Source organism: Oncorhynchus masou, chromosome 8 (genome assembly GCF_036934945.1).
Source record: "Oncorhynchus masou masou isolate Uvic2021 chromosome 8, UVic_Omas_1.1, whole genome shotgun sequence".
NCBI classification, from domain to species: Eukaryota; Metazoa; Chordata; class Actinopteri; order Salmoniformes; family Salmonidae; genus Oncorhynchus; species Oncorhynchus masou.
The window spans coordinates 45,630,962-45,916,287 of NC_088219.1; the positions used below are offsets into that span (position 1 = coordinate 45,630,962).

General features: G+C 42.7%; 3 long non-coding RNA genes and 1 pseudogene across 3 annotated transcripts; 2 read left to right on the plus strand and 2 right to left on the minus strand.

Moving 5' to 3' along the window:
- Positions 1-18,495: 18,495 nt before the first annotated feature.
- Positions 18,496-70,948, minus strand: LOC135544743 (uncharacterized). The gene is made up of 3 exons (XR_010456372.1): positions 70,871-70,948; positions 58,957-59,007; positions 18,496-18,608 (listed from the first exon to the last, which is right to left on the minus strand). It is a non-coding gene; the product is annotated as an uncharacterized LOC135544743 (long non-coding RNA).
- LOC135544742 (uncharacterized) lies at positions 33,134-65,918 on the plus strand. Its single transcript, XR_010456371.1, has 3 exons — positions 33,134-33,370; positions 61,382-61,705; positions 62,916-65,918. It is a non-coding gene; the product is annotated as an uncharacterized LOC135544742 (long non-coding RNA).
- On the plus strand, positions 70,721-73,183 carry LOC135544744 (uncharacterized). Its single transcript, XR_010456373.1, has 2 exons — positions 70,721-70,856; positions 71,175-73,183. It is a non-coding gene; the product is annotated as an uncharacterized LOC135544744 (long non-coding RNA).
- Positions 73,184-79,929: 6,746 nt separating this feature from the next.
- On the minus strand, positions 79,930-241,668 carry LOC135543832 (DENN domain-containing protein 1A-like; annotated as a pseudogene).
- Between the last annotated feature and the right edge of the window lie 43,658 nt (positions 241,669-285,326).

Here is a 285,326-nt window from a genome sequence, read left to right on the forward strand (position 1 = left end):
GGGGCCAGCGCTGCACACACACAGTTCCACACTCTCAGTTCCTCTCTCATTTAACCCTTGACTGCCTCTCTCTGACTTGTCAATAGAATCATTAGCCTTCTCTCTTCATAACAAATTAGTATTTATAATAGCACCACAAGATAGGACATGATTCAAATCTACAGTACCAGTCAAACGATTGGACACATCTACTCATTCCAGGGTTTTTCTTTATTTTTACAATTTTCTACGTTGTAGAATAATAGTGAAGACATCACATTTGAAATGTGACATGTGACATCACCTTGATGAAATGTGTCACTATGGATTTGATGCCACCTCATATGATGGTTACGGTCCTATCTTGTCAACAGAAATCAATATACATTTATAAATTGTGCCCATTCTGAACCTTATTCTGTATACTGTGGTGTGCCACACGGCAGCTGCCTAAGATGTCTTATGTACTTGCTGTATACAGATGATCTCCCTCTGGTGCGCTCCGATGTTATGGCAACAATGTTTGCTGATGATAACACTGTCTACGTAACAGGCAATTCTGCAGGGCAGCTTAAAGAGGCTCTTGAATCTGACATGAAATATTTCAAATTGGATAACCCAAACAAATTAGTGCTAAATACAAAAAGAAAACCAGGGCAATGCTAATATGTACAAAGAGGAGAGGGAAGAAACTACCCTCCTTACAGCTGACAGTTGGCAGGACACCCATAGAACAGGTTTCAGAGACGCAGCTGTGCCGCTAGACAACAGTCTCTCTTGGTCATCACACATTTCACAGCTTTGCAACAAAATCACCGGCACCTCCTGTACGCTCAGAAGGATATGCCAGAGAAAATCCTAAAACAAATTTAACAAGCTCTCATCCATAGTCAAATTAACTACTGCTCTGTCGTCTGGAATAATGCAAGTGTTGGTGACCTAACGAGACTGCAGATAGCACAAAATAAGGCAGCCAGAATGGTTCTATAATGTGGTTACGATTATTATAATAATAATAATGTCCTCCTTAGAATTACATAATAAACTCAAATGTCCGACAGTCAAGGAAATTATATAGAAAAGAATATGCTAATCCTATTTAATCAAATTCACCACTCTGAAAGACCAACCGCTATGATAAACTGGATATGGTTAAAGATACTCTCGTAACACACGGAACAGAACCAAGGCCACCTGTAGACCACCAAAGCCCAAATTAGACCTGGGCAAAGAGTTTTTAGTTCTCAGGGCAGTGAATTCCTGGAACTCTTTGCCAGAAAGTTACAAAAACCTGCCAAATAGTTGTTTTAAGAGTTGAATACACAAAATGTCTTGAATGACTAGAGTGGGTCATGTAATATGTTATGTTGTATTTTAATTCATTTGTGCACATGAGGTAACTCATATGTATAGGTAATACTGTAGGAATGTGGATCTTTGTGCTTTTACTTAGGTTTTGTTGTTCTTGTCATTTCTGTATGTTTTTTTTAATTAAGGGGGTCATGGAAGACTAGCCCTAGGGCTAAAAGAGATCCTAATAAAATGTTAAATCTTATAAAAAAAATTTTGGGGGGGAAAGTAATGTATCTCTCATGGAATGTTACTATTTGATGCCGTATCATAGAAATCAATTGGTGTTCAAATCAAATCAATTCTCTTTTGTCACATGCGCCGAGTAAAACAGGTTTGGACCTTACAGTGAAATGCTTACTTACAAACCCTTAACCACCAGTGCAGTTTTAAGAAAAATGTGTCAAGTAAAAGATAGATAAGTTTTTAAAAATTAAAATAAATAACAAATAGTTAGAGCAGCAGTAACATAACAATAGCGAGGCTATATACAGGGGGTACCAGTACAGAGTCAATGTGCAGGGGCACAGGTTAGTCAAGGTAATTGAGGTAATATGTACATGTAGGTAGAGTTAAAGTGACTATGCATATATAATAACCAGAAAGTAGTAGCAGCGAAAAAGAGGGGGAGGGGAATGAAAATAGTCTGGGTAGCCATTTGACTAGCTGTTCAGGAGTCTTATGGCTTGAGGGTAGAATCTGTTAAGAAGCCTTTTGGACCTAGACTTGGTGCTCCAGTAGCGCTTGCCATGTGGTAGAACAGAGAACAGTCTATGACTAGGGTGGCTGGAGTCTTTGACCATTTTTAGGTTCTTCCTCTGACACTGCCTGGTATAGAGGCCCTGGATGGCAGGAAGCTTGGCCCCAGTGATGTACTGGGCAGTACGCACTACCCTCTGTAGTGCCTTCGGTCGGAGGCCGAGCAGTTGCCATCCCAAGCAATGATTTAATCAGTCATGATGCTCTCGATGGTGCAGCTGTTGAACTTTTTGAGGATCTTAGGACCCACGCCAAATCTTTTCAGTCTCCTGAGAGGGAATAGGTTTTGTTGTGCCCTCTTCACGACTGTCTAGGTGTGTTTGGAACGTGATAGTTTGTTGGTGACGTGGACACTAAGGAGCTTGAAGCTCTCAACCTGCTCCACTACAGCCCCGTCAATGAGAATGGGGGCGTGCTCGGTCCTCCTTTTCCTGTAGTAACAATCATCTCCTTTATCTTGATCATGTTGAGGGAGAGGTTGTTAACCTAGCACAACACGGCCAGGTCTCTGACCTCCTCCCTATATGCTGTCTCGTTGTTGTCGGTGATCAGGCCTACCACTGTTATGTCGTCGGCAAACTTAATGATGGTGTTGGAGTCATGCAGTCATAGGTGAACAGGGAGTACATGAGGGGACTGAGCACGAACCCCTGAGGGCCCCCATGTTGAGGATCAGCAAGGCAGATGTGCTGTTACCTACTCTTACCACCTGGGGACGGCCCTTCAGGAAGTCCAGGATCCAGTTGCAGAGGGAGGTGTTGATCTGTTGGGGCGGTATGCAAATTGGAGTGGGTCTAGGGTTTCTGGGATTATGGTGTTGATATGAGCCATGACCACACTTTCAAAGCACTTCATGGCTACAGACGTGAGTGCTACGGGTCGGGAGTCATTTAGACAGGTTACCTTAGTGTTCTTGGTTACAGGGACGATGGTGGTCTGCTTGAAACATGTTGATATTTAATTCTCAGTCAGGGACAGGTTGAAAATGTCAGTGAATACACTTGCCAGTTAGGTCAGCACATGGTCGGAGTTCACGTCCTGGTAATCCGTATGAATGTTGACCTGTTTAAAGGTCTTACTCACATCGGCTACGGAGAGCGTGATCACACAGTCATCCGGAACAGCTGATGCTCTCATGCATGCTTCAGTGTTGCTTGCCTCGAAGCGAGCATAGAAGTTATTTAGCTTCCATGTTAAAATGTCATCATCTTACAAAGTGCACCTTAAAAGAGTTTTTTCACTCTGTGGGTGTAGTCTTAGCTCTGCCTTGTACATTCAGATCAGGCTCTGGTTGACTTTGTAACAGTGACGACCTAGGAACAGTGGGTTAACTGCCTTGTTCAGAACAACAGATTTATGTACCTTGTCAGCTCAGGGATTCGATCTTGCAACCTTTCTGGTTACTAGTCCAACGATCTAACCACTAGGCTATGCTACCACCCCAACATTTGGTTTTGGAACAGTTGGGGATAGCACTGATGTTCCACAGCTGATTGGAGTGCTCAGCATTATGGACCCATTTTCATCTGGAAAGAGAGATAAATAAAATAATAAGAGTTTAATGGAAGATATAGGCCTTAGATATTATGACCTTATGGTAGGCAAGTCAACAGTTGTCCCACTGTCTGTCTCATACCTTTTGGGGTGCCAGTGAGGAGAGTGAATTGCCTTGTGTGTATGTGCGTATGCATGTCCTTATATTTGCCCTAAGAGAAGAAAGAGAGATGGGGGGGGGAGAGAGGCCCTTGAATGAATGAAGAAATAAATGAATTAATGGATGTAGTGGTAGTGTCTGGACACCTCCTCCACAGCTCCCCGATTCACTCCCCCATGCACACAAGAGAGAGACTACACCAGACTTTCCAGAGGGAAGGGAGAAGGAGAGAGGGGGAGGGAGAAAGGGATGGGGTCGAGCAAGGGTCCCTTGGGGGAAAGAGTGATTCACAACAGCATGTGGGGAAGGAAATGACTCATGTGAGCTTAGTACACTACACACAACCTCCCAGAGAGAGGCTGAGACTGTGTAAGAGTGTGTGTGTCTATATGTGCATGTCAAATCAAATTTTATTGGTTGTGTACACATATTTTGCAGATGTCATCACAGGTGCAGCGAAATGCTTATGTTGCTAGCTCCAACAGTAATACCTAACAACACAACACAATAAACACAAATCCCCAAGATTGAATGAATGAAAATAAGAAATGTCAGAGTCCGGAAAATAAACATAAATAGGGAGGGGTGGCAGGGTTGGAGGGGAACAAAGGAAAATATATGGGGGATGGGAAGTGATGCAGACAATTACATTCATGGAAGTTACAATCTATCTGCAATATTATTTTAACTTAACCTTTATTTAACTAGTCAAGTCAGTTTAAGAACAAATTCTATTTACAATGATGGCCTACCCCAGCCAAACCTGGACGACGCTGGGCTAATTGTGCGCTGCCCTATGGGACTCTCAATCACAGCCAGATGTGATACAGCCTGGATTCAAACCAGGGACTGTAGTGACACCTCTAGCACTGTGCCTTAGATTGCTGCGCCACTGAGGTGCCCTATTAAAGCTGATCTACCTACTGAAAATAAAATAAAGAATGTAAATACTAAAAAACAAGAAAATACACTAAAGATACACAAATCCAAACAATTTATTAAGGAATGAAATTAAGAAATATCAGAAGGAGCAATGTCAGAGTCCAGAATATAAACATACATGCCTTCAGAATGACATTACAAAATGTGTATACTAAGTGGAATTATTTTTACAAATTAGTAAAAAGTGAAAAGCTGAAATGTCTTGAGTCTATAAGTATTCAAACCCTTTGTTATGGCAACCCTAAATAAAATGTGCTTAGCAAGTCAAATAAGTTTTATGGACTCACTCTGTGTGCAATATTCTAACGTGATTTTTGAATGACTACCTCATCTCTGTACCCCACACACACAATGAGTTGTAAGGTCCCTCTGTCGAGCAGGGGATTTTAAATACAGATTAAACCACAAAGACCAGCGAGGTTTTCCAATGCCTTGCAAAGAAAGGCACCTATTGCTAGATGGGTCAACAACAACAAAAAAGAAGACATTGAATATCTCTTAGATCATGGTGAAGTTATTAATTACACTTAGGATGTTGTATCAATACACCCAGTCACAACAAAGACATAGCCGTCCTTCCTAACCCAGTTGCCGGAGAGGAAGGAAACCGCTCAGGGATTTCACCATGAGGTCAATGGCGATTTTAAAACGGTTACAGAGTTGAGCCTCCTGAGTGGCGCCACTACGGCCTGGGGTTTCGATCCTGTTACCGGGAGCCCCATAGGACGACGGACAGGGGAGGGTTTACGGGAGAGTTTTGCCAAGGGGCTTTCCTTGGCTCATTGCACTCTAGTACACCTGGGTGCCTGCAAGCTGACCCTGGGTGTCAGTTGAATGTGTTTCCTTTGACACATTGGGGAGGCTGGCTTCTGGGTTAAGAGATCAGTGTGTTAAGAAGCAGCGCAACTCATTAGGGAGTTGCAGCGATGAGACCAAGATTGTAAAAAGAATGTGTACAATAAAACAAAACAAAAATTCACAGAGTTTAACGGCTGTGATAGGAGAAAACTAAGGATGCATCAGCAACATAGTAGTTTCAACACAATACTAACCTAATTTACAGAGTGAAAAGGAAGCTTTTACAGAACATAAATATTCCAAAACATGCATCCTGTTTGCCAAAATGCACCATTTTGCAGTAATGCAGTAATACTGCAAAAATGTGGCTAAGAAATTCACTTTTTGTCCTGAATACAAACTGTTATGTTTGGGGAAAATCCAATATAAGCCATTATTGAGTACCACTCTTCACATTTTCAAGCATAGTGGTGGCTGCATCATGTTATGGGTATGCTTGTAATCGTTAAGGACTAGAGCTTTTCAGGATGAAAATAAACAGACTGGAGCTAAGCACAGGCAAAATCCTAAAGGAAATCCTGGATCAATCTGCTTTCCACCAGACACTGGGAGATGAATCCACCTTTCAGCAGGACAACCTATAACCTAAAACAAAAGGCAAAATCTATGCTGGAATTGCTTACCAAGAAAACAGTGAATGTTCCTGAGTGGCCGAGTTACAGTTTAGTCTATACTGAACAAAAAACGCAACATACAACAATTTTAAAGATTTGACTGAGTTACAGTTCACATAAAGAAATCAGCCAATTTAAATTAATTAATTAGGCCCTAGTCTATGTATTTCACATGTCTGTGAAATATCTGCATATCTGTTGGTCACAGATACCTTTAAAAAAAGGTATGGGTGTGGATCAGAAAACCAGTCAGTATCTGGTGTGACCATCATTAGCCTCATGCAGCGTGACATCTCTTTTGAATAGAGTTGATCAGGCTGTTGATTGTTGCCTGTGTAATGTTGCCCCACTCCTCTTCAATGGCTGTGCGAAGTTGCTGGATATTGGCGGGAACTGGATGGAACACGCAGTCGTACACATCGATCCAGAGCATTCCAAACATGCTCAATGGGTGACTTGACTGGTGAGTATGCAAGCCATGGAAGAACTGGGACATTTTCAGCATCCAGGAAATGTGTACAGCTCCTTGTGACATGGGGCCATGCATTATCATGCTGAGACATAAGGTGATGGTAGCGGATGAATGGCACAACAATGGGCCTCACACCTGAAATGCTCACTAACAGGGATGTAAACAAATGTGGGCACAACATTTCAAAGAAATGAGCTTATTGTGCATATGACATTTTCTGGGATCTTTTATTTCAGCTAATGAAACGTGGGACCAACACTTTACGTTTATATTTGTGTTCAGTATATTTGATAATGGTTGTTTATCAATCCTCAACAATCAATTTGATAGAGCTTGAAAAATGTTGAAAAGATTAATGGGCAAATGTTGCACAATCCAGGTGTGGAAAGCTCTTAGAGATTTACCCAGAAAGACACACAGCTGTAATCACTGCCAAATGTCAATCTACAAAGTATTGACTCAGGAGTGTGAAAACTTATGTAAATTAGATATTTTAAAATTTCATTCCATTCAATTTTCAATAAATGTGCAAAAATGTCTAAAAACATGATTTCACTGCCATCATGGGCTTTTTTGTGATATTTTTTTCATCCATTTTGAATTCAGGCTGTAACAACAGAATGTGGAAAAAGTCAAGGGTTAATTAAGGTTTTGAATACCTTCTGAAGAAATAGTATATAATGGTATGAATAGACAGTATGTACAGTATATAAATCCTGTGCATGCCAGTCTCTCTTGGGTAACAGTTGAGGATAGACTGACTGCGTCACTTCTTCCTATTTATAAGAAACATGAATGTGTTGAAAATCCCAAATTGTTTGCATAGTCAACTTACACACAGCTCTGACACACACATACTTACCCCACCAGACATGCCACCTGGGGTCTATTCACAGTCCCCAAATCCAGAACAAATTCAAGGAAGCGTACAGTATTATATAGAGCCCTTATTGCATGAAACTCCCATCTCATATTGTTCAAATAAACAGCTAACCTGCTTTCAAAAAACAGATAAAGCAACACATCACAGCACAGCGCCACTCCCCTATTGGACCTAGATGGTTTGTGCGTATGCATTGATATGTAGGCTACGTGTGCCTTTTAAAAGAAAAACATATGTAGTGCTGTCCTTGAGCTGTTCTTGTCTATTAATGTTCTGTGTTATGTCATGTTTCATGTTTTGTGTGGACCCCAAGAAGAGTAGCTGCTGCTTTTGCAACAGCTAATGGGGGTAGTAACAGTGGTTGAGTTAGACAGAAAGGTCAAATACACAGGCATACACATGCAAAAGAGGGAGAGAAAGAAAATAGTGGAATGTGTAATGTGTCACAAATCCATAAAAAAAGACTGTAGAGCTGTAGAACTAAGAAGACATAAGAGACGTGCATATACACAACACATACACACTGACAAACGAACATATTCAGCCTCTTCACATAAGGAAAGTAAGACGGAGACAAAGAGAGACAGATAGGGAATGATAGTAAGATTGGATTCAGTCTGAGGCAGTGCCTTCCACTTCTTCTCCCCCTCCCTTTCCTTTCTCCTCCCCTTGGCTCTGGGAAACTGAGTCAGAACAACCGACGGAGAAAAAAAAGAAGAGGGACCAACACACACAGACCGACAGCGAGACAGAGTACCGACAGAAAGATGGAGAGAAAGAAAGAGCAGGACAGAGAGAAAGAAACAGAAAGAGAGAGTACTGACAGAAAGATGGAGAGAAAGAAAGAGCAGGACAGAGAGAAAGAAACAGAAAGAGAGAGTACTGACAGAAAGATGGAGAGAAAGAAAGAGCAGGACAGAGAGAAAGAAACAGAAAGAGAGAGTACCGACAGAAAGAGGGAGCGAGAGAGGGAGGCCCCCTAAGCACAGCTGCAGCATCATTTCTTGGCTCAGCCTGTCATTCGGGGGGAGGAACAGGACATAGCTGCACCTCCTTCACCACTTCCCTCACCATTCCTTTTCTTCCACAGTCTCAAAATCAAACTCCCCTCTCTCCTCCACTCTACCCCACACACCCTTGACTCTTTTGGTCAGGTTCCTGGCTCCCGAGTGGCGCAGTGGTCTAAGGCACTGCATCTCAGTGCTAGAGGCGTCACTACAGACCCTGGTTTGATTCCAGGCTGTATCACAACCGGCCGTGATTGGGAGTCCCATAGGGCGGCACACAATTGGCCAAGCGTCATCCGGGTTAGGGTTTGGCCGGGGTAGGCCGTCATTGTAAATAAGAATTTGTTCTTAACTGACTTGCCTAGTTAAATAAAGGTTAAATAAACAAGCTGGATATAAGGATTGTGTGTGTGTGTGTGTCTTGTCGGTAGCATACAGAAATCAGTCCTTACCTTTCTTGCACTAACACTTGCCTTTTCATACGAGCACTGACTTTTGCTGGTAGCTGCTTTATTGAAGAAAGTTTGACTCACTATGACTGTGAGATGTGGTTGTTGTACCTAGCTACCTTAAAGCCCTCATGCAGTCTTTGTAATACATTGTTTTAAACATCACCGTGTGTTTATTTAATTAAAATAACTCCCAAATTTATTTTGTTATCATGTCTAATTGTGTGGGTGTTACTAAACAAATGTGAAGACATTTACATACACAGCCCTGATTGGCTGATATAATGTTCTAGAGCAGGGATGGGCAACTTTGATGTGGGTTGAAGCCAACTCATCATGAGGGACAGCAGTGGCTTGTGGGTCTGAACACACACATCCATACCCTCCACTTTGCGAGCAAAACATGTTTGCAACCCCCCTCGTGACAGCGAGGAGAAGAAAAAAAAATTTAAAATTAATTTCCTGAAGTTCTACACATTTTTCCATGGGGCAGAGAGAAGATTGTGCAATATTATAAATTATTTCATGCAATTCTACTCATTTTGCCACAGGGTGGAGGCAAATGTTTGCAGTTTTTAATATGACAACTGATGATTAATGGGCCCCACCCTGGTCCGTAATTCGATCATCCTTACTACAAGTTTAGATAGCTGACCGCTGGACTAACTTAACAATAAATACATAAAAATAGCTGACATAGGCTAATTGTGTGACTGCTGACGCACAACAATTTCAAAATGGCCCCTTGGGCACTCTATTATTTTAACTCTCAACAGCAAATTGAGTTTTCATTTTTTTAATCAGTCCGGCGGGCCTACCAAAGTTGGGCGCAGGCCTGCAGATACCCATCCCTGGTCTAGAGCCTAGATGAACAGTCATTGGCCTATTATAATCAGAACACATGAAGTGGGCTTAAAGTTCCATCCCACCTGAACAGGCTAAATGACATGCATTTTTTTTCAAACACAAAAAGGGCTTTACCCTTTTCACAATTTCAGAATGTTATTTCAACCTCAGCGTGTAAATATCATAAAGAAAGCAAGAAAATCACGTTAACTGCACTGCCCCTTTAAGATTAATAAATTGTCAGTTGTGTGTCTGCTGAAAGACTAAAAGGCAAAACAGATCTAAATGTAAATATACAGAGTGTACAAAACATTAGAAACGTGACATAAACTGACCAGGTGAATCCAATGATCCATGATTGATGTCACCTGTTAAATCCACTCCAAAATCAGTGTAGTTGAAGGGGAGGAGACAGGTTAAAGATGGATTTTGAAGCTTTGAGACAATTGAGACGGATTGTGAGTCATTCAAATCAAATCAAATTGTATTGGTCACAAACACATATTTAGCAGATGTTATTGCAGGTGTAGTGAAATGCTTGTGTTCCTAGCTCCAACAATGCAGTAATATCTAAGAATTCACGACAATACACACAAAACTAAAGTAAAAGAATGGAGTTAAAAAATATAGAAATATTAGGATGAGCAATGTGGCATTGACTAAAATACAGTAGAATAGAATACAGTATATACATATGAGATGAGCAATGTCGGAGTGGGATTGACCAAAATACAGTAGAATAGAATACAGTAAATACATATGAGATGAGTAAAGCAGTATGTAAATATGATTAAAGTGACTAGTGTTCCATGTCTATGTATATAGGGCAGCAAGCTCTAAGGTGCAAGTTTGAGAAACCGGGTGGTAACCGGCTAGTCATGGCTATTTAACAGCCTGATAGCCTTGAGATAAACTGCTTCTTTTAGTCTCTCGGCCCCAGCTTTGGTGCACCTTTACTGCCTCGCCTTCTGGATGGTAGCGGGGTGAACAGGCCGTGGCTCGGGTGGTTGATGTCCTTGATGATATTTTAGGCCTTCCTGTGACATCGGGTGCTGTAGGTGTCTTGGAGGGCAGGCAGTGTACCACTGGTGAAGCATTGGGCTGACAGAACCAGCCTCTGGAGAGCCCTGCGGGTGCGAGCAGTGCAGTTGCCGTACCAGGCAGTGAATACAGCCCAACAGCATGCTCTCAATTGTGCATCTGTAAAAGTTTGTGGGAGTGATAAGGGCCAAACCTAATTTCGACAGCCTGCTGAGACGCTGTTGCACCTTCTTCACCACACTGTCTGTGTGGGTGGACCATTTCAGATCATCTGTGATGTGTACGCCGAGGAACTTGAATCTGCGGTCCCCTCAATGTGGATAAGGTGGTGATCTCTCTGCTGTTTCCTGAAGTCCACGATTAGCTCCTTCATTTTGTTGAAGTTGAGGGAGAAGGTATTTTCCTGGCACCACTCCGCCAGGGCCCTCACCTCCTCCCTGTAGGCTGTCTCATCATTGTTGGTAATCAGGCCTACAACTGTTGTGTTTTCTGCAAACTTGATAATTGTGTTTTCTGCAAACTTGATAATTGAGTTGGAGGCATGGGTGGCCACGCAGTCATGGGTGAACAGGAAGTACAGGAGGGGGCTGAACACACATCCCTGTGGGGCCCTTGTGTTAAGGATCAGTGAAATAGAGGTGTTATTTTCTACCTTCACCATCTGAGGGCGGCCCGACAGGAAGTTCAGGACCCAGTTGCAGAGGGCGGGGTTTAGACCCAGGCCCCAAAGCTTAATTATGAACTTGGAGGGTACAGAGGGTATGGTGCTGAAAGGCTGAGCTATATTCAATGAACAGCATTCTTACATAGGTATTCCTCATGTCCAGGTGGAATAGGGCTGTGTGCAGTGCGATGGCGATTGTATTGTCTGTGGACCTTTTGGGGCAGTATGCAAATTGGAGTGGGTCTATAGGGTGTTAGGTAAGGCAGAGGTGATATGATCCTTAACTAGCCTCTCACAGCACTTCATGATGGCAGAAGGTAGTGCTACGGGCGATATTCATTTAGTTCAGGTAACTTTGCTTTCTTGGGTACAGGAACAATGGTGGACATCTTGAAGAAAGTAGGGACAGCAGACTGGGATAGGGAGAGATTGAATATGTCCGTGAACAGTCCAGCCAGCTGGTCTGTGCATGCTCTGAGGAGGCGGCTAGGGATGCCATCTTGGCTGGCAGCCTTGTGAGGGTTAACACGTTTAAATGTCTTACTCACATCGGCCACGGAGAACGAGAGACCACAGTCCTTGGCAGCGGGCCACGTCAGGGGCACTGTGTTATCCTCAAAGCGGGCGAAGGTGGTGTTTAGCTTGTCTGGGATGTTGGTGTCCGCGACGTCTCTGGTTTTTCATTTATAATCCATGATGGTCTGTAGACCCTGCCACATACGTTTCGTGCCTGAGCCGTTGAATTGCGACTCCACTGTCTCTATACTGACATTTTTCCTGTTTGATTGCCTTTCGGCAAACTGCACTTTGTATTCAACCATATTCCCAGTCACCTTGCCATGGTTAAATGCTGTGATTTGCGCTTTTCAGTTTTGCGCTGCCATCTATCCACGTTTTCTGATTAGGGTAGGTTTTAATAGTCACAGTCACATTTCAATTGGTCAGACCAGCGTTGTAATGGAGTCATGATCTGATTTGCCGAATGGAGGGCGTGGGAGGGCTTTTTAGGTATCCCGGAAGTTGGAGGTAACAGTGGTCCAGTGTTTTAGCAGTGAGAGTACTACAGTAAATGTGTTGATAGAACATCAGTAGCATTTTCCTCTTATTTGTAGTATTTCCAGTGTAGCTCCTTGAGAGCCGTCAGGGTATCGGCTTGAGGGGGAATATGACTAATAAAGATAATTATCTTGGGAGATAATATGTATGGCATTGTGAGGTATTCTAGGTCGGGTGAACAAAAGGTCTTGAGTTTCTGTACGTCACACCAATGATAAATCATGAAAAATACACCCCTGCCTTTCTTCTTCACGGAGAGTTCTTTATTCCTGTCTGCGCGATGTACTGTGAACCCAGCTGGCTGTATGGATGGGGACAGTATATCCCAAATTAGCCATGATTCCGTGAAACAGAGTATGTTACAGTCCCTGATGTCTCTCTGGAAGGAGATTCTCGCACGGAGCTCGTCCACTTTATTGTCCAGAGACTGAACATTAGCGAGTAATATACTCTGAAGCGGTGGATGGTGTGCTAGAAGTCCACTCCGAATACCTCTTCTCCGCCAGCGGCATCTTGGAGCAGCCTCTGGCACAAGACAAAAGATTGAAGTGCTTTTGAACGGGGTATGGTTTTTAGGGTTTGGCCGGGGTAGGCTAAACAAGAATTTGTTCTTAACTGACTTGCCTTGTTTAATAAAGGTTAAGTAAAAAAATATAATACTTATTATTTATATGAACAGCGAGACGTGAAATGTTAAATGATATACAAAGTCTAAAATCAGGCTTCTCTGCAGCCTTCTCTGCTTTCTGGATAATCAATAATTTACGTTGTGTGTGTGTGTGCTGTTGTTGCTTATCGTAGACCTATTTACTTACACAAAGTCGGCATGAATTCAAAGCGCTGCATTTGACGGGTTCCCGTTCCATTGTAAACAGCAAGTAGGCCTAGATCATAGCAAAAAAGATGGCTATAGCCTACCTACCCTCCCAAAGAATCCCTTGAACACATCACAACTGGTGAGAGGTTATGCCAAGAAAGATGAGGGTAAATTAGCTGAGATGCAAAAATATAAAATATGCACGATCAACATATCAACTCTCTGGCTTCATTCATACATTAGACCAGTCATCACAACGCTAGCAACCTGCCATATTTACTCAACATAAAATACCCCAATAGAAAGCAGGGCCATTTGACCCCCCAAAATTTTCTGAGCAAAATGTATATGTTTTTATATTTCGTTATTTACTGTCGAAACATCAGCCAATCAGCTCCAATTGATTTTAATTTTGAAAATCTGTTCCAAAGTACAGTGCAATCAGAAAGTATTCAGACCCCCTGACTTTTTCCACTTTGTTACCTTACAGGCTTATTCTGAAATTGATTGAATACAAGATTCCCTCATCAATCTACACACAATACCCCATAACGTCAAAGCAAAAACAGATTTTTTGAAATATTTGTACATTTATACAAAATAAGAAACAGAAATACCTTATGCTATGAGACTTGAAATTGAGTTCAGGCGCATCCTGTTTCCATTGATTGGAGTCCACCTGTGGTAAATTCAATTGATTGGACAGGATTTATAAAAGGCACACACCTGTCTATATAAGGTCTCACAGTTGACAGCGCATGTCAGCAAAAATCAAGCCACGAGGTCAAAGAAATTGTCCGTAGAGCTCAGAGAAAGGATCGTTTTGAGGCACAGATCTGGGGAGGGGTACCAAAAAATATCTGCAGATTGAAGGTCCCCAGGAACACAGTGGCCTCCATCATTCTTCAATGGAGGAAGTTTGGAACCACTAAGACTCTTCCTAGAGTTGGCCGCCCGGCCAAACTGAGCAATCGGGGAAAAGGTTCTTGGTCAGGGAGGTGACCAGGCACCTAAAGGACCCTAATCCCTACGGTGAAGCATGGTGGTGGCATCATCATGCTGTGGGGATGTTTTTCAGCGGCAGGGACTGGGAGACTAGTCAGGATCGAGGGAAAGATGAACGGAGTAAAGTATAGAGAGTTCCTTGATGAAAACCTGCACCAGAGCGGTCTGAATACTTTCCGAATGCATTGTATTTCCATGCATAACATATGATCACATACAAAATGTAAGGTTTTAAAATATTTAACTAAAACATAATCATTTATCTGTCTGGGCTTCTTGAGGTCATTTTGCAGTTTACAAATGATTTGTAATTATGTTCCATCCCTCTGACCACCCACTCAAGAAAAACATATATTTGATATTTCCTGCCTTATGCTTTTTGCATGATTTTCTTAGGCTACAGTAATTGCTGGCTACACACGAGTGCTCGATGCAGTTACGGTAGACAATGTCCAATCTCAACCTCCATCTCACATTAAAATCTCTGACAGAGGCTCAAATATAAACTGTTGCTAATCACAAAACGGCTAATACACAGTCTCCACAACATTGTTTCACGACATTACGCTAACAAAAGTGGGGGCTTGGCAGTGTTTTCCACTAGCGCCGCCATACGGCCGATTACAGACACTTTTTCAGCTGGTTACTTTTTCCACTTAAATGAACTAGGCTACTTTTCAATTCGCTAGTCAGAAAAAAGGTCTGCAGAGCCCTCTCCCGCTAGAATGAACGACATGCATCTTCTAGCAATCTATTGATAGGATTGGAGTCTGTCAGTCACAAAGTGAGCGATGACAGGGAAACGATGCTGGTTTGACAGTCTACTGTATTGTCCCGCCTCTCGGTACCTGGGTGTTTGCGGTCAAATTTCAGTTACACTGAGGGAGGGAGCATGAATTTCCACATCCCATACATATAATGTGGTAACGATGAGTCAACATCCACTTAGAAAATAAATGAATGTGCCAGAAAACAATAGGCTTTCTTGAGTTGAAGGAGAGGCGGACCAAAATGCAGTGTGGTTTCTATTCGTGGTTCTTTAATAAAGAAAACTATACATGAATAGACTAGCAAAAAGAATAAATGTGAGAAAACCTAAACAGCCCTATCTGGTGCAAACACAGAGACAGGAACAATCACCCACAAACACACAGTGAAACCCAGGCTACCTAAGTATGATTCTCAATCAGAGACAACTAATGACACCTGCCTCTGATTGAGAACCATACTAGGCCGAAACATAGAAATACCCAAATCATAGAAAAACAAACATAGACTGCCCACCGCAACTCACGCCCTGACCATACTAAATAATGACAAAACAAAGGAAATAAAGGTCAGAACGTGACACTAACGGGTTAACGATGGCTCGGGGTCAGTAAAAACATGTGTCAGTTGGGCCAGTGGTCACTTTTTCATTCCAGTTCAACATTTACCTGCTTTGTCACAGTCTACAACTGAAAACTACTAAAGACTACACTCGTATGTTATATTATTTGTTCTTGAGCAATATGATTGGCCGTTCATTTAAGTACCACACGCTCCCGCAAGTCATAACTTCTCGAGCAGTACATGAGTTGATGCCTTCGCACAGGACACGCAAGTTGTTCAGAGCAAAAAGAAGTACCCATCAATCTACTCGCTGATCCCATTTATTTTAGGGAAAGTGATTTCCAAAAGTAAACTTTCAATAATGAACAGACTAGCAATATATTGGCTACTGTTGATAATCTACAAAAAGACACCGAGAGTTCATATTGACTAGCCTACTGTAGCCATGTTGATATCTATTTTGGAATGCCTGTCTTAAAAGGGTCAGCATCCCATTTTCAAATCTTCTGACAATGACATACTTTAGAAACAATGCAATTAATACAATGCAATTCTAAAGAATAGAGTAATGTCTTGCTTTGCTAAATTATATTACACAGATTTTTTATACATATTATAATAACCAAAAGTAGCCTATTAATAGCTAAATACATAGAGAAAGCATGCCAACATATGAACCCAATGCATTTAAGAACTACACAATGTCCGGGCCAGTAGAAAATCTGTTCTGGCCAGTAGATTTTTGGCCAACTAGCCCAAGCGGGCTGATGTGTGCAAGCTTGACTAGATTTATAAAAAGGAACTGATTGAATAAAGTTGATCTCATATATCCATTCATTCATAAATCATACAACGCAATTATATGTCCGTGGCATCGCATCCGGACAAGTAAACTAAAGAGCTCATTTTTATTTTCAACATGAAGTACATAAGAAACTTGCCAGACAGTGACATATTAAAGTGAGTGACTCGTCCGTAGCCTAGCAAATTACATCGTTAAGAGCTGTTCATTTAGCTCCCTAATATGCTTACGGGTTTCTTTTTAGCAATTATCTGCAGATAATATTATGAAAACATTCTATGAAGATGGTCAATCCACCGCAGGAATAGTAGTTAAGCAAGTGGACAGACAGCCTCACTTCGGTTCAAAATATGATAAAAGAAAACAGATTGAATTGTTTTAAAAGCTAATCATATTTACATGGCTGTCAGGACCCGGTTACGAACCTGGGTCTCCGGAGTGAGAAACAGTCACTTAACCAACTGAGCCACGAATAGTCAGCAGAACCCAGAAGATGAGGCAGACACAGCAGTACTTAAGACGGTGTATTTAATAAAGTAAAAAGGAGAAGTCCTTAAATACAAAAATGGCAAATCCAAAAGGTGGTAGGAATAGCACAAAAAAGCCTCAAGAGACACTCAAAAACAAAATTCCACAAGAGCATCCACCGGAATCGACAAGAAAACACAGAACACTAGGGCTGGGTGCTAACATACAAACACAGAGCACAGAACTGAGGGAAACTAAGGGTTTAAATACAATCAGGGGAAACGAGGTACAGGTGCAAATAATAATGGGGAACAAGGGAAAAAACATAAGGTCAAAAAGCACAATGGGGGCATCTAGTGACCAAAACCCGGAACAACCCTGGCCAAATCCTGACACATGGCATCATTAAAGATATTGATATATGTCTACTGATTTAATCAAAGTGTTGACAATGTAGTAGTCAACTGCTGCTTTCTGTGTAGTAAAGCCCATGTTTAACACCTGCTTCGTTCTTCAATCCTACCTGCATTGCAGAAAGCTGAGAAAATGCCTCTTAAATAATCTTGTACAACAGCGGATGAAACTAACACTGTAAAAGTGTGAATACGTGATCAGTTTCATGTCCTGATAGTTGAAAATACATTCCAGCATTAGAATCTACCAGAGGCCACCAAAATAGAGCTTATTCGCCGGGGACCGGTCTAGCTACTTTTTCTATTTGGCTGGCTACTCCATGGGCTTGTGGAAATCACTGGCATGGTGGCCTACTGGTCAGATTTGCGGGCAATTGCTCAACTGCGCTGTCCATTGTGCTGTTTCTGCACTATCCTAGGCCTGTTTGTTTAGCACAGAATCTGATATTCCCTGTGACAGTCACCACAATAAGCGGGTTATCATGGAGTAAAAATTCTATCCTGGTGGAGTTGCCCGCCGCCTCCTTCAAATACACAGCTATCTCTGGAGTTGCAGCAGCCTTGTTTTCTGGGAAGACTGCTGCAACCAGGGCCTCTGCTTCCTCCACATACACACAATACATATAGCAGAAAACTCAGAGCGACTTACAATCCCCGTATTTAACTAAAGGCAAAACGACCACATACCACAACAAAATCTTCAACACACACAAACAATTTAAATTCATATTTTATTATTGTGGATAGGATAAACCCTGTGTGTGTGTGTGTGTGTGTGTGTGTGTGTGTGTGTGTGTGTGTGTGTGTGTGTGTGTGTGTGTGTGTGTGTGTGTGTGTGTGTGTGTGTGTGTGTGTGTGTATTCTTTCTATGCTGAAGAGCTAGAAATAAGGCAAACTCCCTGTCTCAATGTGCATTATCCAAGGAACCTGTGTGCTTCTCAGTTATGCAAAAAACACTGAAGACGAAGGTAGTCTTTATATTATATTTCTTTCTCTGTGTGTGTCTGTGTCCGTGTGTGTCTGTGTCCGTGTGTGTCTGTGTCCGTGTGTGTCTGTGTCCGTGTGTGTGTGCACTTACCTGGTCGAGTTTGGAGTACCAGGCACAATAGGCCTTGTCGCCTAAGCGAGAGAGCTGGTCTGCAGGAGGGGTCACGTCTATCGAGCGGTCCAGAGTCTCCAACAAAGCCAGAAGCTTCTCTATGGGTTGAAATGAGAACATAAACACATAAAACCCCAAAACAAACCCTCCTAACATTTAACTGTTTTTCTTTGGGTATGTTTGATTCTTATTAGCACTTCAGCAATTTTTCCAAGAAGGATGGGCAATTATTATTGGGGTGACATGCAAAGTTAGTGGAGACCTATCCAAAAAGACTTAAAGCTGTAATCGCTGCCTAAGGTGCTTTCACCATGTATTGACACCAGTCTTGGCCAAGAAATGTGAAAAGAACACAAAGCGTGTGAATACTTTTCCAAAACTCAAACGGTTGTTTGCTCACCAACAACAGCCAAAGGCATTGTGGCTTAATATGATCCCATTCTCCCCATTTCTCCCTCTGTCAACCTGATGATGGAAAGAACACAATTATGGGACCCTTTATAGAGGGGGGCATTGCCCATCTTCACACTGATTGATAGACAGCTTCGCTATGGCTGCAGATGCCCTTCCCCTCCCAAACAACTCAATAACTCACGAGAAGGCGGCACAATAGTAGTGTGTGTGTTCTTCCCCGTTAACTCATTTGTTCAGCATCAGAATGAATCCTATGTAATCAGTGTACGCCTTCACAGACACAGAGAGAAACATAGAGAGACCATGGCAGGTCAGTACTCTGGAGGACCTGAGAGATTGCAATGCTGCCACAGATTTCCCGTAGCATTTGTTTATTCGGTTGGGATAATAAAGACTTATCTACATGAACATAAACTGAGGCATGCTGATTATCTGGGTTGCGTTCTTTAGGGTATGCAAAGGAAGACATGGTAAACATTTTGCGATGGAAAACTTAAAAGGGGGTGTCTTACTGGACAAGGGAGTCCCTGTAGTGGGTCTCCAAGACCCTAGCAGTAGACCTAAGCCCTAGGGGCTATAGGGGTTAAGAATTGAGCCTATAGACACATCATAGGTGTGGAGTAGCTGGGAACATTTTCACTTCCGGTAATCAGAAACCATGCTGATCTCCTTTTTGGGCACCATGAAGGTCTGATCGACAGGGATATGTGGTGTATCATCTTCAGGGGAGGAGCCTGAAGAGTAGATGTTGAGACTAGTCAAGTCTTGTCAAGGCATGTCATCTGTGTTCCAATAGCTAGAGTTTCCTTTCCCTTAACCATAGGGTCAGATTACCATATCCCCACTCCTAACTTTAACCGTTACAGGGTTTTAAAACGAACTGATCCTGTATCAACTTCTGCTCCTACTTCTAATGCTGCACTATGTTAGACTCGTGATTCCAAGAAAGATAATTAAATGCTGTCCGTGTCAGCCTAGAGAGAAAAAAAGAAAGGAAATAATCATTGTGTCTGCATGATCCCTCTAAAATACAGTACCAGTCCAAAGTTTGGACACACATACTCATTACAGGTTTTTCTGAATTTTTTTACTGTTTTCTACATTGTATAACAATATTGAAGACATCAAAACTATGAAATAACACATATGGAATCATGTAGTAACCCAAAAAGTGTTAAACAAATCAAAATATATTTTATATTTGAGATTCTTCAAAGTAGCCACCCTTTGCCTTGATGAGAGCTTTGCACACTCTCTTCCCCCTGGACAAAAGGAACACCTATGATAGAATGCTATTCATTGAATGGAGCTCAGCGTTCAAAACCACAGTGCCCTCAAAGCTAATCACTAATCGAAAGACCCTGGGACTAAACACCTCCCTCTGCAACTGGACTTCCTGACAGGCCGCCCGTAGATGGTAAGGGTAGGTAACAACACATTCGCCACGCTGATCCTCAACACGGGGGCCCCTCAGGGGTGGTGGCTCAGTCCCCTCCTGTACTCCCTGTTCACCCATGACTGCATGGCCAGGAATGACTCCAACACCATCATTAAGTTCGCTGACAGCACAACAGTGGTAGGCCTGATCACCGACAACAATGAGACAGCCTATATGGAGGAGGTCAGAGACCTGGCCGTGTGGTGCCAGGTTAACAACCTCTCCCTCAACATGATCAAGATAAAGGAGATGATTGTTACTACAGGAAAAGGAGGACCGAGCACATCCCATTCTCATTGACGGGGCTGTAGTGGAGCAGGTTGAGAGCTTCAAGCTCCTTAGTGTCCGCATCACCAACAAGCTATAATGGTCCAAACATCAAAACAGTCGTGAAGAGGGCACAACACAGCCTATTCCCTCTCGGGAGACTGAACAAATTTGGCATGGGTCCTCAGATCCAAAGTTCTACAGCTGCAACATCGAGAGCATCCTGACTGGTTGCATCACTGCCTGGTACGGCAACTGCTCGGCCTCCGACCGCAAGGCACTACAGAGGGTAGTGCACATGGCCCAGTACATCCCTGGGGCCAAGCTTCCTGCCATCCAGGACCTCCTGCCACTGGGGCCCTAATAATAGTCAAAGACTCCAGCCACCCTAGTCATAGACTGTTCTCTCTGGTAGCGGCAAGCGCTACTGGAGCGCCAAGTTAATCAAATGGCTACCCGGACTATTTTCATTCCCCTCCCCCCTCTTTTACGCTGCTACTACTCTCTGTTTATTGTCTATGCATAGTTACTTTACCTCTATGTACATATTACCTCAATTACCTCGACTAACCTGTGCCCCAAACATTGACTCTGTACGGGTACCCAATGTATATAGCCTTGCTATTGTTATTTTTCTTATTTTTTATTTAACACTTATTTTTCTTAAAACTGCATTGTTGTTTAAGGGCTTGTAAGTAAGCATTTCACTCTAAGGTCTACACCTGTTGTATTCAGTGCATTTGACAAATAAAATTAGATTTGGTTTCTCAAACCCCCAGCCTTATCTGCTTGGACTGCTTCGCAAGCATTCAGGGACGTTTCACAATGTTGCGTCTCTGGGTTTAGAAACTCTGTGGTGAGGTTTTGATGACATCACCTTTCAACTTTCTTCTTCTTTGGCAGACTAGATGCTATCTTGCTTATTGCTGCCTTTCGCTGGTCAGAGTGAGAATTAGACTTTTATATATCTACTATAATATCCAAAAGGATGAGGCAAAGGGTTTACTCCGCCCAAAATCTGTCCACGTTAAGCAGATGATTAAATATTAAACAAAATCAAAACACCGGTCTCAACATCAATAGTGAAGAGGCGACTCCGGGATGCTGGCCTTCTAGGCAGAGTTGCAAAGAAAAAGACATATCTCAGACTGGCCAATAAAAATAAAAGATTTAGATTTGCAAAAGAACACAGACACTGGACAGAGGAACTCTGCCTAGAAGGCCAGCATCCCGGAATCGCCCCTTCACTGTTGATGTTGAGACTGGTGTTTTGCGGGTACTATTTAATGAGGCTGCCAGTTGAGGACTTATGAGGCGTGTGCACCGGGGCCTCCCACTCCTTTTTCTATTCTGGTTAGGGCCAGTTTGCGCTGTTCTGTGAAGGGAGTGGTACACAGCATTGTATGAGGTCTTCAGTTTCTTGACAATTTCTCGCATGGAATAACCTTAATTTCTCAGAACAAGAATAGACTGACGAGTTTCAGAAGAAAGTTCTTTGTTTCTGGCCATTTTGAGCTTGTATTCGAACCCACAAATTCTCCAGATACTCAACTAGTCTAAAGAAGGCCAGTTGTATTGCTTCTTTAATCAGAACAAACAGTTTTCAGCTGTGCTAACATAATTGCAAAAGGGTTTTCCAATGATCAATTAGCATTTTAAATGATAAACTTGGATTAGCTAACACAACGTGCCATTGGAATACAGGAGTGATAGTTGCTGATAATGGGCCTCTACGCCTATGTAGATATTTCATAAAAAATCAGCAGTTTCCAGCTACAATAGTCATTTACCACATTAACAATGTCAACGCTGTATTTCTGATCAATTTGCTTTTCTTTCAAAAACAAGGACATTTCTACGTGACCCCAAACTTTTGAACGGTAGTGTACATCACACACACACAACACATAGACCCTGTATGTATTTTGCCCTTCTTGAAGTAGTCTGTTTCCCATGTTTACAGTTTATAATTGCAGAGGACGGGTCATGTGGTCTTAAGTATGAGCACGGCTCCTGCCGAAGGCCCGCCCATGTCCTTGATTTACCACGTTGTCAAGTACATGTAAGGGTCATCTCATTCATTTACACAACACTGTTTCTTCAATCACTCGCTCCTCCCTGCTGGCTGTGCATAGGGCAGGAACAAAGGAACTCAACTTGTAAAATAATTTATTGACCTCAATGGAAGATTTGTGGAAAATGTTGATCTACTATGCCGGTAGAATTCACCCCTTAATGTGTAAAATGGCGGTTGAAACCCATGCCCTGATGGTTTCCTGCCATGTTCCTAACAGGAAGAAGTCTGAGATGGTGCTTACCGCATGGCGGTCCCCCCGTCCATGCCCCAGATGCTACGCTTCAACATCAAGCCCAAGATCAAGAAGGACATAGAGAAGGCTAAGTTTAAGCAGAACATCAACATGTTAGAGTGTAGATATACAGATTAACTATCTTAATTTGAAAATAATCCTGCAGCAACAGGAAATGGAAATTCTTATGCTGTTTATAATACAATTTTTCGTCAGATCAATTTTTTAAGTGGTAATTACAAACTTCAGAAGCCTTTTCATACCTTGAATACACTACAATTTGAAAATTAGGATAGTGGATCTGTACAGTACATATCTGTACAGTTGAAGTCGGAAGTTTAAATACACCTTAGCCAAATACATTTAAACTCAGTTTTTCACAATTCCTGACATTAAATCCTAGTAAAAATTCCCTGTCGTAGGTCAGTTAGGATCACCACTTTATTTTAAGAATGTGAAATGTCAGAATAATAGAAGAAAATTATTTCTTTCAGCTGTAATTTCTTCAATCACATTTCCAGTGGGTCAGAAGTTTACATACACTCAATTAGAATTTGGTAGCATTGTTTTTAAATTGTTTAACTTGGGTCAAACGTTTCAGGTAGCCTTCCACAAGTTTCCCACAATAAGTTGTTTTTTTGGCCCATTCCTCCTGACAGAGCTGGTGTAACTGAGTTAGGTTTGTAGGCCTTCTTGCTCGCACACGCTTTTTCAGTTCTGTTCACAAATGTTCTATAGAATTGAGGTCAGGGCTTTATGATGGCCACTCCAATACCTTGACTTTATCCTTAAGCCATTTTGCCACAACTTTGGAAGTATGCTTTGGGTCATTGTCCATGAGATGTTACTTCAATATATCCACATAATTTCCCTACCTCATGATGCCATCTATTTTGTGAAGTGCACCAGTCCCTCCTGCAGCAAAGCACCCCCACAACATGATACTGCGACCCCCGTGCTTCACGGTTGGGAAAATGTTCTTCGGCTTGCAAGCCACCCCCTTTTTCTTCCAAGCATAACGATGGTCATTATTGCCAAACAGTTCTATTTTTGTCTCATCAGACCAGAGGACATTTAACCAAAAAGTACAATCTTTGTCCCCATGTGCAGTTGCAAACCATAGTCTGGCTTTTTTATGGCAGTTTTGGAGCAGTGGTTTCTTCCTTGCTGAGCGGACTTTCAGGTTATGACGATATAGGACTCGTTTTACTGTGGAAAAAAAATACTTTTGTACCTGTTTCCTCCAGCATCTTCACAAGGTCCTTTGCTGTTGTTCTGGGATTGATTTGCACATTTCGCACCAAAGTACGTTAATCTATATGAGACAGAACGCGTCTTCTTCCTGAGCGGTATGACTATTGTTTGTACAGATGAACGTGGTACCTTCAGGCATTTGGACATTGCTCCCAAGGATGAACCAGACTTGTGGACGTCTAACAATTTTTTTCTGAGGTCTTGACTGATTTCTTTTGATTTTCCCATGATGTCAAGCAAAGAGGCACTGACATTTTATGTAATTTTTCAAGCTGCTTAAAGGCAGAGTCAACTTAGTGTATGTAAACTTCTGATCCACTGGAATTGTGAAACAGTGAATTATAAGTGAAATAATCTATCTGTAAACAATTGTTGGAAAAAGTACTTGTCATGCACAAAGTAGATGTCCTAACCGACTTGCCAGAACTATAGTTTGTTAACAAGACATTTGTGGAGTGGTTGAAAAAAAGAGTTTTAATGACTCCAACTGTCCAACTCACCTAGGTTATTTCTGTTTTCTTTATTATTTTTGTTAGGTCAGGGTGTGACTAGGGTGGGTATGTTAATTTTTTCTTGTCTAGGGGTTTAGTATATCTAGGAGTTTTGTAAGTCGAGGTTTATTGTATGTCTATCGTGGCCTGAACTGGTTCCCAATCAGAGGCAGCTGTTTATCGTTGTCTCTGATTGGGGACCATATTTAGGTAGCCATATGCCCTTGGGTATTTTATGGGTTTTTGTCTATGTGTAGTTGCCTGTCAGCAGTCTTTATATAGCTTCACATTCGTTTTGTTATTTTGATAGTTTGTTCAGTGTCTTTAATAAAAGGAGTATGTACGCCTACCAAGCTGCGCCTTGGTCTCCTCCTTACGACGGACGTGACACCAACCTAAGTGTATGTAAACTTCTGACTTCAACTGTATGTTCTAGTTTTATTTCTATGTTCGAGCTACATGCGACACACTGTACAGTATACGTAGGATCTTAATTTGAACTAGCTGTTTTTAAACCTCAAATATACGACAAGTTTTACATTTCCTGCAACAGGTTGATCAATTGAAAACCTACATCTGTAGCAGTGGTGGGCATCTGTATTGGTCATGGCGAGCTACAGGGTGTTCCAGGCTTTTGTTCCAGCCTGTGCTAATATACCTGAATCAACTAGTCTTATTTTCAAGACCTTGATGAAATATTAAACAGGCCTATGTACACTTGTGAAAAATAGTTGTAATCAATTATGAATTCATATAATTGTATAGTCCTACCCTCAAATTGTCTTCATTTTGCCATTTACTCTCCAGAATGATGCATGACCTGGATGTCAGTCATTGTCTACTCCCACTTTGGTAAGAAGGTCCCTAAGACTCACAAGATAAGCCCTTCTTCCAGATGGGATTACAGTTGGCCTACCACAGGTGAGTATACACACCATGCTAATTACATTTTGAGTGCTTATTTCAATGACTGCTAAAAGCTATGTCATGCCTGCATTATTTTTAAATGACCAGTTGAGGGCACCAGATAGCAAAATATTCCCCAACCTACCTTCACTCCAACTGTAGACTGTACCATGCCTGGAATTTCATGATTTTAGGGGAAAGGCCGTTTGGCCAAGAGATGCCCTGGCAGATTGGGCACCAAGGCCACAAACCAAAATAGCCGATTAAATTCATTAGAAAAACAAAAAATCACTAGCTATGCTATGCTGTTAAGAAAAACACCTACTCATTCAAGGGTTTTTCTTTATTTTTTACTATTTTCTACATTGTAAAATAATGGTGAAGACATCAACACTTTGAAATAAAACATATGGAATCATGTAGTAACCAATAAAGTGTTAAACAAATCAAAATATACTTTACATTTTAGATGATTCAAATAGCCACCCTTTGCCTTGATGTCAGCTTTGCATTCTCTCAACAAGCTTCATGAGGTAGTCACCTGGAATGCATTTCAATTAACAGGTGTACCTTTAAGATGGCTGAGTTATTGATAAATCAGGATAACCGATTGTACGTGCCCATTTATTAAATCCTTTGTAAATCCAATACAAAATGACTTATCACAATGGCCACCTGTTGGCTCTAGTGGGCATTAAGCTACAGTGTATTCAGACTTCAGTCTATTTCCACAATTTGTTACATTACAGCCTTATTCTAAAATGTATTAAGTATTTTTTTCCCTCATCAATCTACATACTATATGCATAATGACAAAGCAAGAAAAGGTGTGTGTCAAGTTCAACTGTATTTAAATGTGAAGTTTACACACACTCAGGAGGGAGTCATTAAAACTAGTTTTTCAACCACTTCACAAATTTCTTGTTAACAAACTATAGGTTTGGCAAGTCAGTTTGGACATCTACTTTGTGCATGACACAAGTCATTTTTCCAAAAATTATTTACAGACACATTATTTCACGTATTATTCACTATCACAATTTCAGTGGGTCAGAAGTTAACATGCACTAAGTTGCCTGTTCCTTTAAACAGCTTGGAAAATTCCACAATGTCATGGCTTTAGAAGCTTCTGATTGACATCATTTGAGTCAATTGGAGGTGTACCTGTGGATGTATTTCAATGTCTACCTTCAAACTCAATGCCTCTTTGCTTGACATCATGGGAAAATCAAAAGAAATCATCCAAGACCTCAGAAAATAAATATGTAGAACTCCAAGTATGGTTCATCCTTGGGAGCAATTTCAAATGCCTGAAGGTACCACGTTCATCTGTACGAATAATAGTATGTGAGTATAAACTCCATGGGAACACACAACCGTCATACCGCTCAGGAAGGAGATGTGTTCTGTCTCTTCGAGATGAATGTACTTTGGTGCGAAAAGTGCAAATCAATCCCAGAAACACCGCAAAGGACCTTGTGAAGATGCTGGAGGAAACGGGTACAGAAGTATTTATATCCACAGTAAAACGAGTCCAATATCGACATAACTTGAAAGGCCACTCAGCAAGGAAGAAGCCACTGCTCCAAAACCGCCATTAAAAAGCCAGACTAATGGTTTGCAATTACACATGGGGACAGAGATCGTACTTTTTGGGGTTATGTCCTCTGGTCTGATGAAGCAAAAATAGAACCGTTTGGTCATACTGACCATTTATGTTTGGAGGAAAAAGGGGAGGCTTGCAAGCCGAAGAACACCATCCCAACCGTGAAGCACAGGGGTGGCATCCTCATGTTGTGGAGGTGCTTTGCTGCAGGAGTGACTGGTGCACTTCACAAAATAGATGGCATCATGAGGTGAGAAATTATGTGGATATTGAAGCAACATTGCAAGACATCAGTCAGGAAGTTAAAGCTTGGTCGCAAATGGGTCTTCCAAATGAACAATGACCCCAATCATATTTCCAATGTTTCAAAATGGCTTAAGGGCAACAATCGATGCCAAAGATTATTCTAACGTATTGACTCAGAGGTGTGACTACTTATTTAAATGAGATTTAAATTTCAATAGATTTGCAAAAATGTCTAAACATGTTTCATGATTCAGGAAACTAGGTGTTTGTCGCAAGCTACGACTTCACAAAGCCGTTTGAATGTAATTTAAAAAAAATCAAATGCGTTTTTTCATTTGCCTTAATTTAACAAACGTGTGTGCCATCTGTAAATACGAATAAAATTCTTAAATTACGAGCCTTGTTAGTTAAGCCACAGAAAAAGATGGCAACCCTCCAACGAGCCATGATTGGCTGAGATAATGAGTGGGCTGGACATGCCGATAGAGGAGTTCGGTAATTGTTGCTCTCCACTTTCTGGAGGATTAAGTTTTGAAATCAGTGGAATTAGTGTATGAGAAGCGGGAGAAAATCCAGAGGCAGGTGTTATCTTCAAACTAAGGGCAACTGTGGCATGGCATTCATGGCAGGGAGACACGTCCATCATGCATGATTATAGTCTAGTGTTAGCTAGCTACATTTTCCAGATATTACGTGTTTCTAATTTTGACAAAGTTGCTTAATTTCAATTTAAAGTGGACTGTTAGCTAGCTAGCTTAACGTTAGCTGACTGGCTCCCTAGCTGACATTATTATTTGTTTCCCAGGTCCGTTTGCTTTTCTAGTTAGAGCCTAATAACTAGCTTAAAATAACCTGGTTTGGTAGCTCCAAGCATATTCATGCAGGGTAGTAATATGATTTGGCAATGTTTTCATTGTTGTTTAACTAGCTAATGTTAACTGGCTGGCTCGTTAGCTACCGTGACGTGTGTGTGCTCTTACACTTTGTTTACCTAGCTAGCTACATGTCTTAAGCTAAAGTGTACAACAACCATTGAATATGGCCGGTGTCAGTAAAAGTCTGCAAAAAAAATCACAATTAAATTGTTGTCGTCAGAGCTGGTTAGGCTGTTCATGTTATCCATATGTAAACAAATCATTAGCCAGAGTGTCAAGTGTGCGCTCTGAATGCTCCGAGAGCGAAACGGCATGGGTGGGGCTAAATCTTAAGAGGGTGTGAACGATGCTGATGTTGTAGACAAAGAAGAGCTCTTCACGAGATACCAAAACATTCAAAGGCCATTTTCTCAAAACTGAGTTTAAAAGTTTACCAACTTTCAATGCAGATTTACTTTCCCATTGTTCCTCAACTGTAGTTTATGATATACCACGATGTAGCTCTGAGTCTCTACTTTTATTGAATGTAAAAAAAACACCATTTCAAAGTTTGCTACATAAGACCGAATCCAGGTGGTAATTCACAAATCTAATATTCTATATACTTACCCAATCCACGTCATCCCCATTGGGCCTTAAGTCCACAATGAGTTTATATCTGGGCATTCTGAGAAAGTGGCCAAGACATCAGTCAACTTCTCTTGATGTGTTGTGTGACGTTTTGGAAAACATCATTCAGTCCTCACTGTGTATTTTTTCCAGCCAGAAGATGCAGCAGATTTTCCTGCTCCACTGCTGAAAGTATCCTTCCGTCTCATGTCATTCTTGACAACATGCCAACAATCCAAACCATACAATAGAACCGATTTGAAATCGCTGTTGTATAGGTGGATATTTGTTGAGAGGCTACTCTGCTCAGACCTCCAGATGGGATGAGTTGGGCAAATACACAATGAGTTTTGAGATCTTCCAGCTGGGAGAACAGGCTCCACTGATGTGGTTTTGGTCATAATCCAGTTAATGGTAATAAGGATGGCCAAATAGCTCAATTTTAGTTTAATCTAACCAGATGGTGCCCCTTGCTTAGTGGTGTTGCAGCCTCTGTCTTTCAGAATAGGTGTGTATATATATTGAGTTCATGTGACAGATCATGTGTCACTTAGATTGCACACAGGTGGAATTATGTAACTTCTGAAGTTATTCAGTTGTACCAGATCTTATTTAAGGGTTTCATAGTAAAGGGGGTGAATACATATGCATGCACCACTTTTCTGTTTTGAATTTTTTTTGAACAAGTTATTTTTTTCATGTCACTATTTTGTGTATGTCCATTACATGAAATTCAAATAATAATCCATTTCAATTGGAAAAACGCCAAGGGGATGAATACTTTTGCAAGGCACTGTTCCTATTCAGGCGTTGTAAGATCTGGTAACGTCTGAGCAGGGGAACACAACCCAAGACACAGAACTTAATTCTTATCAAGTGGTGTGGTTCTGTTCATGGTACCATGATTCTTATCAAGTGGTGTCCATGGTGCTGATGGAGAGCTCAGTGAAGGTGGTTTGGGGAACTCTCACTCACTTTCTATTCAGGCCAGCTTTCATGCTACTTTTAAAAGGTTCACCTTTTTGAGGCTTGAAAACTTGTAGTGAAAGTCATCAGTGTTACTTACAGCATTCCGTACATTCTTGTATTTAAAAAACACGACATAGTGTTTCAGACCCACAGTCCTTTCAAAATGAAAATGTCTATTGTCTGTATTAGGATGATCAGGATGTTCTTCTTAATATTGAGTTGCACCCTTCAGAACGGCCTCAATTCATCTGGCATGGATTTTAAAGGGTGTCAAAAGCTGTCACGATGTATAATGATAGGAGACAAGCGCAGGAATAAGTAATAGGGTTTTTTATTTTCTCCACCCAAACAAAAGAGCGAGGTGTAAACCTCTAATTTTACGATACCCGTAAAATGTAGCATGGAAGCCGATACAACAGCACAGGTTCTCACAAGACCAATGGACATGGTAACAATAACGAGACAAAGACAATGGGAACAGAGGGCACATATATACACATACTAATCAGGGGGAATGGGAACCAGGGGTGCGTAATGAGACAAGACAGTCTGTGTTTTTGTCATTTATATTTATATATTTTGCTGCAATTCTCATTGTATATATTTATATTTGCCATACGTGTTATAAAAAGTTGTATTTAGCTCGCTAGCTAGATTAGCAGCTCAGCCTGTGGTGTATGATGGTGTTTTCATGTACTTAGTGGTTTGCTGTGCCCTGACAGGTGCGCCAGAGCATATGTGCGCAAGGGCTGATACTGTAACCATTTTTTGTCAACTCTGCAGGTATATTGTAGCATAATTTTATTATGACAATTGCAAATTGTCATTTGTGTTTTATTTTGTACTGTGGTGTATCTGTTGTGGTGTGCTAGGTGCACGGCATGTGTGCACCACAAGACATTTGTGTGGCCTCTCATCTGCCTATCCTCGGGAGAAGTTGCGTGAGCGCATGTGTGCAAGAGCTGCAACACTGCAACCTGTTTTGTCAACTCTGCAGGTGTCAAATAAATCCCCACAAATCGATCCAGTTCTGAGTGACCTTAACGCAGAATTAAGCACGCTACAGGTCCAGCAAGCTTATTGATGGCTAGAAGATGCTTTTCGGCAGTGTCTCGGCCAAAGACAAGTACTAGATCCAGGGTGACGGAAAATAAAATTGGTTCTGCAACGTTGCAAATGCCAAAAACAAGATGTGGAGACTTCAACTTAACTTAGAAGAAATAAGTGTCAATATATTTTGCTGCAACTGTATGTCAACAGAATCAGGCCTTTAGAATTTAATGTTAATTGTCCAACATTATATTTGTCAAACATATCAACAAATACTTTCAAGTTTGGCTATATTTTCTGGTGGCTCATGTCAACATCGGTGTGGAACTACACTTTGACATGTAGGTTAAAATGAAAAGACATTTACATACACTTGCACCACCGATCAAAAGATTTAGAACACCTACTCAGGGTTTTTCTTTATTTTGACTATTTTCTACATTGTTACATTGTAGAATAACAATGAACACATCAACTACGAAATAACATATATGGAATCATGTAGAAACCAAAAAAGTGTTAAACAAATAAAAATGTTTCTTATATTTCAGATTCTTCAAAGTAGCCACCCTTTGCCTTGATTACAGCTTTGAACACTCTTGGCATTCTCTCAACCAGCTTCACCTGGAATTATTTTCCAACAGTCTTGAAGGAGTTCCAAAACATAATGAGGACTTGTTGGCTGCTTTTCCTTCCATCTGCGGTCCGACTCCTCCCAAACCATCTCAAGTTGGTTGGGGATTGTGGAGGCCAGGTCATCTGATGCAGCACTACATCACTCTTATTCTTGGTCAAATAGCCCTTACACAGCATGGAGGTGTGTTGGGTCATAGTCCTGTTGAAAAACAAATGAGTCCCACTTACCCAAAGCAGATGGGATGGCGTATCACTGCAATACACATGCGAAGATAATCCGTTCACCCACACAGCATCTCACAAAGACAAAATCTCCAATTTGGACTCCAGACCAAAGGACAAATTTCCATTGCTTGTGTTACTTGGACCAAGCAAGTCTCTTCTTATTATTTGTCTCCTTTAGTAGTGGTTTCTTTGCAGTAATTAGGACTGATTCACAGTCTCCTCTGAACAGTTGATGTTGATGTGTCTGTTAGTTGAACTCTGTGAAGCATTTATTTGGGCTGCAATTTCTGAGGCTGGTAACTCTAATGAACGTATCCTCTGCAGCAGAAGTAACTGTGTCTTCCAATCCTGTGGCTGTCCTTATGAGAGCCAGTTGCATCATAGCACTTGATCATTTTTGCAACCACTTGATGGACTGTCATTTCTCTTTGCTTATTTGAGCTGTTCTTGCCATAATATGGACTTGGTCTTTTACCAAATATTTATTTATTTTACCTTTATTTAACTAGGCAAGTAAGTTAAGAACAAATTCTTATTTTCAATGACAGCCTAGGAACCGTGGGTTAACTGCCTGTTCAGGGGCAGAACGACAGATTTGTGCCTTGTCAGCTCAGGGGTTTGAACGTGCAACCTTCCGTTTACTAGTCCAACGCTATAACCACTAGGCTACCCTGCCGCTATCTTCTGTATACCCCTCGTACCTTGTCACAACACAACATATTGTCTCAAACGCATTAAGAAGGAAAGAAATTCCACAAATTAACGTTTAATCAATCCCTTAGCTTTTCACAAAATAAGTTAAGAGATGATCATGGGCCTATATACTGGACTTATGGTTTATGAGAATGTTTTTCAAAGGTTTTCAAAAATGTCCAAGATGGAGGAATATCTATTCTGACGGACCTTTTGTGTCCTTGAAATAAATTTGTTCAGCATGAGGAAAAGATATCTACATACAAAGTTTCAAGTTTAAGTGAGACTGCGGCCAATTGCTGCCATTCTTTCTGACCCAGTTACTCATGGCCTGTAGTTTCTGTGTGCCAAGTTAGGGGAAAAAAGTTACCAATCTATGCTTGAGTTTTTTAACCATGTCAAGGAAATCAAATTATTAATTATTGGCATTAACACCTAACCAGTAAAATAAGTATTTATTCCCAAGAATAGGGTTTATCCAGTAGCTGTTCATAACAAATAAGGAGGGGTAGGATGAGGTGGGGTAAGAGGGGGGGATGTGAGAAGAATCCACCCCGAGTCAACTGATCCATGCTATTTTTTTCCTGTCCCCTCCCTTTCTCTCTCTCTCAATAGATTGTTACACTCCCACTCTGACCAGGCTGTCTCGTCAGGCTAATGTTGCTCCCATTACAGACAAAGCATGGGCATCCTGTAGCATACCAACAGCAGAGCAGGGCAACACCAAGGGACTCGCTAACTCCACTAACTCCAGGATGCCAAGACGTGTGTGTGTGTGTGTGTGTCATGGGACACTTGTTTCACCATGGAGTTCGGGAAGGTTAATTTCAATCTCAAAATGTTGCTGCTGACAATGATGATGTTCAAATGGGGTAAGCCTCTCATTGCAAGTGATCGACATGTTACGGGACGGGTGTGATGACTCATAATGCAAAAATGATATGTTGTAGCATTTTTTTAAATTTGGTAGAACATTTTGAATGTGAAGGGAAGGGTCAGCAGGGGTATAAGGTACTACCAGGGTGTAATCCCTTACAGAGGAACAAGTGCGCCACTTGACAATTGTTGTGGGCAGCCATCAATCCCCTTTGCTGTGAAAGCAACAGGTTGCATGGACAGATTTATTGAAGGAAGCGAGTAAACATCTTATTTCCCCAAAACACCTTTCTTCAGTCATTTAATCAGAACTGCCAACAGAAAAAGTTCACATATTTGTTTATATATATCGACAAATGCAGTTGCTTTACTACCAGTATTCTGCATTTAATTAATTCCCAAATATGTATGATATTCAACATCACAAGACACAAATGCTATTTCCCACAGTTATGAAACAGTGTTCTTCTCTTATCACAAATCCACAGTGCCTCTGGTTTTTGACTCTCCGTGGCATTGGTTTGCATGGAACCCTAGTGCTTACTCTTTAACTGACGCCTGTACCTCTAACTGTTTACAGCAAGTGGCCTCAAGAATCACCCCTTGTCTCCTTGTGTTTTGAGAGCTGCTGTTCATTGAGTAGTATAGGAGTGGTTCTCAGGGAGAGGCTTGGCTGTGTTTGGCCTATTTCAAACCACACAGCCACACTTCACCCCCATCTGGGAGGGGAGTCTGAAACAGACAAAGTGGGGGTGGGTAGGTGGCTACATGTTCATTATTGCTCATAACTATGACAACGGGCTCTCAGACTAATTGCCAGGGCATTGTTGGAGGGCCTCAAAATATTCAAATTTTAATCACTTTGAGCAACATTGTTTGTTTTGATGATGTGGGACCCAGTTGAATTAAAATCTTATCTGGAAAGTATTAAAATCAGGAGCTTGATGAAAATGTCATGTTAGTAACACAAAGTTCAAGATAATAGTGATTAGAGTGAAAAGACTTAAGAAATCAATCATTGAAACAAATGCTAAATTGTGCTGCATTTTGCACTGACTCATTGAGGAAAACTGATACTAGCAGAGGAGTTTACTTAATCTATCCCTGTCAATATCCCACTCTTTCCCAGTCCACTTGAGGTGGATCAGAAAATCACCAACAGCAAGAGTGACATCATTGATATACAGTATATACAGAGAAAAGTCGGCCTGAGAATTGAACCCTGTGGCACCCCCCACAGAGGCTGCCAGTGGTCCGGACAACAGGCCCTCCAATTTGACAAACTGAACTCTGTCTGAGAAGTAGTTGGTGAACCAGGTGAGGCAGTCATTTGAGAAGCCAAGGCCGATAAGAATGCAGTGATTGACAGTCGAAAACCTTGGCCAGGTTGATGAAGACTGCTGCACGGAACTGTCTTTCATTGATGGCGGTTATGATATAATTTAGGACCTTGAGCGTGGCTGAGGTGCACACATGACCAGCTTGAAACCAGATTGCATAGTGGAGAAGATACGGTGGGATTCGAAACGATCGGTGGTCTGTTTATTAACTTGGCTTTCGAAGATTTTCGAAAGGCAGGGCAGGATGGATTTAGGTCTATAGCAGTTTGGGTCTAAGGTGTCTCCCCCTTTGAAGAGGGGGATGACCGCGGCAGCTTTCCAATCTTTGGGGGATCTCAGACGATACGAGAGGTTGAATAGGCTAGTAATAGGGGTTGCAACAATTTCTTTGAATAATTTTAGAAAGAGAGGGTCCAGATTGTCTCGCCCAGCTGACTTGTATGGATCCAGATTTGGGTGAAGGAGAATCGGGGGGGGTGGTTATGGGCAAGTTGCTGCATGGGATGCTGAGGTGTTTGCTGGGGTAGGGGTAGCCAGGTGGGAAGCAGGCCAGCTTTGGAAAAATGCTTCTTGAAATGATCGATTAGATTTTTCAGTGGTGACAGTGTTTCCTATCATCAGTGCAGTGGGCAGCTGGGAGGAGGTGCTCTTATTCTCTTAGTTTCCCATAACCTTTTGAAATTAGTGTGACAGGAAGGAAATGTCTGTTTGAAATAGCTAGCCTTAGCTTTCCTGACTGAGTATATTGGTTCCTAACTTCCCTGAAGAGTTGCATATCGCGGGGGCTATTCGATGCTAATGCAGAACGCCACAGGATGTTTGTACTGGTCAAGGGCAGTCATGTCCGGGTTGAACCAAGAGCTATATCTGTTCGTAGTTCTACATTTTTTGAAAGGGGCATGCTTATTTAAGATGGAGAGGAAAGCACTTTTGAAGAGCAACCAGGCATCCTCTACTGATGGGATGAGGACAATATCCTTCCAGGATACCCGGGCGAGGTCTGTTAGAAAGGCCTGCTCTCTGAAGTGTTTTAGGGGGCGTTTGACAGTGATTAGGGGTGGTCGTTTGACCTCTGACCCATTACGCACGCAGGCAATGAGGCAGTGATCGCTGAGATCCTGGTTGAAGACAGCAGATGTGTATTTAGAGGGCAAGTTGGTCAGGGTGATTTTTCTAAGAGGGTGCCTATATTTTTGGATTTAGGGTTGTACCCAGAAGGTTCCATGATAATTTGTGTGAGATTGTAGGATGGCTGGGGTGTTAAGCATGTCGACGTTAAAGGTCACCTAACAGAACGAACTCTGAAGATAAATGGGGGGTGATCAATTCACATATGGTGTCCAGGGCACAGCTGGGGACTGAAGGGGGTCTATAACAAGCGGCAACAGTGAGAGTCTTGTTTCTGGAAAGGTGTATTTTTAAAAGTAGAAGCTCGACTTGTTTGGGCAAGAACCTGGAAAGTATGACAGAACTCTGCAGGCCATCTCTGCAGTAGATTGCAACTCTGTCCCCTTTGGCAGTGCTATCTTGAAATAACATGTTATAGTTAGGGATGGACATTTTCAGGGTTTTGGTGGGCTTCCTAAGCCAGGATTCAGACACGGCAAGGACATCTGGGTTTGGCCGGAGTGTGCTAAAGCAGTGAATGAAGCAATCTTAGGGAGGAGGCTTGTAATGTTAACATGCATGCAAACCAAGGCTTTTACGGTTACAGAAGTCAACAAATGAGTGCCTGGGGAATAGGAGTGGTGCTTAGGGTTGCAGGTTCTGGTTAACATCTACATCACCAGAGAAACAGAGGAGTAGAATAAGATTACAGCTAATGGCTAAAATAACTGGTTGTCTAGTGCATTCGGAACAGAGAGTAAAGGGGGCAGGTTTATGGGCTTGGAAGAATAGATTCAAGGAATAATGTACAGACAAGGGTATGGTAGGATGTGAGTACAGTGGAGGTAAGCCTAGGCATTGAGTGATGATGAGAGCGGTTTTGTCTCTAGATGCACCACTTAAGCCAGGTTTGGTCACCTCATGTATGGGGGGGTGGATAAACAGGGCTAACTAAGGCATATTGAGCAGGGCTGGAGGCTTTACAGTAAAATAAGGCAGAAATGACAAACCAAAACAGCAATAGACAAGGCATATTGACATTAGGGAGAGGCATGTGTAGCAGGGTAATCTAGGGAAAGTTACATAAACAAACAAGCTCACATCTCAAAATCCCTCTTCACGTAAACTGTAGCTCTCATTCTCTGGAACTACCGCCATCATCACCAGAAATGACCAGTCTAGGACCAAAGGGGGTTGGGGGTTTTATTTAGGAGGGGAAGGAGATTACATCTAATTCCCAGTTCCAGACAAAGAGGAGAGTGGTCAGAAATCCCCTCACAGGCTCTAAAAAAATGCCACCATCCAGAGTGCGAATAATAGGGGGGCCAGGGGGGTATCAGACTGTCTGAATGATATATGAGTCCACCCTAAATGATGCTGGAATGATTTTTGGAGTGGACGAACATGCGCAGGTAACCTACTTTTTGAAGTGATTTGTTAGATAATAAGCAATGAGCCAACCCCGCAGAACCCGTGGGCTGCCCCGCCTTGGGAGCTGTGTGGTACGCCATTGGCGACATCTGATACAGGAGGGCTTACTGATGACTTTCTCCACTGTCTGTCTGAACTGAAGGGAAGTGAATAGTTGGCAGAAATGGACAGGAAAAGGGAGGAAAGGGAGGTCTAGCTAGAGGATAGCAGTCGGGTGAAAGATTATCAGAGGATGAAAGGATCCTACTGCATAGGGGAATCCGTAGAGGAGATGAGACAGCAGGAAGAGAAGTAGTTGACTGTTCTTTGTCTTTCGGGGAAGGAGGACAGTAGATAGGTGAAAAGAGAGGAGAGAATAGAAGTTGAGGAAGCACTACTGCCCGGAAACCCTATCGATGAACCCTGTTTTTCCTGTTCCTAATTGGCTCCTTTATTTATGCATCTAGGTTTGAAAGCGAGGTAGTAACAGTACACCTTTCCAACACAACAGAGGTCTATAAAAACAGGATAGAAAAATTCAACCATATGTCATATGTCCTAACCTCACTTTGCAACTGATTCAAACAGAGACCTTGAAAATACTTTGAATGTCACCTTTATTCAAGCCTTTGTGACACTGCAACATTTCAACCGACATGGTCTTCATCAGGATACCTTAATGACTTTCCAGACACCTCAGTACGACAGAGCAGTCCTAGAAAGTCTGCAGAAAGTGGACATAGACTATCCAGGTGGACTAAATTGCCAATTGAAAAGGGGTAGGGATTAGACCCAGGTAGAGTAGATAAAGATTACAATCAGGATGATCTCCAGGAAGATCCACATTAGATGCAGGATTGTGGCAAACCAACCTGTACATTGCTCAGACTCAACAACTAAGGGTATTTTCTTCATGAGTAAAGTTGGAGGCAGCACAGTGACATTTTAATTTACATAATATATGTAAATTAACTTTTCAATTCATATCAGCAACATAGGGTTCGGGAGGGTTCAGCGCTTGGCAATGGACATTTACTGTAAATATTCCAATGAAATATCCCAGTATAGCCACTACTGAGCATGCTTCAATTATGCAAGCAACTTTTCATCTTAACCATATTACACATTTGTAAAATGAAACCAAACCACATTATGCTTTTGAATAATGCAACAATTTACAAGCATGTGCAGACAATGAAGGGTTTATTTTCTCGTCTGTAGTCTACACACATTACATTTTAGCTTCAAGACAAAAGTACAGACTTGCTAATATCACATCTTCATCAAGTAACGTTAGCCTATCAAAAATGTACGATTAGGCCTACTACCACTCATATGAATTTACAAGTACGGGAGAACCGGGATGAAAGTAACACGTTTAGGTTTTTTTCTAATTACTCAGAGATCGATAGAGCTAGACACACCATGTTTTATGAGAATCAACTTATTTATGTCATCTACAATTCATTAGCAACTGTAGTTCCATTCTTAAAGTAGATTAGTTATATAGGCAGACAGCAGAACTACCCCAACCTGCCGACAGGGCGGGAGTATCACAGCCTTGGGACAGAAGTAACAGCTGGCGAGAAGTGCACAATATCTATCTGTCTTATCTGTCTTATATCCTTCTTATGTTTCTGGTTTGTGATGCTCGTTGATTTCAACAAATGTACTATCAGCCATAATTTCATGTTTGGTCGATTTGAATAATTAATGCTATCGGTACGAAATTTATGAAAATTAACCATGCGTCAACATCGCAATATTTTGTTTTACAGTATTTGTCATGGTTTTCTATAGGTGAAGGAGAGTCGGACCAAAATGCGACGTGGAGATTCATGTTTAATGAAAAAACACACGAAACACAAACACTACAAAACAATAAACGTAACGTGAAAACCGAAATAGCCTAAACTGGTGCAAACTAACACAAGACAGGAACAGGAACATAAGGACAATCACCCACAAAACACTCAAAGAATATGGCTGCCTAAATATGGTTCCCAATCAGAGACAACGATAAACACCTGCCTCTGATTGAGAACCACTTCAGACATCCATAGACTAATCAAGAACATCCCACTAAGCTACAATCCCAATACCTATGAAAAAACCCCAAGACAAAAACACACCACATACAAAAACCCATGCCACACCCTGGCCTGACCAAATAGATAAAGAAACCACAAAATACTAAGACCAGGGCGTGACAGTATTAAATCGGACAAAAATGGATCAAATATTATCCAAATATATTAACCATCCTTTTCTCATCTCATGTTTTTCACAATTTTCAATGACTATTCATGCTTCGCCATACCACTCAGGTACGCTCCTCGTGTCTTGACGGAATACACATCCTTATTCTCACAAACGGCAAACTCATCATGCTTATCACATTTCTATGGCTTGACATAAGGTAATTGACCCCAGAATCATAAACATATACAGTGGGGCAAAAAAAGTATTTAGTCTGCCACCAATTGTGCAAGTTCTCCCACTTAAAAAGATGAGAGGTCTGTAGTTTTCATCATAGGTACACTTCAACTATGACAGACAAAATGAGAAGAAAAAATCCAGAAAATCACATTGTAGGATTTTTTTATGAATTTATTTGCAAATGATGGTGGAAAATAAGTATTTGGTCACCTACAAACAAGCAAGATTTCTGGCTGTCACAGACCTGTAACTTCTTCTTTAAGAGGCTCCTCTGTCCTGCACTTGTTACCTGTATTAATGGCACCTGTTTGAACTTGTTATCAGTATAAAATACACCTGTCCACAACCTCAACCAGTCACACTCCAAACTCCACTATGGCCAAGACCAAAGAGCTGTCAAAGGACACCAGAAACAAATAACCGTCCATTCGGAAAATGAATGATATATATTTACTCTGAGCTGCGCTTCGATAGATGGGTCAAAGATGGAAGACTGGTTTGCTCAGCAGAGATCGCCATTGTCCATTGAAGAATCTTTCTGGTCGTAGTGTTGTAGAGCAGACACGTTACCCTGTCGTTCTCAGGAGATCGTCTGTCCTTTCCTAGGCCACGTACGTTTACAGCTGCAGCTGATAACTCCACGTCTCGGAGGTATCACTTCTTCTTTAGTGAATAATAGTTCAAAGTTCATACAAAGTTGCCATAATCAGCTCAAGCTGTATTCTGGCTGGTCTAGTTGAAATTCACCATTCCAGCCTGGCAATCGTCACCTCCATGTTGAAATTAGCCCTTTTGAAAAGTATGGACACCAGTCCACTCGTCATTGGGAACTAAATGTTAATTTTGTTAGGTTGTGGTTGAAATTAGCCCTTTTAAATGTATGTACACCAGTCCTCACGTTGTCAAGAACTGAGTTGACTTCTGTCAACAGGCTTTTGTACTGGAGGAGAGAAGGGCGTGTTTCATAGTTCTCAACCAATGTCTGTTCACTTGGGCGTGGCCACTGAAGCTAAAATCACATTTAATCTTGTCACAAATAGTTTCATATTTAAATTGCACAACATGTGAATCTGAACTAGAATGTGTAGAATTTCCAAGATATAATTTGTCATCCTATCGTCAGATATAATGTCCCAGACAACAACTGATCTGACATCATATTCTTGAAGTACTAATGGACACTTTCAACTGGTTGAGAAATAGAAATATTGTTTCATTCCCCAACCTTTTGATATTACCATACTTTCTCTGTGGTAACACAGGGCTTTCCTAGAATCCATTCTGTAGAGTGGAGCGAAAAAGGGCAACGTATGACACCAAGTACCAGGACATTTTTGCAAAAAACCTAGTTGCCTCTGCTAGGAGGCTGACACTTTTTGAGTATACAATATAGCTCAGTATTTGTATGATTTATTTTATCACGGGCATAACGTTCACTGTGGACGGGGGAAATTGAAATAAAATTCTTTAATTGCATTTTTGCCCCCCCCCAGTTTAAATATTGGAATGTGATACCAAACAAGGCAACGGTGTGCTTTAGGACCAGAGCTGTAGGCTGTTTGGAGTGTAGGCTAGTTGGAGTGTTCATCCGACTGGATAAAAAATAAAATATAAAACACACTGGCTTGCAAAAGCATTCATCCCCTTGGAATTTTTAATATTTTGTTGCCTTACAACCTGGAATAAAAATGAATTTGAGGGGTTTGTATAATTTGATTTACACAACACGCCTACCACTTTGAAGAAAACTTGAGCATGCTTAACTATTCCCCCCCCCCCCAAATGTCAATACTTTGTAGAGCCACCTTTTGTAGAGCCACCTTACAGTTGCAAGTCTCTTGGTATGTAAGCTTGGCACATCTAGCTATTCTTCAAGGCAAAACGGCTCCAGCTCCTTCAATTTGGATGGGTTCTGCTTGTGTACAGCAATCTTTAAGTCATAACACAGATTCTCAATTGGATTGAGGTCTGGGATTTGACAAGAACATTCCAAGACATTTAAGTGTTTCCACTTAAACCACTCGGGTGTTGCTTTAGCGGTATGCTTAGGATTATTGTCCTGCTGGAAAGTGAACCTCCATCCCAGTCTCAGCATGGTGTTGGCAGCATCTGAGAAGACTGAAAAAGGTTTCCCTCAAGAATATCCCTGTATTTAGCGCCATCCATCATTCCTTCAATTGTGACCAGTTTCCCAGTCCCTGTCGAAGAAAAACATCTCCACAGCATGATGCTGCCACCACCATGCTTCACTGTGGCGATGGTATTCTCGGGGTGATGAGAGGTGTTGGGTTTATGCTAGACATAGCGTTTTCCTTGATGGCCAAAAAACTCACATTTTACTCTCCTCTGACCAGAGTACCTGCCTCCATATGTTTGGGGAGTCTCCCACAAGCCTTTTGGGGAACACCAAACGTGTTTGCTTATTTTTTTCTGGCTACTCTTCCGCGAAGCCCAGCTTTGGAGTGTACGGCTTAAAGTGGTCCTATGGACTGATAATCCGATCTCTGCTGTGGAGATTTGCAGCTCCTTCAGGGTTATCGTAGGTCTCTTTGTTGTCTCTCTGCTTAATGCCCTCATTGCCTGGTCTGTGAATTTTGGTGGCCGGCCTTCTCTTGACAGGTTTGTTGTGGTGCCATATTCTTTCCATTAAAAAAAAATGATTTAATTGTGCTCCGTGGGATGTTCAAAGTTTCAGATATTCTTTATAACCCAACCCTGATCTTTACTTCTCCTCAACTTTGTCTCTGACCTGTTTGGAGAGCTCCTTGGTCTTCATGGTGCCGCTTGCTTGCTGATACCCCTTGCTTAGCCTCTTGAGACTAGGGGGCAGTATTTTGATGTTTGGATGAAAAACGTACCCAAATGAAACTGCCTATTTCTCATGAACAGAAGCTAGAATATGCATATCATTGTCAGATTAGGAAACACTCTAATGTTTCCAAAACTGTCAAGATATTGTCTGTGAGTGTAAAGAACTGATATTGCAGGCTGAGGAAAATCCAAACCTCTCTGTTCCTTTGCAAGCCTGTCCTCCATTTAAAGGGATATCAAACAGATTCCTTTCCCTACAGCTTCCACAAGGTGTGAACAGTCTTTAGACATAGTTTCATGCTTTTATTCTGAAAAATGAGCAAGAATGATCACATCGCATCAGTGGATAGCTGTGTGTCGCCAGAGTTTTGCATGCGCAACAGCTTGGAGCAGACCTTTTCTCTCTCTCTCCTATTGAAAAGGCTACCACCTTATTGATTATTTATTGTTAAAACAACCTGAGGATTGATTATAAAAAAACGTTTGACATGTTTCTACAAACTTTACGGATACTATTTGGAATTTGTCTGCCTGTCGTGACCTGCACGAGCCTGTGGATTACTCAACAAAAATTGCTAACCAAATGGAGGTATTTTGGATATAAAAGTAAACTTTATCGAACAAAACAAACATTTATTGTGTAACTGGGAGTCTCATGAGAGCAAACATCCGAAGATCATCAAGGGTAAGCGATTAATTTTATTGCTTTTCTGACGTTCGTGACCAATCTACTTTGCCGCTAGCTGTTTGTAATGTTTTGTCTTCTGAGAGAGCTGACATAATTGCTTGGTTTGATTTCTCTGTAAAGCTTTTTTGAAATCTGACATGCCAGGTGGATTAAGAACAAGCTAAGCTGTGTTTTGGTATATTGGACTGAAAATGTAATATTTTTTGCAATATAATTTGAATTTGGCGCTCTACAATTCAGCGGATGTTGACAAAAATGATCCCGCTAAAGGGATCGGTGTGCCATGAGGTGGTGTTGCAGACTCAGTCAATTGGAGGTGTACCAGTGGATGTATTTCAATGCCTACCTTCAAACTCAGTGCCTCTTTGCTTGACACAAAATCAAAAGAAATCAGCCATGACCTCAGAAAAAAATGGAGACCTCCACAAGTCTGGTTCATCCTTGGGAGCAATTTCCAAATGGTACCACGTTCATCTGCACAAACAATAGTACGAAAGTATAAACACCATGGGACCACGCGGCCGTCATACCGCTCAGGAAGGAGACACGTTCTGTCTCCTAGAGATTAACGTACTTTGTTGCGAAAAGTGCAAATCAATGCCAGAACAACAGTAAAGGACCCTGTGAAGATGCTGGAGGAAACAGGTACAAAAGTATCTATATCCACGGTAAAACTAGTCCTATATCGACATAACCTGAATGGCCGCTCAGCAAGGAAGAAGCCACAGCTCGAAAACCACCATAACAAAGCCAGACTATGGTTTGCAACTGTACATGGGGACAAAGATGGTACTTTTTGGAGAAATGTCCTTTGGTCTGCTGAAACAAAACTAGAACTGTTTGACAATAATGACCATCGTTATGTTTGGAGAAAAAAGGGGGAGGCTTGCAAGAACACCATCCCAATAGTGAAGCACGAGGGAGGGAGCATCATGTTGTGAGTGTGCTTTGCTGCAGGAGGTAAATAGAATGCATCAAGAGGTAGGAAAATTGTGGATATATTGAAGCAACATCTCAAGATATCAGGAAGTTAACGCTTGGTCGCAAATGACTCTTCCAAATGGACAATGAACCCAATCATACTTCCAAAGTTGTGGTAAAATGGCTTAAGGACAACAGAGTCAATGTATTAGAGTGGCCATCACAAAGCCCTGACCTCAATCCTATAGAACATTTGTGGGCAGAACTGAAAAAGTGTGTGCGGGCAAGGAGGCCTATAATCTTGATTCAGTTTCACCAGCTCTGTCAGGAAGAATGGGCCAAAATTCATCCAACTTATTGTGGGAAGCTGTTGGAAGGCTACCGGAAACTTTTGACCCAAGTTAAACAATTTAAAGGCAATGCTACCAAATACTAATTGAGTGTATGTAAACTTCTGACCCACTGGGAATGTGATTGAAGAAATAAAAGCTGAAATAAATCATTCTCTCTGCTATTATTCTGACATTTCACATCCTTAAAATAAAGTGGTGAACCTAACTGACCTACGACAGGGAATTTTTATTAGGATTAAATTGTGAAGAACTGAGTTTAAATGTTTTTGGTTAAGGTGTATGTAAACTTCTGACTTAAACTGTATACTCAGATCATGTGACACTTAGATTACACACAGGTGGACTTTATTGAACTAATTATGTGACTTCTGAAGGTAATTGTTGGCACCAGATCTAATTTAGGGGCTTCATAGCAAAGGGGTGAATACATATACACACAACACTTTTCAGTTTTTATTTTAATTAAATTTTTTAAAACAAGTAATTTCTTTTGTTTCACTTCACCAATTTGGACTATTTTGTGCATGCCATTTACATGAAATACAAATAAAAATCAATTTACATTACAGGTTGTAATGCAACAAAATAGGAAAAATGCCAAGAGGGATGAATACTTTTGCAAGGCACTGTAAAAGTTGTCTCCCCCCTCTTCAAAAACCAAAGATGCACCCATCTTTTATACATTCCTTATTGCTCATCTTTATCAAGGGTGCCAGTATTTATGGATCTTACTGTACCTCCCCTAACAGTGGCTGCTATTCTGTCCCTGTGTCCAGAGTGACTGGCCAGGTCACCGGAGATAAAAGGGATAGCTGGGTTGAATACAAAACTTGCTTTATTGGTCCATTTGCACTAATAATCTTGATTTTTTTTTTGCTGTCACAGTACCCAACCTGACACACAACACACACATTACAGGCTGGGAGCAGCACAGGGGCTGCAACAGAGCACTTAAATCGAATACAACAGCTGTAGACCTTACCGGAGTACCGGAGGGGTAAAGTGCCTTGCTCAAGGGCACCAGAGAAGAGGGAAAGTTGTGACACCACGAGAGGAAGGACTTGTCGATATCTTGCCCTCCTTAAGGGGTTGGAACGGGGGAGAGGAACTGTGTGTGTTTTGTGTTTTGGGTGTGTGTTTTGGGTGTGTGTTTTGGGTGTTTGTTTTGGGTATATGATTTGTCCAGGAGCATCAATAGGTGTTAATTGATTATTGCTAGACAGACATTTTCAAGTCTTGCCATAGATTTTCAAGCGGATTTATATCAAAACTGTAACTAGGCCACTGAAGAACATTCAATGTCGTATTGGTGTGTATTTGTTCTTGTGTTTTAGTTAACTGTCTTTCTGAAAGGTGAAGTAGTCTTCCAGTGTCTGTTGGAAAGCAGAATGAACCATGTTTTCCTCTAGGATTTTGCCTGTGCTTAGCTCTATTCAGTTTCTTTTTATCCTAAAAAAACCCCTCTAGTTCTTGCCAATAACAAACATACCTATAACATGATGCAGCCACTACCATGCTTGAACATATTAACAGTGATACTCAGTGATGTGTTGTGTTGGATTTGCCACAAACATAATGCTTTGTATTCAGGACATGAATTTCATTTCTTTGCCACATTTTTTGCAGTTTTACTTTAGTGCCTTATTGCATGTTTAGGAATATATTCTGTACAGGCTTCCTTCTTTTCATTCTGTTATTTATGTTAGCATTATGGAGTAACTACAATGTTGTTGATCCATCCTTAGTTTTCTCCTATCACAAACAAACTCTGTAATTGTTTTAAAATCTCCAATGGGCTCATGGTGAAATCCCTGAGTGGTTTCTTTCCTCTCCGGCAACTGAGTTAGTAGTAGTAGTAGTAGTAACTGGGTGTATTGATACACCATCCAAGGTGTAATTAATAACTGCACCATACTCAACAGGATATTCAATGTCTTCTTTTTTACCCATCTACCAATAGGTGCCCTTCTTTGCAAACCATCGGTTTGAATCTGTGCTTGAAATGCACTGCTCGAATGAGATACTTGTGTGGTGTACAGAATTGGGGTAGTCGTTTAAAAATCCATGCAACTTATCATGTGACTTGTTTAGCACATTTTTACTCCTGAACGTATTTAGGCTTGCGATAACAAAGGGGTTGAATACTTATTGACATTTCAGGTTTTAATTTTTAATTAATTTGTAAACATTTCTAAAAACACAATTCCACTTTGATATTATGGGTTATTGTGTGCATATCAGTGACACAAAATCTAAATTTAACCTTGATTTCAAGCTGTAATGCAACAACATGTGAAAAAGTAAAGGGTGTGAATACTTTCTGAAGGCCCTGTATACTGTGTGTGTGTGTGAGAGAGAACAGGCAAAGAGCCTCGGTGGTAATCTGAGCAGGTATCCTGCTATCAGTAGTTTAGAGGGCCAATGGTATTGGCTGGGAGCGATTAAGACCAAGAAAGGCTATCAAGATCAGTTCTGACCTTGATAGGAGTGAAAGAGGGTTGCATGGTAAAAATGGTAAAATTAGAAAAAGGGTGTGAGTCAGGGTTGTCCACTCAGTCCATTCTCATTTCGGTATAATTTCTTTCAGCGTTTTATGAAAATAATTTAATTCGGAATAGGTACGGTACTGCTCTCTGCAACCATTTCTGGTTCACTACAGGCCACTTACATACAATATTAATACAGATTTACAGTCTATACTCCAAACAACAAATGTTATTATTCCTAATCATGTACATTTACATTTAAGTCATTTGGCAGACGCTCTTATCCAGAGCGACTTACAAATTGGTGAATTCACCTTATGACATCCATCTAGTGGGCCATATACCTATTGTCAGAGATAAGAGTTAGCCTTAAATAACAGGTACATGATAAGATGTTAATGTGATGAGCATAGAGAAATAGGTGCATGGGGGATGGATGCACAGGATATGGGGTAACATTTAATTTTCACTCCTGGTTCTCGAGAGCCCTGATTGAACCAATCAACTAATCATAGGGGAGTTTTTTTTCTTCTTTTTTTCCCACCTTTATTTAACCAGGTAGGCTAGTTGAGAACAAGTTCTCAATTACAACTGCGACCTGGCCAAGATAAAGCATAGCAGTGTGAACAGACAACACAGAGTTACACATGGAGTAAACAATTAACAAGTCAATAACACAGTAGAATTTTTTTTATTTTTATCTGAACCACTGTTATAGCACTGGGCTGGAAGGAAAGCCTGCACACACTGAGCCTCTCCAGGACTAGGAAAGAAGAACATTGTTATATCTTATCATAATCTTCCATTATACAGCTGTAATTACTCCATATTTAGTGTGACTATCCTCATTATCATAATTAGTGCTTTGAGCATAATGCAGGAAAAACGTATCACAGAATCTAAATAGTTTTGGTTCTAAACTTGAAATTAAAACAAATGACAAACGCTCATGGGCGTGTAATGTTGTGTGCAATGAGGTCCAACTTCTGGGACCTTTTTTTTTTCTTTACCACGGTACTTTTCACCTCAACAGGAGACTGACTAAGACTACGGACTTAGTTAATACTACGCTGCCTGGTCTCAAATAGGCTTTGCCATGCAGGAGGCTAAAACCTGCCAGAAGCTGAAGTGCAATCCTCTGGGTTCCTACAAACACACAGAAAGCCCCATGCAGGAAAGGCTCAAAGGGAGACCTGTTAAAACCAAAGTGGTCCTCCATATTTCTTAACCCACTACCACCACTGCTGCTACCACCCCATCCCAGCATCCATGACGCTGACAGGAGAGTTAGAGGAGGAGGTTGTCAGCAGAGGTCGTTGGCCCTACAAAAGGCACCTGCATAACTTTTGGTGCTTCCATGGCAACCCCAATCTGCTGGACACTTTTGGGGGGTGGTTTGGTGGAAGTCATGTGTTTACCAGTCACTTTCCCAGACTCGGGTAGAGTGCACACACATGCACGCGCAAGAAAGGAATTCCTAAATGCTTTCCAGTATCCAAGGGTTGCCAGTGGCAGGTGTGTAAATGAGTATGAAAGAGTGTGTGTGTGTTGCTGCGCTAGACAGTAGAATGAATGAAATACACAATAGCCTGTAGAGACCCCATGAAGCACCCCGTGGCTTCCCTTTGAGTTTCATTAGAACCTTTTGGACGCTGCCTGCTTATTGCTGAGCTATTTACATTTGTAGATGTCTTCGGGCTACATATCTAGCCGGAAGCTCTGCCTGTTGTGACAGAGCGTTCAGCTTGGTGATAAGCTGATCAAGGGATTTCTCTTGGCTGGAAAATAACTCTGACTTTGATTAGATGGTTTCACAATAGGAGACTTTATAATGGATTTTATCATGAGGTTCCATTGTCAAATTAGGTTTGTATTTCATATAATATACTATGGATAACCAAGTCCCAAGCCTAGCCCCCATGTTATGGTGTCTAAATTCTGGATTCCCATACTGCTAGGTTGGGGGACAGAACCATGCAGATAACTTGCAATAATTGCAGGCCTTAACAAGGATTTGTAACAAAGACATCCTCCCCAAATCACAGACAGAAAACTCTTTCCAAAGTGAATATATCACCACCCTGAATTTTTTTCAAAACAGCCTGTAGTTGTCACGTCAGTCCATCCCAAATAAGTCCAGGTGCATCCTGTTTCCATTGATCATCCATGATCATCCATGGTCATCCCATGAGACCTTTCTACAACTTGATTGGAGTCCACCTGTGGTAAATTCAAGTGATTGGACATGATTTGGAAAGGCACACACCTGTCTATATAAGGTCCCACAGTTGACAGTATGTCAGAGCAAAAACCAAGCCATGAGGTCAAAGGAATTGTCCGTAGAACTCCGAGACATGATTGTGTCGAGGCACAGATCTGGGAAAGGGTACAAAAAAACTGCAGCATTGAAGGTACCCAAGAACACAGTGGCCTCCAATATCCTTAAATGGAAGACGTTTGGAACGACCAAGACTCTTCCTCGAGCTGGCCGACCCGGCCAAAGTAACTGTACCACCTTACTATCTGTACCATCTGTTCCACCTTACTAACTGTACCACTTTACTAACTGTACCACCTGTCTAACTGTACCAACTGAACCACCTTACTAACTGTACCACCTTACTAACTGTACCACCTTACTAACTGTACCACCTTACTAACTATACCACCTTACTAACTGTACCATCTGTACCACCTTACTAACTGTACCACCTTACTAACTGTACCACCTTACTAACTGTACCACCTTACTAACTGTACCACCTTACTAACTGTACCATCTGTACCACCTTACTATCTGTACCACCTTACTAACTGGACCACCTTACTAACTGGACCACCTTACTAACTGTACCACCTTACTAACTGTACCACCTTACTAACTGTACCATCTGTACCACCTTACTATCTGTACCACCTTACTATCTGTACCATCTGTACCACCTTACTATCTGTACCAACTGTACCACCTTACTAACTATACCACCTTACTACCTGTACCACCTTACTAACTATACCACCTTACTAACTGTACCACCTTACTAACTGTACCACCTTACTAACTGTACCACCTGAACCACCTTACTAACTGTACCACCTTACTAACTGTACCACCTTACTAACTGTACCACCTTACTAACTATACCACCTTACTAACTGTACCATCTGAACCACCTTACTAACTGTACCACCTTACTAACTGTACCACCTTACTAACTGTACCACCTTACTAACTATACCACCATACTAACTGTACCACCTTACTAACTGTACCACCTTACTAACTGTACCACCTTACTAACTGTACCACCTTACTAACTGTACCACCTTACTAACTGTACCACCTTACTAACTGTACCACCTGAACCACCTTACTAACTGTACCACCTTACTAACTGTACCACCTTACTAACTGTACCACCTTACTAACTGTACCACCTTACTAACTGTACCACCTTACTAACTGTACCACCTGAACCACCTTACTAACTGTACCACCTTACTAACTGTACCACCTTACTAACTGTACCACCGTACAGTTAGTAAGGTGGTACAGTTAGTAAGGTGGTACAGTTAGTAAGGTGGTACAGTTAGTAAGGTGGTACAGTTAGTAAGGTGGTACAGATGGTACAGTTAGTGAGGTGGTAGAGTTAGTGAGGTGGTACAGTTAGAATAGTGGTACAGGTGGTACAGTTAGTAAGGTGGTACAGATGGTACAGTTAGTAAGGTGGTACAGTTAGTAACCACCTTACTAACTGTACCACCTGTACCACCTTACTAACTGTACCACCTTACTAACTGTACCATCTTACTAACTGTACCACCTTACTAACTGTAGCACCTGTACCACCTTACTAACTGTGCCACCTTACTAACTGTACCACCTTACTAACTGTACCATCCGACAAATTTTACCACCTTACTAACTGTACCATCTTACTAACTGTACCACCTGTCTAACTGTACCACCTGTCTAACTGTACCACCTGTACCACCTAACTAACTGTACCACCTTACTATCTGTACCATCTGTACCACCTTACTAACTGTACCACCTTACTAACTGTACCACCTGTCTAACTGTACCACCTGTCTAACTGGACCACCTGTCTAACTGTACCACCTGTCTAACTGTACCACCTTACTAACTGTACCACCTTACTAACTGTACCACCTTACTAACTGTACCACCTGTCTAACTGTACCACCTGTCTAACTGTACCACCTGTCTAACTGTACCACCTTACCAAATGTACCACCTTACTAACTGTACCACCTTACTAACTGTACCACCTTACTAACTGTACCACCTTACTAACTGTACCACCTTACTAACTGTACCACCTTACTAACTGTACCACCTTACTAACTGTACCACTTGTCTAACTGTACCACTTGTCTAACTGTACCACCTTACCAACTGTACCACCTAACCAACTGTACCACCTAACCAACTGTACCACCTTACCAACTGTACCACCTTACCAACTGTACCATCTTACTAACTGTACCATCTTACTAACTGTACCACCTTACTAACTGTAGCACCTTACTAACTGTACCACCTTACTAACTGTACCATCTTACTAACTGTACCACCTTACTAACTGTAGCACCTTACTAACTGTACCACCTTACTAACTGTGCCACCTTACTAACTGTACCACCTTACTAACTGTACCATCCGACAAATTTTACCACCTTACTAACTGTACCACCTTACTAACTGTACCACCTTACTAACAGTACCACCTTACTAACTGTACCACCTGTCTAACTGTACCACCTGTCTAACTGTACCACCTGTACCACCTTACCAACTGTACCAACTGTACCACCTAACTAACTGTACCACCTAACTAACTGTACCACCTGTCTAACTGTACCACCTGACGAAGTGTACCACCTGTACCACCTTACTAACTGTACCACCGTACCACCTGTACCGCCTTACTACCTGTACCACCTTACTAACTGTACCACCTTACTAACTGTACCACCTTACTAACTGTACCACCTGACGAAGTGTACCACCTGTACCTCCTTACTAACTGTACCACCGTACCACCTGTACCGCCTTACTAACTGTACCACCTTACCAACTGTAACAACCTACCAACTGTAACACCTTACCAACTGTAACACCTTACCAACTGTACCACCTTACCAACTGTACCACCTTACTAACTGTACCACCTTACTAACTGTACCACCTTACTAACTGTACCACCTTACTAACTGTACCATCTGTACCACCTTACTAACTGGACCACCTTACTAACTGTACCACCTTACTAACTGTACCACCTTACTAACTGTACCACCTGACTAACTGTACCACCTGTCTAACTGTACCACCTGTCTAACTGTACCACCTGTCTAACTGTACCACCTGTCTAACTGTACCACCTGTCTAACTGTACCACTTGTCTAACTGTACCACCTTACCAAATGTACCACCTTACCAAATGTACCACCTTACTAACTGTACCACCTTACTAACTGTACCACCTTACTAACTGTACCACCTTAAAAACTGTACCACCTTAAAAACTGTACCACCTGTCTAACTGTACCACCTGTCTAACTGTACCACCTGTCTAACTGTACCACCTTACCAAATGTACCACCTTACTAACTGTACCACCTTACTAACTGTACCACCTTACTAACTGTACCACCTTACTAACTGTACCACTTGTCTAACTGTACCACTTGTCTAACTGTACCACCTTACCAACTGTACCACCTTACCAACTGTACCACCTTACCAACTGTACCACTTTACCAACTGTACCACCTTACCAACTGTACCACCTTACCAACTGTATCACCTGTACCACCTGTCTAACTGTACCACCTTACCAACTGTACCACCTTACCAACTCTACCACCTTACTACCTGTACCACCTGACGAAGTGTACCACCTGTACCACCTTACTAACTGTACCACCTTACTAACTGTACCACCTTACTAACTGTACCACCTTACTAACTGTACCACCTGACTAAGTGTACCACCTGTACCTCCTTACTATCTGTACCACCGTACCACCTGTACCGCCTTACTAACTGTACCACCTTACTAACTGTACCACCTTACTAACTGTACCACCTTACCAACTGTACCACCTTACCAACTGTAACACCTTACCAACTGTAACACCTTACCAACTGTAACACCTTACCAACTGTACCACCTTACTAACTGTACCACCTTACTAACTGTACCACCTTACTAACTGTACCACCTTACTAACTGTACCATCTGTACCACCTTACTAACTGTACCATCTGTACCACCTTACTAACTGTACCACCTTACTAACTGTACCACCTTACTAACTGTACCACCTTACTAACTGTACCATCTGTACCACCTTACTAACTGGACCACCTTACTAACTGTACCACCTTACTAACTGTACCACCTTATTAGCTGTACCACCTTACCAACTGTACCACCTGTACCACCTTACTACCTGTACCACCGTACCACCTGTACCACCTTACTAACTGTACCACCTTACTAACTGTACCACCTGACGAAGTGTACCACCTGTACCACCTTACTAACTGTACCACCGTACCACCTGTACCACCTTACTAACTGTACCACCTTACTAACTGTACCACCTTACTATCTGTACCATCTGTACCACCTTACTAAGTGTACCACCTGTCTAACTGTACCACCTGTCTAACTGTACCACCTGTCTAACTGTACCACCTGTCTAACTGTACCACCTTACTAACTGTACCACCTTACTAACTGTACCACCTTACTAACTGTACCACTTGTCTAACTGTACCACCTGTCTAACTGTACCACCTGTCTAACTGTACCACCTTACTAACTGTACCACCTTACTAACTGTACCACCTTACTAACTGTACCACCTGTCTAACTGTACCACCTGTCTAACTGTACCACCTGTCTAACTGTACCACATTACCAAATGTACCACCTTACTAACTGTACCACCTTACTAACTGTACCACCTTACTAACTGTACCACCTTACTAACTGTACCACCTGACTAACTGTACCACCTGTCTAACTGTACCACCTGTCTAACTGTACCACCTGTCTAACTGTACCACCTGTCTAACTGTACCACCTGTCTAACTGTACCACTTGTCTAACTGTACCACCTTACCAAATGTACCACCTTACTAACTGTACCACCTTACTAACTGTACCACCTTACTAACTGTACCACCTTACTAACTGTACCACCTGTCTAACTGTACCACCTGTCTAACTGTACCACCTTACCAAATGTACCACCTTACTAACTGTACCACCTTACTAACTGTACCACCTTACTAACTGTACCACCTTACTAACTGTACCACTTGTCTAACTGTACCACTTGTCTAACTGTACCACCTTACCAACTGTACCACCTTACCAACTGTACCACCTTACCAACTGTACCACCTTACCAACTGTACCACTTTACCAACTGTACCACCTTACCAACTGTACCACCTTACCAACTGTATCACCTGTACCACCTGTCTAACTGTACCACCTTACCAACTGTACCACCTTACCAACTCTACCACCTTACTACCTGTACCACCTGACGAAGTGTACCACCTGTACCACCTTACTAACTGTACCACCTTACTAACTGTACCACCTTACTAACTGTACCACCTTACTAACTGTACCACCTGACGAAGTGTACCACCTGTACCTCCTTACTATCTGTACCACCGTACCACCTGTACCGCCTTACTAACTGTACCACCTTACTAACTGTACCACCTTACTAACTGTACCACCTTACCAACTGTACCACCTTACCAACTGTAACACCTTACCAACTGTAACACCTTACCAACTGTAACACCTTACCAACTGTACCACCTTACTAACTGTACCACCTTACTAACTGTACCACCTTACTAACTGTACCACCTTACTAACTGTACCATCTGTACCACCTTACTAACTGTACCATCTGTACCACCTTACTAACTGTACCACCTTACTAACTGTACCACCTTACTAACTGTACCACCTTACTAACTGTACCATCTGTACCACCTTACTAACTGGACCACCTTACTAACTGTACCACCTTACTAACTGTACCACCTTATTAGCTGTACCACCTTACCAACTGTACCACCTGTACCACCTTACTACCTGTACCACCGTACCACCTGTACCACCTTACTAACTGTACCACCTTACTAACTGTACCACCTGACGAAGTGTACCACCTGTACCACCTTACTAACTGTACCACCGTACCACCTGTACCACCTTACTAACTGTACCACCTTACTAACTGTACCACCTTACTATCTGTACCATCTGTACCACCTTACTAAGTGTACCACCTGTCTAACTGTACCACCTGTCTAACTGTACCACCTGTCTAACTGTACCACCTGTCTAACTGTACCACCTTACTAACTGTACCACCTTACTAACTGTACCACCTTACTAACTGTACCACTTGTCTAACTGTACCACCTGTCTAACTGTACCACCTGTCTAACTGTACCACCTTACTAACTGTACCACCTTACTAACTGTACCACCTTACTAACTGTACCACCTGTCTAACTGTACCACCTGTCTAACTGTACCACCTGTCTAACTGTACCACATTACCAAATGTACCACCTTACTAACTGTACCACCTTACTAACTGTACCACCTTACTAACTGTACCACCTTACTAACTGTACCACTTGTCTAACTGTACCACTTGTCTAACTGTACCACCTTACCAACTGTACCACCTTACCAACTGTACCACCTTACCAACTGTACCACCTTACCAACTGTACCACCTGTACCACCTGTCTAACTGTACCACCTAACCAACTGTACCACCTTACCAACTGTACCACCTTACCAACTGTACCACCTTACTACCTGTACCACCTCACTAACTGTACCACCTTACTAACTGTACCACCTTACTAACTGTACCACCTGACGAAGTGTACCACCTGTACCACCTTACTAACTGTACCACCGTACCACCTGTACCACCTTACTAACTGTACCACCTTACTAACTGTACCACCTTACTAACTGTACCATCTGTACCACCTTACTAACTGTACCACCTGTCTAACTGTACCACCTGTCTAACTGTACCACCTTACTAACTGTACCACCTTACTAACTGTACCACCTTACTAACTGTACCACCTGTCTAACTGTACCACCTGTCTAACTGTACCACCTGTCTAACTGTACCACCTTACCAAATGTACCACCTTACTAACTGTACCACCTTACTAACTGTACCACCTGTCTAACTGTACCACTTGTCTAACTGTACCACCTTACTAACTGTACCACCTTACTAACTGTACCACCTTACTAACTGTACCACTTGTCTAACTGTACCACTTGTCTAACTGTACCACCTTACCAACTGTACCACCTTACCAACTGTACCACCTTACCAACTGTACCACCTTACCAACTGTACCACCTTACCAACTGTATCACCTGTACCACCTGTCTAACTGTACCACCTTACCAACTGTACCACCTTACTACCTGTACCACCTCACTAACTGTACCACCTTACTAACTGTACCACCTTACTAACTGTACCACCTGACGAAGTGTACCACCTGTACCACCTTACTAACTGTACCACCTTACTAACTGTACCACCTTACTAACTGTACCACCTGACGAAGTGTACCACCTGTACCTCCTTACTAACTGTACCACCGTACCACCTGCACCGCCTTAATAACTGTACCACCTTATTAGCTGTACCACCTTACTAACTGTACCACCTTACTAACTGTACCACCTTACTATCTGTACCATCTGTACCACCTTATTAGCTGTACCACCTTACCAACTGTAACATCTGTACCACCTTACTACCTGTACCACCGTACCACCTGTACCACCTTACTAACTGTACCACCTTACTAACTGTACCACCTGACTAACTGTACCACCTTACTAACTGTACCACCTGTCTAACTGTACCACCTGTCTAACTGTACCACCTGTCTAACTGTACCACCTGTCTAACTGTACCACCTGTCTAACTGTACCACCTGTCTAACTGTACCACCTGTCTAACTGTACCACTTGTCTAACTGTACCACCTGTCTAACTGTACCACCTGTCTAACTGTACCACCTGTCTAACTGTACCACCTGTCTAACTGTACCACCTGTCTAACTGTACCACCTGTCTAACTGTACCACTTGTCTAACTGTACCACCTTACCAAATGTACCACCTTACTAACTGTACCACCTTACTAATTGTACCACCTTACTAACTGTACCACCTTACTAACTGTACCACCTTACTAACTGTACCACCTGTCTAACTGTACCACCTGTCTAACTGTACCACCTGTCTAACTGTACCACCTGTCTAACTGTACCACCTGTCTAACTGTACCACCTTACCAACTGTACCACCTTACCAACTGTACCACCTTACCAACTGTACCACCTTACCAACTGTATCACCTGTACCACCTGTCTAACTGTACCACCTAACCAACTGTACCACCTTACCAACTGTACCACCTTACCAACTGTACCACCTTACTACCTGTACCACCTTACTAACTGTACCACCTTACCAACTGTACCACCTTACTACCTGTACCACCTTACTAACTGTACCACCTTACTAACTGTACCACCTGACGAAGTGTACCACCTGTACCACCTTACTAACTGTACCACCTTACTAACTGTACCACCTTACTAACTGTACCACCTTACTAACTGTACCACCTTACTAACTGTACCACCTGACGAAGTGTACCACCTGTACCGCCTTACTAACTGTACCACCTTACTAACTGTAACACCTTACCAACTGTAACACCTTACCAACTGTAACACCTTACCAACTGTAACACCTTACCAACTGTAACACCTTACCAACTGTACCACCTTACCAACTGTACCACCTTACCAACTGTACCACCTTACCAACTGTACCACCTTACTAACTGTACCACCTTACTAACTGTACCACCTTACTAACTGTACCACCTTACCAACTGTACCACCTTACCAACTGTACCACCTTACTACCTGTACCACCGTACCACCTGTACCACCTTACTAACTGTACCACCTTACTAACTGTACCACCTGACGAAGTGTACCACCTGTACCACCTTACTAACTGTACCACCGTACCACCTGTACCACCTTACTAACTGTACCACCTTACTAACTGTACCACCTTACTAACTGTACCACCTTACCAACTGTACCACCTTACCAACTGTACCACCTTACCAACTGTACCACCTTACCAACTGTACCACCTTACTAACTGTACCACCTTACTAACTGTACCACCTTACTAACTGTACCATCTGTACCACCTTACTAACTGTACCACCTTACTAACTGTACCACCTTACTAACTGTACCACCTTACTAACTGTACCACCTTACTAACTGTACCATCTGTACCACCTTATTAGCTGTACCACCTTACTAACTGTACCACCTTACTAACTGTACCATCTGTACCACCTTACTAACTGTACCACCTTACTAACTGGACCACCTTAATAAGTGTTTGGTTTAAGTTTAAGCCTTAGCTTCAGTGTGGCTCCTGTGGATAGGTCTCCCGCTGTGTGAGAGAAAACACTCCACCTCTTGTGTACTTATTTTCTTACACTCTTTTATTTTCTCAGCAGGCCTGGTCTGTCTAGGGGCTTCATCCTTATCTCTAATGGGTTGGGAAAGGTCAGCAGTAATGCATTCCTTTGTCAGCATGACAGTGCTTATGGAGATTTTCAAGGAACTGGTTAAAATGATGAACTAGGCATCTTTATATTAGCAACTGTGCTATCTCGAGGCATTCACAAGCAGTCTCCATGCTACTGCCTATTTCTCGTTAGAGAACCCTGGGCCCTGACAGTAAATCTCAGTAAGACCAAAATAATGGTGTTCCAAAAAAGGTCCAGTCACCAGGACCACAAATACAAATTCCATCTAGACACTGTTGCCCTAGAGCACACAAAAAACTATACATACCTTGGCCTAAACATCAGCGCCACTGGTAACTTCCACAAAGCTGTGAACGATCTGAAAGACAAGGCAAGAAGGGCATTCTATGCCATCAAAAGGAACATAAATTTCAACATACCAATTAGGATTTGGCTAAAAATACTTGAATCAGTCATAGAGCCCATTGCACTTTATGATTGTGAGGTCTGGGGTCCGCTCACCAACCAAGTCTTCACAAAATGGGACAAACACCAAATTGAGACTCTGCACGCAGAATTCTGCAAAAATATCCTCCGTGTACAACGTAGAACACCAAATAATGCATGCAGAGCAGAATTAGGCCGATACCCACTAATTATTAAAATCCAGAAAAGAGCCGTTGAATTCTATAACCACCTAAAAGGAAGCGATTCCCAAACCTTCCAAAACAAAGCCATCACCTAACGAGAGATGAACCTGGAGAAGAGTCCCCTAAGCAAGCTGGTCCTGGGGCTCTGTTCACAAACACAAACACACCCTACAGAGCCCCAGGACAACAGCACAATTAGACCCAACCAAATCATGAGATAACAAAAAGATAATTACTTGACACATTGGAAAGAATTAACAAAAAAACAGAGCAAACTAGAATGCTATTTGGCCCTACACAGAGAGTACACAGCGGCGGAATACCTGACCACTGTGACTGACCCAAACTTAAGGAAAGCTTTGACTGTGTATAGACTCAGTGAGCATAGCCTTGCTATTGAGAAAGGCCGCCGTAGGCAGACATGGCTCTCAAGAGAAGACAGGCTATGTGCTCACTGCCCACAAAATGAGGTGGAAACTGAGCTGCACTTCCTAACCTCCTGCCCAATGTATGACCATATTAGAGAGACATATTTCCCTCAGATTACACAGATCCACAAAGAATTCGAAAACAAATCCAATTTTGATAAACTCCCATATCTACTGGGTGAAATTCCACAGTGTGCCATCACAGCAGCAAGATTTGTGACCTTTTGCCACGAGAAAAGGGCATCCAGTGAAGAACAAACACCATTGTAAATACAACCCATATTTATGCATATTTATTTTATCTTGTGTCCTTTAACCATTTGTACATTGTTAAAACACTGTATATATATATATATATATATTATATGACATTTGTAATGTCTTTGTTTTGAAACTTCTGTATGTGTAATGTTTACTGTTAATTTTTATTGTTTTTCACTTTACATATTCACTTTATATATTATCTACCTCACTTGCTTTGGCAATGTTAACACATGTTTCCCATGCCAATAAAGCCCTTGAATTGAATTGAATTGAAACAAACACCAGAGAGTACAAATTGACCACTCTTGTATTTACTGTCCACTATACTTTCTTTCAGTATTATCCTAAGAGCAGAGATTAGTTATTGACAAACAGATACAGTGGTGAAGTGCTGGGATGTAAATGCTTTCAAGTCTGTCGAAGATAGAGAGCCTAGTAAACGTGTGCACACCCCTTGCACAGTTGTCACATTTTGTTGCCTTAAAATGTAATCTAAAAAGGGATTACAATTTTAAAAATCCTACAGATCTATGAAGGCTGTCTCATCGTTGTCGGTGATCAGGCCTATCACTCGTGTTGTCAGCGAACTTAATGATTGTGTTGGAGTTGTGTTCGGCAACGCAGTCGTGGGTGAACAAGGAGTACAGGAGGGGGGCTAAGTACATACCCCTTGAAGGGCCCCAGTGTTGAGGATCAGCGTGGCTGTCACGCCTGCTCCCGCTCTTCCTCCCTCTGGTGCTCGAGGGTGCCAGACTCCCCAAAATTACGCACTCAAGCCACCTTCAATATGCACACTTGCCCTTACCCGTCACGCGCGTCAGCACTCATTGGACTCATGTGGACTCAATTGCTTGTGTAATTTCCTTCCATATACCTGTCTGTTTCCTCTCTCTATTCAATGCTTCGGGATTGTTTGTCATATGTCCTTGTTTACCCATGTGCTGGCGCTGTCGTGTTCTATGTCTGTTCCTGAAATAATGTTTGGCTCCCCGTACCTGCTTCTCATCCCTGGAGTCAGGTCCTGTGGTGGCAGACGTGTTGTTGCCTACCCTTGCTACCTGTCAGGAAGTCCAGGATCCAGTTGCAGAGGGAGGTGTTTAGTCCCAGAGTCCTTAGCTTAGTCATGAGCTTTGTGGGCATTATGATGTTAAACGCTGAGCTGTAGTCAATGAACAGCATTCTCACATAGGTGTTCCTTTTGTCCAGGTGGGAAAGTGCAGTGTGGAACCACACTTGCAATTTTGTTTGAGGGTTGTGGTTGGGTTTGTCAAAGCATTTTTCTTTGTCAAATATTTTTCTCTTCACTGCTAGATTAGTGATTTACCCTATGTGAAATAGGTACATATGACTGCTTGATTGTCATCCATAGTATTGCTTTCCTTCTATAACAACTCCATCTCCACTCTGACAGAGTTCCCCTCCTGGATGTACCGTCATGAGAAAACAGTGAGCTATACAGTGCCTACGACATCGGGAGCTTCCACGGCACCAACTTCAGTATCTCTTTTTTTTCCTGCTCTCACTGAAGCCCAAAGGCCTACTCTTCCAGCTGAGGCGACCCAGGGAGGACGGAGAAGTTGGCATGGGGAGAGTCCTTCCCTGACCGAAAGCCATGCACAGGGTGCATCTGGACATGGGCGTGTGGAACAGCAAACTGAATAACTCAGGAGAGCTGTACATCCCCACCAATGCTGAGAATGTAGAGCCTGGCTGTATTAGCGATGACACCTGCCAGGTAGGACTTAATAGACTAATATCAATATCAATACCTCTATTGTAATAAAGTGTAATAATATTATATATTAACCTCTCTATGCACAGAACCGCCACAGAACCGCTAATCGCTACATAAATAGTCATATTAAACATTCATGAAAATACAAGTGTCTCACATGTTTCGAAAGCCTAGAATCTTGCTAATCCAACTGCGTTGTCAGTTTTAAAAAATGATTTACTGCGAAAGAATACGATGCGATTATCTGAGAATAGAGCCCCATAAAAAACAACTATTTCAACCAGCACAGGCATAACAAAATCACAAACTACGAAACATACGAGGTAAATACACACACAAAACGTGACTTTTTCAGTCATGTTTGGTTTCATTGCAATCAACTGGTTTGTTTGTAACACAACCAAACGTGATCGGTCATTTCGCGAGACGTATTGACTGAAAGAAACCGATTTGAAGACAACAAGTAATGACATTATTGTGCACCGTTGATTGACTGTATTTTAACCCAATGACCACTGATCATATTGAAATCTAGCTGGGTAGATAGCCAATGAGCTGAGGTAAACGGCAATATGTAATGTTTATGTGTTGGAAGACCAACCCATGTAGTAAACTCCGGCGTAAAGAGGTTAATTCGCCATTGACGATTCATACCGGAAGGACCAACGCATGTTTACGCACAGCATTGTTTTGGTAAAGCGCATATTCAGCTGTTTATATATCAATCAGTATGGCGACTAAGTCAGGGAAAGCTAAATCTAAGTCTAGGTATACAGATGTACACACAATTTTAGAAGAAATTGATCGAGGACGATTCATTCAGCGATTCCCAAATGGAGGAATTGTTTTTGAACGGAGAGGACATCATGCTAATGCCGTTGTTTGAAATTAATAATATCAAATATTTCTTGTGAAATGAAATAAACTATTTGAGGCTGTTGAGGGGAGGGCAGGCCCACAACAATGGCCAAAGTGAAATGGAGACAGTAGATACAGCTGTTCTGTTGTAATAAAGACAGTAGATCTAGCTGGTTTGCCATAATATAATAGAGACAGTAGATCTAGCTGAAATGTCATAATATAAATGAGACAGTAGATCTAGCAGGTCTATAATAATATGTTCCCTGTACTCTCTACATATCTGTTTATTATATCTGTTGATACAGGGCTCATGTGTGAAACTATTCTAACTGAACATTTTCTTTCACAGTGACACTGACTCCGAATGGGAGCCCCCAGTGCCAAGTTTCCATCCCCCACTGAAGCTGGTTCATCCAACTCCTGCCACAAGTGGTGTTCATCTGCCCAAATTTATTTCTGCAGGCATGGATGTGCCTCAGGGCCAAAAGGCCACAGCATGGAGGCGTCGCTGTGTTCTTTGCAAAATGAAGTCCCCCATCACCTGCACCATATGCTTGGTTACCCTCTGCTATATAGCAGCAAGAGACTGCTATGGCAACTGGCATCAGCAGCACAATATTGTGTAGAGGACAGAGGGTCTTCCAAATATTGAAAGTGTTATTTTGTAAATGTATATTTATTTTTCCTGTTTTTTTCTCCATTTTTTGAGGGGGTGTGTTAGAATACCATTTTGGTATTTTGTATATAGTTATTCCATTCAAAATGTATAACTTCACCAATTTGGCCACTTGGGTACATTTGGGCTACTTGTGTGGGACACCTGGGTGACTTCATGATAAATGTCATGTAGCACACTCATTTTGGAAGTTATCATTCTGAAACTTTGTACAAGTACTGTTGCCCTTTCACTGAAATTGTCCCTGTCATCCTATCTGAATGTTGTATTGTATTATCTAAACCAGATCTATTGTGTTATATTCTCCTACATTCAATTCACATTTACACAAACTTCAGAGTGTTTTCTTTCAAATGGTACCAAGAATATGCATATCCTTGGTTCTGTGTCTAAGCTACAGGCAGTTAGATTTGGGTATGTCTTCAGGCGTAAATTGAAAAAAGTAGGGGGTAGCTCTAAGAGGTTTAATATTCCATACTGACCTATGATTATCAACATTAGAGTGAAATATTACAGACATTAGGCGTAGGCAGTAAATTTAAATAATGTCAACTGTATCAAAATTCGGATTAATAAAAACCTGCGAGACCTGCGAGACACGTGTCAATGTCCATTGTGTGGACCTGGCTGACGGATATGAGTGTGAGTAAATATTAAGCAAATTCTTAGGTTGAAAGAAAATAACTCAAGACTAGCAAAACTTCTTAGGGTGCTGACAGACAGTGCATGGTGGACGGGGTCAGTGTTGCCAACTAATTTTCAGGGTTAGTTGCTAAGAGGCAGGTTGATTTGTTGCTAAAAGTTGCTAAATTATGTTCTGAAGTCATTGCGTAATAACGTAAGTCTACGTCATTATGTAGAATACACAATAACGTTGCTCAAATTGACTGGCCATCTCGACAAAAAATATGATTTGACATTTGTTCAGGTACAAGACTCCGACTCTTTTCTGTACTTCTGGCTGTACAATTTTGACTGAGACATGTTTTTGATTGATGTTGTAAGTTCAAGCATTAGTGACAAACTATATTAATTGGGTTTGGCAAGTTGAACCCGTACAATGATTTGCAATTTGCTGAAATTGCTGCTGGCCTTCTGCTGCCTGTGCACGAGCTGAGCGCCTGCTGCTGATGTCACTCACAATGTATTTTTGCAGCCAGGTGTGTGTGACAGAGAAAATAGTTTTTGTGTCATATAGAGGGAAACTGCATGCATTTTAGTGTTTGAGTCACTTTTCCAAAGTTGCTAAAAGTTCCAAATACATTTTTAAAAGTAGCAAAATGTGTTGCTAGGTGCTGTTTGAAAAAAAGTTGCCAGGAGAGTCTGAAAAGTTGCTAAATCTATCAATAAAATTGCTAAGTTGGCATCACTGGACGGGGGTGGGGAACGAAACAACAGCAGGACCAGCTAACTTGCCCACTAGCTAGCTAGGTGGCTAATACTATCAGTTTATAGAGTTACGTTTAACAATAAAAATAATTGTGAATCCATTTTTGGATTAACAATTGCTGTTGTATGTAATGACGTTTGTATGCATGCTTAGGGTTTTATAGTGATATTATTTTGTTTATTTTGTTGCTATTATCACCACCGACTTTCGCATAGACTGTGTGCTGTCGCCTTGTGTGTGGCTCGGATGACAAGTAGTGTACTGGGGGAGTGCTCTGCGATATTCTGCTGGCTGTCAGAAAAGCACTTTAGGGTTTCTTCACATTTGCTTTCTTGCAAAAGCCTTAAAAATAAATAAAAATGTGTGTATCTGTCTTTGCATGAATGAAACAATTCCCACACGCACAAAATGTATACTAGATAGGTTTATTAGTATATTATATAATGTAAACTCACTCACTTTTGTACATCGCCTTGGTCTGTACAATTTACCTTATTTTAGCGTCCCAAAAACGTAATGTCAATACAATTGTAAAGCACAATTTCTCCCCTTTCCAACAAAATCAATGACATGAGCTCCCGCTGCCCGTTTCTGCATAATTCAAGAAGGCAATGAGCTCCGTCGAGTCTTTTTAAAAATGGCGGGTGGGGAAGAAAAACTAATGCGTGATAGTGAGAAGGACAGATATCGTGTGGGAAAACTTATTTTTTTCACTCAATCTGTCCAATTTATCACCTTATTGCCTCTAAAATGTAAATAAAACATGATAAAGAGTTTATATAATGTGTCATTACATACCTATTTGAAGATTTGTGTTGAATTTGAATCGGGCTTTTAGTGCGGTGCTAAAGTGATCTTCAGAAGTGAACAGCGGCTTTGAGAGTCATGATGCTTGCAGTGATGACGGAAAAAATGAGTCGGTATCCCCCTTACCCCCGTCACTGTCCATTTCTTGTTTTTAAATGATGAGAGAAGTGCTACACCTGGTGGAGACAGATTGTAAGACAGAAATAGTTGCTTTATGCGTGCTGTAAGTTACGGCATCACACGTCATGATGTAACAGAGGGTCCGTTTTTTTCAACTTTTCTCCAATACTATAGAGCGATTACCATGCTGATCAACGCTTGAATAGAAACGTAGTTCACACCCCCTATTTTGAAGTCATCACAGTCACTACAGTCCCATTAGTTTTCTTTGCAGCCTCGTTTGAATGTCGCGGTTGTGCACATTTGTACGGAATGGGGTGAGTTTACGTTATATAGTGAGTTTTTGTTGTCTAATGTCTAACCCATTTGTTAACCCTCAGGTGTGACCAACACTACCTTCGAGATCAACCCACTGCAGCTCAGTGCAGAGGGTTCCCTGCGGTTGCCGTTGACCCAAGTACCTGGAGCTCTGCACCCGCTCAGAGAAGACTGTGCTGTTCTGAAGCGCCTGCTGATGGGACTGCTGGACTCCTCGATCCGCATTGAGATACATGGGAGGCTCAGTGTGGAGGTGCTGACCTTCTTTGACGTGCGCCATGGGGCCGATGGCACCGCTTGCACATATCCATGCCCGACCTAATCCCACTGGGTTATCACCGTGGATGGCATCACCGACTCCAGCAGCACCCCTGAGGAGGCGGGTGTCCTGCACTTCCTCAACGAGGTAGGGGCAGAGGTTGCTATCGCCGAGAGCTTCTTGGGCTGCCTGGGCGCCATGCGAGTCGCTGGGGTCTATCTACCATTTGTGGATGCCCAACACCCGCTGCAGCCTGCCCGCTTCCACAGAACAGGCGACAAGGATATCCAAACGGAATGTACGAGTGCTGATGTATGCCATTCGGACCGCTGCCTGAACGGAGCTTCGTGCAAGGATCTCTTTAACAAGTTTGACTGAGTATGCAAGCCGGGTAGGGAGGGAGTGCAGTGCGAGGTGGACACAGACGAGTGCGTGTCCGGGCCCTGCGTCTACGGCATCTGCACTGATGAGTTGGCAGGTTTCAAGTGCACATGTGACCCGGGGTTCGGGGGTGAAACCTGCAAGGAGGACCTGAATAAGTGCGAGGAACACAGCTGTGAAAACGGGGGCCCCTGTGTGGATGTGAGTACACAGATTACTTTGCCGGCCCACTCTGCCAGTGAGGTGCCTCTTTATGCCAACCAATTAGTGTCACAGTAAGTGGTCAGGGACCATTGTCATGTGGAATAATAGATTATCAGATCATTTGTATCTAGCTAGCACATATTTAGGTTTGATACCAAGTTTTATATTGAGTTGCTTAACCTATCATATCAAATACAGCATACCTAATTGAAGTGAAAAACAGATATTATAAATATAAGTTGATTGATTCAATATTTTTTGATGAACAGGAACCCTTCACTCGAACACCTATTGTGGACATTGGGTAGTTTTCACGGCTTTGAGTCAGATGGTGTAATTCTGTACATTACCCACAGGTGGACCTACCTGCCATTGATGTGCGAAGAGGATATATATAAAATGGAATCTGCCATGGCGGGCTGTTGGGGGCCAACTGTTTCTGTGTGCCCGGTTTCGCAGGGGAGAAGTAAGTAGGGTAGCCTAGTGGTTAGAGCATTGGACTAGTAACTGGAAGGTTGCAAGTTCAAACCCCTGAGCTGACAAGGTACAAATCTGTCGTTCTGCCCCTGAACTAATCAAATCAAATTTTATTTGTCACATACACATGGTTAGCAGATGTTAATGCGAGTGTAGCGAAATGCTTGTGCTTCTAGTTCCGACAATGCAGTAATAACCAACAAGTAATCTAACTAACAATTCCTAAACTACTGTCTTATACACAGTGTAAGGGGATAAAGAATATGTACATAAGGATACATGAATGAGTAATGGTACAGAGCAGCATAGGCAAGATACAGTAGATGGTATCGAGTACAGTATATACATATGAGATGAGTATGTAAACAAAGTGGCATAGTTAAAGTGGCAAGTGATACATGTATTACATAAGGATGAAGTCGATGATATAGAGTACAGTATATACGTATGCATATGAGATGAATAATGTAGGGTAAGTAACATTATATAAGGTAGCATTGTTTAAAGTGGCTAGTGATATATTTACATCATTTCCCATCAATTCCCATTATTAAAGTGGCTGGAGTTGAGTCAGTGTCAGTGTGTTGGCAGCAGCCACTCAATGTTAGTGGTGGCTGTTTAACAGTCTGATGGCCTTGAGATAGAAGCTGTTTTTCAGTTTCTCGGTCCCAGCTTTGATGCACCTGTACTGACCTCGCCTTCTGGATGATAGCGGGGTGTACAGGCAGTGGCTCGGGTGGTTGATGTCCTTGATGATCTTTATGGCCTTCCTGTAACATCGGGTGGTGTAGGTGTCCTGGAGGGCAGGTAGTTTGCCCCCGGTGATGCGTTGTGCAGACTTCACTACCCTCTGGAGAGCCTTACGGTTGAGGGTGGAGCAGTTGCCGTACCAGGCGGTGATACAGCCCGCCAGGATGCTCTCGATTGTGCATCTGTAGAAGTTTGTGAGTGTTTTTGGTGACAAGCCGAATTTCTTCAGCCTCCTGAGGTTGAAGAGGCGCTGCTGCGCCTTCTTCACGATGCTGTCTGTGTGAGTGGACCAATTCAGTTTGTCTGTGATGTGTATGCCGAGGGAACTTAAACCTGGCTACTCTCTCCACTACTGTTCCATCGATGTGGATAGGGGGGTGTTCCCTCTGCTGTTTCCTGAAGTCCACAATCATCTCCTTAGTTTTGTTGACGTTGAGTGTGAGGTTATTTTCCTGACACCACACTCCGAGGGCCCTCACCTCCTCCCTGTAGGCCGTCTCGTCGTTGTTGGTAATCAAGCCTACCACTGTTGTGTCGTCCGCAATCTTGATGATTGAGTTGGAGGCGTGCGTGGCCACGCAGTCGTGGGTGAACAGGGAGTACAGGAGAGGGCTCAGAACGCACCCTTGTGGGGCCCCAGTGTTGAGGATCAGCGGGGAGGAGATGTTGTTACCTACCCTCACCACCTGGGGGCGGCCCGTCAGGAAGTCCAGTACCCAGTTGCACAGGGCGGGGTCGAGACCCAGGGTCTTGAGCTTGATGACGAGCTTGGAGGGTACTATGGTGTTGAATGCCGAGCTGTAGTCGATGAACAGCATTCTCACATAGGTATTCCTCTTGACCAGATGGGTTAGGGCAGTGTGCAGTGTGGTTGAGATTGCATCGTCTGTGGACCTATTTGGGCGGTAAGCAAATTGGAGTGGGTCTAGGGTGTCAGGTAGGGTGGAGGTGATATGGTCCTTGACTAGTCTCTCAAAGCACTTCATGATGACGGAAGTGAGTGCTACGGGGCGGTAGTCATTTAGCTCAGTTACCTTAGCTTTCTTGGGAACAGGAACAATGGTGGCCCTCTTGAAGCATGTGGGAACAGCAGACTGGTATAGGGATTGATTGAATATGTCCGTAAACACACCAGCCAGCTGGAACAGGCAGATAACCCACTGTTCCCAGGCCGTCATTGTAAATACGAATTTGTTCTTAACTGACTTGCCTAGTAAGGTTAAGGTAAAAAAAAAAATAGAGAGCGACACATTTTAAATTTGTATGCACAAAATAACACAAATCAGCCATTACAGTGTACCACAGTTTGGGAAACACTGCTTGGTATGGTACTGTAGGGATGGATACCAGAATATATATATATATATATATATATATATATATATATATATATATATATATATATATAAATATAATTATTGGCACCTTTGATAAAGATTAGCAAAAAATACTATAATATAAATAATACAAATACTTAGCTATATTGTATGCTCAAAATAATGGGGAAATCATATTTTATACTAATACAATTTCTTAGAAAGACATACATTTTTTATATATTTTTTTTTACCCAATTTAGTGGGATCCAATTGGTAGTTACAGTCTCGTCTCATCGCTGCAGCTCCCGTACGGACTCGGGAGAGGCAAAGGTCGAGAGCCGTGTGTCCTCCGAAACCCAACCAAGCCGCACTGCTTCTTGACACAATGCCCACTTAACCCGGAAGCCAGCCGCACCAATGTATCGGAGGAAACGCTGTACACCTGGCGACCTTGTCAGTGTGCGCTGCGCCCGGCCCGCCGCAGGAGTCTCTAGTGCTCGATGGAACAAGGACATCCCTGCCGGCCAAACCCTCCCCTAACCCGGACGACGCTGGCCAATTGTGTGCCGCTCCATGGGTCTCCCGGGCGCGGCCGGCTGCGACAGAGCCTGGACTCGAACCCAGAATATCTAGTGGCACAGCTAGCACTAACAAAGTATTTTAAAAAATAGTGGTCAAAATTATTGGCACCCTTTCCTTGTGAGGATAACAACACTGAAACTTTTTCTAAAATGTTTTATGAGGTTGGAGAACACATTGAGAGGGATCCTAGACCCTTCCTCCATACAGAATCTTTCCAGATCCTTGATATCCTTTGTCTGCTCTTATGTTCCCGTACGTGGAAATGGTTTCCATGGTTTGGTTTTCTTTAAACAGCCACTACAAACTTCAGCTAACTTTAGTCTCTGCTATCAAAAAATATACCCCACAATGCACTGCCCTCTTCAATTCAAGCCATACGTTTTCAATGGGGTTCAAGTCTGGAGACTGAGATGGCCATAGAAAAATATTGATTTCTTTGCAGATTTTGATTAGTGCTTGCGGTTATTGTCTTGCTAGATGATTTTCATGTCATCTGACCATAGCACCGTCAGGAGTTTAATAAACGGCATTGGCACTTCCAGCACAGACAAATGATATCAAGGATCTGGGAAGATTCTGTATGGAGGAATGGTCTAAGATCCCTCCCAACGTGTTCTCCAATCTCATAAAACATTTTAGAAAAAGGTTCAGTGCCATTATCATTGAAAGGTGAAGTATTGAAAGGCATTGGAAATTATGACCCCCTACAGTACCTTTTTGAGAGAAGAACAGTATTACTTGTTAAACAATATCTCGTTCTCTGAGCAATTGTATTAGAATAAAATAATTTCCCAACATTATACAAAAGGTATTTGAATAATTCATTTTATATAGTAATTTTCACAAATTTTTATCAAGGGTGTCAATCATTTCAGACCCCACTGTATATTATGCTTGTTCTGTCTGTTTAAAATGTCCTCATTGTGTTTTCCTCCTCAGGCGTGATAAATGAGTGTAAGTCTAACCCCTGTCGTAATGGTGGATCCTGTATCGATTGACTGGTTCTGGTGTGTGTGCCTACCTGGCTACAGCGGCCCATTCTGCCATACAAAACTTCTTCATTCTTCTCCTCCTCTTCCAAGTCATTTTGCATTCATTGTCTATGTATACACAATAAAAAAATATTTAATTATTAGTAAACAACAAATATTATTGTCTTTCCAATGCATTTATAGTTATTCATTCAAATCTCTGGATTTATATTGGTTTATTCATGAAGACTATTAAGACATGTAATGTATATTTTTAGCATTACAGTAATTTTAAAATTAGTCACTCATCACTGACATTTCTCTCTTGGTTCCTTGCTTGTTTCCTCCTTGCAGAAACAGCCCCAGAAAGAGCGGGTGCCGTGGCTGGTGATAGCCATTCCCCTGGTGTGGCTTGGTGCTCTGCTAGCAGTCATCGCCTCACCTTGATGGTGTTCACAGCCCGCAAGAAGCGCCAGTCGGGGGGATCCTACAGCCCCAGCGCTCAGGAGATGGCCGGGGCGCACCTGGAAATGGACAGCATGCTTAACGTCCCCACTGAGGGGCAACTCATCTGATCAGTCTAGATCTGATCCAAGAACTGTGCTCGGGACATGTGGCTAGGCTGCGTCACGCAAAAATCAGCAAAAGCTCATCTGAGAGTACAGCACTGCTGGCAGGTGCGCAAGACTCACTGAGACAATAGACTCTATAGTCGGTCAAGCTCGCTGGAGGGAGACACAGGGGAGACGACATGAGCTGCTGCCCCCTGCTGGATGGATATGTTACTGGCCCAGTGGTGCCGTATTTTTGTGTTTTGTTTGCCCTAATCTTATGTGTGAGTAGTTTGGAGGATCTTGGGGAGGAAGTAGAGGTTGGAGTAGTGGGGGTGGGCAGTGCCGGGCGATTGGTAAAGAATTGAGTTGCATGTCTTAAGGAGCATCCCGGTTGGTGGTGGGGGCGTTCCAAAGTCATTGAAAGACTGGACGGGAAGTCAAAGGTCCAAGGACAACCTTGGGTCTCCGATAGACAGAGGAGGCTCCAGTGTAACACCGGCATATGCCATTCGATCGAGCGTTTAAGATGGACTGGATGGACTTTTCTTTTTTAAGAAATACATGAACAGTGGGCACCGACTACCCCCACCCTTACACTTTTTGGTTCATGTTTTGAAAAACATTTTTACTCTAGGTAGGGCAACAATCTTAAAGGTGAGGTTCAGTATATTCCAGTCTATGGTTCAAGAGAAACTGTAATCCATGGTTTGGTTTTCTTTAAACAGCCACTACAAACTTCAGCTAACTTTAGTCTCTGCTAGTAAACAATATACCCCCCGATGCACTGCCTGGTAAGGACATGTTTCCTCCCCCCAAAACTCTGCTCCTAAGACTCATTTATCCTCAATATGTGAAATTGTGGTATCGCTATGCACTCACGGTTACACAGTTCTACAACCAGTGCAAAAATGGCAGAGTATGCATTTTGGAGAATAAACGAAGCCTTACGAGAAATCGTTCTGTCACACTCTACAATCCCAATCAACATATTTTGGTTGTTTGATTATAATTTTGTATTTGATTATAGCTTGACTTTTTAAGTACCTCACAGAGAGAGAGCTCTTCCACCCAATTTTGGTTAGACTTCTTAACGCGGCATGCTCACTTTTGTTTCCAAACAAAAGACAACCGTGTATCTGAGCAGCTAGATAACTTACATTTTTTTATGGCACTCAAACTGGTGCTATAGATATCTGTGATAAAGCCTGCGATGGTACAGTAAATTCATCTGTCCTTATTTGGAGTTTGGCTTAAAATTGTTCCTTTCACCAAAATATAGGGTACTGTATGTGACTGGAAATGACAAAAGTAAGCCAAACTCCACTATGCCTTTATCTTCTTGTCCCATCCTCAAACATTGTCATACTCGGACTCTGACTGTCTCGTATGAAACATGTTTCATTCACTGTTTCTTAATGCAAACCTCAAATCTCAGCAAGACCAATTGAAGAATAACAGGCATGAGTTCCTTCAAATCTCTTAGAGAAAAGCAATGTGATACAGATATGAACTGTAAACAGAAAATACTACTGCACATATTTCTTTGTTCTTTTATTAACTACTGAGCGAAAGCTAAACATTTGTATTTCATTGTTCACACGTGAATGTGAATTGATATGACTCGTTATTTGCTGGGTTGTTCGATATCTGCATTAGTTTACACTGTTTTGGCATTCGAGCCTCAATGACGCTGGCCGTTTCAAATATTGATACTGTTCATAGGTTTCGCATTAAAAGCATTCAAAATATCCAAGACAGTAGAGGATTCTACACAAACATAACCTTGTTTTTATTAAACTGTAAAAATGTGTCAAATGTGTAGATTCTTGTAATAAAACACTGAAGGGCAATCTGAGTCAACACATTTTAGTCGATGGGTCACTCAAGTGTCACTTCAACTTAACCAGGACTTTTGAAGTTAGTTAGCATTAGCCTAGCTTAGCTTTTAGCATCAGCCTAGCTTTGCTGAACTTAGTAAAAACCTGTCATTTTGTTGGTTCAGATTTGCGAAGGAAATGCCACCCGTACTGTATAAACTCAAGAATATACTGTAGATAGAATACCCGAATATCTGGGTCTTGTCGTTCTTCTAATATGGACCCATGCCAACAGGATCTGGGTGGGGTGAGAATGGTCCAAGAGAAACTATGCTAGACTGTTTAACAAAGGGTCTGTAGAAGAGCCATTACCCCCAGAATAGTTACACTTCTCCTGGACTTCAGGGATTAATGACCAGACCACACTGCAAATCCAAAAAGAGTGAGAGACAGAAACATGGCGAGAGAGAAAGTCCATTTCAATTACATTGAATTGAGAGAGTTGTCAACTAAATAACAGACAGATGAGTGGAAACATGGGAAAATATTTTAGCTTAAACAGAACATTAAGCATCAAATCAAAGTCAGTACAACGACCAAGGCTACCAAGAAGTGAATCAAAATAAGCCAGGCAGTGATCGTGTGACTGCTCTTTTTAATCGTGAGGGATACACAAATGAGGAAAAGAAAACACAACAAAATCAATCCAAACTCAAAAAAAGAGCTCAATTGTATATATAAATATCATCACATTTCTATAGGAAACATTCTTTGAGAAGGGAGGGGAGGTGGGGGTATGGACACAATCTACATCAGCAACAAAGACACGCAAAGGTACTTTTCCAACGTAGATATGGATGAAAACATCATGGATTATCCTTTACGGTAAGGCAACAACTGTTATTTGAAAGCTCAGTGATTCAATAAAATACTGCTAGTGTCTTGATCAAGTGTGAGTGAGATTTAATGCATTGCTCTGATTCTTAAAGCACACTTACAATATATTGTCGATCAAAAGTAACCATATCCCTGAAGAAAGGTACGTACAAACCATGGAGAGTGGAAACATTTGAAGTTATTGAATGAATTCAAGGGGTGAGCGCAATAGTAATGATTCTAGGTTCTGGTCAAACCAAGGTTTCTTTTAGTATAAATACAATTAATACTTAAGTATGTCTAGATATAGCTAGGTAAATAGACAGCTAATTATCGGCACTTTGGGTAATTTATGACTAGTTTATCAATATGCCACTAACACCATGCTTAAGAAAACATTCCTCTGTATTTTTCCTCTGTAATCTCCCTGCACACAGTTAGCTTTTAGCAATAGCATGAAGCCACTATGACTCCATCTGTGTGAATACCCACAAGGCAGTGGGGGGAGACATTTGTAGCAGCTCTCTGGACAAATGATCGGTAGTGTCACACTAGTGTAGGTCCTGATTTCAGTCAAACCGGAAGTGCACTGGCAAGCAATTGCAATCGTAACCGACAATGGTACCCATTTTTCAGTATGTACTTTACAATCTTGCACACATAGCAGCAAAACACTCAGCAAGCAGCCAGTGACTCAGTAGTAGGTGATCACTGTCCTCAGACACAGAAAACATGATAATAATCCTAAATCAACAAAGGCGAAAAGGGAATACATGGGATGAGTTTAAATAGCAAACATGGTGGGTCTATATCCCTCCCCTACTACATAGGAATTGACTTTGGCAAATTAATTATCAAACGTTTTTCACCTGAAAGATTGCAGTAACGGACATGACATAAATTAAAGATGCCCATTTGAAGGTCCATAACCAACCTCCTTTAGCCCAAACGATATACCACATTATAAATAGTCTGCAAAAAAACTACAGTGAATAATGTAGCATTTATTGCAGTATACTATAGTATATATACAGTAGTACATAAAGAGTAATATATACTAATAATATACTACTAATTAATTTCGTTTTTTGCGGATGGTAGTATTTACTGTAGTCTTTTTGCAGACTATAGTGTATTACACTTTGGTATTTACTGTAGTATACTGTAGTGCTTTTGGGAACATTGCTGTAGTATTTACTGAAGTGTTTTTCTTATACACTGCTCAAAAATATAAAGGGAACACTTAAACAACACAATGTAACTCCAAGTCAATCAAACTTCTGTGAAATCAAACTGTCCACTTAGGAAGCAACACTGATTGACAATACATTTCACATGCTGTTGTGCAAATGGAATAGACAATAGGTGGAAATTATAGGCAATTAGCAAGACACCCCCAATAAAGGAGTGGTTCTGCAGGTGGTGACCACAGACCACTTCTCAGTTCCTATGCTTCCTGGCTGATGTTACTGGCGGTGCTTTCACTCTAGTGGTAGCATGAGACGGAGTCTACAACCCACACAAGTGGCTCAGGTAGTGCAGCTCATCCAGGATGGCACATCAATGCGAGCTGTGGCAAGAAGGTTTGCTGTGTCTGTCAGCGTAGTGTCCAGAGCATGGAGGCGCTACCAGAAGACAGGCCAGTACATCAGGAGATGTGGAGGAGGCCATAGGAGGGCAACAACCCAGCAGCAGTACCGCTACCTCCGCCTTTGTGCAAGGAGGAGCAGGAGGAGCACTGCCAGTGCCCTGCAAAATGACCTCCCGTAGGCCACAAATTTGCATGTGTCTGCTCAAACGGTCAGAAGCAGACTCCATGAGGGTGCACCGTGCAGGACGGCAGGACGTTTGGCATTTGCCAGACAACACCATGGAGAACATTCTGCTGCCTGCAACATCCTCCAGCATGACCGGTTTGGAGGTGGGTCAGTCATGGTGTGGGGTGGCATTTCTTTGGGGGGCTGCACAGCCCTCCATGTGCTCGCCAGAGGTAGCCTGACTTCCATTAGGTACCGAAATGAGATCCTCAGACCCCTTGTGAGACCATATGCTGGTGCGGTTGGCCCTGGGTTTCTCCTAATGCAAGACAATGCTAGGCCTCATGTGGCTGGAGTGTGTCAGCAGTTCCTGCAAGAGGAAGGCATTGATGCTATGGACTGGCCCGCCCGTTCCCCAGACCTGAATCCAATTGAGCACATCTGGGACATCATGTCTCGCTCCATCCACCAACGCCACATTGCACCAGACTGTCCAGGAGATGGCGGATGCTTTTGTCCAGGTCTGGGAGGAGATCCCTCAGGAGACCATCCGCCACCTGATCAAGAGCATGCCCAGGCGTTGTAGGGAGGTCATACAGGCACGTGGAGGCCACACACACTACTGAGCCTCATTTTGACTTGTTTTAAGGACATTACATAAAAGTTGGATCAGCCTGTAGTGTGGTTTTCCACTTTAATTTTGAGTGTGACTCCAAATCCAAACCTCCATGGGTTGATAAATTTGATTTCCATTGATATTTTTTTTTGTGATTTTGTTGTCAGCACATTCAACTATGTAAAGACAAAAATATTTAATACGAATATTTCATTCATTCAGATCTAGGATGTGTTATTTTAGTGTTGCCTTTATTTTTTTGAGCAGAGTTTTATCTTTGACGTGGAAGTGGGGGGGCTTTCTCCTTGAGGAAACCTACTGGAGAAATACTAAAAAAAGCAAATGTTCTATAACCGGTAAGTAGTTTGAACTAGCTTCTAAAAGAAGAGTTCAGAGCTTCTGCTCTTTTCTATAACCATACTTGGCATGTATACTGAACAAAATTATAAACGCAACATATAAAAAGTGTTGGTTCCATGTTTCATAAGCTGAAATAAAAGATTCCAGAAGATTTCCATACTCACAGAAATGTGTATTGCTGTCAAATTGTGTGCACAAATTGGTTTACATCCCTGTTAGTGAGAATTTATACTTTGCCAAGATAATCCATCCACCTGACAGATGTGGCATATCAAGAAGCTGATTAAACAGCATGATAATTACACAGGTGCACCTGAAGCTGGGGACAATAAGAGGCCACTCTAAAATGTGCAGTTTGTGACACAATGCCACAGATGTGGGAGGGAGCGTGCAATTGGCATGTTGACTGCAGCAATGTCCACCAGAGCTGTTGCCAGAGAATTTAATGTTATTTTCACGATCATAAGCCGCCTCCAACGTAATTTTAGAGAATCACAACCGTAGACCACATGTTACCACGCCATCCCATCTTCACCTGCGGGATCGTCTGAGACCAGCCACCTGGACAGCTGATGAAACTGTATTTCTGTCTGTGATAAAGCCCTTTTGTGGGGATAAACTCATTCTGATATGCCCTGCCAGGCCCACCCATGGCTGTGCCCCTGCCCAGTCATGTGAAATCCATAGATCAGGGCCTAATGAATTTATTTCAATTGCCTGATTTCCTTATGCGAACTGTAACTCACTAAAAACTTTTAAATTGTTGCATGTTGCATTTAAATTTTTGTTCAGTATAGGTTTCTCACTTACAGGTGGCACAAATTTGGATATGGGGGAGGATAATGGACAGGGTATATATACATTAAATACGGTATTTACTATAGTTAAAAATAGATATTGTTTTTGCAGACTGCAGTGTTTTTGCAGACATTTCTGTGGTATTTACTATACTATTCTACAGTATACAAAATTATATACTAAGTACTACACATGATCGAGGGATACAATAGTGTGTAATATAGTATTCTACAGAAAACTACATAATTATACATAGTTGAAGTCTGGAGTTTACATACATTTAGGTTGCAGTCACTAAATCTCGTTTTTCAACCACTCCACAAATTTCTTGTTAACAAACTATAGTTTTGGCAAGTTGGTTAGGACATCTACTTTGTGCATGACACAAATAATGACAAGTAATATTTCAAAGAATTGTTTACAGACAGATTATTTCACTTATAATTCACTGTATCACAATTCCAGTGGGTCAGAGTTTTACATACACTAAGTTGACGGTGCCTTTAAACCACTTGGAAAACATCTTGTCATGGCTTTAGAAGCTTCTGATAGGCTAATTGACACCATTTGAGTCAATTGGAGGTGTACCTGTGGATGTATTTCAAGGACTACCTTCAAACTCAGTGCCTCTTCGCTTGACATCATGGGAAAATCAAAAGAAATTAGCCAAGACCTCAGAAAAAAAAATTGTACACCACAAGTCTGATTCATCCTTGGGAGCAATTTCCAAATGCCTGAAGATACCGCGTTCATCTGTACAAACAATAGCATGCAAGTATAAACGTCATGGGACCACACAGCCGTCATACTGCTCAGGAGGGAGACAAGTTCTGTCTCCTAGAGACGAACATACTTTGGTGCGAAAAGTGCAAATCAATCCCAGAACAACAGCAAAAGACCCTCTGATGCTGGAGGAAACAGGTACAAAAGTATCTATATCCACAGTAAAACGAATCCTATATGGACATAACCTGAAAGGCCGCTCAGCAAGGAAGAAGCCACTGCTCCAAAACCGCCATAAAAAAAGCCAGACTACATTTTGCAACTGGACAAAGAGGGTACTTTTTGGAGAAATGTCGCCAAGCAATGCTTGACGCCAAGCATACTTCCAAAGTTGTGGCAAAATGGCGTAAGGACAACAAAGTCAAGGTATTGGAGTGGCCATCACAAAGCCCTGACCTCAAACCTATAGAAAATTTGTGTGCAGAACTGAAAAAGCGTGTGCGAGCAAGGAGGCCTACAAACCAGGCCAAAATTCACCCAATTTATAGTGCAAAGCTTGTGGAAGGCTACCTGAAACGTTTGATCCAAGTTAAACAATTTAAAGGCAATGCTACCAAATACTAATTGAGTGTATGTGTAAACTTGTGACCCACTGGGAATGTGATGAAAATAATAAAAACTGAAATAAACCATTCTCTCTACTATTATTCTGACATTTCACATTCTTAAAATAAAGTGGTGATCCTAACTGACCTAACTTTACTAGGATTAAATGTCAGGAATTGTGAAAACCTGAGTTTAAATGTATTTGGCTAAGGTGCATGTAAACTGCCGACTTCAACTGTAGTAAACTGTAGTATTTTTTTAAATGTGGGATATTTTACCGTCAGATTTGCTTCAGTGAATGTCCATTAGTTTGTACAGAGGTGAGTCCAGACAAACAAAATCATGTATTGTTTGAGTGTTTCCTCTAAAATAAATTGTTTAGCATGACACAGCTGAAGACATCGAGGGTAGACTGCATGCTTGGAATGCCCTGTTAACCTGGGCAATCCACAAATGCGGACGACTGGCTACTCTAATGATTAGCATGTTCATTGTAGTGACAGACACAGCTCTGACATTTTCTGAAACGTGCTGGCCTTTTGGTGCTTGGTCTCAGGATAGAGTCAAGATGCGTTTTAGAGGCCACACAATTTACTGTTTGAGCTAAGCAAAGCTATAGGCTAAGCTAAAAGACAATGTGCAAGAGCGCGCTAGCATGGGCTCTGCACAGTTGATGTAACAGCATACTGAAATAAGTAAAGCCAGGTTTAGAGTCCCATTCCTGGCTAAAGGACGAAAGAGAGTGATAGAGGGTGAGAGACAGACAAAGAGAAAAAGAAAGAGAGGCTCGAACTCCAAAGCTCAGCAGAGGGGGAATCGGACTTGTCCAAGTGACTGGGGGAGGGGACCGTGTGGAAATCAGCCTCTCAATTTGTCACCTGACACACAGACTCTGTTCCTCATTGATCAGCAGCATAAGCTAGTGCAGGGAAGGGGTAAATAAGACAATGCCACCAAGTGGAAAGTCACTTAGTGGCGTTGGGGGGTTAGTCAAAAGTCTCCCTACTTCCCCCGAAGGTCCTTCTTTTTAGGTAGTGCGATGGCCAGCGTGGCCATGGCCAGTAGTTCCCCAAAGGGATTCTGAGTCCTCTGTAGTGTTGGGAGGCTTAGGGCTGGGGGCTGAGGGGGAGTTCAACAGGCTGTCTGAAGAGGTGGGTGGAGGACCACCATGATTGGGGAAGGCAGGCCACATAGAGCCAATGCCAGGGGGGAGGGTCCACCCTACAGGGGAGGACAGTCTGTAGAGCCCCGGAATTGTGGAGAGAAGGTGAGGAGGATGATCATGGGGGGTGGCATGGAAATAGGCAGAGGCAGGAGGCCTGTATGCGCCTCCACTGAAGGGATTCCCCACCACGGTGGGCAAGTAGGGTCTGTGGGTAGGGTAGCCGAGGGGAGTGGTGAAGGGGTTGAGCGGCATGTGTTGGTGGAAGGGGGGCAGGCTCTGGGGATAGGGCCGTGACGGGAAAATGGTCCTGGATGATGGATGGGCAGTACCGGACAGGGAGTCTGCTCCTTCCCCTGCCGAGGCTGGGGTGGTGGTGGTTTGGGCTGGGTTGTTCAGGGGGTCAAGGAGGCTGTGCGGATCCACGTCTTCACCTTCGCTGAAGTCTATCTCGGTGGGCCGCAGCATCAGGTTATCCCCCATCCCAATGGCCTGCCGGAACTCCTGACCCCCTGCCGTGGTGGTCCCACCCTCCCCCGCCACTCCTGGCTTGTTTTGTGGCTTGTGCACCGGTGGCGCAGCCAAGACCTTCACTGGCTCTGGGGTTTTCCTCCCCTGGGGGCGGGGGATGGTTATACTCCCCCCTTGGCTAGGGGTGGTGGAGGGATCCGGCAGCTCAGGGACCCCGGGACCGAAGCGGCTGGGGGGTGGTGGCTCCTCAAGCTCAGGTGGGGGCACCAACAGGGGTCCGTCCCAGTTCGGCGACAACCGGCTGGCCACGGCCATGTGATCTTGCACATGCAGACTCCACATCTTGTTGTAAGGGTTGGGGTCTTTGAGGCCTGGGAGGGTGCACGGGTGTTTGAGGCCTGGGAGGGTGCACGTGTGCTCGCTGCCGCTACAGAGGGAAGACACAAGAAAACAAAACAGCTGATAACCAGTACTATCAAGAGCTGTGTAACATCACAAGTATAGATATTTGTCACGACTTCTGCCGAAGTCGTTGCCTCTCCTTGTTCGGGCGGTGCTCGGCGTTCAACGTCACCGGTCTTCTAGCCATCACTGATCCATTTTTCATTTTCCATTGGTTTTGTCTTGTCTTCCCACACACCTGTTTTCAATCCCATTCATTACCTGTTGTGTATTTAACCCTCTGTTTCCCCTCATGTCTTTGTCAGAGATTGTTTATTGTCAGTGTAGTGTTTTTGTTGTATAGGTGCGCGACGGTTCTTCGTACCCATAGCAGCAGATAAAACCATTTGCTTGCAAAGTGGTGAAAAAAACATTTGAGAGATGGACCTCCAATCATTATCCCGACAGCAGAAAGAGATGTCTTCAGCCAATTGGAAATCAATCAAAGAGAAAACAAAGGAAGAGTGGCAGATCAGCCACCCAATCATGCTTCCAGCTGGGCCGAGATAAGTCAATTAACGAAGTACTATAATGAAGCAAATGCATTATCATTGGTAGGAGTGCAGCGTACAGGGGTGACCATTCAAACGGGACGGAGAAGAGAAAGCTTTCGGGGAAGCCAGTGATGGAGTCGTCTTCGTGCTGCAGCTCATCGCCTGAGGAGTCCTCGGACAGAAAGACTGTGTAGTGACGTGTTGGACGGACATAACTGGGGGAGGTAGATAAGTAGAGAGAGAATGACAGAGATAGAAAAGGAAGTAGAGGAAGATAGATCCCATATCACACACAGATCAGAGAGAGAGTAGAGGGGGAGAAGGAAAGACAGACAGATCGAAAGAAAGTTGTAGCTGGATCATTTTCAGATAATTTTGTCTGATATTTGATCTTTGAAAAAAATTATTTTGTTCATTTATGTACAAAATGTACAACTGATAGATATGGAGTAGAACAGTATACTGATCAAAAAATGACTTTGTTTTTCAATGAGGTGAGAGAAAGGGAGAGATGATTGAATAAGTGGAAAGGAGAGATGGTTTCAGAAAGGCCACGCTCAGTCTTAGTTGGTGACATATTTTTCTTCATTGATAAATACTGAACAATACAACAACTTACTTTCAGTCTGCAGCTCTACTTATTAGATCACAAGAGGGCATCAAACATCTGTAGATTTAGCAACCCGAGGGCTCCATTTAAACAGAGCTAACGCAATGGCACATCTTAGCGCTGGCATTAGTGCTATAGATCCGGGGGTGTGTCAGAAAAATTTGTGCTGTTTTCATAGCTGGCGGAGGTGGTAAAAGGGCTGGGATTTGATGACTAAATAAATTGTAAGTGTGACGAGGGCTTTGACCATTCACTGGCCAATCAACATTTACTTCTGTATTTATTAAATCAAATCAAACTTTATTAGTCACATGCGCCTAATTGTAGACCTTAACCAACAGTGCAGTTCAAGAAAATATTTACCAAATAAACTGAAGTAAAAAATTATAAAAACTAACACAATAACATAACAATAAAGAGACTATATACAGGGGGCACCGGTACTGAGAAATTGTGTGGGTTACATGCTAGTTAAGGTAATTTGTACATGTAGGTAGGGGTGAAGTGACCATGCAAAGATAACAAACAGCGAGTAGCAGCAGTGTACAGAACAAATGGGGGGTGGTCAATGTAATATTCTGATGGCCATTTGATTAATTGTTCAGCAGCCTTATGGCTTGAGGGGACAACTGTTAAGGAGCCTTTTGGCCCTAGACTTGGCTCTCCGGTACCGCTTGCCGTGCGGTAGCAGACAAAACAGTCTATGACTTGGCTGACTGGAGTCTCTGGTAATTTTATGGGCTTTCCTCTGGATTGCAGGAAGCTTGGCCCCCTTGATGTACTGGGCAGTAGCTCTACCCTCTGTAGCGCCTTACGGTCAGATGCCGAGCAATTGCCATACCAGGCGGTGATGCAACCGGTCAAGATGCGCTCAATGGTGCAGCTGTAGAATATTTTGAGGATCTGGGGACACATGCCAAATCTTTTCAGTCTCCTTAGGGGGAAAAGGTTGTCGTGCCCTCTCCACGACTGTCTTGGTATGTTTGGACCATGATAGATCATTGGTGATGTGGACACCAAGGAACTTGAAACTCTCGACCCGTTCCACTTGAGTCCTGTCAATGTTAATGGCGGCATGTACGGCAATACTTTTCTTATAGTCCACAATCAGCTTCTTTGACTTGCTCACATTGAAGGCAAGGTTGTTGTCCTGGAACCACACTGCCAGTTCTCTGACCTCCTCCCTTTAGGCTGCCTCATCGTTATCGGTGATCAGGCCTACCACTGTTGTGTCGTCAGGAAACTTAACGATGGTGTTGGAGTCGTGTTTGGCCACACAGTCGTTGTTGAACAGAGAGTACAGGAGGGGACTAAGTACACACTCCTGAGGGGCCCCAGTGTTGAGGATCAGCGTGGCAGATGCGTTGTTGCATACACTTACCACCTGGGAGCAGTCTGTCAGGAAGTCCAGGATCCAGTTACAGAGGGAGGTGATTAGCCCCAGGGTCCTTAGCTTAGTCATGAGCTTTGTGGGCACTATGGTGTTGAACACTGAGCTGTAGTAATGAACAGCATTCTCACATACACTGGGGAGAACAAGTATTTGATACACTGCCGATTTGCAGGTTTTCGACTTACAAAGCATGTAGAGGTCTATACTTTTTAGCATTGGTACACTTCAAACGTGAGAGACGGAATCTAAAACAAGAAATCACATTGTATGATTTTTAAGTATTTAATTTGCGTTTTATTGCATGACATAAGTATTTGATACATGAGAAAAGCAGAACTGAATATTTGGTACAGAAACCTTTGTTTGCAATTACAGAGATCGTATGTACATCATTTCAATTGGGGGTACGAACAAAGGATCTGATTCGGGGAAAGTAATTTTCCTGGTAGTAATGCTGATAGTGCTGGTGAGTTACCGCCACTCTGATATCCATAAGTTCTTCTCAGCTGTATGTATAAACACAAAACATTTTCTGGGCTAATAATGTAAGAAAGAACATATAAAAAAAAGTTTCCTAAGAGCCAGAAGCACGGCAGTCCTCTCTGTCAGCACCATGTTATGTACACACCGCTGACCAGCAAATATTTGTTACGTCTTCAACTAGGAATCACTACAAAATCTCTTGTATGATCTCTTATATGCAAATCAACCTCGTGTGCAAGTCAATATTAGGAAGGTGTTTCTAATGTTTGGTATACTCTGTAGGTTAACCTTTCTGGGATCGTTCGTGAAGCTAGCATCCCACCTCGCCAACAGCCAGTGAAATTGCAGGGCGCCAAATTCAAAACAACAGAAATCTCATAATTAAAATTCCCGCCAAATTGTGGAGTCAACAGAAGTCCTAAATAGCATTATAAATCTTCACTTACCTTTGCAGATCTTCGTCGGAATGCACTCCCAGAACTCCCACAAGAAATGTTTGTTTTGTTCGATTACGTCCATGTTTATGTTTTGTTCGCGCGTTTAGTTCACTATTCCAAAGGCACAATGTGCCAGCACAAAATCCAGACGAAAAGTCAAAAGAGTTCCATTACAGTGACACACCCTGGCCATAGTTTACTTTGTATGTTTCTGTGTTTTGGTTGGTCAGGGTGTGATCTGAGTGGGCATTCTATGTTGGATGTCTTGTTTGTCTATTTCTATGTCTGGCCTGATGGTTCTCAATGGTTCTCAATCAGAGGCAGGTGTTAGTCATTGTCTCTGATTGGGAACCATATTTAGGTAGCCTGGGTTTCACTGTGTGTTTGTGGGTGATTGTTCCTGTCTCTGTGTTTTGCACCAGATAGGGCTGTTTAGGTTTTCGCACGTTTGTTATTTTGTTAGTTGATTAGTGTATATTTTCTTTATTAAAATAAAATGAATAACAACCACTCTGCATTTTGGTCCACTCCTCCATCTACAAAAGAAAGCCGTGACAGAATCACCCACCACAACAGGACCAAGCGGCGTGGTAGCAGGCAAAAGCAACAGCAGGAGCAACAAAAAAAGGAATGGACATGGAGGACGAATTAGGCGGAGAAGGACCCTGGGCTCAGCCTGGAGAATATCGCCGTCACAAGGAAGAACTGGAGGCGATGAAAGCGGAGAGGCGCCGGTATGAGGAGGCAGCAAGGCGACGCAGATGGAAGCCCAAGAGTCAGCCCCAAAAATGTCTTGGGGGGGGGCTCAGAGAGAGTGTGGCAGAGTCAGGAGTCAGACCTGAGCCCACTCTCCCTGTTTATCGTGAGGAGCCAAGGAGGAGACCAGAACCAGAGCCGGTGTTGGAGGTGAGCGAAACAGAGACTGTGAAGGAGTTAATGGGGAAGTTGGAGGAGAGAGTAATGAGGGAGTTGCTGTGTTGGTGCTTTAAGTATGGAATTTGCCTGACGGAGCGTGTTGGGGATTTGATGGCACCTGGGTCAGCGCTCCATACTCGTCCTGAGGTGCGTGTTAGTCGGCTGGTGAAGTTGGTTGCTCCTTGCAGACTGGCAGCTCCTTGCAGACTGGCAGCTCCTTGCAGACTGACACCTCTCCCACCTCAATGCAAGCGAGCTGATGATAAGACGGTAAATTGGAAAATGACAGAGCCCTAGTTTTTTTACATGACGAAATTGCCAACCAACATTTCACACTTACGTGCCTTAGCACCAGTCAACAATAAATCCCAAAGTCTGCCTGAGTATGTAGAGTCTATTGGTCTTCAGAGACTGTGGTACTGGCTAACTCAGAATGGTTAGTTTCATGCTACGCTACTCCTCAGGAGACTGTGGTAATGGCTAACTCAAAGTAGTTTTCTTCATGCTACACTACCCCTCGGGAACGCTGATGAGTACCAACATAAATACTGGACTTCCAGGTATGTCATGGTGTGTATCTGTATATTTACAGTACCAGTCAAAAGTTTGGACAGACACACTTTATTTTGACTATTTTCTACATTGTAGAATAGTGAAGACATCAAAACTATGAAATAACACCTATGGAATCACGAAGTAACCAAAAAAGAGTTAAGCAAATCAAAATATATTTTATATTTGAGATTCTTCAAAGTAGCCACATTTTGCCTTCATGACAGCTTTGCACAATCTTGGCATTCTCTCAACAAGCATCACCTAGGAATGCTTTTCCAACATTCTTGACGGAGTTCCCACATATGCTCAGCAATTGTTGGGTGCTTTTCCTTTTCCCCCACTCTGCCATCAGACTCATCCCAAACCATCTTAAATTGGGTTGACGTTAGGAGATTGTGGACGCCAGGTCATCTGATGCAGCACTCTCCTTCTTGGTCAAATAACCCTTACACAAGGTGGAGGTGTGTTGGGTCATTGTCCTGTTGAAAAACAAATGATAGTCCCACTAAGCGCAAACCAGATGGGATGGCGTACGAATGCAGAATGCCATGGTAGCCGTGTGCCTTGAATTCTAAATAAATCACACAGTGTCACCAGCAAAGCACCCCCACACCATCACACCTCCTCCTGCATGCTTCACGATGGGAACTACACATGCGGATATCGTCTGTTCATCTACTCTGCGTCTCACAAAGACACGGCGGTTGGAACCAAAAATTGTAAATTTGGACTTATCAGACCAAAGGGCCGATTTCCACCAGTCTAATGTCCGTAGTTCGTGTTTCTTGGCCCAAGCAAGTCTCTTATTAATGGGGGTTTCTTTGCAGCAATTCAACCATGAAGGCCTGATTCATGCAGTGTGCTGCAATTTCTGAGGCTGGTAACTTTAATGAACTTATCCTCTGCAGCAGAAGAAACTCTGGGTCTTCCTTTCCTGTGGCGGTCCTCATGAGAGCCAGTTTCATCATAGCGTTTGATGGTTTTACGACTGCATTTGAAGAAACTTTCAAAGTTCTTGACATAATGATAGACTGTCGTTTCTCCTTGCTTGTTTGAGCTGTTCTTCCCATAATATGGACTTGGTCTTTTACCAAATAGGGCTATCTTCTGTATACCAACCCTTCCTTGTCACAACACAACTGATTGTCTCAAGCACATTAAGAAGGAAAGAAATTCCACAAATGCACTTTCAACAAGGCACACCTTTTAATTGAAATGCATTCCAGATGTCTAACTCAAGAAGCTTGTTGAGAGAATGCCAAGAGTGTGCAAAGCTGTCATCAAGGCAAAGGGTTGCTACTTTGACAACGTAAAATATATGTATTTTTGGTTACTACATGATCCCATATGTGTTATTTCATAGTGTTTATGTCTTCACTATTATTCCACAATGCAGAAAATAGTAAAAACACAAAAGCCCTTGAATGAGTAGGTGTTTCCAAACTTTTGACTGGATCTGTATATATTTTAGATTACGGCAAGGACTTGAGCCAAAAACCTGCACACCCAGTATATATCCAGGAATGGAGTCGGGGAACCCTGTACTAATGCAAACTAAAACAGTGTGTTATAGTTGGTGAGCTCTAGTATAGGAGTTGGTGAGACTGTAGCTTAAGTTGAGCTCAGTGATGATGATGATTAGTGTTTTCAGTGTGTGTATTATGTAGCTAGGTGGTCTTACTGTTCAGGGCTGCTCTCCAGGACCACTTGCTGCGATGTCTCTTGGCCACCAGTAGCCTGGATGGACGGGCCTGTGGGAATATCCAAAATAAATATATAAAAATAAATAATCAAAATGACCTATTCTCATCCAGCCTGAGGCAAGTTACACAAACAGGCACAAAAACCCTGTGCACATATGTTAGTCCATATGCACGTTCATATGCCAATTCACATGCATAAACATTGGCCCGTATGTCAATATTATTTGAGAGACAGATAAAAAGTCATTCACATACAGAATATAGTGATCTAACACCAAAGACATTCCACAAAAACATAGTGAACCGTAAACACTAAAACTTTGATGGGGAGGACGTGTCATGACAGCGCGACCCTACAGCTACCACCTGAGACCAGTTGGGGTCAGAGGAGTTCATGGGCTTGAGTGAGGCGTCAGAGGTAATAGGTCATCTGATATTTCTAGCTGCCTGTACCCAGGGGGGTCAAACTCAAATAGGTAGGGGGAGAAGTACAGGGGTAATTAAAGGGAGGTAGGTGGGTGGGTGGGTGTGTGGCCATCAGCTGGCCCTATTAAGAGTCTGGGGAACAATAGCGAGGGAGGGGAGTGAGGAGAGGAAAAAGGGAGGACAGGAAGAGAGGGGTGTGAAAAGTGAAAGGCTTGCTTAATTAATCCTGAGCATGGGGAGTCATGGAGGGGAGTTGGTGTTAAATACTTATTTCCCACAATAATTAGCAAATAAAATTAAAAAATCCTACAATGTGATTTTCTGGATTTTTTTCTCATTTTGTCTGTCATAGTTAAAGTGTACCTATGATGAAAATTACAGGCCTCTCTCATCTTTTTAAGTGGGAGAACTTGCGCAATTGGTGGCTGACTAAATTATTTTTTGCCCCACTGTTTATGTATTAGGGTGAGCTTGCTTGTTCTTCATTGCACCACAAATGATGTCCCCTTTTCTTCATAAAGGTCCTTAGAACTAGGAGTGAATACACACCACCACAACTGATTGGTTAATATGATGTGCTTCACTGTGGAAGCTCTAAGACTTACATTTAGGTATTAAACAACATACTGAATGTGTCTTTCTAACCAATACCTCACATCCCTCCTACATAGAAGCATGCAGGGGCTCCTGAGTGGCGCAGTGGTCTAAGGCACTGCATCTCAGTGCTAGCGGTGTCACTACAGACCCTGTATCAAAACCGGGAGTCCCATAGGGTGGTGCATAATTGGCCCAGCCTCGTCCAGGTTAGGGTTTGGCCGGGGTAGGCCGTCAATGTAAATAAGAGACAATAACACATTTTTCTAAACTGACTTCCCTAGTTAAATAAAGGTAAACAAATATGTATTGATAGATAACATTCTCATGCCTCAGACAGAAAGATAAATATTAGCTTTATTAGTTTTACATAACTTTGCACAAGTGACAAGTCATGCCCCCGAGTGAGGTCAGAGAGCATCAGTCTGACAGAACCGCCCCTCTCGAAAAAACTGCATAAATGATGGGTAACAAAGTTAACCTCTTACACTTATGGTGGCGCTATTTCATTTTTGGAAGAAAAATGTTCCCGTTTTAAACAAGATATTTTGTCACAAAAAGATGCTCGACTATGCATATAATTGCTACTGTTCGAAAGAAAACACTCTGACGTGTCCAGAAATACAAATATCTTCTCTGTGCGTGCCCTTTAACGTGAGCTTCAGGCAAAACCAAGATGACTTGGCATCCAGGAAATGACAAGGATTTTTGAGGCTCTGTCTTTCATGATCTCCTTATATGGCTGTGAACGCAAGAGGAATGAGTCTGCCCTTTCTGTCGTTTCCCCAAGGTGTCTGCAGCATTGTGACGTATTTGTAGGCAGATCGTTGGAAGATTGACCATAAGAGACCACATTTACCACGTGTCCGCCCGGTGTCCTGCGCCGAAATTGGTGCGCAAAAGTCACCTGCCAGTATTTTTCCATGGGGCACAGAGAGAGAAGCAAGCTTCCACGAACTGCATGTCAATGAAGAGATATGTGAAAAAACACCTTGAGGATTGATTCCAAACAACGTTTGCCATGTTTCGGTTGATATTATGTAGTTAATCCGGAAAAAGTTTCACGTTGTAGGTGACTGCATTTTCGGTTCGTTTCGGTAGCCAGGCGCAATGTAGAAAATGGAACGATTTCTCCTACACACAGACGCTTTCAGGAAACACTGCGCATCTGGTATGTGGCTGGGAGTCTCCTCATTGAAAACATCAGAAGCTCTTCAAAGGTAAATGATTTTATTTATTTGGTTATCTGGCTTTTGTGAAAATGTTGCGTGCTACATGCTACACAAAATGCTATGCTAGCTTTGCATACTCTTACACAAATTAGTCAATTTCTATGGTTCAAAAGCATATTTTGAAAATCTGAGATGACAGTGTTGTTAAGAAAAGGCTAAGCTTGAGAGCAAACGCATTATTTTAATTTTATTTGCGATTTTCAGAAATCGTTAACGTTGCGTTATGCTAATGAGCCTGAGGCTTAGTCACAATCCCGGATCCGGGATGGGGAGTTTCAAGAGGTTAACATACCAGACCAGGGAGACGTAGAGCTGCAGCTCACGTTTAAAGTGGTTCGAACTCTGAATCTCAACACAAGGTAGAGACGATAAAGTCAACTCAGGGACAATCACTGGTATGGATGATTAGCTGTCTTAAGTAAAGTATCTAGAAAAGTGAACTTAAGTGGGAATATTCTACTACTCTTTTCAAAACATCGTATAACGCTACTCTCATCACCCCACTGGGAGCCATCGACACAGCTGGTTTTTCACAATTCCTGACATTTAATCCTAGTAAAAATTCCCTGTCTTAGGTCAGTGAGGATCACCACTTTATTTTAAGAATGTGAAATGTCAGAATAATTGTATAGAGAATTATTTATTTCAGTTTTTATTTCTTTCATCACATTCCCAGTGGGTCAGAAGTTTACATACACTTAATTAGTATTTGGTAGCATTGCCTTTAAATTGCTTAACTTGGGTCAAATGTTTCGGGTAGCCTTCTACAAGCTTCCCACAATAAGTTGGGTGTATTCTGGCCCATTCCTCCTGACAGAACTGGTGTAACTGAGTCAGTTTTGTAGGTCTCCTTGCTAGCACATGCTTTTTTTTGGGGGGGGGGATTGAGGTCAGGGCTTTGTGATGGCCACTCCAATACCTTGACTTTGTCGTCCTTAACTTCTCTAGGGTAGGGGGCAGCATTTTGAATGAAAAGCATGACCAAATTAAACTGCCTTCTACTCAGGCCCAGAAGATAGGATATGCATATAATTAGTAGATCTGTATAGAAAACACTCTAAAGTTTCCTAAACTGTTAAAATAATGTCTGTGACTATAAGAGAACTGATTTGGCAGGCGAAAACCTGAAAAAATCCATTCAGGAAGTAGGAATCTTTTGTTGTTGTAGTTTTCTATTCAATGCCATTACAGTATCCATTGAATTAGGACTCAATTTGCAGTTCCTATGCCTTCCACTAGATGTCAACAGTCTTTGTAAATTGTTTCAGGCTTGTATTCTAAAAAATGAGGGAGTAAGAGCAGTCTGAATGAGTGCACCCTGCCATGTCACAGAGCTTTTTCATGTGCGCCCGAGAGAGTGCCTTTCTTGTTTACCTTTTATATTTACACAGTTATTGTCCGGTTGAAATATTATTGATTATTTAGGCTTAAAAAACAATCTGAGGATTGAATATAAACATCGTATGACATGTCTCTATGAACTTTACGGATACAATTTAGATTTTTTTTGTCTGCCTGTTTTGATAGCGTTTGAGCCTGTGGATTACTTTTTATTGAATAAATGAATGTCTTTTGAGTGCAACCATATGAAGATCATCAAAGGTAAGTGATTAATTTAATCTCTATTTCTGTAACTCATCTACTTGGTTGGTTACTGTTTGTAATGATATGTTCTCAAATAATTGTAAGGAATGCTTTCGCCGTAAAGCATTTTTGAAATCTGACACCATGGATGGATTCACAAGAAATTCATCTTTAAACCTATGTAAAATAGTTGTTTCTTTTCTGAATTTTTATAATGAGTATTTCTGTATTTGAATTTGGCGCTCTGCAATCTCACTGGATGTTGGCCAGGTGGGACGCTAGCGTTAGGGCGAAGGTCCTACGTTAAAAGGGTGTTAAAAGGCTCAGATAATAACCTGTTCCAAGGACGTGCGAACTTGGAATGACAAAGACCAAATTGACATCGGATTTCAATGTGACGGTGACGACCTACATGCAGGAAGGTGACGACCTACATACATTTCGACTATACCAGCCAGAATATAGCATGAGCATATAGCATGGCAACTTGGTATGAACTTTGAACTCTTATTCACTAAAGAAGTGATACCTCCTAGCAGTCACGTTAGCGCAGCAACTGTAGATGTGGGCTAGGAGAGGATGGACAGAGTATGTGTTCTAACACAAGATGACTGTACTACCAAGTATCCATTCTAGCATCAGACATTCTTCAAAGGACAACCCGGCCTCCCATCTACGACCAACCAATCGAAGTGCAGATCAGAGTAAATATTTTTTGCATTTTCCTTTTCCAAATGGGTGGTAATTTAGAATGCATAAGACACTGTATTTACAATAGCATAGCATCTCCCTTTGTTCCTCAGTCTTCCCGCTCTTTCACTCAAACCCACCCCCCCCCCTTTTCTCTGTAGACCAGCCGCTATATCAGCTCCGTTCACCAGGTGCATCAATGTATGATTCATTCTGTGTATATGTCATTCTGTGTGATTAGTTAGATATTTAGTAAATAAATAATTAAACCACATTTTGTATTGCTGATTCCACTTGTTAGCCTGGGTTCGTGAAGATAACCAAGGATTTACAACTTTTAGATGAGACTAAATAAAGTGACAATTAAATATTGACGGCTATTGAGGTAAAAGATTACTAGGTTTTTAAGAGTTTATTCAGAAGATAACAGCTCTATAAACATTCTTTCGTGGTGCCCTGACTTTCTAGTTAATTATTTACCTGATTAGCTTAATCAGGTAATATTAATTACAGATAAATTATTTTATAGTATAGCATGTCATATCACTTAAGCCAGCATAGCCAAAGACATGACAAATGCATGTCACAAGGATCTGTACACAGTCCTTCAAGCTGAAAATGTCTCAGTTCTTCCATGGACTGCAACCTCACCAGACATATCACCCATTGAGCAAGTTTGGGATGCTCTGGATCGATGTGTACGACAGCGTGTCCCAGTTCCCACCAAAATCCAGCAACTTTGCACAGCCATTGAAGAGGAGTGGGACCACACTCCACGGGCCATAATCAACTCTATGAAACTGATCAACTCTATGCAAAGGAGATGTGTCACACCGCGTGAGGCTTTTGGGGGTCACACCAGATTCTGACTGGTCTTGTTTAAGGTATCTGTGACCAATAGATGCATATCTGTATTCCCAGTCATGTGAAAGAGATCATTACACAGGTGAATGTATTTCAATTGTCTAATTTCCTTATATGAACTGTAATTCAGTAAAATCCTTAATTGTTACATGTTGCGTTTCTATTTTTGTTCAGTATAGTTTAATATGATTTTTGGGGAGATAGATGTCACAAAAATAATGGTCAAGTGAGGTTGGAGGAACTTTTGTTAAAAGTTTTTACTTCCTCTTTCAAAATCTCCTTTGTTGAGAAAAGGATTTCTCCATAGCTTGTAAAATATTTGGTTGCGTTTCTATATTGAATGTTTAGGAAAACCTTTGCTCTCCTCCGTCCAATTTTTTAGGTATGAAAACCCATTCTTTCAAAAATAAGTTCCTCAAACTTGTTTTGTTTTGCGTGAAGATTATTCAGTGCATCTGTAGGACATTCCTCAACTCCACTGAGGTGTAATATTACAGTTTCTATTTCTGGTCTATTCTCTGTAGGCTGTAGATCTCTGTAGACCAATACTTAATTGAAATTGAATGGCCTCTAAACGCACATAAAAAGGCACCACATATGATAAGTGGGTCCGCTGAACATGTATTGTGCCAGAACAAGTCTTACGAATTCCATCGTTTTTGTTAATAAAGTAGTGTCAGTCAATAAACCCTGGTTAAATGTCCAATATCCCTGTCCAGCAGCTATGAGGTTAAATAACTGTTTAAAAAACTGTGTGGCAGTGGTTGGTGGACACAGCAAACCCACCACACGCAGTAACGCAGGTGCGCGCTTGCGTACGTGCACACATAGGTATAAACATACGTGGACACCCATCCACACACTCAAAGGAGGTAATACACACACAGGTATAAACATACGTGGACACCCATCCACACACTCAAAGGAGGTAATACACACACAGTCAAACAGAAGAAAGTTTAAGGATAATGAGTGTGCGTGGATTAGTCTCACCAGTCAATGTGATGTGATCCTGGACATCTTGTATGTCTGAGAGAACAGTCTGAAAGATGGGACATATCCACAGCGCATAGTCAGACAGTATGCCAGTCATTGAGCTTGCACACACGCACACACACACACACTCCTAACCACAAACTTCAGGTGCCAAGGCCAGAGATGAGATGTAGAAGGGGGAGGTACTCACGGGAGGATGGGGTCGAGGGGGAGGGGCTCGGAGGGGCTGCACCAGAGACACCCAAGGGTCACACACACATAGCAATGGAAGGAAATGATGATGTACACAACAACATCAACTGCACATCATATGCACACAAACAAGCCACCACAATATCTTCCTTCATGACACCAGTTGTAGCTTGGCCTTCCTCTTACAGAGTATAAGGTAATTGACACTGTATCCCCAATGTATCGCCAATCACAACGTCTTTCCAGAACGTTGTCCTGATGTGTATGTGTGTGTGTGTGTGTGTGTATAAGAGAGAGAGAGAGAGGACGTGTGTGTGTGTGTGTGTGTGTCCTAATTATTCAGCGTTCTAATGAGAGAAATGAGAGGTGGATGGATGAATGGTCCTGGGAGTAACAGCTGTAAGACATCGTCTCACTTCTCTATTCCATCACTCTCCCTCCCATTTCTCTTCTCTACCACCTTTCTCTCTCTCTCCCTGTACCACCTTCATCCCCCTGCCTCATCTCTCACCCCCTCTCTTGGGGTGTCTTAAGTCTTTTTCTATAGTTTTAATGTTTATGTTTTGGAGGTCGACTGTATAGTATTATGCTTTCTTCACTCCAGCTGAGGGTTGATAGACACTAATTAGTGGAGTGGTGTAACTGAGAAGCAATGTTATTATTATTACTTTTAGAAATGTCCATGTGATTTCATACTAGATAAACTGAACAAAGACATGTGCAAGGCAGAAATGAAAAGCAGGAACAAAGGAAGGAAAGGGACAATGACGGATAAGAGCGGAGTGGAGACAAAGCGTGTGAAACAACATGACAAGGAATGAGTGCAACAGAAGAGATGGAATGATAGAGACGGAATGACAATGACAGAGTGATAGTGTCAGTGAGGGAATGATAGAGACGAAATGACAATGACAGAGTGATAGTGACACAGTGTGAATGATAGAGATGGAATGATAGAACAGACAGCACAGTAGCATAAGGGGGACATCACATCCTCAGAGACCTCAGAAACTCATCCCCCCCTTCTTTCCCTCCCTCCCGTCCCTCTCGGACCACCTGTCCAAAGTGCACTGTGATGGGCTGCCGTTCGTCCCAGGAGGGGACACTGTCCTTCCTGCAGGTGGAGGGGGCGACCCGGCCATAGTGTCTTCCTCCCCGGTACCCGCTCCTGTGCCACCTGTGTCTGCTGTCGAGGAGTAGCCATTCTCTGCCAGGTCCTGGAGAGGAGAAGAAGAAGACGGAGGAGGTTGGCATGGCCAGAGGAGGTAGTGGTGGTGATGGTCTCTGTGGAGCGAAAGGGGGAGGTCGAGGGAGGAGGCCCTACAGGGCTATAGTGGAGGGGGGGGGTCAGTGCCAGGGGGGCATAGGTGAGGGGTATGGGGGAAGTGGATGGCCAAAGGAGGGTAAAATAGAATAAATAAAGTGCCAAAAAGGATTTAAGGAAAAGAATAGGGCCAGATATGGAAAAAGAGTTTGAGTGAGTGAGTGAGCGAGCGAGCGTGAAAAGAGAGTGAATGAGTGTACTGGAGTGAGCATTAAAATGAGAAAAAAAGAGTGAGAGATTTGAGGAGGAAAGAGGGTCAGGTTGAGAGGTCAACAGAGGGTTAGTTTGAAAGGTGAACACACAGTGGAGGGAAGAGTAAGTGACAGCCTGGTGTGGGAGAGGAAAAACCATCAGTGAGTGAATAATTGTGCTAATTGACTGGCATCGTGTGCCTGTGTGTTTGCATGCGTGTCTGCTTGTGCATGTGTGTGTGTGACAGTTGTGTTCTGTAAAGTTATTATTCAGCCTGCGATTTGGGCAAAATACTCATTTCAATTTTATTTCGATCAAATTTAACACACAATGCACATTTTGTTTTAGCCGACTCTTGTCTTCCTTTATCCCCATCCTTGATCTTTAGCCTTTGGAGGAAAAACAGACGGGTTTATGTAGGGAGTCTTGTAGAGGGAGTCTTGTAGAGTCTACCTTGTAGTCTACCTTTAAAGTGGCATCAATATGAGACTAAGTGAACAGTAGTGAAATATTTTGGGAGTGTCATGGTGTAATAGTCATGATAGGAGGACACTTACAAACTTATAGACCGTTTTCATGGCAGGGTTAGCCTTGGTCCTCGCTGTTTTGAAGATAGCTCCGCCCCCTTTCTTTTGGAGACAAAACCATTGTTCGCGGCATGGTTGTACTTCAACAACAGTCGTAGCCCAGAGAGCACAACCAAAAATAAGTTGTTTCAACATCTCATAGGGAGACGGGTTGTTTGATGAAAATCCAACAAGTTTGAAATATTAGCATGAATGTGATAAAGAAAACATGTATAATTTGAACAGCATGAAAGATGGGTTCAAATGGAGCACTCGTCTTTGAAGACCAACCTTGACAGTGAATAGCCACTGGTGGTAGTTGTTGTCGCTGCCTGTGGAGTTAACACAGAGGTGAGGTCACAGGGGTGAAAGGCACAGGCAGCTCATGAGGGGAGACCAGCTCAAAATAATGTCCATAACGGAGCAAATGGAATCGCATCAAACACATGGAAACCATGTTGTATTTGATACATTACACTCATTCCGCTCCAGCCATTGCCACGAGCCTGTTCTCCCCAATTAAGGTGCCACCAGCCTCCTGTGGTGAAAGGTCAATGAATTAACACAGTAGACATTCTATATAGGTTAGTCATGGGACATGGGTTAGCATTAGGGCCATTGACACCCCAACTGCAGTAACTGGTTTGTGGTCAGTAGGCTTGAAAAATGTGTCATTTCAAAATGGAGATCGTCAATGAGCATTCTTGTTGGACCAGTTTCAAGACGCTGTTCCAAGACGTAGCCTGCCTCAGTTTCAAGACGCTGACTACAGTTTCTTGCCTATTGAACACGACCGTGGTTTGTGGTAAGCGTGCATGGTGGCACACCAAACGTCTGCCATTCCCCAAAGATGAACGAAAGTGCTTGGAGACCAAGTGAAATTACCTAGCAGAAATGTTTTACATGGTTGTAGTCAATGTGTGCTGAACATGTTGATCTCATCCTCGAAAATATCCCTGAAGCCCTCACCGGCATTCAGAAGGTCCAAGCGGCCATCGATGAACTACAGAGAGGGAGAAAGGTTTATCCCAGTTATACACGGAATGTTTCTTTCATTGATTAATATAGGCAAATGTGATGTACTTATTCTATTGCATCACACTGATTCTCTGTGTGTGTGTGTACCTGTTATCGTTTATGTATGTGTGTGTGTGTACCTGTTATCGTTTATGTATGTGTGTGTGTGTACCTGTTATCGTTTATGTATGTGTGTGTGTGTACCTGTTATCGTTTATGTATGTGTGTGTGTGTACCTGTTATCGTTTATGTATGTGTGTGTGTGTACCTGTTATCGTTTATGTATGTGTGTGTGTGTACCTGTTATCGTTTATGTATGTGTGTGTGTGTACCTGTTATCGTTTATGTATGTGTGTGTGTGTACCTGTTATCGTTTATGTATGTGTGTGTGTGTACCTGTTATCCTTTATGTATGTGTGTGTGTGTACCTGTTATCCTTTATGTATGTGTGTGTGTGTACCTGTTATCCTTTATGTATGTGTGTGTGTGTACCTGTTATCCTTTATGTATGTGTGTGTGTGTGTACCTGTTATCCTTTATGTATGTGTGTGTGTACCTGTTATCCTTTATGTATGTGTGTGTGTGTACCTGTTATCCTTTATGTATGTGTGTGTGTGTACCTGTTATCCTTTATGTATGTGTGTGTGTGTACCTGTTATCGTTTATGTATGTGTGTGTGTGTACCTGTTATCGTTTATGTATGTGTGTGTGTGTACCTGTTATCGTTTATGTATGTGTGTGTGTGTACCTGTTATCGTTTATGTATGTGTGTGTGTGTACCTGTTATCGTTTATGTATGTGTGTGTGTGTACCTGTTATCGTTTATGTATGTGTGTGTGTGTACCTGTTATCGTTTATGTATGTGTGTGTGTGTACCTGTTATCGTTTATGTATGTGTGTGTGTGTACCTGTTATCCTTTATGTATGTGTGTGTGTGTACCTGTTATCCTTTATGTATGTGTGTGTGTGTACCTGTTATCCTTTATGTATGTGTGTGTGTGTACCTGTTATCCTTTATGTATGTGTGTGTGTGTGTACCTGTTATCCTTTATGTATGTGTGTGTGTACCTGTTATCCTTTATGTATGTGTGTGTGTGTACCTGTTATCCTTTATGTATGTGTGTGTGTGTACCTGTTATCCTTTATGTATGTGTGTGTGTGTACCTGTTATCGTTTATGTATGTGTGTGTGTGTGTACCTGTTATCGTTTATGTATGTGTGTGTGTGTACCTGTTATCGTTTATGTATGTGTGTGTGTACCTGTTATCGTTTATGTATGTGTGTGTGTGTACCTGTTATCGTTTATGTATGTGTGTGTGTGTACCTGTTATCGTTTATGTATGTGTGTGTGTGTGTACCTGTTATCGTTTATGTATGTGTGTGTGTGTACCTGTTATCGTTTATGTATGTGTGTGTGTGTACCTGTTATCGTTTATGTATGTGTGTGTGTGTACCTGTTATCGTTTATGTATGTGTGTGTGTGTACCTGTTATCGTTTATGTATGTGTGTGTGTGTACCTGTTATCGTTTATGTATGTGTGTGTGTGTACCTGTTATCGTTTATGTATGTGTGTGTGTGTACCTGTTATCGTTTATGTATGTGTGTGTGTGTACCTGTTATCGTTTATGTGTGTGTGTGTGTGTACCTGTTATCGTTTATGTATGTGTGTGTGTGTACCTGTTATCGTTTATGTGTGTGTGTGTGTGTACCTGTTATCGTTTATGTGTGTGTGTGTGTGTACCTGTTATCGTTTATGTGTGTGTGTGTGTGTACCTGTTATCGTTTATGTGTGTGTGTGTGTGTACCTGTTATCGTTTATGTGTGTGTGTGTGTGTACCTGTTATCGTTTATGTGTGTGTGTGTGTGTACCTGTTATCGTTTATGTGTGTGTGTGTGTGTACCTGTTATCGTTTATGTGTGTGTGTGTGTGTACCTGTTATCGTTTATGTGTGTGTGTGTGTGTACCTGTTATCGTGCATGTGTGTGTGTGTGTACCTGTTATCGTGCATGTGTGTGTGTGTGTGTACCTGTTATCGTGCATGTGTGTGTGTGTGTACCTGTTATCGTGCATGTGTGTGTGTGTGTACCTGTTATCGTCATGTGTGTGTGTGTACCTGTTATCGTGCATGTGTGTGTGTGTGTACCTGTTATCGTGCATGTGTGTGTGTGTGTACCTGTTATCGTGCATGTGTGTGTGTGTGTACCTGTTATCGTGCATGTATATGTGTGTGTACCTGTTATCATGTATGTATATGTATGTGTACCTGTTATCGTTTATATATATATATATATATATATATATATATATATGTGTGTGTACCTGTTATCATGTATGTATGTGTGTGTGTACCTGTTACCGTGCATGTATATGTGTGTGTACCTGTTATCGTGCATGTGTGTGTGTGTGTACCTGTTATCGTGCATGTGTGTGTGTGTGTACCTGTTATCGTGCATGTGTGTGTGTGTGTACCTGTTATCGTGCATGTGTGTGTGTGTGTACCTGTTATCGTGCATGTGTGTGTGTGTGTACCTGTTATCGTGCATGTGTGTGTGTGTGTACCTGTTATCGTGCATGTGTGTGTGTGTGTACCTGTTATCGTGCATGTGTGTGTGTGTGTACCTGTTATCGTGCATGTGTGTGTGTGTGTACCTGTTATCGTGCATGTGTGTGTGTGTGTACCTGTTATCGTTTATGTATGTGTGTGTGTACCTGTTATCGTTTATGTATGTGTGTGTCTACCTGTTATCGTTTATGTATGTGTGTGTGTACCTGTTATCGTTTATGTATGTGTGTGTGTACCTGTTATCGTGCATGTATGTGTGTGTGTACCTGTTATCGTGCATGTATGTGTGTGTGTACCTGTTATCGTGCATGTATGTGTGTGTGTACCTGTTATCGTGCATGTGTGTGTGTGTACCTGTTATCGTGCATGTGTGTGTACCTGTTATCGTGCATGTATGTGTGTGTGTACCTGTTATCGTTTATGTGTGTGTGTGTGTACCTGTTATCGTGCATGTGTGTATGTGTGTGTACCTGTTATCGTGCATGTATATGTGTGTGTACCTGTTATCGTGCATGTATATGTGTGTGTACCTGTTATCGTGCATGTATATGTGTGTGTACCTGTTATCGTGTATGTATGTGTGTGTGTACCTGTTACCGTGCATGTATATGTATGTGTACCTGTTATCATGTATGTATATGTGTGTGTACCTGTTATCATGTATGTATATGTGTGTGTACCTGTTATCATGTATGTATATGTGTGTGTACCTGTTATCGTGTATGTATATGTGTGTGTACCTGTTATCGTGTATGTATATGTGTGTGTACCTGTTATCGTGTATGTATATGTGTGTATACCTGTTATCGTGCATGTATATGTGTGTGTACCTGTTATCGTGCATGTATGTGTGTGTGTACCTGTTATCGTGCATGTATATGTGTGTGTACCTGTTATCATGTATGTATATGTGTGTGTACCTGTTATCATGTATGTATATGTGTGTACCTGTTATCATGTATGTATATGTGTGTGTACCTGTTTGAAGAGCTGCAGCTGGATGGCGTTCTGCAGGAACTGTCTCATGGCACTGGAGCGGTGGGTCACGAAGACCTCCTCACTGAACGTGATTGGCTTTCCCTGAAGGTACACAAAACATGGAACAATCAGAAGGAAGTAGACCTGGTGGCATCCTGGATATGGTTTGCCAATCTACATATTTTTACAATGACCATTACTAAAGTGTGTGTTTGACATATCAAGAGATATCTTGCACAAATATTATAATTATTTTACCTTTATTAAAATTAAACTAGGCAAGTCAGTTAAGAACCAATTCTTATTTACAATGATGGCCTATCCCGGTCAAACCTTAATCCGGACTATGCTGGGCCAGCTGTGCACTGCCCTATGGGACTCAGTTGTGACACAGCCTGGAATTGAACCAGGGTTTGTAGTGATGCCTCAAGCACTGAGATGCAGTGCCTTAGACTGCTGCGCCACTCGGGAGCCCAAATTATTGAACACACACAAGAACGGTGTATAGGTACTTTGTAGAAAAGTATGCAATTATTATATAAACATAAAATAGCACAGATACAGAAAGACCCAGAGTTCTAGGTAAAAAAAATCAACAATACAAAATAAGATATATAGAACAAGGACAGGTAAACAGAAAGAGGAGGGCTGATGTCACCCCCCATATCCATCCTGCCATCAACCCCAACCTTTTATCAAATACGATGAATTGGAAACAGAACGACAGTAAATGCAATAAAGGTAGTGTTATTTAGTGGTAGAGCCTATTTTCACCTCTAGATGGCAGTGCTGTGAAAGTCAACAGACAGCAGGAGAGGAACTAGACCAGTGGTTCTCAAACATTTTGTGACCAGGACCCCTTTTGTCATAGCAAATTCACCAGGGGCCCCCTCACAATCAGAACAAAAATAGCATAAAAATAGCATACAAGGAGTTTTACCATGACTTCGACAGCGCGGCTTGTCAAACCTCGGGCCCTGGGAAGGAAGATTTCAAAGGCCCTCCCCTCAAAATGTGGATTTTTTTCATGTGAATTTCCTGCAATTCAACACATTTTGCCATGGATCAGAGAAATGTGTTGTTGTTGCATCTTTAAAGCTAATATCCTGCAATTCAACACATTTTGCCTTGAGGCAGAGAGAAGACCTTTATATTTAAAAGGTAACTGTCCAGTGTTTTTATTTTATTTGTAAAATATTACAAATAATGAAATTATATGCATAAAATTGTTTTCCTTCCAAAAAATAGTAATTAAGTACTTTAATGGCCAGCTCATGCTCCTCGGGAGAATGACATCCTCCTCCATGAGGAAACTCCATGCATTGTTCTAAAGGTATGTTTAAGATACAAGTTTGAGGTGTGTTTTGTTTTTAAGTCCCGCACTGTAATCCTACTTCCCAAGTAAAAATAAACTTTGAATGACCAATAATGTGACCGACCGGCTCGTTTCGGTCTGATGTAGCAAAATTTGAAATGGTGCTTTTTTACATTGGATAAAAGTAGAGACTCAGAGCTAGAAAATTGTATATCATATACTACAGCTGAGGACAAATGGGAAAGTAATTCTGCTTTGAAAGTTGATAAACTTGTAACCTCATTTTTGGCCCTCGAATCTTTTGGTACCTATTGGAGAGCTCTTCTTTGTCTACACCCATTCAGCATCATTCACACCCTTTTAAGTTTTAGCCCCACCCATCTCTTTAAGGATTCACATGTGAGGCGATGCACTAAAAAAACAAAGACTTCAAGACTAAAGGCTGGCTTATACTACGGGTGTGTCTGTCAATTTAATCTGGGCGTTCGTAAAAAGAGGGTTGTCAGATTGGAAAATCATAATTTCAGAGCGTTTTGCTCTCGGGGGCGTTCAGAGTACACACTGGACACTCTGGCTGGAAAGTAGGGTTGATCCGAGCGTACTGACCCAACAGCAGTCAAAGACCCAAGCTAACTGGCTAACGTTGGATAGATTTCTAGCTACTTCCAGACAAAAATGAGAGAACAGCCCACTCTGACCATTTTACTCGCCCTAGCAGAGCTGGCTAGGCAGTTATGTTATCCAGAGCATTGGTGACTGCAACTGTGCTTCTGGCAACAATTTAAATACGCTTTTTTGCAAACGTTTACTGGCACTGGCCATATTCAGGGTTTGTCAATTCGTCGGTTATTCTACACTCTCGCACAATCATGCGAGCATGCTCTGAAATCGGAGTAGATAGCCAGAGCAAATTTACCAGCTACGTCTATCGACAGTTGTCGCAGTGACATCATAAACATTCTATTGAAATAGTTACTTGCATAGTGGAGTATTTTGTTTAGACATGTAGTTAGCTCACTAGCTAAACAATTAACCATAATCCCAACTCATAACGTTACTACCCTGCATGAGTCTGCAGGTAGCTAACCAACCAGCTCCAATGTTAGCTAGTTCAAATTAAGCTATAACTAGCAATGCAAATGGCTCTGAGATACGAATAATAACACAGATCATACAGGTAACGTTAGCTAGCGAGCCATTCAGCTAACGTTAGCTAGCTAACTAACAGTACACGTGAAATGAAAACGACTGACAAAATTAGAAACGTGTAATATCTGAAAATGTAGCTAGCTAGACTCTCTTACCTATACATGTATGGACGCTTCTCCCTCTTTGTCATGGATGCCATGGTTGCCCTTAGTTTGAAGATGTAATCCGGAGACAGGTGTTTTATACAATAGCCTTCTTTCTGTGTGTTCTCTTTTCGACTCTATCTGCATATTTGCAATCAAACGCCAGAATTTCTCCATATCCTTAGCTATCATACTCTAATTCCACTGATTTCAAAACTCGGTCCTCCAGAAATTGGAGAGCAACACATATGCAGTTCTACTACATGGTATCTTTGAAAAAAGCCACAGAAGCATGCTACATGTCAGACCAATCCAAACAAATCTCTTGGCATGTCCAGCCCACTCACCATCTCAGTCGATCATGGCTAGCAGGAAGGTTGGTGTCTTTTTCTGTGGCTAAACCAACTAGGCTCACAATTAAAAAATTATATTTGTATTTACAGATGGCATACACGTTTGTGATTAAGGCACATGAAAGTTTACATGTTCCAGAAGGCATTCCTGCCCAAAAAATGTTATGTTCAAACAGCTTTATGTTCAAACAGACAGTTTCCTGAATCAGGTCACATATGTGCAGTGGTGTAAAGTACTTAAGTGAAAATACTTTTAAAGTACAGCTTCAGTACTATTTGTTTTTGGCAACTTTTACTCCACTACATTCCTAAAGAAAATAATGTACTTTTTACTCCATCCATTTTTCCTGACACCTAAAAGTACTCATTACATTTCATATGCCTAATAGCAGGACAGGACAATTCACATACTTATCAAGAGAACATCCCAACTCTTTCTAACCTGGCGGATGCACTAAACACAAATGCTTCCTTTGTAAATTATGTCTTGTTGGAGTGTGCCCCTGGCTATCAATACTTTTTAAATTAATAATTGTGGAGTCTGGTTTGCTAAATATAAGGAATTTTAAATGATTTATACATTCATTTATGATACTTAAGTATATTTTAGCAATTACATGTATTTATGATACTTAAGTATATTTAAAACCAAATACTTTTACTTTTACTCAAGTAGTATTTTACTGGGTGACTTTCACTTGAGTCGTTTTATATTAAGGCATCTTTACTTTTACTCAAGTTTGAGAATTGGGTACTTTTTCCACCACTGTATATGCACACATATTCTGGCCTTGTGTTCTAAAAAATGGCTACAAAAAAAAATATTTGAGGACCCAACTTAGAATTTATTGTGGCAAAACATAAGAAACATTCTTGTGTTCTGTTCATAAATATGGATTCCCCTGTGAAGAAACCGTGTAGAATTGTTTAAATGTAGCCTATTTCCCCAATATTGTAATAGCCTGAGGTGTCCAAAAGTTGCTGCTTTCAAAAAGAATAAATGTCAGACTATAGGCCTAGGCTATTCTCAATCACAGCTTTATGAGACATTGAACAGACAATATTAATGTCATGTTGCGCGCCACACAGACAGCCACAAGGGTCAATATCACATAACATTTGGAACACGCAACATTTTGCATTTTTATTTCAGAATTTGTATTCCTTTTGTGATTTACTATAAAAAAATATATATATATATTAGACTTTTAGAAAAACATGTTGGCCAAGCTCCAGCACTTAGAGTTAGATCATTATAAACCCATTTTCAGTCAGCCATAAGATATGCCCACCCTGTTACAGACATGTACTTAACTGTATTTAATTACTTTCATTGGACTATTTTAATCATATTTACGTTTTCATAAAGCTATTGTGTCCCCGTGTCAACCCTGTTCATTTGTTCTGGTCAAATTATAAAGAAATAACAGATTTTGTACACAATGTGTGGTTTTATACTGAACTTCATCTCATTTGCACCTTATCTTTCTAAATTGAGATCAATTATATTTTATCCAAGTTTATAATTCTCTGGTGTCGGCCGTGTCTTACCCTTTAAAATACATTACACAAATTCTTGATATTTGACAATGTAACTGAATTAATTTGAAAAAGATGCCAAGATAACAGGGTGGACCAAGGTATAACAGGGTGGACAACTATAACGGGACAGAACATAAATTAAACCCTGAAATCTGAATACTGAACACTGAGGAGATATCTACATAGTAATACATGGAGTAACAACATTGGAACTGTAACGACGTTCTTCGTTTGTCGCAAGAAAGTCGGACCGAAATGCAGCGTGTTGGTTACTCATGTTTATTAGTGAAACAAACAATGGTACTATACATGAAATAACTAATAAATACAAAACAACAAAACGGAACGTGAAACATATTACAGCCTATCTGGTGAACACTACACAGAGACAGGAACAATCACCCAAGAAATACAAAGCGAAACCCAGGCTACCTAAATACGGTTCCCAATCAGAGACAATGAGAATCACCTGACTCTGATTGAGAACCGCCTCAGGCAGCCAAACCTATGTAACACACACCCCTAATCAGCTACAATCCCAATAACTAAAAAACCCCACTAAGAATACAACAAACAATAAACCCATGTCACACCCTGGCCTGACCAAGTAATTAACTAAAACACAAAATACTAAGACCAAGGCGTGACAGGAACTGTTATTTAGTTATATATTCATTATATATTCATCAACAATACAAAAATACATTGCAGGTACAAAATCATTGGAATTAGCATTAAAACACATTCCTGTCCTTCTCTTCCTCTCCCCCTCGCTCTCCCCTTTCACCCCAAATGCTCTTCCACATACTTCCAGGTGGAGTTTTCCTTCTGCAAGGAGCGTTTATTGACAGCCAGTGGCTCTGGCATCAGACAAATGAACTGTCCATCAAAGTACCAACAAATATCTTCCTTTGGACTTGGCCAGAAGAATTTGTTGATGTCATTCAGTTCACCTTAATGTTATGTTAGCATATGATAAGATATATAGAGTAACAAACACCTTAAACATTTCAATACTCAACCAATACTCAATGTATGTACTGTATGTGTGTATGGGGTGGAAGGAGGGTTACCTCTGCTCTTGCCTCAACATCACTCTCAGTAATGAAGAACACAGAGGAGTTAAGACCCTTTAGGACATTGTACAGGGCCTGTGTATCTGGGATATCCTTTCCATGGTGCACTGATGGATCTGCAGATCTCTTGAGAGCATCTCCAATACCATCTGGTGCCCCTTGCCGTGGCTGGCCTCAAAGAAATTCCAGTTGACCTCTTGAAAGCCTTGTTTGTGTGGTTCTGTATTGTGGAGCCGGCCCGTCATTAAAGAAATGAAGCCGGCTGACTTCAGGGTACTTCTGCTTCAACTGGCAAGAACCGGATCAAGGTGGGCCCAAATGGCAGGTGGATCATGTCTCTGTGATGGTGAAATGGAGCAAAAGGCAATTGGTGGTTGGTCTGCAGCAGTGTAGAACACTCCAGTGTGGAGAGTGGCTTGCTGGTGGATCCTCCAAAATGCAAGAACTGGATCTCTTGACTGTATTTGCATGAATAGTTTTTGCTGAAGTCAATGTGCAGCAAGCACTCATTGTTCTTCAGACTCTCCCTAAGCCCCCTATAGGCCCTGTATTGCCACTTGATATTAAAGATGTGTTGCCTAAAACTTAGCGAGACTATCTTGAAACTGACTGACCAGTTTCTGTTATTGTGACCTCCCTCTGCACGGTTATCATGGAGCACTTCTCTACATCTTTTTGGATCTTCTCCAAGGTCCATTGTGTCAGAGGAACTTCTACATTCCCAGGAGGTTTTAGAGTTGGAGGAGTGGTGAGGAAGCGATCCTTACATTCACCATAAGCACATAGCTTCGATTTCGGGTCACACATACTTGATTTGACCATGTCCTCAAGGTTTTTAGTGGACAAAAGCCCAAGACTGTGAAGAGATTTGCCATGAACTGTAAATTCTCATGGGGTTCGCACTGACAAGTTTCACGATCAGTGTCATTCGGCATAACAACTCAAAATGGCCTGAGGTGGCAGAAGGAGGTATTGGACAACTGACCTAGTTCCTCAGGCAGGAATTTCCTGTGCAGACTTTTTCATTGTCAGTCAGAAGCCTCTTCTGCATTTTGTTCTTTAGTCGTGTCATGGTTTGGTTGCGGCCGGTCGTTATACTACTTACATCATCACTGAGAAAAAAAATCATTCACTTTCCTTTTTATATCTGTTTCTGTTCTGCTTCCCTTCCTCATCAAAAAAAGAGCACAGGTCCCCTTCCAACTTTGCTCTCATTATTTGAAAAGTCCAACACCGTCTTCTGAAGTTTATACTTCTTCAGTGTATTCGCAATGATTTGCTTGTTCTTCTGATTCCTTGCATTTCTGTATTTTGTTTTGATATCTTTAATGAGAGATGTGTGAAAGAGGAGAGCCCTGTTAATAGGTGATGTCACATTCTGACGTCTCTGCAATGCTTTGACTGTTGAATGAGGAGATACAGATGCCTGTTCTCCACTAATCCTTGCATACCTCTTCCTGTATTTTTTTCTTTTTTTTCCTGTCCTTTGCGACTTCTGATTTGAAATGCTCTCTCTCTTTTTGGAGTCTTCTGTGTGTTTTTTTCTAAATGTGTTCCCCTTGCTGACGTTGCCTAAAAACACATTAAATGCATGGTTAGGATTCTAGGGGTAGAGTCAGAGATAAAGTTAAGGATAAGGGTTAGTAGATCGAGATTAGGGTTATGGGTTATGGTTCAGGATTACGGTTAGAGTTAGTAGAAAGTTTAGCAAATAATATTCTTATTCTAACCTTGAAGGCCCAGGCTGATAATCAGGAGTTTAGGGGGGTGTTTGGGATTGCAGCAATCCACTAGGCCCTGGCTCTGAGTATCCTTTTAGAATCTCTCCATTTCTTCCTTTCTGCACGCTGCACTCTGTCACTGAGTTCAGCTACTGCCTTCTTCCCTGTCTCTCTATCTTTCCTCCATTTCTGCCTCTCTTTCTCTAGATGCTCTCTCCTTCTTTCTGGGTCGGCATTACGTCGTTCTCTGTATTGCCGCTGTCTTTCAGCTGCACCGAGAGGTGCCATTCCTTCAGAAAGACCTGATTTCAATTGATATTTATTTATTCTTTAAATATTATACATGCTATATATCCTGTAATTATGTAATACTATTTATGAACAAGATCACATTTTGCAACACATTACTGCATGATATCCATTTGTGTAACGGCTTTCTTCTGTTGAAGGAGGAGCGGACCAAAATGCAGCGTGGTGGTTACTCATGTTTATTGTGGAAAAATGACTAGACGTGAAATAACTGAACATGTACGAAAACAACAGACGGAAACGTGAAGAAACTATACAACCTATCTGGTGAAACTAAACACAGAGACAGGAACAGCCACGAAATACTCAAAGAATATGGCTGCCTAAATATGGTTCCCAATCAGAGACAACGATAATCACCTGACTCTGATTGAGAACCGCCTCAGGCAGCCATAGACTATGCTATACACCCCACACAACCCCAAGACGAAACACACCACAAATAAACCCATGTCACACCCTGGCCTGACCCAATAAATGAAGATAAACATAATAAATATAGACCAGGGCGTGACAATTTGTTCACTCTGTTGAGTGCATGTACACACTGTTAAGTGTACATGGATAACAGGGAGCAACTATGCTCCAAGTGATCGGGATGAAGCTAGGATAATGTCTGCCAATTGAAAAGGAATTGTTTGATGAATATATTATGAAATTTTAAATTAAGATTTTTGCTTAAACAGGGTGGACATGTTATGCTTTCCCACATCACCGACATATCATGATGAAAATGCAATAGTATGAAATCTAGGTACTCACCAGGCAAACCACCGTTGTTTTCCTGCCAAGGAAGTGACATAATTTCCTGTTTGGGATGTCATTGTAGACCATATATATTTTCTTAAAGGGCCAGTAACCACAATGTAACAGGGTGGACAACGACTTTGAGGATGTACAGAAAATAGCCAATACTCTTATAAAAGGTGCAGCATTTCACATAAAAAAGACTATACATAAGATAACATTTAAGGAAAAAATGTGAAAATGTGTAAATATTTTTTTTTTTAATGCATAATTTCATTCTAATTGTTCTTGTTGAATTTGATTGAGCAGCACCTGGGAGGGACATTGAAACATTGCCTCCTTCCACTGAAATAAAATAGTCCTAAAGGTATAAAATGTACAAGTCTATGTCAGTATGCTTCTATTATCATGAAGGCATACACACAAGGATCCTTGTATATTTTTGATATACAATTTGGAATGATTTATCTTGAGGACAAAAAATAACACTTTTAGTGATATTGACCCACAAACAAACCTGTTTCATACTGAAGCTCCACCAGGAAGGAATATTAGAAAATATTTGCCTGCACTTCGTCCAGTTGTTGCATGTGATTTGCACTATAGCTATAGATGGTGGTTTTTAGCTGCAACATTTTCTGACTTTTTTGGGGAGTGGGGGGTTGGCCAATAGGGGGCGATCCCATAGCAAATCACAATATTTTATGATTTACATTACCCAACCCTAACACACACATCTCTCCACATCCCCATTGTCCATACCGCTGCACATCACATTCCCTCTGGATCAAACTGGTTCTGCAGTTCAGACTTAATGACAACAAGCGCTGGGCACGAGACTCAGAGAGAGAGAGAGAGACATGGGCACGAGAGAGAGAGAGAGAGAGAGAGAGAGAGAGAGAGAGAGAGAGAGAGAGAGAGAGATGGGAAGAAAGTAAGAAAGTTCCCAAGATGGGGCCTTGAATATTTTTTCCCATTAGACACTATAAAAATGAAAGCCGGTGCAAAATCAAGGCTATATCACATCCTGACCACCTTCACGGTAACGCTGAGAACAGTATTTCCCTAATAGTGGGTGTCGGTTCATTTCTTTGATTCATTTTGGTGCTTGACTAGAATTACACCATCGTTTGATGTACTTGATGGGTAACACACACACACACACACACACACACACACACACACACACACACACACACACACACACACACACACACACACACACACACACACACAGGAAAGTCTTTGGAATCCCTAGTGACTCCTAGGCAGACGGGTCCTTGGTTCAGAGAGAGTGCAGGCTAGGGGTTCAGAGTGTAGGGGTGAGGGTTAGCCACAGGGCAGTGACAGCTTGGAAGGCACCGGCTTCCCCATACGGAGTGCGGGGGTACAAGCTGTGCCATTGTTAGGACGTGTGTCCCCTCTCTGTCTCCCCTGGTGGGGCGACTGCTACCCCACGTAAGGGGACTATCCTGTGGGGCTTCTCCCTCCCTTTACACTGGGGGTCACGGGGATCTGCATCGCTAATGCTATTATCCAGTGACAGAAGCGTGCATGTGCACAAGCGTGTGGGCAGACACACACACACACACATGCAGACAGACACACTCACATATACATACAGTACACAAACATCACTCTTCTCTCTGTGTGAGTGTGTCTCTCTCCCTCTGTCTTTCTTTCTCAAGCCTCACTGTAACCATTCTATAGCACATCTACAAAGACAAACTGTCTTTTTCTCTGTTTCTCACATTGTCACTCACTTCTAACTGTAAACCTTCCCTCCCTCCTTCCCCTCTTCCCTCTCTCTCTTGTTCTCTCTCAGTATGGCTCACCGGCTCAATCTGCAGTGCGTTCCTGAAGCTGCCGAAGAGAGCTGCCTGTGTTCTGAGAAAGGCTCGAGCCACACCGTCTCCTGTCGTTGTGGAAACCTTCTTCAGGCGGTTCTTTAAGAAGGACACCTGGGAAAACAAACAAACAGTTACACTTTACTATTGTTTATGATGTCTACATGAGGACAGTGTGATTGAGTGATAAGCAACGTGTAACATTTTCACCTTTCACAGAGGTGCATTTAGAGGTAATATTTCAATCCATCCATACCCCAATCTCTTCTCTTTGGCTCCCTCCATCAATTTCCTTCACCCTACCTTAATACCTTCTCCCATCATCCATCCATTTCACCCTACCTTAATACCTTCTCCCATCATCCATCCCTTTCACCCTACCTTAATACCTTCTCCCATCCTCCATCTATTTCACCCTACCTTAATACCTTCTCCCATCATCCATCTCTTTCACCCAACCTTCATACCTTCTCCCATCATCCATCCCTTTCACCCTACCTTAATACCTTCTCCCATCATCCATCCATTTCACCCTACCTTAATACCTTCTCCCATCATCCATCTCTTTCACCCAACCTTAATACCTTCTCCCGTCATCCATCCCTTTCACCCTACCTTAATACCTTCTCCCATCATCCATCCATCCCTTTCACCTTACCAGTGTCTTTATCTATCCCTCTCTCCATTCCTTTCCCAATACCCCTTCTCCTTTCCTACCAACATCTCAACCCTCTTTCCTCTCTTCATTCCCCCTTTCCCCCAGAGATAGTCTCTCTCGCCCTTAGGCCTCTCATCCCCTCTAGTAGCATCTAGACCCCGCTATTTTAAAATCAGTCCCTCCGTTCCCCAGGCCCCCCTCTCTCCCTTGTCCCTCTCATGCATCCATACGCACAGCAACGCCCTGCAAGTCAACAACAGCGTTATTCTACATGAATCCACTCCATGAGACGGCCGTTTAGGCTAATGCTCTAGCCGGGAGCAAGTGCAGGGGGGCTGAAGTAATCCTTTCTCTTTCCATCTCTCTCTTCCTCTGTCGCTTATCTCCTGCAGCGAGCTCCCCCAGTTATTAAAGACCCTTGGTTACCTTGTTAGCATAAGTTTTGCCTCCCTCAAAACCCCAAAAAACTTGCGACTGGAAAAAGAACGGTAGGAAAGAATACAGCGTTTTAGCAGCATTCGCCATGACCTGGGTTTGTTCTCTACCACAGCGGAGGCAAGACCGATAAGACATGCAAATTAATTGTTGTTGTCATTTCCTCCCTCATTTGCTTGCATGAGTACTTTTATTTGGAGGAAATGGAAAAGAGTGGTTTTGAAATGTCAACATGTAAACTCAATGTACAGTGTCTTTCTGTATACTGCAGTACTGTGTGTCTTAAACAAAATTCCCCTCTGGGACATTAAAGCATATCCTCTCCTAATGTGAATGCTCAAGTTAATCAGTGTGTCCAGAAGGTAGAACGACTTTCTTTTTCCTAATGCTTCCTTAATACTTCCTCTACCTGTCCAGAACACACACACACACACACACACACACACACACACACACACACACACACACACACACACACACACACACACACACACACACACACACACACACACACACACACACACACACACACACACACACACACACACACACACACACAATGTCCCCTTCTCAAAACACACTACAAGACAAATGAAAAGACCCACCAAAAGTCCAGAATTTCAGCCTTACGTTAGATCAAGAAAAAAAAATACAAAAACAGAGAAGGGAATAAGAGGATGAGGTGAGTGTGTAAAGATAGGACGGAAGTCTCTTAAAGGTTTAAGCCATTTCTAGGAGCAGAGGAGGCCTCTGATGTTCCCCAGTGATACTGCCAGAGATACACTTAATATGTGCTGAATTAACCTTTAAACACTAATACTATAGGTACTGTCCCCCTTCAAATCAGTAATACTATAGGACCTGTCCCCCTTCAAATCAGTAATACTGTAGGTACTGTCCCCCTTCAAATCAGTAATACTGTAGGTACTGTCCCCCTTCAAATCAGTAATACTGTAGGTACTGTCCCCCTTCAAATAGGTAATACTGTAGCAACTGTCCCCCTTCAAATCAGTAATACTGTAGGTACTGTCCCTCTTCAAATCAGTAATACTGTAGGTACTGTCCCCCTTCAAATCAGTAATACTGTAGGTACTGTCCCCCTTCAAATAGGTAATACTGTAGCAACTGTCCCCCTTCAAATCAGTAATACTGTAGGTACTGTCCCCCTTCAAATAAGTAATACTATAGGTACTGTCCCCCTTCAAATCAGCAATACTGTAGGACCTGTCCCCCTTCAAATCAGTTATACTGTAGGAACTGTCCCCTTTAAATAGTGTAAGAACTGGTCCTGTATCCACAAAGCGTAGGAGTGCTGATCTAGGATCAGTTCTGCTGTTTAGTTCATAATGAATAAGATGGTAATATGTGACCAACCTTAGCGGCGTTGGCATAAAGTGGATGTTTCTGGTTTTCAGGGATACAGTATTTTGAACTCAATTTCCATTTCCCCTGAAAAACGGAAGTGGTCAGGTGTCTTTCTATGCCTGCTACATTAGGCTAATATGTGACACACGTGTATCGACTTGGCTGAGTCATGGAGTCAGTGCCGGCTAAGTTCACACACATACTGTACACACATCCATTGAGTCATGTAAGCATGCGGACACCTATTTAGACACATGCATATAAGTGCATGAAAAGCACAATAACACAAAAGAAACTTGAGCTGGCATAACTATTCACCCAAAGTCAATACTTTGTAGAGCCACCTTTTGCAGCAATTACAGCTGCAAGTCGCTTGGGATATGTCTCTATAAGCTTGGCACATCTAGCCATTGGGCATTTTGCCCATTCTTCAAAGCAAAACTGCAAAAGCTCCTTCATGTTGGGTGGGTTCCGCTGGTGCACAGCAATCTTTAAGTCATACCACAGATTCTCAATTGGATTCAGGTCCGGGATTTGACTAGGCTATTCCAAGACACTTACATGTTTACCCCTAAAACCAATCAAGTGTTTCTTTAACAGTATGCTTAGGGTCATTGTCCTGCTGGAAGGTGAAGGTGAAAGGTGAACCTCCATCCCAGTCTCAAATCTCTGGAAGACTGAAACAGGTTTCCCTCAAGAATTTACCTGTATTTAGTGCCATCCATCATTCCTTCATTACTTCTATTCTGACCAGTTTCCTAGTCCCTGCCGATGAAATGCCCTCCTTGCCTGGTCCGTGAGTTTTGGTGGTTGGCCCTCGCTCGACAGGTTTCTTGTGGTGCCATATTCTTTCAATTTTTTATAATGTTTTAATGGTGCTCTGTGGGATGTTCAAAGTTTCTGATATTGCTTTATAACCCAACCCTGATCTGTATCTTTGTCCCTGACCTGTTTGGAGAGCTCCGTTGTATTCATGGTGCCCCTTGCTTAGTGGTGTTGCAGACTCTGGTGCCTTTCAGAACAGATGTATATATACTGAGATCATGTGACAGATTGTGACAGATTGTGACACTTAGATTGCACACAGGTGGACTTTATTTAACCAATTATGTGACTTCTGAAGGTAATTGGTTGCACAAGGGTCTTCATAGCAAAGGGGGTGAATACATACTGTATAAATGCACCACTTTTCTGTTTTATTTCTTTAAAAAAAAATTGAAACAAGTTTTTTATTTTATTTCACTTCACCAATTTCGACTATTCTGTGTACGTCCATTACACGAAATACAAATACAAATCAATTTAAATTACAGGTTGTAATGCAACAAAATAGGAAAAACGCCAAGGGAGATTAATAGTTTTGCAAGGCACTGTACTTGTCCTCTTGCTCAGTTGTGCACCGGGGCCTCCCACTCCTGTTTCTATTCTGGATAGGCCAGTTTGTGCTGCTCTGTGAAGGGAGTAGTAAACAACGCTGTACCAGATCTTCAGTTTCTTGGCAATTTCTCGCATGGAATAGCTTTCATTTCTCAGAACAAGAATAGACTGATGTGTTTAAGAAGAAAGTTATTTGTTTCTGGCCATTTTGAGCCTGTAATCGAACCCACAAATGCTGTTTTAATGCTTCTTTAATCAGGGCAACAGTTGTAAGCTGTGCTAATATAATTGCAAAGGGGTTTTCTAATGATCAATTAGCCCATTAAAATGATCAACTTGGATTAGCTAACAAAACGTGCCATTGGAATACAGGAGTGATGGTTGCTGAAAATGGGCCTCTGTACGCCTATGTAGATATTCCATTTCTAGCTACAATAGTCATTTACAATATTAACAATGTCTACACTGTATTTCTGATCAATTTCATATTATTTTAAGGGACACATTTTTTTGCTTTTCTTTTAAAAACAAGGACATTTCTAAGTGACCCCAAGCTTTTGAACGGTAGTGTATAAATAGACATACAGAACCAGTCAAACGTTTGGGCATACCCACACATTCAAGGGTTTTTCTTTATTGTTTTTACTATTTTCTACATTGTAGAATAAAAATGAAGACATAAAAACTATGAAATAACACCTATGGATGGAATCATGTAGTAACCAAAAAAGTGTTAATCAAAATAGATTTTAGATTCTTCAAAGCCCTTTGCCTTGACAGCTTTTCACACTCTTGGCATTCTCTCAACCAGCTTCATCTGGAAGGCTTTTCCAACAGTCTTGAAGGAGTTCCCACATATGTTGGCAACTTGATGGCTGCTTTTCCTTCACTCTGCAGTCCAAACTAATTCCCAAACTATCACAATTGGGTTGAGGCCGTGTGATTGTGGACGCCAAGTCATCTGATGCAGCACTCGATCACTCTCCTTCTTGGTCAAATATCCCTTAAACAGCCTGGAGGTGGTAGTCCCACTAAGCACAAACCAGATTACAATGGTTTATCACTGCAGAATGCTGTGGTAAACATGCTGGTTAAGTGTGCCTTGAATTCTAAATAAATCACTGACAGTGTCACCAGCAAAGCAACCCCACACCATCACACCTCCTCCTCCATGCTTCATGGTGGGAATCACACATGCAGAGATCATCCATTCACCTACTCTGCATCTCACAAAGACATGGCGGATGGAACCAAAAATCTCACATTTGTACTCATCAGACCAAGTCTAATGTCCATTGCTCGAGTATCTTGGCCCAAGCAAGTCTCTCTTTCTTATTGGTGTCCTTTAATAGTCGTTACTTTGCAGCAATTAGACCATGAAGGCCTGATACACGCAGTCTCCTCTGAACAGTTGATGTTGAGATGTGTCTGTTACTTGAACTCTGTGAAGCATTTGTGACTCACCACCTGGATGCGGTCTTATGTAGCAGCATTTGAATTTCTGTTTTTTACATAGGATAAAAGTAGAGACTCTGAGCTACAAAATGGTATATCATACACTGCATTTGGGGAAACAATGAGAAATTAATTCTTCTTTGAAAGTTGATAAACTTGTAAACTCACTTTTGAGAAAACCGTCCTTCAATGTTTTGGTACTACTATTGGAGAGCCCTTCTTTGTCTACACCCATTCAGCATTGTTCAAACCTTTTTAAGCCTTCGCCCCACCCATCTCTTTAAGAGTTGGTCCGAGTGTTCTGTAGTAACTTGCCAACAACCTCCAGACACCGAGAGAGAGAGAGAGAACAGCTCACTAAAAATGACTCGCCCTAGCAGAGCTGGTTAGGCTGTTCTGTTATCCAGACTGCAACTGTGTTGTCAGAATGTCTATTGGGAAATTCAGAGCGTTTTGCGTTCAGAGTGCACACTGAACGCTTTGGCCAATAAGTAGGGTTGATCCGAAAGTTCTGACCTCACAACGACAGTCAAGTACTCAAGCTAACTGGCTAATATTCGGCTAGCTTCTTCCAGACACATAATTCCAGAGAACACCCCACTCTGACCATTTTACTTGCCCGAGCAGAGCTGGTTAGGCTTTTTTTCAGACCGTTGGTGACTGTAACTGTGCTGCTGGCAAACACTGAACTACGCTTCGTTGCCGACGTTCACGGACACCGGATATATTCAACGGGTGTTGAGCATTCAAAAATGCATCAGTTATTCTGCGCTCTGGCACACAAAGACAAGTCTTTTGTGAAGAAATGTAGTGAGATAGCTAGCTAGGTAAACAATGAATCCCAACGCATGACCTGACGTTAGGTAGCGAGCAAGCCAGCTAACATTAGGTAGCTAGATAACAGTAAACTAACTTGAATGAAAATACTTTCTTTCAAAATTAGAAACGCGTAATATCTGAAAATGTAGCTAGCTAGACAAACTAGCTGATAAATTCGCATTGGCTATCAACAGTTGAAGTGACATTCTAATGAAATGAATACTTGCATAGTGTATTTCGTTAAGACATCTAGCTAGCTAGCTAAACAATGGACCATAATCACAACTTGTGTACGTTCAAAAAGTTCTCCTGTGAAGTTGTGACTTGCGACATACGCCTAGTTTCATGAATCGGGTCACATTTATTTGGACTGAAATCTGAGGTGCATTCAACTTATCCTCTTTCGCAGAGATAACTCTGGGTCTTCCTTTCCTGTGGCAGTCCTCATGGAGCACTTGATGGCTTTTGCACTTGATGACTTTTGCGACTGCACTTGAAGAAACTTTCAAAGTTCTTGAAATGTCCGTATTGACTGACCTTCATGTCTTAAAGTAACGATGGACTGCCCTTTCTCTTTGCTTATTTGAACTGTTCTTGCCATAATATGGGCTATTTTCTGTTTACCACCCCTACCTTGTCAAAACACAATTGATTGGTTCAAAAGCATTAAAAAGGAAAGAAATTCCACAAATGTAACTTTCAACAAGGCACACTTGTTAATTGAAATGCATTCCAGATGACTACCTCCGTGCGAAGTAGCTGGATATTGTCGGGAACTGGAACACGCTGTCGTACACGTGGACATGGGGCTGTGCATTATCATGCTTAAACATGTGGTGATGGCGGCAGATGAATGGCAAAACATTGGGCCTCAGGATCTCGTCACATTCAAATTGCAATTGATAAAATGCACTAAGCGCCAACCAGATTGGATGGAGAATCTCTGCAGAATTCTGTGGTAGACATGCTCTTTTGACTGGTACTGTATGTATGTATGCACCTGTATTACTGTATTACTGCACCTGTACATAGCCCACCTATATTTTAGCCCAAACAACTACCTCTTTCCCTACTGTATTTAATTGATTTATTTATTTTGCTCCTTTGCACCCCATTATTTTTATTTCTACTTTGCACATTCTTCCATTGCAAATCTACCATTCTAGTGTTTTACTTGCTATATTGTGTTTACTTTGCCACCATGGCCTTTTTTTGCCTTTACCTCCCTAATCTCACCTCATTTGCTCACATCGTATATAGACTTGTTTATACTGTATTATTGACTGTATGTTTGTTTTACTCCATGTGTAACTCTGTGTCGTTGTATGTGTCGAACTGCTTTGCTTTATCTTGGCCAGGTCGCAATTGTAAATGAGAACTTGTTCTCAACTTGCCTACCTGGTCAAATAAAGGTGAAATAAATAAATAAAAATGTATGTCATGTCACGTTATGGAGCATAATGTATTTACAGTTTTCTTCACGTTTTCAAGTTCTGGTGACAAATAATGCATTCTGATTATTTCATAGATTATAATGGACACCTATGATGTGTGTAAAATTATTTTTGGGTATTTTGTTGTACTGATTATAATGAGCTAATGCTAAGATTGTCAGGACCCGGTTTCGAACCTGGGTCTCCGGAGTGAGAAACAGTCACTTAACCAACTGAGCCACGAATAGACAGCAGAACCCAGAAGATGAGGCAGACACAGCAGTACTTAAGACGGTGTATTTAATAAAGAAAAAATCTTAAAATACAAAAATGGCAAATCCAAAAGGTGGTAGGTAAAACACAAAAGAACTCAAAAGAAACTCACCAAAAATAAACAAAAACAAAAAAAAGAATACCCCAAGAACGTCACCCGGAATCGACAAGAGCACACAGAACACTAGGGCAGGGTGCTAACATACAAACACAGAGCACAGAACTGAGGGAAACAAAGGGTTTAAATACAATCAGGGGAACGAGACACAGGTGCAAACAATAATGGGGATCAAGGGAAAAACACAGGGACAAAAAGCACAATGGGGACATCTACTGACAAAAACCCGGAACAACCCTGGCCAAATCCTGACAAAGATGTTGCCAGCTATGTGTGGTGCCAAGTTTGTTGACATTATACAATGCATTATTGATGTCACGTAAACGTCTGTCAGACCAAAGATGTTATAATGAGGTGAAGAAATGGTTCAAATATCTTTTGACTTCAGGAAGTGAATGATCATAGATGACACACCCCCTTCAACATGCATACTGCAAACAGACCAAACTGATCTTGTCTCCTCTTATTATCTATTATCTGGTTGATGAAAAATATAATAAATGGCGGCACGCACAAACTACTCATTTTCAGATGACTTTTGATTTCTAGAAAGTGTTTTACGAAATTATTTAGATCAATGTTGAGCTCAACCGTGACGTGATGAATTTTAAATAGTAATTGCTGTTAGCTAATTCATATTGTGGTTCATGTCAGCCAGGAGTTCTCCAAATATGACCAGTTGTGTTACGTCAATCTTTCCTCAGTTAGTGCTAGGACTAATGTAGCCTTCGTTTTCCGATTTGGATAATTGTGTTATGTCTTTCCTCAGTTAGTGCTAGGACTAATGTAGCCTACATTTTCCGATTTGGATAATTGTGTTGTGTCTTTCCTCAGTTAGCTCTAGGACTAATGTAGTCTACATTTTACGGTTTGGATGATTGTGTTATGCTGTTGTTACTTCTGTGAATGTCTCAACATTGCATCCAAACATAAACTGGTCACATTCAGGACATAGCACTGTAAGGACTGTGTTTGTGCAAAATGTTTCTGTGAAAAAACAGTGTGGCCAGCTCAAACGCTGACTGTTGTGTCAATCGAAACTGGACGTTCTAAATAAGCATTCTAATCACACTGGTTTGAGCTTACGCTGCAGTGACAACTGTAGAAGGATCACAATTGTTTGTTGGTACGTGTGAAAAGGTTAAAAGATGTGTTGGTGCTAGTAAAGAAGCCCGCTGCTAAGGAAATGAAGTCAGCATGTTTCTACACTGAAACAATGAAAACTCCTGGAGCTTCTACAGTATGTGACCCATCTGAAACAGAGATGTGTTTCACACATTCAGTTAACTGTACACCATGGGTGGAGGGGTGGGGGAGATTATTCCTGTTGACTGAGACAGGTCCAATTACTCAGGTTCAACATCATACATACACACGCATGGACAAATACAAACACACGCACAAGCACACGTGCACACACTCCCTCGCGCATGCACACACGCAAACACACAAACCTTTGAACCAGAATAGGGAACCAGATACACTGCAACAAACATTTGTTTTATAAGTGACACTGTCAAACTATTGTGATATACTCAAAACTTGTAAACAGGGTCGTATTGTACTATCCCACCCCTATTTCAGATGCTTCATGCATCCACATATGTATTTTAAGCTACTGTGTCAAATACAACTTTAAAGGGGGCAATCTCATGATAAACAGTTACGGTTTGGGGCAGGAGAAATTTAAACACTCTCAAATTCATCGACAGAGCTAAATCAAATTTATAGACAGAGCATTGGATGCAAGCTGGAGTTCTCATCAGGCGTGAACATTTGAGGCTGGGCTTGATTTAACCTGGTGTTGAGAAGGTGGAGGCGGGCGGAATGAGGAGGCGAGCAAACAGCCATTGTCATAGAAAAGCGAGGAGAGAAGAAAAATGTAGTTATGATCAACTGAAGGATGAAAATATTGTAATAAAGTAGGCTAATGCAATTGAAGGCATGTATCAAAATGTTGCTTATACTGAAACTCACAATGTCATATCCAACCGTTATACTACATTTAAAGCAATAGCCGTGTGTGGTCCACTAGATGATAATTTCAGCACCTTTTTGATTGGGGCAGCGCAATCATGCTGCTTTCAGAGAAGCATGGGGGACTCATCTTGGTAAATCAGTCAATGTCCGATTTTTGTTTTCAACCCTCTAGACTTTTTCCACATTTTGTTGTGTTACAAAGCAGGGGGGAAAATGATTTAAATGTATTTTCTTGTCAACGATCTACACAAAATATTCTGTAAGGTAAAAGAGGAATCTGTCAGGACTTCCGCCGAAGTCGGTCCCTCTTCTTGTTCGGGTGGTGTTCGGCGGTCAACGTCACCGACCTTCTAGCCATCACTGATCCATTTTTCATTGGTTTTGTCTTGTCTTCCTTCACACCTGGTTCTAATCCTATGTACACATGTTGTGTATTTAACCCTATGTTTCCCCTCATGTCCTTGTCGGAGATTGTTTGATTGTAAACCCGCGACGAGTTTTGTACCCACTTTTTATTATTTTGTCATTTTGGTTTGGAGTTTTGTGAAGCACTGATTAAACGACTCCGCTTATACCAAGTTCGATTCTCCTACGCCTGACTTCCCTGCCACCAACAAGCACCCATTACAGATGGTTTTTTTACATTAATTTTGTCAAAACAAAAAACACTAAAATATCTTGATTACAAGTATTAAACTCCTTGAGTCAATGTTAGAATCACCTTTGGTAGTGATTACAACTGTGAGTCTTTTTGAGTAAGTCTCTAAGAGCTATGCGCACACCTGGATTGTACAATATTTGCCCATTATTCTTGAAAAAAAATTGAAGCTCTGTCAAGTTGGTTGTTGATCATTGCTATACAGTCAATTTTAAGTCTTGCCATAGACGTTCAAGCTGATTTATGTCAAAACGAATTAAGTGACTCATTCAATGTCATCTTGGTAAGCAACCACAGTGTAGATTTGGCTTTGAGTTTAAGGGTTACTGTCCTGCTGAAAGGTGAATTTGTCTCGCAGTGTCTATTGGAAAGCAGACTGAAGCAGGGTATTATTTTGTCAGTTCATCAAATTTCTGCTCTGCTAAAACTGCCCTGGTCAACTGTAAGTGTTGTTATTGTGAAGTGGAAACGTCTAGGTGCAACAACGGCTCAGCCGCAAAGTGGTAGGCCACACATCTCACAGAACGGTTGCAACACTCACCACCATGTTCCAAACCTCCTCTGGAAGCAATGTCAGCACAATAACTGTCCGTCTGGAGCTTCATGAAATGGGTTTCCATGGCCGAGCAGCAGCACACAAGCCTAAGATCACCATGCGCAAAATGCCAAGCGTCGGCTGGATTGGTGTGAAGCACGCCGCTATTGGACTCTCTAGAGTGATGAATCACGCTCCACTAAATCAAATCAAATGTTATTTGTCACATGTTCCAAATACAACAGGTGTAGACCTTACAGTGAAATGTTTACTTAAAAGCCTTTAACCAACAATGCAGTTTTAAGAAAAACAAGTGTTAAGTAAAAAATGATGAGTAAAAAATAGATAAGTAAAAATGCTACAGCATTCAAGATGATTCTGTGCTTCCAACTTTGTGGCAACAGTTTTGGGAATGCCCTTTCCTGTGTCAGCATGACAATGCCCCCGTGCACAAAGCAAGGTCCATACAGAAGTGGTTTGTCAAGATCGGTGTGGAAGAACTTGACTGGCCTGCACAGAGTCCTGACCTCAACCCAATTGAACATCTTTGGGATGAATTGGATCGGAGACTGCGAGCCATGCCTAATCGCCCGACCTCACTAATGTTCTTGTGGCTGAATGGAAGCAAGTCCCTGCAGAAACGTTTCAACATCTAGTGGAAAGCCTTCCCAGAAGAATGGAGGTTGTTATAGCAGCAAAGGGGGAACCAGCTCCACATTAATGCCAATGATTTTGAAATTAGATTTTCGACGAGCAGGTATCCACGTACTTTTGCTCATGTAGTGTATGCCGATTTATGTCCATACATTTATTATGAATGGGTGGTCCCATGATTCAAACCCAATATCCTGATGTTGCAAGTGTAATGCTCTATCAACTGAGCTACAGAGGACCATTGTGGTTACTCACCAGCAGTAGTCTATAAGGTGCTGAGGTAGGACGGGATTGTAAACGTGTTGCCAATACATGGGGTACATCATGGCCGCCGACCCGTGAACACACGCCGTTAACTGTGAAGGAGAAAGTACAAAACAGGACAATCACCCACAACACCACAGAACATAACTATTTTTCAAAGTTTAATTTTGAAACATACACTACTGTTTAAAAGTAGATATTCCATAAAAAATCTGTCGTTTCCAGCTACAATAGTCACTTACAACATGAACAATGACTGTATTTCTGATCAATTTGATGTTATTTTAATGGACAGAATAATGTGCCGTAAAAAACGTTACGACAATTGGTTATTACTGCATTGTCGGAACTAGAAGCACAAGCATTTCGCTACACTCGCATTAACATCTGCTAAACATGTGTATGTGACAAATCAAATCCCTACTCCTTCTCCCCTTGACAGTTCCTATCACTGACGCTTAATACGAGCGTGACAAACCCCGCTCCCTTTTGTGTGTCAGGAAGAAGGAATGTAGCGCTAGCCAGCCTACGGGACTGATGGCGCCGTCAAACGCTGGCAGATGTGTCAATAATAGTGACGTTGCGCTGCCCGACAAACAGCAGCACAGCCTTTCCCCAGGATAAAGCGTTTGTCTCAGACATGTGACATGGGTGTCTATATTAAGAGCTGTCAAAAAGGCATGTGAGTGATCATAAAACATGCTCCTTTCTCTCCCCCCCCCCCCCTCAATCAAACTGGCCAGCTTTGTTGAGATTCTGAAAATGTTGCTCTGATGTAAGACGGGGGAAGGGAAACGTTACGACAACTCGTCATGGGGGGGTGGGGGGGCGGGAATGGGGGCGGGGAGAAAGGGACCTTGAGGAATGCTCTTCCACAGCCATGTCAGGTAGATTTTTCACTTAAATGAATCATATATATTTTTATAGGGGAGGTGGAGGACATGTGTGGTTTCTCTGTTTTGGTAAAAATTAGAGGAACCTTCTGCTTTTCTCCCATGGTTCTGGTCAAAAGTAGTGCACTGTATAGAGTGCACTATATAGGTATGGTCACATTTGAGATGTGTCCCTTATTTCTAATCCTCAATAACCACTGATATGGAAAAGGAATAGTGTGTTCTCCCCATGTCATTCTCCAATCCTTCACAACCATTACTTCTGAAGACTGCAGCCTCCTCCTCCTCCGACACCCCCCCCCCCCCCTGCTTATTTTGGTTCAAAGGTTGCCTGACGACCCATACTGCACACAATTAAATTATGTTGCTCTATCTATCGCTACATACATTCAGCCTGAGTCTGCCGTCATCAAAGTGAGGGGCGTTGCACAAAATAAGTCATCAGTGATTGGATTGTCTCTAACCAAGCAGAGTATTAAAGCCAATTACTATTTCTGAAACACCCACGTGTGTTCAGGATCTGGCCTAATCAATCGGTTTATCGGTCCAATCAGAGCGGTTTGAATGTGTTCGCATTTGAGGTGTCATTGGGGAGGTGATTATATGCAGACTTACCGTAGAGAAGAAACATTAGTGTGGGTGTGGAGTTTTGCCAGAGTCATGTGGATGGGTAACCAGGCAAGTTCAAAGCCACTGCACTGACGGCTCCCTTCTTGTCTCCATCACGCCGTGGATATCAAAAGTAGAGAGAGAAGCTAACATATAAGCTCTCCCTTTACCGCGTTCTGCCTGTCTCTCTAAAGGCCCACCAGAGATGGGGAGATGAGTAGCTGGGGAGGGCTCACAGCCTTAGAGGTCTAGCAAGGGCTTTCTGATTTGCCCCAACGGCAAACTAACTATCCAAGGATGCCAGGGGCATTCGGGGAAATCAAATGAGGTATTGAAGAGTGGAGTAACATTGGTGTGGTTTGTTATGGTTTTGATCTACAGTGATAACTCCTTGGGGGTGAATCTGGGAGTTCTCTCATATCAAATCAGATGAGATTGAGTAATGTATTTTGGTATGTCATCAATGAGCTCAAATGGATATTGTCAGTGGTGCCGATTGTGCTGTGAATGTACACCAGAAACTGTAGGGTGAAGGCCGAAGATACTCACACTTTCAGGTATGCTGGGAAGTTCCCTTGTGTCAGGCACAGTGAAGTAGGAATGCTAAGAGGGTCAAAGAAATATGGCGGGTCAAAGGTCAAATTGAAGAGATGAAGGTATTTTAAGTCATCACAGTTCATGACAAAAGACATACGCTAATAGGATTAACACATCTGTTCAGTCTGGCCCACCCTTACTCAGCCCTATCCAAAGCTAAGGAGCTTTTATTTATTCTATTGTCTTATTCTTGTTTTATACTGTTTTTTTTTCAAAGGCTATTCAAGTCCGATGTATTAATATTACTGTATAGACATTCCATACACTGAAAAAACTAGCATACTGCCTTTTTTGTTTTCCTGTTTCAATATATTTTCTTCCGTGACTATACGGCTTTTGGGATCTTGATGTATCAAGGGCCCTGAAGTGTTGGAACCAGTTCAGGGAACAGTTCCGAAAACCGGAAAATAATCAAATCAAATGTTATTGCTCAAATGCACCACAAAGAACAGGTGTAGACTTTACAGTGAAATACAAGCCCATTCTCAACAGTCAGAGATAAAAAGATAAATAATTCCTAAATAAAATAAGGAAATGGTAAAACAATACAACACTAATGAGGAGTACCAGTACCGAGTCAATGAGCAGGGGTGAGAGGGAGTTGAGGTACAGTAATTGAGGTAATACAGTATCAAGGGGGAGTTAGAGCACTGATTATGCTTCCTCTAACTGACAATGAATGGGAGACATAAACCAAAATAGAATGAATTAGGCCTGCCACCATAAAGTTGTCGGCAAACTTAATGATGGTGTTGGAGTCATGAGCGGCCACGCAGTCGTGAGTATAGTAGGGGACTAAACATGCACCCTGTGTTGAGGGTCAGAATGGCGGATGTGTTGTTGACAACCTTCACCACCTGAGGGTGGCAGACAGGAAGTCCAGGATACAGTTTTTTATTTTATTTTTTTATTTCACCTTTATTTAACCAGGTAGGCTAGTTGAGAACAAGTTCTCATTTACAACTGCTACCTGGCCAAGATAAAGCATAGCAGTGTGAACAGACAACACAGAGTTACACATGGAGTAAACAATTAACAAGTCAATAACACAGTACAAAAAAAGGGTGGGCTATTTACCAATAGACTATGTACAGCTGCAGCGATCGGTTAGCTGCTTAGATAGCACATGTTTGAAGTTGGTGAGGGAGATAAAAGTCTCCAACTTCAGGGATTTTTGCAATTCGTTCCAGTCACAGGCAGCAGAGTACTGGAACGAAAGGCGGCCAAATGAGGTGTTGGCTTTAGGGATGATCAGTGAGATACACCTGCTGGAGCGCGTGCTACGGATGGGTGTTGCCATCGTGACCAGTGAACTGAGATAAGGCAGAGCTTTACCTAGCATGGACTTGTAGATGACCTGGAGCCAGTGGGTCTGGCGACGAATATGTAGCGAGGGCCAGCCAACTAGAGCATACAAGTCGCAGTGGTGGGTGGTATAAGGTGTTTTAGTGACAAAACGGATGGCACTGTGATAAACTGCATCCAGTTTGCTGAGTAGAGTGTTGGAGGCAATTTTGTAGATGACATCGCCAAAGTCGAGGATCGGTAGGATAGTCAGTTTTACTAGGGTAAGTTTGGCGGCGTGAGTGAAGGAGGCTTTGTTGCGGAATAGAAAGCCGACTCTTGATTTGATTTTCGATTGGAGATGTTTGATATGAGTCTGGAAGGAGAGTTGCAGAGGGTGTGTGTTTAATCAGAGAGTCCTTTGCTTTGCTTAGGGATGAGCTTGGAGGGCACTATGGTGTTGAACGCTGAGCTGTAGTCAATGAACAACATTCTCACGTAGGTGTTCCTTTTCTCCAGATGGGAAAGGAAAGTGTGGAGTGCAATAGAGACTGAATTTGTGGATCTGTTGGGGCAGTATGACACTTGTAGTGGGTCCAGGGTGTCTGGGAGGATGGTGTTGATGTGAGCCATGACCAGCCTTTCAAAGAATGTCATGGCTTGGAATTCTTGGATACAGGGCTATGGTGGTCTGCTTGAAGTAGGTATTACAGACTGGATCAGGGAGAGGTTGAAAATGTCAGTAAAGACACTTGCCACCTAGTCAGTGCATGCTCTATCTGTCCCTGCGGTCTTATGAATGTTAACCTGAATTTTGTATGAAAAGCATGCCCAAATTAAACTTCCTGCTACTCAGGCCCAGAAGCTAGGATATGCATATAATTAGTGGATTTTGATAGAAAACACTGTCTGGAACTGATATGGCAGACGAAAACCTGAGGAAAATCCTTCCAGGAAGTACTATATTTTTTTTTGAAAGGCTGTTTTTCCATTGAAAGCCTATCCACCATACAAAGACTTAGGACCCAGGTCACGATCTCTATGGCTTCTTCTACATGTGGACAGTTTTTAGGCATTGTTTCAGGCTTTTACTCTGAAAAATGAGGGAGATACAGCACTTTCAATGGACAGTGGACATTTCCAGCCATGAGCCCAGCATGTAATCGGGAGTGCGCATTTCTTGTTTAACTTTTCTATTAACGAAGCTTTTGTCCGGTTGAAATGTTATTGATTATTTATGTCAAAAACAACATGAGGCTTGATTTTAAACATTGTTTGACATGTTTCTGCAAACTTTTATTGTACTTTTTAAACTTTTCGTGTGGATGTTGAGAGCGAGCATTGTGCTTATGGATTACTGAACTAAACGCACCAACAAAACTGAGGTTTTTGGACATAAAGAGGGACAATATCGAACAAAATGAACATTTATTGTCTAACATGGAGACCTGGAAGCGCCACCAGATGAAGACCATCAAAGGTAAGTGATTAATTTTAATGCTGTTTCTGACTTTTGTGACACCTCTCGTTGGTTGGAAAATGGCTGTAAGGTTTTCCGTGGCTAGGCACAGATCTAACATAATCGAGTGGTGTGCTTTCGCCGTAAAGTCTTTTTGAAACCTGACACAGCGGCTGGATTAACAAGACGTTTATCTTTAACCTCTCTGGGGTAGGCGGGACTCTTGCGTCCCACATGGCCAATGGCCAGGGAAAATGCAGAGCGCCAAAATAAAATACATTTCTATAAAATTCTAACTTTCATTAAATTACACATGCAAGACAGCAAATTAAAGATACACTCGTGAATCCAGCCAACATGTCAGATTTCAAAAAGACTTTTCGGCGAAAGCACAAGATGCTATTATCTGATGATAGCACAACAGTAAACAATGAGAGTAGCATATTTCAACTCTGCAGGCGCGACACAAAACGCAGAAATAAAATATAAATCATGCCTTACCTTTGATGAGCTTCTTTTGATGGCACTCCTTTTTGTCCCATAAACATCACAGATGGTCCTTTTGTTCGATTAATTCCGTCGATATATATCCAAAATGTCGATTTATTTGGCGCATTTGATCCAGAAAAACACAGCTTCCAATTTACCTAACGTCGCTACAAAATATCTCAAAGGTTACCTGTAAACTTTGCCAAAATATTTCAAACTACTTTTGTAATACAACTTTAGGTATTTCTAAACGTATATAATCGCTCAAATTGAAGACGGGATGATCTGTGTTCAATACAGGAGCAAAACAAACTGACGCTGCTTTTCTGGTTACGCGCCTCTATCAAAAGGTACACATGAAATGACGTTCGTTCTGAGCTGTGGTACTTCTTCATTACACAAAGGAAAAACCTCAACCAATTTCTACAAACTGGTGACATCCAGTGGAAGCGGTAGGAACTGCACGAAAGTCAATTCGAATTCTGGATTCCCGATGAAAACATATTGAATTTTTGTTTTTTAAATGTCAATGGTTTGTCCTCAGGTTTTCGCCTGCAAAATAAGTTCTGTTATACTCACAGACATGATTCAAACAGTTTTAGAAACTTCAGATTTTTTACTATCCAATACTAATAATAATATGCATATATTAGGATCTGGGACAGAGTAGGAGGCAGTTAAGTTTGGGCACGCTATTTATCCAAAAGTGAAAATGCTGCCCCTTACCCCAAACAGGTTAATCCTATGTATAAAACTTTCATCAATGTTTATGATGAGTATTTCTGTAATTTGATGTGGCTCTCTGAAATTTCACCAGATGTTTGTTTGAGACAATGATTACTGTACATAACGCGCCAATTTCAACTGAGGTTTTTGGACATAAAAATTAACTTTATAGAACTAAAGCCCTTGGCTGGAAAATGGCTGTATGGTTTTCTGTTGCTAGGTGCTGACCTAACATAATTGCGTGGTGTGCTTTCGCCGTAAAGCCTTTTTGAAATCGGACACTGTGGTTTGATCTACAAGATGTTTATCTTTAAAATGGTGTGTAATAGTTGTACGTTTGAGGAATTTTAAATATGGGATTTCTGTTGTTTTGAATTTGACGCCCTGCAATTTCACTTGCTGTTGTCGAGGTGGGACGCTACCGTCCCACTGGTACCAGACAGGTTAAAAGTCTTACTCAAATTGGGTACAGCGAGTGTGATCACAAAGTCATTCCGAACAGCTGGTGCTCTCACGCATGGTTCAGTATTGCTAGCCTCGAAGCAAGCATCAACAATATTTAGCTTGTCAGGTAAGCTCGGGTCACTGGACAGCTCACGTCTGGATTTCCTTTTGTAATCCATACTAGTTTGCAAGCTCTGACATCCAACGAGCTTCAGAGCGGGTGTAGTAGGATTCTGTGTTTACGTTTTGCGTGTTTGATTGGAAGGCGTTGCGGGATTTCTTATAAGGGTCCAGATTAGTGTCCCGCTACTTGAACATGGCAGCTCTATTATTTAGCTCAGTGTGGAGTAAGTAAAATTTAGTTGCCCCCCCCCAACCATGTAAGATTATGTTTTTTGTGCCGCCCCCTTCACAGTGCAGAGGAAAAAGTTTGAGGAAATTCCTGAAAGTCTGAGCATTTTGTGTAGAGAAAATGTTGAAGTTTTAAAGGACGTTTGCTGCAATTCTACACATTTGCCATGGAGCGGAGAGAAGATTTCGTAAATTTATAACACATTTTATGTAATTCTACAAAATTTGCCTTGGGCAGAGAGAAGTTGTACAGCAGACTTCCAGCAATTCTGCTCACTTGCCTATAGGGTGGAGAGATATGGTTGCCCCCCCCCAACCCCCGCATAAGCGCTCGTTCAAGCATTCGCAAAATCATTACCTCAGAATTGCTCTGCAAGGACGGTGACTAGTTGCTGTTTCAGAGGACCAAAACCATTTCTTGACCATAGAGTTATCTTTATATAAGAAAATATTGTTAAATAGGGAAAAAATAATTTAAGCTGTTTTTAGATTGATTTTATATTAACATTGATAGATACTTATTTAACTCAGCCTGCCTAGTCAGCTAGCTAGTTAGCTATCTAGCCAGACAGTTATATTTAGTTAACGTTATCAACAGTTGAAGTCTGAAGTTTACATACACCTTAGCCAAAAACGTTTAAACTTTTAAATATATTTCAACATTTAAAGTTAACAAGTTTTCAAATTTCCTGACAATTAATCCAAGTAAAATGTCCCTGTCTTAGGTCAGTTAGGATAACCACTTTATTTTAAGAATGTGAAACGTCAGACTAATAATAGAGAGAATAATTTATTTCAGCATTTTATTTTATTTTATTCACATTCCCGGTGGGTCAGAAGTGTACATACACTCAATTAGTATTTGGTAGCATTGCCTTTAAATTGTTAATCCAGCCGCGCCCTCAGAGCATGCGCAGACCAGCTGGCTGGTGTGTTTACGGACATATTCAATCAATCCCTATACCAGTCTGCTGTTCCCACATGCCTCAAGAGGGCCACCATTGTTCCTGTTCCCAAGAAAGCTAAGGTAATTGAGCTAAACGACTACCGCCCCGTAGCACTCACTTCCGTCATCATGAAGTACTTTGAGAGACTAGTCAAGGACCATATCACCTCAACCCTACCTGACACCCTAGACCCACTCCAATTTGCTTACCGCCCAAATAGGTCCACAGACGATGCAATCTCAACCACACTGCACACTGCCCTAACCCATCTGGACAAGAGGAATAACTATGTGAGAATGCTGTTCATCGACTACAGCTCGGCATTTAACACCATAGTACCCTCCAAGCTCGTCATCAAGCTCGAGACCCTGGGACTCAACCCCGCCCTGTGCAACTGGGTACTAGACTTCCTGACGGGCCGCCCCCAGGTGGTGAGGGTAGGCAACAACATCTCCACCCCGCTGATCCTCAACACTGGGGCCCCACAAGGGTGCGTTCTGAGCCCTCTCCTGTAATCCCTGTTCACCCACGACTGCGTGGCCACGCACGCCTCCAACTCAATCATCAAGTTTGCGGACGACACAACAGTGGTAGGCTTGATTACCAACAACGACGAGACGGCCTACAGGGAGGAGGTGAGGGCCCTCGGAGTGTGGTGTCAGGAAAATAACCTCACACTCAACGTCAACAAAACTAAGGAGATGATTGTGGACTTCAGGAAACAGCAGGGGGAACACCCCCCTATCCACATCGATGGAACAGTAGTGGAGAGGGTAGAAAGTTTTAAGTTCCTCGGCATACACATCACAGACAAACTGAATTGGTCCACTCACACAGACAGCATCGTGAAGAAGGCGCAGCAGCGCCTCTTCAACCTCAGGAGGCTGAAGAAATTCGGCTTGTCACCTAAAGCACTCACAAACTTCTACAGATGCACAATCGAGAGCATCCTGGCGGGCTGTATCACCGCTTGGTACGGCAACTGCTCCGCCCACAACCGTAAGGCTCTCCAGAGGGTAGTGAGGTCTGCACAACGCATCACCGGGGGCAAACTACCTGCCCTCCAGGACACCTACACCACCCGATGTTACAGGAAGGCCATAAAGATCATCAAGGACAACAACCACCCGAGACACTGCCTATTCACCCCGCTATCATCCAGAAGGCGAGGTAAGTACAGGTGCATCAAACCTGGGACCGAGAGACTGAGAAACAGCTTCTATCTCAAGGCCATTAGACTGTTAAACAGCAACCACTAACATTGAGTGGCTGCTGCCAATACACTGACTCAACTCCAGCCACTTTAATAATGGGAATTGATGGGAAATTATGTAAAATATATCACTAGCCACTTTAAACAATGCTACCAAATATAATGTTTACATACCCTACATTATTCATCTCATATGTATACGTATATACTGTACTCTATATCACCTCAACCCTACCTGACACCCTAGACCCACTCCAATTTGCTTACCGCCCAAATAGGTCCACAGACGATGCAATCTCAACCACACTGCACACTGCCCTAACCCTAACATTTCTCATAAGAAACTAGCTCCCTGGTACACAGAAAATACCCGAGCTCTGAAGCAAGCTTCCAGAAAATTGGAACGGAAATGGCGCCACACCAAACTGGAAGTCTTCCGTCTAGCTTGGAAAGACAGTACCGTGCAGTACCGAAGAGCCCTTACTGCTGCTCGATCATCCTATTTTTCTAACTTAATTGAGGACAATAAGAACAATCCAAAATTCCTTTTTGATACGGTCGCAAAGCTAACTAAAAAGCAGCATTCCCCAAGAGAGGATGACTTTCACTTTAGCAGTGATAAATTCATGAACTTCTTTGAGGAAAAAATTATGATTATTAGAAAGCAAATTACAGACTCCTCCTTAAATCTGCGTATTCCTTCAAAGCTCAGTTGTCCTGAGTCTGCACAACTCTGCGTGGACCTAGGATCAAGAGAGACGCTCAAGTGTTTTAGTACTATATCTCTTGACACAATGATGAAAATAATCATGGCCTCTAAACCTTCAAGCTGCTTACTGGACCCTATTCCAACTAAACTACTGAAAGAGCTGCTTCCTGTGCTTGGCCCTCCTATGTTGAACATAATAAACGGCTCTCTATCCACCGGATGTGTACCAAACTCACTAAAAGTGGCAGTAATAAAGCCTCTCTTGAAAAAGCCAAACCTTGACCCAGAAAATATAAAAAACTATCGGCCTATATCGAATCTTCCATTCCTCTCAAAAATCTTAGAAAAGGCTGTTGCTCAGCAACTCACTGCCTTCCTGAAGACAAACAATGTATATGAAATGCTTCAGTCTGGTTTTAGACCCCATCATAGCACTGAGACGGCACTTGTGAAGGTGGTAAATGACATTTTAATGGCATCGGACCGAGGCTCTGCATCTGTCCTCGTGCTCCTAGACCTTAGTGCTGCTTTTGATACCATCGATCACCACATTCTTTTGGAGAGATTGGAAACCCAAATTGGTCTACACGGTCAAGTTCTGGCCTGGTTTAGATCTTATCTGTCGGAAAGATATCAGTTTGTCTCTGTGGATGGTTTGTCCTCTGACAAATCAACTGTAAATTTCGGTGTTCCTCAAGGTTCCGTTTTAGGACCGCTGTTGTTTTCACTATATATTTTACCTCTTGGGGATGTTATTCGAAAACATAATGTTAACTTTCACTGCTATGCGGATGATACACAGCTGTACATTTCAATGAAACATGGTGAAGCCCCAAAATTGCCCTCGCTAGAAGCATGTGTTTCAGACATAAGGAAGTGGATGGCAGCAAACTTTCTACTTTTAAACTCGGATAAAACAGAGATGCTTGTTCTAGGTCCCAAGAAACAAAGAGATCTTCTGTTGAATCTGACAATTAATCTTAATGGTTGTACAGTCATCTCAAATAAAACTGTGAAGGACCTCGGCGTTACTCTGGACCCTGATCTCTCTTTTGAAGAACATATCAAGACCATTTCAAGGACAGCTTTTTTCCATCTACGTAACATTGCAAAAATCAGAAACTTTCTGTCCAAAAATGATGCAGAAAAATTAATCCATGCTTTTGTCACTTCTAGGTTAGACTACTGCAATGCTCTACTTTCCGGCTACCCGGATAAAGCACTAAATAAACTTCAGTTAGTGCTAAATACGGCTGCTAGAATCCTGACTAGAACCAAAAAATTTGATCATATTACTCCAGTGCTAGCCTCCCTACACTGGCTTCCTGTCAAAGCAAGGGCTGATTTCAAGGTTTTACTGCTAACCTACAAAGCATTGCATGGGCTTGCTCCTACCTATCTCTCTGATTTGGTCCTGCCGTACATACCTACACGTACGCTACGGTCACAAGACGCAGGCCTCCTAATTGTCCCTAGAATTTCTAAGCAAACAGCTGGAGGCAGGGCTTTCTCCTATAGAGCTCCATTTTTATGGAACGGTCTGCCTACCCATGTCAGAGACGCAAACTCGGTCTCAACCTTTAAGTCTTTACTGAAGACTCATCTCTTCAGTGGGTCATATGATTGAGTGTAGTCTGGCCCAGGAGTGGGAAGGTGAACGGAAAGGCTCTGGAGCAACGAACCACCCTTGCTGTCTCTGCCTGGCCGGTTCCCCTCTTTCCACTGGGATTCTCTGCCTCTAACCCTATTACAGGGGCTGAGTCACTGGCTTGCTGGGGCTCTCTCATGCCGTCCCTGAGGGGGTGCGTCACCTGAGTGGGTTGATTCACTGATGTGGTCATCCTGTCTGGGTTGGCCCCCCCTTGGGTTGTGCCGTGGCGGAGATCTTTGCGGGCTATACTCAGCTTTGTCTCAGGATGGTAAGTTGGTGGTTGAAGATATCCCTCCAGTGGTGTGGGGGCTGTGCTTTGGCATAGTGGGTGGGGTTATATCCTTCCTGTTTGGCCCTGTCCGGGGGTGTCCTCGGGTGGGGCCACAGTGTCTCCTGACCCCTCCTGTCTCAGCCTTCAGTATTTATGCTGCAGTAGTTTATGTGTCGGGGGCTGGGGTCAGTTTGTTATATCTGGAGTACTTCTCCTGTCCAATTCGGTGTCCTGTGTGAATCTAAGTGTGCGTTCTCTAATTCTCTCCTTCTCTCTCTCGGAGGACCTGAGCCCTAGGACCATGCCCCAGGACTACCTGACATGATGACTCCTTGCTGTCCCCAGTCCACCTGGCCATGCTGCTGCTCCAGTTTCAACTGAACCGCGGCCCTAGGACCATGCCCCAGGACTACTTGACATGATGACTCCTTGCTGTCCCCAGTCCACCTGGCCGTGCTGCTGCTCCAGTTTCAACTGTTCTGCCTTATTATTATTCGACCATGCTGGTCATTTATGAACATTTGAACATCTTGGCCATGTTCTGTTATAATCTCTACCCGGCACAGCCAGAAGAGGACTGGCCACCCCACATAGCCTGGTTCCTCTCTAGGTTTCTTCCTAGGTTTTGGCTTTTCTAGGGAGTTTTTCCTAGCCACCGTGCTTCTACACCTGCATTGCTTGCTGTTTGGGGTTTTAGGCTGGGTTTCTGTACAGCACTTTGAGATATCAGCTGATGTACGAAGGGCTATATAAATAAATTTGATTTGATTTGATTTTGATTTGATCTACTGCATCTTTATGTAATACATGTATCACTAGCCACTTTAACTATGCCACTTTGTTTACATACTCATCTCATATGTATATACTGTACTCGATACCAGCGACTGTATCTTGCCTATGCTGCTCTGTACCATCACTCATTTATATATCTTTATGTACATATTCTTTATCCCCTTACACTTGTGTATAAGACAGTAGTTTTGGAATTGTTAGTTAGATTACTTGTTGGTTATTACTGCATTGCCGGAACTAGAAGCACAAGCATTTCGCTACACTCGCATTAACATCTGCTAACCATGTGTATGTGACAAATAAAATGTGATTTGATTTGATTTGAACTTGGGTCAAACGTTTCGGGTAGCCTTCCAGAAGTTTCCCACAATAAGTTGGGTGCATTTTGTCCCATTCCTCCTGACAGAGCCAGTGTAACTGAGTCAGGTTTGTAGGCCTCCTTGCACACACACGCTTATTCAGCTCTGCCCACACATTTTCTATAGGATTGAGGTCAGGGCTTTGTGATGGCCACTCCAATAACTTGACTTTGTTGTCCTTAAGTCAATTTGCCACAACTTTGGAAGCATGCTTGGGGTCATTGTCCATTTGGAAGACTCATTTGCGACCAAGCTTTAACTTCCTGACTGATGTCTTGAGATGTTGCTCAATATGTCCACATAATTTTCCTACCTCATGATGCCATCTATTTTGTGAAGTGCACCAGTCCCTTCTGTAGCAAAGCACCCCACAACATGATGCTGCCACCCCCGTGCTTCACGGTTGGGATGGTGTTCTTTGGCTCGCAAGCCTCCCCCTTTTTCCTCCAAACATAACGATCGTCATTATGAGCAAAGAGTTAAATATTTCTTTCATCAGACCAGAGGACATTTCTCCAAAAAGTATGATCTTTGTCTCCATGTGCAGTTGCAAACCGTAGTAATTTCTATTGCAGTTTTGGAGCAGTGGATTCTTATTTGCTGAGCAGAATTTCAGGTTATATAGATATAAGACTTTTATTGTGGATGTAGATAATTTTGCACCGTTTCCTCCAGCATCTTCACAAGGTCCTTTGCTCTTGTTCTGGGATTGATTTTCACTTTTCGCACCGATGTACATTCATCTCTAGGAGACAGAACGCATCTCCTTCCTGAGCGGTATGACAGCTGCGTGGTCCCATGATGTTTATACTTACTACGTACTATTGTTTGTACAGATGAACGTGGTACCTTCAGGCGTTTGGAAACTGCTCCCAAGGATGAACCAGACTTGTGGAGGTCTACAATTTTTTCTGAGGTCTTGGTTGATTTCTTTTGATTTTCCCATGTTGTCAAGCAAAGAGGCACTGAGTTTGAAGGTAGACCTTGAAATACATCCACAGATACACCTCCAATTGACTCGAATTATGTAAATTAGCCTATCCGAAGCTTCTAAAGCAATGACATAATTTTCTACAATTTTCCAAGCTGTTTAAAGGCACAGTCAACTTAGTGTATGCAAACTTCTGACTTGTGATTTTATGAAAGTTAAATATTTATCATACTGTAGTTTGAATTTCGCGCTCTGCAATTTCACCGGATGTTAGCCAGGTGGGACGTTACAGTCCCACCTGCCCATAAGAAGTTTTAACAGCCTTTATTAAACCGTGTAAAAAAAAAATGTAACCAAAAAAATGATGTATATATATCGGCCTGTTCCTTTACGTGGTGAGAGGGCTTCCAACTAACCCCTGACTGAGACTGGCTGCCTGTCAAGGACAAGTGACAGGAAGAACTAGCCACACCCATCTCTGGATTCTGCCTCTCCCCTCTCTCCTTATCCTTTAACTCTTTCTCTCCAGACAAAATTCTGCATCTAGTGACATCTGATTGCCCAACAATCTGCCCACTCATTCCATCCCCTCCTCCATCTCATTACATCATCTAAAGCCACTGTTATTGTAATGTTGTCATTATCTGCTAATAAAGTTTGCTAGCCATATCATACTGGGCACATAATGTGAGCTACACAGATAAACTAAAAACACTAGCACTGCAAACACCTTTCTATTACACACACTATAAGTAAGTATTGCAGACTGATTGCCATGTTAGTGTACAACAAAAATACGCGAAAATAAATGTTATTTGTTAAAGTAACATGATTCATAGTTGTATCCTTGGACCTATATGTACATATATATTCAACCACAGGGGTGTACTAATTAGCTATGTGAGATAGAACAAAATCAATCATCATAGAGGACTACTGAAATAATACTTTAAAAAACAAGGGAAGTGCAGGTAAAATATAAACATGACAGCCAGACAAGCCAGTGCATGACTCAAACAGATTGGCATATGAATGGAGTGGAAATTAGCTGACTTTGTGATCTGTAAGATAAGTAACTTTAATGTGTCAAGCAGATTACACGTTTTCTTTGCTATTTCCAAAACATAGAGACGTTTAAGATATTGATTTCATGTTGTTGAAATGTTAACAAGGAACCCAAAAGTGGTTTGAAGTAATGTTTTCATCTTATTATCGCGGAAATCTGCTTTGTTTTACATAACGGAGATGAAAAGAAAGTCATTAAGGCTCTAATGATCACCAAAATTAGACACATTAGGTCATCATACCGATGATATAGCGACGGACGCTAATATTGTATCGAATCCCATTGTGATGCAGAGGGGGACACTTTCTGACTGGGGGACGTTATTTGGCATGATTACCCCAGTTGGTAATTTGACAATGATTTCTACAGCTGGCTAGACTAACTTGTCGATCACATTTTTTTTAGCTGACATGGCTAATTGAGTGACTGTCAGTGACTGATATAACAAAGAAAAACCACCGATACACAACCACATTCCGAAATTTCACCTTGTTTATTCTACTATTCTAACTCTCAATATTAACTTGAGACTCCGACTGAGTTCTCTTTCTTTATTTAAAATTTTTGGGAAATTCATCCATGGGCCTACAAAATGAGGACCACAGGCCGCCAGTTGCTCATCCCTGGCCTATGGTATCCAATTTTACAACATACTCCCAGTTTATAACAAAATGTCTCTTTATCCTGTTAATGGCTAAACAAAAACCAAATACTTTTTGATATGGATTACTTAGACAAATGTGTGATGTCTGGAATAATTATTATCCCACAGTATACTCTCTGTTCACTATCTCCCAGGTATAGGGCTTTGTCTGGGTGCTGAGAGCACAGCAAATTAGAAACATAAACAACAATACTGCAAGGCTGGGTAGCCTAGTGCTTAGAGTGTTGGACTAGTAACAGAAATGTTGCCAGTTCAAATCCCTGAGCTGACAAAGTACGAATCTGTCGTTCTGCCCCTAAACAGGCAGTTAACCCACTGTTCCTAGGCCGTCATTGAAAATATGAATTTGTTAACTGACTTGCCTAGTTAAATAAAATAAAAATAAATGCTGAGGACTGAACAGCTGTTCGCCAGAGTGCTCCGAATGCATTATGAAAAATACCGGAGTTCCTACCATTAAGCTCCACTTGATTGTTACCCTGAATGACATGTCTTTTTTTGGACACAATACACTTTTCACATCAGTATCACTACGTGTGCAGAGAGTAATATGTTTGTTAATATGTTGAGTAGTAATAATAATATTTTATTATTATAGTTTTACAGTAAACAGAGTTGCAGGGGAAATGAGAGGTAAATGTCAATCAATCTCTTTTCTTTTCAAATAGGAAAGAGAAGATTAGGAACAAAGCTGCTGCCAGAATAGAGTGGGTGAGAGATGTTTGTCAGTGGGGTGGCAGCTCTGACAGAGGGGACACCACCTTAATATTAGATGGGATTGGCTGCCACCAAAAACACAGGCAAAGACAAAGAAAGGTGACAGTCTCCTGCAGTGAAAATCTCTGTCTGCCTCTAGCTACCTTCAAAAATGATTCATACCCCTTGACCTTTTCCACATTTTGTTGTTACAGCCTGAATTCAAAATGACCTTCACACAATACCCCATAATGTCAAAGTGGAATTACATTTTTTTTTATGTTAAGATATTCATTAAAAATTAAAAGTTGAAATGTCTTTAGTCAATAAGCATTAAAACCCTTTGTTATGGCAAGCCTAAACACTTTTTACATGTATTTTATTTAAACTTTATTTAACTAGGCAAGCCTAGCTATTTAACTAGGCAAGCCTAAAATTTCAAACAGATTGAACAACAAAGACCAGGGAGGTTTTCCAATGCCTCGCAAAGAAGGGTACCAAACGGTAGATTGGTCAAAATAAAACAGCAGACACTGAACATGGTGAAGTTATTAATTCAAATTTGGATGGTGTATCAATACAAAAGTTACAGGTGTCCTTCCTAACTCAGTTGCTGGAAAGCATAGGAACTGCTTAGGGATTTCACCGTGAGGTCAATGGTGACTTTAAAGCAGTTACAGAGTTTAATGGCAGTGATAGAAGAAAACTGAGGATTGATCAACAACATTGTATTTACTCCAAAATACTAACCTAATTGACAGAGGGAAAGAAAGAAGGAAACCTGTACGGAATACAAATATTCTAAAACATGAATCCTGTTTGCAACAAGGCACTAATGTAATAATGCAAGAAATGTGGCAAAGCAATTACATTTTTGTCCTGAATACAAAGTAATGCGTTTCGGGCAAATCCAATAGAACACATTACAGAGTACCACTCTCCATATTTTCAATCATAGTGGTGGGCCGCATCATGTTTGGGTATGCTGGTAATCATTAAGGACTGAGGAGTGTTTCAGAACCAAAGAAAATTATGGAGTGGTGCTTAGCACAGGCAAAATCCTAGAGGAAAACATGGTTCAGTGTTTTACACCAGACACTGGGAGATTAATTCACCTTTCATCAGGATAATAACCTAAAACACAAGGACAAATTTACACTGAAGTTCCTTACCAAGAAGACAGTGAATGTTCGAGTACAGTTTTGACTTAAAACTACTTGAAAATCTATGGCAACCCCTGAAAATGGTTGTCAAGCAATGACCAACAACCGATTTGACAGAACATAAAGAATTTTGAAAACAATAAATGGTCAAATGTTGCACAATCCAGGTGTGGAATGCTCTTGGAAACTTACCCAGAAAGACTCACAGCTGTAATCGCTGCCAAAGGCGCTTCTATAAAGTATTGAATCAGGGGTGTGAATACTTATGTAAATGAGATATTTCAATATTTTATTCTCAATAAATTTGCAAAGATTTCAAAAAACATTTTCACTTTGTCATTATGAGATATTGTGTGTAGATGGGTGAGATTTTTAAAATATTTAATCAATTTTGAATTCAGGCTGTAACACAATAAAATGTGGGATAAATCAAAGGGTATGAATACTTTCTTAAGGCACTGTACTCTGATTAAGGCCAAGAGCCAAAACCTTTTGGTTCTACATTTAAAAATAAACAAGCTTTAAAAAAAAAAATTACTTCCACTCTCTTTTAAGATTTGCTGAATCTCCTCTCTACCTAACTAAATCAAATATATTTTATAAAGCCCCTTTTACATCAACAGTTGTGATCTATTACCATCAACAAGGTTCACCCGAGCCACAATTATCACCATAATTGAAAACAAATCAAATACATTTATATTGGTCGTGTACACATATTTTGCAGATGTTATCGCAGGTGTAGGAAAATGCTTATGTTCCAAGCTCCAACAGTGCAGGAATACCTAGCAATACAAAACAATACATGCAAATGCAAAAAATATAAATAAAGGAATTAAGAAATTAAGAAACATTAGAATAAGCAATGTCAGAGCCCAGAAAATAAATGTATACGTATATGATGGCGTGTATAAACATTATGGACAGTATATGAGTAGAACAGGCGATTACAGCAGTAATTATATACAGTGGCTTCAAAAAGTATTCAGAACCCTTGACTTCTTCCACATTTTGTTAGTTTACAGCCTTATTGTAAAATGGATTCAATTGTTGTTTTTTCCTCATCAATCTACACACCTCATAATGACAAAGCAAAAACAGGTTTTTACAAATATTTGCAAAAAAAAATGAAATATCACATTTACATAAGTATTCAGAACCTTTGCACCTTTGGCAGCAATTAAAGCCTTGAGTCTTCTTGGGTATGACACTACAAGTTTAGCACACCTGTATTTAGGAAGTTTCTCCCATTCTTCTCTGCAGATTCCCTCAAGATATGTCAGGTTAGATGGGGAGTGTCGCTGCACAGCTGTTTTCAGATCTTTCCAAAGATGTTCAGAGACTTCTTCCAAAGTCACTCCTGCGTTGTCTTGGCTGTGTGCTTAGGGTCATTGTCCAGTTGGAAGGTGAATCTTCGTCTAGAGCGCTCTGGAGCAGGTTTTCATCAAGGATCTTTCTGTAATATGCTCTGTTCATCTTTGCCTTGATCCTGACTAGTCTCCCAGTCCCTGCCACTGAAAAACAGCGTAGGAATGGTGCCAGGTTTCCTCTAGATGTGACGCATGGCATTCAGGCCAAAGAGTTCAAACTTGGTTTCATCAGACCAGAGAATCTTGTTTCTCATGGTCTGAGAGACCTTTATGTGCCTTTTGGCAAACTCCAAGCGGGCTGTCTTGTGCCTTTTACTGAGGAGTGGATTCAGTCTGGCGACTCTACTATAAAGGCCTGATTGGTGGAGTGCTGCAGAGATGGTTGTCCTGAAAAGTTAACCCATCTCAACAGAGTAACTCCATCGAGTTCTTAGTCACCTCCCTGACCAAAGCCCTTCTCCCCAAATTCCTCAGCTTGGCCGGGATGCCAGCTCTAGGAAGATTCTTGATGGTTCCAAAGTTCTTCCATTTAAGAATGATGGAGGCCACTGTGTTCTTGGGGACCTTCAATGCTGCAGAAACAAGCTCAATTTTGAGTCTCATAGCAAAGGGTCTGAATACATACGTAAATAAGGTGTTAGTTTCCTATTTTTAATACATTTGAAAAAATGTTTTGTTTTCTGTTTTCTGTTTTCTGTTTGCCATTATGGGTGTTGTGTGTAGATTGCTGAGGAAAAAAATAATATTTCATAAATTTTAAAATAATGCTGTAACGTATCAAAATGTGCATCAAGAGGTCTGGATACTTTCCAAATACACTGTAAGCGGAGCCTTGACTAGAATACAGTATATAAATATGAAGTGGGTAAAACAGTATGGACACATTATTAAAGAGGATATTTGGAATATACCCCAGTCCGCGTGATCAAAATAATCTTGAAGCATAGATTCTGATTGGTCAGACCAATGTTGAACAGTCCTCATCGCAGGTACTTCCTGTTTAAGTTTCTACCTATAGGAAAGAAGGAGCAGAATGGAGGTGTGATCTGATTTGCCCGAAGGGAGGGCAGGGGAGGGCCTTGTAGCTGTCCCGGAAGGGGGAGTAGCCTTCACAGTGTCTGCTTGAGGGGGAATATATGTGACAATGACCGAAGACAATTCTCTCGGGAAGTAATGCGGGAGGTATTTCATAGTGAGGTATTCCAGATTCGGAGAACAAAAGGATTTGAGTTCCTATACATTACCACAATCACACCATGAATGGTTAATCATAAAACATCCACCTCCACCTTTCTTTTTCCTGGAGAGTACTTTCTCCCTGTCCGCACCATGTACAGAGAATACCATTGGCTGTATGGACAGGGACAATACATCTGGAGAGAACCATGATTCCGTGAATCAGAGTATGTCCAGGGAATGAACATTAACGAGTAATATACTCGTAAGCGGTGGGTGGCATGCATGCCTCCTGAGTCAGACTAAAGGCCCACTCCGTATTCCTCTTCTCCATCGACGGCATCTAGGTGTAGCCACTGGGATGAGTGGAAATTCATGATGAATGGGTACGGACAAAGGATACAATTCAGAAAAGTTTAATTTCTGGTCGAAACACTAGTTAGTGACCGCCGATCTAATATCCCAAAATTATTTGCAGCAGTAGGTAATGATGCAAAAAAACATTCTGAGCAAATAATGTAAGAAATAAAATAATACTGCAAACTGGGAACTGGGCAACCATGTATGTCGGCGGCATCTTGTCCACACTGACCTGGCCTTTGATTGTGTAGTCAGCCAGGATATTGAGAAACTTGTAGAACACCTCCAACCAAGGCAGATAGCTGTAAGAAAAGAAACACATAGTTGAGAATTTCAGATAAACACTATAGACTGCCGTGTCTAATGTATTATGAATGACTGTATAGTGCCTTCCATCACCATTCCATCCACACACATCCTTATATTGGTTATCTTGTACATTACCCTGTTACCAATATGTCCAGGGCACCCGCAATGTTTTTGTACCCCATCCCATGGAATGTAAATAATAGGGGAAGTAGCTGTCATCAAGACAGTTATATCTGAGAGTGAGAGAGACGGGGGAAGTGGACACAGTGAGCAGTGGTGTGTCAACTCCAGTGGTTCCTCTACATGGTTTGGTTCTCACTCACCAAGTCATTTATCTGACAGCAGCTGTGCTTGTGTGTCTGTGTGTGGCCAGCAATGAGCATTCAGGGGGTATTCTTGAGGTCGTCAAGAATACAGAACAGGAGTCGTGCTCTCTTTCTTCTCCTCTGGCTCTGAGGGTGACCAGGTGAACGAGGGAGAGAAGAGAGAGAGGGGAAAGAGATAAGAGAGGTACAGGGGCTAGAGAGGGGTAAGTGCAAGGGGTAAAGGGAGGAGAGGGGAGAAGGGTGAGAGGGGAGGGAGGTAGCCAAAGGTGAATGAAAAAGCAGAGGAGTGCATGAGGAAGGCATATGACAAAAATGTGGGGAAAAACAAGAGACAAACATAAAATGATGGGAGAGTGGATATTGAGCGAGACAAAGAGGGGGATAAATATGTCTAATAGGACCCATCAACCATCTATCCCTCTATTTCTCTTTCTCTCTCCTGCGAGCAAAGTTGTTGAAGTCCTCAGCGCTATTTATAATATCTTGACAAGACACACACCAGCGCTTGTTGCTTCGCTGAATGAGTCCAGGATGGGTTTGGAGACCTGCTGAAATGCCACAGTTCCCTCATTACAGAGACAGGTTTAACGGGCGAGCTCTGCTGGCAAGGCTAATTTGACTGGGCCCATTTTTATTTACATTCGGAGGCTATAGAGGGGGCTGATTGCGGGGCTACACCTCCTCGTCGCATTTAATTGCGACTGCCAGTCGGCCTTGAATGTGCCCGCCAAGAGGGGTTCTCTTGCTCATTACCGTAGCGGACATTGGCACAAGCTTTACCAACCCACCCTTCCCCTTCCCCACCACCACCCATTACCCTCGCTTGAGATCGCATGGCTGACACCAACTGTCTCCTTGACGAGTCTTTCCTATGACCACTTTGTGCTTAATCCTCCTTCGGCCTTCATCCAGGTATTATTCAAGGATCATATGCCTCTATTCAAATTCTAGGCCAAAAAAAGTGTGGCTTCGGTTTTTATCGATTCCCGAAAACAATGGTGAATCAATTAGTTTTGCCCATCTATTGATGCAAATTCTTACATCTAAAGTTTCAGGTTAGTTCAAAACCAGACACTCTTGCTCTTTCCATGCTCTGCCAGGATTGGTATACTTTCATACCTGTCTTGGTACAGATTACCAGTAATGTGTTGACTTGACCATTAAAATCTAGATAAACCCTGGAGAACATTAAGTGCATCCCTGGTATCAGGGGTTAATGGAATGAAAGCAACCAATCAGAAAAGCCTTTAAATTAATTAGACCAAGCAGATTGTCGGTTCACCCACATAAAAAAAACTAATAGCAAATCTGAGATAGCAATAAGACCTTATCAGCTACACTATTACCATAAACAAAAACAGGCTGGCTTTACTGGAATACACACTTGGGAATGAACATGCAAAAAAAAACTAAAGTACCCTGCAGGTGTCTATTGCATTCCTATGTAGGTATAACCAAACGGGTATGAAGTGTGTGTGACTCAACACTAGATGCCCTTCGAGCTAAAGTCTAGGCATTAGCTCTGGGGGGGATCAGATCTCAAGCCGAAAACTCGGAACTCAAAGTATCCCCAGCTACACTTTCCTGTTGTGTTCTTTCCCTCCCTCCATCCCAGGGAAGGCCTAGGCGATCCTGTTTCACCACTGACAGCGTTCTCCATTGATGCTGTCTGTCCCATGGGGGTGAGAGAGGACTGGGGAGGGGGGATTAAGAGATGAGGCTGCTGCTGGGTGACCTTCTTCAGATTAAACACACCTTGACTGTGTCACTCAGCGGTAGCGAGAAGCCACCATGCACCTCAGGGAGCGGCGTAGGCAGGGAGGTCTGTGTGTATGGTGGTTGTGAGGGTGTGTGTGTACATCTCTGTCCATCCGCATTTGTCTGTGTCTAGGAAAAAGGCCTGGCTCAAACCTCTCATGGAAAGCTGAAGCCGCATAGAGTACGAATCAGTTTCTCCCCAGGGACTTTAACTCCGCTTATAGACCAGCTTCTAAATCTGTTTAGTGTGGGAGAAGTGTTCTTTTTTTTCATGTACAAAGCTGCAAGGTGCTCTGGTTGGGTCTACATAAAAAAAATGATACGCTAAAATATGCAATGCATTTTTTTACCACGAAAAAAAGAGGGGGATTTTAGTATGGAGGGTACGAGGTTAGTATGTGACCTGCATGCGCAACGGCTGCCGATTCTGTTCTGGGTGCAGAGTCTATGTACCAGGAGCCGCTCGCCGGTCCTTTAGTATTCTGCATTTCATTAGCCTAGATGAACGCTAAACATCCTTGACTCTGCAAGGGGGATCAGTGTTGGGAGCGAGGATTATTCCAAGCTGTGCATCCCACCAACTTGTCCTCTCCCTTTTTTCCCCTCCACAGCTACTGCCTCCTAATGAGGCCTGGCCTCATTTCTCATGAATGTAGTGGAGAACATCAACAATGGCCCATGATAGAAAAGGGCTATGATAGGTATGGCCAATGACAACTGGAATACAAAGAGTATTTATATACACTGCTCGAAAAAATAAAGGGAACACTTAAACAACACAATGTAACTCCAAGTCAATCACACTTCTGTGAAATCAAACTGTCCACTTAGGAAGCAACACTGATTGACAATAAATGTCCCATGCTGTTGTGCAAATGGAGTAGACAACAGGTGGACATTTTAGGCAATTAGCAAGACACCCCCAAAAAAGGAGTGGTTCTGCAGGTGGTGACCACAGACCATTTCTCAGTTCCTATGCTTCCTGGCTGATGTTTTGGTCACTTTTGAATGCTGGCGGTGCTTTCACTCTAGTGGTAGCATGAGACGGAGTCTACAACCCACACAAGTGGCTCAGGTAGTGCAACTCATTCAGGATGGCACATCAATGTGAGCTGTGGCAAGAAGGGTTGCTGTGTCTGTCAGCGTAGTGTCCAGAGCATGGAGGCGCTACCAGGAGACAGGCCAGTACATCAGGAGACGTGGAAGAGGTCGTAGGAGGGCAACAACCCAGCAGCAGGACCGCTACCTCCGCCTTTGTGCAAGGAGGAGCAGGAGGAGCAATGCCAAAGCCCTACAAAATGACCTCCAGCAGGCCACAAATGTGCATGTGTCTGCTCAAATGGTCAGAAACAGACTCCATGAGGGTGGTATGAGGGCCCGACGTCCACAGGTGGGAGTTGTGCTTACAGCCCTACACCGTGCAGGACGTTTGGCATTTGCCAGAGAACACCAAGATTGGCAAATTCACCACTGGCGCCCTGTGCTCTTCACAGATGAAAGCAGGTTCACACTGAGCACATGTGACATACGTGACAGAATCTGGAGACACCGTGGAGAACGTTCTGCTGCCTGCAACATCCTCCAGCATGATGCATGACCGGTTTGGCGGTGGGTCAGTCATGGTGTGGGGTGGCATTTCTTTGGGGGGCCGCACAGCCCTCCATGTGCTCGCCAGAGGTAGCCTGACTGCCATTAGGTACCGAGATGAGACCATATGCTGGTGCGGTTGGCCCTGGTTTCCTCCTAATGCAAGACAATGCTAGACCTCATGTGGCTGGAGTGTGTCAGCAGTTCCTGCAAGAGGAACGCATTGATGCTATGGACTGGCCCGCCCGTTCCCCAGACCTGAATCCAATTGAGCACATCTGGGACATCACATCTCGCTCCATCCACCAACGCCACGTTGCACCACAGACTGTCCAGGAGTTGGCAGATGCTTTAGTCCAGGTCTGGGAGGAGATCCCTCAGGAGACCATCTGCCACCTCATCAGGAGCATGCCCAGGTGTTGTATGGAGGACAGACAGGCACGTGGAGGCCACACACACTACTGAACCTAATTTGGACTTGTTTTAAGGACATTACATCAAAGTTGGATCAGCCTGTAGTGTGGTTTTCCACTTTAATTTGGAGTGTGACTCCAAATCCAGACTTCCATGGGTTGATAAATTTGATTTCCATTGATAATTTTTGTGTGATTTTGTTGTCAGCACATTCAACTATGTAAAGAAAAAATATTTAACAATACTATTTAATTCATTCAGATCTAGGATGTGTTATTTTAGTGTTCCCTTTATTTTTTTGAGCAGTGTATAATTAAAGTTTTTTTGAGTAAAGACAGATGCAGTAACATTGACATTGCAATTTACAACAGTAAGATGCATTGCTTCCAGAACACGTTCGCTTGCGCAAAAAAATGAAATATCACATTTACATAAATATTCAGAACCTTTACTCAGTACTTTGTTAAAGGCACGTTTGGCAGCAATTAAAGCCTAGAGTCTTCTTGGGTATGACGCTACAAGCCTGGCACACCTATATTTGGGGAGTTTCTCTGCAGATTCTCTCAAGATCTGCCGGGTTGGATGGGGAACTTCGCTGGACAGCTGTTTTCAGATCTTTCCAGAGAAGTTTGATCGGGTTCAAGTTCGGGCTCTGGCTGGGCCACTCAAGGACATTCAGAGACTTGTCCCAAAGTCACTCCTGATGTTGTCTTGGCTGTGTGCTTAGCGTCGTTGTCATGTTGGAAGGTGAACCCTCGTCCTGAGTGTTCTGGAGCAGGTTTTCATCAAGGATCTCGCTGTACTTTGCTCCGTTAATCAATAACATTGACATTGCAATTTACAAAAGTAAGATGCATTGCAACAGAACACTTTAGCTTGCGCTAATTTACAGTGTCCGTCCCTACATAGACTGTAACATGACATAAAAAGAAAGAAAAAAAATGCAACAAAAAGTTAAGAAATAAATATACGGAATAAAAGTTACAGTTCACATTAAGTAAATCAATTGAAATATATTACTTTGGCCCTAATCTATGGATTTTCCATTACTGGGGATACAGATATGAATCTGTTGTTCACAGATTCCTTTGAAAACAAGTAGGGGCGTGGATCAGAAATCCAGTCAGTATCTAGTGTGACAACTATTTGCCTCATGCAGCGCAATACATCTCCTTCACACAGAGTTGATTAGGCTGTGGAATGTTGTCTCACTTCTCTACAATGGCTGTGAGAAGTTGCTGAATACAGGCGGGAACTGGAACACGCTGGCGTGAACATCGACCCAGAGCTTCCCAATCATTCTCAATGGGTGACATGTCTGGTGAGTATGCAGGCCACAGAAGAACTGAAACAGGAGGTGATGGCGGCGGATGAAGGGCACAACAATGGGCCTCAGGATCTCGTCACGGTATTTCTGTGCATTCAAATTGCCATTGACAAACTTCAATTGTGTTCATTGTTCGTAACTTATGCCTACCCATACCATAACCCCATCGCCACCATAGGGCACTCTGTTCACAATGTTGACATCAGCATACCACTCCCCCGCACGACGCCATGCATTCTGTTGTCTGCCATCTGCTACAGTTGAAACTGGGATTTATCCGTGAAGAGCACACTTCTCAAGTGCCAGTGGCCATCGAAAGTGAGCATTGAAGTCGGTTATGATGCCAGGTCAAGGCCCGGGTGTGGTTGACAAGCACGCAGATGAGCTTGCCTGAGACGGGTTCTGACAGTTTGTACAGAAAATCTTTGGTTGTGCAAACCCACAGTTTCATCAGCTATCTGGGTGGCTCGTCTCAGACGATCCTGCAGGTGAAGAAATCCTGGGATGGGTGGTTACACTTGGTCTGCAGTTGTGGGTCCGGTTGGACGTACTGCGAAACTCTCTAAAACTGTGTAATGATCATGCTGTTTAATCAGCTTCTTAATATGTCACACCTGTCAGGTGGATGGATTATCTTGGCAAAGGAGAAATGCGCATTAACAGGGATGTAAACAAATTTGTGCAAGAAAATAAAGAGAAATAAGCTTTTTGTGCATAGGGAACATTTCTAGGTACAATTTCACAAGCTCTGAATTCAGCTAACAAGGCAAAACAGTTGAATTGTTATGAACACTGTCTGTCTCCAACTGTTTGAACAGCATGCTAGCCTGTCCACTTTGTTCAGATGTTGAAATCAAGTGACCTACCTTATTTCGCAGTGTCAATGAGTTGCCAACTCCTTATATAACTGTTTAATGCTTATTGCACTTTATAAAACACAATCATCCAAACAGCTAGTATAAAAATCTGTATTTGACTAAAATGCTGCTAGCGATACGTGGTACCATAATGCGCATGCGACAAACTGAGCATTCATTTTCCAGCATGAATGCTCATTGGTACATCCATTTTAGTACTGTCTGCTCTGGAGTTGAAAGAAACAGGGTATGGTTCAAAAAGTGAACTTCTCTTCTTCTCTATTACAGTAAAATAATGTCTCCATGCGTTTCGGTGTCCATTTGACCCATTCTGTTGGACCAAACTGCGATTTGAAACCGTTTGTCAGAGAGGAAGAAGTGATCTCTCATCGTTGTTGTTGTGAGTGGTAGGAGGAGGGGCTTGGGAGAAAGAGGCCAAGCGAGAGGTTTCCCTCTCTGCAAAATTTGTCCAAAATAAACCAAATGCGTTTCTATGCGCTTGTTTTGAACCTAAGCTTGTCGCCAGCCTTCCCAATTTTGGAACAATGACTCTCATTGCTAGGGCGGAGACATGAGCATCTCCTCATTATATACATATCTCTGGTGTAATTGGGATGGAGCCCCGCATAGAAAGAGTGAAAGAGACGAGATCAAAAACACCATGATAACAAGCTAACGTCAATGCTCATAAAAAGAAAGATACAAAAAAACTTGGATTCTGTAATGCAGGCATTTGGAATATAGAGCAAAGACATCAAATGAATTCTATATATTGCCCAGCCCTAGTATGAAGTATCTGGCAGTTGCATTTGTATTTGTTCAATTATGACTCAATTGATTATATAAACTATATTGGATATACAGTGGCTTGCGAAAGAATTCACCCCCCTTGGCATTTTTCCTATTTTGTTGCCTTACAACCTGGAATTAAAATAGATGTTTGGGGGGTTTGTATCATTTGATTTACACAACATGCCTACCACTTTGAAGATGCAAAATATTTTTTCTTGTGAAACAACCAAGAAACAAGACAAAAAAACAGAGAACTTGAGCATGCATAACTATTCATCCCCCCAAAGTCAATACTTTGTAGAGCCACCTTTTGCAGAAATTACAGCTGCAAGTCTCTTGGGGTATGTCTCTATAAGCTTGGCACATCTAACCACTGGGATTTTTGCCCATTCCTCAAGGCAAAACTGCTCCAGCTCCTTCAAGTTGTATGGGTTCCGCTGTTGTACAGCAATCTTTAAGTTATACCACAGACTCTCTATTGGATTGAGATATGGGCTTTCACTAGGCCATTCCAATAAATTTAAATATTTCCCCTTAACCTTTTTGGGATAGGGGGCAGCATTTTCACTTTTGGATGAATAGCGTGCCCAGAGTGAACTGCCTCCTACTATGTCCCAGATGCTAATATATGCATATTATTATTAGTATTGGATAGAAAACACTCTGAAGTTTATAAAACTGTTTGAATGGTATCTTTTGGGGTGCTTTGTTGTCTAAAGGCTGTACTTAGATTTGCATGGTTTTCTTTCTCCGTAAAGATTTGTTAAAATCTGACACAGCGGTTGCATTAAGGATAAGTTTATCTAAAGTTCCATGCATAATAGTTGTATCTTTATCAATGTTTATTATGAGTATTTCTGTAAATTGATGTGGCTCTCTGCAATATCACCGCATGTTTCAGAACTACTGAACGTAACGCGCCAATGTAAACTCTGATTTTTTTATATAAATATGAACTTCATCAAACAAAACATACATGTATTGTGTAACATGAAGTACTACGAGTGTCATCTGATGAAGATCATCAAAGGTTAGTGATACATTTTATCTATATTTCTGCTTTTTGTGATTCCTCCCTTTGCCTGGAAAAAATGGCTGTGTTTTTCTGTGGCTTGGTGGTGACCTAACAATTGTTTGTGGTGCTTTCGCTGTAAATCCTTTTTGAAATCAGACAATGTGGCTGGATTAACGAGAATTTTATCTTTAAAATGGTGTAAAATACTTGAGGAATTTTAATTATGAGATTTTTGTTTGTTTTGAATTTGGTGCCCTGCACTTTCACTGGCTCTAGCGGAACCCCAGTCCTAGACAGGTTAAACCACTCAAGTGTTGCTTTAGAAGTATGCTTAGGGTCATTGTCCTGCTGGAAGGTGAACCTCCGTCCCAGTCTCAAATCTCTGGAAGACTGAAAAAGATTACACTCAAGAATTTCCCTATATTTAGCACCATCCATCATTCCTTCAATTCTGACCAGTTTCCCAGTCCCTGTAGATGAAAAACATGGGATGGTATTCTCGGGGTGATGAGAGGTGTTAGAGTACCTGAATCTGACCAGAGTACCTTTTTCCAAATGTTTGGGGAGTCTCCCACATGCCTTTTGGCGAACACCAAATGTGTTTGCTTACTTTTTTCTTTTGGCAATGGCTTTATTCTGGCCACTCTTCCGTAAAACAAGGCTCTGTGGAGTGTGTGGCTTAAAGTGGTCCTATGGACAGTTACTCCAATCTACGCTGTGGATCTTTGCAGCTCCTTCAGCGTTATCTTTGGTCTCTTTGTTGGTGGCCCTTGCTTAGTGGTGTTGCAGACTCTGGGGCCTTTCAAAACAGGTGTATATATACTGAGATGCTATGCATTAATTCAGTGATATTTTATGTCAAGGGATAATAAATAATTTTGAATGGGAACTCCAGCGACTTGAGATGTCAAGGAAGACATGAAGGAAAAAAATGAAGGAAAGAGCCAAGGCCAAAGAAAGGGAGCAGTTACCTGCATTTATGTCATGCTCTCGGGATATACAGTTTGTTCATGGCCTTCTCATAATAACCACACAATGTCACAGGGCCATTGACCAGTGGGAAGAGAAACTGTGGAAGACATTTTTACAGTTTCCATTTTGTCCGCATACAATTTAAAGTGCAATGACACCGACACGGTACCATGTGGTATGCCAGGTGTATAAGCTGTATTTTCTTATGCACACTCACACACGACATAACAGCCCTCCACTGTCCCGCATCCGCGTCCGACACCACTCCCAAGCCCCTTAAAAAAACTGTTGGCAGAGACTGGGCCGTGTTAAAACTTTACGAGCCTGACGCCCTCGTGCCATAGGCTGGCCGTGGCAGCACTCCTGCTCCACGACAATTTATTTTGTCGCGCTAGTGCCTGTTTCATTTGTAACCAAACACTTCCTCTATTTCCTCGCCGTCGGCCCCTCAGAACTTTTGGCGAAGCATTGTTTCGGGGGGTCAGGGGTTAAACAAAAGCAGATGAGTGACTCGAAAGGCTCAGGTAAAACAGCTGGACGAAGTAGCGGGCCCCCAGGGACCGCAGCAGGGTCTTATGCCAGGGGGGCTTTTTAAAGGTGTCTGGGAGCGGAGTAGACTGGGCCGATTAGAGAAGTAGTAAAAGGAATGGACGGGGAGTGTGAAACATCCCACTGAATTTAATTTGGATGTATCTCAGTGCTACTACGGCTGTCGGCCAGGCTCCGTTTACTTCGCAACGTATATCACATACAAGCTGACTTGGCTAAATGTTGAAGGTTTTATTTGGTGTCAAGTGCCTGGCTACTGGAACTAGACATGTTTCCGATCTGACAAGTGCTTTCATAAAGCCCAGTCCTCAGAGTTAAGTAGATTGTCAGCTGTAGTGATTACATCTCCTTGCAAAGTGATGGTACATGACCTGGTATTGTAGCTGAATTACATTCCAATATCATACAACTCTACCACAGTAGGGATTTAAGATGGACCATTTTAAAAGGATGTTAATTTAATAAGGGAGGATTTCCTGGCATTGGGCCTTGCTTGACTTTTGGGCAACTGTTAAATGTATATAACTCATTGGCTAATCACAACTGCCAGTTTGGCAAGCTTTTCATGCTTCCCAGCAATTGCCTGGTTAAACAATGTGGTCAATCTCATCCCAGTAAATGTGGTTCAACCCATGTGGTTCAATCTCAATCCCCGTACAAAGGAGATAATGAAATGGCACTCTCAAAAGTGTATCAACTATTGCTCAAGTAAGGACATATTTGTCAAATAAAGAAAAGTTTATCATTTACAGTTAGCCTAAGCTCCAGGGGTAAAACAGACATACGTTAAATTAGCAACACTGCCTTGGTAATCGACCGGCGATCTAACATCCCCTTCTCCAATCTCTGACAAAATAGAAAGGTTTTTCCTTCAGTGTCAAGACGTGGGGGTGAGGAGGTTGGGAGTCGTGGAAGTAGGCGAGGGGGGGGGGTGACAGGCAGGACATAAATGCATCAACAAGCATTTTAATTGGCTGGGAGTGAATGACTTCTGTGTGCTTCCCTGAATGGCCCTTCCGCTCTACTAGGTCTTTAATGTTCCTCCTCCCACCTTGTAAAAAGGGCAAGGGAAGTGATTACGCCAGGTCTGCTGCTGTTAGACACACAAACAGACAAAAATGCACGAGCCTGGTCACAGGGGGATCAGCGATATGGTTCTCCATCAATATACCAGGCCTCTAGACATCCGTGTCCTACCCTAAACCAATCATTCAACAGAGTGTGTGTGTGTGTGTGTGGATAGGAGTGTGTGCTTGGCAGAAGTGCTGTATCCCTTGTACAGTGAAAAACAGCACTTAGGGCAGGCCCTGGAAGTGTACTGCTGCTGCTGCAGCCATACACTACCAATCTCAACCCTATCAATGGGAGGTTCCCAGCCTGTATAGTGATCAGTGTGTGCTCTCAAGTGGAAACTCCACACACAGTGTGTCCTGTCAAGGACATAAGGCACAAGATCAGTTGACCTTAATCGTCAAACACCATTTTCCCATCTCCTTCAGTCTTTCTTAACCCATTGAGAAGTAAACTAATTGAATCCCATAATTAATTTCTTCATATCAGTGCACACGTATGGTGGAGGTGGATGTTTGCCGCTGTGTGTGATAGCCACAGCCTTTACTGTGTTGAAGAAGACCAAAGGGGTTGTAATGGTTGCGTTTTTTGTGTTGGAGGCGGGCCAGAGGTCTAGCATCGGCTCTAATTCCCCCAGCTCAAGCAAATAGGATCCCCAGTGAAAGAGCCACACGCTGGAGCACTCTATAGTCCAGAGCCCCAGTCCTTGGGGGATTGTCTCTAGGCAACCATCTGGAGAATTGGATTGTTACTTATTTCCAGAATTTTTTTGCCAGGAATTTCTCTATTTTTTGTTGGGGTTTTGTATTGGGTTTTTAGTTGTGCATGACTTCTTAATGCTAGGTGTCAGATGTACGTCAAATTATATGAAACGTCTATAAAATGTTGTACATTTAAAATATTTTATTTGATGACAACTCCGCAGAAGAAATAGCTCCACAAACTGGCCTACATATTGTGCACACGGGGCAATGTGAGAGTTATTTAAGATACTCTTCAAAGAGGTAGGAGGGCAGGGGATTTTCTATCCTGACTTTAGTGGCAAGCTTGTTCCACCATTGGGGTGCCAGGAAAGAGAAAAGCTTTGATTGGGCTGAGTGGGAGAAGCCCTCCTGTAGGGGTGGGAGGGCCAAGAGTCCAGATGTGGCAGAACAGAATGCTCGGGTTGGGATGTAGGGTTTGAGCAGTGACTCGCTTCTGAACCTGCAGAAGCGAGTCACTGCTTTGATGTTTGCAGTGAACGACAGGTGTTGTCCAGGGTCACACCAAGATTCTTTGCACTCCTGGAGGGGGACATCGTGGAGTTGTCAACTGTGATGGAGAGGTCTTGGAGTGGGCAGGCCTTTCCCGGGAGGAAGAACAGCTCTGTTTTGTTGAGGTTGAGTTTGCGGTGGTGGGCCGACATCCAAGCTGAGATGTCTGCCAGCCACACAGAGATGTGTGTTGCCACCTGGGTGTCAGAAGGGGGAAGGAGAAGAGAAGTTGAGTGTCATCCAATGATAGGAGACCATGTGAGGATATGACAGAGCAGAATGACTTGGTGTGAAGAGAAAAGAGGAGAGGGCCTGGAACCGAGACTTGGGGAACACTAGTAGTGAGAGCACTGACTGGTTAGGGTCAAGAAGATCGTTCCTAGCGAAATAACAAGTAAGTTGGTCAGAGACAGCACGTTCAATTGTTTTGGAAGGAAAAGAAACGGATACCCGTCAAAAGTTTTTGTAGTTGCTTGAGGAAGGGAGCAAATCTGGCCATCTTGAAGTCAGAGGGGATGCAAGCAATGGTCAGGGATGACTTGATGAGGGAAGTGAGGAATTGGAAAAGGTCTCCAGAGATGATCTGGGAAGAAGAAGGGGGAATGGGGTCGAGTGGGCAGGTTGTCAGGGGGCCAGACATCACTAGTCACAGGATTTCATCTGGAGAGAGAGGGGAGAATAATGGTCAAGGTGTAGTGGGACCAGTGGACACAGTAGGCTGAGTAAAAGAGAAGTGGATGTCATCGTTTTTTTCAAAGTGTTTGACTAAGTCATCCGCAGCGAGGGTGGATGGAAGGAGGTGGAGGATTAAGGAGGGAGGAGGGAGGAGAAAGTGGAGAAGAGTTTCCAGGGTTGGAGGCGGAAGCTTGAGATGTAGAATGATAGAAAGAGGCTTTATTAGCGGATACAGAGGAAGAAAAGCTAAAGAGGATAAAGTGGATGGAAGAAACTGTAGGTCCTCCGGAAGTTTAGTTTTCCTCCATTTCCGCTCAGACCGCAGCCCTGTTTTGCATGCAGAGAGTCACTCAGCCACAGAGCAGGAGTGGAAGGTCAGGGCAGCTGGGAGGAAGGGGGACAGTGAGAGTTAAAGGAGAGGGATAGAAGAGAGAGTAGGGGGAGAGAGAGAGCGAAGATTGCAATGGCGCATGACCATCTGGGTAGGGGCTGAGTGGGTAGGGTTGGAGGAGAGATGGAGTGAAAAGGAAACAAATTTCTGATCAGAGACATGGCGGGGGGTTGCAGTGAGATTAGTAGGCGAACAGCCTCTAGTGAAGATGAGGTCAAGCGTATTGCCTTGTGAGTGGGAGGTGACGGGGAAAGGGTGAAGTCAAAAGAGGAAAAGAGTGGAAAGAACGAGGTGAAAAGAAATTAATTGAAGTCAAGCGTCGGGAAGTTAAAGTCGCCCAGGACGATGAGTGGTGAGCCATCAACAGGAAATTAGTTAATTGAGGAACTCTCTAAGGGCACCTTGTGGCATTACTCAGCTCATATGTATATACTGTATTCTATACAATTCTACGCTATCTTAGTCACTTAATGTTTACATATCTGGCATTACTCATCTAATATGTATATACAGTTTTCTATACTATTCTATGGTATCCCATTCCCAAAATAAATGTTTACATATCTTGCATTACTCATCTCATATGTATATACGGTATGCTATACTATCTTAGTCCGTTCCGCTCTGACATCGCTCGTCCATATGTTTATAGTCTTCATTTATACCTACTTAGATTTGTGTGTATTGGGTATATGTTGTGTAATTTGTTAGATATTACTGCACTGTCGAAGCTAGAAGCACAAACATTTCACTACACCTGCAATAACATCTGCTAATTACGTGTATATGAACAATACAATTTGATTTGGTGGGCGATAGAGGACAACAATGTTAAGCTTGAGTGGACAAGTGACAGGGACAGCATGGAATTCAAATGACAATATGAACAGGTGAGAGAAGGGGCAAAAGAGAAAAATGAGTAGCCCTGTGCCACCATCGCGACAACAAGATGCTCTCGGACCATCAAAACACACATAGTCAAAACGAGAGAGCAGCTGGAGTAGCAGTCTCCATCAGCACCAAAAAGTGTAGGGACAACATAGGTTGAGATGAAGTTGCCTTATTGACTGCAGATCGGCAGTTCCAAACGCTGCCGTAGACTAAGATTTCCGCATGCGCATAGTCTACACTAAATGATAAGGGTTGGGGCCAAGGGGTGGGGAGTGTCTGTAAAACCTACAGGGAAGAGGGGCAAACTGGGATGGGAAACAAAGCCACAAAAGAGGGTCAGCAGAACGCCTTTGTTTCGACAACAGTCTTCATTATGGTGACAACACCACCGCTTGACAATATTGCCGCTTACAGCTGTCGCAGAAAAAACATAGGAGACTGAAGTACTAGCACTAAGCGCCTAACAAAAGCGAAAGACACACCTCTCAGCACTAACTGCTGAGGAGAATAAAACACACTTTACAATACAATTCGCCCCAGCACTGGGACAAGTAAGGCTCCTTAAATAGTCAGGGAAGACAGGTAAGGCCACTCCCTGTTAAAAACCCAACAATTACTGAGTACTGAGCAATCAGACAGTTCAAACAGCAATAATTAACTAGGTGTAACTATCGTCGTAGGTGGAAGAAGGAGAGGACCAAGGTACAGCGTGTTACATGTTCATGATCTTTTAATTACACTGAACACTAGAACAAAAATAACAAAAACAGAACAAAACAAAAAACGAAACAGTCCTGTCTGGTACAGAGACTGGGACAGAAAACAACTACGCACAACTCAAGGGCGAAACCAGGCTGTCTAAGAATGGTTATCAATCAGAGACAACGATTGACAGCTGCCTCTGATTGAGAACCATACCAGGCCAAACACATAGAAATAAAAACATAGAACAAAACATAGAATGCCCACCCCAACTCACGCCCTGACCAACCTAAAATGGAGACATAAAAAAGGAACTAAGGCCAGGACGTGACACTAGGCTACTAGTTAAAAGACAGCACATCACTTCAAATGCATTAGCAAGACAATACCAACAACTTGAACTTGCTGTTCTTGTAAGAGTTGATCCCCTTCCAAACTATAGATGTATTTTCCCTGCCCCATGGCGGAGGGTTGTCAAAAGCAAAGATCCCCAGCTGCTCACTCGAGTAAGACGAGGAAGCAGAGCATGCAGTGCCGCCCCCCCCCCCCTTTTCCCTAAGATCCAGAAAGTATAGTGTTCTCTATGACAAAGCAGTCATCTCCGCCATGCAAAGGAAAAAAATGCCCCTCAGAATCCTAAAAGGGCAGTTTCCCAATGAGCCCTGGAAACCTGTGCTCCTGTAGAATGGTTGAGAGGACATGGTTAGGGTTCCTCCGCCTTGTTGTACAAAAGGCAAAAAAAGTGCATCTCCTCCATTTTCTCATGTCACAAAAGTGAGCTGAGGCACAGAGAATAGAGTTTTGCATACTCTCCTCCTCAGCCGCAAAGGCTGCGACCTAGGTTGTCCGCTCCTTCCTACCTTCCTTAGGTGAATTCGAGGTGTGGATCATTGCTGCGGCGTAAAACTGCTTCCCTACAGATTTGGCCTAGTTCAGGGGCCTAGCCTGAGTTTTGGCCGACTGAGTACTGAGGTCCCCAGTGACGCAGCAAAGGCCAGCTTGTTGCCCCCTTCCGGTTGTGGGGAGAGGCAGGAACCAAAAGGCTGCCAAGGGGGCGTCGCCTTCTTTCTTTCTAGTCACACTTCTGACTCATGGCGGCGACCCCCCAAAAGCTTGAAAACTCCATTGAAAACGCCCCCGTGGATAAAAAGTCTAGGATAAAAACTGATACTGAACATCATTGATGATAGAATCAATGTGATTTGTTGTTACATACACATTCATTCCATTCCACATTTGAATCTGGTGGATCTGTCAGAGCTGTGTCTGTGAGGCTGTATTTGTGCGTTGTGGGGGGTGTAAATGATGTTTGTCTATGGTGTATGTACTATGTATCCTGAATAAAGTGCAGCTGCGCCTCGATCCAGTCTGTCAGGGAGGTCACTGTCACCACCTCGCATGTAGGGAACTTTCTCAGGATCCAACATATTTCAGGAGTTGGAGCACCAAAGGGTCTCCTGTCTCAATGTTTTGCAGAAAAGATGCCGTTCCTGTAGAAAGCTCCATTCAGAATAGCCGCCAGTCTATTCCATTCCCCTGGATCTCCGGGGAGTAAGTTGAGGAGCTCGTCCATGAGAATTCAACAAGGCTTGATATGATTGACATTTCCCCTCTGCCTGTGGTCATGAAGCTAGAAGCTGTGAGAGATGTGGCCCTTGCAAAGATTCAACATCTGCTTGCAAATGTGCATATCGCAAAGAAGGCTCTAAGGGAAATTAATAACAAAACTGTTAATGTGGTGAGAAAGTGGCTATGCTTAAACATACACACCACAGGTTACAAAGCCTTCCTGAGGCAAGGGGGGGGGGGGGGTGTTCGGTGTCCCGAATATTGAGTGGATTTACACTGCTGACTCACCTGTTGAACATGCTCAACAGTTAATATGTGGCAGTTAAGGAGTTAGTCAGAGCCTCCCTCCTCCTTGACTTACGGAGGCGGAAGGTTCCACTGGCTCGAAACACTGAGGACAACTTCCTGGGCTTCAGGATAAAGGCCAATGGAACGGTTGGTTAAGAGCCCATAAAACAGCAGCCCACACCTCCGGCGCCATCATGCTCATTGTATCTGTTCAAACACCATTTTTTTCCAAAAGTTTACTAAGTGTTGGTAATAGGCTGATTGGCTATTCGGCTATTTGAGCCAGTAAAGAGGGCTTTACTATTCTTAAGTAGCGGAATGACTTTAGCTTCCCTCCTGGCCTGAGGGCAAACACTTTCTAGTAGGCTTAAATTGAAGATATGGCTGATAGGAGTGGCAGAATCACCCGCTATTATCCTCAGTCATTTTCCATCTAAGATGTCAGACCCTGGTGGCTTGGCGTTGTTCATAGAAAACAATCATTTGTTTACCTCTTCCACACTCACTTTATGGAATAAACAATTACAATGCTTGTCTTTCATAACACTATGTGTCATGTCAGCGTTTGTTGCTGGCATGTCATGCCTAAATTTGCTAATCTTGCCAATGAAAAAAATCTGTAAAATAGTTGGCAATATCAATTTTGTTGTGGACCAATAGACTCAATGGATGATAGAGCCGAGTTTGCCTTTTTGCCCAAAATTTCATTGAAGGTGCTCCAAAGCTTTTTACTATAATCGTTTCATAGTGTTGTTTCTTCTTCTTTTTATTCAGGTCAGTCACATGATCTCTCAATTTGCAGTACGTTTGCCAATCGGTTGTGCAGCCAGACTTATTTGTCATTGCTTTTGCCTCATCCCTCTCAACCATACAATTTTGCAGTTCCTCATCACACCATTGGTATTTAACAGTTTTTACAGTAATTTTCTTAATGTGTGCATGGTTATTAGTGACTGGGATAAGCAATTTCATAAATGTGTCAAGTGCAGCATCTGGTTGCTCTTCATTACACACCACTGACCCAAAAATGGCTAGTATATTGTAATCACTGCATCCATTGGATTTCTTGATAATGCTTTGAAGCAAATTTCTGCAGCATTAGTAAATATGTGATCAATACATGATGACGATTTAATTCCTGTGCTGTTTGTAACTACCCTGTTAGATTGACTGATGACCTGAGCCAGGTTGCAGGCACTAGTTACAGCTTGAAGCTTTTTCTTGAGTGGGCAGCATGATGAAAGCAAGTCAATATTTAAATCACCCATCTCTGTTGACAACACTGTCATGAACCTTCTGTGAGGATCCAAAGTATCAGGTTACAGTGGGCCAATTCTACAGCACCCTCTCTCTCCCACAGATGGGGAGAGGTATGAAGTTGGACAGTTTTATGAAGGTCAGAAATACTTTGCAGAAACTCTGCCTTTGGGCTTTGCAGGATTGAGGGTAAAGAACCCTTTTGCTACAAGGAGATTCCTCCCAACACTATGACATCCAAAAGTGGAGAATGATACAATATTCCTGACACAAATAAGGTGGGAAATGGTGGGGGAATTAAAGAACAATCATGTTGAATTCATTACTAATTTGAGATGTAACTAAGGACAGTATAACAAATTAACTGTATCTCAATCTGTATATTTCCCAGTTATCAGATTTACATCTAAATGTTGTGGATTTAATATGATTAAATATGAAACTATTTGTGAGAAGATGAAATGTGATCTTATCCTTGTTTTTTGAATTGTTTTTCATATGAAGTTTATCCAGTCGGTGGCCACACCCACATGAGCACAGACATTATGCCAAAGGTAATGGAACCACCCTTTTGCCAGGGTGTATAAAAGGACCGTGACGAAATTCACATCAGACCAGAAAATGTGGAGCTGTGGCCACATGTTGAAATGGTTTCCTTTTAAATTGAGACCAGTACATTGCCGGGTTTCTATGGGAGTGTAAAACGGTTCTAGCTGTACCCTGAATAATCAACCATTGGGACCAGTACACGGACGGTATGCCGGACAGGTAAAATAGTTAGACTCTACATTACACCAACGTGATCGACAGAGTGAGCTGAAAGGTATGAAATGGATAGAAACTCTGAAACTCGAAGAAGAAGAAGAAGACTACACAGGAACATTCAGTCTGCAGATGTTTAAGTACTTTAGTCTAATAAACTCGACCTAGAACCACAGTGGTAATCCATTCTAATGAACACTTCCTCTGGAAAATCAGGTCTAGCAGACACTCCAAGACAGAGAAGCTACAGCTACAGCTACAAAAGACATTGTGACCTCTGGGGACAAACAAGAGACTTCTGTCGAACTACTCTCCCCAGACAGGCCGGTGATTTCAGAAAGACAACAAAGACATACAATCGTAAATATGTAAATTGCATTTCAAAATCCAAATGAGCAGTTTTAGGGTTGCAAAATATCCATATTTACGATGACCGTATGATTCAACTGTACAGTTGAAGTCGGAAGTTCACATACACCTTAGCCAAGTACATTTAAACTCAGTTTTTCACAATTCCTGACATTTAATCCTCGTAAAAATTCCCTGTTTTAGGTCAGTTAGGATCACCACTTTATTTGGCTTGATGACAGCTTTGCACACGCTTGGCATTCTCTCAGCCAGCTTGATAAGGAATGCTTTTCCAACAGTCTTGAAGGAGTTCCCACATATGCTGAGCACTTGTTGGCTGCTTTTCCTTCACTCTGTGGTCCAACTCATCTCAAAGCATATCAATTGGGTTGAGGCCGGGTGATTGTGGATGTCAGGTCATCTGATGCATCACTCTCCTTCTTGGTCAAATAGCACTTACACATCCTGGAAGTGTGTTGGGTCATTGTCCAGTTCAAAACAAATGATGGTCCAACTAAGCACAAACCAGATGGGATGGCTGATGAATTCAGAATGCTGTGGTGCTCATGCTGGTTAAGTGTGCCTAAAACTCTAAATAAAACACTGACAGTGTCACCAACAAAGCACCCCCACACCACCTCCTCCATGCTTCACGGTGGGAACCAGACATGCGGAGATCATCCGTTCACCTGCTCTGCGTCTCACAAAGACACGGCGGTTGGAACCAAAAATCTAAAATTTGGACTAATTAGACCAAAGGATAGATTTCCAAAGGTCTAATGTCCATTACTTGTGTTTCCTGGCCTAATAAAGTCTATTTTTATTATTGTTTCCTTTAGTAGTGCTTTCTTTGCAGCAAATCGACCATGAAGGCCTGATTCATGCAGTCTCCTCTGAACAGTTGATGTTGAGATGTGTCTGTTACTTGAACTCTGTGAAGCATTTCCAGGAGGGGGCTGAGAACGCACCCTTGTGGGGCTCCAGTGTTGAGAATCAGCAGAGTGGAGATGTTGTTTCCTTCCTTCACCACCTGGGGGCGGCCCGTCATGAAGTCCAAGACCAAGTTGCACAGGGTTAATGAGCTTGGAGGGTACTATGGTGTTAAATGCTGAGCTGTAGTCAATGAACATTATTCTTAAATAGTTATTCCTCTTGTCAAGATGGGACAGGGTAGTGTACAATGTGATGGCGATTGCATCGTCTGTGGACTTATCGGGGTTGTATGCAAATTGAAGTGGGTCTAGGGTCGCAGGTAGGGTGGATGTGATATGATCCTTGATTAGTCTCTCAAAGCACTTCATGATGACAGAAGTCAGTGCTATGGGGCGATAGACATTTAGTTCAGTTACCTTAGCTTTCTTGGGAACAGGAACAATGGTGGCCATCTTGAAGCATGTGGGAACAGCAGACTGGGATAGGGAGAGATTGAATATGTCCGTAAACCCACCAGCCAGCTGGTCTGCGCATGCTCTGAGGAAGCGGCTAGGGATGCCGTCTGGGGCAGTAGAATTGCGAGGGTTAACACGTTTAAATGTTTTACTCACGTCGGCCACGAAGAAGGAGAGCCCACAGTCTTTGGTAGTGGGCCCAGGAGAGGAGGGATCAAACGATAAAAATAGTAAAAAAAGTATTGTTATTTCGACCAATCGATTGCTCAAAACCCTATTTTTTTTCCATAGATAGACACAAAGTCACACTCAGAAAGTATTCAGACGACTTGACCTTTTACACATTTTGTTACATTACAGCCTTATTCTAAAATGGATTATAAAAATTAACCTCAGCAATCTACATACAATACCCCATAATGACGAGCGAAAACAGGTTTTTAGACATTTTTGCAAATGTATTACTAATTAAAAACAGAAATACCTTATTTACATAAGCATTCAGATCCTTTGCTACGAGACTCGAAATTGAGCCCAGGTGCATCCTGTTTCCATTGATCATCCTTGAGATGTTTCCAGAACTTCATTGGAGTCCACCTGTTCTAAATCCAATTGATTGAACATGATTTGGAAAGGCATATCTATATAATGACAGTACATATCAGAGCAAAAACCAAGCCATGAGGTCAAAGGAATTGTCCGTAGAGCTCCAAGACAGGATTGTGCTGAGGCACAGATCTGGGGAAAGGTACCAAAACATTTCTGCAGCATTGAAGGTCCCCAAGAACACAGTGGCCTTCATCATTCAAAAATGGAAGACATTTGGAACCACCAAGACTCTTTCTAAAGCTGGCTCCCATGCCAAACTGAACAATCATGGGAGAAGGGCTTTGGTCAGGATTGTGACCAAGAACCCGATGGTCACTATGACAAAGCTCCAGAATTACTTTGTGGAGATGGGAGAACCTTCCAGAAGGACAACCATCTCCGTAGCACTCCACCAATCAGGCCTTTATGGTAGAGGAAACCTGACACCATCCCAACGGTGAAGCATAGTGGTGGCAGAATCATGCTGTGGGGATGTTTTTCAGCGGCAGAGACTGGGAGACTTGTCAGGATCAAGGCAAAGATGAACGGAGCAAAGTACAGAGAGATCCTTGATGAAAACCTGCTCCAGAGCTCTCAGATTCTCAGACTGAGGCGAAGGTTCACCTTCCAACAGAACAACGACCATAAGCACACATCCAAGACAACGCAGGAGTGGCTTCAGGACAGGTCTCTGAGTGTCCTTGAGTGGCCCAGAAAGATCCCGGACTTAAACCCGATCGAACATCTCTGGAGAGACCTAAAAATAGCTGTGCAGTGAAGCTCCACATCCAACTTGACAGAGCTTGAGAGGATCTGCAGAGAAGAATGGGAGAAACTCCCCAAATACAGGTGTGCCAAGCTTGTAGCATCATACCCAAGAAGACTCGAGGCTGAAATCGCTGCCAAAGGTGGTTCAACAAAGTTCTGAGCAAAGGGTTACTTATGTAAATGCAATATTTATTTAATAAATTAGCAAACATTTCTAAAAACCTGTTATTGCATTGTCATTATGGGGTATTGTGTGTAGATTGATGAGGGTAAAACAATGTTTTAATACATTTTAGAATAAGGCTGTAACTTAATGTGGAAAAAATCAAAGGGTCTGAATACTTTCCAATGGCAGTGTACGCAATGGGGAATTGATATACGCTAACAATCAAACGCAAACAATTCACACAATGAAGTTATGAACCAATGAATGTTCACAAATTGGCAGGAGAGAGTGCATTCTGGAGAGAGAATTGCATTGTGTATCTGGGAGCATGGACAATCTGACATCTGCATTGACCATGCAGCATTTACGGTGATATGGCCTCAGCAGAAGTCAGGGAATTCATACGTATTTCGCTTCTCGAAGCAGTGCAGAGCTGTTGTCAAGGAAGTGAGTTTGTGTTTATACAGAATGTACCGCTCTCCGCATTGTTACAACATTTGGGAGGCACATGGCGATGCGGCACAGAGCCTCTGCATGCCCCTGGAGGCTCCGCAATTGCACCACACCTTCCAGATGGAGCTTCCGACCACATTTTCAAATGAAGCATAAACTGGCTTTTAGGCTAGGCCTCCACGATGGATTAGTTCACTGTAATGGGCACGAATATATAAATATATATATATTTGTTACAGCTCGACTAAAATAATCTCGGTCGACCAACAGCCTAACGACCAAACAATCGACCAATCGACTAATTGGGGTCAGCCCTAATACACATAGATACAAATTAGTACAGAGGAGATGGGGTGGCCTCTGGTGCACATAGGAATTACTAGTCAGAGACAAAACATTGAGGTTAGAGTGATTGGATTTCAAAGTACCCGAGTGATGGGATATCCGGGAATGTTTTCCGGGCTTTGCCCAAATCGTTGGTGACTTGGCTAACCACTGGTTACTATAGCTGCTGCTCCCCGTGTGACATGAGAGCACACACACAAACATACACGCTTGTACGCACACACACAGATGAAATGAGATGCTCATAAATACACACTTCCTCACTCTTTCTATCATGTGGGTCATGAACACACACACATTCTCTGTTCTTGAAGTGGCTGTCCGCCCTGGGGCCTGAAATGCTGTCGGTTCCCTCTAGGCTCAGGTCAAATGACCATCTACAAATCGTGCGCTCTGCCTGATTGGCAAGTGGTGCCATTGGTGGACAGCAGATGATTACTTGGTAGGACGTAGGGTGATCATGCATTGATTGTGTGTGTTTGAAAGAGACTTTGTGAAAGTGTGTGTGTGTGTATGCGTGTGTACGTACGTGCGTGTTTGTGCGTTACATGTCTGAAACCTGAACAGAGAACAATGGGAAAAGCCACTGGCGTAGGTACAGTCAAAACCACTCAGAGTCAAGGGTTCAGCATGCCCTCTATCCTTTCCTGTCCTGTACCTCCACTGCTTTCCATTGCTACTCTCCCGAAGCATTTTCCCTACTGTGATAATGCAGAATATAAAACTATAACAACTGACTTCCAAACAACATGTATACTGCATTATGATGACCCCCACCGAACAGCAATCCTCTGTTGTCTGAAAAAACATCCAATGGTGCCGACAGTGTACCTTGTGGTGCGCCAGGCATACAGAATGGATCTCTCTCCATTCAATAGACTTCACTGACATGGCAAGTTAAATGACTTATATTGTCAAAGTACACATATAACAAAAGTGGTCGGACCAACAGCAATAATAAAACAATAATAATAGTTGTGGATATGGAATTAACATTAAAAGCAACTGCAACAACAATGGTAATGAGAATAAAAATGTATAAAAGCAATATTATTGGCCAACCAACTGAAAAGCCTCATGGTACCAAAAAATAATAACTATTGTTACGTTTCAGCTTTTTACTGGCTGTTCCTCGGGTTGTGGCAGGAGACCACACATTTTGGCTTTTCAACCCCAAAAATAATAGATTTTTCTTAAATTCTTCTCCAATTCTTTGTAATGAATGATAATTTGGGGAAAGTAAGATTCTCTTAAGTATTTGTCACAGTTAATAGGAAATGCAGCTCTGTCTCTACCTTTCCCCAAGGGGCAGAGTGAGCTGATGTAAAAAAGGTATCTCTCGCTCACGCTCTATCTCTCTCCACTCTCTCTCACACACACACACACACACACACACACACACACACACACACACACACACACACACACACACGGGTCTCACCTGAGAATGCAGTAGCAGCTGTGGGCCCCTGAGGAGTGGCGGCAGAAGCCGAACCGCTGCTTGCTCTCGATATCTGTCAGCACAAAGGTGAAATTCTGGCCCATTTGGCTCACCAACAGACTGCGCCACACAGAGAAGGGGGGAATCAATCGATCAAATTTATCCATAAAGTACTTTTTACATCAGCAGTTAAGACCAAACAGGAGCAGGAGCACATTGAGAAGACAGAAGTAGAGTTGGAGAGGGAGCAGGAGGAGAAAGAAAGAAACAGACTGACAAGACAGGACAGAAACAAAGAAGCATTTTCAGACATGGCTATTAGTTTAACCCAAAGTGGTGCCCTTTAAAGTGCTTTCTAAATAAAGCTGTCATTAATATTGCTAATATTTATAATGATAGTAACACTAGCATCATCTTTACACATGTAGAGTACACAGTCCATTAAGGAGGGCTGGTGGCTGAGTGTCTGTGCTAAACCCTACAGAAGTGATTGGCCGTCTGGATGGCTTGGCAGTGTGTCACACAGATAACTATACAGCCTACATATTCCACATGTTATTGTGTTACAGCCTGAGTTCAAAATGGATTCAATATCACCCATCTACACACAATACCCCATAATAGGATTGAATGATGGGTTAGCGATATTTACTGGGATTTATCACCCAAAACCACTCCCCTTTCCCCGAGATAAATAACTGTGAGAAACAGGTAAATGATAATTAATTATTGATATGAATATCATGGCGTGAAATGGAACTGTGATGATATGTGATGTCTAAATCTGGCTTCTCAGCGTCCTCTACGTGATGAATCAATGCTCAGGGTGGAGAGAGACAACCCATCTCAGTTTGGAGCGCAGTTCACAATGCATGCAGATCTATCATCTCATCATAGTAACTTTTGTTCTTGTGACAGGTAGGTCCACATTTGCTGCAGCACCTATGCTACTGTAATATGTTTTATTTATCCGTTATTTTACCAGTTAAGTTGACTGAGAACACGTTCTCATTTACAGCAACGACCTGGGGAATAGTTACAGGGGAGAGGAGGGGGGATGAATGAGCCAATCGTAAACTAAAAAATATATATACAGTGGGGCAAAAAAGTATTTAGTCAGCCACCAATTGTGCAAGTTCTCCCACTAAAAAAGATGAGAGAGGCCTGTAATTTTCATCATAGGTACACTTCAACTATGACAGACAAAATGAGAAAAAATATCCAGAAAATCACATTGTAGGATTTTTTATGAATTTATTTGCAAATTATGGTGGAAAATAAGTATTTGATCAATAACAAAAGTTTCTCAATACTTTGTCATATACCCTTTGTTGGCAATGACAGAGGTCCAACGTTTTCTGTAAGTCTTCACGAGGTTTTCACACACTGTTGCTGGTATTTTAGCCCACAACCACAACCTTAGCAAATGGAGTCCCATGCAGGAAAAGCTAGACTAGAATATTGTTTTTTTTGCATTTCTTATACCAATAGACTATTCAAAGAGGGATGCAAGCTCTTTTTCGCTGAATGTTAAATAAAGCAGCCTTTAGAACTCACGGGTAGTTTGAAAGAAGAGCGAACGCATGATGGCGTTAGGCTATAGAAGTCAAGTGAAAGCCCTGCATCTAATTCTACTCCTATATTATTCAAGGATGTCATTAGAATGAAGATAAAGACAACCTACTAATTATACAAATAGACAAATCTACACAAGAAAATGTAAATAACATTCGCTAGCCTATATTTGTAACTTTGTAGGCCACATGTGCTGCACCAGATGCAAATCACATGACATTTTATTGGTCACATACACATGGTTAGCAGATGTTATTGTGAGTGTCGCGAAATGCTTGAGCATCTAGTTCCAAAATGCTTAGCAATAGGCTTGGGGGAAGTCGTATTCATGGTCGTAGTGCTGATAAGTTGACATCGCTCTGATATCCAATAGGTCGGCAGGTACCCTAGTGGTTAGAGCTTTGGGCCAGTAACCGAAAAGTTGCTAATTTGGATCCCCGAGCAGACAAGGTAAAAATCTGTTGTTCTGCCTGAGCAAGGCAGTTAACCCACTGTTCCCCGGGTGCCGAAGATGTGGATGTCAATTATGGCAGCCCCTCGCACCTATCTGATTCAGAGGGGTTGGGTTAAATGCAGAAGACACATTTCAGTTGAATGTATTCAGTTGTACAACTGACTAGGTATCCCCCTTCCCCTTTCCCAATAGTTCTTCCCGGCTGTGTGTATTAACACTTAAGATTTTCTGGGCTAACAACGGAAGAAATAATACATGAATAAAAAAATCCTTCAAAGTTTCCTAAGGACTCGAAGCGAGGCGGCCCTCTCTGTCGGCGGCATTTCTATTTACCGCACGTTCTCGTCTGCTTTATCATGGTTTGAACGAAGTGCGTAATTCCGGTCCATATAATACAATATAATGCAATACAGTAATACTTTTCACACTCAAAAGGATTTGCCTACTGCAGCTAGTTTAATTTATTCACCCAAGAAAGCATTAATTTGTAAAAAATGTCAAAAAACAATTTCCCTTTGTCATTGTGTGGTATTTTGTGTAGGCCAGTGACAAAACATCAAAATGTAATACATTTTAAATGTAGGCTGTAAATGTGGAAAAAGTCAATGGATGTGAATATTTTCTGAAGGGACTGTAGAAGCCTAGCGGACAGCCTCTCTCCCCCATGTCTAAGAGGTCGGAATAATGGGTAGTGTGTGTCATGCTCTTGTGTCACCAAAGGCTGGGTCAGTGTGTGTGTGTGTGTGTGTGTGTGTGTGTGTGTGTGTGTGTGTGTGTGTGTGTGTGTGTGTGTGTGTGTGTGTGTGTGTGTGGAGATGATAGCCAAGCCCCCCCCCCCCCCCGGTCATTGGCAGTATAAACAATGTTTCTCAACATGAGCGGGGGAGAGACAGACACAGGAGGAAATGTCAAACTGCTTCACACACACCGCTTTCATCCCCCTCGCTGCCTCCCTGTTATCTGGAGTGAGCACAGTCAATGTGTGTGGTTTATTATACCTCCTGTAGATGGCAATAGCACTCAGGGACTACACTAGCACAGTGTTCACTTTGTGTGGAGAATCCACACTCCACTGGCTTCCAGTAGAAGCTTGGATCCACTACAAGAGTGTGGTACTTGCCTACAGAGCAGCAAGAGGAACTGCCCCTCCCTACCTTCAGGGTATGCTCAAACCCTACACCAAGACCTCTGGTCTCGTTGCCCTCCCACCCTTACAGGATGGCACCTCCTGCTCAGCCCAGTCAAAGCTCTTCGCTGTCCTGGCACAACAATAGTGGAACCAGCTTTACCCTGAAACTAGGACAATAGAGTCCTTCCCATCTTCCAAAAACATCTGAAACCCTACCTCTTCAAAGAGTATTTTTTTAAATCCCACAGCACCAGCCCATTGCACCCCCTCCTCACCTGAAAATAATAATAAAATAAAACAAAAAGGTTTTGTGAACTACATTCGCACTTTACTTTTTTTCTCCTTACTAGCACTGACTGCTGATAGCTATTGAGGACAAATTAAGGCCAAATGTACTTAATATGACTGAGATATGTGGTTGTTGCACCTAGCTATTATAAATGAATGTACTAACTGTAAGTCGCTCTGAATAAGCGCGTCTGCTAGATGACTCAAATGTAAATGGAGCCTCTGTACATGTGTAAAACGTGAGAACTTTGAGTTTGAAAATAACCTAACCACCTCTCTGTCAAGCTTGCAGAATAGGTCAAGTTACTGTGTAGCTGTTGAGTTAAGTCACGTGAGCCATCAGACTTAGAAATTATCTTGATGAACTATAGTACTTCTTTACAAACTTCCATAGGTGTAAAGGCTCCTTTGTTTTGTCATCAAAATACATCAGGCATCTTCATTTGTTCCATCATCGTTGTACTGTTTTCATTAGGTCACCAGAAGATGCAGACAGATCCCAGAACAGCCTGTTCGCATGGGGGACCATCCTGGCCTATACCCTGTCTTCCATCTATTCATTGCAGAACACAATGATTATCTACAGGGCAGACTATAGGCCTCTGCATCTCAGAGGCCAAACACAATACACCATTCTTGGTTGGTGACCACTACAAAGGTGTCTTCGAACAATCACACAGTCAAACACATAAACATAGGCCCTACCCATTGACAACCCCTACTAATTGGTTTTCGGGTTGAACCGCTACAGTCTGTGGGGAAAGCAATAGGACAGGGGTGATGTGCTGCCAGGACTTAGTGTGGGTGAGGAGTCGGGCTGCAGGGTTTTGAACCACTATAGAGGGAGCTTGTGTTGATGCCAGAGAGAAGAGTGTTATGAGTGAATGAGGGTTTTAGTCCCAAGCCCGGAGATGGAGGACATCTGGAGATGTTGTGGAGGTGGAAGAATTAGGTTTTGTATGTGGTGGTCGAAGGAGAGGGTAAAATCCAGGATGATGCCATAGTTGCGTGCGAGGGGGTTAGAGAGAGACAGTGGGGTCAGCAATGGTCAGTGTGGATTGGTGCCTTGTCTGCAGAGAGAAATGTACAAACAAAATATAAGATGCAATATATCTAAATCAGTCATATCCATACCGTAATTTGCTAGACACCTTTTCCATATTCACTGCCCTCTTACACAATACCTTTTGCCTAGTAGAATGTGGTGACGTAAGAATAGTTATTCAGTAAATGACAAAGACTTGGCTGTCCAAGAAGGTTGGGGTTGGGTAGCCACCACCACCACCCATTAAATATTGATAAGTTGGTTAATTACATAAATAATGAACTAAGTGACTGCAACGGTAAATCATCAGGTTATCAATGAAGCATTGACATATCTAACGTTAGCTAGCTAGCCAGCTATGCTGAGTTCATCCAAAATAGCTAGCAATGCTAACATTAGCTAGCTAAAATGTAATGCAGTCCCCTCAATCTTAACTAGCTAGTCAATCTGGCAACATCACAATGATGACAAAAGGTTTTCCTATTAATTATATGCCTCCGGTCGTTGTGATTCCAAACCATTCCAAGCCAATCGCGAGAAGAACTTTCAGTTGGGCATCAGTCTTCTGAAGAATGTTCAAAACGTAATGTGTAACCCATGAATAGCATGTCCTTTACTTTTAATAATAGAAGAATAACTATCTAGACACTTACTTCTTCAATGGTTGCTGTCGCTGCCGGGTACAAGAGGGATGGGATGGAGGATCAAGTTGATGGCAAATCAACGTGTGTATATAGCCTGATTTGCAATGCAGTCAAACGCAAAGTGAACTTTTCTTGCCAAATCAGGTTGATTGGAGGGAAAAAAGTGCAAAGAAACATTGGCTGCACAATTTCTCTTGCTTTTGCTCATTTCTTTCAAGTAGGAAGTAAATCCAGAAATACTAATACAACAGATGAACAATCATTGGTATATAATAATCAGACTGCCGTGTGACGTTATGCGACGGGCCAAAAACGCCAACCCACCTGATCACACTGATATTCCAGGCATTTTTTTCAAACAGCTCTTACACAAAAAGGGTGTAATCATAATTTTATAGTGGGGGAACAGGAGAGAGCCTAGCCACCAGCTGGGTTTGGTGAATCACACTGTAAAGAGACAAGACTACCCTAGAGGGTGGTGTCTGTGTGTGTGATGGGGGGGGCTTGGACCTTAAACCGGTTGTGCGGCATTACAAACGACAAGAGGGGAGTGTATGTGTGCTTTAGAACAAATGTTCCTGTCGACACTGAAGGGAAAGCAGAACTTGGGGCCTGTCTGAAGAGGTTCCTGTGGAGGGGGGAGAGAGATAGATCATTTAGACATCTAGAAGGGGCCTATATTTTAATTCTAAGTAATAACTGCGCCACACCATATGACAGGGCATGGGCCGGAGAAACGAGAGACAGGTGAAGGCAGAGAGGGAGGAGAAGGAATGTATCTACTGAGGTGTAAATGGGGAAAAAGAGAAGGAGAGAGAGGAAGAGGTGGAGATAGAGACATCGATAGGGAGTGGGTCAATCAATGACGATCGCACCGGCGATAAAAGAAAATAAGAGGGAAAAAAGAAAAATGTGTGTGACTGAGTAGTGTTAACTGGGTGGGGAGGGAGAGGGGAGAGAGAGAGGAGCTGCCAAGCTATGGGCAACAGTGAAATGGGAGCGAGCGGCGGGATCCAAGGGGACCAGCGGGGAACAGGTATAGTGGGGTGGGTGGGAAATAATGGAAAGGCCGGGGGGGATCAGCATGGTGCAAAGGGCGAGGTGGAGAGCGGATAGAAGACTGGCAGGCAATGGCTTAGCCTTGCCTCTATCTCTCTCCGCTGCGGCCCGCCAACACAAACTAAGGGGAAACTAACAAAGACAGACCGGGGGGGGGGGGAGAGAGAAAGAGGGAAAGAGAAAGAGAGATAGAAGCAAAAAAATAAAAAGAAGAGAGAAATTGAAAGTATATTTCCCATGTGGTCCCATGAGTAACAGAGATATGTGAAAAACAAAGGGGAAAGGAAGATAAGGTGGAATGGTAGTGGGAGGCAGTAATGGAGAAAAAAAGACAAAGTGAGAGAGACAGATACATAGTGTCCAGGAGAGCTCAGATGAGGAACTAGCTACAACAATGGCAGGTAGCCTAGTGGTTAGAGCGTTTGGCCAGTAAATGAAAGGTTGGTGGATCGAATCCCCGAGTTGAGAAGGTAAAATCTGTCGTTCTGTTCCTGAACAAGGCGGTTATGTGGAACACACTGTTCATAGGCCTTGTAAATAAGAATTTGCTCTTAACTAACTTGCACAGATAAATAAAGATTAATTAAAAAAAACAACAGCTCAGGCCAACCCTCTACTAGCTGGAGCCTGTTTGTGGAAGGTATAGGAGAGAGTCATGCCCAGTCACTGAGCTCCCTGATGGGTTACCACAGACGTGTTGAGGCCCTGGCGGAACCAGCAGGAGGGACACACCAGAGAGCGTCAAGCCTGCAGTCCCCTAGGATATCAAGCCTAACATGGACTCAGCCAATGACTAGTCGCCATGGCAGCAGATGACGGTGACTAGGTGGCACTGGGTCTCCGGCTTTGGGGACATGGTGGGGCAATTGGTGGTTCAGGCGTGGTAAAAAACACTATCTCAAAACATGGTGTGAGATCACAAAAAGGACAGGAGGGATAAGCGTTCACTTCACAGGAGTGAATATAGTTCAAGGGAGGCCACTGGTTTCTGCTTTAATGAACCTTTATTTAACTAGGCAAGTCAGTTAAGAACAAATTCTTGTCTACACTGGCCAAACCCAGACTATGCAGGGCCAACTATGTGCTGCCCTATGGGACTTCCAATCACGGACGGTTGTGATACAGCCTGGATTCGAACCAGGGTGTATGTGACGCCTCAAGCACTGAGATGCAGGGCCTTAAACTGCTGCGCCACTCTAGAGTCCAACTTAATTGTTGTCATGACAGACAAAAATTACACACACAGCTTATGAGGAAGTCGATTATGGCACACACAAACCTTGGTGGATTAGTAACTGAAACTGACCTTTGACTCGTATTCACTCTACTATAATTAGCCAGTCCATAAGCAATGGAATAAAGCGACCTGTCTCAGAGTAGGGTAGATCAGCACTCCACCTGTTTGCTCACTCTTGACACTCTCTCAAACAGCTTTATGAGCTGTTTGGGGTTTTAGGCTGGGTTTCTGAACAGCACTTTGATATATCAGCTGATGTACGAAGGGATATAGAAATACATTTGATCTGATTTGATGAGCTGGTCCCCTGGAATGCATTTCAATTAACAGGTGTGCCTTGTTAAAAAGTTCATTTGTGAAATGTATTTCCTTCTTAATGCCTTTGAGCCAATCAGTTGTGTTGTGACAAGGTACGGGTGGTAAACAGAAGATTCCCAGTAGGTCAGAAGTTTACATAAACTCAATTAGTATTTGGTAGCATTGCCTTTACATTGTTTAACTTGGGTCAAATGTTTTGGGTAGCCTTCCACAACCTTTCCACAATAAGTATGGTGAATGTTTGCCCATTCCTGCTGACAGAGCTGGTGTAACTGAGTCAGGTTTGTAGACCTCCTTGCTCGCACACACTTATTCAGTTCTGGCAATTAATTTTCTATAGAATTGAGGTCAGGGCTTTGTGATGGCCACCTTGACTTGGTTGTCCTTAAGCCATTTTGCCACAACTTTGGAAGTATGCTTGGGGTCATTGTCCATTTGGAAGACCCATTTGCGACCAAGCTTTAACTTCCTGACTGATGTCTTGAGATGTTGCTTCAATATATCCACATAATTTTCCATCCTCATGATGCCATCTATTTTGTGAAGTGCACCGGTCCCGTCTGCAGCAAAGCACCCCCACAACATGATGCTGCCATCCCCGTGCTTCACAGTTGGGATGGGGTTCTTCTGCTTGCAAACCTCCCCCCTTTTCATCCAAACATAACAATAGTCGTTATGGTCAAACAGTTCTATTTTTGTTTCATCAGACCAGAGGACATTTCTCCAAAAAGTACGATCTTTGTCCCCATGTGCAGTTGCAAACCATAGTCTGGCTTTTTTATTGCGGTTTTGGAGCAGTGGCTTCTTCCTTGCTGAGTGGCCTTTCAGGTTATGTCGATATAGGACTCGTTTTACTGTGGATATAGATACTTTTGTACCTGTTTCCTCCAGCATCTTCACAAGGTCCTTTGCTGTTGTACTAGGCTTGATTTGCACTTTTTGCACCAAAGTACGTTAAACTCTAGGAGACAGAACGCGTCTCCTTCCTGAGCGGTATGATGGCTGCGTGGTCCCATGGTGTTTATACCTGCGTACTATTGTTTGTACAAATTAATGTGGTACCTGCAGGCGTTTGGAAATTGCTCCCAAGGATGAACCAGACTTGTGAAGGTCAACACATTTTTTTCTGAGGTCTTGGCTGATTTCATTTGATTTTCCCAAGATGTCAAGCAAAGAGGCACTGAGTTTGAAGGTAGGCCTTGAAATACATCCACTGGTACACCACCAATTGACTCAAATTATGTCAATTACACTATCAGAAGCTTCTAAAGTCATGACATAATTTTCTGGAATGTTCCAAGCTGTTTAAAGGCACAGTTAACTTAGTGTATGTGATAGTGAATTATATATGTGAAATAATCTGTCTGTAAACAATTTTTGGAAGAATTGACTCCTAACAGACTAGCCAAAACTATAGTTAAACAAGAAATGTGTGGAGTGGTTGAAAAACGAGTTTTAATGACTCCAACCTAAGTGTATGTAAACGTCCGACTTTAACTGTAGTGTAATGCATAATATAATCATAATATAATAGTCAGTAAAATAATTGCAATATGCAGCAGTAATAACAGCAGCAGTAGCCAGGCACTTGCATACGAAAGCACCTATTACTCAGCCACTCAGGATACAGAGGCTTATTTTACAGAAATGAGGGTTGTTCGTTTTAACAAGTGCATGTGTCGTAAAGTGGCCGGGGAGTTCATCATTATTTGGGCACAGGGACAGCTTAGCCATTCAGGCCACATGGACAGCTTAGCCATTCAGGCTACAGGGACAGCTTAGCCATTCAGGCCACAGGGACAGCTTAGCCATTCAGGCCACAGGGACAGCTTAGCCATTCAGGCCACAGGGACAGCTTAGCCATTCAGGCCACAGGGACAGCTTAGCCATTCAGGCCACAGGGACAGCTTAGCCATTCAGGCCACAGGGACAGCTTAGCCATTCAGGCCACATGGACAGCTTAGCCATTCAGGCTACAGGGACAGCTTAGCCATTCAGGCCACAGGGACAGCTTAGCCATTCAGGCTACAGGGACAGCTTAGCCATTCAGGCCACAGGGACAGCTTAGCCATTCAGGCCACATGGACAGCTTAGCCATTCAGGCTACAGGGACAGCTTAGCCATTCAGGCCACAGGGACAGCTTAGCCATTCAGGCCACAGGGACAGCTTAGCCATTCAGGCCACAGGGACAGCTTAGCCATTCAGGCCACAGGGACAGCTTAGCCATTCAGGCCACAGGGACAGCTTAGCCATTAAGGCTACAGGGACAGCTTAGCCATTCAGGCCACAGGGACAGCTTAGCCATTCAGGCCACAGGGACAGCTTAGCCATTCAGGCCACAGGGACAGCTTAGCCATTCAGGCAACAGGGACAGCTTAGCCATTCAGGCTACAGGGACAGCTTAGCCATTCAGGCTACAGGGATAGGAAACAGATTTTGAGATGGGGGGGGTGCGCGTCCGTGTGTGCGTGCATGTTTGGTCTCCGAGTGCAAGGTGTTGTGCAATTTGCCTTATTGCGTCACCCCCTTCCCTATCCCCCCTCTAAACCCCTGTGGACTATGCCTTAGTTTTAATCGCTGTAACTTCCTTCACCCCTCTGCTTCTCTTGCCCAACCTCAAAAGTTCACGGGTGAGTAGTGGTGTGTGTGTGTTCGTGAGTGTGCTTGGTTGGCGGAGCTGAGATCTGTGGAACCCTGCCTCTTCCTTCCTACCTGGCTGAGATTTGCCACCCCTTAGACTCCAAACTGCTCAAGCCCTAATAGAGTCCTCGCATCACTTATTCTCCAGACCTGCTAACATCAATGGGTCCAGGGGGATTGCAGGTCGGAGGAGAGTGGAGCAATGGTAGCTCACAGGGGCTTGGTGGACTAGCCTCCAGCCTCGCTGGGCCCAGTTTGGCCACAGATAATTGGGCCCAGGAACGGTTCCCTGACGAGATGGGTACATTCTCACACACAGGCATATAGGGGCACACAAACACATGCATGCACACACACACACCCACAATGTTCACACCCACGCACTCAACCGCACACTTAGAAATCAGATGGGGGCCAGATGCTGGAGGGATAAAGGGAGGACGGGGGTCAGTGTGTGGCATGCCAATCAACAGGAGTGTTTCATCTCCATGTGTGACTCCTTCCACTGCACAGCACACCTCCCAACCTCTCACTGACCCAGTGTAAAACCGCAATAGCAACAAAATGTGACCACCACAAAGAAAGAAAACACATCCATATGAAATGTTGATCTGGTTGTTGTGCTAAATATTTGCTTAGGAAAAAAGTGATTTTAGCAAATGTATATAATTGCAAATCACAGTAATGAATGTAAAACGATTATTTAAAAAAAGGGGGATTCATGTCTTCACTACCAGTAATTAGTAGTGTAGCCTGCCCCCACTTTCCAAACCTCTCCACATAGTACCCACCACCCTCACACCCTCTCTCTCTCTCTCTCTCTCTCTCTCTCATTAAAAGCATTTCTCACTCATTAAAGCATTTCAATGAGTGTCCAACATCCGCCGTCGAGTGATGAAATGCTTTAATAAAAGGTGGCCATATTGCTACTTCATTACAAGGAGTGCAGTGCTTTGCCGAGGCCCCTCATTAGCTGTAATAACACAGGCAGCACTCTCATTTGTCACAATGAGACTACTTTTACACAGTTATGGATTTTAAATTACTGCCAGAGCAGCCACTCGGGCCTTACTGGCCGGCTGGGAGACAGAAATCACAAGGGGAACGAACGTAGGCTCAAGTAAGTTACTGCCAGAGCAGCCACTCGGGCCCTACTGGCCGGCAGGGGAAAAGTCCAAGCCTTTAGGGAACTAGGATTTCTGGGGCCATAATGCTCAAGTCCTGACTACTTTACTCATTCAATTCTCTCATGACTTTCTCAGGCACCTTCAGAGATACAAACTAGATTAAATTAAAGCGACCCTGCTAGATAAAAGATGAGCGGTGTTGAGGGTGCAGAGTGCAGGGTGGCCGTGGGGTGTCTGTCTTTAAGGGTTGAATTTCAAGTAAGTCTTCCTTCGCGCACATGACCGTGGAGTTAATATATGGACTAATTGATCAAAAATAAATACAAGGGTTAATGTTTGCAAATCCGGAGGGGTGAAAGAACAAGCAATTATGGAGCGTGTCTTTTTTCTCTCTTTTATTCTCTGTTTTGAATCAAAATCAAATCAAATCAATTTTTTTTTGTCACATACACATGGTTAGCAGATGTTAATGCGAGTGTAGCGAAATGCTTGTGCTTCTAGTTCCGACAATGCAGTAATAACCAACAAGTAATCTAACTAACAATTCCAAAACTACTGTCTTATACACACAAGTGTAAGGGGATAAAAAATATGTACATAAAGATATATGAATGAGTGATGGTACAAGAGCAGCATAGGCAAGATACAGTAGATGGTATCGAGTACAGTATATACATATGAGATGAGTATGTAAACAAAGTGGCATAGTTAAAGTGGCTAGTGATACATGTATTACATAAAGATGCAGTAGATGATATAGAGTACAGTATATACGTATACATATGAGATTAATAATGTAGGGTATGTAAACATTATATTAGGTAGCATTGTTTAAAGTGGCTAGTGATATATTTTACATAATTTCCCATCAATTCCCATTATTAAAGTGGCTGGAGTTGAGTCAGTGTGTTGGCAGCAGCCACTCAATGTTAGTGGTTGCTGTTTAAAAGTCTGATGGCCTTGAGATAGGGTTGAGGTCAGGGCTCTGTACAAGCCAGTGAAGTTCTTGCACACCAATCTTAACAACTCATTCCTGTATGGACCTCGCTTTGTGCACGAGGGGCATTGTCAAGCTGAAACAAGAAACACCAAACTTTACAGATGTATTTGGACAGGTAGCGTTCTCCTGGCATCCGTGTGATTCATCACTCTAGAGAATGCATTTCCACTGCTCCAGAGTCCAATGGTGGTAAGCTTTACACCACTCCAGCCGACAGCTTGGCATTGCATATAGTGATCTTAGGCTTGTGTGTGGCTGCTCGGCCATTGAAATCCATTTCATGAAGCTCCCGACGAACAGTTATTGTGCCGTTGGTGCTTCCAGAGGCAGTTTGGAACTCGGTAGTGAGTGTTGAAACTGAGGACAGATGATTTTTACAAACTACGCACTTCAACACTCGGTGATCCCATTCTGTGACCTTGTGTGGCCTACCACTTCGCAGCTGAGCCGTTCTTGCTCCTAGATGTTTCCACGTCACAATAACAGCACTTAAGGTTGATGGGCTAACAATGCAGAAAGCTGACGAACTGACTTGTTGGAAAGGTAGCATCCTATGACAGTGCCAAGTTGAAAGCCACAGAGCTCTTCAGTAAGTCCATTCTACTGCCAATGTTCATCTATGGAGATTGTATGGCTGTGTGCTCAATTTTATACACCTGTCAGCAACAGGTGTGGCTGAAATAGCCAAATCCATCAATTTGAAGGGGTGACCACATACGTTTGTGTATATAGTGTATCTAGATCAAATAGGGGAAAGGCATTGTGCCTTGACGTGTTGCTTTGTGTTTTTTTAAACTAGGTTTGGTGTTCATTTGAGCTATATGAAATGGAAGGGAATTCCATGTAACAATGGATCTATGTAATACATATACATATATAATACACATTCTTGAATTTGTTCTGGATTTGTGGACTGTGAAAAAAACACTGGTGGGATGTCTTGTGGGGGACGTGTGTGTGTGTCAGAGCTGTGTGTAAGTTGACTATGCAACAATTTGGAATTTTCAACACGAATATTTCTTACAAAAAGAAGAAGTGATGCAGTCAATCTTCTCCACTCTTTGCCAAGAGAGACTGGCATGCATAGTATTTATTTCAGCCCTCTGATTACAATGAGTAAGACATGACGCTCTGTTCTGGGCCAGCGGCAGCTTAACTAGGTCTTTCTTTGCAGCACGTGACCACATGACTGGACAATAATCAAGATAAGGAATAACTAGAGCCTGCAGGACTTGCTTTGGGGAGTGTGGTGTCAAAAAAGCAGAGCATCTCTTTATTATGGACAGACCTCTCCCCATCTTTACAACCATTAAATCTATATGTTTGGACCATGAACAGTTTACAATCTAAGGTAATGGCAAGTAATTTAGCTTCTGAATAACCTAAAGTTAAAGACAAATAAGGCTTGTATCAATAATACGCTCTATACTGGCGACACATAGTTGAGCCACAGGCATATTTAATCATTCTGTCATGTTTTATTATTCGTTGTCATATTGCATTATTCCGTGTCAGGAGGGGTAAAGTCATTTTGGGGGGGCAACTCTACATAAGACCTCGTAGTAGGGCCCTGATGTATATTTCTGCCTCTTGGAAGTCAGGATGGTGTTCATTAGGCACAAAACATTAGAAAGCAGACTGACAAATGGAGGGAGTACCTGGACTGCTCCATTACGAACCTCTCATTTTCCATTACATTTTCAAAAATTATTTTGATCCTTTTCCTCCCCAATTTCGTGGTATCTAATTGGTAGTTACAGTCTTGTCCCATCGCTCTAACACCCGTACGGACTCGGGAGAGGCGAAGGTTGAGAGACGTGCGTCCTCTTAAACACAACCCAGCCAAGCCACATTGCTACTTAACACAATGCCCGCTTAACCCAGAAGCCAGGCACACCAATGTGTCGGAGGAAACACCGTACACCTGGCGACCGTGTGAGCGTGCATGCGCCGTCCCGGCCACAGGAGACGCTAGAGCGTGATGGGACATCTCTGCCTGCCAAACCCTCTCCTAACCCGGACGACGCTGGGCCAATTGTGCTCCACCCCATGGGTCTCCCGGTCGCGGCCAGAAGCGACAGAGCTTGGACTCGAATCAGGATCTCTAGTGGCACAGCTAGCACTGCGATTCAGTACCTTAGACCACTGTGCCACTCGGGAGGCCACAAAGTGATTTTAAATGTTTCCTGTTGCATTCCCTAATGAACACTACCCAGGCAAATACATTGGAAAACAACCACTTGCCCCTCCTGCTCGCTCTCTCGCTCTCTCTCTGTCTGTCCCTCCCTCCATTGCTCCCGTCCCTCCCTCTTCGCCTGCTCCAGATGCTTAACTGTTGCTTTCACCTATGGCGGTAGCTGACACCATATGTGCAGCCAGGTGTCCCAAGGACCTGACACCAAGCCACTCCAATGTGAGCCACAATTAAGAAATACACCCCAGACCGTCAGACAAGCACCTGTAAAACCGCATCACAATTATCTCCCAGGATGAAGACACAATAAGCAGACAGATTTTCCCCACACAGGGTAATGACGGGTTTACTAGTGCGTTGGATTAACCTTGGCTTTGCAAATCTGGCATCAGGTCGAGGTGTGATTCTATATTCATCCTAAGCATAGAGCTCGTATTAATGTGTAGGGAGTAAGACATTAAACTGACCCGAGGTCAGTTCTTTGGGGAAATGTAATCATACACGACAAATCTATCCTATTTCACATGTGATTGACAGGTTGCTGGCGTTGTTGATATGGTGTTGAGTTATGGGCTGGGTATATTTGTTAATTTTATCCAAACTCACCTTTTTCTTCAGAAAGAGATTACCTTGTCTAAAGTGGACATTTGGGCGGCAGGTTCTCTAGTAAATTAGTAAGAATGTCTCACCACATGTTATAGAATGGCCTTTTTCCCTTTATTCAGATTATACCTGCTCACTTTCGGTTGTTTGAAGAGGAAATAATCTCCAAAATATCGTTATATTTTTAAACAAGCCTCAGAAAGTTGGTTGCAATTTCATATTAATAAATAATACAACAAATATTGTTGTTGATTTATTTATTTTTTACGTATTTTTCAATTAAACGTTTTTAAAAAGTACAATATAATTTTGGTGAATGATATCATAAATATCATAAATAGGACTGGTGGAGCATTACCACAAAAATGGAAGAGGTCTATTTTTTTCTATATTTTTTTAAGTATGTATATCTATATAGGTACAGTATGTGTATGTACAGTTGAAGTCTGAAGTTTAGTTTGGAGTCATTGAAACTCGTTTTTCATTTAAAACTTGTTTTTCAACCACTCCACATATTTCTTGTTAACAAACTATAGTTTTGGTAAGTCGGTTAGGACATCTACTTTGTGCATGACACAAATAAATTTTCCAACAATTGTTTACAGACAGATTATTTCCCTTATAATTCACCATCACAATTCCAGTGGGTTAGAAGTTTACATACACTAAGTTGACTGTCCCTTTAAACAGCTTGGAAAATTCCAGAAATTGATGTCATGGCTTTTGAAGCTTCTGATAGGCTAATTGACATCATTTGAGTCAATTGGAGGTGTACCAGTGGATGTATTTCAAGGCCTACCTTCAAACTCTCTGTCTCTTTGCTTGACATCATGGGAAAATCAAAAGAAATCAGCCAAGACCTCAGAAAAAAAACTGTAGACCTACACAAGTCTGATTCATCCTTGGGAGTAATCTGTCTCCAAAAGATGAACGTACTTTGGTGCGAAAAGTGCAAATCAATCCCAGAGCAACAGCAAAAGACCTTGTGAAGATGCTGGAGGAAACAGGTACAAGTTGGAGGTCGACCGATTACGATTTTTCACCGCCGATACAGATACCGATTTTTGGAGGTCCAAAAATAGGCGATACCGATTAAAATCGGCCAATTTTTTTATTTATTTTTTTATTTACTTGTAATAATGACAATTACAACAATACTGAATGAACACTTTTCTTTTAACTTAATATAATATATCAATAAAATCAATTAAGCCTAAAATAAAAAATGAAACATGTTCAATTTGGTTTAAATAATGCAAAAACAAAGTGCAATATGTGCCATGTTAAAAAACTAGTGTTTAAGTTCCTTGCTCAGAACATATGAAAGCTGGTGGTTCCTTTTAACATGAATCTTCAATGTTCCCAGGTAAGTAGTTATTATTATAAAGACTATTTCTCTCTATACCATTTGTATGTCATATACCTTTGACTATTGGATGTTCTTATAGGCACTTTAGTATTGCCAGTGTAACAGTATAGCTTCCGTCCCTATCCTCGCCCCTACCTGGGCTCGAACCAGGAACACATCGACAACAGCCACCCTCGAAGCATCGTTACCCATCGCTCCACAAAAGCTGCGGCCCTTGCAGAGCAAGGGGATGAACTACTTCAAGGTCTCAGAGCGAGTGATGTCACCGATTGAAATGCTATTAGCACGCACCCCGCTAAATAGCTAGCCATTTCACATCTGTTATACCAGCCTAATCTTGGGAGTTGATAGGCTTGAAGTCATAATCAGCTCAATGCTTGAAGCACAGCGAAGAGCTGCTGGCAAACGCCCGAAAGTGCTATTTGAATGAATGCTTATGAGCCTGCTGCTGCCTACCACCACTCAGTCAGACTGCTCTTTCAAATATTAAATCATAGACTTAATTATAACATAATAACACACAGAAATATGAGCCTTTGGTCATTAATATGGTAAAATCCGGAAACTATCATTTCGAAAACAAAACATTTATTCTTTCAGTAAAACAGTTCAGTATTTTATCTAACGGGTGGCATCCCCAAGTCTAAATACTGCTGTTACATTGTACAACATTGTTACATTGTACAACCTTCAATGTTATGTCATAATTATGTACAATTCTGGCAAATTAATTACGGTCTTTGTTAGGAATAAATGGTCTTCACACAGTTCGCAACGAGCCAGGCGGCCCAAACTGCTGCATATACCCTGACTGCTTGCACGGAATGCAAGAGTGACACAATTTCCCTAGTTAAAATAAATTCATGTTAGCAGGCGATATTGATTAAATATGCAGGTTTATACTTCTGTATAACTTGTGCATTGATTTTAAAGAAAGGCATTGATGTTTATCGTTAGGTACACATTGGTGCAACGACAGTGCTTTTTTCATAAATGCGCTTGTCAAATCACCACCCGTTTGGCGAAGTAGGCTGTGATTCAATGAGAAATGAACAGGCACCGCATCGATTATATGCATCGCAAGACAAGCTAGATAAACTAGTAAAATCATCAACCATGTGTAGTTAACTAGTGATTATGTTAAGATTGATTTTTTTTTATAAGATAAGTTTAATGCTAGCTAGCACCTTACCGTGGCTCCTTGCTGCACTCGCATAACAGGTAGTCAGCCTGCCACGCAGGCTCCTCGTGGAGTGCAATGTAATCGGCCACAATCGGTGTCCAAAAATGCCAATTACCGATTGTTATGAAAACTTGAAATCTGCCCTAATTAATCGGATATTACGATTAATCAGTCGACCTCTAGTACAAGTATCTATATCCATAGTAAATCGAGTCCTATATCGACATAACCGGAAAGGCCGCTCAGCACGGAAGAAGCCACTGCTCCAAATCCGCCATAAAAAAGCCAGACTACGGTTTGCAACTGCACATGGGGACAAACATTCTACTTTTTGGAGAAATGTCCTCTGGTCTGATGAAACAAAAATAGAACTGTTTGGCGATAATGACCATCGTTGTGTTTGGAGGAAAAAGGGGGAGGCTTCAAAGCCGAAGAACACCATTCCAACCGTGAAGCATGAAGGTGGCAGCATCATGTTGTGGGGGTGCTTTGCTGCAGGAGGGACTGGTGCACTTCACAAAATAGATGGCATCATGCAGAAAAATTATGTGGATATATTGAACCAACATCTCAAGACATCAGTCAGGAAGTTAAAGCTTGGTCGCAAATGGGTCTTCCAAATGGACAATGACTCCAAGCATCCTTCCAAAGTTGTGGTAAAATGGCTTAATGACAACAAAGTCAAGGTATTGGAGTGGCCATCACAAAGCCCTGACCTCAATCCTATAGAACATTTGTGGGCAGAACTGAAACAGCGTGTGCAAGCAGGGAGGCCTACAACCCACACAAGTGGCTCAGGTAGTGCAGCTCATCCAGGATAGCACATCAATGCGAGCTGTGGCAAGAAGGTTTGCTGTGTCTGTCAGCGTAGTGTCCAGAGCATGGAGGCGCTACCAAGAGACAGGCCAGTACATCAGGAGATGTGGAGGAGGCCGTAGGAGGTCAACAACCCAGCAGCAGGACCGTACCTCCGCCTTTGTACAAGGAGGAGCACTGCCAGAGCCCTGCAAATTGACCTCAAGCAGGCCACAAATGTGCATGCGTCTTCTCAAACGGTCAGAAACAGACTCCATGAGGGTGGTATGAGGGCCCGACGTCCACAGGTGGGGGTTGAGCTTACAGTCCAACACCATGCAGGACGTTTTTCATTTGCCAGAAAACACCAAGATTGGCAAATTCGCCACTGGCACCCTGTGCTCTTCACAGATGAAAGCAGGTTCACACTGAGCACATGTGACAGACGTGACAGTCTGGAGACGCTGTGGAGAACGTTCTGCTGCCAGCAACATCCTCCAGCATGACCGGTTTGAAGGTGGGTCAGTCATGGTGTGGGGTGGCATTTCTTTGGGGGGCCGCACAGCCCTCCATGTTCTCGCCAGAGGTACCCTGACTGCCATTAGGTACCTAGATGAGATCCTCAGACACCTTGTGAGACCATATGCTGGTGCGGTTGGCCCTGGGTTCCTCCTTATGCAAGTCAATGCTAGACCTCATGTGGCTGGAGTATGTCAGCAGTTCCTGCAAGAGGAAGGCATTGATGCTATGGACTGGCCTGTCCATTCCCCAAAACTGAATCCAATTGAGCACATCTGGGACATCATGTCTCGCTCCATCCACCAACGCCACGTTGCACCAGACTGTCCAGGAGATGACGGATGCTTTAGTCCAGGTCTGGGAGGAGATCCCTCAGGAGACCATCCGCCACCTCATCAGGAGCATGCCCAGGCGTTGTAGGGAGGTCATACAGGCACGTGGAGGCCACACACACTACTGAGCCTAATTTTGACTTGTTTTAAGGACATTACATCAAAGTTGGATCAGCCTATAGTGTGGTTTTCCACTTTAATTTTGAGTGTGACTCCAAATCCAGACCTCCATGCGTTGATAAATTTGATTTCCATTGATCAGTTTTGTGTGGTTTTGTTGTCAGCACATTCAACTATGTTAAGAAAAAAGTATTTAATAAGAAAATATAATTCATTCAAATCTAGGATGTGTTATTTTAGTGTTCCCTTTATTTTTTTGAGCAGTGCATATATTTACCATAAAAATATATGGGGGATTGGAAATGATGCAGACAATTACATTGATAGAAGCAAAAAAATTCCCGCAATATTAAGCTGATCCACCCTGAAAAAAAAGAGCATGGGTCAGTAGCCGAGAGGTCGCTGGTTCGAATCCTGGGGGTTGACTAGGTGTTAAATCTGTTGATGTGCCCTTGAGCAAGGCACTTCACCATAATTGCTCCTGTAAGTCACTCTGGGTAAGAGCATCTGCTAAATGACTTAAATGGTAATGTAGATAAGAGCTTTTAATCACTCTATTGCAGGTTGTGATAGATGCCTGCATCACCAAGGTCTCCAGGTGAGGTTGTCATGGAGATCAGGGGTCATGGTGGTTGGTTACGGGACTGTCCATGACCAGCAACACACCACACACACATATATACATTACACCATTGTAGTGTCAGCCAGCATGTAAAAAAATGAACACATCAACAAAAACTGTGCTTATCCTACGTTATCAAGGGCAGAGCACATCAATGAGCTGTAGACCAAAGAGAAAACTTCCCGTCGTTTGTGTGTGTGTTTGCATGTGTGTGCAAATGTGAATATTTAACACCCCTGTTTACTCTCCCTCCAATTTCCCTTTCTACTTGTCCTTTTGGTAGAAGGTCAACCCCATTTGAATATTCCCTCATTAAAAGCACCACGATTCTAACCCCTTTGCCGGGGAAGTTAAAATGGTCTAGTGGCACGCGGCGTGCTACATCAAAGCCAGCCCGACTTCAAAAAATGATCTCTCTCCATTATGGGAAAAATGTATCTCATCGTATTAAGTTGAGGAAAACAGGCAGCAGCTGCCCAATTTGAAGGATTCAAAGCATAGGTGTCACTGTGATGTGGCTGTGTCAAAGAGAATGGCGAGAGAGAAAACGAGGGAGAGAGTGAGTGTGAGGAGAGACTCGGGCAAGAGCTTTGTTATAATTACGAGCGAGGGAGCGGTTGGAGAGAGAGAAAAGAGAGAAGCGAGGAGAGTTGTTCCATGTCATTTCAGCAAGACATCACACCCACCACCTCAGATTGTTCTGAAATCGTTTCTGCAGTTAGATACAGATAAGATCAGCATTCCTGGAACATTATTTTGTTGACGTTGTATTTGATCTTTGATCAATTAAGCTAATTGATTGCACCCAAATGGTCCCTTTCAATTTTTAGGATTCACATAATATTCATAGTACCCAACATCCGATTTGAACCAAACCTCTTCCTACCTTTGAGTAAGAGGAATCCACTAAAACGTGCAAAAGCCACCCACGGACCCCCCACACCCCATGCCAATCCGATCACAACAACCATTATATAGTATAATTTCTCTATATCTGCTGCTGGGAGTCAGCCATTGAAGCCGCATGCATTATTTACCACAAATGTGAAACTACCAGGATTTGCCCACTACTTGGCGCTGTTCCTGCTACTGCCACAGCCTTTTCTCCATTTTCCTCTTGTGTTTTTTAAACGGAACACAACATTTTCAACTTTGAGTAGAAAACCAATAGCTTTTGCTCACGATGAAAATACATTGTGTTCATACACAAGTCAAGCCAGACATCCATGTGCTATAAGCCTGATTTCAGCTAGCTAGCACAACGAGAAGCAACAATTCAAGTTTTCTTCTGTCAAGAATGATGTTTGGCAAAGTGTGATATGTGGTCATTAATATGATCGAATCTGGAAACTATCATCTCGAAAAAAAGACGTTTATTCTTTCAGTGAAATACGGAACCGTTTCGTATTGCATCTAATGGGTGACATCCATAAGCCTAAATATTCCTGTTACATTGCACAACCTTCAATGTTATGTTATAATTACGTAAAATTCTGGCAAATTAGGCGGCCCAAACTGTTGCATATACACTGACTCTGCGTGCAATGAACGCAAGAGAAGTGACACAATTTCACCTGGTTAATATTGCCTGCTAACCTGGATTTCTTTTAGCAAAATATGCAGGTATAAAAATACATACTTCTGTGTATTAATTTTATTTAAGGCATTGATGTTTATGGTTATGTACAGTCGTGCAACAATTGTGCTTTTTTCGCAAATGCACTTTTGTTAAAATCATCCCCCGTTTGGCGAAGTTGGCTGTCTTTGTTAGGAAGAAATACTCTTCACAGAGTTCGCAACGAGCCAGGTTAGCAGACAACATTAACTAAATATGCAGGTTTAAAAATATATACTTGTGTATTGATTTTAAGAAAGGCATTGATGTTTATGGTTAGGTACACAGTGGAGCAAGACAGTCCTTTTTCACGAATACGCACCGCATCGATTATATGCAATGCAGGACCAGCTAGATAAACGAGTAATATCATCAACCATGTGTAGTTAACTAGTGATTATGTGAAGATTGATTGTTTTTTATAAGATAAGTTTAATGCTAGCTAGCAACTTGTATTGGCTTCTTACTGTATTCGCGTAACAGGCATTATCAAATGTAAGTGTCAATTCTAAAATATACTTAACTATCAAAAACAAAAGTATAAATATTTTTAAAAATCCTCATATTAAGCCAACCAGAAGGTGTTTTTTAATAGCCAGGGGCACATTCCAACACAGAGACATAATTTACAAACAAAGCAGTTGTGTTTAGTGAATCCTCCAGATCAGAGGCGGTAGGGAAGACCAGGAATGTGCTCTTGATACCATTTTCCTCTCCTGCTAAAGCATTTGAAATGTAATGAGTACTTTTGGGTGTAAGGGTAAATGTATGGAGTAAAAAGTACATTATTTTCTTTAGTAGTGTAGAGAAGTAAAAGTTGTCAAAAATATAAATAGTATAGTACAGATACCCCAAAAAGCGACTTAAGTAGATTAAACCACTGGTGAATGATACCTAAAAGTTGTGTCCTACATAGAGAAAAGGGTTCCATTTCTGATCTACCCTATGTCCTTGAGGGCCCAGCTGAAACTTGACTGATGCCTATAGAAGATTTGCTCAGAGATGTAAAGGATCGAGTGTGTTGCACATTGGGCTGGGTGCGGTTGGGGGGGGGGGGGGTACATAATTAAGAACCCACAGATGTGACTGGTACTAGCTTAACCCTCTTTTGTTCCAGCCATCTATCATCTTCTCCCTCTCTTTTTCTCTCTCTCTCCTCCTCTCCTGGGCCTTGCTCCTCTGTCGTTCTGTGAACTACAAAGAGGGTGGTGAGAGAAAGGAGTCGCAGCTCAAGGGAAGCCAAAGAGCCCTCTCTTTTTGACTTGTTTTCACTCTCTTTCACTACCTAACATCTCTAACATTCTCCCTCTCTAGTTCTTTCTTACTCTCTCGCTGTCTTCATCCCACACTCTCCATCCCCTTCTTTCCCCCATCCGTTCCTAGAGCTACTAGCAACGTAGGCCCGGTTTTTGAGACAGATTCTTTACGGTACGGACTACGGAACAAAGGTGGCCCGGGATGAAACATCCACTAACAACAAAGAATGTTGCTTTTCTTCTGCACGTGTACACGTGTCCCTCTTGGTTTATATAATGCTTTTTTCCCAACTAACAGGGCAACCTGAATTCATGATTGGCATTTTGTCTCTTTAAAGAGCACACAGGACAATGAGTTTCAGTTGCTACCTCTGAGGAGTCTATGGGCACAGCTTCATGGTAACATGCGTAGGATCCAGGTCAATACGCCATTGATTTAACACAGCCCTGGATGCTTGAGAAATGAAAGGAATTCATTTTGAATTAGTGAAAACATGCACCCTCCTTCTAGTCAAAATGACAGGCAACAGCATGTAATCCTTTGTGCAATAAGCAAACAACAAAATATCTACAGAATAGTTCTGTTTTTGTGCGAATATACAGTGTAGGCTGACAAGATTTCAGAGATATGCTAAATATGAATATATCAAGGAAGCATATGGCTATGGTGACTGACGTCGCAATTAGACAACGGAGAGGAGCTCGACACCCACTCTCTCGTACCTCGGCGAAGTCACAAACGAAGCCACAGAAACAGGAGACACCGCAAACAACAAAGATGTATTGTTGTCTGAAGAAAGACAAACTTCTCAAACAAACAAACCAAGAAAGCAACAACAAAAAAAGTTATTCTCTTTCAATTTTTTTTCTCAAAAACAAAGAACGTTTTGTTTGTCAAGTTTAATTATTTAGCTTTTTTATTTGTATTTTGTGAGCCACAATTCATTTATGAAGCTGCATGTGTTCGTCGTGTCACAGTACACAGTAGAAGTGTAGTTTTTCAGAGACAGAGAGAGAGAGAGACAGAGAGACAGACAGACAGAGAGACAGAGAGACAGAGCGAGAGCGAGAGCGAGAGAGAGAGACAGAGACAAAGAGACAGAGACAGAGAGAAAGAGAGACAGGGAGAAAGAGAGAGACAGAGAGTGAGAGAAAGAGAGACAGGGAGAAAGAGAGAGACAGAGAGAGAGAGGAGAGAAAAAGACAGAGACGAGAGAGAGAGACAGAGAGAGAGAGACACAGAGAGAGAGAGACAGAGACAGAGACAGAGAGAGAGAGACAGAGAGAGAGACAGAGAGAGAGACAGAGAGACACAGAGAGAGACACAGAGAGAGACAGAGAGAGACAGAGAGACGAGACAGAGAGACGAGACAGACAGAGAGAGAGACAGAGAGAGAGACAGAGAGAGAGACAGAGAAATAGACAGAGAGAGAGAGAGATAGACAGAGAGAGAGAGAGAGAGAGACAGGGGGTCAAACGGTCCCATTTTCCACGGTGCGCCCATAAAAAAGACCCCAAAATGGCAGGCTTTTAAAAATAAAAGGAGCTGATAAGCACAAAGAAAGACGACATCAAACAGCAAGAATCAAAATAGACCAAGAAAAGAGAAAACATTGAAAGAAGGGAGGTACATAAAGCAAAAGGCAAAAGAAAGGAATAAATAAATAGTGGTGAAAAAAGGAAGGAAGGAGTGAAAGAGGAAGAGAGAGAAAATAAGAAGTTAATTATGCATTCCGAACCTGGTCGATGTAGTCCTCGGGGAATCGCCTCCGCACCTCCGGATCTGTAAATAATTGACAGATAATATTAATTGGCTTTGGATTAGTGAGCAGACCGAGTAGAGTACATTAATATTTGATCAGAGGATGATAGGGACCCTGGCAGGGGATCCGAGGAGGGCAGCTGAGGCTGCCTGGCTGATTAGGGGCCAGAGAGGGAGGTGTTACTACCCCCCACCAAGACTCCACCAACCCCATCCTCATCCTTTTCAGGACAAAAAAGAGGAAAAGGAGAGGATTTAATCCCCATTTCTCCATTGGAGGGGTGGTCATGTGGGGGGGGGGACACACATCGCTGTCTTGCTTAGCCTCCTACTGACACTCAAGCGCATAAGAGACGAAAATGGGGGGGGGGGATTTTTCTTTCCGTCAAAAGACTGCTAATTATTTTATGATGGGGTCTTTTTGTTTGGGAGTCCGCTGGAAAATCTGCTGCCACTAAATCAAAGCCATTTGACAAATGTTTTGAACAACCGAAGAAGTGTACAACCAAAAACCCTCACCCTTGAGAGGGCTGACTAGGTTCCATCACTGTCTACTAAACTAACCATAGTCACTAGACTAAAAGGCTACATTACTGAAACACTGGGGATCTGCTCAGTACATTCAGGTTCCAGCGCCCCTACACCACCACAAAAGCTTCTAATTCAGAGACACTTCATTCAGAGAAACGGCTTTCCCAAACTCTGAAAAACTGGGGGTTTAACTATCTGGTACACTAGACAAGTACGTCATCATAAATGATATCTCTAGAATCTCTAGAAACATCCCCAAAAGAAAACATCAGTAGGCCAACTAAAATAAACCTCTAGGTCCAAATGTCTAAATGGCATTAGATTTGTGTCCTAAATTCACCTGCTTGCCTGCCGCTACATGTCAGAAGAGTCAGAAGAGTCAGAAGAGTCAGAAGAGTGAGAATGTCTGAGGTAATTCTGAGGTAACTCATCCAGAACCAGTCAAAAGCTTGGACATACCTAACCATTCAAGTGTTTATCTTAATTGTTTGTGTTTTCTACATTGTAGAATAACAGTGAAGACATTAAAAGAATTTGAAGAATTTGAGTGTTTGTTTAAGTTCAATATGCAAAATGATGAATCACTGCAAAATGTTACTTTCGCCCTCACACGTTAGGATGACTGTATACTATAAGTTGTCTTTCCTGTAATTGAGAGTTAGTCCAGATAGTGTAATACTCGTCAAACAAACGTAGTCTTCGACAAACAAGTCAGTGAATCTACACTGAAACAAAAAGATTAATAAGATGCCTCACTGAGGTAGTGCTTCTCAGCTCACTCAACACGTGTCACCACCTCAGACAGAGACAGAGCATCAAACAGGAGTGTGGGCGTTTCGTGCTTGGCTAATGACCATGACAGCCTTATGCCGTGCCAAAATAGATGTTTTGATTTCTTTTAGATCGACCCCAGGTTAGCTCAGAGGCAATGAACTTGAGCGGGCCAAAAGTTAAAGACAATGAGCCGTGATTTCATTCATTTGAAAGAAAGCATATAGGATTTACGTTTCCACGGATACTGTTGTTTGATTGTACACGATTGAGAACAAGCTAATACAGTCAGGGCTCTAGTGCAGCCACTTTCGTCACATATATGACTAAATACTAACCACAACCACTAGACTTACAGGCTAACTTACTGGAAACAATGGTAAGAAACTGCTAGCCATTGGCTAGTCTAATCAAGCACAGAAACAGTCAACTTCGGGAGTCCAGAACCCTTGATATCAGCTGATCACACTCTAGTGGCGAAAGTATGAACTGACTAAAATGCAACCAAAGTGGATAATAGTTATTCTGTCAAGGACGTGATACAGTGTGTAAATGATAACATAATGCAGGAAATTAAGAAAACTTGATTAAAATGCTGGATGTGAATGCTGGAATCAAATAATTAACTATGTATATGAGCAAAAGCTTTATGCATTAAGGAAATAGATGCATGGCTCAAATAGAAGCCCTTCTCTAATAAGTGAGTGCCTGTTATGTTCAGTGATTTAAGCAAATGAATGCCAGGGTAATCAACCCTCTATACTTATGGGAATTGAAATGTTTGCGTGTGCCACAGCTAATTTTCTTCTAAATAAACAAACATTGGCTCATTCTGTTCAGAACCCAGGGTACGACGCCATGTCATCTTGTAAATGTACATCAAACATAGTGATCATCAACATTGACACTGTACATGACGCTCACAGGTGTTTGACTTGCTGGTATTACATCAAACATAGTGATCATCAACATTGACACTGTACATGACACTCACAGGTGTTTGGCTTGCTGGTATTACATCAAACATAGTGATCATCAACATTGACACTGTACATGACACTCACAGGTGTTTGGCTTGCTGGTATTACATCAAACATAGTGATCATCAACATTGACACTGTACATGACACTCACAGGTGTTTGGCTTGCTGATATTACATCAAACATAGTGATAATCAACATTGACACTGTACATGACACTCACAGGTGTTTGGCTTGCTGGTATTACATCAAACATAGTGATCATCAACATTGACACTGTACATGACACTCACAGGTGTTTGGCTTGCTGATATTACATCAGAGTAAATACATTTATTATCATCCTCAATGTCTCATATTTCAAAATACATAGTCATCTTCATTTACAGCATTTCCCTCACTCAGACAACAAAACATTTGCAAAAGTTGACCAATTACCGGGAGGGATGGGGCAACTTCTTGTCGCCCGCTTCAGAACAGCTGCCAGTCAAAACCCATTACAGCGCCAGACCTCTGACGTCATGTACATCATGTTACTGTACAACCACCAAATCCCAAAGCCATTTCAACCCATTTGGGTACAGTTCATTTAAGTTTTAAATCTAATATTCCACAAATTCCACATTTGATTGGTCTAAGGACTCACTTTAGTTCCTCCCCCACAAAAGTATGTGACGTCTTGAATCAATACCTGTGACACTATAGTATGAACTCATTAACACATCACATGAAAACACAGTTTCGGTTTGAGGTCAACAAATCAATCAAGAACAGTGGGCGGGAAAAATAGGTCAAATGAAAGTTAAAGAGAAATACAAAGAAAGATCTGAGTATAAAGTGATAACATATTTTTGTTATGTCTCTGCTCCCACCTGAAACAGGTGCAAACTGCAAGAACACGACAGTTGAGGAAACACAAATTCAGAGCTGACACATTTTTGGGAAATTGAAGCTCATTTTGTTGCATTTCTACACAATTTAAAAACTGGAAAATGGCATTTGGGGAACAGCAAAAACAAACAAAAATTACCACAGCCGTTAATTGTCACCGGAATATTAAATGTCTGTGGAACAGTGTGTACAATGTCAATCACTACTCAACCTCATCATAAATTGACGCATTTACTTTTGGAATGAAAACTATTCCACATACAGTTGAAGTCGGAAGTTTACATGCACTAGGTTGGAGTCATTAAAACTAGTTTTTCAACCACTCCACACATTTCTTGTTAACTTCTTATGGCTGCAGGGGCCAAATTGAGTAACTTGGATGAAAGGTGCCCAGAGTAAACGGCCTGCTCCTCAATCCCAGTTGCTAATATATGTATATTATAATTAGTATTGGATAGAAAACACTCTGAAGTTTATAAAACGGTTTGAATGATGTCTGTGAGTATAACAGAACTCATATGGCAGGCAAAAACCTGAGAACAAATCCAAACAGGAAGTGAGAAATCTGAGGTTGGTATATATTCAACACATTCCTTATTGAAATCCTCTTGGGATGTGAATGAAGATTCACTTCCTAGGGCCTCCACTAGATGTCAACCGTCTATAGAAATTTGAATGAGGCTTCTACTGTGTGGTGGAACTGAATGAGAGGGGAATGAGTCAGACTACTGGCAGAGAGCACAGTACATGATATCTTCCTGCGTTTCGTTCCTCCTCTAGACACAAAGGAATTCTCCAGTTGGAAATTTATTGAAGATTTCTGATAAAAACATCCTAATGATTGATTCTGTACTTAGTTTGAAATGTTTCTTCGACCTGTAATATAACTTTTTAAATTTTTTGTCAGAAGAAAAGGTCAACCAGCACCAGCGTTTGGGATAGGTGTACCAAACGCGCTAACAAAAGTAGCTAATTGGACATAAATAACCGATATTATCGAACAAATCAAGCATTTATTGTGGACCTGAGATTCCTGAGAGTGCATTCTGATGAAGATTAAAGGTAAGGGAATATTTATTATGTTTATCATGGTTTATTTTGACTACAAAATGGCGGCTAATTTGACTGTTGTTCTGAGCGCCGTCTCAGATGATTGCATGGTTTGCTTTTTCCGTAAAGTTTTTTTGGTATCTGACACAGCAGTTGCATTAAGGAGAGGTATATCTATAATTCCATGTGTATAACTTGTATTATCATTTTCATTTATGATGAGTATTTCTGTTGAATCAATGTGGCTGTCTACAAAATCAGTGGATGTTTTTGGAAAGAGTGAATGTAACTCCCCAATGTAACTTTATGAAACAAAACATACATGTATTGTGTAACATGAAGTCCTATGAGTGTCATCTGATGAAAATCATCAAAGGTTAGCGATTAATTTTATCTCTATTTGTGCTTTTTGTGACTCCTCTCTTTGGCTGGAAAAATGGCTGTGTTTATTGTGTTTTGGTGGTTTGTGGTGCTTTCGCTGAAAAGCATATTTGAAATCAGACACTGTGGTGGGATTAACAACAAGATTACCTTTAAAACGGTATAAGATACATGTATGTTTGAGGAATTTTAATTATGAGATTTGTTGTTTTGAATTTGGCGCCCTGCACTTTCACTGGCTGTTGTCAAATCATGCCGTTAATGGGATTGCAGCCCAAAGAGGTATTAACAAACTATAGTTTTGGCAAGTCGGTTAGGACATCTACTTTGTGCATGACTCAAGTAATTTTTCTAACAATTATTTACAGACAGATTATTTCACTTATTATTCTCTGTATCACAATTCCAATGGGTCAAAAGTTTACATACACTCGGTTCCAGAAAATGATGTCATGGCTTTAGAAGTTTCTGATAGGCTAATTGACATAATTTGAGTCAATTGGAGGTGTACCTGTGGATGCATTTCAAAAGCCTACCTCCAAACTCATTGTGTCTTTGCTTGACATCATGAGAAAATCAAAAGAAATCAGCCAAGACCTCAGAAAAAGAATTGTAGACCTCTACAAGTCTGGGTCATTCTTGGGAGCAATTTCCAAACGGCTGAAGGTACCACATTCATCTGTACAAACAATAGTAAGCAAGTATAAAACACCATGGGACCACGCAGCTGTCATACCGCTCAGGAAAGAGACGTGTTCTGTCTCCTAGAGATGAACGTACTTTGGTGCGAAAAGTGCAAATCAATCCCAGAACAACAGAAAAGAACCGTAGGAAGATGCTGGAGGAAACAGGTACAAAAGTATCTATATACACAGTAAAACGAGTCCTATATCCTAAATTTGTGAAGTGGTTGAAAAACAAGATTTAATGACTCCAACCTAAGTGTATGTAAACTTCCGACTTCAACTGCACAGTGTACCATGACAGTGTCATTGTCTCCTGCGCTTCCCACCACACTGTCTCTGGTGCTTCCTGCTCATTGTTGCATTTGATTGTCTACATTATTCTCCAAAGAAGGGAAACATTCTTCATATATTGAAGTATTGTATCAATAAGGTAGCTCCAAGAATATTGATTGTAACATAGTAGCCAATGAGGGGACAGCTCACACACATTTTTCCCTGGGACAGCTTGGCTCTGTCAGATATTGTGTTGCCTACGCAGTAGTTGCACAATCTGGGTGCACATTATATACACTACTCATAAAAATAAAGGGAACACTTAAAAAACACAATCTTACTCCAAGTCAATCACACTTCTGTGAAATCAAACTGTCCACTTAGGAAGCAACACTGATTGACAATAAATTTCACATGCTGTTGTGCAAATGGAATAGACAACAGGTGGACATTATAGGCAATTAGCAAGACACAACCACTAAAGGAGTGGTTCTGCAGGTGGTGACCACAGACCACTTCTCAGTTCCTATGCTTCCTGGCTGATGTTATTGTCACTTTTGAATGCTGGCAGTGCTTTCACTCTAGCTGTAGCATGAGACGGAGTCTACAACCCACACAAGTGGCTCAGGTAATGCAGCTCATCCAGGATGGCACATCAACGCGAGCTGTGGCAAGAAGGTTTGCTGTGTCTGTCAGCGTAGTGTCCAGAGCATGGAGGCGCTACCAGGAGACAGGCCAGTACATCAGGAGACGTGGAGGAGGTCGTAGGAGGGCAACAACCCAGCAGCAGTACCGCTACCTCCGCCTTTGTGCAAGGAGGAGCAGGAGGAGCACTGCCAGAGCCCTGCAAAATGACCTCCCGTAGGCCACAAATGTGCATGTGTCTGCTCAAACGGTCAGAAAGAGACTCCATGAGGGTGGTATGAGGGCCCAACGTCCACAGGTGGGAGTTGTGCTTACAGCCCTACACCGTGCAGGACGTTTGGCATTTGCCAGAGAACACCAAGATTGGCAAATTTGCCACTGGCGCCCTGTGCTCTTCACAGATGAAAGCAGGTTCAGACTGAGCACGTGACAGACGTGACAGAGTCTGGAGACGCCGTGGAGAACGTTCTGCTGTCTGCAACATCCTCCAGCATGACCGGTTTGGGGGTGGGTCAGTCATGGTGTGGGGTGGCATTTATTTGGGGGCCGCACAGCCCACCATGTGCTCGCCAGAGGTAGCCTGACTGCCATTAGGTACCGAGATGAGATCCTCAGACCCCCTGTGAGACCATATGCTGGTGCGGTTGGCCCTGGGTTCCTCCTAATGCAAGACAATGCTAGACCTCATGTGGCTGGAGTGTGTCATCAGTTCCTGCAAGAGGAAGGCATTGACGCTATGGACTAGCCCGCCCGTTCCCCAGACCTGAATCCAATTGAGCACATCTGGGACATCATGTCTCGCTCCATCCACCAATGCCACGTTGCACCACAGATTGTCCAGGAGTTGGCGGATGCTTTCGTCCAGGTCTGGGAGGAGATCCCTCAGGAGACCATCCGCCACCTCATCAGGAGCATGCCCAGGCATTGTAGGGAGGTCATACAGGCACGTGGAGGCCACACACACAACTGAGCCTCATTTTGACTTGTTTTAAGGACATTACATCAAAGTTGGATCAGCCTCTAGTGTGGTTTTCCACATTAATTTTGAGTGTGACTCCAAATCCAGACCTCCATGGGTTGATACATTTTTGTGTGATTTTGTTGTCAGCACATTCAACTATGTAAAGAAAAAAGTATTTATTAAGAATATTTCATTCATTCAGATCTAGGATGTGTTATTTTAGTGTTCCCTTTATTTTTTGGAGCTGTGTATTTTTTTTAAACACAGCCCTACATCCACTCTATAGCTAAATAACTTAGCCATATGTAATGACATTTTGCCAGCAAAATTGACCTGTATGAATTTCACATTTTAATTGAGGAAGATGTACAAGCAGGGATGCAGGCCGAGGATGAGGATGAAGTAGGCCTACAGCAAGAAGTAAAAAAGTTAGCCCAACTAAATAATCATTAAGGATTTGCATTACCTCAATGAGGCTTATCATTCTGTCACTGCCTGACAATGCACATTTGTTGTAGCCTATTGTTGTCTTTAAAGCCAAAAACAGGACATGTATTTTGTTGAAATGTACAAAATAGCAAGTTATTCAACCAATACATGAAACCAAAATTGCACTAGCCTGCTATGCAAATGAATGACAAAATAAATTAGTCCTACGGCTATCACAACCTCTATTTTACTAGCAATAAAATAGCTTTTGGTTTCGAATGGTCACCAAAAAGGAGGGCTCCCCCACCCTCCCAAATCCCAACTCAATCAACCCCTGACTATCAGATTACAACAACAAGGCCGAGTTCAAATGCCAACATCAAACTCAAAGCAATCAGCTGACCAGCAACGCAAACTGGCCCCATCTCTGCTCTCTAAAAGTGAGACAAAAGGCACGCAGGCTGGCAGCTGCTCTCCAAGCGATGCTCCACATGGTCCTAAACCCAGCCATCCAGTCCACTAAAAAGCCATGGCATTTTAATCAGGATTGGAATGATTTTAGGGTACATTTTTTGTTGCTGTTGCCTAATTTACATGTTTGGTCTTAAGCTCGGCTATGGCAACTGACACCCCCGCCCAGACCCCTTTCAGCCTTTTTCCGGATTGGAAGATGGGAATATGTAGCGGCTACAAAATTAGAAGGAGGAACGTCAAGAATGCAGTTCCTCCAGGACTCCCTTTTTAGGTATGACCACTTTACTTCTATTCATAACAAAGGCCAATTGGAATACTTTCAAATCCATCCTTTGCTGTTCCATTGCTTCCCTTCTTCCTTGCACTGAGGTAAGAAAAACCTGCACATGTTTTGCATCCACTGGACCAGGACTGAGGAACACTCGCCTAAAGGCTACTGGGAAGATGGACCTGAAAAGCATCTAACATAAAATTATTGGTTTGCGCTATAGCCTGTGCTAGGAAGAGAGTGGAAGGCAGGGGACCCCAGTGATGGGGAGGGATGTGTGTGCGATCTGTCCAATGATCTGGGCCTAATCCTCCAGGGCTCTGGGACCAAGGCACTACCACCCTCCTCCACAAATTGAGTCAACAGAGGGCTGCTGACCTTGCTCGCAAGCAGGTAACAATTCCCCAAACCCTCCGCAGCAGCTCCACATAAATCACTAGGTCTGTGTGGAGGTGGATAGAGTGCAGGTATAGTACAGATAGGCTTTTCTAGGGTAGGTTGGAACATGTCAAAGGGGACAAGATGGGTGCTGCTAAATCCTTAAATTCAGAGACAAAATAGCTAGGATAACACTGCACTTAGTAGACATTAAAAGAAACGAATCAAGATACAATCTCCAAGATACCTGTTCAGAGGGATAATCAGCATGTGCGGACCAACTGGCAAGTGTCTTCACTGACATTTTCAACCTGTCCATGTCTGTCCATGTTTCAAGCAGACCACCATAGTCGCTATGCCCTAGGAAGCGAAGGTAACCTGACTAAATGACTACAACCCCGTAGCCCTCATGTCTGCAGCCACGAAATGCTTTGAAAGGCTGGTAACGGCTCACATCAACACCATTATCCCAGAAACCCTAGACCCACTCCAATTCGCAAACCGCCCCAACTGACCCACAGATGACGCAATCTCAATTGCACTTCACATCACCCTTTCTCACCTGGACAAAAGGAACACATATGTGATAATGCTGTTCATTGACTACAGCTCAGCTTTCAACACCATAGTTACCACAAAGCTAAGGACCCTGTACTTAGTAATGGCCGCCCCGAGGTGGTAAGGGTAGGTAACAACACGTCTGCCACGCTGATCCTCAACACTGAGGATCAGAAAGCCCCTCAAGGGTACTCCCTGTTCACCTACGACTGCATGGCCATGCACGTCTCTAACACCCTCATTAAGTTTGCTGACGACCCAACAGTGGTTGGCCTGATCACTGACAATGATGAGACAGTCTATATGGAGGAGGTCAGAGACCTGGCAATGTGGTGCCAGTACAACACCTCTCTCTCTCAATGTGAACAAGACAAAGGAGCTGATCGTGGACTACAGGAAAAGGCAGGCCGAACAAGCCCCCATTGACATCGACGGGACTGCCGAGAGTTTCAAGATCCTTGGTGTCCACATCACCAACAAACTATCATGGTCCAAACATACCAAGACAGTCGTGAAGAGGGCACAACAAAGCCTATTCCCCCTCAGGAAACTGAAATGATTTGTTATGGGTCCGCACATCCTCAAGAAGATCTACAGCTGCGACATCGAAATCATGACTGGTTGCAACACCACCTGCTATGGCAACTGCTTGGCATCCATCTGTAAGGCGCTACAGAGGGTAGTGCGTATAGCCCAATACATCACTGGGGCTTCCTGCCATCCAGGACATATAAACTAAGGGGTGTCAGAGGAAGGCCCAAGAAATTGTCAAAGACTCCAGTCACCTCTCTGCTAAGGCAAGCGGTACCGGAGCGCCAAGTCCATTTGAACTATGGGTCAAAACAACACAAACGGATATTAGTATATTTATAAAGGACTTGAGCAAGTATTTCAATTACTAATTTAATGATCTTTCTCACTCGTTAAAAAAAATATATTCTAATAATAATGGACCCATTATTTTTCAAGACTGGCATAAAACTTCCTGCCCGTTGCTGAGTGCTTCCTCTTGGGGTTCTCTCGGGGAGGGGGATTCAGCAGGGTGGTGTTAGGGAGTGAATGGTGACGGATCCCCGGAGTGCTCCTTCAGCTCCGCTGTGGCCCAAACCTGACGACAGTTGCCAGGCGACAGGTCTCAACAAGGTGCAACAGCAAGCGGCAGCAGCTGGCATGGCCTTCTGAGCAGCCTGGGGGGGGGAGCTCTGGGAAGCAAGGAGGGAGGCTTTGGGAAGGAGGTAGTACCCCCTTGTCTCACCCCGTCATTACTCCTCAAAATACATCTGTGTAAAAAATATCACAGTGGAGAGTGAGTGTGACTGTATGAGCGTATGTATGGCTGGCTCTGTGGTTTCCTCCCACTTGGCCAGTCTCTAAAAACAATGGCACAGGCTGTCATCGTTTGAGACCGCAAGGGTTTAAAAGACGGATAAAGGACATTTTAAAAATCCACACGTTTCCTCAAAGCAACAGCTGGGAGGCTTATATAGGCGAGCAGTGCCTACACGCTCAAGTTGATCCTGATCTTCCACCTAAAACTGATGTCATGGGTGTTCGCTCCCAAAGACTTTGCTTAATAACGCACTAGGTTTTTTGGCACGGCTGGGAACGCCAAGCACTTTGGAAAAACACAAGTGGTGATGGAATGGTTGTTCGGATCATTTGGAAAAGACGAGGACTACGTTTAAAAATCCCTCAACCCAGATGATGCCCAGCCAAGAATGATTTAATGGTGCAAAATATCCCTGAGTAAAAACACTTGCTGTGTTCAATACTCTAGTGAAGGAGGGCTTTCCACTGAGAAAGCCTTGAGCATTAGTGGATGAAAAGTGTATTGGTTTGTGCATATAGACATGATTTGGTATCATTGCAGTACATACTTGTGAAGGATGCTGCTACCTTCTATGATCAACTGAGTGACAGTTCTCAGACGGAAGCTTTAGCAATTGCGAAAGAGACATGGACATGGGATAAAGCACACAAAGTAGGTTGAGGTTTGTGACGCATTGGAGCATTTATCTGCTTTCCTTCATTTGCAATTGAGCAGGACAGGCAAAAGCAATTCTATACCACCTTATAGTACTGAGTCACACCCATGATCTAATATTTGGACAGAAAACACAAGCAATAGCAGTCACGAATGCAGGGCAAAGGAAGAGGTGTACTGTCAAAGATCACTTGACAAAACCTGTACTTGGAAATAACTCTGATCTCAAGAGTCAAGACACAAGCTCCAAGCATCTAGCCTGAGAGCTACCAAGACCTGTAAAACTCTGGGCATGGGTCACAAACACGGAAACCAGACTACAAAGAGGCTCAAGCAAACGATCAAAGGAAAAATAATCTGAACAAAGTTGAGGCCAATCGGGGGAAGTTCTTCATGTTTTCAAGGGAAAATCTGAATGGCGACTTTAATTTCGACTGTGCAGAATGAGGGTGGGGAAGAAGAGATGAGGGGGTATCAGTGTGTGTGTGTGTGTGAGAGAGCCCACTGCTGCCAGTCACTTGCTCAAGGGGGAGAGCAGAGCAGATTTGCATAGCGCTCTAACAGGATATTGCACAAGGCCTCCCTGAGGGGCTAAACCTTGGGGGTAGCTTTAACTCACAATCCAGCTTAACCATGAGCCTTCCCTCCGCTCCAACACGAGTAGGCTGGCTCTCAGCAATGAGAGATGAAAACTAAATGGGTAAATAAATGCACTTGTCTTTTCCTTTTCTTTTTTGATCATCTGCTAGGGACTGGATCAGCTTTAATATTGCGGATAGATTGTTGCTTCCATAAATGTAATTGTCTGTCTCATTTCCAATCCCCCATATATTTTGGGGGTAAATATATACACTGCCAGTAAAAAGTTTTATAACATCTGCTTATTCAAGAGTTTCTTTATTTTTACTATTTTCTACATTGTAGAATAATAAAGAAGACATCAAAACTATGAAATAACACATCTGGAGTCATGAAGTAACCAAAAAAGTGTTTAACAAATCAAAATATATTTTATATTTGAGATTCTTAAAATAGCCACACTTTGCCTTGATGACAGGGTTGCACACTCTTGGCATTCTCTCATCCAGCTTCATGAGGTCGTCACCTGGAATGCATTTCAATTAACAGGTGTGCCTTCTTAAAGGTTCATTTGTGGAATTTCTGTTATCTCCTCCTCTGACGAAGAGGTGTAGCAAGGATCGGACCAAAATGCAGCGTGGTCATTTTCATACATGTTTAATAACAAATAAACACAAACAATACAAAAACAAGAAACAGCCTATACTGGTACACAGTAACACAGAGACAGGAACAATCACCCACGAAACGCTCAAAGAATATGGCCGCCTAAATATGGTTCCCAATCAGAGACAACGATAAACACCTGCCTCTGATTGAGAACCACTTCAGGCAAACATAGACTTTTCTAGATAACCCTACTAAGCCACAATCCCAATACCTACTAAAACCCCAAGACAAAACACACCACATAATAAACCCATGTCACACCCTGGCCTGACCAAAATAATAAAGAAAACACAAAATACTAAGACCAGGGCGTGACAATTTCATTCTTTCTTAATGTGTTTGAGCCAATCAGCTGTGTTGTGACAAGGTATGGGGGGTATACAGAAGATGGTCTTTTTTCCAAATAGGGCTAAGTCCATATTATGGCAAGAACAGCTCAAATGACAGTCCATCATTCCTTTAAAACATGAATATGGAACATTTCAACAACTTTCAAAGTTCCTTCAAGTGCAGTCGCAAAAACCGTCAAGCGTTATGATGAAACTGGCTCTCATGAGGACCACCACAACAATGGAAGACCCAGAGTTACCTCTGCTGCAGAGGATAAGTTCATTAGAGTTACAAGCCTCAGAAAAAGCAGCTCAAATAAATGCTTCACAGAGTTCAAGTAACAGACACATCTCAACATCAACTGTTCAGAGGAGACTGCGTGAATCAGGCCTTCATGGTCTAATTGCTGCAAAGACACCACAACTAAAGGACACCAATAATAAGAAGAGACTTGGTTGGGCCAAGAAACACGAGCAATGGACATTAAACCGGTGGAAAACAGTCCTTTGGTCTGGAATCCAAATTGGAGATCTTCGTTTCCAACCGCCTTGTCTTCATGAGACGCGGTGTAGGTAAACGGCTGATCTCTGCCTATGTATTTCCCACACAAAAGCATGGGGGATGTGTTATGGTGTGGGGGTGCTTTTCTGGTGACACTGTGATTTATTTAGAATTCAAGGCACACTTAACCAGCATGGCTACCACAGCATTCTGCAGCAATACGCCATCCCATCTGTTTGGGCTTAGTGGGACTATCATTTACTTTTCCAACAGGACAATGACCCAACACACCTCCAGGCTGTGTAAGGGCTATTTGACCAAGAAGGAGAGTGCTGTATCAGATGACCTGGCCTTCACAATCACCCCACTTCAACGCAATTGAGATGGTTTAGGATGAGTTGGACCGTAGAGTGAAGGAAAAGCAGCCAACAAGTGGTCAGCAAACGTGGGAACTCCTTCAAAACGGTTGGAAAAAGCATTCCAGGTGAAGCTGGTTGAGAGTGCAAAGCGGTCATCAAGCAAAGAGTGGCTATTTGCAGAAACTCAAGCATAAAATAAATGTGTATTTGTTTAGCACTTGTATGGTTACTACATGATTCCATGTGTGTTATTTCATAGTTTTGATGTCTTCACTATTATTCTACAATGTAGAAAAGTCCAAATAAACAAAACCCTTGAATGAGTAGGTTTTCTAAAACGTCTGATCGGTAGTGTATATCTACAGTTGAAGTCGGAAGTTTACATACACTTAGGTTGGAGTCATTAAAAATTGCTTTTCAACCACTCCACAGATGTCTTGTGAGCAAACTATACTTTTGGCAAGTCGGCTCGGATATCTACTTTGTGCATGACACAAGTAATTTTTCCAACAATTGTTTACAGACAGATTATTTCACTTATAATTCACTGTATCACAATTCCAGTGGGTCAGATGTTTACATACACTAAGTTGACTGTGCCCCAGAAAATTATGTCAAGGCTTTAGAAGCTTCAGATAGGCTAATTGACATCATTTGAGTCAATTGGAGGTGTTTCCTCTATTTCTGATGTCCATCCAGTTTGATATCTATTTGCCATACATTTGTAACTGAGCTATTTCACAAATGTGCTGCACATATATACATTTTACAGACCCAGTATGTTTTACATTTGTTATCTTGTTGTTATTAGTCCCACCCTTCAGCTCCATTCAACCACTCCCAATCTATCTCTTTACACCATCCATATTGGACTTCTATTTGCCATATATTTTTCAACTGTGTTGTGATGCTGCACAAAAGTACTGAACCTTTCTAATCTCATAGTTTCTACAGATTGTAAAGTAAAGATCAACATTTTTTTTACACCCTTTTCTCCCCAATTTCGTCCACTCTCTTGTCTCATTGCTGCAACTCCCGTACATACTCGGGAGAGGTGAAGGTGAAGGTCGAGAGCCATGCGTCCTCCGAAACCCAACCCAGCCTAGCCGCACTGCTTCTTGACACAGCGCGCATCCAACCCGGAAGCCAGCCGCATCAATGTGTCGGAGGAAACACCGTACACCTAGCGACCTGGTCAGCGTGCACTGCGTCCCCGGCCCGCCAGAAGGGGTCGCTAGTGTGCGATGAGACAAGGATATCCCAGCCGGCCGCTGTCTACACGCTGTCTGCCACCTGCCCGGTACAGTTGAAAACAGTATCCATCCGTGAAGAACACACTTCTCCAGCGTGCAAGTGGCCTTCAAAGGTGAGCATTTGCCCAATGAAGTGGGTTACGACGCCAAAGTGAAGTCAGGTGAGGACAACGAGCACACAGTGAACTTCCCTGGGAGGGTTTCTGACAGATTGTGCAGAAGTTCTTCGGTTGTGCGAACCCACAGTTTCATCTAGCCGTCTAGGTCGCTGGTCTCAGACCATCCTGCAGGTGAAGAAGCTGGATGAGGAGGTCCTGGGCTGGCGAGGTTACACGTGGTCTGCGGTTATGGGGCCGGTTGGATGTACTACCAAATTCTCTAAAACAACGTTATGGTAGAGAAATGAAAACTACATTTTCTAGCAACAGCTCTGGTGGACATTCCTGAAGTCAGAATGCTAACTGCAAACTCCCCTTAAAACATATGTGGCATCTTTTATTTCAGCTCATGAAACATGGGACCAACACTTTACATGTTGTATTTATATTTTTGTTCAGTGTAGTAAGAAGTAATAGGTTATATTACTTAATTTAATTAAATTTTTGTGACCTTGGTCTTCAAACCAATATTTGTTAAAATGAAACATTTAGATACATTAGTTAAAACAGATAAACAGTTCTACAAATGAACATCAAATCAATAAAGTGCCTGCACTGCCACAAAATGCTGAGTGATATGGCTTATTATTTATTTTTATTTTTTATTTCACCAGGTAGGCAAGTTGAGAACAAGTTCTCATATACTCATATACTCATATACTCATATACTTCTCATAAACTGTGACCTGGCGAGGATAAAGCAAAGCAGTTCGACACATACAACAACAGAGTTACACATGGAGTAAAACAAACATACAGTCATTAATATAGTAGAAAAATAAGTCTATATACAATGTGAGCAAATGAGGTGAGATAAGGGAGGTAAAGGCAAAAAAAGGCCATGGTGGCGAAGTAAATACAATATAGCAAGTAAAACACTGGAATGGTAGATTTGCAGTGGAAGAATGTGCAAAGTAGAGATTGAAATAATGGGGTGCAAAGGAGCTAAATAAATAAATACAGTAGGGAAAGAGGTAGTTGTTTGGGCTAAATTATAGATGAGCTATGTACAGGTGCAGTAATCTGTGAGCTGCTTTGACAGCTGGTGCTTCAAGCCAGTGAGGAAGATTAACGTTTCCAGTTTCAGAGAATTTTGTAGTTCGTTCCAGTCATTGGCAGCAGAGAACTGGAAGGAGAAGCGGCCAAAGGAGGAATTGGTTTTGGGGGTGACCAGAGAGATATACCTGCTGGAGCGCGTGCTATAGGTGGGTGCTGCTATGGTGTCCAGCGAGCTAAGATAAGGGGGGACTTTATCTAGCAGGGTCTTGTAGATGACCTGAAGCCATAGGGAAGGAGAGTTGTATGGCATTGATGCTCGCCTGGAGGGTTGTTAACACAGTGTCCAAGGAAGGGCCAGAAGTATACAGAATGGTGTCGTCTGCGTAGAGGTGGATCAGGGACTCACCAGTAGCAAGAGCGACATAATTGATGTATACAGAGAAGAGAGTCGGTCCAAGAATTGAACCCTGTGGCACCCCCAGAGAGACTGCCAGAGAACCGTACAACAGACCCTCCGATTTGACACACTGAACTCTATCAGAGAAGTAGTTGGTGAACCAGGCGAGGCAGTCATTTGAGAAACCAAGGCTGTTGAGTCTGTCGATAAGGATGTGGTGAATGAGAGTCAAAAGCCTTGGCCAGGTTAATGAATACGGCTGCACAGTATTATTTCTTAAGATATCGTTTAGGACCTTGAGCGTGGCTGAGGTGCACCCATGACCAGCTCTGAAACCAGATTGCATAGCAGAGAAGGTATGGTGGGATTCGAAATGGTCGGTAATCTGCTTGTTGACTTGGCTTTCGAAGACCTTAGAAAGGCAGGGTAGGATAGATATAGGTCTAGCAGTTTGGGTCAAGAGTGTCTCCCCCTTTGAAGAGGGGGATAACCGCAGCTGCTTTCCAATCTTTGGGAATCTCAGACGACACAAAAGAGAGGTTGAACAGGCTAGTAATAGGGGTTGCAACAATTTCAGCAGATAATTTTAGAAAGAAAGGGGCCAGATTGTCTCGCCTGGCTGATTTGTAGGGGTCCAGATTTTGCAGCTCTTTCAGAACATCAGCTGACTGGATCTGGGAGAAATGGAGAAGGCTTGAGCGAGTTGCTGTAGGGGGTGGAGCGCTGTTGACCGGGGTAGGGGTAGCCAGGTGGAAAGCATAGCCAGCCATAGAAAAATGCTTCTTGAAATTCTCAATTATAGTGGATTTTTCGGTGGTGATAGTGTTTCCTATCTTCAGCGTAGTGGGCAGCTGGGAGGAGGTGTTCTTATTCTCCATGGACTTTACAGTGTCCCAGAACTTTTTTGAGTTTGTGTTGCAGGAAGCAAATTTCTGCTTGAAAAACTAGCCTTGGCTTTTCTAACTGCCTGTGTATATTGGTTTCTAGTTTCCCTGAAAAGTTGCATATCACGGGGGCTGTTTGATGCTAATGCAGAACGCCACAGGATGTTTTTGTGTTGGTTAAGGGCAGTCAGGTCTGGAGAGATCCAAGGGCTATATCTGTTCCTGGTTCTAAATTTCTGGAATGGGGTATGCTTATTTAAGATGGTGAGGAAGGCATTTAAAAAAATAACCAGGCATCATATACTGATGGGATGAGATCAATATCCTTCCAGGATACCCCGGCCAGATTGATTAGAGAGGCCTGCTCACTGAAGTGTTTCAGGGAGCGTTTGACAGTGATGAGTGGAGGTCGTTTGACCCCTGACTCATTACAGATGCAGGCAATGAGGCAGTGATCGCTGAGATATTGGTTGAAAACAGCAGAGGTGTATTTAGAGGGCAAGTTAGTTAGGATGATATCTATGAGGGTGCCCGTGTTTACGGCTTTGGGGTGGTACCTGGTAGGTTCATTGATAATTTATGTGAGATTGAGGGCATCAAGCTTAGATTTTTGGATTGCTGGGGAGGTAAGCATGTTCCAGTTTAGGTCAATGGTGGGAGACTTGTTTTTAGAGAGGTGGATTTTTAAAATTAGAAGTTCAAATTGTTTGGGTACAGACCTGGATAGTAGGACAGAACTATGCAGGCTATCTTTGCAGTAGATTGCCACATTGCCGCCTTTGGCAGTTCTATCTCGTCTGAAAATGTTGTAGTTAGGGATGAACATTTCAGAATGTTTGGTGGTCTTCCTAAGCCAGGATTCAGACATAGCTGAACATCAGGGTTGGCAGAGTGTGCTAAAGTAGTGAATAGAACAAACTTAGGGAGGAGGCTTCTAATGGGACGGCAGGGTAGCCTAGTGGTTAGAGTGTTGGACTAGTAACCGGAATGTTGCGAGTTCAAACCCCCGAGCTGACAAGGTACAAATCTGTCGTTCTGCCCCTGAACAGGCAGTTACCCCACTGTTCCAAGGCCGTCATTGAAAATAAGAATTTGTTCTTAACTGACTTGCCTGGTTAAATAAAGGTTAAAAAATGTTAACATGCATGAAACCAAGGCTACAGAAGTCATCAAAAGAGAGCTCCTGGGGAATAGGAGTGGAGCTAGGCACTGCAGGGCCTGGATTCACCTCTACATCACCAGAGGAACAGAGGAGTCGGATAAGGGTACGGCTAAAAGCTATGAGAATTGGTCATCTAGAATGTCTGGAACAGAGAGTAAAAGGAGGTTTCTGGGGGCGATAAAATAGCTTCAAGGTATAATGTCCAGACTATGGTAAGATGTGAATACAGTGGAGGTAAACCTAGGTATTGAGTGATGATGAGAGAGATATTGTCTCTAGAAACATCATTGAAACTAGGTGATGTCATCACATGTGTGGGTGGTGGAACTGAAAGGTTGGATAAGATATAGTGAGCAGGACCAGAGGCTCTACAGTGAAATAAGCCAATAAACACTAACCAGAACAGCAATGGACAAGGCATATTATAGTTCAGGGCTCTACGCTGACATTTTTTACAAGTACATGATGTGCTCCTAAGTATAAATGTAGAAGCATCTAGGAGAACAATTCAAATATTTGAGTGTTTGACAAAAAGTTTATGAATAAATGTTTTTGGGAGTGATCCATGCTCAATCGAGCACAATCATTTAAAAAAATATGCAGCTGCCCCTTTAACACTTTTTTGGTTACTACATGATTCCATATGAGTTATTTCATAGTTTTGATGTATTCACTATTATTCTACAATGTAGAAAATAGTAAAATTAAGAAAAACCCTTGAATGAGTAGACATGTCCAAACTTTTGACTGGTAAAGTTGTTCTTTTAAATTTTCTACATACTTCATTTTTGGTTTTAGTCATTTAAAATTACACTGAAAACATGTTATCATCAGTGGTGTCATTGATTTAGCAGTGCTGCTGCTAAATGAATACAGGGTAAACCCTGGATATGCTCTTTTAATGTCTCATCTACTGTGAACTGTCACAGAGATCAGGATGATCCTTGAGATACTGGCTCAGATTCTCTCTCTCCATCTCTAATGACTCTTTGACTGTATGTGCAATGTGCATTGTAGATGGTCACGGAATTGTGGTTAAGTGTGCATGATTAATGGAGGCAGTTGTATTCACATTAGTGCTTCAAACAACTAATTGACCGAGGTTGGTTCAATTATTTGAATTCCATTTTGTTCTGTTTTTTGATGTGCAGTTTCTGTAGAGATACATTAGATGAAGCCTGGACTGTGTGATGTAGTAGGGAGTTGTAGTTTCCAACAGGCCAATATTCTACATAGTTTAGTGCAAAAGAAATGGTAGTTAACTACAATGACCGTAATCCATTGCGCGCAGGCTTAAACTTGTCCTGTCTGGAGCAGACAGAGACTGAGACAATGAATGCAGGATCGAGAGGGATAGAAAGCAGTTGCTTCAGGAGCCTGAAAATACATAATCTAAGAAGTGATTCATAGTTAGTATTCAGCAGCAACTACTATTTAGTAGTCATAAAAGTATGCCTTATTTACTTTGAAGAAATACTCAAATGGGGATTTTGTCAGACAGCATAGGCAGCAGTGCAATGAGATGACTTGGAACAAAATAATAAAGTCATCAAATACAACAAATATTTTATTAAAGTAAAGTAATGTGAATAAATTATGTTTAATAAGTGATAAGCAGCGATGGGCAGTCACTACCATTACGGGACTTGTATTAATTGTTACAGCAGTCAACCCCATAATGCATAGTGCATTTAATGTCCCAAAACATTATCACGACCGAAATCAAAAAACATTTTTTAATTGTCGAACCGAAACTGAACCGACCTCAAAAATCTCTAAGCACTAATCACATACAAGTCTTACTCTGTATGTATGTGTGTTAGTGTAGTTGGTGTTTTGCACTCGACACGTTCAGACTCTAGATCCCTCCCTTTCATATACGGACGTGCAAAAGGATTTCTGTCCACACTCTTATGCGCTTGTGTGTATTTTTGTTTGTGCACTTGTGCATGCACTTGTGTGTGACAAGCATCTGCATACGCACACACCAAGAATGGTCTCGTTGTTTGATTCCTCACCTTCATGTGGATGTTTTCTCCTGTTTCCACAATCCCCAGTGCCGGCTTTCTCTCCTTAATTACCTTATTCACAGTCCTCTGAGACCTGTCTGCAGTTGGTGGAAAAGTCCCCCGTTCCGTTCCCCACCACCTCTGCTCACCCAGCAGCAGCCCTATTAGAACACACAGACCAAGGCAGCAAATGTGTTCCCCTTTACAAATTAAACACAGGCAGATGAAAAAGAACCGGGGAGGTCTCGCAGCGCCCGGGATACCTTTTAAAAAATGCAGATGATCTTATCGACGGCTGTCGTGTGTTCTACACCCTTTTCTTTTTCTGTTATGATTGGTCTGGACAGGACTGATGGCTGGAGCTGCCTTAGCAGTTAGCTTCCTTTCATCTTTTTTTTAAATGATGTTCTTCTCTTGGAGTTCAATCTCCTGGTCAGGTGTCTGTTGTGATGGAATGGGCTTTTTTATGCGTAGGACTGAAGAGTGTCTGAGAGAGTTACTTCAGGGCTTGGATTGCAAGTCATTTCCGGTCACAACTTGCAGACTTGTTTTCGAGTTGCTGTGCTGTGCGTTTTGTTGCCAACCTATTTTGCTACCTGACAACTTTACGGTTTTTACACTTTAATTACTGTTTATATATATATATTTCCCCCCCCCCAACTTTTTCACTCGGGTCGCTTTATCTGGACACGATTTGTCAGGACCTCCAACAGCCGAAGCTCAGTAGTAACATTAACATGATGCCTTCTAATTGCAGTCGCTGTACTCTCCTTACGGCGAGGATAGCTGTGCTACAGGCCCAGCTTCAGACGCAATCGTTAGGCAAGGGTCATTTCAGTGTAGGAAAGGATGAAACAGCGTCTGTGCCACCAGTAAGTACAGATAGTAGTATAAATCCCCTGGCACAGTCCCCGCAGCCGGACAACTTTCTCACGATTTCTGGAAGGAAATGCTGTAGGAACGCTCAACCGGTGTCGCACATTCAGCCGACAGAAACTTTCAACCGGTTTTCCCCATTAAGCAGCGAGCCGGAGTCAGAGGCCGAGTCTTCTCTGGTCTTTACTCCTCCCGTTACGGGGTCTGAGACGCCGAAGCTTCCCACCATTAGCTCTGACAAATTGAAAACTCTAGTCATTGGCGACTCCATTACCCGCAGTATTAGACTTAAAACGAATCATCCAGCGATCATACACTGTTTACCGGGGCAGGGCTACCAACATTAAGGCTAATCTGAAGATGGTGCTGGCTAAAGCTAAAACTGGCGAGTGTAGAGAGTATAGAGATATTGTTATCCACGTCGGCACCAACGATGTTAGGATGAAACAGTCAGAGATCACCAAGCGCAACATAGCTTCTGCGTGTAAATCAGCTAGAAAGATGTGTCGGCATCGAGTAAATGTCTCTGGCCCCCTCCCAGTTAGGGGAGTGATGAGCTCTACAGCAGTCTCACAACTCAATCGCTGGTTGAAAACTGTTTTCTGCCCCTCCCAAAAGTTAGAATTTGTAGATAATTGGCACTCTTTCTGGGACTCACCCACAAACAGGACCAAGCCTGACCTGCTGAGGAGTGACGGACTCCATCCAAGCTGGAGGGGTGCTCTCATCTTATCTACCAACATAGACAGGGCTCTAACTCCTCTAGCTCCACAATGAAATAGGGTGCAGGCCAGGCAGCAGGCTGTTAGCCAGCCTGCCAGCATAGTGGAGTCTGCCACTAGCACAGTCAGTGTAGTCAGCTCAGCTATCACCATTGAGACCGTGTCTGTGCCTCGACCTAGGTTGGGCAAAACTAAACATGGCGGTGTTCGCCTTAGCAATCTCACTAGGATAAAGACCACCTCCATTCCTGTCATTATTGAAAGAGATAATGATACCTCACATCTCAATATAGGGCTACTTAATGTTAGATCCCTTACTTCAGAGGCAATTATAGTCAATGAACTAATCACTGATCATAATCTTGATGTGATTGGCCTGACTAAAACATGGCTTAAGCCTGATGAATTTACTGTGTTAAATGAGGCCTCACCTCCTGGCTACACTAGTGACCATATTCCCCCGTGCATCCCGCAAAGGCGGAGGTGTTGCTAACATTTACGACAGCAAATTTCAATTTACAAAAAAAAAATGATGTTTTCATCTTTTGAGCTTCTAGTCATGAAATCTATGCAGCCTACTCAATCACTTTTTATAGCTACTGTTTACAGGCCTCCTGGGCCATATACAGCGTTCCTCACTGAGTTCCCTGAATTCCTATCGGACCTTGTAGTCATAGCAGATAATATTCTAATCTTTGGTGACTTTAATATTCACATGGAAATGTCCACAGACCCACTCCAAAAGGCTTTCGGAGCCATCATCGACTCAGTGGGTTTTGTCCAACATGTCTCTGGACCCACTCACTGTCACAGTCATACGCTGGAACAAGTTTTGTCCCATGGAAAAATTTTGTGGATCTTAATGTTTTTCCTCATAATCCTGGACTATCGGACCACCATTTTATTACGTTTGCAACTGCAACAAATAATCTGCTCAGACCCCAACCAAGGAACATCAAAAGTCGTGCTATAAATTCACAGACAACACAAAGATTCCTTGATGTCCTTCCAGATTCCCTCTGTCTATCCAATGACGCCAGAGGACAAAAATCAGTCAACCACCTAACTGAGGAACTCAATTTAACCTTGCGCAATACCCTAGATGCAGTTGCACCCCTAAAAACTAAAAACATTTCTCATAAGAAACTAGCTCCCTGGTACACAGAAAATACCCGAGCTCTGAAGCAAGCTTCCAGAAAATTGGAACGGAAATGGCGCTACACCAAACTGGAAGTCTTCCGACTAGCTTGGAAAGACAGTACCGTGCAGTACCGAAGAGCCCTTACTGCTGCTCGATCATCCTATTTTTCTAACTTAATTGAGGAAAATAAGAACAATCCGAAATTCCTTTTTGAAACTGTCGCAAAACTAACTATGGAATGGGCTTTTTTTTATGCGTAGGACTGAAGAGTGTCTGAGAGAGTTACTTCAGGGCTTGGATTGCAAGTCATTTCCGGTCACAACTTGCAGACTTGTTTTCGAGTTGCTGTGCTGTGCGTTTTGTTGCCAACCTATTTTGCTACCTGACAACTTTACGGTTTTTACACTTTAATTACTGTTTATATATATATATTTCCCCCCCCCCCCCAACTTTTTCACTCGGGTCGCTTTATCTGGACACGATTTGTCAGGACCTCCAACAGCCGAAGCTCAGTAGTAACATTAACATGATGCCTTCTAATTGCAGTCGCTGTACTCTCCTTACGGCGAGGATAGCTGTGCTACAGGCCCAGCTTCAGACGCAATCGTTAGGCAAGGGTCATTTCAGTGTAGGAAAGGATGAAACAGCGTCTGTGCCACCAGTAAGTACAGATAGTAGTATAAATCCCCTGGCACAGTCCCCGCAGCCGGACAACTTTCTCACGATTTCTGGAAGGAAATGCTGTAGGAACGCTCAACCGGTGTCGCACATTCAGCCGACAGAAACTTTCAACCGGTTTTCCCCATTAAGCAGCGAGCCGGAGTCAGAGGCCGAGTCTTCTCTGGTCTTTACTCCTCCCGTTACGGGGTCTGAGACGCCGAAGCTTCCCACCATTAGCTCTGACAAATTGAAAACTCTAGTCATTGGCGACTCCATTACCCGCAGTATTAGACTTAAAACGAATCATCCAGCGATCATACACTGTTTACCGGGGGGCAGGGCTACCAACATTAAGGCTAATCTGAAGATGGTGCTGGCTAAAGCTAAAACTGGCGAGTGTAGAGAGTATAGAGATATTGTTATCCACGTCGGCACCAACGATGTTAGGATGAAACAGTCAGAGATCACCAAGCGCAACATAGCTTCTGCGTGTAAATCAGCTAGAAAGATGTGTCGGCATCGAGTAAATGTCTCTGGCCCCCTCCCAGTTAGGGGGAGTGATGAGCTCTACAGCAGTCTCACAACTCAATCGCTGGTTGAAAACTGTTTTCTGCCCCTCCCAAAAGTTAGAATTTGTAGATAATTGGCACTCTTTCTGGGACTCACCCACAAACAGGACCAAGCCTGACCTGCTGAGGAGTGACGGACTCCATCCAAGCTGGAGGGGTGCTCTCATCTTATCTACCAACATAGACAGGGCTCTAACTCCTCTAGCTCCACAATGAAATAGGGTGCAGGCCAGGCAGCAGGCTGTTAGCCAGCCTGCCAGCATAGTGGAGTCTGCCACTAGCACAGTCAGTGTAGTCAGCTCAGCTATCACCATTGAGACCGTGTCTGTGCCTCGACCTAGGTTGGGCAAAACTAAACATGGCGGTGTTCGCCTTAGCAATCTCACTAGGATAAAGACCACCTCCATTCCTGTCATTATTGAAAGAGATAATGATACCTCACATCTCAATATAGGGCTACTTAATGTTAGATCCCTTACTTCAGAGGCAATTATAGTCAATGAACTAATCACTGATCATAATCTTGATGTGATTGGCCTGACTAAAACATGGCTTAAGCCTGATGAATTTACTGTGTTAAATGAGGCCTCACCTCCTGGCTACACTAGTGACCATATTCCCCCGTGCATCCCGCAAAGGCGGAGGTGTTGCTAACATTTACGACAGCAAATTTCAATTTACAAAAAAAAAATGATGTTTTCATCTTTTGAGCTTCTAGTCATGAAATCTATGCAGCCTACTCAATCACTTTTTATAGCTACTGTTTACAGGCCTCCTGGGCCATATACAGCGTTCCTCACTGAGTTCCCTGAATTCCTATCGGACCTTGTAGTCATAGCAGATAATATTCTAATCTTTGGTGACTTTAATATTCACATGGAAATGTCCACAGACCCACTCCAAAAGGCTTTCGGAGCCATCATCGACTCAGTGGGTTTTGTCCAACATGTCTCTGGACCCACTCACTGTCACAGTCATACGCTGGAACAAGTTTTGTCCCATGGAAAAATTTTGTGGATCTTAATGTTTTTCCTCATAATCCTGGACTATCGGACCACCATTTTATTACGTTTGCAACTGCAACAAATAATCTGCTCAGACCCCAACCAAGGAACATCAAAAGTCGTGCTATAAATTCACAGACAACACAAAGATTCCTTGATGTCCTTCCAGATTCCCTCTGTCTATCCAATGACGCCAGAGGACAAAAATCAGTCAACCACCTAACTGAGGAACTCAATTTAACCTTGCGCAATACCCTAGATGCAGTTGCACCCCTAAAAACTAAAAACATTTCTCATAAGAAACTAGCTCCCTGGTACACAGAAAATACCCGAGCTCTGAAGCAAGCTTCCAGAAAATTGGAACGGAAATGGCGCTACACCAAACTGGAAGTCTTCCGACTAGCTTGGAAAGACAGTACCGTGCAGTACCGAAGAGCCCTTACTGCTGCTCGATCATCCTATTTTTCTAACTTAATTGAGGAAAATAAGAACAATCCGAAATTCCTTTTTGAAACTGTCGCAAAACTAACTATGGAATGGGCTTTTTTTATGCGTAGGACTGAAGAGTGTCTGAGAGAGTTACTTCAGGGCTTGGATTGCAAGTCATTTCCGGTCACAACTTGCAGACTTGTTTTCGAGTTGCTGTGCTGTGCGTTTTGTTGCCAACCTATTTTGCTACCTGACAACTTTACGGTTTTTACACTTTAATTACTGTTTATATATATATATTTCCCCCCCCCCAACTTTTTCACTCGGGTCGCTTTATCTGGACACGATTTGTCAGGACCTCCAACAGCCGAAGCTCAGTAGTAACATTAACATGATGCCTTCTAATTGCAGTCGCTGTACTCTCCTTACGGCGAGGATAGCTGTGCTACAGGCCCAGCTTCAGACGCAATCGTTAGGCAAGGGTCATTTCAGTGTAGGAAAGGATGAAACAGCGTCTGTGCCACCAGTAAGTACAGATAGTAGTATAAATCCCCTGGCACAGTCCCCGCAGCCGGACAACTTTCTCACGATTTCTGGAAGGAAATGCTGTAGGAACGCTCAACCGGTGTCGCACATTCAGCCGACAGAAACTTTCAACCGGTTTTCCCCATTAAGCAGCGAGCCGGAGTCAGAGGCCGAGTCTTCTCTGGTCTTTACTCCTCCCGTTACGGGGTCTGAGACGCCGAAGCTTCCCACCATTAGCTCTGACAAATTGAAAACTCTAGTCATTGGCGACTCCATTACCCGCAGTATTAGACTTAAAACGAATCATCCAGCGATCATACACTGTTTACCGGGGGGCAGGGCTACCAACATTAAGGCTAATCTGAAGATGGTGCTGGCTAAAGCTAAAACTGGCGAGTGTAGAGAGTATAGAGATATTGTTATCCACGTCGGCACCAACGATGTTAGGATGAAACAGTCAGAGATCACCAAGCGCAACATAGCTTCTGCGTGTAAATCAGCTAGAAAGATGTGTCGGCATCGAGTAAATGTCTCTGGCCCCCTCCCAGTTAGGGGGAGTGATGAGCTCTACAGCAGTCTCACAACTCAATCGCTGGTTGAAAACTGTTTTCTGCCCCTCCCAAAAGTTAGAATTTGTAGATAATTGGCACTCTTTCTGGGACTCACCCACAAACAGGACCAAGCCTGACCTGCTGAGGAGTGACGGACTCCATCCAAGCTGGAGGGGTGCTCTCATCTTATCTACCAACATAGACAGGGCTCTAACTCCTCTAGCTCCACAATGAAATAGGGTGCAGGCCAGGCAGCAGGCTGTTAGCCAGCCTGCCAGCATAGTGGAGTCTGCCACTAGCACAGTCAGTGTAGTCAGCTCAGCTATCACCATTGAGACCGTGTCTGTGCCTCGACCTAGGTTGGGCAAAACTAAACATGGCGGTGTTCGCCTTAGCAATCTCACTAGGATAAAGACCACCTCCATTCCTGTCATTATTGAAAGAGATAATGATACCTCACATCTCAATATAGGGCTACTTAATGTTAGATCCCTTACTTCAGAGGCAATTATAGTCAATGAACTAATCACTGATCATAATCTTGATGTGATTGGCCTGACTAAAACATGGCTTAAGCCTGATGAATTTACTGTGTTAAATGAGGCCTCACCTCCTGGCTACACTAGTGACCATATTCCCCCGTGCATCCCGCAAAGGCGGAGGTGTTGCTAACATTTACGACAGCAAATTTCAATTTACAAAAAAAAAATGATGTTTTCATCTTTTGAGCTTCTAGTCATGAAATCTATGCAGCCTACTCAATCACTTTTTATAGCTACTGTTTACAGGCCTCCTGGGCCATATACAGCGTTCCTCACTGAGTTCCCTGAATTCCTATCGGACCTTGTAGTCATAGCAGATAATATTCTAATCTTTGGTGACTTTAATATTCACATGGAAATGTCCACAGACCCACTCCAAAAGGCTTTCGGAGCCATCATCGACTCAGTGGGTTTTGTCCAACATGTCTCTGGACCCACTCACTGTCACAGTCATACGCTGGAACAAGTTTTGTCCCATGGAAAAATTTTGTGGATCTTAATGTTTTTCCTCATAATCCTGGACTATCGGACCACCATTTTATTACGTTTGCAACTGCAACAAATAATCTGCTCAGACCCCAACCAAGGAACATCAAAAGTCGTGCTATAAATTCACAGACAACACAAAGATTCCTTGATGTCCTTCCAGATTCCCTCTGTCTATCCAATGACGCCAGAGGACAAAAATCAGTCAACCACCTAACTGAGGAACTCAATTTAACCTTGCGCAATACCCTAGATGCAGTTGCACCCCTAAAAACTAAAAACATTTCTCATAAGAAACTAGCTCCCTGGTACACAGAAAATACCCGAGCTCTGAAGCAAGCTTCCAGAAAATTGGAACGGAAATGGCGCTACACCAAACTGGAAGTCTTCCGACTAGCTTGGAAAGACAGTACCGTGCAGTACCGAAGAGCCCTTACTGCTGCTCGATCATCCTATTTTTCTAACTTAATTGAGGAAAATAAGAACAATCCGAAATTCCTTTTTGAAACTGTCGCAAAACTAACTAAAAAGCAGCATTCCCCAAGAGAGGATGACTTTCACTTTAGCAGTGATAAATTCATGAACTTCTTTGAGGAAAAAATTATGATTATTAGAAAGCAAATTACAGACTCCTCCTTAAATCTGCGTATTCCTTCAAAGCTCAGTTGTCCTGAGTCTGCACAACTCTGCCAGGACCTAGGATCAAGAGAGACGCTCAAGTGTTTTAGTACTATATCTCTTGACACAATGATGAAAATAATCATGGCCTCTAAACCTTCAAGCTGCATACTGGACCCTATTCCAACTAAACTACTGAAAGAGCTGCTTCCTGTGCTTGGCCCTCCTATGTTGAACATAATAAACGGCTCTCTATCCACCGGATGTGTACCAAACTCACTAAAAGTGGCAGTAATAAAGTCTCTCTTGAAAAAGCCAAACCTTGACCGAGAAAATATAAAAAACTATCGGCCTATATCGAATCTTCCATTCCTCTCAAAAATTTTAGAAAAGGCTGTTGCGCAGCAACTCACTGCTTTCCTGAAGACAAACAATGTATACAAAATGCTTCAGTCTGGTTTTAGACCCCATCATAGCACTGAGACGGCACTTGTGAAGGTGGTAAACGACATTTTAATGGCATCGGACCGAGGCTCTGCATCTGTCCTCGTGCTCCTAGACCTTAGTGCTGCTTTTGATACCATCGATCACCACATTCTTTTGGAGAGATTGGAAACCCAAATTGGTCTACACGGATAAGTTCTGGCCTGGTTGAGATCTCATCTGTCAGAAAGATATCAGTTTGTCTCTGTAAATGGTTTGTCCTCTGACAAATCAACTGTAAATTTCGGTGTTCCTCAAGGTTCCGTTTTAGGACCACTATTGTTTTCACTATATATTTTACCTCTTGGGGATGTTATTCGAAAACATAATATTAACTTTCACTGCTATGCAGATGACACACAGCTGTACATTTCAATGAAACATGGTGAAGCCCCAAATTTGCCCTTGCTAGAAGCATGTGTTTCAGACATAAGGAAGTGGATGGCTGCAAACTTTCTACTTTTAAACTCGGACAAAACAGAGATGCTTGTTCTAGGTCCCAAGAAACAAAGAGATCTTCTGTTGAATCTGACAATTAATCTTAATGGTTGTACAGTCGTCTCAAATAAAACTGTGAAGGACCTTGGCGTTACTCTGGACCCTGATCTTTCTTTTGAAGAACATATCAAGACCATTTCAAGGACAACTTTTTTCCATCTATGTAACATTGCAAAAATCAGAAACTTTCTGTCCAAAAATGATGCAGAAAAATTAATCCATGCTCTTGTCACTTCTAGGTTAGACTACTGCAATGCTCTACTTTCCGGTTACCTGGATAAAGCACTAAATATACTTCAGTTAGTGCTATATACGGCTGCTAGAATCCTGACTAGAACCAAAAAATTTGATCATATTACTCCAGTGCTAGCCTCCCTACACTGGCTTCCTGTCAAAGCAAGGGCTGATTTCAAGGTTTTACTGCTAACCTACAAAGCATTACATGGGCTTGCTCCTACCTATCTCTCTGATTTGGTCCTGCCGTACATACCTACATGTACGCTATGGTCACAAGACGCAGGCCTCCTAATTGTCCCTAGAATTTCTTAGCAAACAGCTGGAGGCAGGGCTTTCTCCTATAGAGCTCAATTTTTATGGAACGGTCTGCCGACCCATGTGAGAGACGCAAACTCGGTCTCAACCTTTAAGTCTATACTGAAGACTCATCTCTTCAGTGGGTCATATGATTGAGTGTAGTCTGGCCCAGGAGTGGGAAGGTGAACGGAAAGGCTCTGGAGCAACGAACCACCCTTGCTGTCTCTGCCTGGCCGGTTCCCCTCTTTCCACTGGGATTCTCTGCCTCTAACCCTATTACAGGGGCTGAGTCACTGGCTTACTGGGGCTCTCTCATGCCGTCCCTAGAAGTGGTGCGTCACCTGAGTGGGTTGATTCACTGACGTGGTCATCCTGTCTGGGTTGGCACCCCCCTTGGGTTGTGCCATGGCGGAGATCTTTGCGGGCTATACTCAGCTTTGCCTCAGGATGGTAAGTTGGTGGTTGAAGATATCCCTCCAGTGTTGTGGGGGCTGTGCTTTGGCAAAGTGGGTGGGTTTATATCCTTCCTGTTTGGCCCTGTTCGGGGGTGTCCTCGGATGGGGCCACAGTGTCTCCTGACCCCTCCTGTCTCAGCCTCCAGTATTTATGCTGCAGTAGTTTATGTGTCGGGGGGCTGGGGTAAGTTTGTTATATCTGGAGTACTTCTCATGTCCAATTCGGTGTCCTGTGTGAATCTAAGTATGCGTTCTCTAATTCTCTCCTTCTCTCCTTCTCTCTCTCTGAGGACCTGAGCCCTTGGACCATGCCCCAGGACTACCTGACATGATGACTCCTTGCTGTCACCAGTCCACCTGGCCGTGCTGCTGCTCCAGTTTCAACTGTTCTACCTTATTATTATTTGACCATGCTGGTCATTTATGAACATTTGAACATCTTGGCCATGTTCTGTTATAATCTCCACCCGGCACAGCCGGAAGAGGACTGGCCACCCCACATATGCTCTCTCTAATTCTCTTTCTTTCTCTCATTCGGAGGACCTGAGCCCTAGGACCATGCCCCAGGACTACCTGACATGATGACTCCTTGCTGTCCCCAGTCCACCTGGCCGTGCTGCTGCTCCAGTTTCAACTGTTCTGCCTTATTATTATTCGACCATGCTGGTCATTTATGAACATTTGAACATCTTGGCCATGTTCTGTTATAATCTCTACCCGGCACAGCCAGAAGAGGACTGGCCGCCCCACATAGTCTGGTTCCTCTCTAGGTTTCTTCCTAGTTTTTGGCCTTTCTAGGGAGTTTTTCCTAACCACCGTGCTTCTACACCTGCATTGCTTGCTGTTTGGGGTTTTAGGCTGGGTTTCTGTACAGCACTTTGAGATATCAGCTGATGTACGAAGGGCTATATAAATAAATTTGATTTGATTTGTTCTGAACTCACTAATCATCCTCAGTAGATGGGTGTTAGTCTTTGCTCCCAAGACTCAGAAAAGTTCTCAATCAGCAATGAAAACCACTTCCTCTGTCTCTGCAGTTTGTCAAATGGATGCTTCTTCGTTTGCCCACAAATAGGAGCACTCCAATTATGGTTGTTTTAATGATAATAGGTGCTTTTACATGACTACAAGAAAGACTGATGAAACAGGGTGAAAAAACCTGAAACACAATTGGGGGTGTAATGTTTTGTACTGGATTACACTACACTCACAAGCACATTAAACACAATAACCCTCTCCCCATCAACTTGAAAATGCATGCTGGGGCAGAGAGAGGATTGCCTTGACTCCATGTGAAGTGTGTAGAAGCTCTTTTTCCGTTGCCCTGACATCCTTAGTAATTGTGTCGATCATGAGAAGAGAAACTATCGACGTGGGGTCAGAATGTGCATAGTCCTAGCCCGACATAGAATGATGAGAGGAATTATATCCTGTGCATGGACATGTACCGTACACAATAAACTACATCAAATTGAGGTTGGAGTCATGAAAGTGACGTGTCATTTTCCAACGTCATATAATCATCCCACTAGTTTTCAATGGCTCTATGTAGTTGCTGGATATTGTCTGGAACTGAAATACGCTGGCGTACATGTCGACCCAGAGCACTCCAAACATGCTCAATGGGTGACATGCCTGGTGAGTATGCAGACCATGGAAGAACAGACATTTTAAGCTTCCAGAAATTGTGACAGATCCTTGTGACATGGGGCTGTGCATTGTCATGAAACAGGAGGTGATGTCGGTGGATGAATGGCACGGCAATGGGCCTCAGGATCTTGTCACGGTATCCCTGTGCATTCAAATTGCCATCGATAGAGTGCGGTTTCAACATGGCTACGAACAGACATGTTCCGAGGCCTCTCCACTGAGGGTTGATACTTTTATGTTTTAACCTTTTGGATCTACTGGATCTAGCAACATTTGGGTGGCATACTTGGTTATGTCTGGAACCGGGAAAACGAGACAAAACGGTAAACAAGAAGACATGACGAAGACTATCAACAAGATGACGGATGCTAACGTTATGGAGATGCTAGTCACCATCCGCGCAGAAATGGCTACACTATGCTCTGATTTCATGACCGAACTTCGTTCCCTGTGTCAAGCCTATGAGCTGAAATTATGACAGAAGTCCAGTCAACTATAATGACACTACAAACCTCTATAGGAGACACAAACCCCAAAAATAAAAGATATGGAAACATCGTTGACCGACATCGATAGGCAGATTACCAAATTGGAGACCAAAAACGACGAGCTTACCTCCGAGAATGTGAAGCTAAAGGTTAGTCTAGATGAACAGAAAAGCCGTTCCTGGAGACAGAACATAAGTGTGGAAGGAATCCCAGAAGGGACGGAAGGGCCTCTTTCCTGCAAGACGTCCTCGGCAGAGAGACGTTTGACAGGCCCCCAGTCAACGACAGGGCGCATCACACTCTAGCGGGCAAAACCCAAGCCTGGTAGCCCTACCAGAGAAATGCTGGTCTGCCAAAATTACTTCCAGTCCAAAAAGAGGACAGCTGAACTACAATGGCAAGCGGATCCATATCTTCCCAGATTACTCGGCAGACCTTGCAAGACGCAGAACTGCATACAAATATGTGAAAGCCCACCTTCACAAGGCAGGAGTTAGATTGGCCTGATACACCCGGCTAAATTGAGGAATGCTTTCCAAGGGGCGAGCCACACATTTAATGAGCCCCAGTATGTGCTCACCTTCTACCGGGACAATATCCACTCGACAGCAGCACACAACCCAGATCTGTGAAGGCTGCTAAATATATTTTTAGGGTGCACACAAGGTCAGTTTATGGATGTGAACGGGGAGTAACTTTTATTTGCCATATTTGGGCAGTCCATGCACCGCCTCAAGCTCTGTCAGGTTGGATGGGGAGCATTGCTGCACAGCTATTTTCAGGTCTCTCCAGAGATGTTCGATTGAGAACAAGTTCGGGCCACTTAAGGACATTTAGAGACTTGTCCAGGAAGCCACTCCTGAATTGTCTTGGCTTTATGCTTAGGTTCATTGTCCTGTTGGAAGGTGAACCTTCCAAGATTTCTTTGTACTTTGCTCCGTTCATCTTTCCCTTGATCCAAATAATAATAATATAATAACATAATAACATATAACATAATAAACGGCTCTCTATCCAACGGATGTGTATCAAACTCACCAAAAGTGGCAGTAATAAAGCCTCTCTTGAAAAAGCCAAACGTTGACCCAGAAAATATAAAAAACTAAATCGGCCTATATCGAATCTTCCATTCCTCTCAAAAAATGTAGAAAAGGCTGTTACGCAGCAACTCACTGCCTTCCTCAAGACAAACAATGTACATTAAATGCTTCAGTCTGGTTGTGCACTTGTGAAGGTGGTAAATGACATTTTAATGGCATTAGACCGAGGATCTGCATCTATTCTCGTGCTCCTAGACCTTAGTGCTGCTTTTGATACCATCAATCACCACATTCTTTTGGAGAGATTGGAAACCCAAATTGGTCTACACGGATAAGTTCTGGCCTGGTTGAGATCTCATCTGTCAGAAAGATATCAGTTTGTCTCTGTGAATGGTTTGTCCTCAGACAAATCAACTGTAAATTTCAGTGTTCATCAAGGTTCTGTTTTAGGACCACTATTATTTTCACTATATATTTTACCTCTTGGGGATGTCATTCGAAAACATAATGTTAACTTTCACTGCTATGTGGATGACACACAGCTGTACATTTCGATGAAACATGGTGAAGCCCCAAAATTGCCCTCGCTAGAAGTCTGTGTTTCAGACATAAGGAAGTGGATGGCTGCAAATGTTCAACTTTTAAACTAGGACAAAACAGAGAAGCTTGTTCTAGGTCCCAAGAAACAAAGAGATCTTCCATTGAATCTGACAATTAATCTTAATGGTTGTACAGTCGTCTTAAATAAAACTGTGATGGACCTCGGCGTTACTCTGGACCCTGATCTTTTTTGATAAACATACCAAGACTGTTTCAAGGACAGCTTTTTTCCATCTATGTAACATTGCAAAAATCAGAAACTTTCTGTCCAAAAATGATGCAGAAAAATGAATCCATGCTTTTGTTACTTCTAGGTTAGACTACTGCAATGCTCTACTTTCCGGCTACCCGGATAAAGCACAAAATAAACTTCAGTTAGTGCTAAATACGGCTGCTAGAATCCAGACTAGAACCAAAAAATGTGATCATATTGCTTCAGTGCTAGCCTCCCTACACTGGCTTTCTGTTAAGGCAAGGGCTGATTTCAAGGTTTTACTGCTAACCTACAAAGCATTACATGGACTTGCTCCTACCTATCTCTCTGATTTGGTCCTGCCGTACATACCTACACGTACGCTATGGTGTAATGACACGACAACGGTCACAAGACGCATGCCTCCTAATTGTCCCAAGAATTTCTAAGCAAACAGCTGGAGGCAAGGCTTTCCCCTATAGAGCTCCATTTTTATGGAATGGTCTGCCTACTCATGTGAGAGACACAGACTCGGTCTCAACCTGTATGTCTTTACTGAAGACTCATCTCTTCAGTGTGTCATATGATTGAGTGTAGTCTGGCCCAGGAGTGTGAAGGTGAACGGAAAGGCTCTGGAGCAACAAACCGCCCTTGCTGTCTCTGCCTTGCCGGCTCCCTCTTTCCACTGGGATTCTCTGCCTCTAGCCCTATTAGAGGGCTGAGTCACTGGCTTACTGATGCTCTTTCATGCCGTCCCTAGGAGGGGTGCGTCACTTGAGAGGGTTGAGTCACTGATGTGATCTTCCTGTCCGGGTTGGCGCCCCCCCCTTGGGTTGTGCCGTGACGGAGATCTTTGTGGGCTATACTCAGCCTTGTCTCAGGATGGTAAGTTGGTGGTTGAAGATATCCCTCTAGTGGTGTGGAGGCTGTGCTTTGGCAAAGTGGGTGGGGTTATATCCTTCCTGTTTGGCCCTGTCCAGGGGTATCATCGGATGGGGCCACAGTGTCTCCTGACCCCTACTGTCTCAGCCTCCAGTATTTATGCTGCAGTAGATTATGTGTCGGTGGGCTAGGGTCAGTTTGTTATATCTGGAGTACTTCTCATGTCTTATCCGGTGTGCTGTATGAATTTAAGTATGCTCTCTCTAATTCGGTCTTTCTCTCTTTATTTCTCTCTCTCTGAGGACCTGAGCCCTAGGACCATGCCTCAGGAGTACCTGGCATGAGGACGCCTTGCTGTCCCCAGTCCACCAGGCTGCTGCTCCAGTTTCAACTGTTCTGCCTGCGGCTATGGAATCCTTACCTGTTCACCGGACGTGCTACCTGTCCCAAACATGCTGTTTTCAACTCTCTAGAGACAGCAGGAGTGGTAAAGATACTCTTAATGATCGGCTATGAAAAGCCAACTGACATTTACTCCTGAGGTGCTGACTTGCTGCACCCTCAACAACTACTGTGATTCTTATTATTTGACCATGCTGGTCATTTATGAACATTTGAACATCTTGGCCATGTTCTGTTATAATCTCCACCTGGCACAGCCAGAAGAGGACTGGCCACCCCTCATAGCCTAGTTCCTCTCTAGGTTTCTTCCTAGGTTTTGGCCTTTCTAGGGTGTTTTTCCTAGCCACCGTGCTTCTACACCTGCATTGCTTGCTGTTTGGGGTTTTAGGCTGGGTTTCTGTACAGCACTTTGTGATATCAGCTGATGTATGAAGGGCTATATAAATACATTTGATTTGATCCTGACTCGTCTCCCAGTCTCTGCCGCTGAAAAACATCCCCCCAGCCCAATGCTGCCACAACCATGCTCTGCCATAGGGAGGGTTCCAGGTTTCCTCCAGATGTGATGCTTGGCATTCAGGCCAAATTGTTCAGTCATTGTTTCATCAAACCAGACAATCTTGTTACTCATGGTCTAAGAGTGTAGAACGTCCCATGGAGTTGGTGGAATCATGGCCACTTGTGCAGCTGGATCAGGGGCGCTTTAATTTGGTCAGGTGGAAATGTCCAACAGATTTCAACTCATTAAAAGGAGGAAATCGCCAGCGCCCGAACTTGCTGCTTTCTCTTCCTCAACTGCATCCACGTCAGTCCACCGAATCAGTTCAGATGAAAAGTAACAATCGGTTGTGATCGGGAGGGCAGGCCACCAGTTATTGTTTACAGATATTACCACGGAGTCCAACTTGGAGTGCTTCAAAGCTATTGTGTTATGTCAATGGACAATGATCACGGCCCTACAGAAAAGCACAGGCCAATTATGCCATTGATATATGGTTAAATTGTAATGAAATGACATGTAAACATGAAGACAAACGTGGAGGGTTGAAATATCAAACATAATTATTATAAATCAAATCAAATCAAATTTTATTTGTCACATACACATGGTTAGCAGATGTTAATGCGAGTGTAGCGAAATGCTTGTGCTACTAGTTCCGACAATGCAGTAATAACCAACAAGTAATCTAACTAACAATTCCTAATCTACTGTCTTATACACAGTGTAAGGGGATAAAGAATATGTACATAAGGATATATGAATGAGTGATGGTACAGAGCAGCATAGGCAAGATACAGTAGATGGTATCGAGTACAGTATATACATATGAGATGAGTATGTAAACAAAGTGGCATAGTTAAAGTGGCTAGTGATACATGTATTACATAAGGATGCAGTCGATGATATAGAGTACAATATATACGTATGCATATGAGATGAATAATGTAGGGTAAGTAACATTATATAAGGTAGCGTTGTTTAAAGTGGCTAGTGATATATTTACATAATTTCCCATCAATTCCCATTATTAAAGTGGCTGGAGTTGAGTCAGTGTCAGTGTGTTGGCAGCAGCCACTCAATGTTAGTGGTGGCTGTTTAACAGTCTGATGGCCTTGAGATAGAAGCTGTTTTTCAGTCTCTCGGTCCCAGCTTTGATGCACCTGTACTGACCTTGCCTTCTGGATGATAGCGGGGTGAACAGGCAGTGGCTCGGGTGGTAGATGTCCTTGATGATCTTTATGGCCTTCCTGTAACATCGGATGGTGTAGGTGTCCTGGAGGGCAGGTAGTTTGCTCCCGATGATGCGTTGTGCAGACCTCACTACCCTCTGGAGAGCCTTACGGTTGAGGGCGGAGCAGTTGCCGTACCAGGCGGTGATACAGCCCGCCAGGATGCTCTCGATTGTGCATCTGTAGAAGTTTGTGAGTGCTTTTGGTGACAAGCCGAATTTCTTCAGCCTCCTGAGGTTGAAGAGGCGCTGCTGCGCCTTCTTCACGATGCTGTCTGTGTGAGTGGACCAATTCAGTTTGTCTGTGATGTGTATGCCGAGGAACTTAAAACTTGCTACTCTCTCCACTACTGTTCCATCGATGTGGATAGGGGGTGTTCCCTCTGCTGTTTCCTGAAGTCCACAATCATCTCCTTAGTTTTGTTGACGTTGAGTGTGAGGTTATTTTCCTGACACCACACTCCGAGGGCCCTCACCTCCTCCCTGTAGGCTGTCTCGTCGTTGTTGGTAATCAAGCCTACCACTGTTGTGTCGTCCGCAAACTTGATGATTGAGTTGGAGGCGTGCGTGGCCACGCAGTCGTGGGTGAACAGGGAGTACAGGAGAGGGCTCAGAACGCACCCTTGTGGGGCCCCAGTGTTGAGGATCAGCGGGGAGGAGATGTTGTTACCTACCCTCACCACCTGGGGGCGGCCCGTCAGGAAGTCCAGTACCCAGTTGCACAGGGCGGGGTCGAGACCCAGGGTCTCGAGCTTGATGACGAGCTTGGAGGGTACTATGGTGTTGAATGCCGAGCTGTAGTCGATGAACAGCATTCTCACATAGGTATTCCTCTTGTCCAGATGGGTTAGGGCAGTGTGCAGTGTGGTTGAGATTGCATCGTCTGTGGACCTATTTGAACGGTAAGCAAATTGGAGTGGGTCTAGGGTGTCAGGTAGGGTGGAGGTGATATGGTCCTTGACTAGTCTCTCAAAGCACTTCATGATGACGGAAGTGAGTGCTACGGGGCGGTAGTCATTTAGCTCAGTTACCTTAACTTTCTTGGGAACAGGAACAATGGTGGCCCTCTTGAAGCATGTGGGAACAGCAGACTGGTATAGGGATTGATTGAATATTTCCGTAAACACACCAGCCAGCTGGTCTGCGCATGCTCTGAGGGCGCTGCTGGGGATGCCGTCTGGGCCTGCAGCCTTGCGAGGGTTAACACGTTTAAATGTTTTACTCACCTCGGCTGCAGTGAAGGAGAGACCGCTGTTATTTGCTGAATTGATCAATTCTGATATCAAACTGATGGAGATTATAGATTGAATAACTGATCGATTTATTTGCATTATCAATTTCATGATTATGAGGAATGGTTATGATCCTAAATGACTCCATTCTGCTTCATATTGAATTCCTATGGAACCTTATTGATGAATTACCTCTTTCTGTTAATAATGAGAATGATTGTTATGATTTTGACTTTCTGATTTTAATTTAATTGGATACATGTTATTCTGTTTCCTTTGTTATGCAGCATAGACAAACTACCCAGAAAATATACCACTTTGTGGTTAACGGAATTCCTGAATCAGTCTCATCCATTTCTCTGTCACCTGACCCATGACCACCTGTTCACCTTCAATATTGTCAGTCATCCTACCTGTCCAGCTTCCCAAACAGATTCCAATAATCTTTCAGAGAGTCTTTAGGTGCCTTTTGGTAAACTACAAGCGGCTGTCATGTGCCTTTTACTGAATAGTTGTTTCTGTCTGGCCACTACCATAAATGCCTGATTGGTGGAGTGCTGCAGAAATTGTTGTCCTTCTGGAAGGTTCTCCCATCTCCACAGAGGAACTCTGGAGCTCTGTCAGAGTGACCATCGGGTTCTTGGTCACCTACCTGACCAATGCCGTTCTCCCCTGATTGCTCAGTTTGGCCTGGTGGCCAGCTCTAGGAAGAGTCTTGGTGGTTCTAAACTTCTCCCATTTAAGAATGATGGAGGCCACTGCGTTCTTGGGGACCTTCAATGCAGCAAAAATGTTTTAGTAGTTCTGTGCCTCGACACAATCCTGTCTTGGAGCTCTACTGACAATTATTTCGACCTCATGGCTTGGGTTTTGCTCTGACATGCACAGTCAACTGTGGGACATTATATAGACAGGTATGTACCTTAACAAATCATGGCCAATCAATAACATTTACCACAGGTGGACTCCAATCAAGTTGTAGAAACATCTCAAGGATGATCAATGGAAACAGGATGCACCGGCGCTCAACTTCGAATCTCATAGCAAAGGGTCTGAATACTTATGTAGATAAGGTATGTTTTTATTTTTAATACATTTTCAAAAACGTCAAACAACCTGTTTTCGCATTGTCATTATGGGGTATAGTGTGTAGATGGCTGAGGAAGAAAATGTCTTTAATCCATTTTAGAATAAGCTTCTAGCGTAAGAAAATCTGGAAAAAGTCAAGGGGTCTAAATACTTTCCGAAGGCACTGTAGTTGTCTGACTTCTTCGGGATGGAACTGTCTACCATGCCATGGAATACAAAGTAAGCATAATGGTGTGATGTAACTAAGCTTTTATTTGTTGAACTGAGGTTCTTTTTCATTTTTTCATAAATAGGCAAAAGCCCAATGACTTTCCTGCTAATTTGCTCCTTTAGATGGGTCTCAAGGTCGTAATTACTAGGCTATTTTACTTTACTTTAGCAATTTTTTTAAATATAGGTTAGGCCACAGTTGAAGTCAGAATTGTATATACACCTTAGCCCAATACATTTAAAAACTCAGTTTTTCACAATTCCTGACATTTAATCCTAGTAAAAATTCCCTGTTTTAGGGAATTTTATCACTACTTTATTTTAAGAATGTGAAATGTCAGAATAATAGTAGAGATAATTATATATATCAGCTTTTATTTCTTTCATCACATTCCCAGTGGGTCAGAAGTTTACATACACTCAATTAGTATTTGGTAGCGTTGCCTTTTAAATTGTTTAACTTGGGTCAAATGTTTCAGGTAGCCTTCCACAAGCTTCCCACAATAAGTTGTGTGAATTATGGCCATTCCTCCTGACAGACATTGTGTAACTGAGTCAGGTTTGTAGGACTCCTTGATCGCACATGCTTTTTCAGTTCTGCCCACAAATGTTCTGTAGGATTGAGGTCAGGGCTTTGTGACGGCCACTCCTATACCTTGACTTTGTTGTCCTATAGCCATTTTGCCACAACTTTGGAAGTATCCTTGGGGTTGTTGTTCATTTGGAAGACCCATTGTGGAGCAGTGGCTTCTTCCTTGCTGAGCGGCCTGCTCTACTTTGATTGTGACGTTGTTTGACTCTGACTTTTAACATCTATTCAATAAAATATACACCACTATTGGTTGTTGATCTGGGGAGTATCTCCTCTTAATATTTGGTGTTAGTGGTGGGATGTGCTGCCTTTGAGACAGACACTGTAAGCCACTTGATACAGTGGCTTGCAAAAGTATTCACCCCCCTTGGCATTTTTCCTTTTTCGTTGCCTTACAAACTGGAATTAAAATAGATTTTGGGGGGGGTTGTATCATTTGATTTACACAACATGCCTACCTCTTTGAAGACGCAAAATAATTTTTCTTGTGAAACAAACAAGAAATAAGAAAAAAACTGAAAACTTGAGCATGATTAACTTTTCACCCCCCAAAGTCAATCATTTGTAGAGCCACAATTTGTAGCAACTACAGCTGCAAGTCTCTTGGGGTATGTCTCTAGAAGCGTGGCACATCTAGTCACTGGGATTTTTGCCCAATCTTCAAGGCAAAACTGCTCCAGCTCTTTCAAGTTGAAAGGGTTCTGCTGGTGTACATACCACAGATTCTCAATTGGATTGAGGTCTGGGCTTTGACTAGACCATTCCAAGAAATGTAAATGTTTCCCCTTAAATCACTCGAGTGTTGCTTTAGCAGTATGCTTACGGTCATTGTCCTGCTGAAAGGTGAACCTCTGTCCCAGTCTTAAATCTCAAGAAGACAAACAGGCTTCCTCAAGAATTTCCCTGTGTTTAGCACAATCCATCATTCCTTCCCTTCTGACCAGTTTCCCCGTCCCTGCAGATGCCACCACCATGCTTCACTGTGGGGATGGAATTAGTGGGGTGATGAGGTGTTGGGTTGACGCCAGACATAGCGTTTTCCTTGGTGGCCAAAAAGTTCAATTTTAGTCTCATCTGACCACAGTACCTTCTTACATATGTATGGGGAGTCTCCCACATGCCATTTAGCGAACACCAAATGGGTTTGCTTCTTTTTTTCTTTAAGCAATGGCTTTTTCTAGCCACTCTAGCATAAACCCCAGCTCTGTGGAGTGTACAGCTTAAAGTGGTCCTATGGACAGATCCTCCGATCTCCGTTGTGGAGCTTTGCAGCTCCTTCAGGGTTATCTTTGGTCTCTTTGATACTGAACATCTCCACAACCTTGTCCCTGACCTGTTAGGAGAGCTCCTTGGTCTTCATGGTGCCACTTCAATGGTGGTGCGCCTTGCTTAATGGTGTGGCAGACTCTGGGGCCTTTCAGAATAGGTGTATATACAGTTGAAGTTGGAAGTTTACATACACTTATGTTGGAGTCATTAAAACTTGTTTTTCAACCACTCCACACATTTCTTGTTACCTTCTTGGTGACAGGGGGCAGTATTTTCACGTCCCAATAAAATGCATGCACAAATTCAACTGCCTGCTACTCATCCCCAGAAGATAAGATATGCATTTTATAAGTAGATGTGGATAGAAAACATTTCTAAAACTGTTTGAATCATGTCTGTGAGTATAACAGGACTTATTTAGCAGGCGAAACCCAGAGGACAAACCATTCAAACCATTTTTTTGAGGTCACTCTCTTTTCAATGATATTTCATTGGGAATCCATATTTCTAAGGGACCTTATTGCAGTTCCTACCGCTTCCACTGGATGTCACCAGTCTTTGGAAATTGGTTGAGGTTTTTCCTTTGTGTAGTGAAGAAGTAAGGCCATCTTGAACAAGGAGAACTTGAAGTGTACTGTTAGATGCACGTGACCAGAAAGCATGCTACAGTTTGTTTTCCTCCTGTATTGGATACAGATCAGCCCGTCTTCAATTTTATCGATTATTTACATTAAAAAATACCTAAAGTTGTTTTACAAAAGTAGTTTGAAATGTTTTGGCAAGGTTTACAGGTAACTTTTGAGATATTTTGTAGTCACGTTGCGGAAGTTGGATGCGGTGTTTTTCTGGATCAAATGTGCCAAATAAATGGACATTTTGGATATATACATCGACGGAATTAATCGAAAAAAAGGACCATTTGTGATGTTTATGGGACATATTGGAGTGCCAACAAAAGAGGCTCGTCAAAGGTAAGGTATGAATTATATTTGTATTTCTATGTTTTGTGTCGCAACTGCAGGGTTGAAATATGCTTCTCTCTCTTCGTTTACTATGGTGCTATCCTCAGATAATAGCATTGTTTGATTTCGCCGAAAAGCCTTTTTGAAATCTGACATGTTGGCTGGATTCACAACAAGTGTAGCATTAAATTGCTATCTTGCATGTGTGATTTAAAGAAAGTTTGATTTTTATAGTAATTTATTTGAAAATGGCGCTCTGCATTTTTCCTGGCTTTTGGCCAGGTGGGACGCTAGCATCCCACATATCCCAGAGAGGTTAACAAACTATAGTTTTGGCAAGTCGGTTAGGATATCTACTTTGTGCATGTAATTTTTCCAAGAATAGTTTACAGGCATATTATTTCACTTATACATCACTGTATCATAATTCCAGTTGGTCAGAAGTTTACATGTACTCAGTTGACTGTGCCTTTAAAACAGCTTGAAAAAATTCCAGAAAATGATGTCATGGCTTTAGAAGCTTCTGATAGGCTAATTGACATAATTTGTCAATTGGAGGTGTACCTGTGGACGTATTTCAAGGACTACCTTCAAAAACTGTGTCTCTTTGCTTGACATCATGGGAAAATCAAAAGAAATCAGCCAAGACCTGTACCACAGGCAAGTCAGTTAAGAACAAATTCTTATTTACAATGATGGCCTACCAAAAGGCCTCCTGCTGGGACAAGGGCTGGGATTTTTTTAAATATTTTTATTCTATACATAATATACATATATGTATAGAATAAAAATAAAAAGTTTTTAAAATAAACAAAATATAATACATAAATAAATAAATATATATAATACATAAATATAAATATAATAAATAAATATAAATACATAAATATAATAAATAAATAAATATAATACATAAATATATATATAAATATAAATATATATAAATATAAATATATCTTTATGTTTGAAGCCTGAAATGTGGCAAAAGGTCGCAAAGTTCAAGGGGGCCGAATACTTTCGCAAGGCACTGTAACAAGGCAGCAACACGACAACGAGAGGTCGACCGATCATGATTTTTCAATGCCGATACAGATTATTGGAGTACCCCAAAAAAAAGCCGATACCAATTAATCAGTCAATTATTATTTTTTTACATTTATTTGTAATAATGACAATTACAACAATACTAAATTAACACTTAACTTAATATAATATATCAATAAAATCAATTTAGCTTCAAATAAATGATGAAACATGTTCAATTTGGTTTAAATAATGCAAAAACAAAGTGTTGAAGAAGAAAGTAAAAGTGCAATATGTGCCATGTAAGAAAGCTAACGTTTAAGTTCCTTGCTCAGAACATGACAACATATGAAAGCTGTTGGTTCCTTTTAACATGAGTCTTCAATATTTCCAGGTAAGAAGTTCTAGGTTGTAGTTATTATAGGAATAATAGGACTATTTCTCTCTATACCATTTGTATTTCATATACCTTTGACTATTGGCACTTTAGTATTGCCAGTGTAACAGTATAGCTTCTGTCCCTTTTCTCGCTCCTACCTGGGCTCGAATCAGGAACACATCGACAACAGCCACCCTCGAAGCAGCGTTACCCATCACTCCACAAAAGCCGCGGCCCTTGCAGAGCAAGGGGAACAACTACTCCAAGTCTCAGAGCGAGTGACGTTTGAAACGCTATTAGCGCGCACCCCGCTAACTAGCTAGCCATTTCACATCGGTTACACCAGCCTAATCTCGGCAGTTGATAGGCTTGAAGTGATGAACAGCGCAATGCTTGAAGCATTGCGAAGAGCTGCTGGCAAAATGCACAAAAGTACTGTTTGAATGAATGCTTACGAGACTTCTGGGGCCTCCCAAAGCTCAGTCAGACTGCTCTATCAAATAATAGACTTGATTATAACATAATAACACACAGAAATACAAGCCTTAGGTCATTAAAAACTCATCCCTGACCGCTGGCTACGTCCCTTCCGTCTTCAAGAGAGCGAGAGTTGCACCCCTTCTGAAAAAACCTACACTCGATCCCTCCGATGTCAACAACTACAGACCAGTATCCCTTCTTTCTTTTCTCTCCAAAACTCTTGAACGTGCCGTCCTTGGCCAGCTCTCCCGCTATCTCTCTCAGAATGACCTTCTTGATCCAAATCAGTCAGGTTTCAAGACTAGTCATTCAACTGAGACTGCTCTTCTCTGTATCACGGAGGCGCTCCGCACTGCTAAAGCTAACTCTCTCTCCTCTGCTCTCATCCTTCTAGACCTATCGGCTGCCTTCGACACTGTGAACCATCAGATCCTCCTCTCCACCCTCTCCGAGTTGGGCATCTCCGGTGCGGCCCACGCTTGGATTGCGTCCTACCTGACAGGTCGCTCCTACCAGGTGGCGTGGCGAGAATCTGTCTCCTCGCCACGCGCTCTCACCACTGGTGTCCCCCAGGGATCTGTTCTAGGCCCTCTCCTATTCTCGCTATACACCAAGTCACTTGGCTCTGTCATAACCTCACATGGTCTCCCCTATCATTGCTATGCAGACGACACACAATTAATCTTCTCCTTTCCCCCTTCTGATGACCAGGTGCGAATCGCATCTCTGCATGTCTGGCAGACATATCAGTGTGGATGACGGATCACCACCTCAAGCTGAACCTCGGCAAGACGGAGCTGCTCTTCCTCCCGGGGAAGGACTGCCCGTTCCATGATCTCGCCATCACGGTTGACAACTCCATTGTGTCCTCCTCCCAGAGCGCTAAGAACCTTGGCGTGATCCTGGACAACACCCTGTCGTTCTCAACTAACATCAAGGCGGTGGCCCGTTCCTGTAGGTTCATGCTCTACAACATCCGCAGAGTACGACCCTGCCTCACACAGGAAGCGGCGCAGGTCCTAATCCAGGCACTTGTCATCTCCCGTCTGGATTACTGCAACTCGCTGTTGGCTGGGCTCCCTGCCTGTGCCATTAAACCCCTACAACTCATTCAGAACGCCGCAGCCCGTCTGGTGTTCAACCTTCCCAAGTTCTCTCACGTCACCCCGCTCCTCCGCTCTCTCCACTGGCTTCCAGTTGAAGCTCGCATCCGCTACAAGACCATGGTGCTTGCCTACGGAGCTGTGAGGGGAACGGCACCACAGTACCTCCAGGCTCTGATCAGGCCCTACACCCAAACAAGGGCACTGCGTTCATCCACCTCTGGCCTGCTCGCCTCCCTACCACTGAGGAAGTACAGTTCCCGCTCAGCCCAGTCAAAACTGTTCGCTGCTCTGGCCCCCCAATGGTGGAACAAACTCCCTCACGACGCCAGGACAGCGGAGTCAATCACCACCTTCCGGAGACACCTGAAACCCCACCTCTTCAAGGAATACCTAGGATAGGATAAAGCAATCCTTCTCACCCCCCTTAAATTATTTAGATGCACTATTGTAAAGTGGCTGTTCCACTGATGTCAGAAGGTGAATTCACCAATTTGTAAGTCGCTCTGGATAAGAGCGTCTGCTAAATGACTTAAATGTAAATGTAAATGTAATTAATATGGTCGAATCCGGAAACTATCATCTCGAAAACAAAACATTTATTCTTTCAGTGAAATACGGAACCATTCCGCATTTTATCTAACAGGTGGCATCCGTAAGTCTAAATATTCCTGTTTCATTGCATAATCTTCAATGTTATGTCATAATTACGTAAAATTCTGGCAAATTAGGCGGCCCAAACTGTTGCGTATACCCTGACTCTGCTTGGAATTAACGTAAGAGAAGTGACACAATTTCACCTGGTTAATATTGCCGGCTAACCTGGATTTCTTTTAGCTAAATATGCAGGTTTAAAAATATATACTTTTGTGTGTTGATTTTATTTAAGGCATTGATGTTTATGGTTAGGTACAGTCGTGCACCGATTGTACTTTTTTTGCGAATGCGCTTTTGTTAAATCATCCCCCATTTGGCGAAGTTGGCTGTCTTTGTTAGGAAGAAATAGTCTTCACACAGTTCGCAACGAGCCAGGCAGCCCAAACTGCTGCATATACCCTGAATCTGTTGCAAGAGAAGTGACACATTTTCCATGTTAGCCGGCAATATTAAGTAAATATGCAGGTTTAAAAATATATACTTGTGTATCGATATTAAGAAAGGCATTGATGTTTATGGTTAGGTACAGCCCTTTTTTGCGAATGCGCACCTTATCGTTTATATGCAACGCAGGACACGCTAGAGAAACTAGTAATATCATCAACCATGCGTAGTTAAGTAGTGATTATGATTGATTGATTGTTTTTTATAAGATAAGTTTAATGCTAGCTAGCAACTTACCTTGTCTTCTTACTGCATTCACTTAACAGGCAGGCTCTTCGTGGAGTGCAATGTAAAGCAGGTGGTTAGAGCGTTGGACTCGTTAACCGTAAGGTGACATGGTAAAAATCTGTCATTCTGCCCCTGAACAAGGCAGTTAACCCACCGTTCCTAGGCCATCATTGAAAATAAGAATGTTTTCTTGACTGACTTGCCTAGTTAAATAAAGGTGTAAAAAAAAAAATATATATATATATATATATTTTTAATCGGCCAAATCGGTGTCCAAAAATACAGATTTCCGATTGTTATGAAAACTTGATATCGGCCCTAATTAATCGGCCATTTCGATTAATCGGTCGACCTCTAATGACAACACAGCATGGTAGCAACACAACATGACAACATGGTAGCAGCACAATGTGGTAGCAGAACAAAACATGTTACAAACATTATTGAGCACAGACAACAGCACCAAGAGCAAGAAGTTATAGACAAAAATATATCATTCAAAGCAGCCTCAACTGTCAGTAAAATAATCCATGATTGAGTCTTTGAATGAAGATATTGAGATAAAACTGTTGTGGTGTCACACCCTGACCATAGTTTATTTTGTATGTTTCTATGTTTTGGTTGGTCAGGGTGTGATCTGAGTGGGCATTCTATGTTGGATGTCTTGTTTGTCTATGTCTGGTCTGATATGGTTCTCAATCAGAGGCAGGTGTTAGTCATTGTCTCTGATTGGGAACCATATTTAGGTAGCCTGGGTTTCACTGTGTGTTGGTGGGTGATTGTTCCTGTCTCTGTGTTTTGCACCAGATAGGGCTGTTTTCGGTTTTCGTACGTTTGTTATTTTGTTAGTTTATCGTGTATAGTTTCCTTATTAAATAAAATGAATCACAACTACGCTGCATTTTGGTCCGCTCCTCCTTCCCACAACGAAAGCCGTGACAGAATCACCCACCACAACAGGAACAAGCGGCGTGGTAACAGGCAAAAGCAACAGCAGGAGCAACAAAAAAAGGAATGGACATGGGAGGACGAATTAGATGGAGAAGGACCCTGGGCTCAGCCTGGAGAATATTGCCGCCCCAAGGAAGAACTGGAGGCGAAGAAAGCGGAGAGGCGCCTGTATGTGGAGGCAGCACGGCAAAGCGGATGGAAGCCCGAGAGTCATCCCCAAAAATTTCTTGGGGGGGGGGGCTCAGGGAGAGTGTGGCAGAGTCAGGAGTCAGACCTGAGCCCACTCTCCCTGTTTATCGTGAGGAGCCAAGGAGGAGACCAGAACCAGAGCCGGTGTTGGAGGTGAGCGAAACAGAGACTGTGAAGGAGTTAATGGGGAAATTGGAAGAGAGAGTAATGAGGGAGTTGCTATGTTGGTGCTTTAAGTATGGAATTCGCCCGACGGAGCGTGTCGGGGATTTGATGGCACCTGGGTCAGCGCTCCATACTCATCCTGAGGTGCGTGTTAGTCGGCTGGTGAAGTTGGTGCCAGCCTCACGCACCAGGCCTCCTGTGCACTTCCCTAGCCTTGCATGTCCGGTGCCAGCACTGCTCTCAAGATCTCCAGTACGCCTTCACGGTCTAGCCCATCCTGTGCCACCTCCACACACCAGCCCTCCGATGGCAGCTCCCCGCACCAGGCTTCCTGTGCGTGTCCTCAGCCCAATACCACCAGTGCCAGAACCACGCATCAGGCCTACAGTGCGCATCGCCTCTCCAGCGCTGCCGGAGCCTTCCTCCTCTCCTGCGCTGCCGGAGTCTCCCGCCTGTTCAGCGCTACCCGAACCTTTCTCCTCTGCTGCGCTGCCGGAGTCTCCCGCCTGTTCAGCGCAGCCAGAGCCTTCCTCCTCTCCTGCGCTGCTGGAGTCTCCCGCCTGTTTAGCGCTGCCAGAGCCTTCTGCCTCTACAGCATTGCCGGAGTCTCCTGCCTGCATGGAGCAGCCAGAACTGCCAGCCTGCATGGAGCAGCCAGAACTGCCAGCCTGCATGGAGCAGCCAGAGCTGCCAGTCTGCATGGAGCAGCCAGAGCTGTCAGTCTTCATGGAACAGCCAGAGCTGTCAGTCTGCATTGAGCAGCCGGAGCTGCCAGTCTGCATGGAGCTGCCAGTCTGCAAGGACCTGCCAGTCTGCATGGAGCTGCCAGTCTGCAAGGAGCTGCCAGTCTGCAAGGAGCTGTCAGTCTGCAAGGAGCTGCCAGTCTGCAAGGAGCTAACAGAGCTGCCAGTCTGCATGGAGCAGCCAGAGCTGCCAGCCTGCAAGAAGCCGCCAGAGCTGCCAATCTGCATGGAGCAGCGAGAGTCGCCAGTCAGCATGGACCAGCCAGAGCCGCCAGTCAGCATGAAGCAGTCAGAGCTGCCAGTCAGCATGGAGCAGCCAAAGCCGTCTGTCTGCCAGGATCCGCCAGTCAGCCAGACTCTTCCAGATCTGCCAGTCAGCCAGACTCTTCCAGATCTGCCAGTCAGCCAGACTCTTCCAGATCTGCCAGTCAGCCAGACTTTTCCAGATCTGCCAGCCAACCAGACTCTTCCAGATCTGCCAGTCAACCAGACTCTTCCAGATCCGCCAGTCAGCCAGGATCTGCCAGAGCCTTCCTCCTCTCCGCTGCTGCCGGAGTCTCCCGCCTGTCAGGTGCTGCTGCCGGAGTCTCCCGCCTGTCCGGCGCTGCTGCCGGAGTCTCCCGCCTGTCAGGCGCTGCTGCCGGAGTCTCCCGCCTGTCAGGCGCTGCTGCCGGAGTCTCCTGCCTGTCCGGCGCTGCTGCCGGAGTCTCCCGCATGTACGGCGCTGCTGCCGGAGTCTGAGGAGCCCCTCTGTCCCGAGATGCCCCTCTGTCCCGAGCTGTCCCCTGTCCCGAGCTGCCCCCCTGTCCCGAGCTGCCCCTCTGTCCCGAGCTGCCCCTCTGTCCCGTGTTATTTAGTAGGGTTGCCGTGGCTAGGGGGTCACGGAAGCGGACAAGGTGGGGGAGGACTACGGTGAAGTGGGGGCCACGTCCAGCACCGGAGCCGCCACCGCGGACAGATGCCCACCCAGACCCTCCCCGATAGGTTTAGGTTTTGCGGCCGGAGTCCGCACCTTGGGGTTGGGGGCACTGTCTCACCCTGACCATAGTTTATTTTGTATGTTTCTATGTTTTGGTTGGTGAGGGTGTGATCTGAGTGGGCATTCTATGTTGGAGGTCTTGTTTGTCCATTTCTCTATCTGGCCTGATATGGTTCTCAATCAGAGGCAGGTGTTAGTCATTGTCTCTGATTGGGAACCATATTTAGGTAGCCTGGGTTTCACTGTGTGTTGGTGGGTGATTGTTCCTGTCTCTGTGTTTTGCACCAGATAGGGCTGTTTTCGGTTTTTGTACGTTTGTTATTTTGTTAGTTTGTGTATAGCTTCCTTATTAAATAAAATGAATCACAACTACGCTGCATTTTGGTCCGCTCCTCCTTCCCACAACGAAAGCCGTGACATGTGGTTAGGGGTAACTACCTCCAGGCAGCAATACAGGCAGAAATTGTGGAGTCCAAGCCTCGGCAACGTCTCAGATGAGGACTAACAAATTGGCGACGGGATAAAAATGCCAGAAAGCTTTCGCCAAAAGGGGGACTGGGTGGTTGGGGTATGTGTAAGGGGGTGTCAGAAAATGTGGAGAAAAAGGAGTCACCCTAGTCTCGCTTTCAAGCGAGTGGAACAAATTCCATTTCTGACTACAGCGCTTGCGCATCAGCCTGCCTGGCATGGCGTTACTCAAATTTTCTTGGCTTCCTTTTTCTGCTGAATAAAGCGCTGAATAAGTGGAGTCTTCCAGCTGAAAGAGCCGGGAGCGCTGCAAACAAAACATGCCCTGGGGGAGCAGAGGGTGAATGTCTCCCTGTATGTGTAAAGGGTAGATTTCATTTGTATCATAAATAGCCAGTTTCCGTGGTCAGTGGATGGGCTTAACACGAGCGACAAGAGGAATGCAAATTGCCCTAAATCATGCAGAACATATTGATTGTCAGTTGTAGTTGTATGCCACGCAAGGGTCACTACAGCTTGGGATCACTTTGATTGCATCAGTGCAAATTGGACAAATTGGCCTTTAAAAGGATAGGCCTAGTGTTTTTGGCATTGACACACACACACACAGATGCAGACCGACACGCACACATCATGCTGCCAACACATAAAGCCACAAAGATGCATATAGGCTAACACAGACAATAATATACACCATACACACAACCCCCCCCATCTGTACACCTGATACAGTACAGCAGATGAGTGAACAAAGGGAGAGAGAAGAGAGATCCTATGCCAACTGCAACTTGAAAAATTGCTCCAGTGATGAGAATTGTGGTCCGTAGTGTGAGCAGCAAATGTTAAAATATTCCTCAGACACACATGCAACCAATGGAAATATTGAGTTTCCCAGCAATCACGGTCAAGACTAAATAAAAAATAACAATTCAAAAGGCCTAGCTGCAGCCGTGCAGTATAACAAACATAACTCATCCTCATAGAGAAATGTCACAATACCGTCTTTTATCATCGTGGTTCTAACTGTCGCTTGTTGTTTACACGGCTGCCTTTGGATAAACCTTCCAATTACGATCTACTGTCTGCTGAGGCAGCGATGCCAGTTACGCTCTTATATTGTTTCTACCCACCGTTCTCTATTTCATTCTCCCTCTCTCCCTATTTTGCTTTCTCACTCTCCATTCTCTCTTTCTCTCTCCCAATATTCTACACTCTCTCTTCCACATTCTATCCCACTGTCCCGCCCTCCCACTCTCCCTTCTCCAACTACACTATAGTTATTCAACGTTCCAATATCCATACTAGCATGCCACTTGCAAACCTAATACATGACCAATACATTGCTTCACTCTACGAGGTATATTAGAGTGGATATTAGAACAGTGCCTTATTAGTCTCTTGAGCAAATGTGGCCTCCATCTCCTGTAAATTAATGGGAATAAAGTGGTCCTATGTAGCGGACGACAGTGGCTGATTCAGGTGTGTGTGTGTGTGGAGGGCAAGTCCTGCTCAGGATATAACAAGATGTTCGCCTAAATCCCTAACATTAACTATAGCCTGGTCTGGGATGCTTTGCGAGCATCATTGCAATCACTAATTAGGTCTAATGAAAAATTGCGTGACAATTAGTTGCAATGGGAAGGAAATTCGGTCAAAACTGTTATTTACTCGAAGACCTTGTGGTTTGAGGGGGCATGATTGGGATGGGAGGCGGTCTAGCCCTGTTCATAGTGGTGAATGTTTAATGTTTACAACCTACCGTAACCTATTTTACCCCCACATTCCACAAGTGGCATGCGCCAACCACAGTAGAGTTTTCTGTGATGACGCAGTCCAGTCAGAGTGAGAGAAAGGTGAACAACACTGGAAAAAGTATCAGTATAAGTTAACGTGCTGACGTCGCTAAAAATTAAGCACATTACATTTTATTTTAAGCGAAAAAGAGACGAGGAGAAAGAGGAATCCAGCAAGGGGGATTCGCAAGGTTCCACTAATGACACCTCTTCACAAGGTTTACCTGAGGCGGCTAACGTTGACATGGCAGCTAACGTTAGGGATGCTGAGAACAACGTTAGCGCTGCTGCTGAGAACAACGTTAGCGCCGCTGCTGAGAACTACATTAGCGCCGCTGCTGAGAACAACGTTAGCGCCGCTGCTGAGAACAACGTTAGCGCCGCTGCTGAGAACAACGTTAGCGCCGCTGCTGAGAACAACGTTAGCGACGCTGCTGAGAACAACGTTAGCGACGCTGCTGAGAACAATGTTAGCGACGCTGCTGACAACAACGTTAGTGACGCTGCTGAGAACAACGTTAGCGACGCCGCTGAGAACAACGTTAGCGACGCCGCTGAGAACAACGTTAGCGACGCCGCTGAGAACAACGTTAGCGCCGCCGCTGAGAACAACGTTAGCGACGCCGCTGAGAACAACGTTAGCGACGCTGCTGAGAACAACGTTAGCGCCGCTGCTGAGAACAACGTTAGCGACGCCGCTGAGAACAACGTTAGCGACGCCGCTGAGAACAACGTTAGCGAAGCTTCCGAGAACAACGTTAGTGAAGCTGCTGAGAACAACGTTAGCGAAGCTTCCGAGAACTATGTTAGCGCCGCTGCTGAGAACAACGTTAGCGCCGCTGCTGAGAACAACGTTAGCGCCGCTGCTGAGAACAACCTTAGCGCCGCTGCTGAGAACAACATTAGCGCCGCTGCTGAGAACAACGTTAGCGATGCTGCTGAGAACAACGTTAGCGAAGCTGCTGAGAACAATGTTAGCGATGCTGCTGACAACAACGTTAGTGACGCTGCTGAGAACAACGTTAGCGAAGCTTCCGAGAACAACGTTAGTGAAGCTGCTGAGAACAACGTTAGCGAAGCTTCCGAGAACTATGTTAGCGCCGCTGCTGAGAACAACGTTAGCGCCGCTGCTGAGAACAACGTTAGCGCCGCTGCTGAGAACAACCTTAGCGCCGCTGCTGAGAACAACATTAGCGCCGCTGCTGAGAACAACGTTAGCGATGCTGCTGAGAACAACGTTAGCGAAGCTGCTGAGAACAATGTTAGCGATGCTGCTGACAACAACGTTAGTGACGCTGCTGAGAACAACGTTAGCGCCGCTGCTGAGAACAACGTTAGCGCCGCTGCTGAGAACAACGTTAGCGACGCTGCTGAGAACAACGTTAGCGACGCTGCTGAGAACAACGTTAGCGACGCTGCTGAGAACAACGTTAGCGACGCCGCTGAGAACAACATTAGCGAAGCTTCCGAGAACAACATTAGTGAAGCTGCTGAGAACAACGTTAGCGAAGCTTCCGAGAACTATGTTAGCGCCGCTGCTGAGAACAACGTTAGCGCCGCTGCTGAGAACAACGTTAGCGCCGCTGCTGAGAACAACGTTAGCGCCGCTGCTGAGAACCCACGTTAGCTCCGCTGCTGAGAACAACGTTAGCGCCGCTGCTGAGAACAACGTTAGCGCCGCTGCTGAGAACATCGTTAGCGACGCTGCTGAGAACAACGTTAGCGACGCTGCTGAGAACATCGTTAGCGACGCTGCTGAGAACAACGTTAGCGACGCTGCTGAGAACAACGTTAGCGCCGCTGCTGAGAACAACGTTAGCGCCGCTGCTGAGAACAACGTTAGCGCCGCTGCTGAGAACAACGTTAGCGACGCCGCTGAGAACAACGTTAGCGAAGCTTCCGAGAACAACGTTAGTGAAGCTGCTGAGAACAACGTTAGCGAAGCTTCCGAGAACTATGTTAGCGCCGCTGCTGAGAACAACGTTAGCGCCGCTGCTGAGAACAACGTTAGCGCCGCTGCTGAGAACAACGTTAGCGCCGCTGCTGAGAACAACATTAGCGCCGCTGCTGAGAACAACGTTAGCGATGCTGCTGAGAACAACGTTAGCGAAGCTGCTGAGAACAATGTTAGCGACGCTGCTGACAACAACGTTAGTGACGCTGCTGAGAACAACGTTAGCGCCGCTGCTGAGAACAACGTTAGCGCCGCTGCTGAGAACAACGTTAGCGACGCTGCTGAGAACAACGTTAGCGACGCTGCTGAGAACAACGTTAGCGACGCTGCTGAGAACAACGTTAGCGACGCCGCTGAGAACAACGTTAGCGAAGCTTCCGAGAACAACATTAGTGAAGCTGCTGAGAACAACGTTAGCGAAGCTTCCGAGAACTATGTTAGCGCCGCTGCTGAGAACAACGTTAGCGCCGCTGCTGAGAACAACGTTAGCGCCGCTGCTGAGAACAACGTTAGCGCCGCTGCTGAGAACCCACGTTAGCGCCGCTGCTGAGAACAACGTTAGCGCCGCTGCTGAGAACCCACATTAGCTCCGCTGCTGAGAACAACGTTAGCGCCGCTGCTGAGAACAACGTTAGCGCCGCTGCTGAGAACAACGTTAGCGACGCTGCTGAGAACATCGTTAGCGACGCTGCTGAGAACAACGTTAGCGACGCTGCTGAGAACAACGTTAGCGACGCTGCTGAGAACAATGTTAGCGACGCCGCTGAGAACAACGTTAGCGACGCCGCTGAGAACAACATTAGCGAAGCTTCCGAGAACAACGTTAGCGAAGCTGCTGAGAACAACGTTAGCGAAGCTTCTGAGAACAACGTTAGCGACGCTGCTGAGAACAACGTTAGCGGAGCTGCTGAGAACAACGTTAGTGACGCTGCTGAGAACAACGTTAGCGAAGCTTCCGAGAACAACGTTAGCGAAGCTGCTGAGAACAACGTTAGCGAAGCTTCTGAGAACAACGTTAGCGAGACCCCCACTGTCACTAACATCCACTGTAGCCGGCGGAGGGAGAAGATATAGATTCAATGCCAATTGGTTCAAAATGTTCCCATGGCTAGAGTTTGAAAACAACATCATGTTCTGCAAATATTGTAGATGGCAGAGATAGGAGGGCAACTCGTCCTTCATGTCAGGAAACCCACATCTGAAAAGAGATAACATCTCGCAGCGGCAGAGATCTGTACCTGTTGAGACAGGAGACACCATAAAGCACGGTGTCAGCAGCCTTGAGGAAACAAGTGCTGCTGTCTGAGGAGGAACAGGCAGCTGAAAATAAAGATAAACATCGCATACTTCCTTGCGAAAGAAGAAGAACCTTTCGTCAAATTTGGGCCGATTATCAGACTCCACCACAAAAACGGAGTGCACATTAATCCCACATACGACAATGATGTAAGATGTGCGGGGATGATTAGTCAGGTTTCTGACATGAGAGAGCCTGTCAGCGAAGCTGATAGCTGAGAATTATCTTGCCGTTGTAATAGACGGAGACAGATATATCCAACACCGAATGCGAGATTGTCTACGTGCGCTTGTTGGAGGATGGGAAGCCAGTCAATCTCCTGGTCGGACAACAGACCCTTGAGCACTCCCATGCCATTAGTAAGTTGTTTCTCTTTATAGGCTTTATTCTTGTGTCAATTTTAATTATTATTCGTAATGGAGATAGAATTTAGCTTGTCAGGAATACTTTTGTATAATTGTTGTTTTATGTTGTCATTCGAAGTGTTTTGGATGCAACCAAGGCTACATTTCGTGCTGTTTGCCAAGAGGAGGATGGAGGGTCATGGATGAAGAAGTTCATCTCCTTCAGGGGCAGATGGTGCCTCCATGGGGGAGTGATTGCCCACCTATGAGAGGCAGGGGGGCATATAATCACAATCCACTGTATGCCACATAGGTTTGTAACTGATAAATTCTCTATGATTTAGTTTTATTTGCTAGCAGAGAATGTTAAACAATACTGTGTGTGTCTGTGTGCGTGCGCTAAGTGCTGGAATGGTAAATAACATAGAATTATTGTTTTCTGTTGGCACAAGAGACAGGAGACGGTGAATTGTTTGGAAGATTCTGTTCTGACTTTAACAGGCTAGAGCTGGCAATACTGACCATTCAGAAGAAAGAGCCAAAGGTGTCTGTCGTGATATTCTGAATCTGATATGGAAGACGTATCACTTCATTGGAAAATCCAAACGAGAGCTCTATGTTCTCGGGCAAGAGCTCGGTGTGGATATTTGCGCTCTGTCAAGGGAACTCGCTGGATCCCCCATGTCCACAGAGCCCTCAGTGTTCATGCAGCATGGACAAGACATGGGCCGTGTCACTGACGAAGGCCAGTACTCCGTTATTCTGCAGCACATAGAGCACCTGGCCGTAGCCTCAACAACAGCGGAAGTTCAAGGGCGGGCAAAGAAGTTTTACACAGGAAATGTAATACCGCACTAGTTTAAAAAAATTGGTTCAAGACTGAAATGAACTTTCAGAATCAAGTAATTGACAGGTGACAGTTTATTTACTCACTGCTTAACAGATAAAGTGGGAAATGGAGAATGCACTTGTGTATTCTGCCATTTTCTCTCAGACATGTTTGAGGAGCTAACCTCACTTAGCCTCACCCTGCAAAGGAATAACCTGATCCTCCCCCAAGCCACATCAGAGTTTAGGAAGACAGTGACCAGACTGGAAGCACTAAAGCTTCGGGCAAAGGCAGAAGGCATGCTGGAGATGATCCAGACCATGCTTTCTCAGCAGCAGGTTGATGATGAGAGGAGATCCCAGGTGTGTTAGGACGAGAGCTTGTTAGGGTGTAAAAGAAATCACTGATTAAAATCGATGATGAAGACAGATTCTGTGTGAGAATCAATGAATTCGTTGCCCAATAGAATGATTTGAGGATAAGGAGGGAAATGCAGTGAAGTCTTTTTAAAAATTAAGGGAGAAAGAACAAATGGCCAGACATGTAATTGTGTGTTGGTGTGTCTCTCTCTCTGTGTGAGTGTGTTATTTCTGTTAAAGGGAATAACACTGAAGGGGAAACTGAAAGGCGTCACGGACCTCACCAATCCCCAGCTGAAACAGAACATGGAGGCAGCCATCAACATCAGCGTGGATGATCTCAAAGCCAGGTTTGGTGGTTTGCTGAAGGATGAGGGTGTCCAGACTATAGGTCGACCGATTATGATTTTTCAAAGCCGATACCGATACCGATTATTGGAGGATCAAAAAGGCCGACACCGATTAATAGCCCAATTTTTAAAAATATTTTTTATTTTTAATAATGACAATTACAACAATACTGAATGAACACTTATTTTAACTTAATATAAAACATAAATAAAATCAATTTAGCTTCAAATAAGTAATGAAACATGTTCAATTTGGTTTAAATAATGCAAAAACAAAAAGTGTTGGAGAAGGAAGTAATATGTGCCATGTAAAATATGTGCCATGTAAAAAAGCTAACGTTTAAGTTCCTTGCTCAGAACATATGAAAGTTGGTGATTCCTTTTAACATGAGACTTCAATATTACAAGGTAAGAGGTTTTAGGTTGCAGTTAATATAGTATTTATAGGACTATTTCTCTCTATACCATTTGTATTTCATATACCTTTGACTATTGGATGTTCTTATAGGCACTATAGTATTGCCAGTGTAACAGTTTAGCTTCCGTCCCCCTCCTTGCCCCTACCTGGGCTCGAACCAGGAACACATAGACAACAACCACACTCGAAGCATCGTTACCCATCGCTCCACAAAAACCGCTGCCCTTGCAGCGTAAGGGGAATAACTATTCCAAATCTAAAAGCGAGTGACGTTTGAAACAGTATTAGCGCACACCCAGCTAACTAGCTAGCCATTTCACATTGGTTACACCAGCCATTAGGCTGATAGGCTTGAAGTCATAAACAGCGCTGTGCTTGTGAAGAGCTGCTGGCAAAACGCACGAAAGTGCTGTTTGAATGAATGATTACGGGCCTGCCGCTGCTCAGTCAGACTGCTCTATCAAATCAGACTTAATTATAACATAATAACACACGAAAATACGAGCCTTTGGTCATTAATATGATCGAATCCGGAAACTATCATTTCGAAAACAAAATGTTTATTATTTCAGTGAAATACGGAACCGTTCGGTATTTTATCTAACGGGTGGCATCCCTAAGTCTAAATATTCTTGTTACATTGCACAACCTTCAATGTATGTCATAATTACATAAAATTCTGGCAAATTAGTTCGCAATGTGCCAGGCAGCCCAAACTGTTGCATATACCCTGACGCTGTGTGCAATGAACGCAAGAGAAATTACACAATTTCACCTGGTTAATATTGCCTCCTAAACTGGATCTGTAGTTATAACTAGTGAATATGATTGATTGTTTTTTATAAGAGAAGTTTAATGCTAGCTAGCAATTTACCGTGGCTTCTACTACATTCGCGTAACAGGCAGGCTACTTGTGGAGTGCAATGGTTAGAGCGTTGGACTAGTTAACTGTGCGGTTGCGAGATTGGAACCCTGAGCTGACAAGGTGAAAATCTGTCGTTCTGCCCCTGAACAAGGCAGTTAACCCACAGTTCCTAGGCAGTCATTGAAAATAAGAATGTGTTCTTAACTGACTTGCCTAGTTAAATAAAATGAATAGAAAAAAATATTTAAAATAAATAAATAAATAAATAATAATAATACATCGGAAATCAGCGCACAAAAATACCTAATTAAAATTGGCCATTCCGATTAATCAGTCGACCTCTAGTCCAGACCCCAGTGGAGTCTTTCAGAGTGCTAAACCCTGACACCTGGCCAGAAGACCAGGCCAGCCCTCTCACCTTTGGCGATGATGGTGTGGCAGACCTGATGAGGCATTTCAAGGAGCCTCTAAAGAGGTAATCATTTATTTGACACTGCATTGCGATATGAGACAATGTTATGTTTGCATATTTGCAAACTCACTTGCTCTGTTCAATCCTGCAGATTGGGGTACAACATGGCTGCAATCCAGAATGAGTGGCAGGGGCTGAAAATTCTGGTCAGCCACAAGGCCTACAGTGGCCTGTGGGAGGCCATGTTGACAAAGGACCCCTACAGGCACGATTACAAGGTAGACTAACAGTCCTGAGTGGTTATGTATGGTATCCGTCTATGGTTGGTTTTGATAAATTAATGGTAAGAGTTTAAATGAAATTGAAAGATATCATCTTTTCCCTAGAACATACTGGAGTTGGTGCAGCTTATGCTGGTGCTGCTCATTTTAGCCGCACAAGTGTCAGCGAGGCTTCTCTGCACAGAACCGGATTAAGAACTAGACAAGAAGCCACCGAAGAGCTGATGAGGATCAGCCTGGAGGGGCCTTCTGTCGAGGAGTTGGATCCCACTCCTGCCGTGGACCGCTGGCTGACCTCTAAGCGTGCCAGACGGCCAACATACAAAAGCAGCTGGACAACTGATATCCTTTGCGTCTAGAAGGGTCAATGTGTGATTTTGGTGGTATGTGCTGTTGCAGAGATGTGTGTCCCGTAGTACACGCTCACACACGCAGTATAAATATGTATGTAATAAACTGTTTGTTTATAAACTCTGTGTTACTTGAAAAATGTTCACTGTGCTCCAACATTTTTTTATTTAGGAGCACATGTACTCCTTGGGAAAAAGATAGCATAGAGCCCTGAGTTCTTGTGTGTATTTTCAATATGAAGTACATCGGGACTTGTGTGTATTTTCAATATGAAGTACATCAGGACTTGCCAGACAGTGACATTAAAGTGAGTGACTCATCAGTAGCTTAACAAATTGCATCGGTAAGAGAGCTGTTCATTCGGCTTGATTATTTGCATACTAGTAGGCTTTTTAGCGATTATCTGCAGATAATTTACTAAAACATTTTTAGATGGTGAATCCTCTTCACTGCAGGAACAATAGGTAGGCTAGTGGAGAGAGAGCCTCACTCTGGTCCAAAACTATGATAAAAGAAAGCAGATTTAATTGTTTTCAAAGCTAATGACATATATGTCTACTGATTTAATCAAAATGTTGACAATTGAGTAGTCAACTGCTGCTTTCTGTGTAGCAAAACCCATGTTTAACACCTGCATCATTCTTTATTCCTACCTGTATTGCAGAAAATGTCTCTTAAAAGGAAACTTGAAGCCAGCACACTCTTACAGGATTTTTAAGTGTTTCCTATCATCTTGTGCAACAGCTGAAGAAACTAACACTGCAAAAGTGTGAAAAAATGTGATCAGTGTTATTTCCTGATAGTTGCTGGTTGAAAATAAATTCTAGCATAAGGATGTACCACAGTCCACCAAAATATAACTTGTCTTAACCCGGAGGGGCAAGTCCCCTAGGAACCCCCAGCCCAGGGGAGCCTGGCTTGCTACTTTTCTATTTGGCTAGCTACTCCATGTACTTTTGTAAAACACTGACACACACCCTAACACCTGATACATCCACCAACCCACAACCACAGACTAACATATTTAACCTGTATTAAACTAGGCAAGTCAATTAAGAACAAATTCTTATTTACAATGACGGCCGGGCCAATTGTGCACCGCCCTATGGGACTCCCAATCACGGCCGGTTGTGATATAGCCTGGATTCAAACCAGGGTGCCTGCAGCGCCTTAGACCGCTCCTTCACTTGGGAGCCCATACCCAATACACTCACCAAAACACACACACAGTCCATTAAAAGCACTGTTGTTGTCAGTCAGAGGTTTGTCCCTCCCTCTGGGTCCCTGAGTACAATGGAACAGCTGTGTGTAAACTGATACAGTAAACACAAGTTGCCGTGCTGCACGCCACCACACTGACTTGGTGGCAGGGACATTGTCTCATGGCCACGCCTATTACTGAACACACACAGAAACACTAACATATTGCGGACAGGTCACTGCATGCTGATGCATCCCTAGGTCACGAGCACAGCTAGCCTACCATTGCTACAGGTTTAAGCTATGCAAGAGTCTTGTGACCTCATGTCACTTTCTCTAACTTTCTCTTTCAGCAGCATTTTAAGAAACGCATGATAATTTTGCCATTTGAATCACGTGTAGCTTTAGCTGACATGTAGCTTTAGTAGCCAAAGACAGACTACACCCATAATGAGTATGTTTACATGCACACTAATAATTCGATATTAATTATGGCAGTGGGTTGAGTATGGCATTAGTCATGTAAACACCTTTCTCTGCTTATCTTAATCAGCATCAGGTCTTAATCGAAGCAAGCATACGCCGATTAAATCACCTGATTATCTGAGCAATCTTTTTTGAATTAATTTGACATGTAAACACCTTAATCAGAGTTCCAGCGGTGTATTTGATCCGTGCATGTGCCAGCACCAGCCGAGTGAGCCTCCCTGTTTAGTGCGAGTGAAGTGTGTTCGGAAAAACTGAACGTGTGCATCTTAGAATTCATTTTTACATGCAAAACTTTATGAAGCGGAGCTCCAAATCAAATAGGCTTCCCAAAAAATAACATGGTTGCTGTGGTAGAATGTTTCTTTTGATTCTGCATTTATCAAAGTCCCATCAGGTAGCCTGATTTCAGATGTGTCCATGTAAACAGGATTATTAGGGAAATTGCTCTTCTAGCTAAGCATGTAAACACTTAATCTAACTATTACAGGGGTCTTCAACCTTTTATTATCCCAGGAAACCCCCTCCAGACCTGCCAACCTGGAATAATTTATGAGTACACCTTCAGCGTGGCAGCGGCATCCCCGACCCCATGGCAGCGTGATTGCGTCACCCACACTGCTGAAATGACAGGAAAATGCTCCTTTTCTTGCCAAATAATGATGTTGGCAGAAGACTGCCTCAGTAGAAATGAAAGAATATAGACCGTTATGGGTTCTTGACAATTAGCTGCTCTTCAGTAGCTAACTAGAAATACGTTTACATGTACAATCAGGGCTCCCCCGAGAATTTTCTGACAAGGTGGTGCTGATGTAGACCCTAAGGTTGGGTAGAGGGGAAGTCCGGAGGGGGTCAGTCAACTCCCCCTCAGGAAGTTGGAGCATTTAGCATTTTTGAAAAACCTGAGCCATTTCCTGAAGCCTAGTCATAAATGATACCAAACATTGTAGCCATCATAGAAGTTTTGTGATTGATCGTAAATGAAATTGAGGTGGTTTCAATGACACTCATTTTTTTCAAGGTTAAATTTGGGGGTAATGATTATTCTAATGAATAGGTGTCTTTACGTAGATAGTCTAGTGAAAATGTATTTAGTCAGCCACCAATTGTGCAAGTTCTCCCACTTAAAAACATGAGAGGCCTGTAATTTTCATCATAGGTACACTTCAACAATGACAGACAAAATGAGAAAATCCAGAAAATCACATTGTAGGATAATTAATGAATTTTTTTGCAAATTATTGTGGGAAAAAAGTATTTGGTCACCTACAAACAAGCAAGATTTATGGCTCTCACAGACCTGTAACTTCTTCTTTAACCAGTTGGATTTAGGGGGCGCTATTTACATTTTTGGATGAAAAACGTTCCCGTTTTAAACAAGATATTTTGTCACGAAAATATTCTCGACTATGCATATAATTGACAGCTTTGGAAAGAAGACACTGACGTTTCCAAAACTGCAAAGATATTGTCTGTGAGTGCCACAGAACTGATGTTACAGGCGAAACCCAGATAAAAATCCAACCAGGAAGTGCCGCATTTTTTGAAACAATGCTGTAGACACCTTGGGGAATACATAGAAAGCGTAAGCTCGTTGATGGTACATTCACAGCTGAATAGGGAGTCATTGGAACGCTGCGCTTTCAAAACCTGGGGCACTTCTGGATTGGATTTTTCTCAGGCTTTCGCCTGCAACATCAGTTCTGTTATACTCACAGACAATATCTTTACAGTTTTGGAAACATTAGAGTGTTTTCTATCCAAAGTTGTCAGTTATATGCATAATCTAGCATCTTTTCCTGACAAAATATCCTGTTTAAAACGGGGACATTTTTTTTCTCCAAAAATGGAAATACTGCCCCCTAACACCAAGATATATAATTAAGGTCCTGGAGTGGCTTAGCCAGTCTCCAGACCTTAATCCCATAGAAAATCTATGGAGGGAGCTGAAGGTTCGAGTTGCCAAACGTCAGCCTCGAAACCTTAATGACTTGGAGAAGATCTGCAAAGAGGAGTGGGACAAAATCCCTCCTGTTATGTGTGCAAACCTGGTGGCCAACTACAAGAAATGTCTGCCAACAAGGGTTTTGCCACCAAGTACTAAGTCATGTTTTGCAGAGGTGTCAAATACTTATTTCCCTCATTAAAATGCAAATCAATTTATAACATTTTTGACATGCGTTTTTCTGGATTTCTTTGTTGTTATTCTGTCTCTCACTTCAAATAAACCTACCATTAAAATTATAGACGGATCATGTCTTTGTCAGTGGGCAAACATACAAAATCAGCAGGGGATCAAATACCTTTTTCCCTCACTGTACATTATAAAGTGTAATATTGTTCCAGTCTTTTCTAGTCTCTGCCTCATATAAAGGAACTGTCTGAGAGATGTGAGTTATTGCAGTCAAAACAGGGTGTCTGTGAGAAAGTGACTAAAGGCTAAAAGACATTAACTTCTTGCGACTAGGGGGCGATATTTTAAATTTTGGATGAAAAACGTTCCCGTTTTAAACAAGATATTTTGTCACGAAAGTTTCTAGGGGTATTTATGTCCGCTGCGTTATGCTAATTTGTTTGAGGCTAGGATTACGCTCCCGGATCCGGGATTGCTAGTCGCAAAAGGTTAATAGACACAGAACCCTGCAGGGGAGTGAAAGAGATGAGACTAGTCAGACATACCACTATAAATCAACGTGGGGAGTGGAAATTTACTGCTGAGCCTTTAGATAACACTGAAACTATTGTTTGTATAGCTGTGTATGCATGGGCTTGGTCTCATGAGTAGAAGGTAATGACATAGGCAGTGACATCACTAGGGGTTGACTGCAAGCATAATAAAATAACATGGACCCTTTACTATTTTGCAGAACTTACTCGGAAACATGCGTGCTATGTTCCTGTTGTCAACTTCTGTCTGCAATTGCCTTAATGTTTTTCTTCATAATCCTGGTCTATCGGACCACCATTTGATTATGCTTGCAATCGCAAAACATAATCTGCTTAGACCCCAACCAAGGATCATCAACAACCTTGCTATAAATTTTCAGACAAGCCAAAGATTCCTAGATGCCCTTCCAGACTCCTGTGAGAGAATATATTTCCCTGATTTATTTGATATTAATGTTTAACAATTAATATTTAGCTAATAGTAAGACATTTCTGTCCTACTAATGCTGTATTTTTGTGGTCTCCACTCCAGTTCCCTGCAGTTAATCTGGGCATATGGTCACTAGAGATGGCTTGAGCTGACAAATGAGTTAAAGACAGACAAGATTTAGTGGACGTAACCGAGATATAGATAGCCTGGAAGAGTTTAGAACAATCTCTAATTGTCTCAAAATCATCCTTGCTTCTGGTAAACTAAGCCAGGGTGGGGTTAAGACAACAACCCCGTACAGATAACGATCAAATAAACCCAGAATGGCTTATGATGCCCCTTGGTCTGCATGGAGGGGTGAAACCAGCCACAACTAAGCATTCTTAGTGTCAGCTATGTAAAGAACTCTGCATTTCTGTACAGGTTAGGCTACTCGGCCCTACAGTCAAGACTGTTGGCGTGACTCGTCTCATTATTGCAATAATTAATCGATATTGAATAAAGGTGATTGTTTGAAGAAATGACTAAGTCTTTCTCACTTGAAAAAAAATCATTGAACCACCTAACTGAGGAACTACATTTAACCTAGGGTAATACCCTAGATCCAGTCACACCCCTAAAAACAGTTCCCAGGTATACAGAAAATACCTGAGCCCTGAAGCAAGCTTCCAGACAATTGGAACGGGAATGGTGCTCCACGAAACTGGAAATCTTCCGACTAGCTTGGAAAGACAGTACGGCGCAGTATCAAAGAGCCCTCACTGCCTCTTGATCATCCTATTTTTCCAACCTAATTGAGGAAAATAAGAACAATCCAAAATGTATTTTTGATACTGTTGCAAAGCTAACTAAAAAGCAGCATTTCCCAAGAGAGGATGGCTTTCACTTCAGCAGTGAGGAATTCATGAACTCCTTTGAGGAAAAAATCATGATCATTAGTGTTACGGATGCAGGTATCCTGTGTGTGTGTGTGTGTGTGTGTGTGTGTGTGTGTGTGTGTGTGTGTGTGTGTGTGTGTGTGTGTGTGTGTGTGTGTGTGTGTGTGTGTGTGTGTGTGTGTGTGTGTGTGTGTATGTATCCTGTGTTTGCTCTCCTTCTCCCCTCACAGGTGAAAATCATCACTCCCCAATCAGTCACCAATCAATCATCAATCAGAAGACACACCTCCTCCTGTTTTCCTACCCTATCACAGTTCCTTTCCCTTGGTTTAAAAACCCTGTCAGTTGTTTGCTCTTGAGCTCAATCTCTCTCTGTAAATGCCATGTCTGTAGGTCTCTGTGTTTCACTCTCTCTTTGTGTATTAACCTCTCTTTTGTTTGAGCACCTCCATAGCACTTTGTCATCACCTGTGAGTATTGTTTTGGTTATGGTGTTTGTGTTTGATTGCTAGTGGGAAAAGGGGAAACCAAGACAAGTCGCCCATGGGCATACACTACCCGTAGGTAGACTTTTAAATACACTAGTTAGAACTGGGCGGACCACCCACTGTATTTTTGGTTAGTTAGTTAGCTGTTAAAGTAGGCTAGTCTAGCTTAGGGGTGTTTTTGAATACTTATTGTTTCTTTCCTTAGGTCCAGCTCAGCCCCTTTTCCTGCCCCCCCCCCCCCCCCATTACCGTGTGTTTTCAAATAAACCTTGAGTTTGACGGTAGATTTCAGTTGTCTTGGTTATTTCGTTCTCACTTTTACTTTGTCACAATTATGATTTGCATGAGTTATGTTACGGGTCTCATTACCATCCCCCCCCTAGACTGTCGGGCCAAAAGGGATTCGTCACAATTAGAAAGCAAATTACGGACTCCTCTTTGAATCTGCGTATTTCTCCAAAGCTCGGTATCTCTCTTCACAACACTGACAGGATCAATGGACACAAGTTTTTTAAATCTTATATCTCTTGATATATTCATGAAAATTGTAAGGATCGATGCTGGAGACGAGAAGCAGGTACAGGGAATGAACATTTAATGATACACTGACATGAAACAGGACAGGAACAGCATCTGGACAGCGGAAAAATAACGACATCAATGATGACACAGGAAACAAAGTGAGGAGCAGACAGATATAGAGGGGGTAATCAACAATGTAATGGAGTCCAGGTGAGTCCAAAATTGCGCATCTGTGCGTAATGATGGTGACAGGTATACATAATGAGGGCAGCCTGGTGCCCTTGAGCGCCAGAGAGATGGAGCGGGAGCAGGAGTGAAATAAATAGTCATTGCCTCTAAAACTTCAAGCTGCATACTGGACCCTATTCCAACTAAACTACTGAAAGAGCTACTTCCTGTGATTGGCCCTCCTATGTTGAACATAATAAACGGTTCCCTATCCAGCGGATTTGTACCAAACTCACTAAGAATGGCAGTAATAAAGCCACTGTTGAGAAAGCCAACCTTGACCCAGAAAGTTTTATCAGCCTATATCGAATCTCCCATTCCTCTCAAAATGTTTGAAAAAGATGTTGCGCAGCAACTCACTGCCTTCCTGGAGGCAAACAATGTATACTGGGTCCTGTGTGGCTCAGTCGGTAGAGCATGGCGCTTGCAACGCCAAGCGTCGTGGGTTCGATTCCCGCTGGGGCCACCCATATGTAAAAGTAGTGGCCCCAGCCGACTTGTAAGTCGCTTTGGACAAAAGCGTCTGCTAAATGGGATATATTACTAAACACTTGAGTCTGGTTTTAGACCCCATCATAGCACTGAAACTGCACTCGTGAAAGTGGTAAATTACCTTTTAATGTTGTCACCATCTGTCCTTGTGCTCCTAGACCTTAGTGCTGCTTTTGACACCATCGATCACCACATTCTTTTGGAGAGATTGGAAACCCAAATTGGTCTACATGGAGAAGTTCTGGCCTGGTTTGGATCTTATCTGTCGGAAAGATATCAGTTTGTCTCTGTGGATGGTTTGTCCTCTGACAAATCAATTGTAAGTTTTGGTGTTCCTCGAGGTTCCGTTGTAGGACCACTATTGTTTTCACTATATATTTTACCTCTTGGTGTTGTCATTCGGAAACATAATGTTAACTTTCACTGCTATGCGGACGATACACAGCTGTACATTTCAATGAAACATGGTGAAGCCCCAAAATTGCCTTCCCTGGTAGCATGTGTTTCAGACATAAGGAAGTGGATGGCAGCAAATGTTTTACTTTTAAACTCGGACAAAACAGAGATGCTAGTTCTAGGTCCCAAGAAACAAAGATCTTCTGTTGGATCTGACAATTAACCTTGATGGTTGTACATTCGTCTCAAAAGTGTGAAAGACCTCTGCGTTACTCTGGACCCTGATCTCTCTTTTGACAAACATATCAAGAATATTTCAAGGACATTTTTTGCATCTTCGTAACATTGCAAAAATCAGAAATGTTATATCTGGTGTAATTCTCCTGTCTTATCCGGTGTCCTGTGTGAATTGAAGTATGTTCTCTCTAATGACCTCCCTCTCCTCCCAGAGGACCTGAGCCCTTCGACCATGCCTCAGGACTTCCTGGACTGATGACTCCTTGCTGTCCCCGGTCCACCTGGTCATGCTGCTGCTCCAGTTTCAACTGGTCTGCCTGCGGCTATGGAACCCTGACCTGTTCACCGGACGTGCTACCTTGTCCCGGACCTGTTGTTTTCCCCCCTCTCTCTCTCTAACTCACCTGCTGTCTCAAACTATGCTTGACTATGAAAAGCCAATTGACATTTACTACTGAGGTGCTGACCAAATGCACCCTCTACAACCACTGTGATTGTTATTATTTGACTCTGCTGGTCATCTATGAACGTTTGAGTATCTTGGCCCGGTACTATTATACTCTCTACCCGGGACAGCCAGAAGAGGATTTGACTCTGCTGGTCGTCTATGAACGTTTGAGTATCTTGGCCCGGTACTATTATACTCTCTACCTAGGACAGCCAGAAGAGGACTCTCCACCCCTCAGTCTGGTTCCTTTCTAGGTTTCTTCTTATGTTCCTGCCTTTTCCTAGCCATCATGCTTCTACATCTGCATTGCTTGCTGTATGTGGTTTAATGCTGGGTTTCTGTGTAACACTTTGTGACATCGGCTGATGTAAAAAGGGCTTCATAAATACATTTGATTGATTGATCAATCAAGTCTGCTCCAAGTAGCAGGTGCTCAGTTTCGAGGCTCGTAACATATACATGGTGAACAAGTGAAACGTTTTGGAAGTGATGTTTCAGCATGAGTCGCATTGTGAGAGGCGAGGCAGTCTGAATGAAACCTCGAAGTTTAGTGTTGCATCGTTCCGTTTTTAACCAACGAACAATGTTTGAGAGATGAGCGATATTGTCGAAACTGAATCAATTAGCGTATCACAGGTTAAGCAGTCCTTCAGGACTGTTTTCAGGTATGGCCTCTTTGACTTGCGTTTTGTGGTCATCTTCCCCACAAAGTGGAGTAGATGCGTCATTTGTGTTCATGTTTAAAACAGATCAACTCATCACAGTTTGAGTAGAATTGGCTATTGTGATCTTTACTTTGTGCATCGCCACATTTGTATCTGAGTCTATAGTCCATGCCTGTGGGCTTGTTTCTTGGCCCTGGATAGGGTCTCGAGCGGGAGTAATTTTATTGTTTAGGTCCTCACAAATGGAGTTAATTTTGGCGGACCTGTTGTCTGGCAAATCCACGCCTATTCATGGTGACTTATCTTTTTCCATTTTCTCAAAATGTTGGTGCTTTTGTACTTCTCTTAGCAGAGCTTCTAGAGAGTATTGGTCTATGCTTGGGTTGTCATTGAACCTTTTGTAGCCCTTGTGCCTTGACACTTTGTGTGGTTTGGGTGCAGGAACGTAGCGATCAGGTCGATTGTAGCGGTAGTCATTTCGCTGGCGTACTTTATAGCTATTTTACCTGCGGTGGTTATTAGTATCGTGGTTTCGTGAAAGATACCTTTGTTGTGTGTCATCACTCATCAAATTGATCAGAAATACAGTTTAAACATTGTTAAAGTTGTAAATGACTATTGTAGCTGGAAATGACAGATTTTTTATGGAATATCAACACAGACGTAGAGACGTATGGCCCATCAGCATCCATTACTCCTGTGTTCCAATTGCACGTTGTGTTAATACCTCTCTGGGATAGGGGGGACGCTTGTGTCCCACTTGGCCAATAGCCAGGGAAAATGCGGAGAGCCAAATTCAAATAAAATTATATAAAAATCAAACTTTCATTAAATCACATATGTAAGATACCAAATTAAAGCTACACTCGTTGTGAATCCAGCCAACATGTCAGATTTCAAAAAGGCTTTTCGGCAAAAGCATAGGATGCTATTATCTGATGATAGCACAACAGTAAACAAAGTGAGAGTAGCATATTTCAAACCTGCAGGCGCAACACAAAATGTAGAAATAAAATATAAATCATGCCTTACCTTTGACAAGCTTCTTTTGTTGGCACTCCAATATGTCCCATAAACATCACAAATGGTCCTTTTGTTCGATTAATTTCGTCCATATATATCCAAAATGTCCATTTATTTTGCACGTATGATCCAGAAAAAAACTGTTTCCAATTTGCGCAACGTCACTACAAAATATCTCAAAAGTTATCTGTAAACTTTGCCAAAACATTTCAAACTACTTTTGTAATACAACTTTAGGTATTTTTAAACGTTAATAATTGATCAAATGTAAGACTGGTCTATCTGTTTTCAATTCAGGAGGACAACAATCTCAAGCATGCTTTCTAGTCTTGCGCAACTCTCAAACAGTACACATAACTTTACACTGATTCAAGATGTCCGTACTTCTTCATTACACAAAGGAATAACCTCAACCAATTTACAAAGACTGGTGACATCCAGTGCAAGCGGTGGGAACTGCAAACATGTCGCTTAGAAATCTATTTTCCCAATGAAACCTCATTGAATAGACAGTGACCTCAAATAAAAAATCTGAATGGTTAGTCCTTGGGGTTTTGCCTGCTACATAAGTTCTGTTATACTCACAGACATGATTCAAACAGTTTTAGAAACTTAAGAGTGTTGTCCATCCAAATATACTAATAATATGCATATCTTATATTCTTGGCATGAGTAGCAGGAAGTTGAAATTGGCGAAGCCCAAACAGGGAGAGGAGCCACCTTCGGTGGAAGTCGTGACAACGTATGTAGATATTCCATAAAAAGTCTGCCATTTCCAACTGTATTTCGGATCAATTTGATGTTATTTTAATGGACAAAAAATGAGCTTTTCTTTCAAAAACAAGTACATTTCTAAGTGATCCCAAACTTTTGAATGGTAGTGTATTCATACGTCAGTTTAATATCTGTCAGAAACCAGTACTTCTTGTATGGCTGTTATTGTCCGAAAGGGGTCTCCCCTTTCCTGTCTTCTACTATTCTTCACTCTGGAATATAGCCAGCCATGTTGACGGTTCCCATTGGTGATGAGCATAGTAGGATACTGACTTAGATTCGCTTTTCTTGATTTTGACTTAAGACAGCTAATCGGTTGTATCAGTGATTGTCTGAGGTGAGCTTATCGTCTCTTCCTCCTCGTGTTGGTATTCAGGATTCGGACCACGATGGACATGAGCTGCAGCTCTTTGTCTATCTGGTCTAAAGGAAGGTGAGTTTATTTCTTCACCTGGTTTTGAGTTTCAACCACATCTAACATATCAGTAGTTGTGTGGTTCTGGTCAGTAGTTGTGTGGTTCAGTAGATATAAGGTCATTAGTTGTGTGGTTGTGTACACCAGTTGAAGTAAGTAGTTGTGGTCAGTAGGTGTGGTCAGTCAATAGTTGTGTGGTTGTGGTCAATATGTGTGGTTGTGGTCAATAATTTTGGTCAAAAGTTGACACCAGTAGTTGTGGACAGTAGTTGTGGTCAGTAATTGTGGTCAGTAGTTGTGTCATCGGCAGTTGTGTGGTTGTGGTAAGGGCTTATGGTCAGTTGTTGTGGTCAGTTGTTGTGTGGTTGTGGTCAGTAGTTGTCATCAGTAGTTGCGTTGATGTGGTCAGTTGTTTATATCAGTAGTTGTGTGGTTGTGGTAAGGGCTTATGGTCAGTAGTTGTGTGGTCAGTAGCTATGCGGTTGTTGTGTGGTGGTGGTCAGTAGTTTTGGTCTGTAGTTATGTGTGGTAAGTAGTTGGCTGGTCAGTATTTGTCTGGCTGTGGTTAGTAGATGTCTGGCTGTGCTCAGTAATTGTGGTCAGTTAATGTGGTCAGTAGAGTGGTAGTAGTCAGTATTTGTGTGGTTCAGTAGTTGTGTGACTGGTCAGGAATAGGGGTTGGTAGTTGTGGTCAGTGGTTGTGTTCAGTAGTTGTGTGGTTGGTCAGTAGTGGTCAGTGGTTTTGGTAGGTAGTTGTGTGGTTGTAGTCAGTAGTTGTGGTTAATATTTGAGGTCAGTAGTTGTGGTTAATATTTGAGGTCAGTGGTTGTGGTCAGTAGTTGTGTGGTTGTGGTCAGTAGTTGTGTGGTTGTGGTTGGTAGTTGTGTAGTTGTGGTTAATAGATGCATGGTTGTGGTCAGTAGTTGTGTGGTAGTGGTCAGTAGTTGTGGTCAGTAGTGTGGTTGTTGTCGGTATTTGTGTGGTTCAGTAGTTGTGAGGTCAGTAATGGTGTGGTTGTGGTCACTAGTTGAAGTCAGTAGTTGTGTGGTTGCGGTTAGTAGTTGTTGTCAGGAGTTGTGGTCAGTAGTCATGGTCAGTAGTTGTGTAGTTGAATCAATCGTTGTGTGGTTGTAGTCAGTTGTTGTGGTCAGTAGTGTTGGTCTGTAGTTGTGTGGTTGTGGTCAGTAGTTGTGTGGTTGTGGCCAGTAGTTTTGAACTAGTTGTGTGTGGTAAGTAGTTGTCTGGTCAGTATTCGTCTGGCCGTGGTCAGTAGTTTTCTGGCTGTGCTCAGTAAATGGTGTCAGTAGTGTGGTTATAGTTAGTATTTGTGTGGTTCAGTAGTTGTGTGGTCAGTAGTTGTGTGGTTGTGGTCAGGAATAGCGGTCGGTAGTTGTGGTCTGTAATTGTGGTCAGTATTTGTGGTTGGTTGTGTGGTTGTGGTCAGTGGTTTTTGGTCAGTAGTTGTGTGGTTCTGGTCAGTGGTTGTGTGATTCAGTAGTTGTGAGGTCAGTATTTGTGTTGTGTGGTCAGTAGTGGTGTGATTGTGGTCACTGACAGGGGTGTGATTGTGGTCATTGATGTCAGAAGATTTGTGGTAAGTAGTTGTGTGGCTGTGGCCAGTAGTTTTGGGATTGTGGTAAATTGTTGTATTCAGCAGTTGTGTGTTTCAGTAGATTTGTGGCTGTGGTCAGTAGTTGTGTGGTTGTGGTCAGTATGTGTGTGGTTGTGGATAATTGTTTAGGTTTGTGGTTGTGGCCAATAACTATGGTCAGTAGTTGTGGTAATTAGATGTTGTCAACAGTTGTGTGGTTGTGGTCAGTAGTTGTGGTCAGGAGTTATCATCTATAGTTGTGCTGTTGTGGTCAGTAGTTGGTTGGTCAGTAGTGGTGTTGTTGTGGTCTGTAGTTGTGGTCTGTAGTTGTGGTCTGTAGTTGTGTGGCTGTGGCCAGTAGTTGTGGGATTGTGGTCAATTGATGTGTGGTTGTATTCAGCAGTTGTGGACAGTTGTGCTGTGGTTGTGGTTAGTAGTTGTGGTCGGTAGTTGTGGTCAGTAGTTGTGGTTGTGTTGGTGTCAGTAGTTGTGGTAAGTTGATGTGTGGCTGCGGTCAGTAGTTGTGGTGTTGTGGTCAGGAATTAAGGTCAGTGGTTGTGGTCGGTAGTTGTGTGGTTGTGGTCAGTGGTTGTGGTCAGTAATTGTGGTCTGTAGTTGTGTTGTGGTGAGTAGTTGTTGTCAAAAATTGTGTGATCAGTTGCTGTGGTCAGGAGTTGTCTGGTTGTCAGCAGTTCTGTGGTTTTGCACAGTAATTGTGGTCAGTAGTTGTGCTCAGTGGTTTTGTGGTAGTCAGTAGTTCTGTGATTCAGAAGGTGTGTGATTACTCGGTGTGTGGTCTTCAAGCTATGAAGACATCTCTCACTGATTGAAGCGTTGCTAAGCAACAGCAGCCTTGGCAACACTGCTCCCTCAATGGCTAAAGTTAGTATGAGAAACATGCTAACATACAGTGCGTTTGTGCTTTAATATGAAATAAATACTGCACTCTGACCCACAACTTTTTTGCTAGATTCATGATAGTGTTGTTAGACAAAGCAAGGAAAGTGAACTTCAAAACATGAAGTCGTTTTATTGGAATTTGCAGCTATTGTTGGTAAATAATGACTGCTTGCTTCTGACATGATTTACCCTAGTCAAATAATCCTATCAGATTTTGTAACCTATCCTATAGGATAGAATCCTATAGCAGTCCAATAGGACTGTTTCCAAAATCTGATATGGCTTTTCTATTGGATTCTTCTATTGGAATCCCATAGGATAAAATCCTATAGAATTGAATCCCATAGGAGTCCAATGTGTTACTTGATCTGTTTTGCCAACCACCAAATCAAAATGCATCACTCCAAAATGTAGCTGGTTGTCTTCAGCAGGTTGTCCTCAAACGAGGGATGTAACAATATTTCCAGTTTCCATGTAGTTTTTGAGTTGTTAGTTTCAACAATCTGATTTCCCCCCTTAACAATTTGAGGAATTGCCACTTGTCAAAACAAACAGGTTTTTGGTGCATATGCAGTTTATAAGGTGTTAGTTTAAAAAAGGAATATGATTACTATTGTGTCACATGTATGTATAGGTAGGACATTTTACGCCCCCGAGTGGCGCAGCGGACTAAGGCACCGCATCTCAGTACTAGAGGTGTCACTACAGACGCTGGTTCGATTCAAAGCTGTATCACAACCGGCCGTGTTTGGGAGTCCCATAGGGCGGTGCACAATTGACCCAGTGTCGTTAGGGTTTGGCCAGGGTAGGCCGTCATTGTAAATAAGAATTTGTTCTTTACTGGGTTGACTAGTTAAATAAAGCAGAAAAAAAACTTTATTGATTTGGAAACATCAAAACTGCGGTTTGACATTGGGCTAATTATCAAAAGTTATTGTCAATGGAATGCAGCAACAGCTGTATAAACAGCTGCATGAGTCGAAAAACGTGATGTGATTGATTTTTATAAGACACATTAATATGTTGGAAATTCCTAATTGTTTGCATAGTCAACTTACACAGAGCACTGACACACACACACTTATCCCACCAGGGGTCTTTTCACAGTCCCCAGGTCTAAAAGAAAATGTAAGGAAAATTTACAGTATTATACAGAGCCATGAGTGCATGGAACTTCCTTCCATCTTACACAGTGGGGAGAACAAGTATTTGATACACTGCCGATTTTGCAAGTTTTCCTACTTACAAAGCATGTAGAGGTCTGTAATTTTTATCATAGGTACAATTCAACTGTGAGAGACTGATTCTAAAACAAAAATCCAGAAAATCACATTGTATGATTTTTAAGTAATTAATTTGCATTTTATTGCATGACATAGGTATTTGATCACCTACCAACCAGTAAGAATTCCGACTCTCACAGACCTGTTAGTTTTTTTTTTAAGAATCCCTCCTGTTCTCCACTCATTACCTGTATTAACTGCACCTGTTTGAACTCGTTATCTCTATAAAAGACACCTGTCCACACACTCAATCAAACAGACTCCAACCTTTTCCGCAATGGCCAAGACCAGAGAGCTGTGTAAGGACATCAGGGCTAAAATTGTAGACCTGCACAAGGCTGGGATGGGCTACAGGACAATAGGCAAGCAGCTTGGTGAGAAGGCAACAACTGTTGGCGCAATTATTAGAAAATGGATGAAGTTCAAGATGACAGTCAATCACCCTCAGTCTGGGGCTCCATGCAAGATCTCACCTCGTGGGGCATCAATGATCATGAGGAAGGTGAGGGATCAGCCCAGAACTACACGGCAAGACCTGGTCAACCTGAGGAGTGCTGGGACCACAGTCTCAAAGAAAACCATTAGTAACACACTACGCCGTCATGGATTAAAATCCTGCAGCGCACGCAAGGTCCCCCTGCTCAAGCCAGCGCATGTCCAAGCCCGTCTAAAGTTTGCCAATGACCATCTAGATGATCCAGAGGAGGAATGTGAGAAGGTCATGTGGTCTGATGAGACAAAAATAGAGCTTTTTGGTCTAAACTTCACTTATCGTGTTTGGAGGAAGAAGAAAGGTGAGTACAACCCCAAGAACGCCATCCCAACCGTGAAGCATGGAGGTGGAAACATCATTCTTTGGGGATGCTTTTCTGCAAAGGGGACAGGACGACTGCACCATATTGAGGGCGGGATGGATGGGGCCATGTATCGCGAGATCTTGGCCAACAACCCCCTTCCCTCAGTAAGAGCATTGAAGATTGTCGTGCTTGGGTCTTCCAGCATGACAACGACCTGAAACACACAGCCAGGGAAACTAAGGAGTGGCTCCGTAATTAGCATCTCAAGGTCCTGGAGTGGCCTAGCTAGTCTCCAGTCCTGAACCCAATAGAAAATCTTTGGAGGGAGCTGAAAGTCTGTATTGCCCAGGGACAGCCCCGAAACCGGAACGATCTGGAGAATGTCTGTATGGGGGAGTGGGCCAAAATCCCTGCTGCAGTGTGTGCAAACCTGATCAAGAACTACAGGCAACATATGATCTCTGTAATTGCAAACAAAGGTTTCTGTACCAAATATTAAGTTCTGCTTTTCTGATGTATCAAATACTTATGTCATGCAATAAAATGCAAAAATCATACAATGTGATTTTCTGGATTTTTGTTTAGATTCCGTCTCTCACAGTTGTGTGAGTGTACATATGATAAAAGTTATAGACCTCTACATGCTTTGTAAGTTGGAAAACCTGCAAAATTGGCAGTGTATCAAATACTTGTTCTCCCCACTGTATAGCGCAAGTGAACAGCAAACCTGGTTTCAAAAAAACAAATAAAGCAACACCGCATGGCACCACTCATATCCCCCATGTGACCTACTTGTTGTGTGTACAGTTGGGCAAAAAAGTATTTAGTCAGCCACCAATTGTGCAAGTTCTCCCACTTAAGGATGAGAGAGGCCTGTAATTTTCATCATATGTACACTTCAACTATGACAGACAAAATTAGAAAAGAAATCCAGAAAATCACATTGTAGGATGTTTAATGAATTTATTTGCAAATTATGGTGGAAAATAAGTATTTTGTCAATAACTAAAGTTTATCTCAATACTTTGTTATATACCCTTTGTTGGCAATGACAGAGGTCAAACGTTTTCTGTGAGTCTTCACAAGGTTTTCACACACAGTTGCTGATATTGTGGCCCATTCCTCCATGCAGATCTCCTCTAGAGCAGTGCTGTTTTGGGGCTGTTGCTGGGAATCACGGCCTTTCAACTCCCTCCAAAGATTTTCAATGGGGTTGAGATCTGGAGACTGGCTAGGCCACTCCAGGACCTTGAAATGCTTCTGACGAAGCCACTCCTTTGTTGCCCGGGCGGTGTGTTTGGGATCATTGTCATGGTGAAAGACCCAGCCACGTTTCATCTTCAATGCCCTTGCTGATGGAAGGAGGTTTTTCACTCAAAATCTCACTATACATGGCGTAATTCATTCTTTCCTTTACACGGATCAGTTGCCCTGGTCCCTTTGCAGAAAAACAGCCCCAAAGCATGATGTTTCCACCCGCATGCTTCACAGTAGGTATGGTGTTCTTTGGATGCAACTCAGCATTCTTTGTCCTCCAAACACGACGAGTTGAGTTTTTACCAAAAAGTTCTATGTTGGTTTCATCTGTATGAAAATGTACGTAAATTGTTAAGTCTTTTTTTGGTTTGTAATGTCTTTTTGTTATGTGCCGGACCCCAGTAAGACTAGCTCTCGCCATTAGTGTCTGCTAATGGAGATCCTAATAAATCAAATCAAAAACAGTAACTCAAAAATTAGATACAAATGGCTACAACTTAGCCTGCTAGCTAGCTAGTCAGCTAACAGGCAAAATGTGGCAGTAGTTTATTAGCTAACATAAAAATGTGTGCAGAAAATGCTGTACAATGATGAAAATATGACAAACTGTGACAACTTTTTCAGGAAACATAAGGAAACAAATACTGTACTCACAGTTCTTTCTTGCATTCAAGCAAATTGAAGGATAAAACACTTAGAATAATAATGTTAGAAAATCCTAAGACAAAACCTGAAGATCGTCCAGGTACTTTCCACAGGTGCTGGAGTTGTAGGCAAACTCATGGAAAACAGAAAGGAAAACACAGCACACTGCTGCTCATGCTCCCAGGTGATATTTATTAAGGCCATTTTTTTTTACCCTACGTTTTACCAGCAACCACACACAACCCACCTTTTATGAATATTTGTTAGTGGTGTTAATACTGTGTTTCATTTATTGTTTGGGGTCTTTAAGTTTGGTATTAGTGGGTTCTTCACGGTTTAAAAATGTTGCACCTTAAAGGGCACAGAAATTACATTTTCTGAAGTATATCTTGTCCGAGTTTTGGTCGCGCACATGTACATTCTCTTGATAAAAAAATGCATTGCAAACCCCAATGTCAACCTGATACACAAAATGTTTGAAATGTTTGAAATGCCTTTAAATAATGAGTCTGAAGTAACAAACTATAGTTTGAAATGGGGGTTGAAACGGGGTTGAAATGGGGTTGAAAATCCTCTGACCTCTGTTCTGACTTTCTGGTGAGACCTGATCACCCTCATTAGAAAGATACATTGGGTGAGATTTAAATGTAATATGTAAATACTGACAATTAGGAAAATGTTTATAATTTACCAATAGTCCTATGTGTGATTTGAACCACAAGAAAGAGAGAGAGGGAGAGCGTTGCCCCTGAATGAGGGAAACCTGTCTCTAGACTATTTTAATATTCCTTGAATTACATTATGGGATCCAATTATTTAAAAATGGAGTTATCAAGGGTTGTAATTCAAATGTTATTTGTTATTTTGATTTGTTTATTTTTTATTTAACCGGAAGTGTTGTTGTTTTTTTGGATGCATGAATCACGATGTGAGTCATGTGTCAAAGGGAAAGAAGACAAATCAAATGTGATTGTCACATGCTCCAAATACAACATGTGGAGACCTTACCGTGAAATGCTTACTTACAATGCAGTTACATAAATAGTTACAAAAATATTTACAAAATTAACTAAAGTATATAAAAAAAAGGAAAAAGCAACACAATAAAATAACAAAAATAAGGCAGTACCCAGTCCCAAGTCAATTTGGGGGGGTACAGGTTAGTCAAAAGAATTTGTACATGTAGGTAGGGATAAAGTGAGCATGCATAGATAATAAACAGAGTAGCAGCAGTGTACAAACAAAGGGGGAGGGGGGTGTCAATGTAAATAGTCTGGGTGGCCATTTGATCAATTGTTAAGCAGTCTTATGGCTTGGGATAGAAGCTGTTAAGGAGCTTTTGGACCTAGAGTTGGCGCTCCGGTACCGCTTGCCGTGCGGTAGCAGAGAGAATAGTCAATTAATTGGGTGACTGGAGTATTTTGACATTTTTTGGGCCTTCCTCTAACACCGCCTAATTTATAGGTCCTGGATAGCAGGAAGCTAGGCCTCAGTGATGTACTGGGCCGTACGCACTACCCTCTGTAGCCCCTCACGGTCGGGTGCTGAGCAGTTGCCATTACCAGGCAGTGATGCAACCAGACAGGATGCTCTCGATGGTGCAGCTGTATAACTTTTTTGAGGTTCTGGGGACCCATACCAAATTTTTTCAATCTCCTTAAGGTGAAAAGGTGCTGTTGTGACCTCTTCATGACTGTTGTTGTTGTTTTGTGTTTTTGTCTTGCTTCAATACAAATGTCACCAGAGTAGGTCTGCTGGATGGTTGGGATTTTCCCTGAGGATTATCCTTCTAACTCCCTGACCCTGTAACTCTGCGTTCAGGTCGCCAATATGATAAGGGAGTATAAGCCAATTTGCAAAAATTGTTTCAATAGTGTTGTCGGTCTTCTTTTTGACATTTGTCTTAGAAATTTCTATTAAATATATTGGGAATGGAGTAATGTGTCATACAGTGAATAGTTTGTCTGGATTTCCTGAATCTGTTATGGCGAAGGTGACCACACATGGTAACTAGATGCATGGAAGGGATAATTCGACCGAGAACAGTGTGAGCCTCACCACCTCTAACTGGCTGAAGTGATGGTGAACATGGCATTCACTATGGTCCTGTCTTTCACCACTTCTACCTGAGACCTGGGTCCGAGCCAACAACCTGTGTACAGCATTCAGTCGAAGCTATCAACTGCCTTGTCTCTCAGGAGTGCGGCATGAGTCCTTAGACCGTCTACGAGTCCTTAGACCGTCCAAACGTCTCTCATGCTGCTGGTGCCCAGGTCGGAAAATGGACAAGACAGGACCGTAAAAGGATGGTGGTGACAGGTCAGGTGAGAGGTTCGTCTGCTTGGGAAAATCAGAAATCGTGATTTTAATCAAGAGCCATTCACTTCGACATGCATGAGTTACATTGGGAGGATGAACTGAAAAGCTATCTGAAGATGAAAATGAAGAAACGCGAGAAGAATGAGTGCCGGGAGGGAGGGGGGTGGCCAACCATGCCCGTAATTGATTTAGGCTTACCCAAAATTGGTCATTGGAGGTATCAGGTTGATTGTGGGTTCTGCACACTGCAAAATGTATAGTAATTTAGACAGAAAAATCCATTAAGATACTGATCTGTGATTATGGGGTCCTTCATGAGAAAAGTTCATTCTAGGAATATAAGATGAATATAATGTATGTCAATGTTAGTAGTGCATACTGTATATTTATTTCCTGTATGTAAATGTACATTCTGCCAGTGTCGGTGTGTGCTAAATTGAGGGTCTGATATACTCAACGTGAAGCATTTGGGAGTTTCATTCTAAAATTGGGTTGGATAATTCATCAATAGGTCTAATTATGATTTGGAAAGGTGAGAATGAGAGACAAAGAGCTGCCCCTAAACTGTGAGAAGAGCACAGAGTGAGAGGAGGGTGCACTGCTCATCCTGCAGGTGGTTTCTGAAACAAATTAAGTATTCGTGGGAATCCAGTATTTGTGGGAGTCTAGGGAAGGTTCCTCCCTGGGAAACCTTATCTTTTTTGATCTACTAGATTGTATCTTGAGCTAACCATGATTGGGCCACTGATAGTATGGGCTTTGAGCAGGGGAGTGATCATTGTTCCAGATGGGGGACTGTTGGAGACTGATTAACTGACATGAGCATGTTTTAGTATGTTTATAGCTATATAAGTAGCCTAGCAGTAGTAATTAATGTGTTACGGGTGAGATGGAATGATTTATGTGAAAATGTATTTGTGGCCGGAGGCAAAGTACAAAGGGGGCCTGTCTCTGAAACTAGTGGACTGCAGCAGGCTGCAAGAATGGGCACTTCCTAATCTCAAGGTTTCTTCTGACTGATAAGAACGTTTCTGGACTTGGGCTGGGACGATAACACAACCTGCCTAGCCACAGAGATTCATTGTACATCCTAGACTCAAGTATAGAGTCAGGCTAAGGGAGAGTGGGAATCGTCATGTTATCAAACTTTGTTTTTTGCGATATATGATTATGCATAGCTTAACCCTTTAAAGTCAAAAGCTTCAGCTGAAATGTCATTATCAGAAAGTGCTAGAAGCTACTCTGGCAATGAAGATAATGAGTGGGAGGTGACAGCTTGGCTGGCAACTATGTTTAGATCATAGTCTGTGAACCTTGCCAAATGGGCCATGTTGGGAATATGTCCCAGTGACGACTATAAGGAACTCAATGAAGGCCCAGTTTAAGGTGATAGTATTTCCATGAATTTAATTGTGTAATGAGGCATGTGTGTAACTGTATGAAGTAAAAGTCTTAAGTTAAAACATCCTATTACAATGGTTTTACAAGTGTAAAAGCTATGGAATGAGGATCAGTTACTAGTTAGATTGTACAACCAGAAGGAAGTTTTGAAATCATAAAGTAGCTGGTTTTACGTGTCGATATCGCTGCCTTTAATATATAAGTATGTTGATATAACCTCCTGTGATAGTTTAAGCCATAATCTAATGTTATATTAATATCTTGAATCACTGCATTTAGTTATCACCTAGTGATAAAAGGGAGGCGTGTGATGGAAAAATGATGACATAAGCTTATGAATTGTATAACTCTGGCTATAAGATTGTGTGTATTGGTTACTATAATATAATACATATTTGCTATTTGACATGTTTTATTACTGGTTCCATTTGTGCTCTCAAGAGGAGGAAGTTTCAGTGTGTGTGTGTGTGTGTGTGTGTGTTAGCAGACAATACCCAAGAGATAACCTTGAGTTTATTGAGTGAATGCCCAGAAATAGACTCTAAGAACTTTTTCAGGAGCAGGTGTCTCGCTACACATACTCTTTTGCGCCCAAACCTCCTCCCTTGTGTTGAGGATGAATTATGTTTATGTGTTGTGTGTATCCTAGTATAAAATTGACAGAATTTTTTTTCACATGGTTGTGGTCACGAGTATTTTCAGGTATCAAAATTTTGTAGCGCGCCAAAAAAGTTTGGGAACCATGACTTACTGCATCTAGAGCAGTTGATGGATAACTAAAACAGATCTATCTACTGAGTAGACGGATGGCTAAAACAGATCTATCTACTGTGTTGACTCAAACAGCTCTAACTACTGAGTTGACAGATGACTAGAACAGCTCTATCTACTAAGTTGACGGATGACTAAAACAGCTCTATCTACTGTGTTGACTCAAACAGCTCTATCTACTGAGTTGACGGATTACTAAAACAGATCTATCTACTGAGTTGATGGATGACTAAAACAGCTCTATCTACTGAGTTGACGGATGACTAAAACAGCTCTATCTACTGTGTTGACAGATTACTAAAACAGATCTATCTACTGAGTAGACGGATGACTAAAACAGCTCTATCTACTGTGTTGACTCAAACAGCTCTATCTACTGAGTTGACGGATGACTAAAACAGCTCTATCTACAGAGCTGGCTGATAACTAAAACAACTCTATCTACTTATTGGTAGACGCTATTTCTAATCCGTTTTTGCATTTGAAAAGGAAAGGAGTAGAGGACGATTTCATGCACTTTTAAGTTTTTGTCTTACATGTTGGGGGAGTGGCCAAAACAGCAGATGCTTGGAAAAAAATTGGGGAAAATATGTTAATGGAGTTACTAAAACAGCTGTATCGTTAAATGCATAGTGGATGTTCTGGTTCCGTTGCCAGATTTGAATAGCAGAGAAGTAGACAAAGATCTCATACCCTATAACTTTTTGTCTAACTTCTTTGGGAAGTGGTCAGAACGGAAGTTCTTTCCAAAATAGTTACAGAAAATGTTGTTTGATGCGGTTACCAAAACAGCTGTATTGTTAGATCCTTAGCGTATATATTTTTTTTTATGTGTTATTTCTTAAATTATTAGCCCAGAATTTTGGGGGTTGTATCGGAACTTGTGGATATCAGAGCGGCGGTAACTCACCAGCGTTATCACCAGGAATTCAACTTTGCCAAATTGGATCCTTTGTTCTGACCCCCCAGGGCAATTTACTTATTCCAGAGGCTGCTCCAAAACAACTTCAGTGGAGAAGAGGTATTCGGAGTGGACTTCTAGTCCGACTCAGGAGACATGCATACCATCCACCGCTTCCGAGTAAATTATTTGCTCATATTCAGTCTCTGGATAATAATGTTGACGAGCTCAGGGCAAGGATCTCCTTCCAGAGAGACTTCAGGGATTGTAACATACTCTGTTTCATGGAAACATGGCATTCTCGGGATATACTGTCCCCGTCCATTCAGACCGCTGGGTTCTCAGGAAATTGCGCAGACAGGAATAAATATCTCTCTGGGAAGAAGAAAGGTGGGGGTGTATGTCTCATGATGAACTACTCATGGTGTAATTGTGATAACATACAGAAACTCAAGTCCTTTTGTTCACCAGACCTAAAATACCTCACAATCAAATGCTGACCATACTACCGCTCAAGAGAATTCTCTTTGGTTATAGTCACAGCCTTGTATATTCCCCCTCAAGCCAATACCACGACAGCCCTCAAATAACTTTACTGGACTTTATGCAAACTGGAAACCACATATCCTAAGGTCTCATTTATTGTAGCTGGGGATTTAAAAAAAGGCAAATTTGAGGAAAATACGACCAAAGTTCTATCAACACATTGGCTGTAGTACTCGCACTGGAAAAACATTGGGTCACTGCTATTCAACTTTTCAAAATACCTACAAGGCCCTCCCCAGCCCTCCCTTCGGAAAATCTGATCATGACTCCATTTTTTCAATGCTGGTCTGATCAATCGGAGTCCATGCTTCAAGATTGTTTTGATCATGTGGACTGGGATATGTTCCTGATAGCCTCTGAGAATAACATAGACGAATACACGGATACGATGATTGAGTTAATCAGGAAGTGTATAGGAGATGTTGTACCCACTGTGACTATTAAAACCTATCCAGAAACCGTGGATAAAATGGCAGCATTCGCGCAAAACTGAAAGTGGAAACCACCGCATTTAACCATGGCAAGGTGACTGGGAATATGGTACAATGCAAACAGTGTAGTTATTCCCTCCATAAGGCAATCGAACAAGCAAAATGTATAGTATAGAGAGTATGGAGTCGCAATTCAATGGCTCAGACATGAGACATATGTGGAAGGGTCTACAGACAATCATAGACCAAAAAGGGAAAACCAGCCACGATGTGGACACCCACGTCTTGCTTCCGGAAAAGCTGAACCCCTTCTTTTCCCGGTTTTGAGGATTACACGATGCAATCACCATCGCACTGCACACTGCCCTATCCCATCTGGACAAGAGGATTACCTACGTAAACATGCTGTTCATTGACTATAGCTCAGTATTCAACACCATAGTACACCATAAGGCCCTGCCCCACCCCCTTATTTCGGAAAAGCTGACCACGACTCCATTTTGCTGATCCCTGCCTACAGACAGAAACTGAAACAAGAAGCTCCCACGCTGAGGTCTGTCCAACGCTGGTCCGACCAAGCTGATTCCACACTCCAAGACTGCTTCCATCACGTGGACTGGGACATGTTTCGTATTGCGTCAGGCAACAACATTGACGAATACGCTGATTCGGTGTGCGAGTTCATTAGAAAGTGCGTTGAAGATGTCGTTCCCATAGCAACGATTAAAACATTCCCTAACCAGAAACCGTGGATTGATGGCAGCATTAGCGTGAAACTGAAAGCGCGAACCACTGCTTTTAATCAGGGCAAGGTGACTGGTAATATGACTGAATACAAACAGTGCAGCTATTCCCTCTGTAAGGCTATCAAACAAGCTAAGTGTCAGTATAGAGACAAAGTAGAATCTCAATTCAACGGCTCAGACACGAGGTATGTGGCAGGGTCTACAGTCAATCACGGACTATAAGAATAAATCCAGCTCAGTCACGGACCAGGATGTCTTGCTCCCAGGCAGACTAAATAACTTTTTTGCCCGCTTTGAGGACAATACAGTGCCACTGACACGGCCTGCAACGGAAACATGCGGTCTCTCCTTCACTGCAGGCGAGGTGAGTAAAACATTTAAACGTGTTAACCCTCGCAAGGCTGCAGGCCCAGACGGCATCCCCAGACGTGTCCTCAGAGCATGCGCAGACCAGCTGGCTGGTGTGTTTACGAACATATTCAATCAATCCCTATACCAGTCTGCTGTTCCCACATGCTTCAAGAGGGCCACCATTGTTCCTGTTCCCAAGAAAGCTAACGTAACTGAGCTAAACGACTAACGCCCCGTAGCACTCACTTCCGTCATCATGAAGTGCTTTGAGAGACTAGTCAAGGACCATATCACCTCCACCCTACCTGACACCCTAGACCCACTCCAATTTGCTTACCGCCCAAATAGGTCCACAGACGACGCAATCTCAACCACACTGCACACTGCCCTAACCCATCTGGACAAGAGGAATACCTATGTGAGAATGCTGATCATCGACTACAGCTCGGCATTTAACACCATAGTATCCTCCAAGCTCGTCATCAAGCTCGAGACCCTGGGTCTCGACCCCGCCCTGTGCAACTGGGTACTGGACTTCCTGACGAGCCGCCCCCAGGTGGTGAGGGTAGGCAACAACATCTCCACCCCGCTGATCCTCAACACTGGGGCCCCACAAGGGTGCGTTCTGAGCCCTCTCCTGTACTCCCTGTTCACCCACGACTGCGCGGCAACGCACACCTCCAACTCAATCATCAAGTTTGCGGACGACACAACAGTGGTAGGCTTGATTACCAACAACGACGAGACGGCCTACAGGGAGGAGCTTAGGGCCCTCGGAGTGTGGTGTCAGGACAATAACCTCACACTCAACGTCAACAAAACTAAGAAGATGATTGTGGACTTCAGGAAACAGCAGAGGGAACACCCCCCTATCCACATCGATGGAACAGTAGTGGAGAGGGTAGTAAGTTTTAAGTTCCTCGGCATACACATCACAGACAAACTGAATTGGTCCACTCACGCAGACAGCATCGTGAAGAAGGCGCAGCAGCGCCTCTTCAACCTCAGGGGGCTGAAGAAATTTGGCATGTCACTAAAAGCACTCACAAACTTCTACAGATGCACAATCGAGAGCATCCTGGCGTGCTGTATCACCGCCTGGTATGGCAACTGCTCCGCCCACAACCGGGGGCAAACTACCTGCCCTCCAGGACACCTACACCACCCGATGTTACAGGAAGGCCACAAATATCATCAAGGACAACACCCACCCGAGCCACTGCCTGTTCACCCCGCTATCATCCAGAAGGCGAGTTCAGTACAGGTGCATCAATGCTGGGACCGAGAGACTTAAAAACAGCTTCTATCTCAAGGCCATCAGACTGTTAAACATCAACCACTAACATTGAGTGGCTGCTGCCAACACACTGACTCAACTCCAGCCACTTCAATAATGGGAATTGATGGGAAAGGATGTAAAATATATCACTAGCCACTTTAAACAATGCTACCTAATATAATGTTTACATACCCTACATTATTCATCTCATATGTATACGTATATACTGTACTCTATCATCTACTGCATCCTTATGTAATACATGTATCACTAGCCACTTTAACTATGCCACTTTGTTTACATACTCATCTCATATGTATATACTGTACTCGATACCATCTACTGTATCTTGCCTATGCTGCTCTGCACCGTCACTCATTCATATCTTTAGGTACATATTCTTTATCCCCTTACACTGTGTATAAGAAATTAGTTTTGGAATTGTTAATTAGATTACTTGTTGGTTATTACTGCATTGTTGGAACTGGAAGCACAAGCATGTCGCTACACTCGCATTAACATCTGCTAATCATGTGTATGTGACAAATAAAATTTGATTTGATTTGGGGTGTGAATACTTAAATATTGACTCAGGGGTGTGAATACTGATGTATTGACTCAGGGGTGTGAATACTTAAGTAAATTAGATTGGTCTGTATTTCATTTTTAATACATTTGCAAAAATGGCTAAAAACATGTTTTCAATTTATCATTATGGAGTATTGTGTATAGATTGGGTGAGAAAATCGATTTAATCCATTTTGAATTCAGGCTGTAACACAACAAAATGTGAAATATGTCAAGGGATATAAATCAGTCAGTGCCGTTTATGATCAGGGAGGACATTTTTTTTTCATGAGCATGGCCTTATTTCTATTACAGCATATTGGATGACTCATTCATATTCCATTTACCCAGTTAAATGTAACAGTGATAGGTTTAGGCTATTACATCATACTCAAATTTCCCTATACCCATCATGAGGTTGCTACAACCTAGCCTATAAATGGAAATTTACAACGTAGATGCACACAGGCGGAGGGAAAATTTTGAGATGACAGACAGTGACACATGGACAGACAGTGACACATTCAATACCGGCTTGGACACTGCCCTGCATCTAGCTGATCTAGGGAATAATTGTTAGTCCAACAATTGCAAACGAGAGTTTCTATTGGACAAATTCAGGGTTCTTTATCCGCGTTTCGTTTTCTTTCGTTTAAAAAGCACTTTTCAACAGAATCGGTAGAATGAATACAACCCTGATCATGCATTAACACAGTTCACTCTCATAACAGCCAGGTGGTATTCCTTCTCTTCCCTTTGCTTGTGGACTTCAATGCACAACACATCAGCTGTATGTTACCAGGTAAAAAAAACTTTCCAAGCCAAACCATGTCATATCCGCTACACACAGCCTACATCGTTGTCCCCATATTAGTTAAAGTAATGTCCTAGTCGACATAGCTAATAGAACTAATGTGTTAGTAAACCCGCTACAATCATACAGTAACGTTACAGTGTATCGTCAGCAAGCAGTTACACCAGTGGTGGCAATAAATTAATAAAACCAAAAGCTTACCTGGACTTGGAAGAATTCCAGTGTTGTGTTGGATAGTCATAGCCAGCTAGCTAACATAGTATCCTTCTGTTTGAGCAGGGTGTTTCAGTAGACTAAACTAGCTCGCTGCATTTTCTAGCTAAGTAAGTGAAAAAGAAAGTGACAAAATGACAATCTATCTATCTCTTGCTTCTCCTTCATTTTGATAGAAATGAATTTGTTCAAAACTGTACAAACATAGTCTTTCTCTCTATTTGAGTCAACTCCTCACCACATTTTATGCACTGCAGTGCTAGCTAGCTGTAGCTTATGCTTTCAGTACTAGATTCATTTTCTGATCCTTTGGTTGGGTGGACAACATGTCAGTTCATGCTGCAAAAGCTCTGATGGGTTGGAGGACGTCCTCCGGAAGTTGTCATAATTACTGTGTAAGTCCATGGAAGGGGGTGGGAACCAAGAGCCTCTTAGGTTTTGTATTAAAGTCAATGTATCAAGAGGAGGATGGAAGCTTGCTGTCCTCCGGCTACACCATGGTGCTACCCTACAGAGTGCTGTTGAGGCTACTGTATAATTTCATTACAAAACAGGGTGTTTAATCTATAATTTGGTGACGTGAAAATATTTTGTATAGTTTATAAAAAGGATAACATTTTCAATGTTCTAACATTTTTACTTGTATGAAATTCACTGGGGAAGATAGTCCTCCGCTTCCTCCTCTGAGGAACCTCCACTGGTATGAATACTTTCTAAGGGCACTGTACCTTGTAACTGGAGATTCCTTCAAAACGATTGCCTACAATTACCATGTATGGCACTGCACGGTTGGGTGGTTCATTGCGTGTGTGACCATGAACATCTGGGACTGCCTCATGATGGAATTCATGCCTTACCAACCAAGGACGACTCGAGGGCTATCGCTGCTGGATTTGAAGAATGGTGGAACTTTCCTCATTGTCTGGGATCAGTGGATGACAAGAATGTGTTCCTGCAAGGTCCCCAAACTTCTGCTCCCTGTTCCACAACTACAAGGGGACATTTTCTATTGTCCTCTTGGCGGTTGTGAATTCCAATGACCTCTTCCAGGAAGTGGATCTCGGCAGCTACGGAAGGACGAGTGACTGAGGTACTCTGGCCAACTCTGCCTTTGGTCAAGCCCTCAGAGATGGCACACTGGACTGGACTGGACCCCGAAGACAGCCTGATTCCTGGAGTAGAGCATGGGACCCCAGCCCCATGTCTTTTTGGGAGATGAGGCATTTCCTCTCCGGAGAAACCACATGCGGCCCTTCCATGGAACCAGCATACGAAGGAGGAACAGAGTCTCTCCCGAGCCAGGCTGACTGTCGAGTGCGCCTTTGAACTTCTTGCATCCCAGTGGCGTGTGTGAAGGCTACCTGTGTCCTGCATAACTTCATGAGGATGGACACGATGACCAGGAGGTATCCTGCGGCTCGCCACCGTGTGCCAGAGGAGAGGTCTGCTGCTTTGCAGGATGCTGCACAGATGGGGGCCAACAACGCAGCACGGGAGGCAATCCGTGTACAGGTGACCTTCACCTCTTACTTCCTCAAGGAGGGTGCTGTTCCCTGGCAACAGCTTGTGCCATAGACACTATGCACAACCAAAGGCTCTTTTAAGAGCCACCCACATTGCAATAAAATAGCATTCTTCCATTTACTTAGCTATGTCAATTGCAGTTATTAAATTCCCAGTTTCCCTCCCTTTAATTTTTACTTCTCAGTTGAGGGTGCTGTTCAGTTAATGGGGATGCGGCACAAAAACAAAACAGGCTCTTTTAAGAGGCTCAGGTGTGTGGGCTGTGGCTTCTTCCACCTTCCAAGAATAGGCAAGAGAACCAAACATGGAGAAGAGTAAGAAACTCCATTATTTATATTTATGTAATTATATTGTTTGTGTTCATATGCTGTATGTGTGTGTGTGTGTGTCTGTGCAAGTTTTCAGTATAATGTACTCTGCTGCCACTCAGTGTGGACACCAGATGAGGACACACACACACACACACACACACACACACTTTAACTACCTTTTTCAATAAACACCCACCCCTCCCTTCATCCCTCTTCCCCTTTCTCCCTAGATCCTCTAGGTTATATCAGCTGTGTCGGTGAACCCCTATTGCTTCTGAACTGCCTGACACATAGAGGGCACAGCATGATCAGAGGTCAGAGGTCACTTGGTTTGGTCAACGGGAAGTATTATTAAAAAGAGATGCTTTACATTGAAATACAAATAGAGATGTAATAGTCCTAGAGTTAATGATCCAAGGTCAGTTTTGCATTTGTGCACCTTGTGATGATTATGATAACTGACAGTGTTAAAATAAAACAACTTAATGAAGGCTTAATCATGCCAGCTCTCTCCATCTGTCTCTCATCTGTAGGTATGTTTTAATGTGGATGATGCCAACCCCCAGTCCTGTCATCGCCACCTAAGATAACCCTCGGGCCAACTGAGGGCCCAAGGCGGGTTAGGAGACACCTCTATTATGTAATTGTAATTGTGATGAACTGTCTCAGGATGGTAAGTTGGTGGTTGAAGATATCCCTCTAGTGGTGTGGGGGCTGTGCTTTGGCAAAGTGGGTGGGGTTATATCCTTCCTTTTTGGCCCTGTCCGGGGGTGTCCTCGGATGGGGCCACAGTGTCTCCTGACCCCTCCTGTCTCAGCCTCCAGTATTTATGCTGCAGTAGTTTGTCGGGGGGCTAGGGTCAGTTTGTTATATCTGGAGTACTTCTCCTGTCCTATTCGGTGTCCTGTGTGAATTTAAGTGTGATTTCTCTAATTCTCTCTTTCTCTCTTTCTTTCTCTCTCTCGGAGGACCTGAGCCCTAGGACCATGCCCCAGGACTACCTGACATGATGACTCCTTGCTGTCCCCAGTCCACCTGGCCGTGCTGCTGCTCCAGTTTCAACTGTTCTGCCTTATCATTATTCGACCATGATGGTCATTAATGAACATTTGAACATCTTGGCCATGTTCTGTTATAATCTCCACCGGCACAGCCAGAAGAGGACTGGCCACCCCACATAGCCTGGTTCCTCTCTAGGTTTCTTCCTAGGTTTTGGCCTTTCTAGGGAGTTTTTCCTAGCCACCGTGCTTTTATACCTGCATTGCTTGCTGTTTGGGGTTTTAGGCTGGGTTTCTGTACAGCACTTTGAGATATCAGCTGATGTACGAAGGACTATATATAATAAATTTGATTTGATTTTGATTTGAACTGAGAGAATATGAAGTTTAGTACCACTGTAATTCATTCATCATATGCTGTCTTCGCTGTTCCTCTGTTCTTACCACTTTCCCTTTGTCTGTGTTTGACACTCTTTCTCACACTCTCCCCCTCCAATATCAGCCTTTAACTAGTTCTAGTCTCTAGTCTACTGTGTTCTAGTCTACTGTGTTCTAGTCTACTGCAGAGTTACAATATATAATCAATGATGTCCCAGGGCCAGGGTTGGTAAACACTGTAGAAGTGTATCATTACATATAGGCCTACGTGCAGACACAGCATCATTCAAAGACTGGAGTTTGAAAATTAAATAATCTCAAAAATATCGCTATTTTTAAAACAAGCCATAGAAAGTTGGTTGCAATTTCAGTTTAATCCACCAGAAAAGATTTTTAAAAATATTACAAATTATATTATGGTTCAACTCAAATATACTAATTGATTAAAAAAACGGTATAATCTTTGTAAATTATATCATAAATAGGACTGGTGGAGTTGTCACATGCAGCTAACAAAAATGCATGGAAATATCTGCTCTACCCAAAAAAACAACCAACTAATTGCAGCATTACCGCAAAAATGGTCGAGTGGAAGAGAGGGAAAGTAAGGAACGGTCTGTCGGTCCTGCATTAAAGACCAAAATAGGTTAAAGAAAATTGTGATAAATAAAAAAGTATACCAATTTGACAAACAGTTGCATTTGAGTTTTACTGACAAATGTGAACTAAAAAAAACAATGTCCGCCAAAGCACAAACCTGATCAAAATGAATTGCATTAAAGCTGTAAGTACAGAAATTGTTTGTTCAGCGGGAAATGAATATCCAACTAGTCATTGACAACTGTTTGGAGTTTGTAAAAACAACTATGTCCTGGGATTTCCTCTGATCTTCTATGTAGAAGAACCATTACCTTATAACGACTGTTGTGTACCTTGTGAGCATCATAAAGCAAAACATGTTACACGTGCGTGTTCGTGAGAGAATTTTCGTAGATAGCTTTTAATAGTTTGTTGCTCAAACCATGCTGACTACAGACGTTTTTGTCAAATTGTTAAACAGAATGACATCACAAAAGCACAAACGGTCATTCTGTTACCGAACTTTGCATCCAAACTGTTCTTAAAGTACATGTGTTTTTGTAAAATGTTCAGTGGAAATGATTACAAGTCATCCTTATGCATTCTATGGTTTGTTAAACTTCGCAATCATTGGATTTTGTTTGACGTACATGCTTTTTGTTTGACGTACAGTCTCAGTGTCACTCTGTTACCATGGAATTGCCCTACTGTGTTCAAAGCTGGATAATTATTCAATTCTAGTGAGTTACTAGTTAAGTTAACATGTATCTAAATGAATATATTACGTGTGTTCATTTTCAAATATATTTTTTAATAGATTAGGAACAGAAAAATTAACAGTTGAAACAGTTTTTCAATAGATGGTAGTTAAATTTTCAATGCTATTTGTGATATAATTTGTTGATTTCTCC